This window comes from Nerophis ophidion, linkage group LG11 (assembly GCF_033978795.1).
Source record: "Nerophis ophidion isolate RoL-2023_Sa linkage group LG11, RoL_Noph_v1.0, whole genome shotgun sequence".
NCBI lineage: Eukaryota > Metazoa > Chordata > Actinopteri > Syngnathiformes > Syngnathidae > Nerophis > Nerophis ophidion.
The window spans coordinates 21,561,440-21,820,330 of NC_084621.1; the positions used below are offsets into that span (position 1 = coordinate 21,561,440).

The following is a 258,891-nucleotide window of genomic DNA, read 5'->3' on the forward strand; positions in this document are numbered from 1 at the left end:
TTAGACTTCATTTTGTACATTTTTTGAGACCTCACACATTTAAGGGATCCTGAAGAATCCATCAAACTAAATACAGTTGTATTATAGAACAACTTGCCACTTGAATAGTGCAAGTTGGTTCCACCAAGCCCTGAACTTGGATCACTGGATTCAAAGTCCACCATGGAACCTGTATATTACCCCGAATTATCCTACAGTAAAGAGTACTTGATTAGATATAACAGATTTTGTATGACATTTTTTCATGAAAATGGTAGTAAATTAAAATGTTGGTTAAAAGCTTACCACAACATTTTAGATCGTGTCCCCTAAATTCACATTTCATGAGATTAGTTGGGCAAATATGCATGCAGGGCTTGTTGGTCTAGTCGTATGATTCTCGCTTCGGGTTTCAAGAGATCATCACTTCATTTCCCGGACAAGGGTTTATGTTTATAAGTCCTTCAATCATCACTTCTTTCCTCATTTGTACAGTTGACCTCAGTCCTAGAACAAATAGAGCTTGTAAGTTAAGACACAACTGTATTCAATTTCAGACCATTTTAATTGATGTCTTGAGTGTGTGATGTATGGAATATTGGTGAAAAGTTCCATATCACAAATATGAAGACAGGGGAAGAATGTGTGACTGACAACAAGAATTATAAACAGAAGTACTTGTCTAAGTTCAACGAACCCTTCCAACATGTTTGCCCAACAAATCTCAGGAAATGTGAAACTTTAATAGGGGACACAATTTAAAACATTCTGGTAAGCGTTTGACAGTACACAGGGTTTGATTTGATTTGATGGATTGATTTGTGTATTATTGCTTTCAATTTTACCCAACTAATCTCATGAAAAGTGAAATTAGGGGACTCAATCTGGAATTTTGTGGTATACTTTTAACCAACATTTTAATTTAATACCTTTTTCATGAAAACATATCAAACAAAATCTGTTATACCCAATCAAGTACTCTCTACTGCAGACAAATTTCTTTGCCATACAGGTTCCATGGTGTAATGGTTAGCACTCCGGACTTTGAATCCAGTGATCCAAGTTCAAGTTTAATTGGAACCAACTGAGTGTAAGCAACTTGGTCTGAACTTTGGGTATGGATTTCATGAGTGAGTGATGTCAAAAAAAAATGTTCAAGATCAAGTCAAAAATCACAAATGAAACAACAAATGTGTGTATGAGGAAAAAAAGTTATTATTAAAAAACAGGACTTACAAACATAAGAGCTTTTTCGGGAATTGAATCCAGGATCCCTCACACGCAAAGCGAAAATCACATTATTAAACCAAAAAGCCCTGAAAAACAAAGTCTTTAAAAAAACAAACAAAACAATAAAAACATCTTTTAATAGGGGACACAATCTGAAAATGCACTTTTAACACATATCCACATTTAATTCATTCCCTGTTTCAAGCAAAAAATATTAAATGGAGGCCATACTGATCACTAATCACTGTAATGTTACAAACATGTTGTTGCGTCTTCCCAGTATTCCCTCCCAGGGAATCTAAATGACTGGTCAATCCCAAATTCTTTCGATGACATATATGCTGAGTAGGAAGGACCATCAAGACGGAATAGGAATATTAACACATTTTACTGAAGCTTCAGGAGACCAGCCCACATCAATACAGTCATACCGTCATCTAGGGATGGTCTAATGAGTCCAGTGATCCAAGTTCAAGTCTTGGTTGAACCTTCTTTGAACATTGGCGTGCTTAGTGTTCAGTATCATCTCCATTTGAAAGTTTTTTGCAAGGTAAATGAGTGCATCTTAATTCTGCCTAAAAGTACCATGTTGTAGTCCGGTTTCAAATTGTGCTATTTATATGTTTAAAAGTCCTTCGTACACATAGTTGTCTTTCCATTTCTGACTTTAGAATTGATTTTGACCATTTTTTTCCGATATCACACACTCAAGTGATCCATAAAAATACATCAAATCAATAACACCAGTATTACTTAATAATGTGTCACTTAAAATACTGCAAGTTGGTTCCACCAAGACTTGAACTTGGATTACTGGATTCAGAGTCCAGAGTGCTAACCATTACACCATGGAACCTATATGAGATTTTAAAACATGGTTTAAAGAGTGTGTCCTTTATTAAAATCTCACATTTTATAATATTTGTTCTGCAATTCTGTTGTCGAGTTTGTTGGTCTTGGACAAGTCCTTGAGTTCAAATTTACATAACTATTTTCAGTAATGACTTTTCCCCTCGTACATACAGTCACAAGTCTTGTCTTTTTTTCTTCTTTTTTACTTTAGACTTGATTTAAATGTTTCCCTCCATTTTCCTGACAACTTACACTCAAGGTGTCAATGAAAAACTAGTATATTTCATCAATACTGTGTACTGTTTGATTACTTTAATTTACTTGTAGATACACAGGTTCCATGGTGTAATGGTTAGCACTCTGGACTCTGTATCCAGTGATGCAAGTTCAAGTCTTAGTGGAACCATCTTGCACTATTTAATTGGCAAGTTGGTCAGGAATACAACTGTTTATAATTCAATAGATTTTTCTGGATCCCTTAAATGTGTGAAGTCCCATAAAATGTTCAAAATCATGTCTAAAGTCACAAGTGTAACGACAACTGTGTGTACAAGGGAAAAAGTTAGGAATGAAACCATGACTCATAAACATGAGTACAATTTTAAACTGCACTATAAGCTTGTACTTTGAATCCAAAATCAGATTACCTCATATCGAAAACCATTCAAAGAGGGGTCCCAAGAAGGTATTTTTCACTTAAATTTAGATTATTTGCATTTTTCGTGCATGCGCTGATCAAAGAGAGGTCATACTTAACACTAATAGTACAAGATGGTTCCACCAAGACTTGAAAATGGATCACTGGATTCAAAGTCCAGAGTGCTAACCATTACACCATGGAACCTGTATATAAATCTGAATTATCCTGCAGTAAAGAGTACTTGATTGGATAAAACAGATTTAGTTTGACAATTTTTCACATTTCATGAGATTATTTGGGTCGCCATGTATGCAGGGCTTTTTGGTATAGACGAATGATTCTTGCTTCAGGTGCGAGAAGTTCAATTCCCAGACAAGCCCTAATGTTTTTAAGTCCAATTTTTAATCATAACTTTCTTCCTCATACACACTGTTGTCGTTACATTTATGACTTTAAACTTGATTTTAGTCAATCAATCAATCAATCAACCAGGGGACCGAAAGCAATATATGTCGAGCGGGTCTAACATGATACTGTGAAAGTCCAATCCATAGTGGATTTAACATAACCGTGAGAGTCCAGTCCAAAGTGGAACCAACACAGCAGCGAGAGTCCCACCCAAAGTGGAACCAGCAGGAAACCATCCCAAGCGGAGGCGGATCAGCAGCTCAGAGATGTCCCCAACCGATACACAGGCAAGCGGTCCGTCCTGGGTCCCGACTCTGGACGAGCAGTCCATCCTTGGGTCCCGACTCTGGACAGCCAGTACTTCATCCATGGCCACCGGACCGGACCCGCTCCATAAGGGAGAGGGGGACAGAGGAGAAAAAGAAAAGAAACGGCTGATCAACTGGTCTAAAAAGGGAGTCTATTTAAAGGCTAGAGTATAGAAATGCGTTTTAAGATGGGACGTAAATGCTTCTACTGAGGTAACATCTCGAACTGTTACCGGCAGGGCATTCCAGAGTACTGGAGCCCGAATGGAAAACGCTCTATAGCCCGCAGACTTTTTTTGGGCTCTGTGAATCACTTATAAGCCAGAGTCCTTTGAACGCAGATATCTTGCCGGGACATACGGTACAATACAATCGGCAAGATAGGCTGGAGCTAGACCGTGTAGTATTTTATACAACACGGTAGTATTTTATACTACAGGGCAATGTTTTCAAACAACAACCACTCAAGGGATCAGTAACAGTGTTACCTAAATGTATGACCACAGTTTGTTCTAGGACTGAGCTGGTATTCCTTAGTTCATCTATGTATGAAAATATCAGTGAAACTAAATATGTGTCAAAAGTGCGATAAGGTAATCAATATTTAAATTCAGTCCCCTATTTAAATATCACTTTGCATGAGTTTTGTTGGTAATAAGTTTTTGTTCTCAAAATAGGATTTTCGTGGAAGGTGAGAGACGCCCTGTGTTGAAATCCTGGACAAACGCCGAAGTTTTTAAGTCCTGTTTTCAGTCACTACTTTATACCTTGTACACACCATCCATTTTTGACTCTTAACTTGATTTTAAACTTGTATTTTGACGGCACACACTCAAGGGATCAATGACAATCTATCAAATCCAATCAAGTACTGTGTACTGTAGGATCACATTGTTTTACATGTAGATTTACAGGTTCCATGGTGTAATGGTTAGCACTCTGGACTCTGAATCCAGTGATCCAAGTTCAAGTCTTGGTGGAACCTTCTTATGTTCAGTATCATCTCCATTTGAAAGGAAAATCGAGAGCATCTTAATTCTGCCTAAAAGTACCATATTGTAGTCCAGTTTCAAATTGTGCTGTTTATATGTTTAAAAGTCCTGTTTTTAGTCACAAAAATGTTCCTTTGTACACATAGTTGTCTTTACATTTCTGACTCTAGAATTGACTTTGACCATTTTTTTCAGATATCACACACTCAAGTGATCCATAAAAATGTATCAAATCAATTACAGCAGTATTACTGAATAATGTGCCGCTTAAATTACTGCAAGTTGGTTCCACCAAGACATGAACTTGGATCACTGGATTCAAAGTCCAGAGTGCTAACCATTACACCATGGAACCCGTATAAAAGTCCATATTATCCTGCCGTAAAGAGTACTTCATTGGATCTAACAGATTTTGTTTGACATTTTTTCATGAAAATGGTAGTAAATTAAAAATCCGAGACAGAGGAATTTTTCAAGCTTACGACTATAACGCAGGTTAGATTTTTGACTGTGAACTTAATTTTGAACGTTTATTTCTTCTTTTCTGACGGCACACACTCAAGGAATCAAGGACAATCTATCAAATCCAATCAAACCCTAAATTTGACCATTTTTTTCAAACATCACATACTCAAGGGATCCATAATCCATCCATCCATTTACTACCACTTATTCCCTTCAGGGTCGCTGGAGCCTATCTCAGCTACAATCAGGGTACACCCTGGACAAGTCGCCACCTCATAGCAGGGCCAACACAGATAGACAGACAACATTCACACTCACATTCACACACTAGGGCCAATTTAGTATTGCCAATCAACCTATCCCCAGGTGCATGTCTTTGGAGGTGGGAGGAAGCCGGAGTACCCAGAGGGAACCCACGCAGTCACGGGGAGGACAGGCAAACTCCACAGAAAGATCCCCAGCCCTGGATTGAACCAAGTACTACTCAGGACCTTTGTATTGTGAGGCAGACGCCATCCATAATGATCTATCAATATACATGGTATTCTTAAGTTGCCACTTAAAAACTGCGAGTTGGTTCCACCAAAACTTGAACTTGGATCACTGGATTCAAAGTCCAGACTGCTACCCATTACACCATGGAACCTGTAAATGTACATGTAAAATAAAGTGATCCAACATTAAACAGTATTGATGACATTTAAAAGATTCTCATTGACTTCTTGATACGATTGATTACTTGTCTCTGGCCCCCTGCCTGCGAGAGGCAATGATGAGAGGTATAGCAGATTATTTTCGCTTGACAAGTGGCTGGCTAGTTGATGTAGAGAACAGGGACTAACGTTTATTGATAATTGGATCTCTTTCTGGGGCAATCCGGGTTTGCTTAAGAAGGACCTCCTTCACTCTAACTGGGAAGGCACCATCACTCTATCTAGAAACATAGATTACTGGTTAAGTCACACTTGACTAACTACACTAGAGCAAGCTTGGACACAGGCAATTACAGTGTCTGTTAGTCCAGGTGAGGAGTTAATTAAAGGGGAACATTATCACCATTTCAGAAGGGATAAAACCAATAAAAATCAGTTCCCAGTGGGTTATTTTATTTTTCGAAGTTTTTTTAAAAATTTTACCCATCATGGAATATCCCGAAAAAAGGCTTTAAAGTGCCTGATTTTCGCTATCTGTAAATCCACCGTCCATTTTCCTGTGACGTCACATAGTGATACCAATACAAACAACATGACGGATAGCACAGCAAGATATAGCGACATTAGCTCGGATTCAGACTCGGATTTCAGCGGCTTAGGCGATTCAACAAATTACGCATGTATTGAAACAGATGGTTGGAGTGTGGATGCAGATATAGAAAACGAAATTGAAGAAGAAACTGAAGCTATTGAGCGAATAGCTATTGAAGCTATTCGGCGATCGCCTTCCAACCAACGATTGCATCTTTTGACCAGACCACTGGAGCAACTTAAATCTGTCGATTGGTAAGTGTTTGTTTGGCATTAAATGTGGGTGGAGGGAAAGGCTGGATGCAAATATAGCTACAAATGTACATACAGCTAGCCTAAATAGCATGTTAGCATCGATTAGCTGGCAGTCATGCCGCGACCAAATATGTCTGATTAGCACACAAGTCAATAACATCAACAAAACTCACCTTTGTGATTTCGTTGACTTTATCGTTGGAAATGCATCTGCTTTGATTGTCGCAGGATATCCACACGTTTCTCTGTGCCATCTCTGTCGTAGCATCGCCGTACATACAGTACATACAGCTAGCCTGAATAGCATGTTAGCATCGATTAGCATGCCGTGGTAATCGATGCACACTCCACGTAAATCAACTTGAATCCGTCCCTGATCGTGTTGTTACACCCTCCGACAACACATCGACGAGGCATGATGTCTCCAAGGTACGGAAAACAGTCGAAAAAACGAAAAATAATTGAGCTGATTCGACTCGGTGTTGGGCTTCACGGTGGAAGAGGGGTTAGTGCATCTGCCTCACAATACGAAGGTCCTGCAGTCCTGGGTTCAAATCCAGGCTCGGGATCTTTCTGTGTGGAGTTTGCATGTTCTCCCCGTGAATGCGTGGGTTCCCTCCGGGTACTCCGGCTTCCTCCCACTTCCAAAGACATGCACCTGGGGATAGGTTGATTGGCAATACTAAAAATTGGCCCTAGTGTGTGAATGTGAGTGTGAATGTTGTCCGTCTATCTGTGTGGGCCCTGCGATGAGGTGGCGACTTGTCCAGGGTGTACCCCGCCTTCCGCCCGATTGTAGCTGAGATAGGCGCCAGCGCCCGCCGCGACCCCGAAAGGGAATAAGTGGTAGGAAATGTATGGATGGATGACTCGGTGTTTGTAATGTGTTTGAGAAAATGGCGGATTGATTGACGTCATCGTGCCGAGAGCGAATAATAGAAAGGCGTTTAATTCGCCAAAATTTACCCATTGAGAGTTCGGAAATCGGTTAAAAAAACAAATGTTTTTTTTCTGCAACATAAAGGTATATATTGACAATTACATAGGTCTGGTGATAATGTTCCCCTTTAAGATAGAACTAACCAGCACTGAACAATTCCTGCACACAAAGCACATCTCCTAGAATAGTACACAACTCACAAATTGTTTTTTTTCTGTAGTAACTGTGCCAGAGGTGAAAATGCATTCTATTGAGGTGGCAAATTATGACACGTTCAATCGATCACAATACCAAGCAAATAATCTCAAGATCCCCATCATATAAATTCCTAGATGTGATCAAAATTGTTTAACACGTATTACACAAGATAAACATAACAATATTTATATCACTACTCGTACTACAGTTGTATCTAAAATTCTGACCAGAGTTTGTTCTAGAAGCTGGTAGGAGCTGGTAACTCTTAGTTCATTTAAGTATGAAAATGTCAGTGAATCTGAATATGTGTTGAATATAAGTTCAAAATTAAGGTCACAGTCAAAAATCGAACCTGCGGAGAGAGTCGTCAGCTTGAAGCGTCCCTGTGTCTCGGACTCTCTCGTCATCATGTGACATGTCTGTTATGATTTTGCTTGCGAGGTTATCTTGCCTCTGATTGGCCCGTCTGTAATGTTTCACCCTAACCTTTGCCAATCATCATGGATTTTCTCCAAACGTATGGATGTTCTCAATCATCTAGGTCATTGTATTTTCTCCGTACGTTCTCTCTCTCATCTCCTTTCTATGTAGCTTTGATGTAAACTACCTCGCTATATGGGTCTAAAAGTAACTAAGGTACAGGAAAAGCTACTCTTAAAAAAATGTGCTAAGAAACTGCCAAGCTCGTGAAAAATGTAGTTGAGCTACGTAGCTTAGCTACATTTAGCTTGTTACTGGCCATCACTGCATGTATATAAATACATGTTGAAACAAGATTTTCCGACAAATTCAATGAAATGTGAGGTATTAATAAGGGACACTTTCTGAAACTCTTTTATCTTGTTGCTGTTTTTAAGATACTTAATTTCACTGACATGATGAACTAAGGGTTACCAGCTCAGTCCTAGAATAAACTGTGGTCACACAGTTAGGTACCACTGTTATTGATCCCTTGATGTTTGAAAAAATATGTTAAAATCAAGTCTAAAGTCACAAATACAATGACAACTGTGTGTATGAGGAAAAAAGTTATGATTGCAAAAAGAAGTACTAAAGAGGGCTTGTCCAGGAATTGAACCCGGGACCTCTCGCACCCGAAGCGAGAATCATACGACTAGACCAACAAACCCTGCGCAGCCCCCTGCCCAACTAATCTCATGAAATATGGAATTAGGGGACACAATCTGAAATGTTGTGGCAAACTTTTAACCAACATTTTAATTTACTACCATTTTCATGAACAATATCAAGCAAAATCTGTTATATCCAATCAAGTACTCTTTAATGCAGGATAACTTTGGACTTTGAATCCAGTAATCCAAATTCAAGTCTTGGTGGAACCAATTTGCATCAATTAAAGTAGTATGGTAATCTTAAAAATACTGGTATTGATCGAGTAGTGTGGATAATTCATATAAGTTTAAGAGTCCTTTATTTATTCATAGTCATCTTTTAATTAGCTAGTACTTTTCAATATATATTCTGTATACCAGTTTCTCTTTATCTACAAAAGTCTGTATTGTTTTAGTCATTGGAATGTGAAAGGGATACATCCCCCTCTTTATCTGATCAGTGTTGGGGGAGGGAGGGCATTCCTTTCTAGGGGGGACTACATTCCGATTTAAGAAGTATTTCTTTCCGTTTGAATTTTAGACCATCCCGAGATGACGGTATGACTGTATTGATGTGGGCTGGTCTCCTGAAGCTTCAGTAAAACTTATTAATATTCCTATTCTGTCTTGATGGTACTTCTTACTCAGCATATATGTCATCAAAAGAACTTGGGATAGACCAGTAAGTTAGATTCCCTGGGAGGGAATACTGGGAAGATGCAAACATATGTTTTTATTAATCCCTTGAGTGTGTGATGTCCGAAAAAAATGGTCAAAATCATTACTAAAGTCACAAATGTAACCACAATTTTGTGTACGAAGGAACAATTTGTGACTAAAAACGGGACTTTATGAACATAAAAAGAGCGCGATTTGAAAGTGCACTAAAAAATTTTACTTTTAGGCGAAATTAAAAGGCAATCTTTTTTTCATGCATGCAACTTTTAAATGGAGGTCTTAGTGAACACTAACCACTCTGATGTTACAAGAAGGTTCCACCAAGACTTGAACTTGGATCACTGGATTCAGAGTCCAGAGTGCCGTGGAACCTGTATATGCACCATAAAACCAAATTATCCTGCAGTTCACAGTACTTGATTGGCTTTAATGGATGTTTATTTTAACAAGCCGCGGAACAAGACTTTCCAACAAAACTCATGAATTCTGAGATTTTAATAGGGGACACAATCTGAAACTTGGCTACCTTTTTGGAATTTCAACACATTTAGATTCACTGATATTTTCATACTTAAATGAACTAAGAATTACCAGCTCAGTTCTAGAACAAACTCTGGTCAGAAGTTTAGATACCACTGTAGTACGAGTAGTGTTATTAATAATGTTTAGTTTATTTTGTGTAATACGCCCTAAATAATTTCGATTACATCAAGGAATTGATATGATGGGGATCTTGAGATGATCTGCTTTGTGTTGCGATCGATTGAATGCGTCATAATTTGCCACCTCAGTAGAATACATGTTCACCTCTGGCACAGTCACTACAGAAAAAAACATTATGTGAGTTGTGTACTATTCTAGGAAAAATGCTTTGTGTGCAGGAATTGTTCAGCCTATTACTGGTTAGTTCTAGCTTAACTGACTCCTCAGCCGGACTAACAGACACTGTAATTGCCTGTGTCCAAGCTTGCTCTAGTGTAGTTAGTCAAGTGTGACTTAACCAGTGATCTATGTTTCTAGATAGAGTGATGGTGCCTTCTCGGTTAGAGTGAAGGATGTCCCTCTTAAGCAAACCCGGTTTGCCCCAGAAAGAGGGCCAATTATCAATAAACGTTAGTCCCTGTTTTCTACATCAACTAGCCGGCCACTTGTCAAGCGAAAATAATCTGCTATACCTCTCATCGTTGCCTCTCGCAGGCAGGGGGCCAGAGACAAGTAATCAATCGTATCAAGAAGTCAATGAGAATCTTTTAAATGTCATCAATTCTGTTTAATGTTGGATCACTTTATTTTACCTGTGGCTTTGCAGGTTCCAAGGTGCAATGGTTAGCACTCTGGACTTTGAATCCGGTGATCCAAGTTCAAGTCTTGGTGGAACCAACTCGCAGTTTTTAAGTGGCAATTTAAGAATACCATGTAAATTGATAGATCATTATGGATGGTGGCAGAAGGGTTAGTGCGTCTGCCTCACACTACGAAGGTCCTGAGTATTCCTTGGTTCAATCCTGGGCTTGTGATCTTTCCGTGTGGAGTTTGCATGTCCTCCCCGTGACTGCGTGGGTTCCCTCCAGGTACTCCGGCTTCCTCTCATCGCCAAAGACATTCACCTGTTGATAAGTTGATTGGCAACACTAAATTGGCCCCAGTGTGTGAATGTTGTCTGTCCTTCTTTGTTAGCCCTGCGATGAGGTGGCGACTTGTCCAGGGTGTACACCGCCTTCAACCAGATTGTAGCTGAGATGGGCTCCTGCGAGCACAAAGGGAATAAGTGGTAGTAAATGGATTATGGATCCCTTTGAGTGTGTGATGTTTGAAAAAAATAGTCAAATTTAGGGTTTTAATAGATTTGATAGTTTTCATTGATTCCTTGAGTGTGTGCCGTCAGAAAAAAATAAATACAAGTTCAAAATTAAGTTCACAGTCAAAATCTAACCTGCTGGATAGTCGTCAGCTTGAAGCGTACTTCTGTCTCGGATTTTTTATTTACTACCATTTTCATGAAAAAATGTCAAACAAAATCTGTTATATCCAATCAAGTACTCTTTACTGCAGGATAATTTGAACTTATATACAGGTTCCATGGTGTAATGGTTAGAACTCTGGACTCTGAATCCAGTGATCCATGTTCAAGTCTTGGTGGAACCAACTTGCAGTAATTTAAGTGACACATTTTTCAGAAATACTGCTGTAATTGATTTAATACATTTGTATGGATCACTCCAGTGTGTGATATCTGAAAAATTAAATTCTAAAGACAGAAATGTAAAGACAACTATGTGTACGAAGGAACATTTTTGTGACAAAAACAAGACTTGTAAACATATAAATAGCACAATTTGGAACTGGAGTACAACATGGTACTTTTAGGCAGAATTAAATAAACTAATTTTTCCTTGGAGATCTGTCAAATGGAGATGATACTGTTCAAAGAAGGTTTAACCAACACTCAAACTCGGATCACTGGATTCAGAGTCCAGAGTGCTAACCAATAAACTGTGGTCATACAGTTAGGTACCACTGTTATTGATCCCTTGATGTTTGAAAAAATATGTTAAAATCAAGTCTAAGGTCACAAATACAATGACATCTGCGTGTATGAGGAAAAAAGTTATGATTGCAAAAAGAATTACTAAAGAGGGCTTGTCCGGGAATTGAACCCGGGACCTCTCGCACCCGAAGCGAGAATCATACGACTAGACCAACAAGCCCTGCATACACACCTGTCCAACTAATCTCATGAAAAATGGAATTAGGGGACACAATCTGAAATGTTGTGGTGAATTTTTAACCAGCATTTTAATTTACTACCATTTTCATGAACAATGTCAAGCAAAATCTGTTATATCCAATCAAGTACTCTTTAATGCAGAATAATTTTGATTTAGGTACAGGTTCCATGGTGTAATGGTTAGCACTTTGGACTTTGAATCCAGTAATTCAAGTTCAAGTCTTGGTGGAAACAATTTGCATCAATTAAAGTAATATGGTAATCTTAAAAATACTGGTATTGGTCAAATAGTGTGGATAATTCATATAAGTTTAAGAGTCCTTTATTTATTCATAGTCATCTTTTGATCAGCTAGTACTTTTCAATATATATTCTGTATACCAGTTTCTCTTTATCTACAAAAGTCTGTATTGTTTTAGTCATTGGAATGTGAAAGGGATACATCTCCCTCTTTATCTGATCAGTGTTGGGGGAGGGAGGGCATTCCTTTCTGGGGGGGACTACTTTCCGATTTAAGAAGTAGTTTCTCTCCGTTGGAATTTTAGACCATCCCGAGATGACGGTATGACTGTATTGATGTGGGCTGGTCTCCTGAAGCTTCAGTAAAACTTATTAATATTCCTATTCTGTCTTGATGGTCCTTCTTACTCAGCATATATGTCATCGAAAGAACTTGGGATAGACCAGTAAGTTAGATTCCCTGGGAGGGAATACTGGGAAGACGCAACAATATGTTTTTATTAATCCCTTGAGTGTGTGATGTCCGAAAAAAATGGTCACAATCATGACTAAAGTCACAAATGTAACCACAATTTTGTGTACGAAGGAACAATTTGTGACTAAAAACGGGACTTTATGAACATAAAAAGAGCGCAATTTGAAAGTGCACTAAAAAATTGTACTTTTAGGCGAAATTAAAAGGCAATCTTTTTTTCATGCATGTAACTTTTAAATGGAGGTTTTAGTGAACACTAACCACTCTGATGTTACAAGAAGGTTCCACCAAGACTTGAACTTGGATCACTGGATTCAGAGTCCAGAGTGCCGTGGAACCTGTATATGCACCATAGAACCAAAATATCCTGCAGTTCACAGTACTTGATTGGCTTTAATGGATGTTTATTTTAACAAGCCGCGGAACAAGACGTTCCAACAAAACTCATGAATTCTGAGATTTTAATAGGGGACACAATCTAAAACTTGGCTACCTTTTTGGAATTTCAACACATTTAGATTCACTGATATGTTCATACTTAAATGAACTAAGAGTTACCAGCTCAGTTCTAGAACAAACTCTGGTCAGAAGTTTAGATACCACTGTAGTACGAGTCGTGATATTAATAATGTTACGTTTATTTTGTGTAACACGCCCTAAATAATTTCTATTACATCAAGGAATTGATCTGATGGGGATCTTGAGATGATCTGCTTTGTGTTGCGATCGATTGAATGCGTCATAATTTACCACCACAGGAGAATACATGTTCACCTCTGGCACAGTCACTACAGAAAAAAAAACATTATGTGAGTTGTGTACTATTCTAGGAGAAATGCTTTGTGTGCAGGAATTGTTCAGCCTATTACTGGTTAGTTCTAGCTTAACTGACTCCTCACCCGGACTAACAGACACTGTAATTGCCTGTGCTCCAAGCTTGCTCTAGTTAAGTTAGTCAAGTGTCACTTAACCAGTGATCTATGTTTCTAGATAGAGTGATGGTGCCTTCTCGGTTAGAGTGAAGGATGTCCCTCTTAAGCAAACCCGGTTTGCCCCAGAAAGAGGGCCAATTATCAATAAACGTTAGTCCCTGTTCTCTTCATCAACTAGCCGGCCACTTGTTAAGCGAGACTAATCTGCTATACCTCTCATCATTGCCTCTCGCAGGCAGGGGGCCAGAGACAAGTAATCAATCGTATCAAGAAGTCAATGAGAATCTTTTAAATGTCATCAATACTGTTTAATGTTGGATCACTTTATTTTACCTGTGGCTTTGCAGGTTCCATGTTGCAATGGTTAGCACTCTGGACTTTGAATCCGGTGATCCAAGTTCAAGTCTTGGTGGAACCAACTCGCAGTTTTTAAGTGGCAATTTAAGAATACCATGTAAATTGATAGATCATTATGGATGGTGGCAGAAGGGTTAGTGCGTCTGCCTCACACTACGAAGGTCCTGAGTAGTCCTTGGTTCAATCCTGGGCTTGTGATCTTTCCGTGTGGAGTTTGCATGTCCTCCCCGTGACTGCGTGGGTTCCCTCCGGGTACTCCGGCTTCCTCTCATCGCCAAAGACATTCACCTGTTGATAAGTTGATTGGCAACACTAAATTGGCCCTAGTGTGTAAATGTTGTCTGTCTGTCTTTGTTAGCCCTGCGATGAGGTGGCGACTTGTCCAGGGTGTACACCGCCTTCAACCAGATTGTAGCTGAGATGGGCTCCAGCGACCACAAAGGGAATAAGTGGTAGTAAATGGATTACGGATCCCTTTGAGTGTGTGATGTTTGAAAAAAATAGTCAAATTTAGGGTTTTAATGGATTTGATAGTTTTCATTGATTCCTTGAGTGTGTGCCGTCAGAAAAAAAGAAATACAAGTTCAAAATTAAGTTCACAGTCAAAATCTAACCTGCTGGATAGTAGTCAGCTTGAAGCGTACTTCTGTCTCGGATTTTTAATTTACTACCATTTTCATGAAAAAATGTCAAACAAAATCTGTTATATTCAATCAAGTACTCTTTACTACAGGTTCCATGGTGTAATGGTTAGCACTCTGGACTCTGAATCCAGTGATCCAAGTTCAAGTCTTGGTGGAACCAACTTGCAGTAATTTAAGTGACACATTTTTCAGTAATACTGCTGTAATTGATTTAATACATTTGTATGGATCACTTCAGTGTGTGATATCTGAAAACAATTAATTCTAAAGACAGAAATGTAAAGACAACTACGTCTACGAAGCAACATTTTTGTGACAAAAACAGGACTTGTAAACATAGAAATAGCACAATTTGGAACTGGAGTACAACATGGTACTTTTAGGCAGAATTAAATAAACACATTTTTCCTTGGAGATCTGTCAAATGGAGATGATACTGTTCAAAGAAGCTTTCACCAAGACTCAAACTCGGATCACTGGATTCAGAGTCCAGAGTGCTAACCATTACACCATGGAACCTGTAAATATACCTTTAAAACTATGTGATCCTACAGTACACAGTACCTGTTTGGATCGTACAAGGAATAAAGTAGTGACTGAAAACAGGACTTAAAAACTTCGGCGTTTGTGCAGGATTTCAACACAGGGCGTCTCTCACCTTCCGCGAAAATCCTATGTTGACAACAAAAAAGTCCTTCCAACAAAACTCATGCAATGTGAGATTTTAATAGGGGACTAAATTTAAATCTTGGTTACCTTAATGCACTTTTAACACATATTTAGTTTCACTGACATTTTCATACATAGATGAACTAAGGGTTACCAACTCAGTCCTAGAACAAACTGTGGTCATACATTTAGGTACCACTGTTACTGATCCCTTGAGTGGTTGTTGTTTGAAAACATTGATAAAATCAAGTCTAAAGTCATAAATGTAACGACAACTGTGTGTATGAGGAAAAAAGTTATGATTAAAACATGAGGGCTTGTCTGGGAATTGAACTCAGGACCTCTCACACCCAAAGCGAGAATCATACCACTAGACCAACAAGCCCTGCATATATTTTGTGGTAAGCTTTTAACCAACCGTTTTATTTACTACCATTTTCATGAAAACATGTCAAACTAAATCTGTTTTATCCAATCAGGTACTCTTTACTGCAGGATAATTCAGATCTATAAACAGGTTCCATGGTGTAATGGTTAGCACTCTGGACTTTGGAGCCAGTGATCCAAGCTCAAGTCTTGGTGGAACAAACTTGTACTATTAAAGAAGCAAATTGTTCAGTAATTTCACTGTGTTTATTTTAATGGACTCTCACTATTACTTTAAATGCACTATGGACTGGACTCTCACACTATTATGTTAGATCCACTATGGACTAGACTCTCACCTTAACGTTAGATCCACTATGGACTGGACTCACAATATTATGTTAGATCCGCTATGGACTGGACTCTCACTATTATGTTAGATCCACTATGGACTGGACTCTCACCATTATGTTAGATCCACTATGGACTGGACTCTCACTATTATGTTAGATCCACTACGGACTGGACTCTCACATTATTATATTAGATACCACTCTGGACTCTACTCTCACTACTATGTTAGATCCACTATGGGCTGGACTCTCACATTATTATGTTAGATCCACTATGGACTGTACTCTCACACTATTATGTTAATTCCACTATGGACTGGACCCTCGCACTATTAGGTTAGTTTCACTATGGATTGGACTGTCACACTATTATGTTAGATCCACTATGGACTGGACTCTCACACTATTATGTTAGATCCACTATGGACTAGACTCTCACCTTAACGTTAGATCCACTATGGACTGGACTCACAATATTATGTTAGATCCGCTATGGACTGGACTCTCACTATTATGTTAGATCCACTATGGACTGGACTCTCACCATTATGTTAGATCCACTATGGACTGGACTCTCACTATTATGTTAGATCCACTACGGACTGGACTCTCACATTATTATATTAGATACCACTCTGGACTCTACTCTCACTACTATGTTAGATCCACTATGGACTGGACTCTCACATTATTATGTTAGATCCACTATGGACTGTACTCTCACACTATTATGTTAATTCCACTATGGACTGGACCCTCGCACTATTAGGTTAGTTTCACTATGGATTGGACTGTCACACTATTATGTTAGATCCACTATGGACTGGACTCTCAAACTATTATGTTAGATCCACTATGGACTGGACTCTCACACTATTATGTTAGATGCACTATGGACTGGACTCTCAAACTATTATGTTAGATCCACTATGGACTGGACTCTCACACTATTATGTTAGATCCCCTATGGACTGGACTCTCACTATTATGTTAGATCCACTATGGACTGGACTCTCACTATTGTGTTAGATCCACTATGGACTGGACTCTCACTATTATGTTGGATCCACTATGGACTGGACTCTCACTATTATGTTAGATCCACTCTGGACTGGACTCTCACTATTAGGTTGGATCCACTACGGACTGGACTCTCACATTATTATGTTAGATACCACTCTGGACTGTACTCTCACTACTATGTTAGATCCACTATGGACTGGACTCTCACACTATTATGTTAGATCCACTATGGACTGGACCCTCACACTATTATGTTAGATCCACTATGGAATGGAGTCTCATTATTATGTTAGATCCACTATGGACTGGACTCTCAAACTATTATGTAAGATCCACTATGGACTGGACTCTCATTATTATGTTAGATCCACTACGGACTGGACTCTCACACTATTATGTTAGATCCACTATGGACTGGACTCTCACTATTATGTTAGATCCACTATGGACTGGACTCTCACTGTCATGTTAGATCCACTATGGACTGGACTCTCACCATTATGTTAGATCCACTATGGACTGGACTCTCACCGTTATGTTAGATCCACTATGGACTGGACTCTCACTATTATTTTAGATCCACTATGGACTGGACTCTCACCGTTATGTTAGATCCACTATGGACTGTACTCTCACTATGATGTTAGATCCACTATGGACTGGACTCTCACTGTCCTGTTAGATCCACTATGGACTGGACTCTCACCATTATGTTAGATCCACTATGGACTGGACTCTCACCATTATGTTAGATCCACTATGGACTGGACTCTCACCGTTATGTTAGATCCACTATGGACTGGACTCTCAAACTATTATGTTAGATCCACTATGGACTGGACTCTCACCATTATGTTAGATCCACTATGGACTGGACTCTCACACTATTATGTTAGATCCACTATGGACTGGACCCTCACACTATTATGTTAGATCCACTATGGACTGGACTCTCAAACTATTATGTTAGATCCACTATGGACTGGACTCTCATTATTATGTTAGATCCACTATGAACTGGACTCTCACCATTATGTTAGATCCACTATTGTTATGTTCAAAGGGAAGGAGGCGACAACCAGGACAGAACTGCGGTTCTTTCAAGGTTTATTTTAAACCTTTGATAAATATATGACATGTGTATGCTACTCTAAGTGAATGAGTGTGACTATGTGTAATATTAATAATGTAAATGTTACCCAGGGTTGTTGTCTGTGAGTGTTGGTTGTAATCTTTCGTCGAATCACGTGGGGCAAGACGAAGAGGCAGTTCGTGGACAGGCAATGGGTCGTGGGGAGGAGCGAGGCAGTGTAGTCTGGGTCCGAGCAGGGAGGTCGTGGATCGAGGAGGGCAGTCAGGAATCCGGTTGGATGTCGAAGGACAAGGCTTGATCACGGAAGGCAGGGGAGTCACTGTGAACACACAAAGAGACATGAACCAGGGATACACAGAGAGAGAGCAAAGCAAAGGTGAGGAAATCACGGGGAAGGGGATGCCAGACGTGAAGCTTACGGGAAGGTTAGCGACGTTCTGGCAAAGGTTCCTTGGGTCTGCTGGTCTTTATGCCGCTCCCTTTCATCAAGTTCAGGTGTGTCGATTGTTGATTGACCACAGGCTTGTTGCTGCGCAGGCGTGCTGCCCTCAGCACGAGTGGGGACAAGTCTGAGTGCGCTGTCAAAGGAGGCGCATCTTGGCGCGCTGTCAGCAGAGGCGGCCGCAGCTCCAGCCGCCGAGGAAACGCGGGTTCGACTCCGTGTCATGACAGTACCTCCCCCCTTATGCGAGGCCCCCGACGAGCGCCGGGGAGCATCAGGATTGGCACGGTAGAAATCCTCCAGAAGAGAGGGGTCGGCAAGATAGGAGGCAGGCACCCAAGATCTGTCTTCCGGCCCATATCCATCCCAGTCTACCAGATAAACGAGCCCCCTACCTTGTCGACGGACCCTGAGTATTTCCTTGACCGTCCAAACCTGATCGCCATTCGGCAAGAACCTCGAGGGTGGAGGGGCAGGGGTAGCAGGGGACAGAGAACTCTCCGCTACCGGCTTAATCTGGGACACATGGACCACTGAGTGCCGCTTGACAGAGGGTGGAAGAGCCAATTTGACAGACACAGGATTTATGATGGACAAGATGGCAAAAGGACCAACGTAACGTGGCGCCAATTTTCTAGATGGTACCTGGAGGCTGAGGTCCTTTGTGAGTAGCATAACTTGTTGTCCTGGCTGATACGACGGTGCTGGAATGCGATGACGGTTGGCGTTGCGGCACATCTTCTCAGAGGCCCTCTTTAAGGCCGCACGAGCGGCTCTCCACACCCTCTGACACCGCCTAATATGAGCCCTAGTCGAGGGCACAGCGATTTCCAGTTCCTGTTGGGGAAACAAGGGGGGTTGATAACCCAACGAGCACTCAAATGGAGACATGCCGGTAGCGGAGCTCTTCAAGGAGTTATAGGAAAACTCCACCCAAGGCAAATATTTGCTCCAGGACGTAGGTTGATGACTGGCGACACAGCGTAGCATGGTCTCCAAGCTTTGGTTCGCCCTCTCAGCCTGCCCGTTGCTCTGGGGATGGTATCCCGATGTGAGGCTGACCGAGGCCCCGATTCCCTTGCAGAAGGCTCTCCATATTTGTGATGTAAACTGAGGGCCTCGGTCAGAGACGATATCCACCGGGATACCATGTTGCTTGACGACGTGTTGTGTGAGAAGCTCAGACGTTTCTGAGGCAGAAGGTAACTTGCGGAGCGGAATGAAGTGGGCTGCTTTGGAAAAACGGTCAACAATAGTTAAGATGGTGGTGTTACCTCTAGATGCTGGAAATCCCGTGACGAAATCCAGAGCAATGTGTGACCAAGGACGGGCAGGAATGGAGAGAGGGTGAAGGAGACCAGCAGGAGGCCTGTGTGACGTCTTGCTACGGGCACAAGTAGCACAAGCAGCGATGAACTCACGAGTGTCTTTGGCCATGGATGGCCACCAAAAACGTCTTCGCAGCAGTGATAGGGTTCGTTGAAAACCTGGATGGCAAGAAAACAGGCTGGAATGCCCCCAATCCAGGATTCTGGGTCGTAGCTCCTGATGGACAAACAGCTTGTTGGGTGGTCCACCTCCTGGTCCTGGATTGGAACGCAGCGCAGATTTTACCAGGTCCTCCACCTTCCAGGTTACCATCCCCACAATACGAGTGGGAGGAAGGATGGGTTCCGCCTCTGACGGACAGGTGGACTCTCTTACAAATAACCGGGATAGAGCGTCAGCCTTAGTGTTCTTGGAACCTGGTCTGAAAGAGAGCACGTAATTGAAGCGGGAGAAAAATTGCTGCCACCTTGCCTGGCGATTGTTGATTCTTTTTGCAGCTCGGATGTGCAGAAGGTTGCTGTGGTCGGTCAGTATCTGGAACTGGTGTCTAGCTCCTTCCAGCCAGTGTCTCCATTCCACCAGGGCCTCGTGGACCACCAATAACTCTCTATTCCCAGCATCATAGTTCTGTTCGGCCTGAGTCAGACGTCTAGAGAAGAAGGCAACAGGATGAATCAAATTGTCACTCTTGGATCTTTGAGAGAGAATAGCCCCAATCCCCGAGTCTGAGGCGTCCACCTCAACCAAGAAGGCAGTGTCCAAGTCGGGGTGGACTAGAATGGGGGCGGAAACAAAACGCTCCTTTAGTTCCTCAAAGGCCTTCCTAGCCAAAAGAGTCCACACGAAAGGCACGTTTGTAGACGTGAGAGCGTGGAGCGGTGCCGCAACCCTACTGAAGTTCTGGATGAATCGTCGGTAGAAGCTGGCAAAGCCGAGGAACCTCCGAAGTTCCGTCCTTGTGGTTGGTTGCGGCCACTTCACCACGGCCTCCACCTTCTTCGGGTCGGGTCTTATATGACCCCTTTCGACCACAAATCCCAGGAATTCAACCGAAGAGGAGTGGAAGCAGCATTTTTCTGCCTTAACAAATAGACAATTTTCCAAGAGGCGTTGCAGGACACGTCGGACATGTTGCTGGTGATCAGAGAGGTTACGGGAGAAAATCAGAATATCGTCAAGGTACACAACCACGAATTGATCCAGCATGTCACGGAGGATGTCGTTAACTAGTGTTTGAAAAACTGCAGGTGCGTTAGTAAGTCCAAAGGGCATTACCCGATACTCATAATGCCCCATATGGGTGTTGAAGGCAGTTTTCCACTCGTCTCCCTTTCTGATACGTACCAGGTGATAGGCGTTCCGAAGATCCAGTTTGGTGAATATGGTTGCAGGTGCCAAGGACTCAAAGGAAGAGTTGAGTAGCGGAAGAGGGTACTTGTTTTTGATGGTAATGTTGTTGAGGTGACGGTAATCAATGCAGGGCCGAAGTGACCCGTCCTTCTTGGCCACAAAAAAGAATCCCGCCGCCAGTGGAGACTTGGACGGGGTAATTATGCCCGTGGCAAGACCCTCCGAAATATACTTCCTCATGGCCTCCTTCTCTGGAAGAGACAAACTGTAAAGGCGACTAGACGGCAGGGTAGCGTTAGGGAGTAATTCAATGGCACAGTCATAGGGCCTATGAGGGGGTAGTCCCAGAGCACGTACCTTACTGAAGACCTCAGCTAGGTCGTGATAGCAAGCAGGAACCAGGGATAGATCAGCCTTGGGAGTCGGGGTAGTGGATTGGCGGACCGGTGGGGATGCCGACCCAAGACAGTTGGCCATGCATGGTGTGCCCCAAGCTAGGATTCTGCCGGAAGTCCAGGAAATATGGGGATTGTGGTGACGAAGCCAAGATCTTCCAAGCACAAGTGGGGCTACTGGAGCCTCCAGCACCCATAGGCTGATGGTCTCCTTATGCCGCTCCCTTTCATCAAGTTCAGGTGTGTCGATTGTTGATTGACCACAGGCTTGTTGCTGCGCAGGCGTGCTGCCCTCAGCACGAGTGGGGACAAGTCTGAGTGCGCTGTCAAAGGAGGCGCATCTTGGCGCGCTGTCAGCAGAGGCGGCCGCAGCTCCAGCCGCCGAGGAAACGCGGGTTCGACTCCGTGTCATGACAACTATGGACTGGACTCTCACACTATCATGTTAGATCCACTATGGACTGGACTCTCACCTTAACTTTAGATCCACTATGGACTGGACTCTCACACTATTATGTTAGATCCACTATGGACTGGACTCTCACTATTATGTTAGATCCACTTTGGACTGGACTCTCACTATTATATTAGATCCACTATGGGCTGGACTTTCACAATATTATTTTAGACCCACTCGACGTCCATTGCATCCGGTCTCCCCTAAAGGGTTTGGGGGTCACCCACATCTGCGGTCCTCGCCAAGGTTTCTCATAGTCATTCACCTAGACATCCCACTGGGTTGTGAGTTTTTCTTTGCCCTGGCGTGGGACCTGAGCCGAGGATGTCGTTGTGGCTCGTGCAGCCCTTTGAGACACTAGGGCTATATAAGTCAACATTTATTGAACGTTCCCAAAATCAGGACGGAAGCCGCCGACGCAACACGTGTCGTCTCGGTTCTCCGGGATTAGTTTGATTCAGAAATCACGCACATTCACATTTTTTTTCCCACTCCCCTCCCTCCCCCCGACGGCTGATCCGCCACACGCTGATCCGCCTCCAAGTTGGCCCGATGAGGATTAACAGTCGGCATGCGACGGCCGCGCTACACCGCCGGCCTCCGATTCATATTTTTAGACCTCCCCGAGTGCTGAGGTGCACGAATTAAACAATGATGTGGGTGTGTGTGGGGGTGGGAGTTGGGGGCGGGGGGCGGCATTCGACAGACCCTCATTAGAGCGAGCAGCTGCTGAGGCCTGAGCACGGATTTAAAACCTAAAAGGTCTTTTTGCTCGTCAGTGGGGACGACATTAGCGCCGCTTACCATCATTCCGGGCATTAACGGCCGCTTCTCGGAGCGAACGACGCTCTAATAGGAGAATAAAAGAGCGAATAATCAGGGGCGTCCCAAACAACATATTCCTCTTTCTTCAAAATGGCGGCAAGGAGGCGGAGAATGCGCCTGGGCGGAGAGGCGGGGCGTGCCTGGAGCGACGCCGCCGCAATCTAATTCAGGTGCGTGGATCGCACACCGGCACGCATGGGCATGCCCCGCCTCTCCGCTCAGCCGCATTCTCCGCCTCCTTGCCGCCATTTTGAGCAGGGCTCCAGCGTGCCCTGCTCCACCTCTCCATAGTTGTATTGCATTGTTTCTTTGTAATATCGTGTAATATGATATTGTATTGCACAGTGGTATTGTATTGTGTAGTATTACATTGCTTTGTGTAATCTTGTATTGGTTTTGGTATTGCATTGAATTGTCTAGTATTTTTTGATATTGTGTCATGTAGAGTTGTGTAATATAATTTTATAGTCTGTAATAATGTGTTGTATGGCGTTATTGTTTTTGTGTAATTAGTGGTATCGTTTTGTTTGTTATTGTGTTGTGTAGTATTGCACTGTTTTGTGTAAAATCGTAATGTTGTGGTATTGTATTGTTTGTGTAGTATTATGTATTATTGCATTTCATTGTATCATATAGTGTTGTATTGTATTGTGTAGTACTATACTATATTGTGTAATATTGTATTAATTTTGTACTGTACTGTATTGTGTAGTATTGTGTAATATTTTATTATTTTGTGTATTTTTTGCGTTGGTATTGTGATGTAGTATGCAGTGTTGTGTAATATTGCATTGCTTTGGTATTGTATATTTTGTATTACTGTGTAGCCTTAAAGAGTTTTATCTAATAGTGTATTGTGTTGTTTAGTAAGGTGTAATGTTGTATTGTATTGTTTTTTGTAATGTTGTGTAATATGATATTGTATTGTACAGTGGTATTGTATTGTTTATTATTGTATTGTGTAGTATTGCATTGTTTCGTGTAATCTTGTATTGTTTTGGTATTGCATTGAAGTGTCTAGTATTGTATAATATTGTGTTGTGTAGAATTGTGTAATATCATATTGTATTCTGTACCAAAACCCCTAAAAATACAATGATATTGTATTGTGTAGTATTACATTGCTTTGTGTAATCTTGTATTGGTTTTGGTATTGCATTGAATTGTCTAGTATTGCATGATATTGTGTTGTGTAGAGTTGTGTAATATAATTTTATAGTCTGTAATAATGTGTGGTATGGCGTTATTTTTTTGTGTAATTAGTGGTATGGTTTTGTTTGTTATTGTATTGTGTAGTATTGCACTGTTTTGTGTAAAATCGTAATGCTGTGGTATTGTATTGTGTGTGTAGTATTATGTATTAGTGCATTTCATTGTATCGTATAGTGTTGTATTGTATTGTATTTTATTGTGTAGTACTATACTATATTGTGTAATATTGTATTAATTTTGTACCTCTTGTGTAGTATTGTATTATTTTGTGTATTTTTTTGCGTTGGTATTGTGTTGTAGTATGCAGTGTTATGTAATATTGCATTGCTTTGGTATTGTATATTTTGTGTTACTGTGTAGCCTTAAATAGTTTCTTGTAATAGTGTATTGTGTTGTTTAGTAAGGTGTAATGTTGTATTGTATTGTTTTTTGTAATATTGTGTAATATGATATTGTATTGTACAGTGGTATTGTATTGTGTAGTATTGCATTGTTTCGTGTAATCTTGTATTGTTTTGGTATTGCATTGAAGTGTCTAGTATCGTATAATATTGTGTTGTGTAGAATTGTGTAATATCATATTGTATTCTGTACCAAAACCCCAAAAAATACAATGGTATTGTATTGTGTAGTATTACATTGCTTTGTGTAATCTTGTATTGGTTTTGGTATTGCATTGAATTGTCTACTATTGCATGATATTGTGTTGTGTAGAGTTGTGTAATATAATTTTATAGTCTGTAATAATGTGTTGTATGGCGTTATTGTTTTGTGTAATTAGTGGTATCGTTTTGTTTGTTATTGTATTGTGTAGTATTGCACTGTTTTGTGTAAAATCGTAATGCTTTGGTATTGTACAGTTTGTGTAGAATTGTGTAATATTGTATTTCATTGTACCGTATAGTGTTGTATTGTATTGTGTAGTAAAATACTATATTGTGTAATATTGTATTAATTTTGTACTGTACTGTATTGTGTAGTATTGTGTAATATTGTATTTTTTGTGTATTTTTTGCGTTGGTATTGTGTTGTCGTATGCAGTGTTGTGTAATATTGCATTGCTTTGGTATTGTATATTTTGTATTACTGTGTAGCCTTAAATTGTTTTATGTAATAGTGTATTGTGTTGTTTAGTAAGGTGTAATGTTGTATTGTATTCTTTTTTTGTAATATTGTGTAATATGATATTGTATTGTACAGTGGTATTGTATTGTTTATTATTGTATTGTGTAGTATTGCATTGTTTCGTGTAAACTTGTATTGTTTTGGTATTGCATTGAAGTGTCTAGTATTGTATAATATTGTGTTGTGTATGATTGTGTAATATCATATTGTATTCTGTACCAAAACCCCAAATATTTATACTCCAGAAAATAGTATTGTGTGCCAGGGCAAGGACGGTTTTGCCCTATCATAGTGAGAAAAAAAACTCTGCATCAGTCTGTCTTAGATGAGCTCAGGCCCATCGAAGCCGGCGGCGTTTCTGGGTGTTGTTGATAAATGGCTTTGGCTTTGCATTGTAGAGTTTTAACTTGCACTTACAGATCTAGCGACCAACTGTAGTTACTGGCAGTGGTTTTTTGAAGTGTTCCTGAGCCCATGTGGTGATATCCTTTACACACTTTTTGATTAAATATCATCCCTTACGTGCAGTGGTTACTCCATATTCTCTGAAGCTTTTGATGATATTACGGACCTTAGATGTTGAAATCCCTAAATTCCTTGCAATAGCTGGTTGCAAAATGTTGTTTTTAAACTGTTGGACAATTTGCTTAGGCATTTGTTGACAAAGTGGTGACCCTCGCCCCATCATGGAAGCTGGTTTCATGCCCAATCATGGCATCCACCTGTTCCCAATTAACCTGTTCACCTGTGGGATGTTCCAAATAAGTGTTTGATGAGCACTCCTCAACTTTCTCAGTCGTTTTTTGCCCTTTCTGCCAGCTTGTGGGCATCAAATTCCAAAAAAACTATTCCATCCATCAATTTTTGTACCGCTTTTGGGGTCTATCACGGCTACAATCGGGCGGAAGGCGGGTACACCATGGACAAGTCGCCATCTCATCGCAGGGCCCACAAAAACTATTATTTACAAAACATAACAATATTTTGTCTTTGCAGTCTATTCAATTGAATATAAGTTGAAAAGCACTTGCAAATCATTGTATTCTCTTTCTTTTTAAGACTTACGCAAATTCAAGATTTAAAAAATCTCCTGAAGAGCAGGGAAACCTGTGAAAACAGGCTTGTACGGGATGAAATAGCCTCTGTGTTTTTTCCTTACCTAACATATATTCCCAACTCTAGCAATATATATAAATACACACATACATATATATATATATACATATATATATATATATATATATATATATATATATATATATATATATATAAATACACATATATATATGTATGTATATATATATATATATATATATATATATATATATATATGTATATATATATATATATATATATATATATATATATATATATATATAGATATATATATATATATATATATATATATATAAAATAAATCACAGAGCTCTATTGCACCCTTGTAGTTCTGTGCCGTCACAACTCCCTCCTCCAACCATAACAGCTATAGGTGCATCAACAAAGTATTGAGCAAAATCTTTGAATACTTATGTACATGTGTTTTTATACAGGTTTTCTTTATTTGTAATACATGTTTTACACTCTAAATATGGGGTATAGTCAGTATATATATATATATATATATATATATATATATATATATATATATATATATATATAGATATATACACATATATATATATATATATATATATATATATGTATATATATATATATATATATATATATTTTATATATCTATATATATATATATATATATATATATATATATATATATATATATATATATATATATGTATATATAGATATATCGAAAAGTTTGGACATTCCTGGTTGAAATCATCGCACTGAGTTCTGAGTCTTGCAAAGGGCTCGTTCCGGTCTTGATTGGAATAGATTGTGTTCTTGGTGGATCTATGGCCGGGGGTTGATATGGTGGGGGGGGTGGGTAAAGATGCACCATCAGCAGCTGTCCCTCTCTCTCTCTCTCTCTCTCTCTCTCTCTCTCTCTCTCTCTCTCTCTCTCTCTTTCTCTCTCTCTCTCTCTCTCTCTCCTCTCTCTCTCCGTCGACCTGAATACTTGTAGGGCTACAATCATGTGGACTCCCTGAGGTGTGCAGAGGAGAACTGAAGCGGGGACGAGGACCGGGTGGAGCGGGACAGAGAGACCAGAGACGCGAGCTGTCCCGTGCACGGAAGACCCCCAACCCCCCGTTGGGAGTGTCTGAACTCGGCTGCAATGGACTCTTCACCCCACCGGTAAATTTACAATACCCTTTTTTTTATAATTTTGTCACTTTTTGGTCTAAGGAAAGTTGGGCTGGTTTGAAAAGAGCTCGACTATGTGTTATCAATTGTATTGATCCAAGCTACCAGTTTTTTGTATTAAAAACTACAGGTATTTTTTGCATTTTGTCACTGTTTATTACGATTACATGACCCTCGATTTGAAGAAAATCGGTTTAAAAGACTGCAAGTGTTACGGTAAAATCCTGGCAACTGAACGGACAGGTATTTTTTACCGATTGTCCGTTTTAACTCTCAGCATCGGTATGGTTTGCGGACTGGGAAGAGGTTGTTTACCAGAGTTGGGCAAATTAAGGCCCGGGGGCCACATGCGGCCCGTTAAGCTTTTCAATCTGGCCCGCCGGACATTCCCAAATGTTGTTTTGTGGATCTTTAAGATGGAAAGTGTAGCTGCCGTTATGATGTGCAGTGATGTTTTCTAATGACCATTAGTCATGAACTGTACAACATATTTTGTGTATTTTTTAGTGTTGTTCTGATACCAATATTATTTTGATACTTTTCGGTACTTTTCGATACTTTTCTAAATAAAAGGGACAAAGAAAAATTGCTTTATTTTAACAAAAATATTAGGGTGTGGCGGACCGGTGCTTTTCAGAGGCGGTATGGTACCGAATATAACTCATTAGTATCGCGGTATTATACTAATACCCGTATACTGTACACGTTTACCCTTCACGTTCATATTTCGCTGAGTTTGAGTTTAAAAAAAATACGTCGATTGAGAGGGGGTGTGACGTTCATATGTTCTCAATATTCAGGGTTTTATCGTTCTTAGAAAAATAATAGTATACTACGTTATATAATATTTTTAGTCTTTTTACCCTTCACGTTCATATTTCACTGACTTTGTTGCATTTTTGCTGCATTTGGCTCGATTGTAAAATACGTAGATTGAGAGGAGGGGTGAGGTTCATATGTTCTCAATATTCAGAGTTTTATTTTTCTTAGAAAAAATACTGTGCAACACTATACTATACTATATAATATTTTTTGTTTTTTTTACCCTTCACGTTCATATTTCTCTGAGTTTGTTGCACTTTTCTTGCATTTGGCTTGATTGTAAAATACGTTGATTGAGAGGGGGTGTGACGTTTATATGTTCTCAATATTCAGGGTTTTATCGTTCTTAGAAAAAATACTATTGTATACTATACTATACAATATAATATTTGTATACTATATATTTCACTGAGTTTGTTGCATTTTTGTTGCATTTGGCTTGATTGTAAAATACGTCGACGGAGAGGGGGTGTGACGTTCATATGTTCTCAATATTCAGGGTTTTATTTTTCTTAGAAAAAATACTGTACAACACTATGCTATACTATATAATATTTTTTGTTTTTTTTACCCTTCACGTTCATATTTCACCGAGTTTGTTGCATTTTTCTTGCATTTGGCTTGAATGTAAAATACGTCGATTGAGAGGGGGTGTGAGGTTTATATGTTCTCAATATTCAGGGTTTTATCGTTCTTAGAAAAAATACTATTCTGTACTATACTATACTATAAAATATTTTTATACAATATAATATTTCGCTGAGTTTGTTGCATTTGGCTTGATTGTAAAATACGTCGATTGAGAGGGGGTGTCCGTGACGTTCATATGTTCTCAATATTCAGGGTTTTATCGTTCTTAAAAAAAATACTATACTATACAATACTATATTATATATATTTTTTTTTTGACCCTTCACGTTCATATTTCACTGAGTTTGTTGCATTTGGCTTGATTGTAAAATACGTCGATAGAGAGGGGGTGTGACGTTCACATGTTCTCAATATTCGGGATTTTATCGTTCTTAGAAAAAAATAATATGCTATACTATACTATACTATACTATATAATGTTTTGTGGTTTTTTTACCCTTCACGTTCATATTTCGCTGAGTTTGTTGCATTTTTGTTGTATTTGGCCTGATTGTAAAATATGTCGATTGAGAGGGGGTGTAACGTTCATATGTTCTCAGTATTCAGGGTTTTATCGTTCTTAGAAATTTCACTATACTATACTATATTACACTATATAATATATATATATATTTTTTACCTTTCACATTCATATTTCGCTGAGTTTGTTGCATTTTTGTTGCATTTGGCTCGATTGTAAAATACGTCGATTAAGAGGTGGTGTGACGTTCATATGTCCTCAATATTCAGGTTTTTATCGTTCTTAGAAAATATACTATACTATACTATAAAATGTTTTAAGTTTTTTTACCCTTCACGTTCATATTTCTTGAGTTTGTTGCATTTTTGTTGCATTTGGCTTGACTGTAAAAAAAAAAAGGTCGATTAAGAGGGGGTGTGACGTTCATATGTTCTCAATATTCAGGATTTTAACGTTCTTACAAAAAATACTATACTATACTATAGAATATTTTTGGGTTTTTTTACCCTTCACGTTCATATTTCGCTGAGTTTGTTGCATTTTTGTTGCATTTGGCTTGATTGTAAAATACATCGATTGAGAGGGGGTGTGACGTTCATATGTCCTCAATATTCAGGTTTTTATCGTTCTTAGAAAAAATACTATACAATACTATATAATATATTTGTTTTTTTTACCCTTCACGTTCATATTTCGCCGAGTTTGTTGCATTTTTGTTGCGTCTGGCTTGATTGTAAAATACGTCGATTGAGAGGGGGGGTGACGTTCATATGTCCTCAATATTCAGGTTTTTATCGTTCTTAGAAAAAATACTAAACTATACTATATACTATTTTTTGTTTTTTTTACCCTTCACTTTCATATTTCGCTGAGTTTGTTGCATTTTTGTTGCATTTGGCCTGATTGTAAAATATGTTGATAGAGAGGGGGTGTGACATTCATTTGTTCTCAATATTTAAGGTTTTATTGTTCTTAGAAAAAATACTATACTATACTATACTATATAATATTTTTTGTTTTTTGACCCTTCATGTTCATATTACGCTGAGTTTGTTGCACTTTTGTTGCATTTGGCATATGTCGATTGAGAGGTGGTGTGACGTTCACATGTTCTCAATATTCAGGGTTTTATCGTTCTTAAAAAAAATACTATACTATACTATAAAATGTTTTTAGTTTTTCTACCCTTCACGTTCATATTTCTTGAGTTTGTTGCATTTTTGTTGCATTTGGCTTGATAGTAAAAAAAAAATACGTCGATTGAGAGGGGGTGTGACGTTCATATGTTCTCAATATTCAGGATTTTACCGTTCTTAGAAAAAATACTATACCATACTATAGAATATTTTTTGTTTTTTTACCCTTCACGTTCATATTTTGCTGAGTTTGTTGCATTTTTGTTGCATTTGGCTTGATTGTAAAATACATCGATTAAGAGGGGGTGTGACGTTCATATGTTCTCAATATTCAGGGTTTTATCGTTCTTAAACAATTACTATACTATAAGATACTATATTATATAATATATGTATATTATTTTTCTTTACCCTTCAAGTTTATGTTTCACTAAGTTTGTTGCATTTTTGTTGCATTTGGCTTGATTGTCACCTTATTGAATGTTCATTATTCCCCCGTGGTAGTAGTAGTAGTAGTAGTAGGGGCATGTGTGTGAGTGTGTGTGTGTGTGTGTGTGTGTGTGTGTGTGTGTGTGTGTGTGTGTGTGTGTGTGTGTGTGTGTGTGTGTGTGTGTGTGTGTGTGTGTGTGGAGCAGAATTACCATCATTTCCAAACTATAAAGCACACCGTCATATTAACCGCACCCACAAAATTTTAGGGAAAAATATTTTCCTTATATAAGCCGCACCATACATACATACATATATATATATATATATATATATATATATATATATAGGCTTCACGGGATCTTTCTGTGTGGAGTTTGCATGTTCTCCCCGTGAATGCGTGGGTTCCCTCCGGGTACTCCTGCTTCCTCCCACTTCCAAAGACATGCACCTGGGGATAGGTTGATTGGCAACACTAAATTGGACCTAGTGTGTGAATGTGAGTGTGAATGTTGTCTGTCTATCTGTGTTGGCCCTGCGATGAGGTGGCGACTTGTCCAGGGTGTACCCCGCCTCCCGCCCGATTGTAGCTGAGATAGGCGCCAGCACCCCCCGCGACCCCAAAAGGGAATAAGCGGTAGAAAATGGATGGATATATATACATACCGTATTTCCTTGAATTGCCGCCTGGGCGCTATTTAATTTAAAACATCTTCTCACTCCTGCGCTTACCAAAGGCATGCGGTAAAAGTAAGCATGCGCTAATTATTTTAAAACCTCTTCTCACTCCAGCATTTACCAAAGGCATGCAGGAAAAATTTGAGTGTGATGTAAGGATACCATCATGAAAAGCACATTTAATAAAAAAAAAATTTTTTATTATGGTCTTACCTTTACTTATAAATGAAGTCCATGCTAGCTCTTTCTGATCAAAAGCATCGATAACTTGTTTAGAGAAGTCTTCCTTATCTTTCTTAAGTTTTAAATGTCTCTCTGTCTCGATGGAAATCTTCCTTTATTACCTCCTGCTTCGATTGAAAGTCCAGTTTAGAAAACTGTTATCAGACCGCTGCTATCAGTTAGCTCGGCTCCTCAAGTGCGGGCGATGACAGAATTATCCTCGGAGAACTCCCCCTCCTGCTCTGCTCAGTGGGTGATCTCTTTATCCCACCGCTGCCACCATGAAGTGTTATTGTATAAATAATAAACTGGGTATTTAGGACCGGAACATGCTTTATTTCAGTCCGGTTGATTAAATAGCCAACATAGGTGTTACATCCTAAAAGGTCCGTCGTGCACCCCCCGCGTCATATCTGTCCCAGCACATATCACGTCACTCATTGTCACTTCTTTTGCAGCCGAGTAGTCACAAGAAGGATCACTAGCACCCTCTACCACCAGGGGGCGGTAGTCATTTATGACTCATATTTGAAACACGCAGTTACGGTATATTAATAAAACATAGCTGCTTACTGTTCTTTTTAGCATTCCGGTATACAATAGCTTGGACCTTAAATCCTACTGAATAGCTCTTAACTTTCTTCCCTTTATGCGATTTCAAATGACCGGTATTGAAATCAGCCTCCTCCATTTTGAAAATGATGACAGGGGAAGTGTCACTCGTGACGTCACGAGTTTGACCCCGCGGTAATACTAAGCATATATATATATATATATATATATATATATATATATATATATATATATATATATATATATATATATATATATATATATACATATCTATATCTATATATATATATATATATATATATATTATTATGTATACAAATATATATATATATATATATATATATATATATATATATATATATATATATATATATATATATATATATACATATAGATATAGATATGTATATATATATATATACATATACATATATATATATATATATATATATACATATCTATATCTATATATATGTATATATATATATATATAGATATAGATATGTATATATATATATATATATGTATATGTATATATATATATATATATATATATATATATATATATATATTTATATACATAATAAATCACAGAGCGCTATTGCCCCCTTGTAGTTCTGTGCCGTCACAACTCCCTCCTCCAACCATAACAGCCATAGGTCCATATATATATATATATATATATATACATATATATATATATATATATATATATATATATGTATATAAAATTTCAGTTTTTTTCAATGAGTAACGCAATTTTGGGTAAAAGGCTTTGTTTCTCTAAAAAAGTTACTTTTTTTAAGGGAATTTTATTAAGGATGAATCTCATTAACATTATTTATAATTACACATCTTATATTAATTGAGAATATTTTAACATGCTGTATAGAACTACTATGACCATAAACAGCAATTATTGTAAAAAAAAAAAAAAAAACGCCACTCATATTTTACTTTTGAGTATATTTTAATAGAATACACATAATTTTGCTCAGTAGTTGGGAAGGAATAGGACAAACCAGCAGTAAAATGTATAATTTCTAACCAACTATTGGGTAAGGAGCGCTCAATTGCGCAACCCAATAATTGGGTTTGGACTAACCCAACACTCATTTTTGTGTTAAAAAAAAAAATTCAACCCAATTGTTGGGTTTATGAATCAACCAACATTGAGTTAGCCTAACTCAACTTCTGGTATAAAATAGTGAGACTTGCGTGGCATAGAGATACCGGATATGTTCTTCCAGGGATGTGTCGGGCGAGAACACAGCGTAAGGTAAGCAACAAAGGATTTATTAGACTAATAAAAAGGCAAAGAACAAAAATACTGGTGCTAGGCAGAAAAGGCAAACAAATGGCGCTAGCATGGGAGCTAGGGAAATAAACAGACACACTAACACTTTGCACAAAGACACGAAAAGGGAAAACAAAACAATAAGCATGAGAGCTAGGAATAAACAAAGATGCAGCGCGAGAGTTAGTCAGCACAAACATGGAAAACAAGTCGTCATCTGTTGCGTGAAAGAAAATTAGGATCGGAGAATGAAATAACAGAAAGGGCTGGCTTATATAAGGATAGTGAATAGCCAAACAGGTGAAAATAATATGTTGCTATGGAAACAGACTAAAACTGGAACTAAGGACGTCAAACAACAGAATATGATACAAAAATGGAACAAAACACGAATATGGAATGATCCGGCCATCGGATCATAACAAAAATATTCATCCCAATAGTTTGGCTGCAAATAACCCAACATTAGGTTATCATAACTCAACTTTTGGGTAAAAATATTCAACCCAATAGTTTGGCTGCAAATAACTCAACATTAGGTTATCATAACTCAACGTCTGGGTTAAAATATCAACCCAATAGTTTGGCTGCAAATAACCCAACATTAGGTTATCATAACTCAACTTTTGGGTAAAAATATTCAACCCAATAGTTTGGCTGCAAATAACCCAACATTAGGTTATCATAACTCAACTTTTGGGTTAAACAATTCAACCCAATAGTTTGGCTGCAAATAACCCAACATTAGGTTATCATAACTCAACTTTTGGGTTAAAATATTCAACCCAATAGTTTGGCTGCAAAAAACCCAACATTAGGTTATCATAACTCAACTTTTGGGTTAACATATTCAACCCAATAGTTTTGGCTGCAAATAACACAGCATTAGGTTATCATAACTCAACTTTTGGGTTAAAATATTCAACCCAATAGTTTGGCTGCAAATAACCCAACATTAGGTTATCATAACTCAACTTTTGGGTTAAAATATTCAACCCAATAGTTTGGCTGCAAATAACCCAACATTAAGTTATCATAACTCAACTTTTGAGTTAAACAATTCAACCCAATAGTTTGGCTGCAAATAACCCAACATTAGGTTATCATAACTCAACTTTTGGGTTAAACAATTCAACCCAATAGTTTGGCTGCAAATAACCGAACATTAAGTTATCATAACTCAACTTTCGGGTTAAAATATTCAACCCAATAGTTTGGCTGCAAATAACCCAACATTAGGTTATCATAACTCAACTTTTGGGTAAAAATATTCAACCCGATAGTTTGGCTGCAAATAACCCAACATTAGGTTATCATAACTCAACTTTTGGGTTAAACAATTCAACCCAATAGTTTGGCTGCAAATAACCGAACATTAAGTTATCATAACTCAACTTTTGGGTTAAACAATTCAACCCAATAGTTTGGTTGGGAATAACCCAACATTAAGTTATCATAACTCAACTTTTGGGTTAAAATATTCAACCCAATAGTTTGGCTTCAAATAACCCAACATTAGGTTATCATAACTCAACTTTTGGGTAAAAATATTCAACCCGATAGTTTGGCTGCAAATAACCCAACATTAGGTTATCATAACTCAACTTTTGGGTTAAACAATTCAACCCAATAGTTTGGCTGCAAATAACCCAACATTAGGTTATCATAACTCAACTTTTGGGTAAAAATATTCAACCCGATAGTTTGGCTGCAAATAACCCAACATTAGGTTATCATAACTCAACTTTTGGGTTAAACAATTCAACCCAATAGTTTGGCTGCAAATAACCGAACATTAAGTTATCATAACTCAACTTTCGGGTTAAAATATTCAACCCAATAGTTTGGCTGCAAATAACCCAACATTAGGTTATCATAACTCAACTTTTGGGTAAAAATATTCAACCCGATAGTTTGGCTGCAAATAACCCAACATTAGGTTATCATAACTCAACTTTTGTGTTAAAATATTCAACCCAATAGTTTGGCTGCAAATAACCCAACATTAAGTTATCATAACTCAACTTTTGGGTTAAACAATTCAACCCAATAGTTTGGCTGCAAATAACCCAACATTAGGTTATTATAACTCAACTTTTGGATTAAAATATTCAACCCAATAGTTTGGCTGCAAATAACCCAACATTAGGTTATCATAACTCAACTTTTGGGTTAAAATATTCAACCCAATAGTTTGGCTGCAAATAACCCAACATTAAGTTATCATAACTCAACTTTTGGGTTAAACAATTCAACCCAATAGTTTGGCTGCAAATAACCCAACATTAGGTTATTATAACTCAACTTTTGGATTAAAATATTCAACCCAATAGTTTGGCTGCAAATAACCCAACATTAAGTTATCATAACTCAACATCTGGGTTAAAATAATCAACCCAATAGTTTGGCTGCAACTAACCCAACATTAGGTTATCATAACTCAACTTTTGGGTTAACATATTTAACCCAATAGTTTTGGCTGCAAATAACCCAGCATTAGGTTATCATAACTCAACTTTTGGGTTAAAATATTCAACCCAATAGTTTGGCTGCAAATAACCCAATATTAGGTTATCATAACTCAACTTTTGGGTTAAAATATTCAACCCAATAGTTTGGCTGCAAATAACCCAACATTAGGTTATCATAACTCAACTTTTGGGTTAAAATATTCAACCCAATAGTTTGGCTGCAAATAACCCAACATTAAGTTATCATAACTCAACTTTTGAGTTAAACAATTCAACCCAATAGTTTGGCTGCAAATAACCCAACATTAGGTTATCATAACTCAACTTTTGGGTTAAAATATTCAGCCCAATAGTTTGGCTGCAAATAACCCAACATTAGGTTATCATAACTCAACTTTTGGGTTAAACAATTCAACCCAATAGTTTGGCTGCAAATAACCGAACATTAAGTTATCATAACTCAACTTTCGGGTTAAAATATTCAACCCAATAGTTTGGCTGCAAATAACCCAACATTAGGTTATCATAACACAACTTTTGGGTAAAAATATTCAACCCGATAGTTTGGCTGCAAATAACCCAACATTAGGTTATCATAACTCAACTTTTGGGTTAAACAATTCAACCCAATAGTTTGGTTGGGAATAACCCAACATTAAGTTATCATAACTCAACTTTTGGGTTAAAATATTCAACCCAATAGTTTGGCTTCAAATAACCCAACATTAGGTTATCATAACTCAACTTTTGGGTAAAAATATTCAACCCGATAGTTTGGCTGCAAATAACCCAACATTAGGTTATCATAACTCAACTTTTGGGTTAAACAATTCAACCCAATAGTTTGGCTGCAAATAACCGAACATTAAGTTATCATAACTCAACTTTTGGGTTAAACAATTCAACCCAATAGTTTGGTTGGGAATAACCCAACATTAAGTTATCATAACTCAACTTTTGGGTTAAAATATTCAACCCAATAGTTTGGCTTCAAATAACCCAACATTAGGTTATCATAACTCAACTTTTGGGTAAAAATATTCAACCCGATAGTTTGGCTGCAAATAACCCAACATTAGGTTATCATAACTCAACTTTTGGGTTAAACAATTCAACCCAATAGTTTGGCTGCAAATAACCCAACATTAGGTTATCATAACTCAACTTTTGGGTAAAAATATTCAACCCGATAGTTTGGCTGCAAATAACCCAACATTAGGTTATCATAACTCAACTTTTGGGTTAAACAATTCAACCCAATAGTTTGGCTGCAAATAACCGAACATTAAGTTATCATAACTCAACCTTCGGGTTAAAATATTCAACCCAATAGTTTGGCTGCAAATAACCCAACATTAGGTTATCATAACTCAACTTTTGGGTTAAAATATTCAACCCAATAGTTTGGCTGCAAATAACCCAACATTAAGTTATCATAACTCAACTTTTGGGTTAAACAATTCAACCCAATAGTTTGGCTGCAAAAAACCCAACATTAGGTTATTATAACTCAACTTTTGGATTAAAATATTCAACCCAATAGTTTGGCTGCAAATAACCCAACATTAAGTTATCATAACTCAACGTCTGGGTTAAAATATTCAACCCAATAGTTTGGCTGCAACTAACCCAACATTAGGTTATCATAACTCAACTTTTGGGTTAACATATTTAACCCAATAGTTTGGGCTGCAAATAACCCAGCATTAAGTTATCATAACTCAACTTTTGGGTTAAAATATTCAACCCAATAGTTTGGCTGCAAATAACCCAACATTAGGTTATCATAACTCAACTTTTGGGTTAAAATATTCAACCCAGTAGTTTGGCTGCAAATAACCCATTAGGTTATCATAACTCAACTTTTGGGTTAAACAATTCAACCCAATAGTTTGGTTGGGAATAACCCAACATTAAGTTATCATAACTCAACTTTTGGGTTAAAATATTCAACCCAATAGTTTGGCTTCAAATAACCCAAAATTAGGTTATCATAACTCAACTTTTGGGTTAAAAAATTCAACCCAATAGCTTGGCTGCAAATAACCCAACATTAAGTTATCATAACTCAACTTTTGGGTTAAACAATTCAACCCAATAGTTTGCTTGGGAATAACCCAACATTAGGTTATCATAACTCAACTTTCGGGTTAAAATAGTCAACCCAATAGTTTGGCTGCAATAACCCAACATTAGGTTATCATAACTCAACTTTTGGGTTAAACAATTCAACCCAATAGTTTGGTTGTGTATAACCCAACATTACGTTATCATAACTCAACTTTTGGGTTAAACAATTCAACCCAATAGTTTGGTTGGGAATAACCCAACATTAAGTTATCCTTAGTCAATTGTGGTAAAATAATTCAATGCAAAAGTTGGGTTGAAAAAATTAACCCAAACTGTTGAGTTAAAGTAACCCAAATAAGGGGTTCATCCTTTTCCGAACCAGCAGTTGGGTTAAAAATGGGTTATTCTTCAACCCAACATTTTTTAGTGTGTACTCTCAACACTTCTGACTCTTGCTGTCTTTTTGAGCTGGAGTTCTTTATCTGTGCGCAACGTCGCCGGTTCTACTTAAAGACGGTTCCAGAAAGCGGCAGTGATTTGCACTGACACGCATCCTCCCTCGACCTTGAAGGCTTTGTCGAGATGGCGAGGCGCCATCAAGGAAGTGACGCCTGGGAGCCGGCCAAATGGTCAATTTAATCAGAGGCTTTATGAGCAGGAAGTGTGTCGCCCTCCTCGTTGCTCGCTGATTCATTTGCAGCATTAAATGGTGTGGCGCCTTAACTGCGCCGAGGCTCAAACCCGGAAAACGTGGGCTTCTTTCCAAATGTGACACAGTATGGACATTTAGTGTGACGTGTGACAGGAGTTGTAGAAAATGTGCTGTTTTACTACTGTAGTATCTGATAGCCTACGAAATAACATGTTCCCCATAAAGTAAAGGTTTTAATTTCTTTGGAGCTAGCAGGAATGGAGTTTGGGTGAACAATTGTCCTACATTGTGGGCGGATAATAAAGTATGAACATTTAGTGTGACGTGTGACAGGAGTTGTAGAAAAAGTGCTGTTTTACTAATGTAGTACCTGATAGCCTAGGAAATAACATGTTCTCCATAAAGTGAAGGTTGTCGTTTCTTTGGAGAAAGCAGACAGCTAGTTTGGGTGAACATCGGTCCATCATTGTGAGCGGATAACAAAGTATGGACATTTAGTGTGACGTGTGCCAGGAGTTGTAGAAAGTGTGCTGTTTTACTACTGTAGTATCTGATAGCTTACAAAATAACATGTTCTCCATAAAGTAAAGGTTTTAATTTCTTTGGAGCTAGCAGGCAGCGAGTTTGGGTGAACAATTGTCCTACATTGTGGGCAGATAATAAAGTATGGACTTTTAGTGTGACACGTGACAGGAGTTGTAGACAATGTGCACTTTTACTAATGTAGCATCTGATAGTCTATGAAATAACATGTTCTCCTTAAAGTGAAGGTTTTCATTTCTTTATAACAAGCAGGCAGTGAGGTTGGGTAAACAGTGGTCCATCATTGTGGGCGGGTAATAAAGTATGGACATTAAGTGTGACACGGGACAGGAGTTGTAGACTATGTGCTGTTTTAGTAGTATCTGCTAGCCTACGAAATAACATTAGCTGGCAGGCAGTGAGTTTAGGTGAACAGTGGTCCATCATTGTGGGCGGATAATAAAGTATAGACATTTAGTGTGACACGTGACAGGAGGTGTAGACGATGTGCTGTTTTACTAATGTAGTATCTGTGCTGCAAAAAGGAATGAGAGAAACTGCCCAAAGATAAGTGTGCCAAGCTTGTGGCATCGTATTCAAAAAGACTTGAGGCTGTAATTGGTGTCATCGTCACGGCGCGGGCTCGGACCCGCTTTTCTCCGGCAGCTGGGTCTGCCAACACCTCCATTGGCAGCGCGCCGAGACTCGCCCATGCTCGCTCTGGCCATGTCAATCCCCCATGCCAGAAAGGCTGTGGGCAATCAGCAATCTGCACACCTGGTCCTGATGAGGACGAGCGGTATAAGGACCGTTGGACCCAAGGATATTTAATCCTGTTACGTTTGCTTCCCGTGTCCTCCATCTTCGACTCTCCCTGGACTTTGGACTGCCTCCCTCAATCCTCGACCCCCCCACACTTTGCACACGGACCTCTAGACGCTTCTCTCAGCCCCACGGACCTACCGCTTGTCTCACGGACCTTCTTCTGCCTCTCATCACAGTAATACTCAACAATTAATTACACACATAGTCAAACACACATTCACCCCTTTCGGATTAGTCACACTCCATTCTCTTGTTTAGTTTATATTATTATTGTTTGATTTCGGTCCCTTAGATGGATTGGGAGTGGGTGGGGGGGGGGGGGGGGGTTGCCCACATATGTGGTCCTTTCCAAGGTTCTCATAGTCATCATTGTCACCGACGTCCCACTGGGTGTGAATTGTCCTTGTTCCTTGCCCTTATGTGGGTTCTTCCGAGGATGCCGTAGTAGTTAGTTTGTGCAGCCCTTTGAGACACTTGTGATTTAGGGCTGTATAAATAAACATCGATTGATTGATTGATTGATTGATTTGATTATATATATATCCATCCATCCATTTTCTACCGCTTATTCCCTTTGGTGTCGCGGGGGTCGCTGGAGCCTATCTCAGCTACAATCGGGCGGAATGGCGGTGTACACCCTGGACAAGTCGCCACTTCATTGCAGGGCCAACACAGATAGACAGACAACGTTCACACTCACATTAAAACACTAGGGCCAATTAACCTATCCCCAGGTGCATGTCTTTGGAGGTGGAAGGAAGCCGGAATACCCGGAGGGAACCCACGCAGTAATATATATATATATATATATATATATATATATATATATATATATATATATATATATATATATATATATATATATATATATAATAAATCACAGAGCTCTATTGCCCCCTTGTAGTTCTGTGCCGTCACAACTCCCTCCTCCAACCATAACAGCCATAGTTGCATCAACAAAGTATTGAGCAAAATCTTTAAATACTTATGTACATGTGTTTTTATACAGGTTTTCTTTATTTGTAATACATGTTTTACACTCTAAATATGGGGTATAGTCAGTAGAATTTTGAGGACAAAAATAAACCTCCGCCTCCGGTTGTTTATCGCACAAATTAAAACCTTGATGTCGTTCCAGTCTTGATTAATCATGCGGCCCTCTTGAAGAGAGCATCCTTCGCCCTTCTTGTCTGCACTCTCAATTTCAAGTGCACTCCGACTACTCAGTCGGGAGGCGGGGCCAGGGCATCACTTGCAGTAGACACCAAGCCATGATGTCATCGTATTACTACAAGGATGGCGAGCGGGACCAGGAGGCCCGCGGCGCAAGTGGTGTTCTCTCAAGGCATAGTGGAGCGGACAAATAACCGCCAAATAAGAGGATTACCGAGCGCTCTCCCAAAAGCAATACGCTGAAATGATTAAACAATAGATTATGAAGGAGCGCGGCAAAAGCACGTTAGAGTAATCTGTTTTTAAAGGGGATTTAAAACGCGCGCGGTAGAGGAAGCGGCTTCACGTGTTGCCGTGGCGACGACAACAAGATGCTTTGGGAAGAGAGCGACACTTGTGACCGACGTCACCACCCTTAACAAAACTTTTCTCTGCCTCACACTGGAATGGATCTCAAAACCTCAGCTTTGCTTCTTCCTACTCCTTTTCGGGCAGTCGGTGTCCCTTGATGATGCAGAAAACACAAAGAAAGCATAATTACAAGGATCTAGATCAGGAGTGTCAAACTCAAATACAGAGTGGGCCAAAATTTTAAACTGAACGAAGCCGCGGGCCGAGGTTGAACAAATTAATCCTTTAATAGGGACCCAAACAAGTTTTGCATTGAATATTGACCAAGCAAGGCTTATATAACTTTATATTGACATGCAAAATTGAGTTTTAAATAATAATAATTAAAAAATATCAATGGCATATCAAACAAAATACAAATACAAATTGAATGCCTCTTTTCGGCGGCGGGTTTGAGTTGGGGCGGGGTTTGGTGGTAGCGGGGGTGTATATTGTAGCTTCCCGGAAGAGTTAGTGATGCAAGGGGTTCTGGATATTTGTTCTGTTGTGTTTATGTTGTGTTACGGTGCGGATGTTCTCCCGAAATGTGATGTCATTCTTGTTTGCTGTGGGTTCACAGTGTGGCATATATTTGTAACAGTGTTAAAGTTGTTTATACGGCCACCCTCAGTGTGACCTGTATGGCTGTTGACCAAGTGTGCCTTGCATACACTTGTGTGTGTGTGTATGAGCCGCATATATTATGTGAGTGGGCCGGCACGCTGTTTGTATGGAGGAAAAGCGGACGTGGCGACATGTAGAAAACGCCAAAGGCAGTGCTTTTACGGCACCCCCCCGATATTATTGTCCAGGTGGAAATCGGGAGGAATTCGGGAGGGGCACTGAACTTCGGGAGGGTTGACAAGTATGAGTATTAGTGGTGAATGTGGTGTTACAGCGGCGGGCCAGCTCTAATGTTAATTTGATATTGCCTCAAGGGCCAAATGAAATTACACGGCGGGCCAAATTTGGCCCGCGGGCCAGAGTTTGATACCCATGATCTAGATGAATCGTTGGGTTCTATCTGAGGGGAATATTGGATTCAGAATAGATTCTTGATGCAAACCGATGTATTATTTAGCATTATAATTATAAGGATTTTATTTATTATAATTATAAGGATTTTATTAATCTTTTTTTAAACAGGTTGACTTATAAAAAAAGTTTAAAAAAAAAGTATAAATAAATAAATATGTATATATATATATATATATATAAACCCCGTTTCCATATGAGTTGGGAAATTGTGTTAGATGTAAATATAAACAGAATACAGTGATTTGCAAATCATTTTCAACCCATATTCAGTTGAATATGCTACAAAGACAACATATTTGATGTTCAAACTGATAAACATTTTTTTTTTGTGCAAATAATCATTTACTTTAGAATTTGATGCCAGCAACACGTGACAAAGAAGTTGGGAAAGGTGGCAATAAATACTGAGAAAGTTGAGGATTGCTCATCAAACACTTATTTGGAACATCCCACAGGTGTGCAGGCTAATTGGGAACAGGTGAGTGCCATGATTGGGTATAAAAACAGCTTCCTGAAAAATGCTCAGTCTTTCACAAGAAAGGATGGTGCGAGGTACACCCCTTTGTCCACAACTGCGTGAGCAAATAGTCAAACAGTTTAAGAACAACGTTTCTCAAAGTGCAATTGCAAGAAATTTAGGGATTTCAACATCTACGGTCCATAATATCATCAAAATGTTCAGAAAATCTGGAGAAATCACTCCACGTAAGCGGCATGGCCGGAAACCAACATTGAATGACCGTGACCTTCGATCCCTCAGACGGCACTGTATCAAAAACCGACATCAATCTCTAAAGGATATCACCACATGGGCTCAGGAACACTTCAGAAAACCACTGTCACTAAATACAGTTTGTCGCTGCATCTGTAAGTGCAAGTTAAAGCTCTACTATGCAAAGCGAAAGCCATTTATCAACAACATCCAGAAACGCCGCCGGCTTCTCTGGGCCCGAGATCATCTAATATGGACTGATGCAAAATGGAAAAGTGTTCTGTGGTCTGACGAGTCCACATTTGAAATTATTTTTGTTAATATTCAATATTGTGTCATCTGGACCAAAGGGGAAGCCAACCAACCAGACTGTTATGAACGCAAAGTTCAAAAGCCAGCATCTGTGATGGTATGGGGGTACATTAGTGCTCAAGCCATGGGTAACTTACACAGCTGTGAAGGCACCATTAATGCTGAAAGGTACATACAGGTTAAATATGCTGCCATCCAAGCGCCGTCTTTTTCATGGACGCCCCTGCTTATTTCAGCAAGACAATGCCAAGCCACATTCAGCACATGTTACAACAGCGTGGCTTTGTAAAAAAGAGTGCGGGTACTTTCCTGGCCCGCCTGCAGTCCAAAACTGTCTCCCATAGAAAATGTGTGGCGCATTATGAAGCGCAAAATATGACAGCGGAGACCCCGGACTGTTGAAAGACTAAAGCTCTACATAAAACAAGAATGGGAAAAAAAATCCTCTTTCAAAGCTTCAACAATTAGTTTTCTCAGTTCCCAAACGTTTATAGAGTGTTGTTAAAAGAAAAGGTGATGAAACACAGTGGTGAACATGCCCTTTCCCAACTACTTTGGCACACGTTGCAGCCATGAAATTCTAAGCTAATTATTATATGCAAAAATGATGAGTTTGAACATCAAATATCTTGTCTTTGTAGTGCATTCAATTGAAAATGGGTTGAAAATGATTTGCAAATCATTGTATTCCGTTTATATTTAAAACAATTTCCCAACTCATATGGAAACGGGGTTTGTATATATATATATATATATATATATATATATATATATATATATATATATATATATATATATATATATATACATATATATGCATCTATATACATATATATATATATATATATATATATATATATATATATATATATATGTATATAGATACATATATATATGCATCTATATATATATATATATATGGACAGTTGGTATATTATCTGCTCTTCAGATGATCAATAAGGTACTTGTTGGTTTCCTCTCAATAACTGATTGCTCTCAGCTAGAAAACACTTCTACACTTTTTCAACTTCACCAAGCACTTATTTCTTGTGTTCTTGAAAGCTGGTTCAGAGGCTAGTTTAGCGGTTAGCCTGGCAATTAGCCTGCCTTGCTCTCAGTGTGTGACATCCTTAGCTTCCACCTCCAGTGATAATAATACTAAAGAGACATGTGGTTTAGTTGCTGCAATGGAGGACTACTGACCCAAGGAGTGGCTAAACAGATGCTCTGGTCGTCGGACAGAGCATCGAAAATCTGGACCGTTCTAAAAGAATCAGAATGTAAGATGCCCGATTCTAGTCAAGATGTCGAATGTACTTCACTTCCAACTCGTGTCTTCCGGAATTAGTGTGATCGACCTCTCACCTCTGACCGGAGGCTCACCGGTCTCATGTGAGGGATTGTGACCTCCGCCCATTGACGTGACGCACGACCGCAGAGACAGCCTCGTTTGTCAGGTCGCACCGCCGCCGTGCTGAGACTAATTCCCTCCCCTCATTTACCGGCGCTATTATTAATATTACAGACGCTGCACTTTGCGCCGCGCTCGTCGGAATGTGGAATTATGGCGGCGAGCTCGGGCCGCGCCGCGGGCAGATCTGCCAGTGACCCACTTCCATCACGTCGACGTCTCACACACATCTGTTCGTTTTATCTTAGGGAAAAACTTCAGGGTGTTCTGTTTCCTTTGTAATGATGGTGCCCCACCCTCATCAAGTTGAGTCAACCAGGAACCGGAAAAAAACGGAGAAGGCTTGTCGTGTCTGTTCATGTTTTTGTTTCGTTATTGTCAGGTTCAAACACTGATGACATCTATTAAACAAGACAAAAAGGCAAAGTATCAAACAGAGACAGAATTAAATTTGGACTCGGATCCGAGGAGAGACATGGCCTCTGTACATCTTGCACAGTTCCTGCACCAAGCTCTGACCCAAGACCGTGCTTCTCTTTCTTTATTTGATTTTCACCGCCCTCCTTCGTTGTGACCAGCATTGCCTTCGGTTCCCGAACAGATCAAAGAAAGTCCCATAAAATAGATCACAGAGAGTCCCATAAAATATATCAAAGAGGGTTCGTAAAAATACTTAAAAGAGTTCCTCTGAAAGTTGGGCAGATTCTGCCATCTGTCCGCCTGGAAGTCCAGCATTCTTCTTGAAGCTCCAATACAAGGTTTTATTTCATAATTTACACAGAATGTTTCTGACAGTTATGTTCTGTTTTGCTTAAAGGGGAACATTATCACAATTTCAGAAGGGTTAAAACCAATAAAAATGAGTTCCCAGTGGCTTATTTTATTTTCCGAAGTTTTTTTCAAAATTTTACCCATCATGGAATATCCCGAAAAAAAGGCTTTAAAGTGCCTGATTTTCGCTATCTTTAAATCCATCGTCCATTTTCCTGTGACGTCATTTAGTGATGCCAACATGGCGGATAGCACAGCAAGATATAGCGACATTAGCTCGGATTCATACTCGGATTTCAGCGGCTTAAGCGGTTCAACAGATCACGAATTTATTGAAACGGACGGTTGGAGTAAGGAGGCGGATAAAGAAAACAAAATTGAAGAAGAAACTGAAGCTATTGTCCGAATATCTATTGAGGCTATTCGGTGATTGTCTGCCTTAGCATCGCCGGTAAAATTTGCAGACCAAACGATCGGGACTTTCGCATCTTGTGACACTTAAATCAGTCGATTGATAAGTGTTTGTTTGGCATTAAATGTGGGTGGAGAGAAAGGCTGGATGCAAAGATAGCTACAAATGTACATACAGCTAGCCTAAATAGCATTTTAGCATCGATTAGCATGCCGTGCTAATCGATGCACACTCCACATGAATCAACTTGAATCCGTCCATGATCGTGTTGTTACACCCTCCGCCAACACACCGACGAGGTATGATGTCTCCAAGGTACGGAAAACAGTCGAAAAAACGGAAAATAAAAGAGCTGATTCGACTCGATGTGGTAGGGAAACATGGCGTTGACCACCGATGTGACATTCACGTCGTCTCAAAGAGAGCGATAAACAGAAAGGCGTTTACTTCGCCAAAATTCACCCATTTAGAGTTCGGAAATCGGTTCAAAAAATATATGGTCTTTTTTCTGCAACATCAAGGTATATATTGACGCTTACATAGGTCTGGTGATAATGTTCCCCTTTAAGCGATTCAACAGATTACGCATGTGTTGAAATGGATGGTTGGAGTGTGGAGGCAGATAGCGAAAACGAAATTGAAGAAGAAACTGAAGCTATTGAGCGAATAGCTATCGACGCTATTCGGCGATTGTCTGCCTTAGCATCGCCGGTAAAATGTGCAGACCAAACGATCGGGACTTTCGCACCTTGGAACACTTAAATCTGTCGATTGGTAAGTGTTTGTTTGGCATTAAATGTGGGTGGAGAGAAAGGCTGGATGCACATATAGCTACAAATGTACATACAGCTAGCCTTAAGAGCATGTTAGCATCGAATAGCATGCCGTGCTAATCGATGTACACGCCACGTAAATTAACTTGAATCCGTCCATGATCGTGTTGTTACACCCTCCGACAACACACCGACGAGGCATGATGTCTCCAAGGTACGGAAAACAGTCGAAAAAACGGACAATAACAGAGCTGATTAGACTCGATGTTTGTAATGTGTTCAAGAAAATGCCGGATTGACTACCTGAGAGCGAATAATAGAAAGGCGTTTAATTCGCCAAAATTCACCCATTTAGAGTTCGGAAATCGGTTAAAAAAATATATGGTCTTTTTTCTGCAACATCAAGGTATATATTGACGCTTCCATAGATCTGGTGATAATGTTCCCCTTTAAGACTCCATTGTTTCTAGTTTTTGCACTTCCTTGTTTGTCTTATTACCTTGCCAACTCATTAGTTTTCACCTTGTTCTCATGTCACGCCCCTGTCCTCATGTCTCACACCTGTTTTCACTAATCACCACAGTATTATTTAAGCCTGTCTGTTTCTGTTGTTCATCCTGGCAACATCACCTCCTTCACACTCTCCATCACCTGTTACGCACCTTGTGGTCCATGTCCCGTTCTCGTTCCGTTCCAAGTAAGTTAGTTCGTTATTCATGCCATAGTGCAAGTTTTTGTTTGTTCCCATAGCCAAGTTTTATACCTCCATTGTGAGCGCTTTTTGTTTATTTCTGTTTTTAGTTAGTGTTAAAATAAAGAAATGTCTTTACCTTCATGCCGTTTCCACTCCATTCGCTTTGCACCTCGGGAAAACAATTCACGTCCAAGACCTAGTTGGACAATGTGGAGTAGCTGAGTACATAATGAAGAACCGGAACTACAGGGTGGTCATTAGCGGTTATTCATATTTTAGAATGTATACCACTTTTGACGTGTGTTTGGGGTCATTGTACTGTTGGAACACCCAACTGTGCCCAAGACCCAACCTCCGGGATGGTAATTTTAGCTTGTCCTGAAGAATTTGGAGGTAACCCTTCTTTTTCATTGTCCCGTTTACTCTCTGTAGAGCAGGGGTCACCAACCTTTTTGAAACCAAGAGCTATTTCTTGGGTACTGATTAACGCGAAGGGCCACCAGTTTGATACACACTTAAACAAATTGCCAGAAATAGCCAATTTGCTCAATTTACCTTTAATACATAAATCTATATGTATAAAAAAAAAAAGGGTATTTCTGTCTGTCATTCCGTCGTACATTTTTTTTTCCTTTTATGGTAGGTTTTTTGTAGAGAATAAATGAAGAAAAAACACTTAATTGAACGATTTGAAAGAGGAGAAAACAGGGGAAAAAATTTGAAACATAGTTTATCTTCAATTTCGACTCTTAAAAATTCAAAATTCAACCCCTAAAAAAAATGGATAGAAAAACCAGCTAATTCGAATCTTTATGAAAAAAATTAAAAAATATTTTATGGAACATCATTAGTAATTTTTCCTGATTAAGATTAATTTTAGAATTTTGTTGACATGTTTTAAATATGTTAAAATCCAATCTGCACTTTGTTAGAATATATAGCAAATTGGACTAAGCTATATTTCTAACAAAGACAAATCATTATTTCTTCTAGATTTTCCAGAACAAAAATGTTAAAAGAAATTCAAAAGACTTTGAAATAAGATTTAAATTTGATTCTGCATATTTTCTAGATTTGCCAGAATAAGTTTTTTGAATTTTAATCATAATAAGTTTGAAGAAATGTTTTACAAATATAATTCGTCGAACAAACAGAAGCTAAAATGAAGAATTAAATTAAAATGTATTTATTATTCTTTACAATAAATTGAAAATACTTGAACATTGATTCAAATTGTCAGGAAATAAGAGGAAGGAATTTAAAAGGTAAAAAGGTATATGTGTTTAAAAATCCTAAAATCATTTTTAAAGTTGTATTTTTTCTCTGAAATTGTCTTTCTGAAAGTTATAAGAAGCAAAGTAAAAAAAAAAAATGCATTTATTTAAACAAGTGAAGACCAAGTCTTTAAAATATTTTCTTGGATTTTCAAATTCTATTTGAGTTTTGTCTCTCTTAGAATTAAAAATGCAGAGCCAAGCGAGACCAGCTTGCTAGTAAGTAAATACAATTTAAAAAATAGAGGCAGCTCACTGGTAAATGCTGCTTTTTGAGCTATTTTTAGAACAGGCCAGTGGGGTACTCATTTGGTCCTTACGGGCTACCTGGTTCCTGCAGGCACCGCGTTGGTGACCCCTGTTTTAGAATGTATACCACTTTTGGAACACCCAACGTCGCCCAAGATCCAACCTCCGGGCTGATGATTTTAGCTTGTCTTGAAGAATTTGGAGCTAATCCTCCTTTTTCATTGTCCCATTTACTCTCTGTAAAGCACCAGTTCCATTGGCAGCAAGACAGACCCAGAGCATAATACTACCACCACCATGCTTGACGGTAGGCATGATGGATTAAAGGCCTTACCTTTTCTCCTCCAAACATATTGCTGGGTATTGTGGCCAATTTTTTCTTCGTACAAAGATAAGACTTTCTGGAGGAAAGTTTTGTGGTCAGCCATGACATTATGTAAAGTGTTGACATATTTGAAGACCTGATTAAGCCAGCTTTCACTTAAAATCAGTCAAAAAGTTGTCTTGGAAGACATTTCAACCGGCTTCGTCAGTTCATACTCATAGACTTCGATTAATCAGATCTAGTCTTAGACTTGGATTGGTCAGATCTTGTCTAAGATTTAGATTGGTCAGATCTAGTCCAACACTTGGATTGGTCAGATCAAGTCTAAGACCGTATCCCTGGCTAGGGGGCAGTCAGGTACTAGGCCTTTGCCAAGGGACCAGCTGGGATGACAGTAGTAAAGGGGTTAACCTCAAGACCCCCATAGAGGAGCCTCCACTGCCGGATGCCCTTTAACGTCATTCCCAGGACAAAATACATATACACATACGTCGTGACTTCTCTAAAAGACTCTTTTGAGTCTTTGTTGCAGTTTTCCAGCGGCAAGCAGGCAAGAACAAAATAGTCCAGAGGGAATGTTTTCTCTTCAAGCAGCTGCTCCGTTCTCGTGTGTTTGGTATCATCCCACAGGCAAACCTTTTAAAATGTGCTGCTTGCATGCAGAGGGGTCCCGGGGGCCGGCCACACTGCGGCAGGTGCCAAAGAGCCCATAAAACCAGGCACGCACAAAGACACACACACACACACACACTGTTCCAGCCACTTTAATTGGGATTTAAGGGTCTTGTCGCTCTCGCGGCGATCAGCTAAAAATATCTGGGAGACCAGCGTCAAAGAACCCGTGGGCCGTGATCAGCTTTCATGTTCTGCTGGAACCGTATGAAAATTCCATATTGCGGTTCCGTGGAAAAATGATGACGGTATTGTTAAATGTGCTCAAAAGGTGAAAAATACAATTGTTGAAAAACCTTCCTACTTGTTAGAAAGCCCACTCCTTTGTTCTGTCCTACTTATTTCGGCGGTCTTTGAACCCACCGTGATTGGTTTAGTGTACAACGTTCTCCAACGCTGCCACGGAAAGACATGTTTTATGCCATTCCTCTTATGTTTCATTTTGTCCACCAAACCTTTTATGCTGTGCGTGAATACACAAATTTGAGCTCTGTTGATATTACAGTCTCTCACGGAGTGCTAACAATCCATGCTAACAATCCATGCTAACATGCTACTTAGGCTGGCTGTGTACATACATTGCAGCAGAATAGTGGTTGGAGTGTCCGCCCCTGAGATTGGTAGGTCGTGAGTTCAAACCCCGGCCAAGTCATACTACATAAATGGCGACCCATTATCTCCCTGCTCTGCATTCAGCATCAAGGGCTGGAATTGGGGGTTGAATCACTATTTATCTCACGTTTCAAAGATTTTATTACTCAACAATTTTACTACCACACGGAAAACTACAGATATTGATATCGGTTTTCATTCCCAGGTATCGGTTCGAATGTGAACTATACCTGACAGCTGTGACACGGTGTCTTCTCTCACAGAATCCAATGCTAATAGTCAATGCTAACATGCTACTTAGGCTGGCTGTGTGTACACATTGCAGCAGCGTAGTGGTTGGAGTGTCCGCCCCTGAGATCGGTAGGTCGCAAGTTCGAACCCCGGCCAAGTCAAAGACTACAAAAATGGCGACCCGTTACCTTCCTGCTCTGCATTCAGCGTCAAGGGCTGGAATTGGGGGTTGAATCACTATTTATCTCACGTTTCAAAGATTTTATTACTCAACAATTTTACTACCACACGGACACAAGGAAAACTACAGATATTTGTGTCGGTTTTCATTCCCAGGTATCGGTTCGAATGTGAATCATACCGGACAGCTGTGACACGGTGTCTTCTCTCACAGAATCCAATGCTAATAATCCATGCTAACATGCTACTTAGGCTGGCTGTGTGTAAACATTGCCCTAGCCTAGTGGTTCGAGTGTTCGCCCTGAGATCGGTAGGTTGAGAGTTCGAAATCTGGCCAAGTCGTAATACAAAAATGGCGACTCGTTACCTCCCTGCTGTGCATTCAGCGTCGAGGGCTGGAATTGGGGGTTGAATCACTATTTATCTCACGTTTCAAAGATTTTATTACTCAACAATTTTACTACCACACAGAAAACTACAGATATTGATATCGGTTTTCATTCCCAGGTATCGGTTCGAATGTGAACAATACCGGACAGCTGTGACACGGTGTCTTCTCTCACAGAATCCAATGCTAATAATCCATGCTAACATGCTACTTAGGCTGGCTGTGTGTAAACATTGCACTAGCCTAGTGGTTCGAGTGTTCGCCCTGAGATCGGTAGGTTGAGAGTTCGAAATCCGGCCGAGTTGGACTCCAAAAATGGCGACTCCTTACCTCCCTGCTCTGCATTCAGCGTCGAGGGCTGGAATTGGGGGTTGAATAACTATTTATCTCACGTTTCAAAGATTTTATTACTCAACAATTTTACTACCACACGGACACAAGGAAAACTACAGATATTGGTGTCGGTTTTCATTCCCAGGTATCGGTTCGAATGTGAATCATACCGGACAGCTGGGACACAGTGTCTTCTCTCACAGAATCCAATGCTAATAATCCATGCTAACATGCTACTTAGGCTGACTGTGTGTACACATTGCACTAGCCTAGTGGTTCAATTGTTCGCCCCGAGATCGGTAGGTCGCGAGTTCGAACCCCGGCCAAGTCATACTACATAAATGGCGACCCGTTACCTCCCTGCTTGGCATTCAGCATCAAGGGCTGGAATCGGGGGTTGAATCACTATTTGTCTCACGTTTCAAATATTTTATTACTCAATAATTTTACTACCACACAGAAAACTACAGATATTGATATTGGTTTTTATTCCCAGGTATCGGTTCGAATATGAACGATACCGGACAGCTGTGACACGGTGTCTTCTCTCACAGAATCCAATGCTAAAAATCCATGCTAACATGCTACTTAGGCTGGCTGTGTGTACACATTGCAGCAGTGTAGTGGTTGGAGTGTCCGCTCCTGAGATCGGTAGGTCGCGAGTTCGAACCCCGGCCAAGTCATACTACAAAAATGGCGACCCATTACCTCCCTGCTCGGCATTCAGCATCAAGGGCTGGAATTGGGGGTTGAATCACTATTTATCTCACGTTTCAAAGATTTTATTACTCAACAATTTTATTACCACACGGACACAAGGAAAACTACAGATATTGGTGTCGGTTTTCATTCCCAGGTATCGGTTCAAATGTGAATCATACCGGACAGCTGGGACACAGTGTCTTCTCTCACAGAATCCAATGCTAATAATCCATGCTAACATGCTACTTAGGCTGACTGTGTGTACACATTGCACTAGCCTAGTGGTTCAATTGTTTGCCCCGAGATCGGTAGGTCGCGAGTTCGAACCCCGGCCAAGTCACACCACAAAAATGGCGACCCGTTACCTCCCTGCTCTGCATTCAGCGTCGAGGGCTGGAATTGGGGGTTGAATCACTTTTTATCTCACGTTTCAAAGATTTTATTACTCAGCAATTTTACTACCACACAGAAAACTACAGATATCGGTATCGGTTTTCATTCCCAGGTATCGGTTCGAATGTGAACCATACCGGACAGCTGTGACACGGTGTCTTCTCTCACAGAATCCAATGCTAATAATCCATGCTAACATGCTACTTAGGCTGGCTGTTTGTACACATTGCACTAGCCTAGTGGTTCAAGTGTTCGCCCTGCGATCGGTAGGTTGCGAGTTCGAACCCCGGCCGAGTCACACCAAAGACTATTAAAATGGCGACCCATTACCTCCCTGCTCTGCATTCAGTGTCGAGGGCTGGAACTGGGGGTTGAATCACTATTTATCTCATGTTTCAAAGATTTTATTACTCAACAATTTTATTACCACACGGACACAAGGAAAACTACAGATATTGATATCGGTTTTCATTCCCAGGTATCGGTTCGAATGTGAACAATACCTGACAGCTGTGACACGGTGTCTTCTCTCACAGAATCCAATGCTAAAAATCCATTCTAACATGCTACTTATGCTGGCTGTGTGTACACAATGCAGCAGCGTAGTGGTTGGAGTGTCCGCCCCTGAGATCGGTAGGTCGCGAGTTCGAACCCCGGCCGAGTCACATCAAAGACTATTAAAATGGCGACCCGTTACCTCCCTGCTCTGCATTCAGTGTCGAGGGCTGGAATTGGGGGTTGAATCACTATTTATCTCACGTTTCAAAGATTTTATTACTCAACAATTTTACTACCACACGGACACAAGGAAAACTACAGATATTTGTGTCGGTTTTCATTCCCAGGTATCGGTTCGAATGTGAACCATACCGGACAGCTGTGACACGGCGTCTTCTCTTACAGAATCCAATGTTAATAATCCATGCTAACATGCTACTTAGGCTAGCTGTGTGTACACATTGCAGCAGCATAGTGGTTGGAGTGTCCGCCCCTGAGATCGGTAGGTCGAGAGTTCGAAATCCGGCCAAGTCGGACTACAAAAAGGGCGACTCCTTACCTCCCTTCTCTGCATTCAGCGTCGAGGGCTGGAATTGGGTGTTGAATCACTATTTATCTCATGTTTCAAAGATTTTATTACTCAACAATTTTACTACCACACAGAAAACTACAGATATTGATATCAGTTTTTATTCCCAGGTATCAGTTCGAATGTGAACGATACCGGACGGCTGTGACACGGTGTCTTCTCTCACAGAATCCAATGCTAATAATCCATGCTAACATGCTACTTAGGCTGGCTGTGTGTACACATTGCAGCAGCCTAGTGGTTCAAGTTTCTGCCCTGAGATCGGTAGGTCTCTAGTTCGAACCCTGGCCGAGTCATACCAAAGACTATAAAAATTACCTCCCTGCTCTGCTTCAAGGGTTGGGATTGGGGGTTTAATCACCAAAAATGATTGCCGGGCGCGGCCACCGCTGCTGCTCACTGCTCCCCTCACCTCCCAGGTGGTGATCAAGGGTGATGGGATAGGATAATTTTGCCACACCGAGTGTGTGTGTGTGACAATCATTGGTACTTTAACTTAAGTTATTAAGCACCACTGATAGTCACACACACACTAGGTGTGTCGAAATTACTCTCTGCGTTTGACCCATCCCCTGGGAGGAGAGGGGAGCAGTGAGCAGCAGCGGTGGCCGCGCTCGGGAATTATTTTAGTGATTTAATCCCCAATCCCCCAATTGATGCAGAGTGGCAAGCAGGGAGGTAATGGGTCCCATTTTTATCGTCTTTTTATTACTCGGCCGGGGTTCGAAATCACAACCTACCGATCTGATGGTGGACACTCCAACATAAGAAGGTAATCCTCCTTTTTCATTGTCCCATTTACTCTCTGTAAAGCACCAGTTCCATTGGCAGCAAAACAGGCCCAGAGCAACATACTACCACCACCATGCTTGGCGGTAGGGATGGTGTTCCTAGGGATTAAATGCCCTACCTTTTCTCCTCCAAACATATTGCTGGGTATTGTAGCCAAACAGCTCCATTTTTGTTCCATCTGACCACAGAATTTTCCTTCAGAATGTCTTATCTTTGTCCATGTGTGTACACATTTGCATAGCATTATACTTTGGGTTCCCCCCTGGCATGGAACTGTGTCCCCCCCGGCCCCCCACCCCTTTTCCCCGCCCCAGGAGACCACCCCCCTATTTGAGAAGAACCGTGTTAAAGTGATACCAGTGGTTGCTAAAAGATGCACACATTACATTCATTTTCTTTCTTATTTTAAGGGATGGGGGTCAGCACTAGCCCCGACTCCCGGGGTCACAACCCATGGCTGCAGCGTGGAGGGGCTAAGAGGTATGGGGTGCGGGGGGTAGTCGACTGATGGGAATTTCTGATTGGCTGGGTCAGAGCCAATTGGCTGGTCGGAGCAGCAGTCGTCAGTAGGTCTGATTTTGTAGTATATGTACAACAAGTAGTGAACATAGTGAGCTCAGAAAGCATAAGAACAAGTATATACATTTGATTATTTACAATCCAGGGAGGGAGGATGTGGTAGGGGGAGGGTTTTAGTCTAGGGTTGTAGTTGCCTGGAGGTGTTCTTTTTCTGCAGTTTTGAAGGAGGATAAAGAAGCACTTTCTTTTACACCTGTTGGGAGTGCATTCCATATTGATGTGGCATGGAAGGAGAATGAGTTAAGCCCTTTGTTAGATCAGGATCTGGGTTTAACGTGGTTTGTGGAGCTCCCCCTGGTGTTGTGGTTATAGCGGTCATAAGGAAGTAGTTTGACATGTACTTTTGGTTCCTCCCTGGCATGACCCTGGGAGTCGGGGCTAGTGCTGACCCCCATCCCTTAAAATAAGAAAGAAAATTAATGTAATGTGTGCATCTTTCAGCAACCACCAGTATCACTTTAACACGGTTCTTCTCAAATAGTGGGGTGGTTTGATTGATTGATTGATACTTTTATTAGTAGATTGCACAGTACAGTTCATATTCCGTACAATTGACCACTAAATGGTAACACTCGAATAAGTTTTTCAACTTGTTTAAGTCGGGGTCCACGTTAATCAATTCATGGTATCACGGGGTGGGGGGTCACGGTTCCAAAGGGACGGCATGGCGCAGTGGAAGAGTGGGCGTGCGCAACTCGAGGGTCCCTGGTTCAATCCCCACCTAGTACCAACCTCGTCAGGTCCGTTGTGTCCTGAGCAAGACACATCACCCTTGCTCCTGATGGGTGCTGGTTAGCGCCTTGCATGGCAGCTCCCTCCGTCAGTGCGTGAATGTGTGTGTGAATGGGTAAATGTGGAAGTAGTGTGAAAGCGCTTTGAGTACCTTGAAGGTAGAAAAGCGCTATACAAGTACAACCCATTTATCATCTATTTACTTCGGTATTAGGGAGGTGTAGAAAATGTTATAGACTATGCTCAGGGCAAGTTGTTTGACTCTGTCCTCCACCCTGAGCCAGCCCACTTCGGAGAAGTGGGTAGGAGTGAGGTATGATCTGGGGTGGAGGTCTAGAAGTAACCTGACTAGCTTGTTCTGGGATGTTTGGAGTCTATATTTGAGGGTTTTGGAGGCGCTGGGGTACCAGGAGGCATGGAGGGGCTAAGAGGTATGGGGTCCGGGGGGGTAGTTGACTGAAGGGAATTTCTGATTGGCTGGTCAGAGGAACAGCCTGGGTGCTTGAGATACCACGCACCTGCCAGCCCGTGTCTTTCACCAGCCCGGATCAGCCCGGATCAGAACTTGAGTCCGACGGCTGAGCGCGAGATCATTCGGATACCAAAGCCCTCGCATTGATTTATTTGCTAATCCGGAAGTAGGAGCTGGAAAACCGACATTGACAAAACCCGCTTCACACCGGCTGACCTAGGTTTCTCCGCCAATGGCTGAAGGTTCGGGTTAGTGTGGCTAAGTTCATGATTTACCAGGTAACACTTAAGTGTGCAGCTGCTTCATGTGGACTCACGACGGAAGCTCAAGAATTTGACACTTGGAAACCGACACCGGAGTCAGGCTCAGTTCAATTGTACGCCGGCATCCAAGCGGTTGACATTTAACTTCCAAACTTGGGACTAGAGTGGTACGGAATACCGGTAAAAAAAAAGTACCGTGGTACTAATGAATTGAAGAAGGTACTGTGCTGCATTTGTTAAATACAGGTACTTTTTTGTGCATGCCATGACAATGCTGGTAATATGACCCCATGTACATGTGAGCCCACACCAACATACACAGGGAGCACTTAGAAGCGGAAACAGTGTGTAGACAGTCTTCAAAGTTCCACAACTTCCACATTTTTCATCTGATTCAAACTGTTCCAACTTCAAAATATTCAGCCTGTTCAGTTTTTATGTGCTGTACTTCAACATTTGTAAAAAAAAAAAAAAAATCCCTGATTTCCCATAATTGCTTTTGTTTTTCTGCATTTTCCCCATTCAAAATGAATTGGCCATTTTTCAAACTTCCACAATTCCCACATTCTTCGACTTATTTAAAACATTCCACCTACAACACATTCCACCATTCTGGAAATTCAAACTACCCTTTTTCAAGAAAAAAAAATCCAGGATTTTCAAAAATTCCTGGTTTTCCAAAGCCCTATTTCCACCCTTTATTCTGGCTACTACTCTTTCTGTTATGATCCGCTGCCCGGATCATCCCATATTCTAGTTTTGTTCCGTTTTTGTATCACATTCTGTTGTTTGACTTCCTTAGTTCCTGATTTATCGGGTTACCATGGTTTCTTATTAAATTCACCTGCCCCTCGCTTTCGACGCACACCTGTTATTGTTAATAACCGTCCTTATTTAAGCCTGCCCTCTTTCTTCATTCTTTCTCGCATCCTAATTTGCTTTACAGGCAACAAGTGACGACGCCTTTTCTATGCTTCTACTCGCTAGCTTTCGAGCTATGCCTTGTACCTCTAGCTCTCATGCTAGTAGTTTTTGTTTTGCCTTGTTGTGCCTTGTGCAAGTTTTTCTGTTTCCTAGTCTGTTTTGTTAGAGTTAATAAATCATTAAGCATCTGCGCTGTCAGTTTTTTGATTACTGTACAATTACCTAATTTTTACAGTGCATTACTGTAACACTTTTAAATTATACTGTACTTTGTACAATTCTGGCGACTGAGCTGACAGTTTTTTACTGTAAAACAGTGGATTACTGTAAATGGAAAAACAACTATTTCTTACTGTAAAATCCTGCACACGAGCTGTCAATTTTTGTTTACTGTAACATTTACGGTTGTTTTCACAGTGCATTACTGTAAATTGGGGGGAAAAAAACTATAACACTTGTATTTAACATAATAATGATGCATCTGACTTGTGAGGTTTTGTTTTACTGTAAAAGTCATTTTTACAGTGAATTGTTGTAAATTGATACCACTTTTAAGTTTACAGTAAAATCCTGGCGACTGAGCTGCCAGTTATTGTTTTTTTACTGTAAAACCTAGATGTGTTTTTTATATGCATTACTGTAACACTTTTAGCGTGTACTGTAAAATTTTGGCGAATAAGCTGCCAGTTTTTTACTGTAAAACAGTGCATTACTGTACATGTAAAAACGACTATATTTCTTACAGTAAAATCCTGTAAATGAGCTGTCAGTTTTTTTTACTGTAACATTTAGGTTGTTTTTACAGTGCATTACGGTAAATTGAAAAAAACAACAACAACAATATCACTTTTTTTTACGTAAAAATTGAGCATCTGTGCTGTCAGTTTTTTTATAACTGTAAAATCATGTAATTTTTACAGTGCATTACTGTAACACTTTTATATTGTACTGTAAAATTCTGGCAACCAAGCTGCTAGTTTTTTTTACGGTAAAACAGTGCATTACTGTAAATGGAAAAGCAACTCCTTACTGTAAAATCCTGCAAACAAGCTGCCAGTTTTTGTTTACTGTAGAGTTTACAGTTGTTTTTACAGTGCATTACTGTAAATCGGGAAAAAACAATACCACTTTTATTTAACATAATTATTATGCATCTGACTTCTCAGGTTTTGTACTGTAAAAATGTCATTTTACAGTGAATTGCTGTAAATTGATGCCACTTTTAATTTTACAGTACAATTCTGGCGACTAACCTGCCAGTTGTTTTATTTTTACTGTAAAACCTACAAGTGTTGTTTTTACAGAGCATTACTGTAACTTTTAGATTGTACGGTAAAATTCTGGTGACTAAGCTGCCAGTTTTTTACTGTAAAACAGTGCATTACTGTAAAGGGAAAAACAACTATTTCTTACTGTAAAATCCTGCAAATGAACTGCCAGTTTTTGTTTACTGTAACATAATCTCTCCCTGTCTTCCTACAGGTGACTCGACGGCATAGAGGACTAACACGAGACCAGACCCGAGCCGGACTCCGACCGGACTGGCCCTGGTTATGATCATCTGCAGTCGGGCTCTGGCTCTCAAAGGGTATTTTTCTTATGTTCCGTGTCAAGAAGAAGTGGTAGTTCTACTTCTATGTCAGCACTTTGTCCGACGTCTGACCAGTGGTCTGTGTGTCCTTCCAGAAAGGGGGTAAGATGTTTGTGGAGTCTGCAGTTCGATGGGCAGCGTTGGGCGTCCTGCTGCAGGCCGGACTGCAGGCGTCCGCAGAAAGTTGCCCTCCACGGTGCGTGTGTCCAGACGAGGCGACTGAAGTCATCTGCTCCGGCAAACATTTGAACACCATCCCAGAGGGTTTTTCCGGCGATGCAAGGCGTCTGGATTTGTCCTACAACAAGATCAGGACTGTAGGGCGCCGGCAGTTCTCTGGCCTCCCGCAACTTCAAGAACTCGACCTCAGCGAGAATCTAATCTCTATGATTGAGGTGGATGCTTTCCAGGGACTACAGAACCTCAGGACACTTCGGATTAAAAACAATCGACTCAAAATCATTCCTGTCGGGGTTTTTTCTGGCCTGTCCGGTCTACGATTTTTGGATCTGAGCCAGAATGAGATTCTGGTCTTCCTAGACTACACATTCAAAGAAATGGTGAACCTGCAGACGCTTGAGGCAGATGAGAATGACTTGGTGTTCATCTCTCAGCGGGCTTTTGTGGGTTTGCAAAGTCTGCAGGAACTTAACATAGATCGTAGTAATTTGACGTCTATTCCCACCGAGGCGTTGTCTCAGCTTCAGAGCCTGATGCGTCTCCGCATGCTCCGTCTCACAATTTCCACTCTGCCTAACAACGCTTTCCGTCGGCTGCACCGTCTACAAACCCTGATCATGGTCAGTTGGCCAACTCTGGACACGATGGCGAGCAACAGCCTGATTGGACTCAATTTGACTGCTCTGGTCATTAGCAACTGCAACCTCAGTGCTGTACCATACTCAGCACTTCGTCACCTGGTACACCTGCGCTTCCTAGACCTGTCCTATAACCCGATCACTGTTATTCAAAGTAACCTGTTGGGGGATCTCCTTAGACTCCAAGAGTTACATCTTGTCGGGGGTAACTTGCTACGTATAGAACCGGGGGCTTTCAGGGGCCTAACCTACTTTCGCATGCTTAATGTTTCCTCCAATCACCTCACGACTTTAGAGGAGAGCACCTTGCACTCAGTGGGAAACCTTCAGGTGCTCAGACTAGATGGGAATCCCCTAGCTTGCGACTGCCGCTTGCTATGGGTGGTACGTCGGCGATTGCGCCTGAACTTTGGCGGACACCAGCCCACGTGCTCTACCCCCGACACCGTGAGGCAGCGAGAATTCAGAGACTTTTCAGAAAAGGAGCTGCCGAGGTTGTTTACCTGCCGTCCTACCCGTATATTAGATCGTAGGCCGCAGGAGGCCAGGGTGGAGGAGGGCGCCACCGTTCTGTTCTCCTGCAAGGCTGATGGTGATCCAGCTCCATCCTTCACCTGGATCTCGTCCCACAAGACAAAAGTCTCTTCAACGGGAAGAATCAGAGTTTTGCCTAATGGTACTCTGGAAGTCCGGTACGCACAGGTCCATGACAGCGGAACCTATCAGTGCCTCGCAAGCAACGCTGCCGGCAACGACAGCCTGACAGTCGGCCTCTATGTAAAGGCGGTCGCTCAAAACCGAACTATCCCCTTCTTCACCGAGGAAGACTGGCTGGAGCCCCTGGTCCCCCAAGCTACCAATTCCTCAGCCGAAACGGCCAAGCCCTACCCTTTTGACGCCAAAACGCTGATCATCGCCACCACCATGGGCTTCTTGTCTTTCCTCAGCTCGGTGGCCATCTGCTTTGTCTTCATGTTCTTCTGGAGCCAGAGCAAAGGCCAAATCAAGCACACGGCCACCATTGACTTTGTTCCTCGCTCCTCCATGGGCGGGGGAGGAGACGGCGGGGATGGTGGGAGGTTCACCATGAAACTTATTTAAAGCCGACTAAGCAGTTTGGACCTTTAAGGACTCCTCTTTCGGAGTCAGCGAGTTGGGCTATTTACCACTCACCGTAACTCGCGTACTTCATACCGACATGCATTCTGGGTCCACCAAACCTTTTCAAGTGCTCGTCCCGCATTGCAGCGTCTATATTGCCAACACAAGCCGTGGAGCTGAAGAGACCATAGCAGTAAAACATGTTAAGTGGCGGCATACTTGCCAAATCTCACGATTTTCCCCGGGAGACACCCGAATTTCAGTGCCCCTCACGAAAATCTCCCAGGGCAACCATTCTCCCGAATTTCTCCCAATATCCACCCAGACAACAATATTGGGGGCGTGCCTTAAGGCACTGCATTTAGCGTCCTTTCTCACCTGAAACCGTCACCCCTTAACATGTGGACCTGAGTGAGGACAGCCTGTCTTCACGTCCGCTTTTCCTCCATACAAACAGTGTGCCGGTGCAATCACATATCCTCTACGGCTTTTCACACACTCTCACAAGCGAATGTAAGGCATACTTTGTCAACAGCCATACAGGTCACACTGAGGGTGGCCGTATAAAAAACTTTAACACTCTTACAAATATGCGCCACACCAGGGGTCACCAATGTGGTAGCCTGTATGGACCAGATGAGTCGCCCGCGGGCCTGTTTCTAAAAATAGCTCAAATAGCAGCACTTACCAGTGAGCTTATTTATTTACTAGCAAGCTGGTCTCGCTTTGCTCGACATTTTTTACTCTAAGAGAGACAAAACTCAAATAGAATTTGAAATTCCAAGAAAAAAAATTTAAAACTTGGTCTTTTATTTTTTTACTTTGCTTCTTATAACTTACAGAAAGACAGTTTTTGAGAAAAAATACAACCTTAAAAATGATTTTAGGATTTTTAAACACATATACCTTTTTACCTTTTAAATTCCTTCCTCTTCTTTCCTGACAATTTGAATCAATGTCCAAGTAAATTTATCTTTTTTTTATTGTAAAGAATAATCAATACATTTTAATGTAATCCTTCATTTTAGCTTCTGTTTTTTCGACGAAAAATATTTGTGAAATATTTCTTCAAACTTATTATGATTAAAATTTAAAAAATATATTCTGGCAAATCTAGAAAATATTTAGAATCAAATTTAAATCTTATTTCAAAGTCTTTTTAATTTATTTTAAAAATTTGGTTCTGGAAAATCTAGAAGAAATAATGATTTGTCTTTGTTAGAAATAGAGCTTGGTCCAATTTGTTATATTTTCTAACAACATGCAGATTGTATTTTAACATATTTAAAACATGTCATCAAAATTCTAAAATGAATCTTAATCAGTAAAATTTACTAATGGTGTTCCATAAAATATTTTTCAAATTTTTTCAAAAAGATTCAAATTAGCTTGCTTTTCTCTTCTTTTTTTCGGTTGAATTTTGAATGATTAGGAGTCGAAATTGAAGACAAACTATGTTTCAAAATTTGATTTTCATTTTTTCCAGTTTTCTCCTCTTTTAAACCGTTCAATTAAATGTTTATTTCATCATTTATTCTCTACAAAGAAAAACCTTCCGTAAAAAGAAAAAAAATGTACGACTGAATGACAGACAGAAATACCCATTTTTTATATATATAGATTTATTTATTAAAAGTAAATTGAGCAATTTGGCTATTTCTGTTAATTTATTTAAGTGTGTATCAAACTGGTAGCCCTTCGCATAAATCAGTACCCAAGAAGTAGCTCTGGGTTTCAAAAAGGTTGGTGACCCCTGCTCTACGGCTTTTCACACACTGTCACAAGTGAATGCAATGCAAACTTGGTCAACAGCCATACAGGTCACACTGAGGGTGGCCGTATAAACAACTTAAACACTCCTACGAATGTGCGCCACTCTGGGAACTTACACCACACGAGAACGACAAACATATTTCGGCAGAACATCCGCACCGTAACACAACTTTAACACAACAGAACAAATACCCAGAACCCCTTGCAGTTCTTACTCTTCCGGGACGCTACAATATACAACCCCCCTTCAACTACTCCCCAATCCCCTCCTCATCTCCCGAATTCGGAGGTCTCAAGGTTGGCAAGTATGAGTGGCGGCCTCACGGGGGACGTTTGCGAGTCGCACCAAGGACTTCTAGCCTAATGTAAACAAGGAATGACACGTTTTGGTTTCTTTACCGCATCTATAACTTTTTATATCGCATGGAAATACTTCTTTCTTTTGTAGCTGCGCAACACCAGAGAATATGTGCCTCAATAAAGGAGAGTACGCGGATCTTGTAAATATTCAGGTCAAGGACGTGCGTGTGTGAGCGCTGGCTTACTTCTGTCTCTCAGTTACTCCTGACGCGTGGACGCCGCTCAACGCGACGACAGACTGTTTCTATTTCTTTGATTTTGCCAACTTCATTAGCCTACGCACATTTAAGGTGATTAAACGACGCTGTCTCAATCTACCACGTGTGTTTCCTGCGTTCATGTCAGCTCACGGTCAGGTTCAAACACTGATGACATCTATTAAACAAGACAAGAGGCAAAGAATCAAACAGAGACAGAATTAAATTTGGACTCATATTTGAGGAGAGACATGGCCACTGTACTCTCTGTACAGTCCTGCACCACGCTCTGCCCCAAGATCATACTCCTTCTTTATTTGACTCCCCCCCATTCCCACAGCTGATTCCTCGGGGACCTGGGTCGTAGACAGCGTTGCCTTCGGTTCCCGAACAGTTCAAAAAGAGTTCCATAAAATAGTTCAAAGAGAGTAAAATAAAATATTTCAAAAATAATTCCATAAAATAGTTGAAAAAGAGTTTGTAAAAATACTTCAAAAAGAGTTATTTTGGAAGTTGGGCAGATCCCCCCATCTGTCCGCCTGGAAGTCCCAGTGTCATCTTGTCAAGAACACAATGTAATACAAATGTTTTGGTGATAATTTAGAAACAATTATTCTTACACTTACCCAATCGGAATTTAGGTCTGTCCATCTTTCCGTCCATTTCTACCGCTCTAGGTGGTGGGGTGCTGGACCCTATCTCAGCTGCGTTCGGGCAGAAGGCGGGTTACACCCTGGACAAGTCGCCATCTCATCACAGGGCCAACACAGATAGACAGACAATATTTACACTCACATTCACACAGGGAGAGGAGGCTACGCCGGATAGTCGAACCTCGGATTCAGGAGGAACAGTGTGGTTTTCGTCCTGGTCGTGGAACTGTGGACCAGCTCTATACTCTCGGCAGGGTTCTTGAGGGTGCATGGGAGTATGCCCAACCAGTCTACATGTGCTTTGTGGACTTGGAGAAGGCATTCGACCGTGTCCCTCGGGAAGTCTTGTGGGGAGTGCTCAGAGAGTATGGGGTATCGGACTGTCTTATTGTGGCAGTCCGCTCCCTGTACGATCAGTGTCAGAGCTTGGTCCGCATTTCCGGCAGTAAGTCGAACACATTTCCAGTGAGGGTTGGACTTCGCCAAGGCTGTCGTTTGTCACCGATTCTGTTCATAACTTTTATGGACAGAATTTCTAGGCGCAGTCAAGGCGTTGAAGGGTTCCGGTTTGGTTACCGCAGGATTAGGTCTCTGCTTTTTGCAGATGATGTGGTCCTGATGGCTTCATCTGACCGTAATCTTCAGCTCTCACTGGATCGGTTTGAAGCCGAGTGTGAAGCGACCGGAATGAGAATCAGCACCTCCAAGTCCGAGTCCATGGTTCTCGCCCGGAAAAGGGTGAAATGCCATCTCCGGGTTGGGGAGGAGACCCTGCCCCAAGTGGAGGAGTTCAAGTACCTAGGAGTCTTGTTCACGAGTGTGGGAAGAGTGGATCGTGAGATCGACAGGCGGATCGGTGCGGCGTCGTCAGTAATGCGGACGTTGTACCGATCCGTTGTGGTGAAGAAGGAGCTGAGCCGGAAGGCAAAGCTCTCAATTTACCGGTCGATCTACGTTCCCATCCTCACCTATGGTCATGTGCTTTGGGTCATGACCGAAAGGATAAGATCACGGGTACAAGCGGCCAAAATAAGTTTCCTCCGCCGTGTGGCGGGGCTCTCCTTTAGAGATAGGGTGAGAAGCTCTGCCATCCGGGAGGAACTCAAAGTAAAGCCGCTGCTCCTTCACATCGAGAGGAGCCAGATGAGGTGGTTCGGGCATCTGGTCAGGATGCCACCCGAACACCTCCCTAGGGAGGTGTTTAGGGCACGTCCAACCGGTAGGAGGCCACCGGGAAGACCCAGGACACGTTGGGAAGACTATGTCTCCCGGCTGGCCTGGGAATGCCTCGGGATCCCCCGGGAAGAGCTAGATGAAGTGGCTGGGGAGAGGGAAGTCTGGGTTTCCCTGCTTAGGCTGTTGCCCCCGCGACCCGACCTCCAATAAGCGGAAGAAGATGGATGGATGGATGGACATTCACACACTAGGGATCATTTAGTGTTGCCAATCAACCTATCCCCAGGTGCATGTTTTGGAGGTGGGAGGAGCCTATCCCCAGGTGCATGTCTTTGGAGGTGGGAGGAGCCTATCCCCAGGTGCATGTCTTTGGAGGTGGGAGGAGCCTATCCCCAGGTGCATGTCTTTGGAGGTGGGAGGAAGCCGGAGAACCCGGAGGGAACCCACGCAGTCACGGGTAGAACATGCAAACTCCACACAGAAAGATCCCGAGCCCCGGGATTGAACCCAGGACTACTCAGGACCTTCGTTTTATGAGGCACATGCACTAACCCCTGTCGTACCGTGCTGCGAGTTGAGGTCTAATCGTCTTCAAATTAAATCTTTCCGACGGGATCATTCTTTTTGTCAGAGGCAAAGAGCAGCACACGTATTCTTGCGTAACCAAAAGCACTTAATCTGTACTTTGTGTTTCGGTGCACACACAAAAATGGCCTCGTCGCAAGACGACAAAAGCCACGGGGATTACATGAGCACCTGCGCACGCAAGACAGAGTGTAGTTCTGGACCTTTCTATTCTCCTCCAATTGGGACATATTATACATTAAAAAACAATCCTTACCCTATGGGTACCTGGCTTTTCTAAATCTGGGACCTGCATAATAGCATACAATATAATAAAAGTACTGCATTTTCCGGACTATAAGGCACTTAAAATCATTTCGTTTTTCTCGAAACTCGACAGTGCTCCTTTATAACCCGGTGGGCCTAATGTAAGGAATACGTTTGGTTGAGCTTACCCACCTTAAAGCTATTTTATTTGGTACATGGTGCAATGATAAGTGTGACCAGTAGATGGCAGTCAAACAAAAGTGTCAGGTTCAAACACTGATGACATCTATTAAACAGACAAGGAGCAGAGACAGCGTTCAATTTAGCTCATGAGGAGAAAGCATGGAGCTGCACACTTAAGTCACAGTGTCGCCCTACGTTCTAAGGTACAGCTCCCGCGTCCCTCTATTTATTCAGGAGTTCCCCAGTCCACATCACTGAGGGCGTTTCTAAAAGGAGTGGTCACACATATCATGGCATGCCGCTGCGGTACGCGCAATACGTGACGGAATGTGCTGATTTCGCCTTGTCTCTGCTTAATCTGCGTGCTGTCGTCTTATCTCCGTTGAGGTCCTTGAAATCCTAAAACAAAAGATATCATCTGCGGCTGAGGCCACACTTCAGACAAGAAGGCTGTCCTTGCACAGATAGAAAAAGTACAGCTTGAGCACAATAGCAAATAACTATAGCAACTGACTTTAAGCATACTAAAGTTGTGTGATAACTTAATAAGATAAGTGCAGGCTGCTCTATGATGGCAATATGACTCAAGTAAAAACCACCAACATCATAATATTACCGCTGGAATATAAAGACAATTTAACATACACCCATAAACGTGGATGTATATGCAAAAGTTGAATATATTTATCTTAACAGTAATCTATTTATTTATAGCAGCACCTTATTGCTCTTTTATCCTGCACTGCAGTCTGCTTCTCCCTCAGCAGGAGCACCTGGAGGCTCCGCTGCAGTACCGCAGGACACGCCCCCACACGCGCCACGCGCCTCCACAGCCGGAGGCAATCATCAATCAACGTACCTGGTCTTGACGAGAGGCAGTGGCACAAAGACTCACTCCGCAGACTACTCCAAGCCGGAACTTGGCCCTGGTTCAGTAAGCGTCACATCTTTGGAGCCTCACCTGTGTCGCTCTCTTTTGCTCGCTTTGACTCCCTTCCTGCCTCATCCTTATTTGTCCTTGTTGTCTACTGTTCCCACAGTACCGCCTCACCTGCCGATCTTCCCCCTGGACTCTGACCGTGTTCCTCGACCCTCGAGCCCCAGCGCTCGGACCTGGACTTCCGGATGCCTCTCTCCTTCCCCCACGGACCTCTTTTGCTTCGCCCCTCCGGACTTGTTTGCTGCCATAACCGACACGCACTTGCAACAACCTCTGGTAACTTATATTCTGTTCATTTCCACACGTAGCCTTGCATCCACACACATAGCAGCATACACACCCTACGTAATCATCAAACTCAAATAAAACCGCTGAGCTACACCTCCTGCTGTCGTGCCCTCTCCGTCCCCCTTGTCGTACGTAACATAAAAGCAACTTTTCTTACCTTCTGGTACTTGTTGATCTGTATTTGGGATCTGCATGAATCCTGGAAAATTGCGCGAGTCCGCCTTTGGTGTCTGTGCCAACACCGTAATCAATAAGCTTCTACTTTTTGTCTATCTTCTTGTTATCTTCTCCGCTGTTGCCATTTTTATTATAAAGTAGTGTAAAGTTGTTACTTATATCTGTCAGTAAACTCGCCGTGAAAGCGCTAAAACATACCGGTGTAGTGAGTTTACATTATTCACCCAAGGAACTTTCGTTATTAGAGAGATCTAGGTCGGACGGTTTTTCACGGCACACATTTCGGGGGTTGTTTCTTTTCTTACCTTCTGGTACCTGCTGATCTGTATTTGGAATCTGCATGAATCCTGAAAAATTGCGTGAGTCCGCCTTTCTAGTCCGTGCTGACCCCGTAGTCGATAAGCTTCTTCTTTTTCTCTATCTTCTTGTTATCGTCTCTGCTGTTGCCATTTCTAATACAAAGTAGTGTAAAGTTCTTACTTATATCTGTCAGTAAACTCGCTGTGAAATCGTTAAAACATACCGGTGTAGTGAGTTTACATTATTCACCCAAGGAACTTTTGTTATTAGAGAGTTCCAGGTCGGACGGTTTTTCACAAGACATATTTCGGGTGTTGTTTCTTTTCTTACCTTCTGGTACCTGCTGATCTGTATTTGGGATCTGCATGAATCCTGAAAAATTGCGCGAATTCGCCTTTGTAGTCTGTGCCGACACAGTAGTCGATAAGCTTCTTCTTTTTCTCTATCTTCTTGTTATCTTCTCTGCTGTTGCCATTTCTAATATAAAGTAGTGTAAAGTTCTTACTTATATCTGTCAGTAAACTCGCCATGAAAGCGCTAAAACATACCGGTGTAATGAGATTACATTATTCACCCAAGGAACTTTCGTTATTAGAGAGTTCCAGGTCGGACGGTTTTTCACAGGACACATTTCGGGTGTTGTTGATCCGGGATGGGGAGACGTTGCTCCGTTATTGATTGAAGTCTGAATGTTATTAAAACAGTTAGCGCCATTTTTTGACACTTCTTTCAACCTGTTTGAGAGCATCCCGGACTATAAACCGCTACTTTGACCAAATAAGATCTTCTATAGTGTAGATTGAACCTACAACATTTGGAGGTGGTTCAATGGTGCGTTCAAGGACCTCTGAAATGAGTAAAAGTCCCCCCCGGAAGTAATAGATAACAATATATTTTATTTGCAACACACTTTTCACTTAAATTAGTCTTTACGTTAGAAAGTACAAACCAATATTTAAAACAATAAAGTTTAGCCATTAAAACAGATCAAATACGAAATAAAACCATATCAGAGAAGAATAAGATACATAAAAATATTTAAAAATATTTTTGATTTATTTGAGGTATTTAAACAAAAACAAGGATTTCTGTGTGCTTACGTACTTTTTGAGCACATACAACAATATTGCAATTATGGTAATTCTTCTAAATTAGGTCACTATAACTTTAACAATAACCACAATAACGTCCTTAACACCAACACTTGGCCATCACTCCAGCAGCACTGAGAGCAGACTCTGACAAACTGCATTTCCGTAATCTCGTGATTTTCAATGGCAACAAAAAAAAATGTAAAAATGTGATAAAAAACAAAAAAAAGATATAACAACTGGACAAACGTTATCACAATTTAAAAGTAATGAAAATAAAAAATAAAATATTTTTTGTTATTAAAAACAATTAGTATTTATAAACGCACACAAAAGTACCAAATATTAGTATCTATACCCTGAAACCGGGAATTGGTACCGTATCAAATGTGACAGGTATCCATCTTTAAATACGGGAGGCAATTACAATGTTAAGGCAAGGGATTTAATCATTTTGCAATGCAGTCTGCTGAAAAGGATGGAAAGTGCCACCCTGCATTGCGACTGACGCTGTGGTCAATGTTGGAATTGCAACAAAAAAGCATTTCAAGTGGATAGTGCGCAACCCCCAATCTGTCACGTTTCATGTGTCAGGTAAACTGTGACGAACGAGGCCATATGAATCCCCTTCCTGCTGGCATGAACTGGAAGTGAAGCGTCCAAAACCAATTTTTTTTTTAATCGTTAAAAAAATTTTTTAAAACATTCACAATTTAAAAAGGAAAACGATGAAAATATTCATAATAATAATAATATAAATACAAATAATATGTCTCTGAGGAAGACAGAACGTTATTTAATATTTCTACCGCCAAAAAAGTATATTGTGCATTTCTTTGTTTTATTGAATTGTCAAATAAAACTTGGAAAAACTATTTTGGTGAGTGTACAAGTACTTTTGAGCGCATTCCACAAATAATGCTGTTACCGAGATTTGACATTTTTTTAAACTCCTTTTTAAACTCCTTAAAAATGTTACAGCTATTTCTAATAATATAGTTCTAACCAGGCTTGTACGGTATCGGTACTAATAAAATACAGCGGTACTAAGGGATTAAAAATGGTAATCGAAAATACCGGTACTTTTTTTTTTTTTTTCATGCCCAATGCTGTGAGTCAACATCAGCACACACACAGACCACTTGCAAGCAGATACAGTGAGGAAACAGAAGGGGGAGAATGCACGATAAAACTAATGATAAAATAGCAAATTCTTTGACTCGTATTATGTTCAACATATGGTGAATGTTTATATTCAACTTGGAGTAAGCGAACCACCAGGTTTAAGCAAATAAGGGTTGAGTCCATAATACAATGAAGGAGCCTTAGTTGGACATTCGCATATGGACTGGCAATGAAGTCAGACTTCAGAATGCAAAAGTGATAGCTCTATCCTGGAGGAGAGACTCCACGTCTATCTTCAAGTCCTCTTGCAAGTTACGACATATAGAGGTTGTTTTCCGGTCACTTACACACACACCCAGGGAGAGAAAGAAGGAATAAAAGAAGGTGGTTCGGCTCCTCCAAGTTAGGAGTACCTCATAGTCCTGCAGTCCTGTATAATGACGCTCGCTTGTAATAAAGCAACTTTTTGTTCAGCAAAGCGTCTCCGATGTCTCCTTTGCCGTGTAGCCCTCCTGCTCGGGAGGGGGGTAACAAGACCAGAAATACACATCCCAAGAAACACTGAAGTGCCGCTCTTTGAGCACTGATTTAAAACATATATATCTATTAGCTCAAAGACTTTCTGTTAAAATAAAGTCAATAATGACATGATTTGCAGTGCCCTTTATTTTGAAAATATATCAAAAAGTATGGAATTACATTTTGGTACTGGTACCAAAATATTGGGCATCGGGACAACCCTTTTTCTAACTTATATCTGTCAGTCGCTAAAAACTACAACAAAGAAGGTATAGAAGTAAATAAGACCGCCCACAAAATGCCGCTTTCTAAAGAGACGGTCAGAAATCGGCTTGAATGCAACATTTTGAACGCCATCCGAGGTCGGGTCGCGGGGTCAGCAGACTTCCCTCTCCCCAGCCACTTCGTTCAGCTCCTGCCAGAGGATTCCGAGGCGTTCTCAGGCCAGCCGGGAGACATAGTCTTCCCAACGTGTTCTGGGTCTTCCCCGTGGCCTCCTACCGGTCGGACGTGCATTAAACACCTCCCTAGGGAGGCGTTTGGGCGGCATTCTGACCAGGTTCCCGAACCACCTCATCTGGCTCCTCTCCATCTGGAGGAGCAGCGGCTTGACTCCGAGCTCCTCCCGGATGACAGAGCTTCTCAACCGATCTCTAAGGGAGACACCCGCCACCCGGCTGAGGAAACTCAATTCGGCCGCCTGTACCCGTGATCTTGTCCTTTTGGTCAAAACCCAAAGCTCGTGACCATAGGTGAGGTTGAGAACGTAGATCAACTCTTCTCCATGTGGAGGAGCAGCGGCTTTACTTTGAGCTCCTCTCGGATTACAGAGCGTCTCAACCAATCTCTGAGGGACATCCCCGCCACCCGGCGCAGGAAACTAATTTTGGCCGCTTGGACCTGTGATCTTGTCGTTTCGGTCATAAGTCAAAGCACATGACCATAGGTTGGGGTGGGAACATAGATCAACTCCTCTCCATGTGGAGGAGCAGCGGCTTTACTTTGAGATCCTTCTGGATTACAGAGCATCTCAATTGATCTCTAAGGTAGAGCCTCGCCACCCGGCTGAGGAAACTCATTTCGGCTGATTGTACCAGTGATCTTGTCTCTTCGGTCATAACCCAAAGTTCATGACCATAGGTGAGGATGGGAACGTAGATCAACTCCTCTCCATGTGGAGGAGCAGCGGCTTTACTTTGAGCTCCTCCCGGTTTACAGAGCGTCTCAACCAATCTCTAAGGGACATCCCCGCGACCCCGCGCAAGAAACTAATTTCGGCTGCTTGGACCTGTTATATTGTCCTTTCGGTCATAAGTCAAAACTCATGACCATAGGTGGGGTTGGGAACATAGATCAACTCCTCTCCATGTGGAGGAGCAGCGGCTTTACTTTGAGATCCTCCCGGATTACAGAGCATCTCAACCGATCTCTAAGGTAGAGACCCGCCACCCGGCTGAGGAAACTAATTTCGGGCGATTGTACCAATGATCTTGTCCCTTCGGTCATAACCCAAAGTTCATGACCATAGGTGAAGATGGGAACGTAGATCAACTCCTCTCCATGTGGAGGAGCAGCGGCTTACTTTGAGTCCCTCCCGGATGGCAGAGCTCCTCCACCTATCTCTTGGGTAGAGTCCCGCCATCCGGCGGAGGAAATTAATATCAGCCGCTTGTACCCGTGATCTTGTCCTTTCAGTCATAACCCAAAGCTCATGACCATAGGTGAGAATGGGAACGTAGATCGACCGGTGAATTGAGAGTTTTGCCGTCCAGCTCAGCTCCTTCTTCACCACGTTGGATCGATACAGCGTCCACGTTACTGAAAACGCTGCGCCGATCTCACGAACCACTCCCCCCTCACTCGTGAGCAAGACTCCCAGGTACTTGAACTCCTCCACTTGGGACAGGGTCCCCTCCCCATCCCGAAGATGGCACTCCACCTTTTTCCGGGCGAGAACCACGGTCTCGAAATTAAAGGTCGCTTCTTACTCGGCTGCGAACCGACCCAGTGAGAGCTGAAGATCCTAGCCGGATGAAGCCATCAGGACCACATCATCTGCAAAAAAGAAGAGACCTAATCCTGCAGCCACCAAACCTGATCCCTTCAACGCCCTGACTCTGCCTAGAAATTCTGTCCGTAAAAGTTATGAACAGAGTCGGGTCCGACTTACTGCCGGCAAAAACGAACCGCCGTCACATGTTATGTTAGACCACAAGAAAGTGTTTGACATGTAGAAAATAATCATAATTTGACCTTTTAAAGCCCACTAAGACGGATTGAGCGGACAGAGTTGCTGGACATAACCCAGAAAAAGGAAAAAAACACATAATCACGTGTGTGAGCGCAGCTTTAAACCCTTTTGGATTACCTCTGCATGTCTCAATCTGTTATATAGGTCTGTCTGGCAGCCCCGCCTGGCCCTGGCATAATCTATTTTCATACTTCCTCTCGTTCCCATTGGACCCTGCGCCCAGGGGGTGGATTAAAGGGGCCTCGGAAAGCCCCGCGCCCCCCTGCGGTGGGAAAGCACATGACGTTACGGCATGCGCGTGCCTCTGTCAGGTGGTTCTCAGGCTTCTCTACAGCACGATGACCCAAATTACAAGGAGATGGCCACGGGCCCAGCAAACATCCTCGTAGACCACAAAAAGCTGGAAGAACCGGGGGCCGCTCGTAAACACTGAAGCGTAACATTTCATACGTTTTGCTGAACAGACCATCTTCAAATTGAGTCACTTAAAATAAAATCAAAATTTAATTAAATTGAATGGAAAAAATAAAAATTAGTCAAATAAAATCAAAAATAAATGTAACTAAATGAAGCAATAAAGTAGTGAATGGGTCCGGTTGTGTCCTGCAAAACTAATAATAACGCAACCAGGTTGTCATAAATCGGCAGCCTCGAATTATGACCAGAAAGTGAAGCTTAGCAGACCCATTGCGGAGAAAAGTGAACTGAAGGGAACGTCTACCCTGTGCTCCGCTACTATAGTCTGCACCGGAGCCGAACAGCAGGACAGCTGGAACAACGACATTATTACCTGTCACTCTTTATAACTGCTCCCGAAGTAATTGCTTGCTCCAATGCTGAATCTGAACTGAAATCCTGGAATTTTATTTTTTTTTAATTGTTGAAGTAGAGCACACAATTTCCAAACAGGCTGAATATTTGGAAGTTGGAACAGTTTGAATCAGAGGAAAAATGTGCGAAATGTGGAACTTTGAAGAATGTCCCATCGATTTCCCAAAAATTGGGAAATTTTTGTAAAAGCGGGAATTTTTGGGAAAACGTGAATGGTTTAAAAAGTTGGTGTTGGAATTGTTCAAATCGGTCGAGAAATATTGAAGTAGTCACGTGTTGAATTGAGAAATGGTATTACTGAATTCCTGGATTTTCAAAGAAAAACAAGAATTTTCCAGTTAAAAAAACAAACTTCGGTTTTTGCCCTAAATAAAAGGAATGTTTTGAGAGTAGAACGGTTGGAATGCGTTAAAAAATGTGGGAGGAGTAGTCGCCAGAATAAAGGGTGGAAATAGGGTTTTGGAAAACCAGGAGTTCTGGAAAATCCTGGAAGTTTTTCGAATTTGGAATAAAGGGTAGTTTGCATCTCCAGAATGTTGAAGGTGGAATGGTTTGAATTGGTTGAAAAATGTGGAAACGATGGAAGTTTGAAAAATGGCCAATTCATTTTGAATGGGGAAAATGTCCCGGAAAACCTGAAAAAAAAATTTTTGAATTTTTTTTACATTTTTTGAAATAGAGCACACCATTCCCAAACAGACTGAATATTTTGAAGTTGGAACAGTTTAAATCACATGAAAAATGTGGTAAATGTGGAACTTTGAAGAATGTCCCATTGCTTTCCCCAAAAATTTGAAAATACTTGTAAAAGCGGGACATTTTTTGAAAAGGGTAAAAAACTTAAATGGTCTGAATGAGTTAAAATGGTTGATGTTGGAATTGTTCAAATCTTTTGAGAAATGTTGACGTACGAACAAGTTGAATTGAGAAATGGCATCATGAAATTCCTGGAATTTCCCTCCCCAAAAACAGGAATTTTTCCAGTTAAAAAAGCAACTTTGTTGTTTGTCCTAAATAAGAGGAAGGGTGGAAACAGGGGTTTGGAAAACCAGGAATTCGGAAAAATCATGGAGTTTTTTTGAACTTGGAAAAAAGGTTAGCTTGAATTTCCAGAAAGGCGAAATGTGTTAAAGAATGGTTTGAATCCGTTGAAAGAGTGTGGAAAGGGTTGAAGTATGAAAAATGGCCAATTAATTTTGAAAGGGGGCAAAAGACCCGGAGAAAAACTGGAATAATACAAAAAATAAAAAACCTCACAAAAACGTCTGATTGAAAGCTAAAAACATTATGACAGACCGCCTGAAAAAACAGAAAGGATTTTAAAAATATTTTTTTACTGAATGACACACCCAGAATGTACATAAAAAATTAAAAATATGGGATTTATAATATTAACTATGAATGATAAAACACTAAATATTGACAACATTATAATGTCACCCCCCCTCTACATCGACATATTTTACAATCACACATTTGCAATATTAACTATGAAGGATAAAACACTGAATATTGACAACATATGAACGTCACACCCACCCCTCCCCCCTTTACATAGACATATTTTACCGCAATATTGAACTCTAAGGGCGAGCACATGATGCATTTTAAAACATATGTGTTCGAAATAAGAGTCTAGTTCCAGTGTTGTTGTGGCAATTCTCAAAACAGATCTTTGCTCAATTCTTTGTTTATATTTGGCGGGCCGGATTAAAGGGACGAATGGGCCATAGCGTGCCCACAGCTGAGCTATAATGCAGAAGAGTGAGCATTAAATTATTCATATAGTTTTGAATATTGACACATATGAACGTCACCCCTCCTCTCCATCGAACATATTTTAGAGGAATATGAACTCAAAAGGCGAGCAGATAATACATTTTAAAACATGTAAGAGTAGACTACTCAAACATGGGCTGTTACAATTATAACACATCTATTTTCAACAATATCATAACAAAAAAAAACGGTATTAAACGTATCAAAGGATTAACACTTACATTCTCGTTTAGTGGGAGGGGTGTTGTTGATCACCCTTTGTTGCCAGTTCGTCCAAGTCTAGTTCCAGTTAAAATAGATCTTTGCTCAATTCTGTGTTTATATTTGGCAGGCCGGAGTAAAGGGACGAATGGGCTGGATGTGGCACCCAGGCCATAGCTTGCCCACCACTGAGCTATAATGCAAAAGTAAGCATGAGTGAGCATAAAAATATTCACATAGTTTATTTCTAGAAATATTTATGGACTTACTTACACATAAATCTGCAAACAGGATTTTATGCTCTGGAGAAGTGGTGAAATTTACGTTTAAGTGGGCTCTTCCGGGATTTGAACCCAGGACCTCTCGCACCCTAAGCGAGAATCATACCCCTAGACCGACAAGCCATGAGAACCTAGGTCTTATAATGCTGATAAGAAACTGCACAACACCATCGCATAAAGAATATGGGATTTACAATATTTAACTATGAAGGATAAAACACTGAAAAACACTGAATATTGACAACATATGAACGTCACCCCCCTCTCCATCGACATATTTTAGCGGAATATGAACTCAAAAGGGTAGCAGATGATGCATTTTAAAATATATATGTGTTGGAACTAAGAGTAGAACATATGTACGTCAGCCCTCCTCAACATCCACATATTTTACAATCACACATTTACAATATTAACCATGAAGGATGAAAAACACTGAATATTGACAACATGTTAACGTCACCCCCCCCCCCCCCATCGACATATTTTACAAGCACACATCTACACACATTTGCAATATTTACTATGAAGAATAAAACACTGAATATTGACAACAAGTGGACGTCACCCCCCCCCCCCCCCCAAATAGACATATGTCACAATCACATATTTACACACATTTGCAATATTAACTCTGAAGGATAAAACACTGAATATTGACAACATGTGAACGTCACCCCCCCCCCCCCCCCCCCTCCATCGACATATTAAACAAGCACACATTTACACACATTTGCACTATTTACTATGTAGGATAAAACACTGAATATTGACAACAAGTGAACGTCCCCCCCCCAACCCCCCCCCCCAAATAGACATATGTCACAATCACATATTTACACACATTTACAATATTAACTATGAAGGATAAAACACTGAATATTGACAACATATAATCGTTACCCCAACCCCCCCATGGGACATATTTTACAATCACATATATTTTACAATCATACATTTACAATATTAACTATGAAGAATAAAAAACTGAATATTGACAACATACAAACATCACCCCCCCCCCCCACGTAGACATATTTTTGCGAAATTTGAACTCGAAGGGCGAGCATATGATGCATTTAAAAACATAAATGTGTTGAAACTAAGAGTAGACTACTCAACATGGGCTGTTATAATCATAACACATCTATTTTCAACAATATCATAACAAAAAACAGTATTAAACGTATCAATGGATTAACACTTCATTCTCGTTTAGTGGGAGGGGTGTTGTTGATCACTGTTTGTTGCCAGTGTGTCCAAGTCTAGTTCCAATCAAAACAGATTTATGCTCAATTCTGTGTTTATATTTGGCGGCCGGATTAAAGGGACCAACGGCCGGATGTGGCCTCTGGGCCATAGCTTGTCCACCCTTGAGCTATAATGCAAAAGTAAGCATAAAAATATTCATATAGTTTATCTCCAGATCTATTTAAGGACTTACTTAGACAATAAATCTGCAAACTGGATTGGACGTTCTGGAGAGGTGGTGTACTTTACTTTAAAGTGGGCTGGTCCGGGATTTGAACCCGGGACCCTCTCGCACCCAAAGCGAGAATCATACCCCTAGACCAACGAGCCACGTGGAACAACGGTATAATAACGCTGATAAGAAACTGCACAATACCGTCGCTTAAGAATATGGGATTTACAATATTAACTATGAAGGATAAAACACTGAATATTGACAACATATGAACCTTACCCCCCCCCCCTCTACATCCACATATTTTACAATCACACATTTACTATATTTACTATGCATGATAAAAAACTGAATATTGACAACATATTAAGCCCCCCCCCCCACCCTCTACATCCCCATATTTTACAATCACACATTTAAACACATTTACAATATTAACTATGAGGAGGATAAAACACTGACTATTGACAACATTGAAACATCACCCCCCTATCCATCCACATATTTTTACAATCACACATTTACAATATTTACTATGAAGGATAAAACACTGAATATTAATAATAAATAACCCCCCACCCCACATAGACATATTTTAGAGAAATTTGAACTCGAAGGGCGAGCACATGATGCATTTTAATGAAGAAGGCCTCGCCCAGGAATTGAACCCAGGATCCCTCGCACCCTAAGCGAGAATCATACCCCTAGACCAACAAACCATTGTGGGATGCAGGTCTTATAACGCTAGTAAAAACCTGCACAATACCATCGCATAAAGAATATGGGATTTACAATATTAACTATGAATGATAAAACACTGAATATTGACAACATATGAACGTCACCCCCCCTCTACATCGACCTATTTTAGCGGAATATGAACTCAAAAGGGCGAGCAGATGATATATTTTTAAACAATGGGATAGGTTGATTGGCAACACTAAATTGGCCCTAGTGTGTGAATGTGAGTGTGAATGTTGTCTGTCTATCTGTGTTGGCCCTGCGATGAGGTGGCGACTTGTCCAGGGTGTACCCTGCCTTCCGCCCGATTGTAGCTGAGATGGGCGCCAGCGCCCCCGCAACCCGAAAGGGAATAAGCGGTAGAAAATGGATGGATGGATGGGATAGGTTGATTGGCAACACTAAATTGGCCCTAGTGTGTGAATGTGAGTGTGAATGTTATCTATCTATCTGTGTTCGCCCTGCGATGAGATGGCGACTTGTCCAGGGTGTACCCCGCCTTCCGCCCGATTGTAGCTGCGATAGGCGCCAGAGCCCCCCGCGACTCCAAAAGGGAATAAGCGGTAGGAAATGGATGGATGGACATGTGTTTGAAATAAGAGTAGACTACTCAAACATGGACTGTTATAATCATAACACACCTATTTTCAACAATATCATAACAAAAAAACAGTATTAAACGTATCAAAGGGTTAACACTTACATTCTCGTTTAGTGGGAGGGGGTGTTGTTGATCACCCTCCGTTGCCAGTGCATCCAGTCTAGTTCCAGTTTTTTTGTGGCAATTCTCAAAACTGAACTTTGCTCAATTCGTTTTTTATTTTCAGTGGGCCGGTTTAAAGGGACCAATGGGCCGGATGTGGCCCCTGGGTCATAGTTCAGCCACCCCTGAGCTATACTGCAGAAGACTGAATATAACAATATCCATATAGTTTATCCCCCCAGAACTATTTATGGATTTAACTTACACATGAAACTGCAAATTGGAATCGACGCTCCAAAGAGTTGGTGAACTATACATTCAATGGAGAAGGGATCGTCTAGGATTTGAACCCGCATCTCTTCGCACCCTAAGCGACATACCCCTAGACCAATGAGCCATGAGAGTTAAAGGTCTTATAATGCCAATAAGAAACTGCACAATACCGTCGCATAAACAGTTATGGATTTACAATATTAACTATGAAGGATAAAACACTGAATATTGACAACATATGAACGTCACCCCCCCTCTCCATCGACATATTTGAGCAGAATATGAACTCAAAAGGCGAGCAGATGATGCATTTTAAAACATATATGTGTTGGAACTAAGACTAGACTACTCAAACATGGGCTGTTTTAATCATAACACATCTGTTTTCAACAATATCATAACAAAAATACAGTATTAAACGTATCAAAGGATTAACACTTTCATTCTCTTTTAGTGGGAGGGGTGTTGTTGATCACTGTTTGTTGCCAGTGTGTCCAAGTCTCGTTCCAGTTTTGTTGTGGCAATTATTTTTTTGTATTCAGTGGTCCGGATTTAAGGGACCAATGGGCCGGATGTGGCCCCTGGGAAGTAGTTTGGCCGCACCTCAGCTATAATGCAAAAGACTGAATATAACAATATCCATATAGTTTATCCCCAGTACTATTTATGAACTTAATTACACATGAAACTGCAAACTGGAATTGGCGCTCCAAAGAGTTGGTGAACTTTACATTAAATGAAAAAGGGCTCGTCCGGGAGTTGAACCCGGGACCTCTCGCACCCTAAGCGAGAATCATACCACTAGACCAACGAGCCACGAGATCAACTAGTCTTATAACGCTAGGAAGAAACTGCACAATACCATCGCATAAAGAATATGGGATTTACAATATTAACTATGAAGGTTAAAACACTGAATACATCCACATATTTTTCAATCACACATTTGCACTATTTACTATGTAGGATAAAACACTAAATATTGATAACACGTGAATTTTACAATCACATATTTTACAATCACATATTTTACAATCACATATGTTTTACAATCATACATTTACAATATTAACTATGAAGAATAAATCACTGAATATTGACAGCATACAAACATCATCCCCCCCCCCCCCCACATAGACATATTTTTGCGAAATTTGAACTCGAAGGGCGAGCACATGATGCATTTTAAAACATACATGTGTTGAAACTAAGAGTAGACTACTCAAACATGGGCTGTTATAATCATAACACATCTATTTTCAACAATATCATAACAAAAAAAACAGTATTAAACGTATCAAAGGATTAACACTTTCATTCTCGTTTAGTGGGAGGGGTGTTGTTGATCACCCTTCGTTGACAGTGCGTCCAAGTCTAGTTCCAGTCAAAACAGATCTTTGCTCAATTCTGTGTTTATATTTGGCGGGCCGGATTAAAGGGACCAACGGGCCAGATGTGGCCCCCGGGCCATAGCTCTCCCACCCCTGAGCTATAATACAAAAGTAAGCATAAACATTTTCATATAGTTTATCCGCAGATCTATTTATGGTCTTACTTATACATAAATCTTGAAACTGGAGTTTGCGCTCCGGAGAGCTGGTGAATTTTACATTTAAGTGAGAATCATACCCCCAGACCAACAAACCCTGTGGGTTTACAGGTTTTAATATGCCAATAAGAAACTGCACAATACCGTCGCATAAACAATTATGGATTTACAATATTAACTATGAAGGATAAAACACTGAATATTGACAACATATGAACATCACCCCCCCTCTCCATCGACATATTTGAGCGGAATATGAACTCAAAAGGCGAGCAGATGATGCATTTCAAAACATATATGTGTTGGAACTAAGAGTAGACTACTCAAACATGGGCTGTTACAGTCATAACACATCTATTTTCAACAATATCATAACAAAGAAACAGTATTAAACGTATCAAAGGATTAACACTTTCATTCTCTTTTGGTGGGAGAGGTGTTGTTGATCACTGTTTGTTGCCAGTGCGTCCAAGTCTCAATCCAGTTTTGTTGTGGCATATCTCAAATCAAATCTTTGCTCAATTCTGTGTTTATATTTGGGGGGCCGGATGTGGCCTCTGGGCCGTAGTCCGGTCACCCCTGAGCTATAATGCAAAAGACTGAACATAACAATATTCATACAGTTTATCTCCAGAACTATTTATGGACTTAATTACACATGAAACTGCAAACTGGATTTAACACTCCAAAGAATTGGTGAACTTTATATTTAATGAAGAAGGGCTCATCCGGGATTTGAACCCGGGACCTCTCGCACCCAAAGCGAGAATCATACCCCTAGACCAACGAGCCACGTGGGTCCCTGGTCTTATAACGCTGATAAGAAACTGCACAATCCCGTCACATAAAGCATATGGGATTTACAATATTAACTATGAAGGATAAAACATTGAATATTGAAAACATGTGAACGTCACCCCCCCCTCTCAATCGACATATTTTCCAAGCACACATTTACACACATTTACAATATTAACTATGAAGGATAAAAAACCCAAAATTGACAACATATGAATGTCACCCACAACCCCCCCCCCCCCCCTCCCCCCACCCACACCCCTCCCCCCACACATAGAAGGGCAAGCTTATGATGCATTTTAAAACATATATGTGTTGGAAATGAGAGTAGACTACTCAAACATGGGCTGTTATAATCATAACACACCTATTTTTAACAATATCATAAAAAAAAACAGTATTAAACTTATCAAAGGGTTAACACTTACATTCTCGTTTAGTGGGAGGGGTGTTGTTTGATCACTGTTTCTTGCCAGTTCGTCCAAGTCTAGTTCCAGTCAAAACATATCTTTGCTCAATTCTGTGTTTATATTTGGCGGGCCGGATTAAAGGGACCAACGGGCCGGATGTGGCCCCCGGGCCATAGCTTGCCCACCCCTGAGGTATTATGCAAAAGCGTGAGCATAAAAATATTCATATAATTTATCTCCAGAACTATTTCTGGACTTACTTACACATAAATCTGCAAACTGGATTTGACGTTCTAGAGCAGTGGTTCTCAACCTTTATTCAGTGATGTACCCCCTGAGGAACATTTTTTTAATTCAAGTACCCCCTAATTAGAGCAAAGCATTTTTGGTTACAAAAAAAGAGATAAAGAAGTATAATAAAGCACTATGTGTAACCGGTGGTCTTTTCCTCCGCGTTGTGTGTGATTAATGGAACACGACCGACACCATGGTTTTCTCCTCTGCACTTTACTGACAATACAGAATACAATTGTCATCAAAAACTTTCTGCCATTGTCGAGGCCCTCTCCTGTTATATTAACTATGAAGGATAAAACACTGAATATTGACAACATATGAACGTCACACCCACCCCTCCCACCTTTACATAGACATATTTTAACGCAATTTTGAACTCTAAGGGCGAGCACATGATGCATTTTAAAACATATGTTCGAAATAAGAGTCTAGTTCCAGTGTTGTTGTGGCAATTCTCAAAACAGATCTTTGCTCAATTCTGTGTTTATATTTGGCGGGCCGGATTAAAGAGACCAACGGGCCATAGCGTGCCCACAGCTGAGCTATAATGCAGAAGAGTGACCATTAAATTATTCATATAGTTTTGAATATTGACACATATGAACGTCACCCCTCCTCTCCATCGAACATATTTTAGAGGAATATGAACGCACAAGGCGAGCAGATGATGCATTTTAAAAACATACATGTGTTAGAACTAAGAGTAGACTACTCAAACATGGGCTGTTACAGTCATAACACATCTATTTTCAACAATATCATAACAAAGAAACGGTATTAAATGTATCAAAGGATTAACACTTACATTCTCGTTTAGTGGGAGGGGTGTTGTTGATCACTGTTTGTTGCCAGTTCGTCCAAGTCTAGTTCCAGTCAAAACAGATTTATGCTCAATTCTGTGTTTATACTTGGCGGGCCTGATTAAAGGGACCAACGGGCCGGATGTGCCTCTGGGCCATAGCTTGCCCACCCCTGAGCTATAATGCAAAAGTAAGCATAAAAAATATTCATATAGTTTGTCTCCAGATCTATTTCTGGACTTACTTAGACATAAATCTGCAAACTGGATTGGACGTTCTGGAGAGGTGGTGTACTCTACTTTAAAGTGGGCTCGTCCGGGATTTGAACCCAGGACCTCTCGCACCCAAAGCGAGAATCATACCCCTAGACCAACGAGCCCTGTGGAACATGTGTATTATTACGCTGATTAGAAACTTCACAATACCGTCGCTTAAGAATATGGGATTTACAATTTCAACTATGCAGGATAAAAAACTGAATATTGACAACATATAAACGCCCCCCCCCCCCTACATCCACATATTTTACAATCACACATTTACACACATTTACAATATTAACTATGAAGGCTTAAATCACTGAATATTGACAACATTAAAACATCACCCCCCCTATCCATCGACAAATTTTACAATCACGCATTTAGAATATTAACTATGAAGGATAAAACACTGAATATTGACAACATATGAACGTCACACCCAACCCTCCCACCTTTACATAGACATATTTTAACGCAATTTTGAACTCTAAGGGCGAACACATGATGCATTTTAAAACATATGTGTTCGAATAAGAGTCTAGTTCCAGTGTTGTTGTGGCAATTCTCAAAACAGATCATTGCTCAATTCTGTGTTTATATTTGGCGGGCCGGATTAAAGGGACCAACGGGCCATAGCGTGCCCACAGCTGAGCTATAATGCAGAAGAGTGAGCATTAAATTATTCATATAGTTTTGAATATTGACACATATGAACGTCACCCCTCCTCTCCATCGAAAATATTTTAGAGGAATATGAACTCAAAAGGCGAGCAGATGATGCATTTTAAAACATACATGTGTTAGAACTAAGAGTGGACTACTCAAACATGGGCTGTTATAATCATAACACATCTATTTTCAACAATATCATAACAAAAAAAAAAACGGTATTAAACGTATCAAAAGATTAACACTTTCGTTCTCGTTTAGTGGGAGGGGTGTTGTTGATCACCGTTTGTTGCCAGTTCGTCCAAGTCTAGTTCCAGTCAAAATAGATCTTTGCTCATTTCTGTGTTTATATTTGGCAGGCCAGAGTAAAGGGACGAATGGGCTGGATGTGGTCCCCAGGCCATAGCTTGCCCACCACTGAGCTATAATGCAAAAGTAAGCATGAGTGAGCATAAAAATATTCACATAGTTTATCTCTAGAAATATTTATGGACTTACTTACACATAAATCTGCAAACAGGAATTTATGCTCTGGAGAAGTGGGGAAATTTACGTTTTGTGGGCTCGTCCGGGATTTGAACCCGGGACCTCTCGCACCCTAAGCGAGAATCATACCCCTAGACCAACGAGCCATGAGGACCTTCGTCTTATAATGCTGGTGAGAAACTGCACAACACCATCGCATAAAGAATATGGGATTTACAATATTTAACTATGAAGGATAAAACACTGAATATTGACCACATATGAACGTCACCCCCCCCCCCCCCCCCCCTCCATCGACATATTTTAGCGGAATATGAACTCAAAAGGCGAGCAGATGATGCATTTTAAAACATATATGTGTTAGAACTAAGAGTAGAACATATGAACGTCACCCCTCCTCTACGTCCACATATTTTACAATCACACATTTACAATATTAACCATGAAGGATGAAAAACACTGAATATTGACAAAATGTTAACGTCACCCCCCCCCCCCCCTCTCCATCGACATATTTTACAAGCACACATCTACACACATTTGCAATATTTACTATGAAGAATAAAACACTGAATATTGACAACAAGTGAACGTCACCCCCCCCACCCCCCTCTACATAGACATATGTTACAATCACATATTTACACACATTTACAATATTAACTATGAAGGATAAAACACTGAATATTGACAACATATAATCGTTACCCCAACCCCCCATGGACATATTTTACAATCACACATATTTTACAATCATACATTTACAATATTAACTATGAAGAATAAAACAATGAATATTGACAACATACAAACATCACCCCCCCCCCCCCCCCCCGCCCCCACGTAGACGTATTTTTGCGAAATTTGAACTCGAAGGGCGAGCATATGATGCATTTTAAAACATAAATGTGTTGAAACTAAGAGTAGACTACTCAAACATGGGCTGTTACAATCATAACACATCTATTGTTAACAATATCATAACAAAGAAACGGTATTAAATGTATCAAAGGATTAACACTTACATTCTCGTTTAGTGGGAGGGGTGTTGTTGATCACTGTTTGTTGCCAGTTCGTCCAAGTCTAGTTCCAGTCAAAACAGATTTATGCTCAATTCTGTGTTTATACTTGGCGGGCCTGATTAAAGGGACCAACGGGCCGGATGTGGCCTCTGGGCCATAGCTTGACCACCCCTGAGCTATAATGCAAAAGTAAGCATAAAAATATTCATATAGGTTATCTCCAGATCTTTTTATGGACTTACTTAGACATAAATCTGCAAACTGGATTGGACGTTCTGGAGAGGTGGTGTACTCTACTTTAAAGTGGGCTCGTCCGGGATTTGAACCAAGGACCTCTCGCACCCAAAGCGAGAATCATACCCCTAGACCAACGAGCCCTGTGGAACATGCATATTATAACGCTGATTAGAAACTTCACAATACCGTCGCTTAAGAATATGGGATTTACAATTTCAACTATGCAGGATAAAAAACTGAATATTGACAACATATAAACGCCCCCCCCCCCCCTACATCCACATATTTTACAATCACACATTTACACACATTTACAATATTAACTATGAAGGCTTAAATCACTGAATATTGACAACATTAAAACATCACCCCCCCTATCCATCGACATATTTTACAATCACGCATTTAGAATATTAACTATGAAGGATAAAACACTAAATATTGACAACATATGAACGTCACACCCACCCCTCCCACCTTTACATAGACATATTTTAACGCAATTTTGAACTCTAAGGGCGAACACATGATGCATTTTAAAACATATGTTCGAAATAAGAGTCTAGTTCCAGTGTTGTTGTGGCAATTCTCAAAACAGATCTTTGCTCAATTCTGTGTTTATATTTGGCGGGCCGGATTAAAGGGACCAACGGGCCATAGCGTGCCCCCAGCTGAGCTATAATGCAGAAGAGTGAGCATTAAATTATTCATATAGTTTTGAATATTGACACATATGAACGTCACCCCTCTTCTCCATCGAAAATATTTGAGAGGAATATGAACTCAAAAGGCGAGCAGATGATGCATTTTAAAACATACATGTGTTAGAACTAAGAGTAGACTACTCAAACATTGGCTGTTATAATCATAACACATCTATTTTCAACAATATCATAACAAAAAAAAAACGGTATTAAACGTATCAAAAGATTAACACTTTCGTTCTCGTTTAGTGGGAGGGGTGTTGTTGATCACCGTTTGTTGCCAGTTCGTCCAAGTCTAGTTCCAGTCAAAATAGATCTTTGCTCATTTCTGTGTTTATATTTGGCAGGCCGGAGTAAAGGGACGAATGGGCTGGATGTGGTCCCCAGGCCATAGCTTGCCCACAACTGAGCTATAATGCAAAAGTAAGCATGAGTGAGCATAAAAATATTCACATAGTTTATCTGTAGAAATATTTATGGACTTACTTACACACAAATCTGCAAACAGGAATTTATGCTCTGGAGAAGTGGTGAAATTTACGTTTTGTGGGTTCATCCGGGATTTGAACCCGGGACCTCTCGCACCCAAAGCAAGAATCATACCCCTAGACCAACTAGCCACGTGGAACATGGGTGTAATAACGCTGATAAGAAACTGCACAATACCGTCGCTTAAGAATATGGGATTTACAATATTAACTATGAAGGATAAAACACTGAATATTGACAACATTGAAACATCACCTCCCTATCCATCCACATATTTTACAATCACACATTTACAATATTTACTATACAGAGTAAAAAACTCTCCTCTCTGAGCTGCTACCTTACCGTGGTAGAGGAGTTTGCGTGTCCCAATGATCCTAGGAGCTATGTTGTCTGGGGCCTTTCATGCCCCCTGGTAGGGTCTCCCAAGACAAACAGGTCCTAGGTGAGTGATCAGACAAAGAGCAGCTCAAAGACTTCTATGGAATTACAACAAAATGAACCCAGATTTCCCTCGCCCGGACGTGGGTCACCGGGGCCCCGCTCTGGAGCCAGGCCCGGAGTTGGGGCACGATGGCGAGCGCCTGGTGGTCGGGCCTGTCCCCATGGGGCCCGGCCGGGCACAGCCCGAAGAGGCAACGTGGGTCATCCCTCCAATGGGCTCACCACTCATAGGAGGGGCCATAGAGGTCGGGTGCATTGTGAGCTGGGCGGCAGCCGAAGGCAGGGCACTTGGCGGTCCGATCCTCGGCTACAGAAGCTAGCTCTTGGCACGTGGAACGTCACCTCACTGGGGGGGAAGGAGCCTGAGCTAGTGCGCGAGGTGGAGAAGTTCCGGCTGGATATAGTCGGACTCACCTCGACGCACAGCAAGGGCTCTGGAACCAGTTCTCTCGAGAGGGACTGGACCCTCTTCCACTCTGGCGTTGCCGGTAGTGAGAGGCGACGGGCTGGGGTGGCAATTCTCGTTTCCCCCCAGCTCAAAGCCTGCACGTTGGAGTTCAACCCAGTGGACGAGAGGGTAGCTTCCCTTCGCCTTCGGGTGGGGGGACGGGTCCTGACTGTTGTTTGTGCTTACGCACCAAACAGCAGTTCAGAATACCCACCCTTTTTGGGAACACTCGAGGGAGTACTAGAAAGTGCTCCCCCGGGGGATTCCCTTGTCCTACTGGGAGACTTCAACGCTCATGTTGGCAACGACAGTGAAACCTGGAGAGGCGTGATTGGGAAGAATGGTCGCCCGGATCTAAACCCGAGTGGTGTTTTGTTATTGGACTTTTGTGCTCGTCACGGATGGTCCATAAAAAACACCAGGTTCAAACATAAGGGTGTCCATATGTGCACTTGGCACCAGGACACCCTAGGCCGCAGTTCCATGATCGACTTTGTAGTTGTGTCATCGGATTTGCGGCCTTATGTTTTGGACACTCGGGTGAAGAGAGGGGCGGAGCTTTCTACCGATCCCCACCTGGTGGACAGTTGGCTGCGATGGTGGGGGAGGATGCCGGACAGACCTGGCAGGCCCAAGCGCATTGTGAGGGTCTGCTGGGAACGTCTGGCAGAGTCTCCTGTCAGAAAGAGTTTCAATTCACACCTCCGGGAGAACTTTGAACATGTCACGAGGGAGGTGCGGGACATTGAGTCCGAGTGGACCATGTTCCGAACCTCTATTGTCGAGGCGGCTGATTGGAGCTGTGGCCGCAAGGTTGTTGGTGCCTGTCGTGGCGGTAATCCCAGAACCCGTTGGTGGACACCAGCAGTGAGGGATGCCGTCAAGCTGAAGAAGGAGTCCTATCGGGTTCTTTTGGCTCATAGGACTCCGGAGGCAGTGGACGGGTACCGACGGGCCAAGCGGTGTGCAGCTTTAGCGGTCGCGGAGGCAAAAACTCGGACATGGGAAGAGTTCGGGGAAGCCATGGAAAACGACTTCCGAACGGCTTCGAAGCGATTCTGGACGGCGCCTCAGGAAGGGGAAGCAGTGCACTATCAACACCGTGTATGGTGCGGATGGAGTTCTGCTGACTTCGACTGCGGATGTTGTGGATCGGTGGAGGGAATACTTCGAAGACCTCCTCAATCCCACCAACACGTCTTTCTTTGAGGAAGCGGTGCCTGGGGAATCTGTAGTGGACTCTCCTATTTCTGGGGCTGAGGTCGCTGAGGTAGTTAAAAAGCTCCTCGGCGGCAAGGCCCCGGGGGTGGATGAGATCCGCCCGGAGTTCCTTAAGGCTCTGGATGCTGTGGGGCTGTCTTGGTTGACAAGACTCTGCAGCATCGCGTGGACATCGGGGGCGGTACCTCTGGATTGGCAGACCGGGGTGGTGGTCCCTCTCTTTAAGAAGGGGGACCGGAGGGTGTGTTCCAACTATCGTGGGATCACACTCCTCAGCCTTCCCGGTAAGGTTTATTCAGGTGTACTGGAGAGGAGGCTTCGCCGGATAGTCGAACCTCGGATTCAGGAGGAACAGTGTGGTTTTCGTCCTGGTCGTGGAACTGTGGACCAGCTCTATACTCTCGGCAGGGTTCTTGAGGGTGCATGGGAGTTTGCCCAACCAGTCTACATGTGCTTTGTGGACTTGGAGAAGGCATTCGACCGTGTCCCTCGGGAAGTCCTGTGGGGAGTGCTCAGAGAGTATGGGGTGTCGGAATGTCTTATTGTGGCGGTCCGTTCCCTGTATGATCAGTGCCAGAGCTTGGTCCGCATTGCTGGCAGTAAGTCGGACACGTTTCCAGTGAGGGTTGGACTCCGCCAAGGCTGTCCTTTGTCACCGATTCTGTTCATAACTTTTATGGACAGAATTTCTAGGCGCAGCCAAGGCGTTGAGGGGTTCCGGTTTGGTGGCCACGGGATTAGGTCTCTGCTTTTTGCAGATGATGTAGTCCTGATGGCTTCATCTGGCCGGGATCTTCAGCTCTCTCTGGATCGGTTCGCAGCCGAGTGTGAAGCGACCGGAATGAGAATCAGCACCTCCAAGTCCGAGTCCATGGTTCTCGCCCGGAAAACGGTGGAGTGCCATCTCCGGGTTGGGGAGGAGACCCTGCCCCAAGTGGAGGAGTTCAAGTACCTAGGAGTCTTGTTCACGAGTGGGGGAAGAGTGGATCGTGAGATCGACAGGCGGATCGGTGCGGCGTCTTCAGTAATGCGGACGTTGTATCGATCCGTTGTGGTGAAGAAGGAGCTGAGCCGGAAGGCAAAGCTCTCAATTTACCGGTCGATCTACGTTCCCATCCTCACCTATGGTCATGAGCTTTGGGTCATGACCGAAAGGATAAGATCACGGGTACAAGCGGCCGAAATGAGTTTCCTCCGCCGGGTGGCGGGGCTCTCCCTTAGAGATAGGGTGAGAAGCTCTGCCATCCGGGAGGAGCTCAACGTAAAGCCGCTGCTCCTTCACATCGAGAGGAGCCAGATGAGGTGGTTCGGGCATCTGGTCAGGATGCCACCCGAACGCCTCCCTAGGGATGTGTTTAGGGCACGTCCAGCTGGTAGGAGGCCACGGGGAAGACCCAGGACACGTTGGGAAGACTATGTCTCCCGGCTGGCCTTGGAACGCCTCGGGATCCCCCGGGAAGAGCTAGACGAAGTGGCTGGAGATAGGGAAGTCTGGGCTTTCCTGCTTAGGCTGCTGCCCCCGCGACCCTGACCTCGGATAAGCGGAAGATGATGGATGGATGGATGGATGGAGAATAAAAAACTGAAAATTGACAACATATAAACGTCCCCCCCCCCTCTACATCCACATATTTTACAATCACACATTTACACACATTTACAATATTAACTATGAAGGCTTAAATCACTGAATATTGACAATATATAATCATCACCCCCCTATCCATCGACATATTTTACAATCACACATTTACAATATTAACTATGAAGGATAAAACACTGAATGTTGACAATATATAATCATCACCCCCCCCCCCCCCCCCCCGCGCCCCCCATATAGACATATTTTTTAGCGAAATTTGAACCCGAAGGGCGAGCACATGATACATTTTAAAACATATATGAGTTGGAAATAAGAGTAGACTACTCAAACATGGGCTGTTTTAATCATAACACATCTATTTTCAACATTATCATGACAAAAAAACAGTATTAAACGTATCAAAGGGTTAACACTTACATTCTCGTTTAGTGGGAGGGGTGTTGTTGATCACCCTTTTTTGCCAGTGCGTCCAAGTCTAGTTCCAGTTTTGTTGTGGCAATTCTCAAAAGAGTTCTTTGCTCAATTATTTTTTTATATTCAGTGGGCCAGATTAAAGGGACCAAAGAATAAGTGATTTACAATATTAACTATGTAGGATAAAACACTGACTATTGACAACATATAAATGTCCCCCCCTCCATATCCACATATAGGATTTTATGCTCTGTAGAAGTGGTGAAATTTACGTTTAAGTCGGCTCGTCCGGGATTTGAACCCGGAATCTCTCGCACCCTAAGCGAGAATCATACCCCTAGACCAACGAGTCATGAGAACTTAGGTCTTATAATGCTCATAAGAAACTGCAAAACACCGTCGCATAAAGAATATGGGATTTACAATATTTAACTATGAAGGATAAAACACTGAATATTGACAACATATGAACGTCACCCCCCCCCCCCCTCTCCATCAACATATTTTAGCGGAATATGAACTCAAAAGGCGAGCAGATGATGCATTTTAAAACATATATGTGTTCTAACTAAGAGTAGAACATATGAACGTCACCCCTCCTCTACATCCACATATTTTACAATCACACATTTACAATATTAACCTCGAAGGATGAAAAACACTGAATATTGACAACATGTTAACGTCACCCCCCCCCCCCCCCCCCCATCGACATATTTTACAAGCACACATCTACACACATTTACAATATTTACTATGAAGAATAAAACACTGAATATTGACAACAAGTGAACGTCACCCCCCCCCACCCCCCTCTATATAGATATATGTTACAATCACATATTTACACACATTTACAATATTAACTATGAGGGATAAAACACTGAATATTGACAACATAATCGGTACCCCAACCCCCCCCCCATGGACATATTTTACAATCACACATATTTTACAATCATACATTTACAATATTAACTATGAAGAATAAAATAATGAATACTGACAACATACAAACATCACCCCCCCCCCGCCCCCACGTAGACGTATTTTTGCGAAATTTGAACTCGAAGGGCGAGCACATGATGCCTTTTAAAACATACATGTGTTGAAACTAAGAGTAGACTACTCAAACATGGGCTGTTACAATCATAACACATCTATTTTTAACAATATCATAACAAAAAAACAGTATTAAACGTATCAAAGGATTAACACTTTCATTCTCGTTTAGTGGGAGGGGTGTTGTTGATCACTGTTTGTTGCCAGTTCGTCCAAGTCTAGTTCCAGTCAAAACAGATTTATGCTCAATTCTGTGTTTATATTTGGCGGGCCGAATTAAAGGGACCAACGGGCCGGATGTGGCCTCTGGGCCATAGCTTGCCCACCCCTGAGCTATAATGCAAAAGTAAGCATAAAAATTTCCCATAGATTATCTCCAGATATTTAAGGACTTACTTAGACATAAATCTGCAAACTGGATTGGACGTTCTGGAGAGGTGGTGTACTCTACTTTAAAGTGGGCTCGTCCGGGATTTGAAACCGGGACCTCTCGCACCCAAAGCGAGAATCATACCCCTAGACCAACGAGCCATGTGGAACACGGGTGTAATAACGCTGATAAGAAACTGCACAATACCGTCGCTTAAGAATATGGGATTTACAATATTAACTATGAAGGATAAAACACTGAATATTGACAACATATAAACCTTACCCCCCCTCTACATTCACATATTTTACAATCACACATTTAAACACATTTACATTATTAACTATAAAGGATAAAACACTGAATATTGACAACATTGAAACATCACCCCCCTATCCATCCACATATTTTACAATCACACATTTACAATATTTACTATGAAGGATAAAACACTGAATATTAACAATATATAATCCCCCACCCCACATAGACATATTTTAGCGAAATTTGAACTCGAAGGGCGAGCACATGATAAATTTTAATGAAGAAGGGCTCGCCCGGGAATTGAACCCAGGACCTCTCGCATCCTAAGCGAGAATCATACCCCTAGACCAAAAAACCATGTGGGATGCAGGTCTTATAACGCTAGTAAAAAACTGCACAATACCATCGCATTAAGAATATGGGATTTACAATATTAACTATGAATGATAAAACACTGAATATTGACAGCATATGAACGTCACCCCCCCTCTACATCGACCTATTTTAGCGGAATATGAACTCAAAAGCTAAGCAGATGATATATTTTAAAACAATGGGATAGGTTGATTGGCAACACTAAATTGGCCCTAGTGTGTGAATGTGAGTGTGAATGTTATCTGTCTATCTGTGTTGGCCCTGCGATGAGGTGGCGACTTGTCCAGGGTGTACCCCGCCTTCCGCCCGATTGTAGCTGAGATAGGCGCCAGTGACCCCTGCGACCCCAAAAGGGAATAAGCGGTAGAAAATGGATGGATGGACATGTGTTTGAATTAAGAGTAGACTACTCAAACATGGGCTGTTATAATCATAAAACATCTATTTTCAACAATATCATAACAAAAAAACAGTATTAAACGTATCAAAGGGTTAACACTTACATTCTCGTTTAGTGGGAGGGGTGTTGTTGATCACCCTCCGTTGCCAGTGCATCCAAGTCTAGTTCCAGTTTTGTTGTGGCAATTCTCAGAACTGATCTTTGCTCAATTCCTTTTTTATTTTCAGTGGGCCGGTTTAAAGGGACCAATGGGCCGGATGTGGCCCCTGGGCCATAGTTCAGCCACCCCTGAGCTATAATGCAGAAGACTGAATATATCCATCCATCCCATCCATTTTCTACCGCTTATTCCCTTTCGGGGTCGCCTATCTCAGCTACAATTGGGCGGAAGGCGGGGTACACCCTGGACAAGTCGCCACCTCATCGCAGGGCCAACACAGATAGACAGACAACATCCACACTCACATTCACACACTAGGGCCAATTTAGTGTTGCCAATCAACCTATCCCCAGGAGGAAGCCGGAGTACCCGGAGGGAACCCACGCATTCACGGGGAGAACATGCAAACTCCACACAGAAAGATCCCGAGCCTGGATTTGAACCCAGGACTGCAGGACCTTCGTATTGTGAGGCAGACGCACTAACCCCTCTGCCACCGTGAAGCCCAACACAGAGTCGAATCAGCTCAATTATTTTTCGTTTTTTCGACTGTATACTTACTTACACATGAAACTCCAAATTGGAATTGACCCTCCAAAGAGTTGGTGAACTATACAATAAATGGAGAAGGGCTCGCCCTGGATTTGAACCCGGGACCTCTCGCACCCTAAGCGAGAATCATACCCATAGACCAATGAGCCATGAGGGTCACAGGTCTTATAATGCCAATAAGAAACTGCACAATACCGTCGCATAAAAAGTTATGGATTTACACTATTAACTATGAAGGATAAAACACTGAATATTGACAACATATGAACGTCATCCCCCTCTCCATCCACATATTTTAGCGGAATATGAACTCAGAAGTCGAGCAGATGATGCATTTTAAAACATATATGTGTTGGAACTAAGAGTAGACTACTCAAACATCCATCCATCCATCCTTTTTCTACCGCTTATTCCCTTTTGGGGTCGCGGGGGGCGCTGGCGCCTATCTCAGCTACAATCGGGCGGAAGGCGGGGTACACCCTGGACAAGTCGCCACCTCATCGCACACTACTCAAACATGGGCTGTTATAATCATAACACATCTATTTTCAACAATATCATAACAAAGAAATGGTATTAAACGTATCAAAGGATTAACACTTTCATTCTCTTTTGGTGGGAGGGGTGTTGTTGATCACTGTTTGTTGCCAGTGTGTCCAAGTCTCGTTCCAGTTTTGTTGTGGCATATCTCAAAACAGATCTTTGCTCAATTCTTTTTTTATATTCAGTGGGCCGGATTAAAGGGACCAATGGGCCGGATGTGGCCCCTGGGCCGTAGTTTGGCCGCACCTCAGCTATAATGCAAAATACTGAATATAACAATATCCATATATTTTATCCCCAGTACTATTTATGAACTTAATTACACATAAAACTGCAAACTGGAATTGGCGCTCCAAAGAGTTGGTGAACTTTACATTAAATGAAAAAGGGCTCATCCGGGAGTTGAACCCGGGACCTCTCGCACCCTAAGCAAGAATCATACCCCTAGACCAACGAGCCACGTGAGACATTGGTCTTATAACGGTAGGAAGAAACTCCACTATACCGTCGCATAAAGAATATGGGATTTACAATATTAACTATGAAGGATAAAACACTGAATATTGACAATATATAATCATCACACCTCCCCCCCCCATATAGACATATTTTTTAGCGAAATTTGAACCCGAAGGGCGAGCACATGATACATTTTAAAACATATATGTGTTGGAAATAAGAGTAGACTACTCAAACATGGGCTGTTTTAATCATAACACATCTATTTTCAACAATATCATAACAAAAAAACAGTAATAAACGTATCAAAGGTTTAACACTTACATTCTCGTTTAGTGGGAGGGGTGTTGTTGATCACCCTTTTTTGCCAGTGCGTCCAAGTCTAGTTCCAGTTTTGTTGTGGCAATTCTCAAAAGAGTTCTTTGCTCAATTATTTTTTTATATTCAGTGGGCCAGATTAAAGGGACCAATGGGCCGGATGTGGCCCTTGCACCGTAGTTCGGCCACCCCTGAGCTATAATGCAAAAGACTGAATATAAAAATATTCATATAGTTTATCTCTCGAACTATTAAGGGACTTACTTACACATGAAACTGCAAACTGGATCCGATGCTCCAAAGAGCTGGTGAACTTTGCTTTAAATGAAGAAGGGCTCACCTAGGAATTGAACCCAGGACCTCTCGCACCCTAATCGAGAATCACACCCCTAGACTAACAAGCTATGTGGGATCCAAGTCTTATAACGCTAGTAAAAAACTTCACAATACCATCGCATAAAGAATATGGGATTTACAATATTAACTATGAAGGATAAAACACTGAATATTGACAACATATGAACGTCACCCCCCCTCTCCATCCACTTATTTTAGCGGAATATGAACTCAAAAGGCGAGCAGATGATATATTTTAAAACATACATGTGTTTGAAATAAGAGTAGACTACTCAAACATGGGCTGTTATAATCATAACACATCTATTTTCAACAATATCATAACAAAAAAACAGTATTAAACGTATCAAAGGGTTAACATTTACATTCTCGTTTAGTGGGAGGGGTGTTGTTGATCACCCTCCGTTGCCAGTGCATCCAAGTCTAGTTCCAGTTTTGTTGTGGCAATTCTCAAAACTGATCTTTGCTCAATTCGTTTTTTATTTTCAGTGGGCCGGCTTAAAGGGACCAATGGGTCGGATGTGGCCCCTGGGCCGTAGTTTGGCCGCGCCTCAGCTGTAATGCAAAAGACTGAATATAACAATATTCATATAGTTTATCCCCAGAACTATTTATGAACTTTATTACACATGAAACTGCAAACTGGAATTGGTGCTCCAAAGAGTTGGTGAATTTTACATTAAATGAAAAAGGGCTCGTCCGGGAGTTGAACCCGGGACCTCGCACCCTAAGCGAGAATCATACCCCTAGACCAACGAGCCATGTGAGATACTCGTCTTATAACGCTACGAAGAAACTGCACAATACCATCGCATAAAGAATATCGGATTTACAATATTAACTATGAAGGATAAAACACTGAATATTGACAACATATAAATGTCATCCCCCCTCTACTTCCACATATTTTACAATCACACATTTACAATAATAACCATGAAGGATGAAAAACACTGAATAATGACAACATGTGAACGTCACCCCCCCCCCCCCCCCCCCCCCCCCTCCATCGACATATTTAACAAGCACACATTTACACACATTTGCACTATTTACTATGTAGGATAAAACACTGAATATTGACAACAAGTGAGCGTCGCCCCCCCCCCCTACATAGACATATGTTACAATCACACAATTACACACATTTACAATATTAACTATGAAGGATAAAACACTGAATATTGACAACATATGATCGTTACCCCAACCCCCCCATGGACATATTTTACAATCACACATATTTTACAATCACACATATTTTACAATCATACATTTACAATATTAACTATGAAGAATAAAACACTGAATATTGACAACATACAAACATCACCCCCCCCCCCCCACATAGACATATTTTTGCGAAATTTGAACTCGAAGGGCGAGCACATGATGCATTTTAAAACATACATGTATTGAAACTAAGAGTAGACTACTCAAACATGGGCTGTTATAATCATAACACATCTATTTTCAACAATATCATAACAAAAAAACAGTATTAAAGGTATCAAAGGATTAACACTTTCATTCTCGTTTAGTGGGAGGGGTGTTGTTGATCACTGTTTGTTGCCAGTTCGTCCAAGTCTAGTTCCAGTCAAAACAGATCTTTGCTCAATTCTGTGTTTATATTTGGCAGGCCGGATTAAAGGGACCAACCGGCCAGATGTGGCCCCCGGGCCATAGCTTGCACACCCCTGAGCTATAATGCAAAATTAACCATAAAAATGTTCATATAGTTTATCCCCAGATCTATTTATGGACTTACTCATACATAAATCTGAAAACTGGATTTTACGCTCTGGAGAGCTGGTGAACTTAAATTGAAGTGGGCTCGTCCGGGATTTGAAACCAGGACCTCTCGCCCTCAAAGTGAGAATCATACCCCTAGACCAACGAGGCATGTGGGCTACATGTCTTAATATGCCAATAAGAAACTGCACAATACCGTCGCATTAACAATTATGGATTTACAATATTAACTATGAAGGATAGAGATGGGCTGCAACACACCCCGCGACCCCGAAAGGGACAAGCAGTAGAAAATGGTTAGATAGAGAGCGTCGTGAACATTAGCAGATGTCAACACGTTTACAAGTGTCTGTGTGATTAATATTACCTTACAATGGCGTTATTTTTGTATTGTTTCAGTTTTGTAAATTTTCCTAAACGTCAAAGTGGATTTATTGTTTAGCTGATTGGAGAGCTGACTTCCGCAGCTAGTGTTTTGTTTGATCATCCATTTTACTGCCGAGTGACAGGCACCGTTTGGTATGTAAATAAACATTTGCAAAATCTTTTAAATTGTTGTATAAAGTATCTGTGGCTTATGGTCCAGTGCGAATAATGTATGTAAAAATATTTATTACTTCAAAAATTTGGTGGATGCGACTAATAACGTTGCGCTTTATAGCCCGTAAAGTACGATACAATTGAAGATGAACAAAATAGTACGTACAAACAGTAGCAATAACAGCCCTGAGGAAGAAACCTAACTGTCAAACGGCGTGGCGGAGTGGGAGAGTGGCCGTGCGCAACCCGAGGGTCACTGGTTCAAATCCCACCTAGAACCAACCTCGTCACGTCCGTTGTGTCCTGAGCAAGACACTTCACCCTTGCTCCTGATGGGTGCTGGTTGGCGCCTTGCATGGCAGCTCCCTCCATCAATGTGTGTGTGAATGGGTAAATGTGGAAGTAGTGTCAAAGCGCTTTGAGTACCTTGAAGGTAGAAAAGCGCTATACAAGTACAACCCATTTATTTATTATTTATTTAATATTGACAACATATGAACGTCACCCCCCCTCTCCATCCACATATTTTAGCGGAATATGAACTCAAAAGGCGAGCAGATGATGCATTTTAAATCATTTTTGTGTTGGAACTAAGAGTAGACTACTCAAACATGGGCTGTTACAGTCATAACACATCTATTTTCAACAATATCATAACAAAGAAACGGTATTAAACGTATGAAAGGATTAACACGTTCATTCTCTTTTGGTGGGAGAGGTGTTGTTGATCACTGTTTGTTGCCAGTGCGTCCAAGTCTCAATCCAGTTTTGTTGTGCCATACATCAAAACAGATCTTTGCTCAATTCTGTGTTTATATTTGGCGGGCCGGATGTGGCCTCTGGGCCGTAGTCCGGCCACACCTGAGCTATAATGCAAAAGACTGAACATAACAATATTCATACAGTTTATCTCCAGAACTATTTATGGACTTAATTACACATGAAACTGCAAACTGGATTTAACGCTCCAAAGAAGTGGTGAACTTTATATTCAAAGAAGAAGGGCTCGTCCGAGAGCTGAAGATCCCGGTCAGATGAAGCCATCAGGACCACATCATCTGCAAAAAGCAGAGACCTAATCCTGCGGTTACCAAACCGGAACCCCTCAACGCCTTGACTGCGCCTAGAAATTCTGTCCATAAAAGTTATGAACAGAATCGGTGACAAAGGACAGCCTTGGCGGAGTCCAACCCTCACTGGAAATGTGTTCGACTTACTGCCGGCAATGCGAACCAAGCTCTGGCACTGATCGTACAGGGAACGGACCGCCATAATAAGACAGTCCGATACCCCATACTCTCTGAGCACTCCCCACAGGACTTCCCGAGGGACACGGTCGAATGCCTTCTCCAAGTCCACAAACCACATGTAGACTGGTTGGGCAAACTCCCATGCACCCTCAAGAACCCTGCCGAGAGTATAGAGCTGGTCCACAGTTCCACGACCAGGACGAAAACCACACTGTTCCTCCTGAATCCGAGGTTCGACTATCCGACGTAGCCTCCTCTCCAGTACACCTGAATAAACCTTACCGGGAAGGCTGAGGAGTGTGATCCCACGATAGTTGGAACACACCCCTCCAGTCCCCCTTCTTAAAGAGAGGAACCACCACCCCGGTCTGCCAATCCAGAGGTACCGCCCCCGATGTCCACGCGATGCTGCAAAGTCTTGTCAACCAAGACAGCCCCACAGCATCCAGAGCCTTAAGGAACTCCGGGCGGATCTCGTCCACCCCTGGGGCCTTGCCACCGAGGAGCTTTTTAACTACCTCAGCGACCTCAGCCCCAGAAATAGGAGAGTCCACCACAGATTCCCCAGGCACTGCTTCCTCATAGGAAGACGTGTTGGTTTGGATTGAGGAGGTCTTCAAAGTATTCCTTCCACCTATCCACAACATCCGCAGTCGAGGTCAGCAGAACACCATCCGCACCATACACGGTGTTGATAGTGCACTGCTTCCCCTTCCTGAGGCGACGTATGGTGGTCCAGAATCGCTTCGAACCCGTCCGGAAGTCGTTTTCCATGGCTTCCCCGAACTCTTCCCATGTCCGAGTTTTTGCCTCCGCGACCGCTGAAGCTGCACACCGCTTGGCCTGTCGGTACCTGTCCACTGCCTCCGGAGTCCTATGAGCCAAAAGGACCCGATAGGACTCCTTCTTCAGCTTGACGGCATCCCTCACCACTGGTGTCCACCAAGGGGTTTTAGGATTGCCGCCCCGACAGGCACCAACTACCTTGCGGCCACAGCTCCGATCTGCCGCCTCGACAATAGAGGTGCGGAACATGGTCCACTCGGACTCAATGTCCAGCACCTCTATTTATGGACTTACTTATAGATCAATCTGAAAACTGGATTTTGCGTTCTGGAGAGCTGGTGAACTTTACATTTAAGTGGGCTCGTTCGGGATTTGAACCCGGGACCTCTCGCACCCAAAGTGAGAATCATACCCCTAGACCAACAAGCCATGTGGGTTGCAGGTCTTAATATGCCAATAAGAAACTGCACAATACCGTCGCATAAACAATTATGGATTTACAATATTAACTATGAAGGATAAAACACTGAATATTGACAACATATGAACGTCACCCCCCCCCTCTCCATCCACATATTTTAGCGTAATATGAACTCAAAAGGCGAGCAGATGATGCATTTTAAAACATATATGTGTTGGAACTAAGAGTAGACTACTCAAACATGGGTTGTTACAGTCATAACACATCTATTTTCAACAATATCATAACAAAGAAACGGTATTAAACGTATGAAAGGATTAACACTTTCATTCTCTTTTGGTGGGAGGGGTGTTGTTGATCACTGTTTGTTGCCAGTGCGTCCAAGTCTCAATCCAGTTTTGTTGTGGCATATCTCAAAACAGATCTTTGCTCAATTCTGTGTTTATATTTGGCGGGCCGGATGTGGCCTCTGGGCCGTAGTCCGGCCACACCTGAGCTATAATGCAAAAGACTGAACATAACAATATTCATACAGTTTATCTCCAGAACTATTTATGGACTTAATTACACATGAAACTGCAAACCGGATTTAACGCTCCAAAGAAGTGGTGAACTTTATATTCAAAGAAGAAGGGCTCGTCCGGGATTTGAAACCGGGACCTCTCGCACCCAAAGCGAGAATCATACCCACTGACCAACGAGCCACATGGATTACTGGTCTAATAACGCTGATAAGAAACTGCACAATACCGTCACATAAAGAATATGGGATTTACAATATTAACTATGAAGGATAAAACACTGAATATTGAAAACATGTGAACGTCACCCCCCCCCCCCCCTCTCCCCTCCATCGACATATTTTCCAAGCACACATTTACACACATTTACAATATTAACTATGAAGGATAAAAAACTGAAAATTGACAACATATGAACGTCATAGAAGGGCAAGCTTATGATGCATTTTAAAACATATATGTGTTGGAAATAAGAGTAGACTACTCAAACATGAGCTGTTATAATCATAACACATTTATTTTCAACAATATCATAACAAAAAAACGGTATGAAACGTATCAAAGGATTAACACTTACATTCTCGCTTAGTGGGACAGTGGGGCGCAGTGGGAGAGTGGCCATGCGCAACCCGAGTGTCCTTGGTCCAAATCCCACCTAGTACCAACCTTGTCATGTCACCCTTGCTCCTGATGGGTGCTGGTTGGCGCCTTGCATGGCAGCTCCCTCCATCAATGTGTGAATGTGTGTGTGAATGGGTAAATGTGGATGTAGTGTCAAAGCGCTTTGAGTACCTTGAAGGTAGAAAAGCGCTATACAAGTACAACCCATTTATTAGTGGGAGGGGTGTTGTTGATCACCCTTTGTTGCCAGTTCGTCCAAGTCTAGTTCCAGTCAAAACAGATCTTTGCTCAATTCTGTGTTTATATTTGGCGGGCCGGATTAAAGGGACCAACAAGCCGGATGTGGCCTCCGGGCCATAGCTTGCCCACCCCTGAGCTATAATGCATAAGTAAGCATAAAAATATTCATATAACTTATCTCCAAATTTATTTATGGACTTACTTACAAAAAAAAAAAATGCAAGCTGGATTGGACATTTTGGAGGGGTGGTGAACTTTCCTTTATAGTGGTCTCATCCGGGATTTGAACACGGGACCTCTCGCACCCAAAGCAAGAATCATACCCCTAGACCAACAAGTCACGAGGTAAATAGATCTAATAACGCTGATAAGAAACTGCACAATACCGTCGCATAAAGAATATGGGATTTACAATATTTACTATGGAGGATAAAACACTGAATATTGACAACATATAAACGTCCCCCCCACCCCTCTACATCCACATATTTTACAATGACACATTTACACACATTTACAATATTAACTATGAAGGCTAAAACACTGAATATTGACAACATTAAAACATCCATCGACATATTTTACAATCACACATTTACAATATTAATTATGAAGGATAAAACACTGAATATTGACAACATATGAACGTCACATCCCCCCCTCCCCCTTACATAGACATATCTTTGCGAAATTTGAACTCGAACGGCGAGCATATGATGCATTTTAAAACACATATGTGTTGGAAATAAGAGTAGACTACTCAAACATGGGCTGTTATAATCATAACACATCTATTCTTAACAATATCATAACAAAAAAACAGTATTAAACTTGACAAAGGGTTAACACTTACATTCTCGTTTAGTGGGAGGGGTGTTGTTGATCACTGTTTCTTGCCAGTTCGTCCAAGTCTAGTTCCAGTCAAAACAGATCTTTGCTCAATTCTGTGTTTATATTTGGCGGGCAAAGATCTGTTTTGACTGGAATTAGACTTGGACGAACAGGCCGGATGTGGCCCCCGGGCCATAGCTTGCCCACCCCTGAGCTATAATGCCAAAGAGTGAGCATAAAAATATTCATATAATTTATCTCCAGAACTATTTAGGGACTTACTTACACATAAATCTGCAAACTGGATTTGACGTTCTAGAGCAGTGGTTCTCAACCTTTTTTCAGTGATGTACCCCCTGAGGAACATTTTTTAATTCAAGTACCCCTTAATTAGAGCAAAGCATTTTTGGTTGCAAAAAAAAGAGATAAAGAAGTATAATAAAGCACTATGTGTAACCGGTGGTCTTTTCCTCCGCGTTGTGTGTGATTAATGGAACACGACCGACACCATAGTTTTCTCCTCTGCACTTTACTGATAATACAGAATACAATTGTCATCAAAAACTTTCTGCCATTGTCGAGGCCCTCTCCTGTTATTGTGGACAAAAAGGGAAATTGGAGGGCGTGTCCAACGCATATAAAAAGACAGGTGTCACAGTAATTATTGCAGTAGGAGGGACAACGAGACAATGGTTCCACAATGACAAAACATCAAACAACATTCAGGTATTTACATGTAACTTACATATTTTGTGTGATTATAAAACATTAGAAAACACATTATTCACAAGACGAAATTGACCCTGTTACATATGTCATCAGATTCTGATTTATTAAATTGTATAACAGTGCAAAATATTGCTCATTTGTTGTGGTCTTTCTTGAACTATTTGGAAAAAAAGATATAAAAATAACAAAAAACTTGTTGAAAAATAAACAAGTGATTCAGTTATAAATGAAGATTTCTACACATAGAAGTAATCATCAACTTAAAGTCCCCTCTTTGGGGATTATAATATAGATCCATCTGGTTTCATGAACTTAATTCTAAACATTTCTTCACAAAAAAAGAATATTTTAAACATAAATTATATGTATGGAACATGTCCACAAAAACTCTAGCTGTCAACACTGAATATTGCATTGTTGCATTTCTTTTCACACTTTATGAACTTACATTCATATTTTGTTTAAGCATTATTCAATTAATATATTTATAAAGGATTTTTGAATTGTTGCTATTTTTAGAATATTTTTGGGAAACCTTCAAGTACCCCCAGGGATACACGTACCCCCATTTGTGAACCACTGCTGGTGAACTTTACATTTAAATGGGCTCGTCCGGTATTTGAACCTCGGACCTCTCGCACCCTAAGCGAGAATCATACCCTTAGACCAACGAGCCACGGGGATACAGGTCTTATACACTGATAAGAAACTGCACAATCCCGTCACATAAATAATATGAGATTTACAATATCAACTATGAAGGATAAAACACTTAATATTGACAACATGTGAACATCACCCCCCCTCTACATCCACATATTTTACAATCACACATTTACACACATTTACAATATTAACTATGAAGGATAAAACACTGAATATTGACAATATATAAACATCATAACCTCCCCCTCTACATTGACATATTTTAGCGAAATTTGAACTCGAAGGGCGAGCACATGATGCATTTTAAAACATACATGTGTTAAAACTAAGAGTAGACTACTCAAACATGGGCTGTTTTAATCATAAAACATCTATTTTCAACAATATCATAACAAAAAAACGGTATTAAACTCTATCAAAGGATTAACACTTTTCATTCACTTTTAGTGGGAGGGGTGTTGTTGATCACTGTATCTTGCCAGTTCGTCCAAGTCTAGTTCCAGTCAAAACAGATCTTTGCTCAATTCTGTGTTTTTATTTGCCGGGCCGGGTTAAAGGGACCAACGGGCCGGATGTGGCCCCCGGGTCATGGCTTGCCCACTCCTGAGCTATAATGCAAAAGTAAGCTTGAGTGAGCATAAAAATATTCACATATTTTATCCCCAGAAACATTTGTGGAGTTACCTACACATAAATCTGCAAACTGGATATAATGCTCTGGAGAGCTGGTGAACTTTATGGTTAAATGGGCTCGTCCGGGATTTGAACCCGGGACCTCTCGCACCCAAAGCGAGAATCATACCCCTAGACCAACAAGCCACGAGTACCTAGGTCTTATAATGCTAATAAGAAACTGCACAACACCGTCGCATAAAGAATATGGGATTTACAATATTAACTATGAAAGATAAAACCCTGAATTATGTCAGTTTATAAACCTTACCCCCCCTCTACATCCACATATTTTACAATCACACATTTACAATATTTACTATGCAGGATAAAACACTTAATATTGACAACATATGAACGTCACCACTCCTCTACATCCACATATTTTACAATCACACATTTACAATATTAACCATGAAGGATAAAACACTTAATATTGACAACATATGAACGTCAGCCCCCCCCCCTCTACATCGACATATTTTACAATCACACATTTAAAATAGTAACCATGAAGGATAAAACACTGAATATTGATTACATATAAACGTCACCCCCCGTCCATTGACATATTTTACAATCACACATTTATACACGTTTACAATAGTAACTATGAATGATAAAACACTGAAAATTGACAACATTCAAACCTAACCCCCCCTCTACATCGACATATTTTAGCAAAATATGAACTCAAAGGGCGAGCACATGATGCATTTTAAAACATACATGTGTTGAAACTAAGAGTAGACTACTCAAACATGTGCTGTTATAATCACAACACATCTATTTTCAACAATATCATAACAAAAAAACATTATTAAACGTATCAAAGCATTAACACTTACATTCTCGTTTAGTGGGAGGGGTGTTGTTGATCACCGTTTGTTGCCAGTGTGTCCAAGTCTCGTTCCGGTTTTGTTGTGGCAATTCTCTAAACAGATCTTTGCTCAATTCTTTTTTTATATTCAGTGGGCCGGATTAAAGGGATCAATGGGGCCGGATGTGGCCCCTGGACCGTAGTTTGGCTACACCTGAGCTATAATGCAAAAGACTGAATATAACAATATATATATAGTTTATCCCCAGAACTATTTATGGACTTACTTGCACATGAAACTGCAAACTGAAACTGATGCTACAAAGAGTTGGTTAACTTTACATTAAATGAAGAAGGGCTCATCTGGGACTTGAGCCCAGGACCTCTAACACCCTAAGCGAGAATCATACCCCTAGACAAACGAGCCACGTGGGATTCAAGTTTTATAACGCCAGTAAGAAACTGCAAAATACCATCGCATAAAGAATATGGGATTTACAATATTAACTATGAAGGATAAAACACTGAATATTGACAACATGTGAACGTCACCCCCCCCCCCCCGACCCCCCCGTTACATCGACATATGTTACAATCACACAATTACACACATTTACAATATCAACAATGAAGGATAAACACTGAATATTGACAACATATAATCGTTAGCCCCCCCACCCCCACCCCACCCCATATACATATTTTACAATCACACATATTTTACAATTACAAACATTTACAATATTAACTATGAAGGATTAAACACTGAATATTGACAACATATGAACGTCACCCCCCCCCCAACCCCCTTACATAGACATATGTTTGCGAAATTTGAACTCGAAGGGTGAGCAGATGATGCATTTTAAAACATACATGTGTTGAAACTAAGAGTACACTACTCAAACATGGGCTGTTACAATCATAACACATCTTATTTCAACAATATCATAACAAAAAAACAGTATTAAACGTATCAAAAGATTAACACTTACATTATCGTTTAGTGGGAGGGGTGTTGTTGATCACTGTTTGTTGCCAGTTCGTCCAAGTCTAGTTCCAGTCAAAACAGATCTTTGCTCAATTCTGTGTTTATATTTGGCGGGCCGTATTAAAGGGACCAACAGGCCAGTTGCGGCCCCCGGGTCATAGTTTGCCCACCCCTGAGGTATAATGCAAAATAGTGAGTATAAAAGTATTCATGTAGTTTATCTAATGAACTATTAAGGGACTTACTTACACATGAAACTGCAAACTGGATTTGATGCTCCAAAGAGATGGTGAACTTTACATTAAATGAAGAAGGGCTCGTCCGGGACTTGAACCCGGGACCTCTCGCACCCTAAGCGAGAATCATACCCCTAGACCAACGATCCATGTGGGAAAAGAGTCTTATAACGCTACTAAGAAACTGCACAATACCATCGCATAAAGAATATGGGATTTACAATATTAACTATGAAGGATAAAACACTGAATATTGACAACATACGAACGTCATTCCTCCTCTACATCGACATATTTCAGCGGAATATGAACTCAAAAGGCGAGCAGATGATGCATTTTAAATCATATATCTGTTAGAACTAAGAATACACTACTCAAACATGGGCTGTTTTAATGATAACACATCTGTTTTCAACAATATCATAACAAAAATACAGTATTAAACGTATCAAAGGATTAACACTTTCATTCTCTTTTAGTGGGAGGGGTGTTGTTGATCACCGTTTGTTGCCAGGGTGTCCAAGTCTCATTCCAGTTTCATTGTGGCAATTCTCAAAACAGATCTTTGCTCAATTCTGTGTTTATTTGGCGGGCCGGATTAAAGGGACCAACGGGCCTGTTGCGGCCCCCGGGCCATAGCTTGCCCACCCCTGAGCTATAATGCAAAAGAGTGAGTACAAAAATATTCATATAGCTTATCTCCAGAACTATTAATGGAACTAATTACACGTTAAACTGCAAACTGGTTTTGATATTTCAAAGAGCTGGTGAACATTACAATAACTTCGGCTCGTCCGGGATTTGAACCTGGGACTTCTCGAGAATCATACCCCTAGACCAACGAGCCATGTGGGTTACAGGTCTTATAATGCTAAAAAGAAACTGCACAATACCGTCGCATAAACACTATGTGATTTACAATATTAACTATGAAGGATAAAACACTCAATTTTGACAACATACGAACGTCATTCCTCCTCTCCATCGACGTATTCTAGCGGAATATGAACTCAAAAGGCGAGCAGATGATGCATTTTAAAACATACATGTGTTAGAACTAAGAGTAGACTACTCAAACATGGGCTGTTACAATCATAACACATCTATTTTCAACAATATCATATCAAAAAAACAGTATTAAACGTATCATTCTCTTTTAGTGGGAGGGGTGTTGTTGATCACTGTTTGTTGCCAGTGCGTCCAAGTCTCGTTCCAGTTTTGTTGTGGCAATTCTCAAAACAGATCTTTGCTCAAATCTTTTTTTATATTCAGTGGGCCGGCGGATTAGATGGACCAATGGGCCCGATGTGGCCCCTGGGCCGTAGTTTTGCTACATCTGAGCTGTAATGCAAAAGACTAAATATAACAATATCCATACAGTTTATGCCCAGAACTATTTATGGACTTAATTACACATGAAAATTTAAACTGGAATTGACGCTACAAAGAGTTGGTGAACTTTACATTAAATAAGGAAAGGCTCATTCGGGATTTGAACCCAGGACCTCTCGCACCCAAAGCGAAAATCATACCCCTAGACTAACGAGCCACGAGGATTAAAGGTCTGATAACGCTGATAAGAAACTGCACAATACCGTAGCATAAAGAATATGGGATTTACAATATTAACTAAAACACTGACAACATATGAACGTCACCCCCCCTCTACATCCACATATTTTACAATCAAGGGAAATGCAACAGAAAAAATCCTTTTCAATCTATATCCACATGATTAGACTGCAAAGACAAGATGTTTAACGTTAGAACTGGAAAACGTTGTTATTTTTTGCAAATATTAGCTCATTTGGAATTTGATGCATGCAACATGTTTGAAAAAAGCTGGCACACGTGGCAAAAACGACTGAGAAAGTTAAGGAATGCTCATCAAACACTTATTGGGAACATCCCACAGGTGAACAGGCTAATTGGGAACAGGTGGGTGCCACGATTGGGTATAAAAGCAGCTTCCGTAAAATGCTTTGTCGTTCACAAACAAGGACGGGGGCGAGGGTCACCACTTTGTCAACAAATGCTTGAGCAAATTGTTTAAGAACAACATTTCTCAACCAGCTATTGTAAGGAATTTCGAGATTTCACCATCTACGGTCTGTAATATCGTCAAAATGTTCAAAGAATCTGGAGAAATCACTGCACGTAAGCCATGATATTACAGATCTTGGACCCCTAAGGCGGTACTGCATCAAAAAGTGACTTAAGTGTGTAAAGGATATCACCACATGGGCTCAGGGACACTTCAAAAACTATTGTCAGTAACTACAGTTTGTTGTTAAATCTGTAAGCGCAAGTTAAAACTCTATTATGCAAAGCCAAAGCCATGTATCAGCAACATCCAGAAACGCCGCTGGCTTCCATGGGCCCGAGCTCATCTCAGATGGACTGATGCAAAGTGGGAAAGTGTTCCATGGTCTGACGAGTCCAACTTTTTGGAAACTGTGGACGTTGTGTCCTCCAGACCAAAGAGGAAAAGAACCATCCGGATTATTATAGGCGCAAAGCATGTGTGATGGTATGAGGGTGTATTAGTGCCCAAGGCATGTGTAACTTACACATCTGTGAAGGCACCATTAATGCTGAAAGGTACATACAAGTTTTGGACCAAGAAAAGTTAACATGGACGCCCCTGCTTATTTTCAGCAAAAAGATGCCAAGCCACATGTTACAACAGCTTGGCTTCATAGTAAAAGAGTTCGGTTTTTATTTACCATTTACCCAAGGTGGTAACTTCACTGCTTTTGGGGTTTGGTACTTCCTCCGACTTCATGGTGGGGATGACAAAATAATGTCCTCTGATGAACGCTTTTGCAACACAAACCAAATAATGAACATGCACTTGTGATAATGACCATGCTGAGGAAGAAAGAAAAAGCTTGTTTCTTCAGACGTCATTCACCAGCACAAGCATTCAATCACACTCCATAGAACATATATACGTATACATATATACATTGATGTATGTATGTATATATGTGTAACTGACAATAGTATCAATTCAAAGTGGATTGTTTTGAGCAGTAGAAAAACAAATAAAAACATAAAAGGCATGCCTTATCAGAGAAAGATTTGCAGCTGCTGCCATCTAGTGGCTGAAATTATCACATCTCATCAAAGACACAAATGCCATCAACATGCTTTTTGACAAGTTTAATCAGTGTTCGGTTCTGACGTTGATTCAACCATTGAAATTTGGTCATTTCACAACCAATCCTTTATAACACAAATACAACGTTGAAACAACATGCTTTTTGACAACATTTAATCAATGTTGGGTTCTGACATTGATTCAACCATTGAAATTTGGTCATTCTCCAACCAATATTGTATAACCCGAATACAACATTGAAACATCATGCTTTTTGACAACGTTTAATCAATTTCAGGCTATAACGTTGATTTGACCATCAAATTTTGGTCATTTCCCAACCAATATTCTACAACACAAATACAACGTTGAAGCAACAAACTTTTTGGCAACCTTTAATCAATGTTGGGTTCTGACGTTGATTCAACCATTGAAATTTGGTCATTCTCCAACCGATATTGTATAACCCAAATACAACATTGAAACAAAATGCTTTTTGACGACGTTTAATCAATTTCAAGCTGTGACTTGGATTTGACCATTGAAGTTTGGTCATTTCCCAAACAATATTCTACAACACAAATACAACGTTGAAGCAACATACTTTTTGCCAACCTTTAATCAATGTTGGGTTCTGACGTTGATTCAACCATTGAAATTTGGTCATTTCCCAACCAATGTCCTACAACACAAATACAACGTTGAAACAACATGCTTTTTGACGACGTTTAATCAATGTCGGGTTCTGACGTTGATTCGACCATTGATATTTGGTAATTTCCCAAACAATATTCCACAACGCTAATACAACATTGAAACAACATGTTTTTTGACAAGATTTTATCAATGTTGGGTTCTGACGTTGATTCAACCATTGAAATTTGGTCATTCTCCAACCAATATTCTACAACACAAATACAACATTGAGGCAACATAGTTTTTGGCAACCTTTAATCAATGTTGGGTTCTGACGTTGATTCAACCATTGAAATTTGGTCATTTTCCAACGAATATCGTACAACCCTAATATAACATTAAAACAACATGCTTTTTGATAACCTTTAATCAATGTCAGGCTGTAACATTGATTTCACCATCGAATTTTGGTCATTTCCCAACCAATATTCCACAACACAAATACAACGTCTTAACGCGGAGTCGAACCAGCGTTTTCTCAGCGGCTGGAGCTGCAAGCGCCCCCGCAGACAGCACGCTAAGAGGTGCATCTGCTGACGCCGCGCTAAGACACAGCCCCACTCGTGCTGAGCGCAGCACGCCCACGCAGCAACGAGCCTGCACTCAATCAATGATCTGCACATGTTGCGATCCACTACTTGGATCAGCACATATGGATTATACTTCCAGTTGTTGCATCACTGTTCTACACTCTTACTTCCTGTTTAGTCAGTCACCATGGTTCCTCATTGATCCCACCTGCTAATCACGGTTTCTGCACACCTGTCACTTTTTGATTACTCCCCTATTTAAGCCCATCCCTTTTCGTTATTCTTTCTGGGACTCTAATTTGCCTTCGAGCAACATTCACGACTGTCTACTACCCGTATGTATTTGCTCGCTAGCTCTTACGCTAAGCAACTCGATATTCCAGCTTTCATGCTGAATGTTTTTTTGTGTACTCTTTTGTGTGCTTCGTGCCAAGTATAGTTTTTGTATTTTCTTTTCCTAGCTTTCATGCTCGCGCCCTTGGTTTATTTTTGTCTGTTAGCTCCAGTGTTTTTGTTCATAGTCTGTTATTGGTAAGATTAATAAATCATTAAACTTACCGTTGCTGTGTTCATGCCGACGCATCCACGAAGGGACTAATTTGGCATCACTATGCCAACCAGTCGTAGCAGCACACCTGGCATTGATGAAAGGGAGAAGCATAAAGACCAGCTGACCCGAGAATCCTTTGCCAGAACGTCGCTAATCTTCCCAGTACGCATTACGTCTGGTATTCCCTAACCTGTGCTTTGCCCTTTTGCTCTCTCCGTGTCTCCCTTTCATGTCCCTTGTGTCTTCCGCAGTGACTCCCCTGTCGTCCGTGATCATACCGGATTCCTGATTGCCTTCGTCGATCCACGACCTCCCTGCTCGGACCCAGACCAAGCTGCCTCACTCCTGCCCCCGACCTCTTGCCTGCTCACGAACCACCTCTTCGCCTTGCCCCTGTGGATTCAACGAAAGATACAACCAACACTCCCAGACAACAAACCCTGGTAACATTTACACTATTAATATTACACAGTCTACACTCGTTCACTTAGAGTAGCATACACACGCCATGTAATCATCAAATGTTTAAATCAGGGATCTCAAACACGCGGCCCGCGAGACGTTATTTTGGGGCCCGCACCTTGATGTGAAAATTTAATCTTGGTGCGGCCCGTGAGTTTTACATGATTGGCGCTTTACAGCGTCATACTTTTATACCCTCGATTTTTCCAGCAGGCTCCCAATGTCAGTGCCCCTCCAGGGATAATCATTCTCTTGAATTTCACCTTAACAACAATATTAAGAGGGCACTGCGAAGGCACTGCCCTAAGCGTCCTCTTCAACCTGTACTAACAGCGTGACAGCCCAGCCACATGTTATAGCCGGTATAAACAAGACATACTTATTCAACAGCCATACAGGTCACACTGAGGGTGGCTTTACAAACAACTTACACACTGTTACAAATATGTGCCACACTGTGAACCCACACCAAACAAGAATGACAAACACATTTTGGGAGAACATCCGCATCGTAACACAACATAAACACAACAGAACAAATACCCAGAATCCCATGCAGCCCCCAACCCTAACCCCACAATGATAAAGTTGTTTATACGGCCACCCTCAGTGTGACCTGTATAGTTGTTGAATAAGTATGTCTTGCAGTCACTTCCGTGGGTCTGCGGAACCCTCATACAATATGTGACTGGGTCGGCACACTGTTTTATACGGTCGAAAAGCGGATTAGACGGTAGTTCATAGAGAACACCAAAGGCAGAGCCATCATAACACGGGTGAAAAACCGGGGTGGGGGGGTGATTACCCCGGTAGATGGACGGGAGGAGCACTGATATTAGGGTGTTTCCCAGAAAAGTCGCCAGAGTCGGCAAGTATGTTGCTAGGGCGGGAAAGCCATTCAAAGAAGGCGAATTCATTAAAAAGTGCATGTTGGATTTTATTAAGAAAACTTTTCTTGCGGCCCAGCCTCACCCAGTTTCTGCATCCAGTGGCCCCCAGGTAAATTGAGTTTGAGACCCCTGGTTTAAATAAACCTTGTGAACCGCAGTTGTGCCCTGGTTGTCGCCTCCTTCCCGCCTCTGTACACAACGTTGAAACAGCATGCTTTTTGACAAATTTTAATCAATGTTGGGTTCTGACGCTGATTCAACCGTTGAAATTTGGTCATTTCCCAACCAGCAATGTGGATCCAATGTACAGATTCAACCCCTTTGCAACGTTGTTTCAGTTTTAAAGGACATGTATGTATAATCAATGTGGCACCAAATGTCTCCGGGTAACAAGAAGCTTTGAGAAGGCGGGATGTAGCGAGTGAAACACTTTGGTAAGTTGGTGCCCTCTCTGCATGTGCGTAAACCTTGCAAATAGCCCCCGTGCATTCATCCACCCATGTTGGGGGTCCCCTCCAAGGTTTCTCATTGTCACCCCATGGAGTTTTTCCTTGCCCTGATGTGGGATCTGAGCCCAGGATGTCATTGTGGCTTGTGCAGCCCTTTGAGACACTCGTGATATTGTCACGCCTATGGATCATGTTTTGTTTTGGTCATGTTCGGTTTTGTTTTTTGTTCCTATTTTGCACTTCCTGGTTTGTTTTCGTTGCCATGACGACTCATTAGTTTTCACCTGTCTCACGTTTTGGCACTCGCTCACCTGTTTTCAATGATTATGTCACTACTATTTAAGCCATTCTGTTTCACGCCATCGATCACTTGCTATGCACCTTCTATGCCTTCCATGCTCCTTGTCTTTTTCCAAGTAAGTTTTTGTTATTCATGCCATTGTGCAAGTGTTTTGTTTCGTGTTTATAGTTATAGCCTCTGTGCAAGTCTTTTGTTTCATAGCCCAGTTTTTGCACTTCCGCCCTCGTGCACGCTTTTTGTTTATTCCTTTTTTAGTGTTAAAATACCTTCACCGTTTCCACTCCATTCGCTTCGCACCTCGGGAAAACCACCCAAGTCCTAATTTGACATATATAAGTAAACATTGATTGTTTGATTAGGATAGCGGAAACGGGGATCGAACCTGGAACCCTCAAGTTGCTGACACGGCCACGCTACAAAGCGAGCTATATTGCCCCATCTCACATATGAGAGGACAATGTGATGTTTTAGTTCACCATCTTGAATCTGTGCATCATCAGTGAATGTATGTGTTGTGTTTGTGTGTGCGCGAATGTGCTTGTGTTGTGTGAGCGTTTGTGTGACGTTTTGTGTGTGTAACGTTCGTTTGTGCGTGTGTGTGCTTGTGCGTTTATCTGGTGTTTGTGTGTGTTAATGTGCTTGTGTTGTGTGTGTGTGTGTATGTGTTCGTGCTTGTGCGTTTATCTGGTGTTTGCGTGTGCGCGTGTGTTTGTGAACGTTCGTATGTCTGTGTGTGTGAGTGAATGTGCTTGTGTGTGCGCGTGTGTGTTTATGTGTGTGTGTGCATCGTGTTTGTGCGTGTGTGTGTGCGTGTATGTCTGCTTGTGCGTTTATCTGGTGTTTGTGTGGGCGTGTGTGTGTGCATATGTTTATGAATGTGTGTGTTTGTATGTCCGTGTGTGTGCGAGTGTGTGCGCGTTTGAGTGTGCGTGAATGTGTGTGTGTTTGTTGTGTTTGTGTGGAGTTGTCTATGTGTGTGCGTGAGTGTGAATCGTGTTTGTGCGTATGTTGTGATTGCGTGCGTGTGTTTATGTGTGTGCGCGTTATTGTGCGTATGCTTGTGTGTGTGTTGTGTGGGTCGTGTGCTTGTGTAAGTGTGTGCGTGATAGGGCGCGTGTTATGTGTGCGTGCGTGTGTGAGCGCTGGTGCACGTGAATTTGTGTGTGTGTGTGTGTTTGTGTGCGTGAATGTGCGTTTGCTTGTGTGTTGCGTGCTTGTGTTGGTGTGTTTGTGTGGGTATCCATGAATGCGCGTTTGTAGTGTGTGTTTGTGTAATTGTGTGCGAGTGTGTGCGTGAATGCGCATGCGTTTGTGTGCGTGTGTAGTGAGTGCGCGTGGATGTTCGTGTGTTTGTGTGCGGGTGTAGTGTGTGTTTGGGTAAGTGTGTGCTTGAATGTGCTTGTGTGTGTGTGTTGCGTGCTTGTGTTAGTGCATGTTTGTGTGTGTGCGAGCGCGTGAATGCGTGTGCTTGAATGTGCGCGTGTAGCGTGTGTTTGTGTAAGTGTGTGCGTGTGTACGAGCGCGTGTGGGGGTCAAGTGTATGTGCGTGTATTTGTGTGCGCGTGTAGCGTGTTTTAGTGTAAGTGCGTGTGTTTGTGCGCGTGAATGTGCGTGTGCTTGTGTGTTGTGTAGGTGTGTGTTTCTGTGCATCTTTTGTGTGCGTGCGCGTGAATTTGCGTTTGACGTCTGTGAGCGCGTGTGTGGGTGCACCTGAATGTGCACGGTGTAAGTGTGTGCTTGTATTTGTGTAAGTGTGTGCACTTGCGTAAGTGTTTGTGTGTGCGTGAATGTGCGTATGTATGGAGATTGTTGAGGCGTGTGTTTGTGTGTGCGTCTGTTTTTGTGGATGCAAGTGCGCGAACGTGTGCGTGTTGCGTGTGTTTGTGTAAGCGTGTGGATGCGCGTGTGTTTAGTGTGTGAGAGCTCGTGCGTGGGTGCGCGTGTGTTTGCGTGTGCGTGTTAGCGTGTATATCGTGTGCTTGTGTAGGTGTGTGTTTGTGTGTGCGTGAATGTGCGCGTGTTACGCTTGTGTGTGTGAGAGTGCGCGTGAATGTGCGTTTGCTTGTGTAGAGTGTTTTTTGTGCGTGAATGTGTGTTTGCTTGTGTGTGTGTGTTGCGCGCGTGTGTGGGTGCGCGTGTATGCGCGTGCGCGTCACAGCCAATTGTTGCCAGGCTGCTGCGAGGTGGAGCTTCCTTTTCTTTTTTTTCTCCCCGGGCGGACGACACCGAGTCAGCAGCCGGCCAGCAGCGCTCCGCAGGCGGCAGAGAGGAGACAGTCGGGACGCGAGGAGACAGCCAGGAGGTAAAGAAGGCAGCCAGGAGGAAAATAAAGCAGAGGCAGGTTTTCTTCCAGCGGGAACATGAACACCAAGACGTCGCGCTTCCTCGTCCTCGGGCTTCTCGTCGCCGCTGTCACGGCCAAGACGCCCCGGCTCAAATTTGTAGTGCACGGTAAGCTTACAAATACATATAAATATGTGTGTATATATATAATTTTTTTAAATTATTTTTTGACTTTCTGGATCTTTTATCGATGCGATGCATGCTGGGTAAACTGCCAGATTTATGGCGGGAGGGGGGGAGGTGATGGTTAAAATGGCCCCTCCCCCCCTCGTTGCTGAGGCAGTCAATTAAAGGAAATGAGAGGAAGCTGCGTCCATTGTGAGAAGAACCACGTTTGATACACGCCCGCTTGTGTCACATAGTACCGGGGAGGGTGAGCTGCAATGCGGGAGAGAGGCGTCGCAAGGGCTGCGTGGAACACGTCGACCGGTGGTGGTGGTGGTGGTGGTTGGGGGGGTTGTGTGGAAAATTCCGAGCCCACTCATCATTATTTATTCCACTCACATATTTCACACCTCGCACATATGCAGCCAATGGAGGGGGGAGAGGGGCCCGGGGCTCTTATATGTAATTGTCCCCCCCACTCAATAGATGGATACATGGTACAAAACGTACAAGACAACAGCCATTGTCACAGCCATTGAGCGTTCCGGGTTCGATCCCCGCTTCCGTCATCCTCGTCACTGCCGTTGTGTCCTTGGGCAAGACGCTTTACCCCCACTTTGCTCCCCAATGCCTCCCACACTGGTTTAAATGTAACTTAGATATTGGGTTTCACCATGTAAAAACGCTTTGTTACGAGAGAAAAGCGCTATATAAATGTAATTCACTACGCACGCACTCACATATTATTGTACTTCTGACCTTCTTGAGACCTGAGAAAAATGCCTCCCTCTTTAGGACCAGCCATTCTAGATATATAAAGATGTGTATTCACAACATTAATAATATATACATACTATGCCAACATAAAAAAACAGACCTTTGTTGTGGAAAATTTGTGACATTTGGCTGGCATAGTGTTACGGTTGCGTTCTCTCAAGATGCAGCTCAAGCTCGGACACAGCATAAAGTAAGAAATGTATATTTATTTAAACTAAAAAACAGACCAAGAACAGAAAAACCTGCACGAGGCACAAAAAGGCAAAACCAACAGAACTATCATGGGAGTTAGAGAAAACCATAAGGGCTTAGCAAGGAAGCTAGCAAGTACAGAAATGGTTTCACCATGTAAAAGGGCTTTGAGTCACAAGAGAAAAGCGCTATATAAATGTAATTTACTACGCACACACTCATTGTACTTTTGACCATCTTGAGACCTGAGAAAAAAGCCTCCCTCTTTAGGACCAGCCTTTCTAGATGTATAAAGATGTATATTTACAACATTAATGATATATACATATTATGCAAATATGTTGGAAAAAAAGCTTGTTGTGAAAAAATGAGTTGGAATTTCACAAGAAAAAGGTCACAGTTTCACCAGACAAACGTAGAATTTTGGCTGTGACGGTTTGCTGGCATCGTGGTCATGCGGGTGCGTTCTCTCATTGATGCAGTCGGATTTGTACACAGCATGAAGATAAGAAATTATGATTTATTTACACTGAAAACAGACTAAGAACAGAAAATTTGCACTAGGCATAAACAGGCAAAACAAAGAACTAGCATGGGAGCTACAAAACAGGAAGCATAGCGCGGAAGATAGCAAGTACAAAAACAGTTTTTTACCAGAGTCGGGAATCTGCGTCGTCACTTATTGCATAGAATAAAAACTAGGAACCGAGGACGAGTCAACTGTAAAGGCACGCTTAAATAAGGAGAGTCATTACAAACAGGTGTGAGTCCTGAAACAAGAAGCAGGTGAAATTAATGCGTGACTATGGTAACTGAACAAACAGGAACTAAGGAAGTCAAACACTAGCAAGATGTGATACAAAATCAGAATATGACATGATCCGGGCAGCAGATCATGACATTGGCAGTGTTTTGATAAAAGTCATCATTTTACGCAACGCAAGTCAAAATGTGACAGGAAGAACTGAACATGTGTGCAATATTATGAAAAAGTTGGAATATTAATCAATTACAGTCGCAATTTTACAAGAAAAGCTTAAAATGTTGGCAATATAGTAATAAAAATCTGAATTTTTACTTGGCAAAATCTAATCTTACTCAAAAAGTTCGCTGTTTTACAACAACAAAAAAATTGGCAATATTGTGATAAAAGTCAGAATTTTATATACGACAAATGTTGTATACACAACAAAAGCCGTCATTTTACGCAACAAAAGTCAAAATGTTACAAGAAAAACTGTGTGCAATATTATGATAAAAGTTGGAATTTTACTCGGTAACAGTCGCAATTTTACAAGAAAAGCTTAACATTTTGGCTATTTTATGAAAATTGTTGTAATTTCACTCGACAAGTCACAAATTTAGAAGAAAACTTAAAAATGTTGGCAATGTTATAATAATAGTCAGAATTTTTACTTGGCAAAATCTATGACAAAAGTCATAATTTTACTAAAAAAAAATTCACTTTTTTTCAAGAACAACAAAAAAATGGGCAATATTGTGATACAAGTCAGAATTTTATATACAACAAATTTCACCATTTTGCATTAAAAATTAATAATTTTACATAAAAAGTAATAATTTTATGAGAAAATATTACAGAAACAGAGAGAATATGAGAAATTGTTCCCAATTTAAAAAAATAAAGTTCGACACATTCTGAGAAAAAGACTGCTTTTAGTTCATTATTAATTAATTTTTTTTTTTAATTTGTTGTTTGTAATTGTTTTTTAATCTCACACACGGTCTTATATTTCTGACCTTCTTGAAACCTGAGAAAAATGCCTCCCTCTTTTGGACCAGCTTTTCTCGATATATAAAGATGTGTATTTACAACATTAATAATATACACATACTATGCAAAAAATATATAAAAAGGTTTGTTGTGAAAAATGAGTTGGAATTTCGTAAGAAATTTTTCACAGTTTCACGAGACAAACGTGGAATTTTGGCAGTTATAATAAAAGTTGTCATTTTACTCAACACAAGTCAAAATGTGAGAAGAAAAACTGAACATTTGTGCAATACTATGAACAAAGTTGTAATTTTACTCAACAAGTCACAATTTTAGAGGAAAACCTAATGTTGGCAATATAATAATAATCAGAATTTTTACTTGGCAAAATCTATGATAAAAGTCATAATTTTACTACAAAATGTCACTGTTTTTCAAGAACAACAAAAAAATTGGCAATATTGTGATAAAAGTCAGAATTTTATGACAAATCTCACCATTGTGCATTAAAAATTAATAATTTTACATAAAGTAATAATTTTACAAGAAAATATTACAGAAACAGAGAGAATATGAGAAATTGTTCCCAATTTAAAAAAAACAAAATTCCACACATTCTGAGAAAAACACTGCTTTTAGTTCATTTAGATTTTTATTTATTTATTTGTTTGTAATTGTTTTTTAATCTCACACACATGGTCTTGTATTTCTGACCTTCTTGAGACCCGAGAAAAATAATAACATGTACATCCTATGCAAAAATATAAAAAAAGGTTTGTTGTGAAAAATGAGTTGGAATTTCACAAGAACATTTTCAGTTTCAGGAGACAAATGTAGAATTTTGGCAGTTATAATAAAAGTTGTCATTTTACTCAACGCAAGTTGAAATGTGACAAGAAAGACTGAACATTTGTGCAATATTATGAAAAAAGTTGGAATTTTACTCTAACAGTCGCAATTTTACAATAAAAGCTTAAAATTTTGGCAATTTTATGTAAAGTCGAAATTTTACTCGACAAGTCACAATTTTAGAAGAAAAGTTAAAAATGTTGGAAATGTTATAATAATAATAAAAAAATTTACTTGGCAAAATCTATGATAAAAGTCATAATTTTACAAAAAAAATGTCACTGTTTTTCAAGAACAAAAAAGTTGGCAATATTGTGATAAAAGTCAAAACTTTATATACGACAAATGTCACCATTTTGTATTAAAAAGTAATAATTTTACATAAAGTAAGAATTTTACGAGAAAATATTGCAATATTACAGAAACCGGAAGAATATGAAAAATTATTCCCAATTTTATAAGTAAAAAAGTCGACACATTGTGAGAAAAAGACTGCTTTTCGTTCATTTTTATTATTTTTTTTAATTTTTTGTTTGTATTTGTTTTTTAATCTTCATCATTTACTTCAAGTTATTACAGTATGTCTCTACATACATATTTATTTCATTTTTTAAATTAATTTTGGTCAAAGGGGCGCATTTAAATTTCTTACACACAGTTATTACATATGTTGACCAGAGGGGGAGCTCTTTTAAAAGCGACACACAGTCAATTTGAAAAATCCCTCCTTTTTGGGACCACCCACATTTTGATAGATGTCATCACCAGGGCTGCAAATGAGACATTCTCTATTAGATGCAATGGTTTTCAGTATTGGGGCAATGATTTATGTCCTAACTTGTTTACACCTCCTCATATGGAAGCTACTATTTCTTGTTGATGTCTAAAGAAGGGTAGACATACAAGAACACACACACTGCACACATCAAACCAATCAGATGGCCTCCCAGCAAGCCACCAATGGGAGTTCCTGGCATTGCCCTAATGTCGTCATTGTGTAAATTGCCCTCGCTTGGCCGCTCCGACCACTGAAGTGTGTAAAGGATATCACCACACGGGCTAAGGGACACTTCAGAAAACCACTGTCAGTAGCTACAGTATTTTGCTACATCTGTAAGTGCAAGTTAAAACTCTACAATGCAAAGCCAAAGCCATTTATCAACAACACCCAGGAATGCCGCTGGCTTCGCTGGGCCTGAGCTCATTAAGTAAAAAAATTACGTTTCTAAGTTTGAACATTAAGTATCTTGTCTTTGCATTATATTCAATTGAACATAAGTTGAAAAGGATTTCCAAATCATTGTAATCTGTTTTTATTTACGAATTACACAAGGTGCCAACTTGCCTGGTTTTGGGTTATGCACAATAAAACAACGAGGGAGGTGTTTGGATTTTTTTTTTTTGGCTCTATTGTTAGCCGACTTTTGAAAGGGTTTATTTATGATTTAGAAAGCATAAAAAAGAAAAACATAAGGACTGTGAATGATAGGCTAAATTAAAATGCAGTTCCCTTTAAAGTGGGAGAAGTTTAGCACTTATAATAATTTAATCTTTGTTGCAACATTTGATACAATTCAATTTTCAAATATATGCAATGTCATGCAGCACATTTTTTTTTCTGTTGTGTTTTTTGGGTCTTGCCACCCAACCCAGGGGGAAGGGTGACACGGCAGTGCGGCTGGATCAAAAGAGACGCTTCGCTGAACAAAAAGTTGCTTTATTACACGCGAGTGTCATTATACAGGTCTGCAGTACCCGGAGGAGCCGAACCACAGTCTTATATTCCTTTTTTCTCTGTCTGGGTGTGTGTTAAGTCAGGATAGTACAACCTGACCATGTAAGGAGATGTTCATGTGTAAGTGTTCGGGGAAGACAACAGATTCATACCATAACTTGTAGGTTGACGTTAAGATAAGCATGGAATCTCTCCTCCAGGATAGAGCTAGAACTTTTGCATTCCGAAGCCTGGTTTTATTGCTTCTTCTAATTCCAGTCCACATGCAAATGTCCACCTAAGGCTCCTTAATTCATTATGGGCTCAACCATTACTTAAACCTGGTGGTTCGCTTTCTCCAAGTGGAATATAAATAGTCACCTTATTTTGGAACATCAAGAGTTCATTAATTCATTTCACTGTCAAAATGGAAAGAATGAATACATGAAATGATGTGGTGGTCCAGGCGTGGTACCCGAGCCTTGTGTTTCACAACCTCTGCCTCACAGGCTTTTGTATAACCAATTCTATGCTTACCCACAGAACCGTCTCGATTCCACTTTGACAAGCCCGAGAACTACGTCAGCATGTACCACCAGGAGGGGAGCAACACTCTGTACGTGGGCGGGCAGGCCATGATCTACGTGCTCACCTTCGGCAACAGAGGCGTACATGACCTGCAGGTGCTCACTCCGTCTGTAGCTGACTGCCTTTGATTGACAGAGCAATATTGGTACGACCTCGAGAGTGAGAGTCATATTTATATGAGAGAGCCGAACAGTTCCAGCCATTTGTCAATCAAAAGGTGGACATTTTCCAAAAACATATTCACGCCTTGCTGTTGATGCAAAGTCTAAATATGATAAGACTGACGTGGGAAGTGGGGGTAGAAGCAATAGTTGGACTGATTGAATCCTCAGTTTTTAAGACTTTTAGAGTGAATACTAGGGATGTAACGGTACGTGTATTTGTATTGAACCGTTTCGTTTTGGTACTGGGGAGTTTCTAAGCTAAAGTCTTAACCAGCTGCTTTGCTTCTTCTGCCTATGTCTGAGCACCCAGCATTGTCCCACCCACACAACCATCTGTTTGGTTACATACAGTATGTAGCGGTAACAGCCAATCAGCAGTGCGTATTCAAAGCGGTAACAACCAATCAGCAATGTGTATTCAGAGCGCATGTAGTAAATGCTTCAGCGTCGAACAGATAGGTGTTTAGCAGGTGAGCATAAGGCAGCCTACTCTCCCCAAATGACAATAAACACCTCCCAGTCAACTACGACTAACATCACTATGAGCCGTTGACCTTCTAGAAACTTAAACCTCAGCTCGCTCGCAGTTCTGGCTTGAGGTGAAGGCTGATTAGCTTTTAGCTCATTTTGCGGTGTGTGTGTGTTTTACGGACAGAAAAGCTTTGAATGGCAGGGTCCCTGCTATCACATACTGACGAAAATATAACATTTACATAATTAAAATCAACTACAGGCTTCCCAAATGCTGTGATAAATGAAGCATGATGAGTTGACTTGAAACTGTTTGTTGCACATTTTACATGTAGAACAAAAGTTTTGTCATTATTTTTAATCTGAGCAACAATTTGAGGCAGTTTGATGTTGATTGACGTGGGCAGAATTATTATAGTGTTCCCTATATTAAAAGGATAAAGCCATTGTTTACAAATTTGGTAAATAAATAACCCAAAAATTTATATTTTGTTGATTTCTTACCGTACCGAAAATGAACCGAACTGTGACCTAAACCAAGGTACGTAATGAACCGAAATTTTTGTGTACCGTTACACCCATAGAGAATACTATTAAAAAATAATAAACACACCGTCAAATAAATTTCTCTCTAACTTGGCATAATCGTCTTTGGAAAAACTGCACTTGTAATGAATGGCAGTTGGTTGTGTTCCTAATAAAAGGGCCACAATGATTGCTGCTCGGTTCTAAACCTCAAAGATACATTTCTTCAAGATTTATTCAAGCCACATTTTGTGCTAGTGGAGAGAAACTGTGCCACCTACGTACTTAATGAGAGTTCATGTCCAAGCGGTGTGTAGGATGTACGGCACAGACACATTGTGGAGAAGCGCGGAGAGGCATCAAGGCGCTAAAAGTCTCACATAAGAAGGGCAGAAAAAGTGATGGGTCGCTGTTGGAGCTGCGGAGGCGTGACAGAACTAACCCCTTGCTTGGTCCTCCAACAGATCCCAGCACCGTCAGATCAGACCGCCATCGACACCTGCAAGGCCAAGGCGGCACCGCTCGAGGTAGAAGCTCACTGTCCACTAAGTGCATCTATTGCAACCTCGCCCTGTTTCCATCATCACCACCATGACCATCATCATCATCCATTCGGAGGTTTGTGCCACGTGCGGATTACTTGTAAAACCTTCCAAAATTACATATAAAAAAATACCCTAATGATGTAGAATTCTCAAAAGCAACAGCAGTAATCTAAACAGTCTCAAATTAACCACCTCCGCTAAGGAGATTTCTGTGTTATCTGCTGAGAATGTTATTATTCATTGTTGTTGACAATCCACACATTGACGCTGGGATATTGAGCTGTGTCCTGCTATTTGATCATTTGATTCAGGAGTTTAATTCCTCACAGTCGAATTTTCAAACATTTAATCCCCCACTTAACTCCGTGTACAGCAAGTCATCAAGGGGTGATAAATGAATTGCATTCATATTCCGCTTATCAGGGTCAGGTTGCCAACTTCCATCTCCACAGCTACTTCAAAGGTGGCTTTATTCAGAGCTCTACCCAAATGAGTCAGATCTGGCTTCTACTGCCACGGGTAAGATGTACCCCCTGGGCTACCCGCCGCATTCAGGCAGATGGGGCTCATCAACCTGGTAACACAGCCCATCTAGGAGAAGGAAATCTCCAAATTACCACTGCCTTGCGGTCAACCCACTCGAGGGTAAAGCTAAGGGAGTAAACCCCAACAGAAAATCAGGAGCCGGAGTCATTCCGACAACCACTGTGGCGTCGCTGGTGCCAAGCTGTGTCGACACTCGTCGCACCCTTGGATCCACCAGCAATGCGGAAGGGGGGGGGGGGGGGGGGGGGCTTGCTGCCTGGACAATAGCTTGCCCTTCATAGTTACATGCCCAGGCCGTGTAGATCCACTGGAGAAGTCACTCCAGCTTCACTTTAAAGGATGTACTCCATCGTCTCCCGAGACGGAAGGATGCAACTACTCGAATGACAGCGTCTCACCCGAAGCTGTATGTCTAAAGCAGAGACCCGCCACTCTATCGATACAAGTTATTTTGTCTGCTTGTACCCGCGACCTCTTTTACGTCACAATACAAAGCCCATGACCGTAGGTAAGAGTAGGAACATAGATCAACCGGTAAATCGAGGACTTTGTCTTCCGGCAACACCTCCCTCTTAATCATGACGGACTGAGTTCACATCACTGCAAACACTGCACCGATCTGCCTGTCGATATCAAGATACGTTGTCCGCCTGCGGGAAGAAAACCTTGAGGTACTTAAACACCTCCAGTTGGAGCCAGATCACATCACCAATTCAGAGATGGCACTCTAAATGTTTCCGGGCAAAAACCAACGACTCGGACCTGGAGGTGCTGATTCTTATCTCAGTTGCTTCACACTCTGCAACGAACTGAACCGGCAAAAGCTAAAGATCACGGCCAGATGAAGCCAGTAGGACCACATCATCTGCAAAATGCAGACAGCTAATCCTGCAGCCACAAAAGTGTATAGAAATTCTGTCTATAAAAGTTACTAACAGATTCGGTGACAAAGGGCAGCCCAGGCAGAGTCCAAACCTCACTCAAAACAAATCCGACTTACTTCTGAGACCGATCATAAATAGCATGGGTCACTATGCCTTTGTTAAACTGTACCAAACACATTCACGTACTCCGGGTGTGGCTGCCACAAAGCGCTTCAAAGATTACAGAACCCCACGTTCATACAGTAACTGTGTCCCCCCCAAAAGCTTTGCTGGCTGGCGCAGTCCTAAGCTGGCATCTGACGTCTGTTTCTGCTTCCGCCCTGTCCGATACCACCCCATGCCTTATCTATGCCCACAATCAGTTAATTTGCTTTACTGATATCACTATTACTATTTCATATGCCTTGTGACAGTTCATGGAGGAATGACATGTTTCGTTAATTTTATTTTATTCCCAGCTAAGCACAAGGTATTTGTGGCTGGCAATAATTGAATTTATGGATGGATCTTTGTGGCCAGTAAAAAAATATAAATAACATATTGTGCACGGAAAATTCGTTTTTTAAAGAGTGAGATATAAGTCCTGATTACAGTTTCGGCTGTCACTTCAGCATTCCTCGGAGCAGTCGATGCTTCCTGATGTCTGATAACCGCTGGCCTCCTATATCTTTTACTCCATGAAGTAAAAATTTCTGCTCACAAGAATCTTTCACTAGTAGTTTTGGGAGGATGTTTCGACATGGGGGACTTGCGCTTGTTGGGAAACACCACTGTCAGCTCACAATTACGCTACATACTTATCGTCGGCTAAACCCAGCCGTCAGCACTGATGGGATTCACCGGGGATTGGAGCGAAGCACTGCTTAGTTCAAGGCGTGTAAAGGTAGTTATCCTTCCGGAAACTTTGCGACGACTTTTACTTCCTCTATTTAGTCAAGTTTGGTGTCTTCTTTGCGTTGTACCAGAGCCAAGGACCTCACTAAACTGTCCAATCTCTACCAAGTTATCAGAGTGGTTTAGAGATTTTTATCGAGGGAAGGTAGCGGGTAATCGCTCAAAGGCGACGTCCTTACCGCCCTCATTGACATTGTTAGGGCATGTGGGTCTCTCCAAGCCTGCGGGTCTGTCTCTATTGCGGGGAAGGGACCCGCTATACAGACCGGTGTGGCGGTGCCGACTCGCTTGGTTTCGGAAACCAAGTGAGACCAACGAGACCGAGACGAACCGTCTTGCATCGGCTTCCCGCCGGTTCGGTGTTTAGCTGACCTCAAAATGCGGAAAAAGTGTTTCCATTGTGCTTTTGCCAAACATTTCAATATCGAAACGTCTCAGGAACCACCTCATGAGAGCGCAAAAATGTTTTAGCAATATTTGAGAGTTTTTTTCTAATTATGGGTGTTTCCATTACCAGTTTCTTATTGCGACATTTAGGTTTTGCGCATTTCTGGGGGTAATGGAAATGCAGCTATGTAAACATCCAAAAGGCCCTTTACAATGTGGGAATATTACAAATGCCTCACTTAAAGCCTCTCGGAAGCTGTAATATTGAGTTTCATCTGGTGCTGATCAAATTTAAAGCAATGTAAAAATGTCTTCATGACTCAAAAGTATCCTAATCTTCCATAGGAGGGAAAATATCAAAGCTTCGGACAGTTTTTTCTTTTAACGTAATCATAAACGACACAAAAACGCTGCATTTAGGACAGGGACAGTGCAGAAGTATGTCATTTTGACTTAGGTAAACATCCATCTATCCAACGTGTTCTGGCTCTTCCCCGTGGCCTCGTACCGGTCGGACATGCCGTAAACACCTCCACGGCTCAATACAGCGCCAAGATTACTGAAGACGCCGCACCGATCCGCCTGTCGATCTCACCATCCACTCTTCCCTCACTCTTGAACAAGATTCCGAGTTACTTGAACTCCTCCACATGGGGCACTCCACCTTTTTCCGGGCGAGAACCATGGATTCTGACTTGGGAGTGCTGATTCTCATCTCAGTCGCTTCACACTCTGCTGCGAACCGATCCAGTGAGAGCTGAAAATTCTGGCCAGTTGAAGCCATCAGGACCACATCATCTGCAAAAAGCAGAGACCTAATCTTGCAGCCACATCACCGGATCCCCTCAACGCCCTGACTGCGCCTAGAAATTCTGCCCATAAAAGTTATGAACAGAATCTGTGACAAAGGGCAGCCTTGGCGGAGTCCAACCCACACTGGAATTGGGTCCGACTTACTGGGGACCAAGCTCTGACACTGATCATACAATTAATAATCAAAGAGGAACCATTGAGCACCTTGTCCTTGTCTCACTGGCGTGGTTTCCATGTCTTGCAGATGGAGTGTGATAATTTCATCACAGTCATTGAGAAAGTCAACGACACCTTCATCGTGTGTGGGACAAATGCCGGGAGTCCTCGTTGCTGGATGCTGGTGAGTAAGTGTTACAACTCTTTAAAAAAAAAAAAAGTGCATCTGCAGGAAACACATCCTGTTCGGCAGGTTAACGACACAGTGCTGATCGACGTCCAGGGAGTCGGACAAATCGCATCGCCCTCTGACATCTCCCCGCCTTACCCCTCGCAGAGGTCCATCAGCCTGCCCGCAGGTGAGAGAGTGTTCGTTTCATAGTCGCTAACGGTAGCCGCAGGATGACCGCCTCCATATTGTTCGTGTCAGCATCACATCGAGCGCCCGTGCGTGTAACGTTATGATCTTCTAATAAAGGGCCACCGAAGCGAATCCAGAGCAGATGTTCTTTATCAGTCTCCCTAGGACGCTACATCCTGCTTTTGTTCCTGGACCCGGGGGCACCAAGCCGAGTCGTTTTCCCGAGATATATACTATAAAGTCACGTTCGGAAAGGAGAGCGACCTTCTGCGAGGGCGCCACGGAGCATTTGTTCGACCTTTTGGCGCAGAGGGACTTTTTTTTTGTTATGCGGATGAAGGAGTTAGTTTGCACTGCAGGGCACTCGGCGAGACAGAGATTGATGATCTTAGTGTTTCTGCTCAGCTTGAACACTTGTTTAATAACGACCTCCTGATTAAGATGTTACTGTGCGGGATAGGTACCTGGGCCCTGTGGAGCGTGACGGAGCTCAACGACTAAATTCTGGTTTGTTTTATCCACAATCACACGGGCAGTGACCATTGTGCTTTTTCCTTTTTAATGTAGTCTCTTATCTGCAGCAAGGCAAAGTTCTGCCTAGACTATTTGTCATGAAACAAGCCCTTTTGCTTGGATGCAATTACAACTACAACACCTTTCTCCACCTCCAGCCGGCCTTGTTTAGGAAAATCAGCTACAGTTTCTACTGGGGGTCTAACGGTACGTGTATTTGTATTGAACCGTTTTGGTACGGGGGTTTCGGTTCGGTTCGGACGTGTACCGAACAAGTTTCCACACGGACATATTAGGTGGCGCACCGCACGTTGTATAAACAATGCAGAGCGAGGCACAACACACGGCAGGCTAGCAGCAACCGGGCTAGGACAACACGTAAAAGCTAGAGCTGGAAGACCCTCCTGCCTCGTTAACATCTCCCCTTGGGGAACACTTTGGCTTCGCGGTGCGATACAACAATGGAGGACGAGGTTTGCTGACATTGTTCAGCAGCAGTAGGTTATGCTTCTGTCAACACGTCAAACATGCTAACCCCTTTGAAGCGGCAACACCCCCAAGTCAACCTCGCGTTAAGGAAGAGAAAGAGGAGCGTGATGCAAATACCGCATTCAAGCAAACTCTCCTCGGCCAGCCAGGCAGGGCTAAAGCAATAACAAATGTTATTATAGCAGCACATTTAAGACCATCCATCCATCCATTTCCTAACGCTTGTCCCGTCAGGGGTCGCGGGGGTTTGCAGTATTGCAGGGGTCGGGAACATTTTTGGCTGAGAGAGCCATACAAGCCAAATATTTTAAAGTATTTCCGTGAGAGCCATATAATATTTTTTTTAAGACTGAATACAACTAAATGCATGCATTTTTAAGTAAGACCAACATTTTCAGTATAATAAGTCTCTTATCCTTTTTAATAACATTATTCTGAAGCTAAATAAAATACTTCTTACCAATAATGCGACTTCTTGAACAGGTGCGGTAGAAACCGGATGGATGGATTAAAATGCATGAGAATATTTTATATATTGAACGTTATTTTAGATACTGTAATAACCAGCGGAATTTTTCATTACTTACCGTGTTAAGCAATGTCAGCTAAGATTTATCTGAGAGCAAGCTGCAGTCATCAAAAGAGCCACATCTGGCTCTAGAGCCATAGGTTCCCTACCCCTGCAGTATTGCATTAAAACTAGATTTTGACCCACTTCTATGGTGGAAGAACAATAAGCCCATATATCCTCTTACTACCAAGTTAGCCAGGCTGGGGGGGAAGAAAAGTTCATCTGAGGCTGAGTTGACTTGAAACTGTTTAATGTTGCACTTTTTATATGTAGAAGAAAAGTTTTGTCATTTTATTTCATACGAGCAACAACTTGAGGCACTTTAATGTTAAAAAAAGTGGACCCTGACTTAAAGAATTTGAAAAACTTATCCGGGTGTTACCATTTAATGGTCATTTTTACGGAATATGTACTGTACTGAGCAATCTACTAATAAAAGTCTCAATCAATCAATAAAAAAAGCACTTTATATGTACAAAGGTTTTGTTAAGAAACCATTCTGAGCCTTATCTTATTTAGTTTTTATTTTACAGTATATATGTTGACCACATTAACCCTGGCAGTGGATCCTGTGTGTATATGTATGTTATGCCATTGTTTACAAATTTGGTAAATAAATAACCGAAAAATGGAATTTTTGTTGTTTTCTTACTGTACCGAAAATGAACCGAACCGTGACCTCTAAACCGAGGTACGTACCGAACCGAAATTTTTGTGTAACGTTACACCCCTAGTTTCTACTCAAGGCAGAAAACACATGCTTCTTGGGGTGATGATTCTATTCCTTTCTCAGTTCAACACGATTCTCGCAATATATATATACTTTGGTATCCATCTATTTTCTACCGCTTGTCCCTTTTTGGGGTTGCGGGGGGGCGCTGGAACCTATCTCAGCTGAATTCAAGCGGAAGGCGGTGTACACCCTGGACCCTGTTGCCTATCAACCTATCCCCTGGTGCATGTCTTTGGAGGTGGGAGGAAGCCAGAGTACCCGGAGGGAACCCAAGCAATGACGGGGACAACATGCAAACTCCACACAGAAAGATCACTGAGGAGGTCTTGCTCCTCTGGGTCCTCTGGGTCCTCTGGACCGCCAATGACGGACATGAAAACCGTGTTCATCTTTGTGAACAGTGATTTATTTTTCAAAAATGTGTGCATTTCAGCCATGTTAAAGTTTCTTGCTCGTTCTCCACCATCAACCACGTCCTTCTCCTTCCCGACTGCTGTCTTTAACAGAGCGACAGGTGATCAGACAAACACTCTCGGCTTTGTCATCTACGCACCTGTCGCTAATCTCGAAGCCGGTCCTTCCACACCCCGCTTTGCTGCAGGTCCGCAAACCACGCCTCCCCACAATCCCGAGCCCGGGATTGAACTCAGGACTACTCAGGGTCTTTGTATTGTGAGGCACATGCACTAACCCCTGTTTCACCGTGCTGGCCATACTTTGGTATATAAAATATAATAAAACCATTTGCAAAACACAGGTTAAAAAACTTCATCTTGGCTGTTCACGCAGGACGTATACGGACATACAGCTAGAGTTTCCCCTTAATATATTTCGATGTGGCGCGCCGGGAGGGTATTTTTATTACCGCCACACCTTCAAAATAAGAGTTACCGTATTTTTCGGACAATAAGGCGCACTTGAAATCCTTTAATTTTCTCAAAACTCAACAGTGCGCCTTATAACTTGGTGCGGCTAATGTACGCAATAATTTTGGTTGCGCTTACCTACCTCAAATATATTTTATTTGGTACATGGTGTAATAAGTGCAAACAGTAGATGGCAGTCAAACATAAGAGATATGTGTAGACTGCAATATGACTCAAGTAAAAAAAAAAAATGTATATGTTCCATTTAAAATACACAATATTACACATTGCACTCATCAAAATGTTTTAGTACAACTTCGGTAAGCTATGAAGCCACACCACTTGATATGCTTCAACATAGGAGTATTGTTATGGTGTGTGCATAAGGTAAGACATATTATCTGGCATTTTGTTTCGCAATATTATGCAAAAGCAACTTTTCTTACCTTCTGGTACCTACTGATCTGCATTTGGGATCTGCATAAATCCTGAAAAATTGCACGCGTGCCTTTGTAGTCCGTGGAGACCACGTAGTCGATAAGCTTAATCTTTTTCTCTATCTTCTTATGGGACATTCATCCTTAACTGTTGCCATTTTGTAATATAAAGTAGTGTAAAGTTCTTACTTATATCTGTCAGTAAACTCGCCATGAAAGGGCTAAAACATACCGGTGTAGTGAGTTTACATTATTCACCCAAGAAACTTTAGTTATTAGAGACACGGGACACATTTCCGGTGTTGTTGTTTCCGGTGCGCCATATATATGAAAAAGATTAATTCATCGGCATTGCGCCTTATAATCCAGTGCACCCAATGGTCTGGAAAATACGGTATGTGCTTTCACTGTGGTCTAGTGTCCACTTTTAGGTCTATGTGGTGTCATCCATTTTCTACTGCTTATTCCCTTTGGGGTCGCGGGGGGCGCTGGTGCCTATCGTTGCTACAATTGGGCGGAAGGCGGTGTACACCCTGGACAAGTCGACACCTCATCGCAGGGCCATTACAGATAGAGAGACAACATTCACACACTAGGGCCAATTTTAGTGTTGCCAATCAACCTATCCCCAGGTGCATGTCTTTGGAAGTGGGAGGAAGCCGGAGTACCCAAAGGGAGCCCACGCATTCACGGGAGGACATGCAAACTCCACACAGAAAGATCCCGAACCCCGGATTGAACCCCAGACTACTCAGGACCTTCGTATTGTGAGGCAGACGCACTAACCTCTCTGCCACTGTGAAGCCTTTGTGGTGTAAAATGAGTAAAACATTAAAGCAGTCTAATGTTACAGGGGACACCTAAACATTGATAAGAAATTCATAAAACCACAAGTTGATTCAAGGTTATTTAAAAAAAGAAAGCTCAAAACATTGCAAGTTTTGTCGTAACTTACCGAAAAAGGTGACGTCATTTCAGGCGTTTTCAGCTGGATCAAGTCGTAATTACTCTGCATAAATCAAGCGCTTAGGTTTATCAAGTATTGCTATGGAGACAGAGCTCAAAGGAGTAGGATTAGTGTTGGTGGCTGTCAGCCTGCTGCCTTCATGTTGGCTCTGCTCCTCGTCCTCATCTTCATCTTCCTCATCCTTGTGTCTTTAGCCTCCTGGGATTCTGCCTTTATTCTGTAGTCAACGTTCTCTCCGCATCTCCTTCCCTGCCTTCCTCACTCCTCCCCCTCCAACACGCTCGATTGTGGCCTTTTCTTACCTTCTGTTCTTGTCCTCTCAGATGGGAGTCTGTATTCCGCCATGTCATCAGTGGGAGGCCACGCTGGATCTATCCGCCGTACGTTCGGACCCCAGAAACTCCTGAAGACAGAAAACGTTTGGCTGCTGAGTAAGTCACGTAATAACTTCAAAGGTAGATGATGACTGCAAAGATAGCGTTTACGCTTTGGATTGATGACGCATTATTTGGAAAGGTTAGGTTAGGTTGGCTTCAAATCAAACATTAATTTTCCTGCTATAACAATCAATGCATCCTACCATCTTCTTCCGCTTACCCAAAATCGGTTCAGGGGGCAGCAGCCTAAACAGGAAACCCAGACTTCCCTCTTCCCAGCCAGTTCATCCAGCTCCTGCCAGGGGATCCCGAGGCATTCCCAGGCCAGCCAGGAGACAGAATCTTCCCAACGTGCCCTGGGTCTTCTCCTTGCCCTCTTACCGGTCGGACGTGACCTGAACACCTCCCTAGGGACGCGTTCGGGTGGCACTCTGACCAGATGCCCGAACCACCTCATCTGGCTCCTCTCCATGTGGAGGAGCAGCGGCTTTACTTTGAGCTCCTCCCAAATGGCAGAGCTTTTTGCCCTATCTCTAAGGGAGAGCCTCCCCACCCGGCGGAGGAAACTCATTTTGGCCGCTTGTACCCGTGATCTTGTCCATTCGGTCATAACCCAAAGCTCATGACCATAGGTGAGGGTGGGAACGTAGATCGACCGGTAAATTCAGAGCTTTGCCTTCCGGCTCAGCTCCTTCTTCAACGGATCGATATAACGTCCGCATTACTGAAGACGCCGCTCCAATCGGCCTGTCGATTTTACGATCCACCTGCTACAACAAACCAGAACAAAAACCACCAGCCGTGGTTTCAATGGCACCCTCATTTTTACGTTTTGTGACTCAGATCCGCAGTTTGCTGGGGCCGCAATCATCCCTGCCACCTTAAAATACAAGGAGGAGATCTACTTCTTCTTCAGTGAGTTCAACAAGACAGCCCGAGTGGACGAGGAGCCGTACAGGGCCCGCATTGGCCGGATCTGCATGGTAACAAGACTTACAGATCCCGAAGAGCGATAAGGATTGTCTGTCACAGGATTCGATTTCATCACCGGCGTCGACATTCACAAGTCATCTTGATTCGCAGGTGGACGAGGGCGGGATCAAGGCTCTGTTGGCCGACTCGTGGACCACCTTCATGAAGGCACGGGTCATGTGCGGTGCCGGAAACACCCAGCAGCAGTACAACAACATGAAGCATGCGGTGGTACTGACAGCTAAGGACAAGCGGGCCGGTGTCATGTACGGCCTGTTTTCCAACGCATGGTGAGCTAGAACATCCAGAAAGCTAACCTCTCACATGTCTGTCAATCAAAACATTTAATATTCCGGACTTGTTTTTCAGGGGCAGAAGTGTGATTTGTGCCTATTCCATAGAAGACATCGACCAGGCCTTCTCCACATCCAAACTTAAGGGCTACAGCAGCTCCTTCATTGGCAGTCGTCCTGGGATGGTAAGAAGACCCAACCAAGCGGAACTCCCTCTAAATCTGGTCTGTTCTGATTGTACGGCATTACTTGCTCTTTTAGTGCGTCCGTAAGAACTCCACAACGGGCGGTCCCAACGACATAAAAAACCTGGGCGTGATCCGGTACCATCCGGAGATTGAAGACGTGATCCGGCCCGTGGGCGTGGCTCCTCTCGACCTCCCGACAGATGACCAAATCACGCACACAGTGGCAGACATTGTCCTCGCCGTCAACGAAGAGCACTACAGCGTCCTTTACCTCGGAACAGGTAACGGCTCACTCGGGAGAACAAACGGAATTGATTTGCAGCCTTTACTTTTTCCGTCCGACAAAAAACACACAATTCGTGACTGGTTTCATGTTTTGACAACAGCACTCTGACTCGTTTGTAGGAAACGAGGAATGATTCATCCCTTGTCCGTAATCCTTGAACCGGCGAACGAGTAGAAACATCCATAAAGAAAATGTATGCCTCTCTTTTCGTGTTTATATCTGACACAAGCGCTCTCATATTCTGTTTATATGCGATCAAAGGTGCACGCTGAGGGGCTGCCGTTGCTTTGAGAAGGCCCTCCAAAAATTGCCTTGCGCCTGAGGGAGATTACCATGGCAACCGTCACAAGTCATATGCGTGCACGGCTGTCTCCCTGCTCTCATATTCACAGGAAGACCTCACGTTTATCAGCATAGAGTCTTTGCCGGAGGCCCCGTTTACACTGGACTCCTGATTAATTTGCTCTAAAGAGAGTGTAGAAGTCGCTTCCTCGCAGTTCCACTCTTAGACACGGCACAGGATTTTTTCGCAAGGTTTTAATGTACATAGAATTTCTTAAACTTTCTCCCGCAGGACGTGACTTTTCAGTCCCCTCCGTAACCTTTCTCCCCTCTTGTTCCCAGCCGCTTACTGTTTAAGACAACAGATTAACTCGTACCACATATTAAATCTAATCACCTGTCAGCTGTGTCTCCCTATCTGATGTTGCTTTGCCCTCAACACCATAGACAGAGGCGGTGACCTTTGCTACTGCAGGCAGCGCATTTTTTGGCTGTCTAATTGCTCAAAAGTTCTTTAAATCTGATCGTTTTGCATCAGATTCAGGCCACATCAGATCCAAAGAAAAGCGATAACAAATTGGCGGCCTCTCGCTGTGGGCGGAACGAAGTGTGGAAGCAACAGGGGGGACGGAACAGAACCTGCCTGTGATGGCCTGAAAAGAAAGTGGAGCACATTGATGTTTAAAAAGAGGACAAGAGCAGTGGTAAATATGTCCCCTCTATTTAGGGGGGCTCAGCGGGAGGTCAGTCCAAACCCACTTGGCCCGCTTGGAGGCAGGGGGGATAACGGCACACCCAAAACAGAATATGACTTTTACATTATAAAACTTGGAAGTACTTTCATTGTCCAACTGGTAGCCATTTTATTGTTGTTGTCGTTTTAAGGCACGCGCCGGACAATTAAAATCCATCCATTTTCTACCGCTTGTCCCGTTCAGGGTGGCAGGGGGTGCTGGAGCCTATCTCAAAACACGGCATTAAAAGTAGAAAAAAAAGACAACTTCAGATTGTTTTCTTTGTCTTTGTCAAAAATCGAACAAACACATTATGGCAGCCGACTCAGTGGCTTTGGTGTTTGAGTCTCCGCCCTGAGATCGGTCGGTCGTGAGTTCAAACCCCGGCCGAGTCAAACAAAGACTATAAAAAAAAAAAAATTGGACCCATTACCTCCCTGCTTGGCACTCAGCATCAAGGGTTGGAATTGGGGGGTTAAATCAACAAAAATGATTCTCCGGGCGTGGCCACCACCGCTGCTCACTGCTCCCCTATCCTCCCAGGGTTAAATACAGGGAATAATTTCGCCACACTTTGTGTGTGTGTGTGTGTGTGTGTGTGTGAGACAATCATTGGTACGGGGGACGGCGTGGAGCAGTTGGGAGAGTGGATGTTCCAGCAGCCTGAGGGTTCCTGGTTCAATCCCCACCTTCTACCATCCTAGTCACATCCGTTGTGTCCTTGAGCAAGACACTTCACCCTTGCTCACGATGGGTCCTGGTTAGCGCCTTGAATGGCAGCTTCAACCATCAGTGTGTGAATGTGGAAATAGTGAGTATAACCCACTTTAACTTTTCACTTTCACAATATTACGTTAAAAATATAGAAAAAACTACCGACATCGGTAAAGTTTAGATCCATGAAGGGAAAAAAAAAGTGAATTAATGTTTATAACTGAATACTTTTACATCCATCCATCCATTTTCTACCACTGGTCCCTTCTTTTGGAGTCGCGGGAGGGGTGCTGGAACCTACCTCCGCTGCATTCGGGCGGAAGGCGTCGTACACCCTGGACAATTCGCTACCTCCTCACAGGGCCAACATTCACACACTTTTTTTTATATGCATAAAAATATGTTTTCTTTTGTATTATATATTTTTTGAAGAATTAAGTAACGTTTAAGACAACCTTTTTTTCCAAAACGCAATATAGAATGAAGGATAATGCATACATTTATCATTTGTTTTCAAAATGCTTACAAAAAAGTGGGACCCCAAAAATGTGCCGTGGGAGCCCATTTTTAGGACTTGATGGGGTCCCTGGGACCCCATTTGGAAAATTGCTAGCGCCAACACTGATGGGAGTATTGGTGCATGCTAAGCAGCAGAAGGCGGTTGCGGCCTGCGGACCGGATCTAATACTAATCAAATATCATCCCGGGGGCCGGATATCGTTCATTCGCGGGCTTTGACTTTGACACTCGTGTTTTAAGGGGTCCGCCGTTGAGTTTTGTGGACCAGCAATTTGCTTGAGTCACAGATTTGGGTCTACAAAACACAAATCCCTTAAAAACTTCAAAATTAATGTGTCAAAACGTGGACTTGAGGGTTTGTTTTCCCGGAATGCAAAGGAAAGTTGGAGCGGGCAAGGCGTGAAGGTAAGGCCATATTTATTAATTACTATAAAAAAAAAAGGACCAAAAGGTGCGCACGAGGCGGAAGTACAAAACTTGGTGAATGAAACAAAAACTTGCGCAAAGGCAGGAACTATGACATGAAACAAAACTCGGCAAGAAACATAACTATGAACAGCATCAGAGGTATCATGGCATGAAGTGAGCAGAGGTAAAGTAGCCAGGCTGACTTCCTGGAAACTATCGGTTTAAATAATAGTGGCATGATTAGTGAAAACAGGTGCGTGACTCCAAATGTGAAACAGGTGAAACTAATGGTTGCAATGGTAAAAAAAAAAACAGAGTGAAAACGCAGGAACTGAGTGTCCAAAAACCAAACAGAACATGACTTAAACCATAACATGATCACAGACATGACAGAATTGTTATCGGTGACGTTGGAAGTACCTCCATTACAAAGTATTTCCATACTACAAACAATATGATGAATCCTACAAAACAAAATGGCTACTGGATGTGACATCAATCCATGCATTTTCTTCCGCTTATCCGAGGTCGGGTTGCGGGGGCAGCAACCTAAGTAGAGAAGCCCAGACTTCCCTCTCCCCAACCACTTCGTCCAGCTCCTCCTGGGGGAACCCGAGACATTCCCAGGCCAGCTGGGAGACATAGTCTTTCCAACGTGTCCTGGGTTTTCTCCTTAGCCTCCTGCCGGTCGTATGTGCCCTAAACACCTCCCTAGGGAGGTGGCATCCTGACCAGATGCCCGAACCAGCGGCTTTTCTCTGAGTTCCTCCCAAATGACAGAGCTTCTCACCATATCTCTAAGGGAGAGCCCCACCACCCTGCGGAGGAAACTCCATAATCTTGTCCTTTCCGTCATAACCCAAAGCTCGTGAATATAGGTGAGGATGGGAACGTAGATGCACCGGTAAATTGAGAGCTTTGCCTTCCGGCTCAGCTCCGGCGGTATAGCTCAGTTGGTAGAGTGGCCGTGCCAGCAACTTGAGGGTTGCAGGTTCGATTCCCGCTTCCGCCATCCTAGTCACTGCCGTTGTGTCCTTGGGCAAGACACTTTACCCACCTGCTCCCAGTGCCACCCACACTGGTTTAAATGTAACTTAGATATTGGGTTTCACTATGTAAAGCGCTTTGAGTCACTAGAGAAAAGCGCTATATAAATATAATTCACTTCACTTCACTTCTTCCCCACGACGGATCGATACAGCGTCCGCATTACTGAAGATGCCGCACCGATCCGCCTGTCGATCTCACCATCCACTCTTCCCCCACTCGTGACATAGACGTAATAAATCATGACGTGTCAGAACATCCCCCCCGAATAGGTGATGTATTAGCCACACTCCTTGACCTATGGATGACCCCTCTCAATCCCCTGCAGCCCCACTTAATAGATGAAACATATTACTACTGAGAGCACTCTGGTCTCCTTCCTAACTCTTAACTCATTCCTGTCAGACGACTAGAGTATTGGTGACATCACCGCTTCTTCCGCAGCGGATCTAGAATGTTCCCTTCTCTGAGGATGGTGCAGCAGAATCAAGCAACTTTGTACAAAACCCAAAAGCAGTGAAGTTGTCACGTTGTGTAAAAGGTAAATAAAAACAGAATACAAGGAGTCAACAACTAGTAACATCACTATGAGCCCGTTGACGCTCTAGTAACATAAGCGGCAGCTCAGCTCGCTGACAGTCCTTGAGGTGAAGGCTAATTTGGAATTTGATGTCTGCAACATGTTTCAAAAAAGCTGGCACAAGTGGCAAAAAAAGACTGAGAAAGTTGAGGAACGCTCATCAAAACACTTATTTGGAACATCCCACAGGTGGATGGGTTGATTGGGAACAGGTGGGTGCCAAGATTGGGTATAAAAGCAGCTTCCGTGAAATGCTTAGTCGCTCACAAACAAGGACGGGGCGAGGGTCACCACTTTGTCAACAAATGCCTTAGCAAATTGTCCAACAGTTTAAGAACATTTATTGCAAGGAACTTAGGGAGTTCACCATTTACAGTCTGTAATATCATCAAAAGGTTCAGAAAATCTGGAGAAATAACTGCATGTAAGCGGTGATATTACGGATCTTGGATCCCTCAGGCGGTACTGCATCAAAAAGTGACATAAGTGTGTAAAGGATATCACCAGATGGTCTCAGGAACACTTCAAAAACTACTGTCAGTAACCATAGTTGGTCGCTACATCTGTAAGTGCAAGTTAAAACTGTACTATGCAAAGTCAAATGTCACATTCAAAGCGCATAGTGATGCGCGGAGATATCACCTCAGGATGCAGTGGGACCAGACTGGCAGGATTGCAGGTATGAATCTGATTTATTATACACAAATAAAAGAACACTTATACAAAGAGCAAAGTAAAGGCGTGCCGGAGCGCACAAAAAGCTAAAGCTAATAGCTAGCACTAGAGTCCAAGTAAGTGCCACCGAAGCGCATGTCAAGCGCACAGAAGCTAAGGCGTAACTTAGCACAGAACCGACAAAGCAGGGGAAACCAAACGTGACAGTTGTGCGTAGCAAACCATGAGCCAAGATAGAACTGAGGTAGAAAACAGTCTTAAATACTAAAGTGGACAATTTGCCGTCAGGTGTGCGTCGAAAAACATAGCAGGTGGAACAAATGAGAAACCATGGCAACGAGAAAAAACAGGAAGTGCAAAACTCGGAACAGGAAGATTCTAAAATTAATAATAAAACACAAACAAGGACTCAAATATAGACAAAAGATGTGATCCGGGAATCGAATCACAACATCAAAGCCATTTATCAACAACACCCAGAAATGCCGCCGGCTTCGCCAGACCCAAGCTCATCTAAGATGGACTGATGTAAAGAGGAAAAGTGTTCTGTGGTCTGGTTAGTTGTGTCGTCCGGAACAAAGAGGAAAAGAACCATAGGCGGAAAGTTGAAGATCCAGCATGTGTGATGGTATGGGGGTGTATTAGTACCCAAGGCATGGGTAACTTACACATCTGTGAAGGCAGCATTAATGCTGAAAGGTACATGCAGGTTTTAAGAGCCATCCAAGCGACTTTATCATGGACGCCCCTGCTTATTTCAGCAATATAATGCCATCAACGAATGCCACCTTTTCTCAAGCAGAATCAGCAGCACTTTTCAGTTTGTGTCATTGAAGTGACATGCAAGGACCTCGCTGCTGGAAGGACAGGAGCCAAATCCGATCGATATTTTTGGCGTACAAAGCAGAAGCGTTTAAAAAAAGACGCTGTCACAGTCAGAGAATGTGCACACTCGGCACCTGAAGTTCTGCATTGTCGCCCGTTCTCACCTCAGTGTCGCTCTGCAATCACGGGGGCCCATCCGCTGTCTTGATAAGAGAGCCGGAAATAGAATGCACTCGTAAAATAAAACTGTGACATTTTATCTCTGACTGAAGGAAGAAAAGAAGGCTTGAAGCTCAACGGGAAGAAAGGAGGCCAACTAAAGTAAGAACAGTGCCGCCTCAGGGAGTGATTAAAGCCGTCTTCGCCACAAAGTACAGCACATGATGGACTACGGCAATATTCCCACCCTGCAAAACATGATATCCGTTGAGAACACATGTTCACCATCATCTTTCTTTATTTACAAAACATTATAAAAAAGGGTGTATGATTTGTAAAAGAGCAAACCACATCCTCAGGGACTCATCCCACCCAGGTCACCACTGGCTTCAACTCTTGTTATTGCCCTAAACTCTGCACTTACCTCAATTAATCAATCAGTCAATGTTTACTTATATAGCCCTAAACCACAAGTGTCTCAAAGGGCTGCACAAGCCACAACGACCTCCTCGGTTCAGAGCCCACATAAGGGCAAGGAAAAACTCACAACTCAGTGGGATGACTATGAGAAACCTTGGAGCGCACCGCAAATGTCGGCCGACTCCCCCCGTCTAGGGGAGACCGGATGCAATGGACGTCGAGTGGGTCTAGTATAATATTGTGAAAGTCCAGTCCATAGTGGATCTAACATAATAGTGAGAGCCCAGTCCATAGTGGATCTAACATAATAGTGAGAGTCCAGTCCATTGTAGATCTAAAATAATATGAGAGTCCAGTCCATAGTAGATCTAAAATAATAGTGAGAGTCCAGTCCATAGTGGATCTAACATAATTGTGAGAGTCCAGTCCATAGTGAATCTAACATAATATTGTGAGACTCCAGTCCATTGTGAATCTAACATGATAACGAGAGTCCAGTCCATGGTGGATCTAACATAATAGAGAGAGTCCAGTCCATAGTGGATCTGACATAATATTGTGAGAGTCCAGTCCATAGTGGATCTAACATAATAGAGAGAGTCCAGTCCATAGTGGATCTAACATAATAGAGAGAGTCCAGTCCATAGTGGATCTAACATTATAGTGAGAGTCCAGTCCATAGTGGATCTAACATAATAGTGAGAGTCCAGTCCATAGTGGATCTAACATAATAGTGAGAGTCCAGTCCATAGTGGATCCAACATAATATTGTGAGAGTCCAGTCCATAGTGGATCCAACATAATATTGTGAGATTCCAGTCCATTGTGAATCTAACATGATAATCAGAGTCCAGTCCATAGTGGATCTAAGATTATAGTGAGAGTCCAGTCCATTGTGGATCTAACATAATAATGAGAGTCCAGTCCATTGTGGATCTAACATAATAGTGAGAGTCCAGTCCATAGTAGATCTAAAATAATAGTGAGAGTCCAGTCCATATTGGATCTAACATAATTGTGAGAGTCCAGTCCATAGTGAATCTAACATAATATTGTGAGAGTCCAGTCCATTGTGAATCTAACATGACGACGAGAGTCCAGTCCATAGTGGATCTAACATAATAGTGAGAGTCCAGTCCATAGTGGATCTAACATAATAGTGAGAATTCAGTCCATAGTGGATCTAACCTAACAGTGAGAGTCCAATCCATAGTGGATCTAACATAACAGAGAGAGTCCAGTCCATAGTGGATCTAACATAATAGAGAGAGTCCAGTCCATAGTGGATCTAACATAATATTGTGAGTCCAGTCCATAGTGGATCTAACATAATAGTGAGAGTCCAGTCCATAGTGGATCCAACATAATAGTGAGAGTCCAGTCCATAGTGGATCTAACATTATAGTGAGAGTCCAGTCCATAGTGGATCTAACATTATAGTGAGAGTCCAGTCCATAGTGGATCTAACATAATAGTGAGAGTCCAGTCCATAGTGGATCTAACCTAATAGTGAGACCCCAGTCCATAGTGGATCTAACATAATAATGAGAGTCCAGTCCATAGTGGATCCAACATAATATTGTGAGAGTCCAGTCCATTGTGGATCTAACATAATAGTAAGAGTCCAGTCCATAGTGGATCTGACATAATAGTGAGAGTCCAGTCCATTGTGGATCTAAGATTATAGTGAGATTCCAGTTCATAGTGGATCTAACATAATAGTAAGAGTCCAGTCCATAGTGGATCTAACATAATATCGTGAGTCCAGTCCATAGTGGATCTAACATAATAGTGAGAGTCCAGTCCATAGTGGATCTAACATTATAGTGAGAGTCTAGTCCATAGTGGATCTAACATAATAGTGAGAGTCCAGTCCATAGTGGATCTAACATAATAGTGAGAGTCCAGTCCATAGTGGATCTAACATAATAGTGGGACCCCAGTCCATAGTGGATCTAACATAATAATGAGAGTCCAGTCCATAGTGGATCCAACATAATATTGTGAGAGTCCAGTCCATTGTGGATCTAACATAATAGTAAGAGTCCAGTCCATAGTGCGTCGGACATAATAGTAAGAGTCCAGTCCATAGTGGATCTAAGATTATAATGAGAGTCCAGTCCATTGTGGATCTAACATAATAGTAAGAGTCTAGTCCATAGTGGATCTGACATAATAGTGAGAGTCCAGTCCATTGTGGATCTAAGATTATAGTGAGATTCCAATCCATAGTGGATCTAACATAATAGTGAGCAATAGATAGAGAAATCCCTAAATTCCTTGCTAATAGCTCATTGAGAAATGTTCTTCCTAAACAATTTGCTCAGGCATTTGTTGACAAAGTGGTGACCCTCGCCCTATCCTTGTTTGTGAATGACTGAGCATTTCACTGAAGCTGCTTTTACACTCAATCATGGCACCCGCCTGTTCCCAATCAGCCCGTTCACCTGTGGGATGTTCCGAATAAGCGTTTGATGAGCATTCCTCAACTTCCTCAGTCTTTTTTGCCAGCTTTTTTGAAACATGTTGCAGGTATCAAATTCCAAATGAGCTAATATTTGCAAAGAATAACAAAAGTTTCTCAGTTTGAATGTTAAATATATTGTCTTTGCAGTCTATTCAATTGAATATAAGTTGAAAAGGATTTGCAAATCATTGTATTCGGTTTTTATTTACCATTTACACAACGTGACAACTTCACTGACTTTGGGTTTTGTGTTTGCATCTCCTCTGATAAAATGCCTATATTCTCCACAGACCTGAAGACAAAACACATTAAATGGATTGCTCTTTATTCTACTCAAATTTTCGTGTATCAGTTTTGCGTGCTACCAAGTTTACACGCAAATGATCAGTATTTGTATAGCGCCTTACTATAACTGCAAAATATCCAAATAGTTTTATGTTAAACGTCACATTCACTCATTCACGCACTGAGTTTTACCTTTTAGTATATCAGACCCTCTGTCTTTGCTTTCTTTACGGTTTGCTGGGATCTTTGGTTAATGTGTCCTTTACACATCGTAGGATTAAGTGGCTATTTTCCTCTCACGATGTGTGAACCGATTTTCTAAAGGTCATAGCTGATTTGGACCTCCACCGTTGTGACGGCAAGGTTACTCAGGTCCTGATGGCCAGGATAAAACAACCGCCTGTATAGCAATTTTAGATCTCATCGAAAAAGTCAATGACTGGACCGTTGAACAATGTAAACTGTACCTCAAGCAAGAATGGGAAAGAATTCCACCTGAAAAGCTTCAAAAATGTGTCTCCTCAGTTCCAAAACCTTTACTTAGTGTTGTTAAAGGCCTACTGAAATGGGATTTTCTTATTTAAACGGGGATAGCAGGTCCATTCTATGTGTCATACTTGATCATTTCGCGATTTGCTGAAAGGATTTTGTAGAGAACATCAACGATCAAGTTCGCAACTTTTGGTCGCTAATAAAAAAAGCCTTGCCTATAGCGGAAGTAGCAGACGATGTGCACGTGACGTCACCGGTGTGAGGGCTCCTCACATTGTTTATAATGTGAGCCACCAGCAGTAAGAGCAATTCGGACCGAGAAAGCGACGATTTCCCCAATAATTTGAGCGAGGATGAAAAATGAAGGAAAGTTAGAATGAAGCACTAAAAAGAAAAAAAAAAGCGACTGCTCCAGGCGGCGGCAGTGGGAGAGTTTCAGATGTAATTAGACACATTTACTAGGATAGTTGTGGAAAATCCCTTATCTGCTTATTGTGTTAATAGTATTTTAGTGAGTTTATAAAGTCATACCTGAAAGTCGGATGGCTGCGGTGAACGCCAGTGTCTCTGAGAGGAGCCAAGATCACAGCTGCCTTTTTGAGCTGCAGGATGAGGTCGCGTAATCCACTCAAGTCTCTAACAATCTTTGTGAAACCTTTCAATCCGATTTCAGGGCAAATCACTCCACGGAGACAGCCCTCGCAAAAATGACTAATGATCTATTGTTAACGATGGATTCTGATGCGTCATCTATGTTGCTGCTCCTCGATCTTAGCGCTGCTTTCGATACCGTCGATCATGATATTTTATTAGAACGTGTCAAAACATGAAATGGTATGCCAGACTTAGCCCTGTCTTGGTTTAACTCTTATCTTACTGATAGGATGCAGTGCGTCTCCCATAACAATGTGACTTCGGACTACGTTAAGGTAACGTATGGAGTTCTCCAGGGTTCGGTCCTTGGCCCTGCACTCTTCAGCATCTACATGCTGCCGCTAGGTGACATCATACGCAAATATGGTGTTAGCTTTCACGGTTATGCTGATGACACCCAACTCTACGTGCCCCTAAAGCTGACCAACACGCCGGATTGTAGTCAGCTGGAGGCGTGTCTTAATGAAATTAAACAATGGATGTCCGCTAACTTTTTGCAACTCAACGCCAAAAAAACGGAAATGCTGATTATCGGTCCTGCTAGACACCGACCTCTATTTAATAATACAACTTTAATATTTTACAACCAAAAAATTAAACAAGGCGACTCGGTAAAGAATCTGGGTATTATCTTCGACCCAACTCTCTCCTTTGAGGCACACATTGAAAGCGTTACTAAAACGGCCTTCTTTCATCTCCGTAATATCGCTAAAATTCGCTCCATTTTGCCCACTAAAGACGCTGAGATCATTATCCATGCGTTTGTTACGTCTCGCCTCGACTACTGTAACGTATTATTTTCGGGTCTCCCTATGTCTAGCATTAAAAGATTACAGTTGGTACAAAATGCGGCTGCTAGACTTTTGACAAGAACAAGAAAGTTTGATCATATTACACCTATACTGTATATACCTTTATATACATATATATGTACACCTATACTGGCTCATCTGCACTGGCTTCCTGTGCACTTAAGATGTGACTTTAAGGTTTTACTACTTACGTATAAAATACTACACGGTCTAGCTCCATCCTATCTTGCCGATTGTATTGTACCATATGTCCCGGCAAGAAATCTGCGTTCAAAGGACTCCGGCTTATTAGTGATTCCCAAAGCCCCAAAAAAGTCTGCGGGCTATAGAGCGTTTTCATTTCGGGCTCCAGTACTCTGGAATGCCCTCCCGGTAAATGTTCGAGATGCCACCTCAGTAGAAGCATTTAAGTCTCACCTTAAAACTCATTTGTATACTGTAGCCTTTAAATAGACTCCCTTTTTTAGACCAGTTGATCTGCCGTTTCTTTTTTTTTCTCCTATGTCCCACTTTCCCTTGTGGAGGGGGTCCGGTCCGATCCGGTGGCCATGTACTGCTTGCCTGTGTATCGGCTGGGGACATCTCTGCGCTGCTGATCCGCCTCCCCTTGGGATGTTTTCCTGCTGGCTCCGCTGTGAACGAGACTCTCGCTGCTGTGTTGGATCCGCTCTGGACTGGACTCTCGCGACTGTGTTGGATCCATTATGGATTGAACTTTCACAGTATCATGTTAGACCCGCTCGACATCACAGTATCATGTTAGACCCGCTCGACATGCATTGCTTTCCTCCTCTCCAAGGTTCTCATAGTCATCATTGTCACCGACGTCTCACTGGGTGTGAGTTTTCCTTGCCCTTATGTGGGCCTACCTAGGATGTCGTAGTGGCTTGTGCAGCCCTTTGAGACACTAGTGATTTAGGGCTATATAAGTAAACATTGATTGATTGATTGAAGTCTCCGGTAAGAGCCGACTTAATATCACAATATTCCCATCCAAAAACTTGCTGGTTGACGTAGAGAAACATATTCGTTTGAACGCTCTGTGTTAAAGCTTCACAACAAACAAAGAAATGCCGGCTGTGTTTCGGTGCTAAAGGCAGCTGCAATCCACGGCTTTCCACCAACAGCATTCTTCTTTGACATCTCCATTATTAATTGAACAAATTGCAAAAGATTCAGCAACACAGATGTCCAAAATAATGTGTAATTGCGCGATGAAAAGAGACGACTTTTAGCCGTAAGTTGTCCGCTACAACCAATAACGTCACAAACACGCGTCATCATTCCACGACGTTTTCAACAGGAAATTTTAAATTGTAATTTAGTAAACTAAACCGGCCGTATTGGCATGTGTTGCAATGTTAAGATTTCATCATTGATATATAAACTATCAGACTGCGTGCGTGGTCGGTAGTAGTGGGTTTCAGTAGGTCTTTAAAAGGAAAGGCCATGTAACACAGTGGTAAAAATGCCCCTGTGACAACTTTTTTGCAATGTGTTGCTGACATGAAATTTTAGCTTAATGATTATTTCCCACAAAAAAATTAAGTTTCTCAGTGTGAACATTGAATATCTTGTCTTTGTAGTCTATTCAAGTGGATATAAGTTGAAAAGATAGATAGATAGGTCTTTATTGTCATTGCACAAGCACAACAAAACTTTGTTTTCAGCACAAACCCGTTCAAGATGAGACAAACAAACAGTGTACAGGGTTACAGAACATGGACGCTGATGGGTTGCCTCAAGGCCCCCCGTAGAAGATGGGGGGAAAAGGTAAAACGCTGGGGAAGGATGAGTAAAAAAATACAATCTAGACTGGGCTCCTAAGGGGGTCCAGTCTGGAGTGGGAAAAAAAACCTCCATAGCAAAGCACATATACATATTACAACGTACATCTCCAGATATATAGCAACAGAGGGGAGGGGAGTGCGGGGTCATGGTGGTGGGCCGCAGCTCTCAGGCGCTGACCATCCTTTTATCACCCCTATGGGATTTGAGGGCGTTTGGTTGGAGGGGGGCGGTGTATGTGTGGCGTATATTTTTTGGATGCATGTGTGGAAGTCTCTTCCTTCCGGGTTCTTTGGGTCACCAGTCACCGACATCATGCCTCCTTTTCAGGGTCAACAATAATGTTTATTTTACAATAAACGCCAGATCGTGCCAAGTCTTTATGTGCTTGTGAATGACTCTTGCCGTCATAGTGTGAGTTGCGTGGACCACCCAGGAAGGACATCTTGTCGAGCAGGTTCGACTCTTTATTTTTCAATAACAGAGCTTTGATGTCGATCGGGTCGCTTTTCAGATCCTTCTCCGCTGCTCGTTCCGGTCGACTTTTCAGCTGCCGTTGTCGTCGTCCTCATCTGGGGATCATCCTCGGATCGTTCGTTGCTCATTCTCCTGCAGTGCTGCGGACCCTCCAGCTCTTCCCTCTTGATCTTCCGTCCTTCTCCCCTTTTATACACTGCGAGGAGATAGGCAGATTGTGAGCCACGCACCTGATCTCGATTGCTGCGGCGTCGCTCCCAGCACGCCCCGCCTCTTCGTTCCGCCGCATTCTCCGCCTCCTGGCCGCCATCTTGAGCAGGGCCAAAGCGTGTTCTGCCCCGCCGTTGGCCCGTCCGCCTCCCCACAGTGCTTTCCAGCAATTGTCTTTCCTCGATCGAGCACATGAATGGTTTCCCTAAGAGTAGTCTGTCTTGCTCTCCCTCCCCTCGTGCTTCGCCAACCGCCATCAACAACTCCTCCTCTCCTTCCCAACTGCTGCCTTTTAACAGAACGACAGGTGATTAGACAAACACTCTCAGCTGTGTCATCTACGCATCTGTTGCTAATCTTGAAGCCGGTTCTGCCACACCCCTCTTCGCTGCAGGTCCACAGGCCAAGGCCAGCACAGTATGTACTGTAAGACTGCAGTGTCTCTGTTCCGCGGCCTTGATCGTGTGCAATCACAAGTCCAAAGTCAACAACAGGTGTGTGTCCATGAGAGACACGAAGGGAGTTTTTCTTGTCTTCGCTGCACTGTCCTTCAGGAGAGTCTCGGCGCCAGGGAAACAATCCAAGTTAGAATGTTTTGTATGCAAGTGAAAATGAAACTTGCTATTCACTCTAGATTGTCCATGACTGGTCCTGAAAAATCCTACGGGGCAGACAGTCCGATGTGATCAAAAGTCACAAGAGTGTCCACAGTTCTTCCCGCATCCTCCAATCATTTGCAGCAGCTTCGGGGTACTTTGAAGACTGCCAGCAACTTCCAATTTGTCGACAAACCAGAGCAACGCTTACTCCAATCAACAGATGTCCTGTTGTCATATTTCCGATTAGGTAGATATCTTCACGTCCTCGACTGAAAGGGTCACTAGGCATGCGGCACTCCTTCTCCCAAGAGTCCGTGGTGTGTCCAGCAACAACCGCTCCGTCACGACCGGCAGGTTCCCCCAAACCCAAGATATTGTAAATTTTGTTGAGGCCAGTTAAATAGTTCCAATGTTTAGATTTTGAGAGCAGTGCAAAAAGAGGCAACAAGAGTTAAGTTAAGACAAGACAAAGTAGCAAGCAGGAGAGGAAAGGGGAGCGTCCACCCTCGATGAGCCCCAGAGAGAAAAGGCTTAAATCATTGAATTCTCTTTTTATTTACCATTTACACAACCTGACAACTTCACCGGGTTTGAGGTTTGTACATGTAAACTTGATAGCATGCAAAACTGATCCACACAATTTTTGCAGCCGCTGTTGTTGCATCTACAATAAACTCGGCACGTTTGGGAGATACGGGCAAACTGGCACAGCTACGCACAAACGGTTTGGCGACCAATGTAACGACCGACAAACAAGAGAAAAAAATCCTCCAGTGTTGGTCAACAACTGCTCACTGTAAAAAAAAATTAGGTAAAAAAACGGTCATCTACCATAGCTGCCAAACGAAAACCATAAAATTAAAGTAAAACATTGTAGACCAAATAACGGTCAAAAACATTATATTTACAGACATTTTCATGAAACGTTTTGCGGAGAAATATCGTAATTTTACAGATTTTTAATAAATTAAGAGTAACCACCTTTACTAAAGTGACGATGCAAACAGTTCTGCAGAAAAATGCCTTTTATTCTACAGAGTTTTTCCAAATTATTACCATCAACCACCTTTATTGAAGTGACAATCCTGGCAGTTCCACAGAAAAATACCATTATTTTACAGGTTTTTTCTGAATTGTTGGGATCGGGGGTCTCACATTCACTTTACCGGGGGGCCACTGGATGCAGGAACTTGGTGCAGAGTGGGTTCACCTTCTATGAATGGCTATCCCGCCCTAACAACATACTTACCGATCCTATTGATTTTACCGCGAGACTTTTAGTGACCCTCTCGTAGGATTGACCCAATGTTTGCCCGGGCGTACCGTAACAGCGCTTTGTCGCCCTCAGCGTTCGCTCATTCACCGAACCATCAGCGTGCCAACTTAAACACGTAATGTGTATGGCTTTAACGGACATATAGTAGTGACTGCAAGACATACTTGGTCAACAGCCATACAGGTCACACTGACGGTGGCCGTACAAACAACTTTAACACTGTTACAAATATGTGCCACACTGTGAACCCACATCAAACAAGAATGATAAACACATTTCAGGAGAACATCCTTACTGTAACACAACATAACAAATACCCAGAATCCCATGCAGCGCTAACTCTTCCGGGCTACAAACCCTGCTACCATAACGAATTAAATTGATTTGCTTTGGTGTTTGCTAGTGCTTGTATTTTTTTGTATTCGATAAAAAAATGACCAGATAAAGCTAAGCTCTGATCTCAAATAACATCAGATTACAGGGGAGAAGGTTTACGCCGCTGACAGATAAGAGAAGTAGGGGATGACCAGAGACAAAAAAGCAGATCTTTATATTTCTTTTGGGAATGAGAGAAGGAAGAGGAGGGGTTGCGGCGAAACATCCACAGCAGGGGGGAGAAAAGGGAGGGGTATGCGCAAAAACACACTTTATCTGATGGCACTATTAGATAAAACTGGAATGTCTTGATTAAACATTGGGTAAGGCGGTATTAATCAGACAAAAAAAACATTTGAAGAGTAACCTTTGCCCAAAAGACCAATACAATATAAACTAGAAGAGGCAATTCCTGAAGGAATTACGTGTGAATGCTCCACTGCTGAAATGAAAGTGAAATGCTGACAGAATGTAGAATGAATGAAAGAACAGTTTGCATGTTGGAATGTTGAAGAGTTTGAATTTCCCGGGAAACCGGGTCATTTGGTTTTGGAACTTGGGAAAGTGTTAGTTTGAATCTCCAGTGTGAGTGGATTGTGTCGATGTTGGAATGGTTTAAATAGGTTGAAAAATGGGGGGATTGTGCAACTTGGAAACATGTCCCATTCATTTCAATGGGTACATCCTGGAAATTTGGGGAAAAGCGGGATTGTTTTTCTTTTAAATGATTAGGAGCATGAATGTCCTGAATGAGCTGTATTGGTTGGTGTCGGAATTGTTTAAATCAGTCAAGAAATGTTGAATTAGTAACTTAAGAGACACATTTTTGAAGCTTTTCAGGTGGAATTCTTTCCCATTCTCGCCTGATGTACAGCTTAAGTTCTTCAACTGTCCGGGGTCTCCATTTACGCTTCATAATGCACCACACATTTTCAATGGGAGACAGGTCTGGACTACAGGCAGGCCAGTCTAGTACCCGCACTCTTTTACTATGATGCCACGCTGTTATAACACGTGGCTTGGCATTGTCTTGCTGAAATAAGCAGGGGCGTCCATGATAACGTTGCTTGGATGGCAACATATGTTGCTCTGAAATTGTATGTACCTTTCAGCATTAAAGGTGCCTTCACAGACGTGTAATTTACCCATGCCTTGCACTAATACAGCACCATACCATCACAGATGCTGGCTTTTCAACTTTACGCATACAACAATCCGGATAGTTCTTTTCCTCTTGTTCCTGAGGACACAACGTCCACAGTTTCCAAAAAAACATTTGAAATGTGGACTCGTCAGACCACACAGCACTACTCCACTTTGCATCTTGATGAGCTGGAGCCTAGCAAAGCCTGCGCCGTTTCTGGGTGTTGTTGATAAATGGTTTTCGCTTCGCATTGGAAAGTTTTAACTTTCACTTACAGATGTAGCGACCAACTGTAGTTACTGACAGTGGTTTTCTGACGTGTGCCTATGTGGTGATATGCTTTACACACTGATGTCGCTTTTTGATGCAGTACCACCTGAGGGATCCAAAGTCCGTATTGTCATGGCTTACGTGCAGTGATTTCTCCAGATTCTCTGAACCTTTTGATATTACGGACCGTACATGGTGAAATCCCTAAATGCCTTGCAATAGCTCGTTGAAAAACATTCTTCTTATACAATTTGCTCAGGCATTTGTTGACAAAGTGGGGACCCTCCCCCCCTCCTTGTTTGTGAATGACTGAGCATTTCACGGAAGCTGCTTTTACACCCAATCATGGCACCCACCTGTTCCCAATTAGCCTGTTCACCTGTGGGATGTTCCAAACAAGTATTTGATGAGCATTCCTCAACTTTTTCAGTCTTTTTTGCCACTCGTACCAGCTTTTTTTTTTAAACATGTCGCAAAATAATTGTAAAAATTAACGTTTTCCAGTTCGAACGTTAAATATCTGGTCTTTGCAGTTTATTCAACTGGATATAGGTTGAAAAGGATTTGCAAATCATTGTATTCAGTTTTTATTTACCATTTACACAATGTGACAACTTCACTGGCTTTAGGTTTTAGTACTTCTTACTTTTGCACACATTATTTAGTGCCTAATTGGACTGTCAGTCGCTCAGAGTACGTACTATTGTCTCTTCAGTTTACTCTGTTTCCCAACAGAACAAGGAAAAGTCCACAAAGTTCTCCACAGCAGCGAGGGTGTCTTCATCATCTCCCAGTACTCCATGTTTCGTAATGAGGGGCCCGTCCTGAACATGGCCATTGACCCCCAAAAGGTATGCAGAGTATTGATAGAAATGTCCTTTAATCACCTCTCAATAATTGATGTGCACCTGGAGACAGATGAGGTCTAATTAAGTATGCAAATATAGATTTGACTAACCTTTTATTAGGTCAGCTCAGAAACGCAGCTCTTTTTGGTGACTGGCTCGTCTCCTGTCGTTATGCCCTAGGGACACTTGTACGTTGCCACGGCGATGGAGGTCCAGCGGCTGCCCCTGGCCGACTGCGGTCGCTATGGCGACACGTGCAGGGAGTGCATCCTCTCCAGGGACCCGTATTGCGGGTGGGACAAGAACAGGAGGCGGTGCATCGCCATCCCGGCAGGCTACAACTTCACGACTGGGTACGCCGTCACACTACCACTAGGTGGTGCTACCGATTTTTGCCTATTTGCTTTTCCAAGCAACGGACAGCAGCTGTAGTTCACGTCATCCATTTTTAATGTCCAACAGCCAAGGTCATAAAACGTTTTCGCTTACTAAACAGTAAACCCTTGTTTTGTTTCCCTTAAAGGCCTACTGAAACCCACTACTACCGACCACGCAGTCTGATAGTTTATATATCAATGCTGAATTCTTAACATTGCAACACATGCCAATACGGTCGGTTTAGTTTACTAAATTGCGATTTTAAATTTAGCGCGGAAGTATCATGCTAAAACGTCGCGCATTGTAGAGGACATCTTGTTCCAACATCGTTCCCAGCTCTTAAGTCATCTGTTTTCATCGCAAAATTCCACAGTATTCTGGACATCTGTGTTGCTGAATCTTTTGCAATTTGTTCAATGAACAATGGAGACATCAAAGAAGAAAGCTGTAGGTGGAAAGCGGTGTATTGCGGCCGGCTGTTTGCAACACAAATACAGCCGGTGTTTCATTGTTTACATTCCCGAAAGATGACGGTGAAGGTTTACTATGGAACAGAGCGATCAAGCGAACATAGTTCCCTACCACATGTCAACCGGCATGTTTCGGTGAGAAAATGTTGGTAATAAGTCGGCTCTCACCATTGACATGAGCGGAGAGCTTGCGTCGTTCCTCCTGCGCCTGTCAAAGAGGCAGCTGCGGACTCTCTTGCCTCCTCCCACCGGCTGCTCCCGACAGTCGGGTGCTTCCACCGTTGAGGAGGGAAAAAAAAAATCTCAGCCCGGCCGCTTTCGCCTCGTCGAGAAACGTGGTTTTCCCTCAGAGACACATCAATGATGAAATATTAACATTGCAACACATGCCAATACGGCCAGTTTAGTTTACCAAATTGCAATTTTAAATTTCGCGCAGAAGTACCATGCTAAAACGTCACGCATTGTAGAGGACATCTTGTTCCAGCATTGTTCCCAGTTATTAAGTCATCTGTTTTCATCGCAAAATTCCACAGTATTCTGGACATCTGTGTTGCTGAATCTTTTGCAATTTGTTCAATGAACAATGGAGACATCAAAGAAGAAAGCTGTAGGTGGGAAGCGGTGTATTGCGGCCGGCTGTTTGCAACACAAACACAGCCGGTGTTTCATTGTTTACATTCCCGAAAGATGACGGTGAAGCTTTACTATGGAACAGAGCGGTCAAGCGAACACAGTTCCCTACCACATGTCAACCGGCAGGTTTCGGTGAGAAAATGTTGGAAATAAGTCGGCTCTTACCATAGACATGAGCGGAGAGCTTGCGTCGTTCCTCCTGCGCCTGTCAAAGAGGCAGCTGCGGACTCTCTTGCGTCCTCCCACCGGCCGCCCCCCACAGTCAGATGCTTCCACCGTTGGGGGGGGGGAATCTCAGCCCGTCCCCGCTGGCCGCCTTCGCCTCGTCAAGAAGCGGGGTTTCCCTCGGAGACACTGGCGGTCACCACACCCGTGGCCACACCCCTCTGGCTTTTTTTCCCCCCGCTGTGCCAAATTCTGTTGACAAAAGTTCCAGGTTTACGTCACTTTCTTGCCGCACACTATTGCTATTGGATTGGACCACACACACAAAGTAGTGTATTATGCAGTGATCATTTCGAAAGATCGTGTTTCGAAGAGGGTCCCTTGTAAGGGCAGAGATGGGCATCGCCACCACCCGTCGACTGGTGCTGAAGAAAGGTGTGGAGCCGACCTTCAGGTTGTACAGCACAACCATATAATCTCACTAAAACACTAGTAACACAATAATCAGATAAGGGATTTTCCCGAATTATCCTAGTAAATGTGTTTAATAACATCTGAATCGCTCTCACTGTATAGTCTTTTTTCTTTTTTTTTGTAGTCCTTCACTCTCACTTTCCTCATCCACAAATCTTTCATCCTCGCTCAAATTAATGAGGAAATCGTCATTTTCTCGGTCCCAATCGCTCTCGCTGCTGGTGGCCGTGATTGTAAACAATGTTCAGATGTGAGGAGCTCCACAACCCGTGACGTCACGCGCACATCGTCTGCTACTTCCAGTGCAGGCAAGGCTTTTTTATTAGCGACCAAAAGTTGCAAACTTTATCGTCGATGTTCTCTACTAAATCCTTTCAGCAAAAGTATGGCAATATCGCGAAATGATCAAGTATGACACATAGAATGGACCTGCTATCCCCGTTTAAATAAGAAAATCTCATTTCAGTAGGCCTTTAATGTCCCACAGCCAAGGTCATAAAACGTTTTCGCTTACTCAACAGTAAACCCTTGTTTTTGTTTCCCTTAAAGAGGATATATTTGTGTTCAGTTGCTGTTGACCTTGTCTAATATGGACAAGGCAGCACTTTTAGAGTGTACTCTTCCGGAACAAGTGTGCATAATCGCGTCTGCATGCTTTTGTTTTATAGCCGGAGTACACTTCCAGGCTCCTAATTCATTTCCGAAGGGGGTGTTTGGGAGTGACTTGTCATTTCTTCTCTCCTAACAGGACGCTCGTTCAGAATCTGGACCAATCCAACTCGTCGGTTTGCGGGGAAGCTGCTGGTGAGCCCTTATCTGCTCTCTGCCACTCTGTATCATAATTAAAGCAACAGCCAGGAGATGAGTATCACTTAATTGAGCAAAGTCCAAAAACCCCACGGGTTGATAGTCTCTCACATGGAGGCTTAACCCAGCTTCAGAGCCCCAAAGCCAACCATAACGGTGACAAGTATCACCCTCCTATTGCCATCCGGTTCTAACATGACCCCTACGTCCCGCAGCTCTGCGGTCACATGTCCTGTCCGGACTCCGTCGTAGTAATGAGTTGTGGCATCTGTTGTTTTACTGCACGTTTAGCTCCGGCACAATGCATAGGCTCCATAATACTTCTGCATACAGTCGTGGTCAAAAGTCGACATACACTTGTAAAGAACATAATGTCATGGCTGTCTTGAGTTTCCAATCATTTCCAGAACGCTTATTTTTTGAGAGAGTGATTGGAGCACATACTTGTTGGTCGCAAAAAAACATTCATGAAGTTTGGTTCTTTTATGAATTTATTATGGGTCGACTGGAAATGAATAAACAAAACTAACTTGGAAGGAAATGAGCAGAGCGATACATGACTAGAGTGAACAACAACAATGACGCCAGACCGACTGCCTGGCAACTACAAGCTCAAATAATAGTGTCATGATTAACACAGGTGCGTGAGTCCTAAACAAATCAGGTGCCTGAGTCCAAATGAGTACAGGTGTATACTGGGTCAAAAGTATACATATACAAATTTTAATATCTGGTTATGTTTCCTTGGATTAAATGCCTGACCTTTTCATTTCCAAACATATTGCTGGCCAAACAGCTCACTTTTTGCTTCGTCTGACATCACATGGACAAAGATAAGACCTTCTGGACGAAAGTTCTGTGGTCAGATGAAACAAAAATTGAGCCGTTTGGCCATAATACCCAGCAATATGTTTGGAAGAAAAAAGGTGAGACCTTGAATCCCAGGAACACCATCCCTACCGTCAAGCATGGTGGTGGTAGTATTTGTCATGTTCTGTGGTCATGTTTTGTTTAGTTATGTTCTGTTGGTTTAAGACTCTTTAGTTTCATTGTTTTGTCACCATGACGACCGATTAGTCCACCTGTACTCACGCACCTGATTTGTTTAGGACTACTGCACCTGTGTTAATCATGTCACTATCATTTAAGCTCTTAGTTGCCAGGAAGTCGGCCTGGCGTCATTGTTGTTGCTCCATGCTCTGTTCACTCTGGTTACTTATCGCTCTGCTCATTTCCTTCCAAGTAAGTTTTGTTTATTCATGTCACGTTTAGCAAGTCTTTTGTTTCTTATCTATAGTATTGCCTTTGTGGTAGTTTTTGTTTTTTAGCCAAGTTTGTTTTCCGCCTTGTGCGCGCCTTCAGTTTGCACTTTTTTTTTCATAGATAAATTAAAATATGTCTTTACTTTCATGCCATTTCCCGTCACCTTCCTTTGCATTCTGGGAAAACAAACCACACCACAGTCCACATTTTGACAGTATAATGCTCTGGGCCTCTTTTGCTGCCAATGGAACTGGTTAATTGGACAACGAAAAAGGATGATTACTACCCAATTCTGCAGGACAACCGAAAATCATCAGCCCAGAGGTTGGGTCTTGGGCGCAGTTGGGTGATCCAACAGGACAATGACCCCAAACAAACGTCAAATCAGGCTAGAATGAAGGATTTAGAATGGCCTTCCCAAAGTCCTGACCTAAACATGTGGACAATGCTGAAGAAACAAGTCCGTGTCAGAAAACCAACAAAATTTAACTGAACTGCACCAGTTTTGTCAAGAGGAGTGGTCAAAAAATCAACCAGAAGCTACCAAAAGCACCTTATTGCAGTGAAACTTGCCAAGGGACATGTCAGAATCAGAAACACTTTATTAATCCCCGAGGGGAAATAAACATTTTCAGGACAACCCCATTCAAGATCAGACAAACATTACAGGGAGACAGAACAGGAGGCTGACGGGTCTGCCAACTTCAGCAAAAACTTCACAAAAAAGGTAAGACACAGGTAAACAATGGGGAGGGGAGGGGGCCAGACTGAGGCCAAGGGAAACAACAACTCATAGCCATAGCACACGTCCCTCTTAGGGATACATCAAAAAACACAAAGGACATTAAAGATATTAAAAGATCAGAGCTGATGCAACCAGCCACTTCTACATACAGCTATAAATAAAAAGTAAAATAAACATATACACTGTGGTGGCCTCTGCAGTGTTCCATGCCATCGTCTGCTGGAGTGGAGGAAGCATGGCCAGAGACAGGAGCAGACCCAACAAAGCAAATAAGAGAGCCAACTCCACTTTCGGCCGCCCACTAAATTTCAGACCGCATGGATGAGCGAGGCTGCGTCTAAGGAGACCGAGGTGTCTGATACCCGCTCATTCAGCCAAGACACTGAAGCTTGTCCGTCCCGGCGCTCAGTGCTAACTCCGCAGCCCTGTCTCTTCATCCGCATCTCCTCCAGTTGCTCCAAACGGACTTCGGCGTGGCAGAAACCCAGCAGCTGGTCTCCATGGCCAAAAGGCTCCTGGGAGGCAGATCCAGTAACCAAATATTAACATTGCTGTGTGTATTACTTTTGACGCAGCAGATTTGCTCACATTTATCAGTATACCCATCATAAATTCATAAAAGAACCAAACTTCATCAATGTTTTTTGCTGACCAACAAGTATGTGCTAAAATCACTCCATCACAAAAAGAGTTGTAGAAATGATTAGAAACTCAAGACAGCCATGACATTATGTCATACTTGCCAACCCTCCCGGATTTTCCGGGAGACTCCGGAAATTCAAGCGCCTCCGACAAATTTTCTCCTGAAAATCTCCCGAAATTAAGGTGGCGCTGGAAGCCACGCCACGCCCCCTCCAGCTCCATGCGGACCTGAGTGACGTTTCCCACAATATAAACAGCATGTCTGCCCAATGACGTTATAACTGTGGAATAATCGAGGGCGAGTTCTTAGTTTCTTGTGTGGGTTTATTGTTAGGCAGTTTCATTAACGTCCTCCCAGCGTGGTACGAACACACAACAGCAGTCCATTTTCGTCTACCGTAAAGCAGTCCGTCTGCCGTAAACCGCAATGTTGTGACACTCTTAAACAGGACAATACTGCCATCTACTGTACATGCATATGGTTAGAAATACAAGGATGGACAATTTAACCCTTTACTCAACAATGAGTAGATGAGTGTTGTCTGTGTAAATGTGTAAAGAAATTAACACTGAAATTCAAGTATTTATATATATATATATATACATATATATATATATATATATATATATATATATATATATATATATATATATATATATATATATATATATATATATATATATATATATATATATATATATATATATATATATATATATATATATATACCGTATTTCCTAGAATTGCCACCGAGCATGTAATATGCGCCTGCCTTGAATTACTGCCGGGTCAAACTCGCTTCGCAAAATAATTAGCGCATGCTTACTATTACCGCCGGGTCAAATTCGTGACGTCACGAGTGACACTTACCCTGTCATCATTTTTAAAATGGAGGAGGCTTATTTCAACAATTTGAAACCGCATAAAGGGAAAAAGATTAAAAGCTATTCAGTAGGATTTAAGGTCCAAGCTATTGAATACCGGTATGCTAAAAAGAACAGTAAGCAGCTATGTTTTATTAATATACCGGTACCACTTGTGGAGCTGACGGTCCAAATGACAGGCAGGGCACGCTAGCTGTAGCAGGCTGCGGCGTGGAGAAGTTCCTGGTAGAAATGGAACATTTGGCAAAAATACCGGACATTTCTGCAAAATTCATGGCTGGCTTACAGCGTGGACACTCCGTGATCACTTAAGACCGTCAGACAATTTTGGATGTAGATCAGGCCGTTTTGGACTGCACAAACCACATCGACATCCTCGGTAGAGCCCACATAAGGGCAAGGAAAACTTACACCCAGTGGGACGTGCAGCCCTTTGAGACACTAGTGCAGCCCTTTGAGACATTAGTGATTTAGGGATATATAAATAATCATTGATTGAGTGATATATATATATGTATGTATGTGTATATATATATATATGTATATGTAGATGTGTATATATATATATATATATATATATAAATATATATATATATATATATATATATATATATATATATATATATATATATATATATATATATATGCTTCACGGTGGGAGAGGGGTTAGTGCGTCTGCCTCACAATACGAAGGTCCTGCAGTCCTGGGTTCAATCCCAGGCTCGGGATCTTTCTGTGTGGAGTTTGCATGTTCTCCCCGTGAATGCGTGGGTTCCCTCCGGGTACTCTAGCTTCCTCCCACTTCCAAAGACATGCACCTGGTGATAGGTTGATTGGCAACACTAAATTGGCCCAAGTGTGAGTGTGAATGTTGTCTGTCTATCTGTGTTGGCCCTGCGATGAGGTGGCGACTTGTCCAGGGTGTACGCCACCTTCCGCCCGATTTTAGCTGAGATAGGCGCCCGCGACCCCAGAAGGGAATAAGCGGTAGAAAATGGATGGATATATATATATATATATATATATATATATATATATATATATATGTGTGTATGTCTGTCTGTCTGTATGTATGTGAATCTAGCTGTAAATATACTCCTCCCCTCTTAACCACGCCCCCCACCCCCACCTCCCGAAATCGGAGGTCTCGAGGTTGGCAAGTATGCATTATGTCCTTTACAAGTGTATGTCAACTTTTGACCACGACCTTATGTCTGTATTGTGCAGAGTAACATCACATTTTATTGGTATTTAGTCCTCTTGTTGTGTAATGATGCATTAAACTCACTGGGTTTGACAGACAATGCATTTTTGTGGCAATGACACTATTTGCTAAATGTCTTTTATCACGCAGATTAATTTCACTGTAAAGACTGTTCAGAGTAGGCGAAGCAATTAATGAAGTCTTTACAAATTTGCAGAACATGATTAAGCTCTAGGCAAAGAATGTTGTTCCTCTTTTCAGGTGATAAGTAATGAGAAAGCTACTATTCAACCGCAGCCCATTTGGTAGGTCAGCAAGACCAAAAAGAAGCAAATTAGAACTGCCCTCAGAATCGTTGGTAAATGCCAAGGACTGGTATGGGCAAGAAGAACTTATGCGGACCAAACACGATGAGGCTATCATCCTCATTAAAACTAATGAGTAGGTTGAGTCGCCATGTGTCACCCCTGCTCAAACACTGCATGGATCTCCAAAGGGAGGATGTGTTCTCCTACAAAGGGCTTTGAGCTCAGGTGACCTTTAAAATCTGCCCACTATGATCGCAAGTCCAACTGGACTTGAGTTTTGTTTTAGAGTTTTTTCCTATTCAACAAAAAAAATATAGGGAGAAAGCAAAGGTCTTTCAAATATATGTTTTGGGATGAACACATGAGCACTGAGGAGAAAAGTTTACGCTCCCTGTACGATCAGTGTCAGAGCTTGGTCTGCATGGCCGGCAGTAAGTCGGACACGTTTCCAGTGAGGGTTGGACTCCGCCAAGGCTGCCCTTTGTCACCGACTCTGTTCATAACTTTTATGGACAGAATTTCTAGGCGCAGTCAAGGCGTTGAGGGGATCCTGTTTGGTGGCTGCAGGATTAGATCTCTGCTTTTTGCAGATCATGTTGTCCTGATGGCTTCATCTGGCCAGGATCTTCAGCTCTCACTGGATCGGTTCGCAGCCGAGTGTGAAGCGACTGGGATGAGAATCAGCACCCCCAAGTCCGAGTCCATGGTTCTCGCCCGGAAAAAGATGGATTGCCATCTCCGGGGTGGGGAGGAGACCCTACCCCAAGGGGAGGAGTTCAACTACCTAGGATTCTTGTTCACGAGTGAGGGAAGAGTGGATCATGAGATCGACTGGCGGATCGGTCCGGCGTCTTCAGTGATGCGGACGCTGTATCAATCTGTTGTGGTGAAGAAGGAGCTGAGCCGGAAGGCAAAGCTCTCAATTTACCGGTCGACCTACGTTCTCATCCTCACCTATGGTCATGAGCTCTGGTTTATGACCGAAAGGACAAGATCACGGGTACAAGCGGCCGAAATGAGTTGCCTCCGCCAGGTGGTTTGGCTCTGCCTTAGAGACAGGGTGAGAAGCTCTGCCATCCGAGGCGAGCTCAAAGTAAAGCCGCTGCTCCTCCACATCGAGAGGAGCCAGAAGAGGTAGTTCGGGCATCTGGTCAGGATGCCACCCGAACGCCTCCCTAGGGAGGTGTTTAGGGCACGTCCAACCGGTAGGAGGCCACGGGGAAGACCCAGGACACGTTGGGAAGACTATGTTTCATGGCTGGCCTGGGAACACCGCGGGATCCCCCGGGAAGAGCTGGACAAAGTGGCTGGGGAGAGGAAAGTTTGGTCTTCCCTGCTTAGGCAGAAGATGGATGGATGGAGAAAGAAAGGAGAGGAATAAGAGAGACGAAGAGAACTTCCGGATTCTTATATCAGAATCAGAATAACTTTTATATTCCCTGCAGGGGAAATTATATTTGGTAAACGAGAGGGGGGGGGGCAGGAAGGGTTTGGGCAACATTTCTCATCCTCGGAGGGGGAAGAACGAACGAGACACATTTTATGATTGTGATGGTAGCAAAAACAGACAACATCAATAATGAAATAAACACATTTGAAGGGTAATCTTTGACCGAAACACCATTGCATCAAAATTGGTGATCTTCCAACAGCAAAGCACTGATTGTCCTTGGAGAAGATGCGGAGGCTGGAGACATCTCCACCGGACGCCAGGAATTTAGCAGGGCTATAAAAGCGTCTTATCTTTCATAAAAAACTTGACCAACGTGGTGAAGAAGCAGCAACTCACACAAGCACATAGACTTAAATTGTGGTTTAAAAAAGAGAATGCTGAAATATACATTTTACCACAACGGTTCATCTCTTGAACGTCCGTAGAAAATATAAAACAAGTAACATCTCAGTGCATTTATTTGATTGCAACTAGGTTGTTCAGTTTGCCTTGGAAAACGTTCCACCTCTCATCCGATCAGGCTTCAACAGTCCATGCCCTTAGACTAAGACTGGTCAGATTTAGATCAGTCCTGTTGCAATGGATGCATCAAATACCCTGAGAATGCAATGACCTGGATGAATGAGAAGGCAAAGCTATCTTCAACTGTCCCTTCTTCAACAGCCCTGAAGCTGCGCCGCACCTCCCCAAGAGAAGTGGTGGTACAGTCAAACACCTCCATCTTCCTGCCGTGTCCCGTGCGCTCCTTCCTTGCCACGTACCGCTGGGAGAAGGACAACTGCGTCAAGAACTACCCCTGCCTTTTCTCTGGCGACTTCTGTGTCCTCGGGCCAGGGGTGGACACGCCGCTTAAGGAGGGCATCTTCCGCTGCATGGCTACCGAGGACGGATTCAAGGTGGAAGTCATCTCCTTCAAGCTGATGAACCACGGCAGGCTCCTGGCCGCCTCCCTCGCCTCCACCTTGGGGCTGTCACTCGTGCTCGCCATGGCCACCCTTTGGCTTCATTAACTGCAGCTAATGCTAATGCTAACCACATACCCTTAAAGACAGTAAATAGACGAGAGGTTTGGTTCACAGAGCGTTCAAGTCTGGGGTGTAACAATTGTCAATAAAAGAACTAAATCAGTATCAAACAGAGTCAAAGTCACTTACATTTGGGTCTAAAAAGAGCTTGAAACTTTGATACAGTGCATGAAGAACTTTGTGAACCTTCCCTCTCTAACTGTAAACGCTAAACATATCCTAAGCGTTGGGCAAAAGAAACACCAATACCAGGCCGATTCTTTATGACCATTTCTTTAACTCTTTTGACTAGATTGTGCTTCTTTGTGGATATGTAAAGCTTTAATACTGCTCTTACATCTTGCATCCTTCCACCTCATTCGTAGTTTGAAAAAAACCCAACATGTCTGGTATTGAGATTTTCAAAGCCTTAACACTTCTGGGACATCAACTCGTAAGCACAATTTTGCAGTCAATGCAGAATACTGCGCACCCGGTTGGACTCTGGGTTGGGTTGGGTTTGACAGGAAGTACGAGAATGAGCAAAAGCTTATTCCTGACCATCACTGTGTCTCAGCACGTCCTCCTCAGAAAAGGCAGTTTCTCACATCTTTTTACCTTCAGACATTACACCTTGTTCACAGCTTTAGAGTTCCACGTCTCACCGCCATCAGACCTCCTTCTAAAAAGGTCAAAAACGTCAACCGCGACACCTCCGGGGAGGTTAGCTGGACCAGAAAGCAGCAAATTAGAACTGCCCTTAGAATCTTTGGTAAATGTCAAAGATGAGTTGGGGTAGGCACTGAGGCAAGAAGAATTCAGGCAGACCAAACAGGATGAGGTGGTCCTAGCTACGGCACTATCAACCTCATTAGAACCATGCCGTTATAGAGGTTTTACACTTTATAGAACGTCAGAGAACAGAACTAAGCAAATTACGTCCGATGGTCTGTAAAGTTTCGGTGAAGAAGGAGCTGAGCCGGAAGGCAAAGCTCTCAATTTACCGGTCAATCTACGTTCCCATCCTCGCCTATGATCATGAGCTTTGGTTTATGACCGAAAAGACAAAATCAAGGGTCCAAGCGGCCGAAATGAGTTTCCTCGGCCGGGTGGCAGGGCTCTTCCTTAAAGATCGGGTGAAAAGTTCTGTCATCCGGGAGGAGCTCTAAGTAAAGCCGCTGCTCCTCCACATGGAGAGGAGCCAGATCAGGTGGTTCGGGCATCTGGTGAAGATGCCATTCGAACACCTCTGTGTTTGGGGGCATGTCTGACCGGTAGGAGGCCACGGGGAAGACCCAGGACACGTTGGGAAGACTATGTCTTCCGGCTGGCCTGCCCCCGCAACCCGACCTCGGATAAGCGGAAGAGGATGGATGGATGGTCTGTAAAGTTGTGAACAAAGTATCGCATGATCATTTCCGCCAAACCACGCAGACATTATCATAAGTTATGTTCATTTTCCATTTTTTTTTTGCAAGGAGAAAAACAAAAGCTTGTACTTCAATTTGAGATGTTCTGTATTTAATTGCTGCCAGTGCTGATTTCTACCATTGCTGCCTCTCTATGTGAAGATTTGTCTTGATGGTTTGGATTTTTAACGCCATAGCTAGACTGTGATATATGTATACCGATGTTTTCTAACCGAGTCTCGAAGCTGTGATACACACTAACTTGTCAGACGATGTTCAGCTGCATTCACAATTGACCGATGAAGGGATGATTCAGCATATTTTAACGCCTCCCGAACTTTTCTGTTTCAGTTTAAACTTATTCCGCGGATTCGTGAGAACTCTATTTGGAGTCTCGCTCGGCGTTGACCCATGTAGCAGATTAGCGTGTTCTCCAGAGCTCTGACATTGTCATTCAGTAACTTAACACAAAACTGGCGGCGTCAGGCAGTCCACTATGGCCCACATGTCATTAATAGCTAATTAGGAGCTACTGGAGGTCGTTGTGCTCCATATTCGATTTTATGAGCGGCGAGGATCTGAACGGCCACGTTGCCTTTCTCCGGGTAGCGGAGACAAATAACGAGTACATGTCCAACACAAAACTTTGTTGAGCCAACATTTTACTTCCCAGCCTACAATGCATGCACACTACACTAAAACAGCCAATAACCCTCCGTGCCGGCCGCCCTTTTTGCCACCTGTGTCAAAACTAGGGCTGCGACGTCCCTTCCTGTCCACGGACTTCATGTAGACTTTTTGATAACCTAACATTTACAGAGCGTCCCCGACCGATCAACCAGAAAGTCAAGACCTGCATGTGAGTTGAAAAACAAACATTTTTGATTTTCTTCGGTCCGAAATGGGTCTTCAAGCAATCGCCTCGTCGGAAAGTCCTTACGCTCGCCGCCGGCCCGCCCTCTTTGTTCGCAGCAAGCGGGTGTGTTGCCTTCAGGAATCCGTTCAGGCGGACCTCCCCTTGTCGTGTCGTTCTGAGGTCTAGAGTGCTGTACATGGTGTGTCCTGACAACTATATTATAGCCATGAATGATATATTAATAATCCCATTATTTTTAAAGCTCATATATCTGGTGCAATAGATATTCATGTAACAAATCTTTATTGACATGTGTCAATCTCAACATGTGCAGTGACAACTAATAAAATAGGAAAAAAAACAGACCTTTGTTTGACCTATCTGAGTTTTAGAAGTGCAATTTTTTGGGATGCATTCATTCTAGAGAATATGTTTTGTTTCAATATACCGTGCAAGCAAAAGATGGAAGACCACAGCTGATTGAGGTGACAAAATGGCTGATGCCCTTTAGACTGCCTGTCAATCCGTGTGGAACAGTGCCCCCTGCTGGATGGACATCGGACAATCTAGCACAATTTTGCTGAGCCTGTCAGGTTATCTGACACCAGAGCAGTCTGTTGCTCAACCAGCTCAGTGGCCTAGTGGTTAGAGTGCCCACCCTGAAATCGGTAGGCCGTGACTTCAAACCCCAGCCGAGTCATATCAAAGACTCTAAAAATTGTACCCTGGGATACCCACCTGCTTGGCACTCAGCACCAAGGGTCGGAATTGGGGGTTGAATCACCAAAAATGATTTCCCGGGTGCGGCCACTGCTGCTGCCCACTGCTCCCCTCACCTCCCAGGGGGTGGAACAAGGGGATTGGTCGAATCCAGAGGACAAATTTCACCACAAAGTGACAATCATAGGTACTTAAACTTTAACTGAACTCTTCCTGTCACTAAGTGTACATTGCTGTGTCTTGAACGGAGTACTTACATCAGTCATTTAGTACAATTACTCCATAATTAGTATACTTATTATCTAATACAGAGTATATTGTGTACCTACTTCAAGTTGACACTGTCCCAAGTCCGTTACCGGTACCGCCACTGACCGTGTAATGTATTTTACTTAACTTGTCAGTGATGGTAATGTGCTCTCAGAAGACTTAAGAACCCAAGGGTACCAATTGAGACGGGAGGCTAAAGAACTCCCAGCTAAATGGGACGGGGATAAAAAAAAAAAAATGACTCTGCAAACCCTCCGGTGTTTTCTACGTTTCGTATAACAGCTTGGTTGTACTGCAAAAGCTAAAAGGTCAATGAAAGTCTGACAGCTGTGTAAAATATCTCAGACGTGTTGACCTTTTGTGGTGTGTGTTCAGTCCAGAACCCAATGTTTAGTTGCCATCTGCATCAAAATAACCTGAGTAGATTTATCGAGAAATACGCAACATAAACAACTTCTGAAAATGTGTCTTTACTGTAGGGCTGTCAATGTTAATAGTTTACGAATTTCTCGCAATAACTTAAGTAGATTTATCTAGAAATATGCCACATAAACAACTTCTGCGAGTTTGTCTTTACATTAGGGCTGTCAATAATGGTTTACGAATTTTTAGCAATAGTTTGAGTGGATTTATCTTGTAATATGCAACATAAACAACTTTGAGAGTTTGTCTTTACACTAGGTCTGTCAATGTCAATTGTTTACAAATTTTTAGCAATAACTTGAGTAGATTTATCAAGAAATATGCAATACAAACAACTTCTTAAAGTTTGTCTTTACATTAGTGCTGTCAATGTTAATGGTTTACGAATTTTTAGCATTAACTTGAGTAGATTTATATAGAAATATTCAACATAATCTACTTCTTAGAGTTTGTCTTTACACTATGGCTGTCAATGGTTTACATTTTTTTAGCAATAACTTGAGTAGATTTTTCGAGAAATATGCAATGTAAACAACTTCTGAAAGTTTGTCTTTACTGTAGGTCTGTCAATGTTAATAGTTTACGAATTTTTAGCAACAACTCGAGTAGATTTATCAAGAAATATGCAACATAACTTCTATGAGTTTGTCTTTACATTACGGCTGTCAATGTTAATGGTTTACAAATTTTTAGCAATAATTTGAGTATATTTATCGAGAAATATGCAACATAAACAACTTCTGAAAGTTAGTCTTTACATCAGGGTTGTCAATGTTAAAGGTTTACAAATTTTTAGCAATAGTTTGACTAGTTTTATCTAGAAATATGCCACATAAACAACTTCTGAGAATTAGTCTTTACATTAGAACTGTCGATGTTAATTGTTTACGAATTTTTAGCAATACCTTGAGGAGATTTATCGATAATTATGCAACATAAACCACGTCTGAAAGTTTGTCTTTACATTAGGGCTGTCAATGGTAATGGTTAACAATTTTTTAGCAATAGCTTAAGTTGATTTTTCTAGAAATATGCAACAAACAACTTCTGAAAGTTTGTCTTCACATTAGGGCTGTCAATGTTATTATTTTTCAAATTTTTAGCAATACCTTCAGTAGATTTATCGAGAAATAGGCAACATAAACAACTTCTGTAAGTTTGTCTTTACGCTGGGGCTGTCAATGTTAATGCTTTGCAAATGTTTAGAGTTAACTTGAGTAGATTTATCTAGAAATATAAACATAAACAATTTTTGAGAGTTTGTCTTTGCATTAGGGCTGTCAATGTTAATAGTTTACGAATTTTTAGCAACAACTTGACTAGATTATCTAGAAATATGCAACATAAACAACTTCTGAACGTTTGTCTTTACATTAGGGCTTTCATTGTTAATGGTTTACAAATGTAAGCAAAAACTTGGGTAGATTTATCTCAAAATATGCAACATAAACAACTTCTGAAAGTTTGTCTTTACACTACGGCTGTCAATGGTTTACGAATTTTTAGCAATAACTTGAGTAGATTTATCGAGAAATATGCAACATAAACAACTTTTGAAAGTTTGACTTTAATGTAGGGCTGTCAATGTTAATAGTTTTCTAATTTTTAGCAATAACTTGAGTAGATTTATCTAGAAATATGCAACATAAACAACTTCTGAGAGTTTGTCTTTACATTACGTCTGTCAATGTTAATGGTTTGCAAATTTTTAGCAATAGTTTGAGTAGATTTATCGAGAAATATGCAACATAAACAACTTCTGAAAGTTAGTCTTTACATCAGGGTTGTCAAGGTTATGGTTTACGAATTTTTAGCAATAGCTTGACTAGTTTTATCGAGAAATATGCAATGTAAACAACTTCTGAAAGTTTGTCTTTACTGTAGGGCTGTCAATGTTAATAGTTTACAAATTTTTTAGCAACAACTCGAGTAGATTTATCTACAAATATGCAACATAAACAACTTCTGCGAGTTTGTCTTTACATTACGGCTGTCAATGTTAATGGTTTACAAATTTTTAGCAATAGTTTGAGTAGATTTATCGAGAAATATGCAACATAAACAACTTCTGAAAGTTAGTCTTTACATCAGGGTTGCCAACGTTATGGTTTATGAATTTTTAGCAATAGCTTGACTAGTTTTATCTAGAAATATGCAACATAAACAACTTCTGAAAGTTTGTCTTTACCCTAGGGCTGTTAATGGTTTACGAATTTTTAGCAATAACTTGAGTAGATTTATCATAGAAATAATCAACATAAACAACTTCTGAGAATTGTTCTTTACATTAGAACTGTCGATGTTAATTGTTTACGAATTTTTAGCAATACCTTGAGGAGCTTTATCGATAATTATGCAACATAAACCACTTCTGAAAGTTTGTTTTTACATTAGGGCTGTCAATGGTAATGGTTAACATTTTTTTAGCAATAGCTTAAGTAGTTTTTTCTAGAAATATGCAACATAAACAACTTCTGAAAGTTTGTCTTCACATTAATGTTATAATTTTTCGAATTTTTAGCAATACCTTCAGTAGATTTATCGAGAAATAGGCAACATAAACAACTTCTGTAAGTTTGTCTTTACGCTAGGGCTGTCAATGTTAATGCTTTACAAATTTTTAGTGTTACTTTGAGTAGATTTATCTAGCAATATCAACAACTTTTGAGAGTTTGTCTTTACATTGGGGCTGTCAATGTTAATAGTTTACAAATGTTTAGCAATAACTTGACTACATTATCTAGAAATATGCAAAATAAACAACTTCTGAAAGTTTGTCTTTACATTAGGGCTTTCATTGTTAATGGTTTACGAATTTGAGCAATAACTTGGGTAGATTTATCTCGAAATAAGCAACATAAACAACTTCTGCGAGTTTGTCTTTACATTAGGGCTGTCAATAATGGTTTACGAATTTTTAGCAATAGTTTGAGTGGATTTATCTTGTAATATGCAACATAAACAACTTTGAGAGTTTGTCTTTACACTAGGTCTGTCAATGTCAATTGTTTACAAATTTTTAGCAATAACTTGAGTAGATTTATCAAGAAATATGCAATATAAACAACTTCTTAAAGTTTGTCTTTACATTAGTGCTGTCAATGTTAATGGTTTACGAATTTTTAGCATTAACTTGAGTAGATTTATATAGAAATATTCAACATAATCTACTTCTTAGAGTTTGTCTTTACACTATGGCTGTCAATGGTTTACATTTTTTTAGCAATAACTTGAGTAGATTTTTCGAGAAATATGCAATGTAAACAACTTCTGAAAGTTTGTCTTTACTGTAGGTCTGTCAATGTTAATAGTTTACGAATTTTTAGCAACAACTCGAGTAGATTTATCAAGAAATATGCAACATAACTTCTATGAGTTTGTCTTTACATTACGGCTGTCAATGTTAATGGTTTACAAATTTTTAGCAATAATTTGAGTATATTTATCGAGAAATATGCAACATAAACAACTTCTGAAAGTTAGTCTTTACATCAGGGTTGTCAATGTTAAAGGTTTACAAATTTTTAGCAATAGTTTGACTAGTTTTATCTAGAAATCTGCCACATAAACAACTTCTGAGAATTAGTCTTTACATTAGAACTGTCGATGTTAATTGTTTACGAATTTTTAGCAATACCTTGAGGAGATTTATCGATAATTATGCAACATAAACCACGTCTGAAAGTTTGTCTTTACATTAGGGCTGTCAATGGTAATGGTTAACAATTTTTTAGCAATAGCTTAAGTTGATTTTTCTAGAAATATGCAACAAACAACTTCTGAAAGTTTGTCTTCACATTAGGGCTGTCAATGTTATTATTTTTCAAATTTTTAGCAATACCTTCAGTAGATTTATCGAGAAATATGCAACATAAACAACTTCTGTAAGTTTGTCTTTACGCTGGGGCTGTCAATGTTAATGCTTTGCAAATGTTTAGTGTTAACTTGAGTAGATTTATCTAGAAATATAAACATAAACAATTTTTGAGAGTTTGTCTTTGCATTAGGGCTGTCAATGTTAATAGTTTACGAATTTTTAGCAACAACTTGACTAGATTATCTAGAAATATGCAACATAAACAACTTCTGAACGTTTGTCTTTACATTAGGGCTTTCATTGTTAATGGTTTACAAATGTAAGCAAAAACTTGGGTAGATTTATCTCAAAATATGCAACATAAACAACTTCTGAAAGTTTGTCTTTACACTACGGCTGTCAATGGTTTACGAATTTTTAGCAATAACTTGAGTAGATTTATCGAGAAATATGCAACATAAACAACTTTTGAAAGTTTGACTTTAATGTAGGGCTGTCAATGTTAATAGTTTTCTAATTTTTAGCAATAACTTGAGTAGATTTATCTAGAAATATGCAACATAAACAACTTCTGAGAGTTTGTCTTTACATTACGTCTGTCAGTGTTAATGGTTTGCAAATTTTTAGCAATAGTTTGAGTAGATTTATCGAGAAATATGCAACATAAACAACTTCTGAAAGTTAGTCTTTACATCAGGGTTGTCAAGGTTATGGTTTACGAATTTTTAGCAATAGCTTGACTAGTTTTATCGAGAAATATGCAATGTAAACAACTTCTGAAAGTTTGTCTTTACTGTAGGGCTGTCAATGTTAATAGTTTACAAATTTTTTAGCAACAACTCGAGTAGATTTATCTACAAATATGCAACATAAACAACTTCTGCGAGTTTGTCTTTACATTACGGCTGTCAATGTTAATGGTTTACAAATTTTTAGCAATAGTTTGAGTAGATTTATCGAGAAATATGCAACATAAACAACTTCTGAAAGTTAGTCTTTACATCAGGGTTGCCAACGTTATGGTTTACGAATTTTTAGCAATAGCTTGACTAGTTTTATCTAGAAATATGCAACATAAACAACTTCTGAAAGTTTGTCTTTACCCTAGGGCTGTTAATGGTTTACGAATTTTTAGCAATAACTTGAGTAGATTTATCTTAGAAATAATCAACATAAACAACTTCTGAGAATTGTTCTTTACATTAGAACTGTCGATGTTAATTGTTTACGAATTTTTAGCAATACCTTGAGGAGCTTTATCGATAATTATGCAACATAAACCACTTCTGAAAGTTTGTTTTTACATTAGGGCTGTCAATGGTAATGGTTAACATTTTTTTTAGCAATAGCTTAAGTAGTTTTTTCTAGAAATATGCAACATAAACAACTTCTGAAAGTTTGTCTTCACATTAATGTTATAATTTTTCGAATTTTTAGCAATACCTTCAGTAGATTTATTGAGAAATAGGCAACATAAACAACTTCTGTAAGTTTGTCTTTACGCTAGGGCTGTCAATGTTAATGCTTTACAAATTTTTAGTGTTACTTTGAGTAGATTTATCTAGCAATATCAACAACTTTTGAGAGTTTGTCTTTACATTGGGGCTGTCAATGTTAATAGTTTACAAATGTTTAGCAATAACTTGACTACATTATCTAGAAATATGCAAAATAAACAACTTCTGAAAGTTTGTCTTTACATTAGGGCTTTCATTGTTAATGGTTTACGAATTTGAGCAATAACTTGGGTAGATTTATCTCGAAATAAGCAACATAAACAACTTCTAAAAGTTTGTCTTTACACTATGGCTGTCAATGGTTTACGAATTTTTAGCAATAACTTGAGTAGATTTATCGAGAAATATGCAACATAAACAACTTCTGAAAGTTAGTCTTTACATCAGGGTTGCCAACGTTATGGTTTACGAATTTTTAGCAATAGCTTGACTAGTTTTATCTAGAAATATGCAACATAAACAACTTCTGAAAGTTTGTCTTTACCCTAGGGCTGTTAATGGTTTACGAATTTTTAGCAATAACTTGAGTAGATTTATCTTAGAAATAATCAACATAAACAACTTCTGAGAATTGTTCTTTACATTAGAACTGTCGATGTTAATTGTTTACGAATTTTTAGCAATACCTTGAGGAGCTTTATCGATAATTATGCAACATAAACCACTTCTGAAAGTTTGTTTTTACATTAGGGCTGTCAATGGTAATGGTTAACATTTTTTTTAGCAATAGCTTAAGTAGTTTTTTCTAGAAATATGCAACATAAACAACTTCTGAAAGTTTGTCTTCACATTAATGTTATAATTTTTCGAATTTTTAGCAATACCTTCAGTAGATTTATCGAGAAATAGGCAACATAAACAACTTCTGTAAGTTTGTCTTTACGCTAGGGCTGTCAATGTTAATGCTTTACAAATTTTTAGTGTTACTTTGAGTAGATTTATCTAGCAATATCAACAACTTTTGAGAGTTTGTCTTTACATTGGGGCTGTCAATGTTAATAGTTTACAAATGTTTAGCAATAACTTGACTACATTATCTAGAAATATGCAAAATAAACAACTTCTGAAAGTTTGTCTTTACATTAGGGCTTTCATTGTTAATGGTTTACGAATTTGAGCAATAACTTGGGTAGATTTATCTCGAAATAAGCAACATAAACAACTTCTAAAAGTTTGTCTTTACACTATGGCTGTCAATGGTTTACGAATTTTTAGCAATAACTTGAGTAGATTTATCGAGAAATATGCACCATAAACAACTTTTGAAAGTTTGACTTTAATGTAGGGCTGTCAATGTTAATAGTTTACGAATTTTTAGCAAAAACTCGAGTAGATTTATCTAGAAATATGCAACATAAACAACTTCTGAGAGTTGGTCGTTACATTAGGGCTGTCAGTGTTATTTTTTTACGATTTTTTTGCAATACTTTGAGTAGATTTATCTAGAAATATGCAACATAAACAACTTCCTAGAATTTGTCTTTACTCTAGGGCTGTCAATGTTAATGGTTAACGAATTTTAGCAATACATTGAGTAGATTTATCGACAAATTTGCAACATAAACAACTTCTGAAAGTTTCTCTTTACCCTAGGGCTGTCAATGTTAATAGTTTACGAATTTTTAGCAATACCTTGAGTAGATGTATCTAGAAATATGCAACATAAACAACTTCTGAGAGTTTTTCTTTACAATAAGTCTGTCAATGTTAATGGTTAACTAATTTTTAGCAATACCTTGAGTATATTTATCGAGAAATTTGCAACATAAACAACTGAAAGTTTCTCTTTACTGTAGGGCTGTCAATGGTAATGGTTAACAAATTTTTAGCAATAACTTGAATAGATGTATCTAGAAATAGGCAACATACACAACTTCTGAAAGTTTTTCTTTACATTAGAGCTGTCAATGTTATTGGTTTAATATCTTAGCAAAAGCTTGAGTAAATTTATCGAGAACTATGCAACATAAACAACTTCTTAAATGTCAGCATTTATCTCTTGCAGATGACACGAACACATCGGCTTTAGCATTAGCTTGTTAGCATTACCATTCCGTTAACTCGGGTTAAAGCGAAAAACTTTTTTCACATTTATCAAACAAAGTCAGAGCAGTAAGAATGCTCCCCTGTAAATAAGTTTCAAAGAGTCCGACCACTTCTCGTAGCTTTGCATGTTGAAACAAAGTTTGCGAAAAATAATCAACAACAATAAAGACTACGGCTGAGTATTAACAGTCCAAAATAGTTCCATTGATCAGCGTTCTTCAGTACAAACATGCCACATAAAAGTTATTGCAAGTCGAAAGCTCCGTTCTTTGTCAAGTTCTTTGGGATAGACATTTTGAAGTCGGAGGAACGCCCCAAACTGTGTTTACCCAACAAGCGCTAGGCAAGCACAGCCCGTCCCAGAAAAGTTTCCGGGTAGCTTTGAAAAGTCCCACCGAGCTAGGAGGAACCCTGACTAAATCTACCCCGGTAGATTTTGGTGGAAACACAGGGGAAACTTAATTTACCCGGGTAAGTTCCGAATGTGACCATGTTGCATGCTAACATTTAGCACTTATACTTCTACGAAGGTCACTAAGCAATGAGACGTGTGGTAATAAACACAAACAACTTCTGCAGACGCACATCGGCAACACTCCCAGCTGTTTATTGAACAAAAGATGTGTCGCCATCGTGCACTTGAGACAAAACAGATAACGGAATAATAGAAGAAGACAACCGGCCAGACAAGCTGGATGTCGAAACAGGTGAGCAACCTCGTTAGTCACTACAGAAAAGAAAAACAACAACATGAGTCGTGCAAAAACATGATGATGATGTTCTCCTGCTGGCCCCACTATGGACTGGACTCTCATTATTACGTTGGATCCATAATGGACTGGGCTCTTACACTATTATGTTAGATCCACTATGGACTGGACTCACACTATTATGTTAGATCCACTATGGACTGGACTCTCACTATTATGTTAGATCCACTATGGACTGGACTCTCACTATTATTTTAGATCCACTATGGACTCGACTCTCACCATTATGTTAGAGCCACTATGGACTGGACTCTCACTATTACGTTAGATCCACTATGGACTGGACTCTCACACTATTACGTTAGATCCACTATGGACTGGACTCTCACTATTATGTCAGATCCACTATGGACTGGACTCTCACTATTATGTCAGATCCATTATGCACTGGACTCTCACTATTATGTCAGATCCACTATGGACTGGACTCTCGCCATTATGTCAGATCCATTATGGACTGGACTTTCACTATTATGTTAGATCCACTATGGACTGGACCCTCACCATTATGTTGGATCCAATATGGATTGGACTCACACCATTATGCTAGATCCACTATGGACTGGACTCTCACCATTATGTCAGATCCACTATGGACTGGATTCTCACACTTTTATGTTAGATCCACTAAGGACTGGACTCTCACTATTATGTTAGATCCACGATGGACTGGACTCTTATTATTATGTAAGATCCACTATGGACTGGACTCTCACTATTAATTTAGATCCAGTATGGACTGGACTCTCACTATTAATTTAGATCCACTATGGACTGGACTCTCTCACTATTACGTTAGATCCCCTATGGACTGGACTCTCATTATTATGTTAGATCCACTATGGACTGGACTTTCACTATTATGTCAGATCCACTATGGACTGGACTTTCACTATTATGTCAGATCCACTATGGACTGGACTCACACTATTATGTAAGATCCACTATGGACTGGACTCACACTATTATGTCAGATCCACTATGGACTGGACTCTCACTATTATTTCTTTGTTATGAAATGTAGAAAAAAACCTTATCCTAATATGACCTTTCTTTTTTTTAAAGGGATCACGCTTATTATTGAACACATTCTTCTCTCCTTTCTCAGGTCGACTCTGCAGAGCAAACAAGTTTTTTTTTTTTTAAAGGTTTTTGGAGGGCCGAGCCACATTCCTGACACACACACACACACACACACACACACACACACACACACACACACACACACACACACACATACGTGTTTGGGTGACATATGAGGACTTATGACAAAAACGTGACATATGGGGACATGCCTTTCCAATGGTCCTACAGGCCAGGGAATCAGACGGTTAGTGAACCAGAATTTTAGAAACACAGTGGTCTATTGAGATTTTTGCAACTCTTTTGTTTTTTTCTGAACCTGATTTTTATGGTACATATGAGGACTTGTCAGGTTTAGGTGACAAATGAAGACCAGAGTGTATAAGATTTCAAGTTTATGTGACATATGACGACCATGACGTCACAGAGTGTTTAAGATTTCAGGTTCATGTGACATATGATGACCATGACGTCACAGAGTGTTTAAGATTTCAAGTTTATGTGACATATGATGACCATGACGTCACAGAGTGTTTAAGATTTCAAGTTTGTGAAATATGACAACCATGACGTCACAGAGTGTTAAAGATTTCAGGTTCATGTGACATATGAGGCTAATGACATCAGAGACTTAACAAAACCACCTGAGTTGGTTTAGTTGATGTGTTGTCATTTAAAAAAAAAATCCCAATCCCATGCTACTGTAATCTAAAACCAAGAAGAGTTTAAAAGAAACATGGGTAAAAATGTAATTGTCGACTAAGTGTAACTGAATTGTTTTTGTGGATTTTGTCGCTAAGAATTATCTGGAATAAATACAAAACGCTTGCTGTTTATTTTGCTTTTTTAATTGCTGGTAACATACTCAAACTACCACAGAAGATGTGGGAAAACATTTGTTTTCCCTTTTTTTAATATAATTCTGTTATGGATGTAGTACTTGATGGCAAGCCAATCTCTGTCCTGTAGAGCTACTAGTTCTTTATGGAGGGAGGTTTCACAATCTTTTTTACCTGGTACTTTGTTGCCAGTTACAAAATGCAACATGTGTCATTCAACTGCTTCCACTTCTTCCCCTTTGCAGCTGTCATAAAGGAGACAAAATACAATTTCTTACTGAAGGAATAATGACTATAACACTGTGAAAAGGTGTAAAACGTAATATAATATTCTAGTAAATGATGTGGATTATTTATTTACCCCGCTTTGGAGTGGACCAAGTGGAAGAAGCTTGAGACATACCCACTTCCAGCGATTTGTCCTGCTGTCAATCTGAAAGGAAGAATTAGAAAACTGAATTAGAAAACTGTAAAAGTAAACATTTAACATATTGAGCTTTGTGAAGCAGCGGAGTATATGTGTTGTCCGTCTATTTATCAATAATGCAGACGAGGAGTGTTGGCTGAGTTCTTAACGTTTGCTTTCAGAGCGTGCATATCACAACATACAAGATGCCGTCATGGCGACACACAACCTATACCGGGCTACCGCGCATGCTCGTCACTCCTGTTGCATGCTGGGTAGGGTAGTTCTTTTTTCCCCTGGCTCATAACATTACAATATAGTACCATGTATATGCGTTAAGTTTATCAAAGCACCAAGCAAACAGATATGGTCATAATTATTTTAAGTCCACTACGCAGAATAAACACAACATTATTAATATTGCTACTACGGATAATTTGATCAAAAATTCCCTAAAACAGCCCACTACCTATAATATAAGTTTTTTAAACATAAGATCCCTGATAAAAAAAAAAATGTTTCTGCTGTTACCTCAGAAATTGCCTGTTCAGATGTTATGATTGTGGCTCAGAGATTTGTATGTAGATTATATTTATTTTCCATAACAAACAAGATAACTTAAATACCCTGGCAGTGGCAATAAGCTTAAATGTTTGTATTTACATTTTTTGAGTTGATTTTCATAAAATTTGCTATTTAACTGCTACTGTTTAACAAGGACTGATTTAAATTGTGTTTGCACAACAAATGTTTTGGCGCTTTTGTTCATGTGGGAGAATATTCCAATAAAGGTGCACTACACACTACTTTTGAATTCATTATTGGGCTTTGCGTATACAATGCAGTTAATCGCGATTAATAAGAGAAATAGTGCGATTAACTTCGATTAAAAATGTTAATCATTGCCCAGCACTAATATATATACAAACCCCGTTTCCATAAAAGTTGGGAAATTGTGTTAGATGTAAATATAAACTGAATACAATGATTTGCAAATCCTTTTCAACCCATATTCAATTGAAAGCATTACAAAGACAACATATTTGATGTTCAAACTCAAACTTTTTTTTTTTTGCAAATAATAATTAACTTTGAATTTCATGGCTGCAACACGTGCCAAAGTAGTTGGGAAAGGGCATGTTCACCACTGTGTTACATCACATTTTCTTTTAACAACACTCAATAAACGTTTGGGAACTGAGGAAACTAATTGTTGAAGCTTTGAAAGTGGAATTCTTTACCATTCTTGCTTGATGTAAAGCTTAAGTTGTCGTGTTTTACGCTTCATAATGCGCTACACATTTTTGATGGGAGACATGTCTGGACTGCAGGCGGGCCAGGAATGTACCCGCACTCTTTTACTACGAAGACACGCTGTTGTAACACGTGGCTTCGCATTGTTTTGCTGAAATAAGCAGGGGCGTCCATGATAATGTTGCTTGGATGACAACATATGTTGCTCCAAAACCTGTATGGACCATTCAGCATTAATGGTGCCTTCTCAGATGTGTAAGTTACCCATGCTTTGGGCACTAATACACCCCCATACCATCACACATGCTGGCTTTTGAACTTTGCGCCGGATGGTTATTTTCCTCTTTGTTCCGGAGAACACCACGTCCACAATTTCCAAATATAATTTGAAATGTGGACTCGTCAGACCACAGAACACTTTTCCACTTTGCATCAGTCCATCCTAGATGAGCTCGGGCCCAGCGAAGCCCGCGGCGTTCCTCTGTCTTGTTGATAAATGGCATTTGCTTTGCATAGTAGAGTTTTAACTTGCATTTACAGATGTAGCGACCAACTGTAGTAACTGACAGTGGTTTTCTGAAGTATTTCTGAGCCCATGTGGTGATATCTTTTACACACTGATGTCGGTTTTTAATGCAGTACATCGCTTACGTGCAGTGATTTCTCCAGATTCTCTGAACCTTTTGATAATTTTACGGACCGTAGATGGTAAAATCTCTAAATTCTTTGCAAAAAAAATGTTTAGCAGTTTTAACATCAAATATGTTGTCTTTGTAGCATATTCAACAGAATTGGGGTTGAAAATTATTTGCAAATCATTGTATCCTGTTTATATGTATATCTAACACAATTTCCCAACTCATATGGAAACGGGGTTTGAATGTATTTATATAAATATAGCCTATTATTTGCGCACTATTTACAAGTTATGTACCAAAAACACGACCACTGAAAAAATACTTTGATCAATGAAAACAGCGCTGCAAAAACCGGCTGTAAACAAGAGGCACTGCATTTTCTGAATTGAAACACTCATTTTAAAACTTTGACATTAACATTTTAACACACACTAATCTGGTTCAGAAAATATGAGGACCTTATATGAAACACACTTTCTTGGTTCAAACAATATGAGGACATGACGAGTGCTCACATGTAGAATTTATGTTGTTGACTTGTAACATCTCCTGTTTTGCTAAACATGAGTTCCAAACTCCCTACTGACTAACATGGATGTACCCTTACGAAAATGTTGTCATATAAACTGATCTGTGAGAGATTAAAATTAATAAATGTCTTTCAAAATATAGGTTGGGTCAAATTTAGAGCAGATATAGTAAAAATAGACATGTAATAACCTGTTGGAGGGATGAAGTCGGTTTATGGCTGTCATCTGAATCTAGAGAATGTTGAGATAGAACCTCAACAGTTGGTTTCTGCAACAAAACACAAAAATATAATGTCATAACTAATTAATTATAACATTCTCACCACTTTTTGTTGATAAAAATCTGAGCATACAATGCCAGATAAAGGGTAAAGATTATTACAGAGTTTCAGCTCTTAGACAATTCATTAAGAATGTAACACACACAAAAATCTGGTTCAGAAAATATGAGGACCTGAATTGAGACACTCATTTTAAAGCTTTGACATTAACATTGTAACACACATTTTCTGGTTCAGAAAATATGAGGACCTTATATGAAACACACCTAAGTCTTTCTTGCTTCAAACAATATAAGGACATGACGAGTGCTCACATGTAGAATTTATGTTGTTGACTTGTAACATCTCCTGTTTTGCTAAACATGAGTTCTAAACTTTCTACTGACTAACATGGATGTACCCTTGCGAAAAAGTTGTCATATAAACTGATCTGTGAGAGATTAAAATAAATAAATGTCTTTCAAAATATAGGTTGGGTCAAATTTAGAGCAGATATAGTAAAAATAGACATGTAATAACCTGTTGGAGGGATGAAGTCAGTTAATGGCTCACATCTGAATCTGGAGAATGTTGAGATGGAACCTCAACAGTTGGTTTCTGCAACAAAACACAAAAATATAATGTCAGAACTAATTAATTATAACATTATTAGCACTTTTTGTGGATAAAACTCTGAGCATACAATGCCAGATAAATAGTAAAGATTATTACAGAGTTTCAGCTCTTAGACAATTAATTAAGAATATAAAACACACTAAAATCTGGTTCAGAAAATATGAGGACCTGAATTGAGACACACATTTTAAAGCTTGGACATTAACATTGTAACACACACTAATCTGGTTTAGAAAATATGAGGACCTTATATGAAACACACCTAAGTCTTTCTTGGTTCAAACAATATAAGGACATGACGAGGGGTCACATGTAGAATGTATGTTGTTGACTTGTAACATCTCCTGTTTTGCTAAACATGAGTTCCAAACTCCTTACTGACTAACATGGATGTACTCTTACGAAAATGTTGTCATATAAACTGATCAGTGAGAGATTAAAATTAATAAATATCTTTCAAAATATAGGTTGGGTCACATTTAGAGCAGATATAGTAAAAATAGACTTGTAATAACCTGTTGGAGGGATGAAGTCGGTTTATCGCTCACATCTGAATCTGGAGAATGTTGAGATAGAACCCCAACAGTTGGTGTCTGCAACAAAACACAAAAATATAATGTCAGAACTAATTAATTATAACATTAACAACCACTTTTGGTTGATAATATTCTGAGCATATAATTCTACATAAACAGTAAATATTATTATAGCGTTTTAGCTCTTAGACTATTATTTAAGAATGTAACATTCACTAAAATGTGGTTCAGAAAATATGAGGACCTGGATTGAAACACTCATTTTAAAACTTTGAATTAAACATTGTAACACACACTAATGTGGTTCAGAAAAATATGAGGACCTTATATGAAACACACTGAAGTCTTTTTTAGTTCAAACAATATGAGTACATGACAAGTGATCACATATAGAATTCATGTTGCTGACCTGTAACATCTCCTGTTTTGCTAAACATGAGTTGTAAATTCCACAGACTAACATGGATGTACGCTTAAAAAATGTTGTCATATAAACTGATCTGTGAGAGGTTAAAAGGATTAAATGTCTTTTGAAGTATAGGTTGTGTCAAGTTTTTAGCAGATATAGGGCAGCACGGTGGAACAGGGGTAAGTGCATGTGCGTCACAAATCGAAGGCCCTGAGTAGTCCTGAGTTAAATCCTGGGCTCGTGATCTTTCTGTGTGGAGTTTGCATGTTCTCCCCGTGACTGCGTGGGTTCCCTCCGGGTACTCCGGCTTCATCTTACCTCCAAAGACATGCACCTGGGGATAGGTTGATTGGCAACACTAAATTGGCCCTAGTGTGTGAATGTGAGTGTAAATGTTGTCTATTTGTGTTGGCCGTGTAATGAGGTGGCGACTTGTCCAGGGTGTACTCCGCCTTCCGCCCGAATGCAGCTCAGATAGGCTCAAGCACACCCCGCCAACACAAAAAAAGGGACAGGTAGTAGAAAATGGATGGATGGATGGATAGTAAAATAGTCAAGTAATAACCTGTTGGGGGGATGACGTCGGTTTATCGGTCACATGAATCTGGAGAATGTTGAGATAGAACATCAACAGTTGGTGTCTGCAACAAAACACATAAAAATAATGTTAGAACTTATTAATTATAACATTATCAGCACTTTTTGTTGTTAACATTATGAGCATATAATGCCAGATAAATAGTAAAGATATTTATAGAGGGTTTCTGTCTCTTGTCCCGCTCATGTCTTGAGATGAACTTCCCTCGGTACTCGACCACAAAAGAACCTTTTTAAATTGATGCAAGAGCAAATACACCATATCCTGATAAAACAGTTTATCAATTAACAATGTTTGGAATATCTGTTTTAAAAAGCAATAATAATAGTCGTTACTTGACTAAAAATTATATTACAAACAGAATTACTCTTTCATAAATGTAAATAATTATTAAATTAAGTACAAACCCCGTTTCCATATGAGTTGGGAAATTGTGTTAGATGTAAATATAAACAGAATACAATGATTTGCAAATCATTTTCAACCCATATTCAGTTGAATATGCTACAAAGACAACATATGTTTGCCTGTGTATCGGCTGGGGACATCTCTGCGATGCTGATCCGCCTCCGCTTGGGATGGTTTCCTGCTGGCTCCGCTGTGAACGGGACTCTCGCTGCTGTGTTGGATCCGCTTTGGACTGGACTCTTGCGACTGTGTTGGATCCATTGTGGATTGAACTTTCACAGTATCATGTTAGACCCGCTCAACATCCATTGCTTTCCTCCTCTCTAAGGTTCTCATAGTCATCATTGTCACCGACGTCCCACTGGGTGTGAGTTTTCCTTGCCCTTATGTGGGCCTACCGAGGATGTCGTAGTGGTTTGTGCAGCCCTTTGAGACACTAGTGATTTAGGGCTATATAAGTAAACATTGATTGATTGATTGATATTTGATGTTCAAACAGATAAACATTTTTTTGGTGCAAATAATCATTAACTTTAAAAATTGATGCCAGCAACATGCAACAAACAAGTTGGGAAAGGTGGCAATAAATACTGATAAAGTTAAGAAATGCTCATCAAACACTTATTTGGGACATCCCACAGGTGTGAAGGCTAATTTGGAACAGGTGGGTGCCATGATTGGCTATAAAAACAGCTTCCCAAAAAATGCTCAGTCTTTCACAGGAAAGGATGGGGCGAGGTACACCCCTTTGTCCACAACTGCGTGAGCAAATAGTCAAACAGTTTAAGAACAACCTTTCTCAAAGTGCAATTGCAAGAAATTTAGGGATTTCAACATCTACGCTCCATGATATCATCAAAAGGTTCAGAGAATCCGGAGAAATCACTCCACGTAAGCGGCATGTCTGGAAACCAACATTGAATAACTGTGACCTTCGATCCCTCAGACGGCACTGTATCAAAAACCGACATCAATCTCTAAAGGATATCACCACATGAGTTCAGGAACACTTCAGAAAACCACTGTCACTAAATACAGTGTGTTGCTATATCTGTAAGTGCAAGTTAAAGCTCTATTATGCAAAGCGAAAGCCAATTATCAACATCCAGAAACGCCGCCGGCTTCTCTGGGCCCGAGATCATCTAAGATGGGCTGATGCAAAGTGGAAAAGTGTTCTGTGGTCTGACGAGCCCACATTTCAAATTATTTTTGGAAATATTGGACACCGTTTCATCCGGACCAAAGGGGAAGCGAACCATCCATACTGTTATCGACGCAAAGTTCAAAAGCCAGCATCTGTGATGGTATGGGGGTGCATTAGTGCCCAAGGCATGGGTAACTTACACATCTGTAAGTTACCCATCTGTTTGGAACAACATTTGCTGCCATTTAAGCGCTGACTTTTTCATGTACGCCCCTGCTTATTTCAGCAAGACAATGCCAAGCCACATTCAGCACGTGTTCAGCTTCATAAAAAAAGAGTGCAGGTACTTTCCTGGCCGGCCTGCAGTCCTATCAAAAATGTGTGGTGCATTATGAAGCGTAAAATACGACAGAGGAGACTGAAGCTCTACATAAAACAAGAATGGGAAAGAATTCCACCTTCCAAGCTTCAACAATTAGTTTCCTCAGTTCCCAAACGGTTATTGAGTGTTGTTGAAAGAAAAGGTGATGTAACACAGTGGTGAACATGCCCTTTCCCAACTACTTTGGCACGTATTGCAGCCATGAAATTCTAAGTTAATTATTATTTGTAAAAAAAATTATTCCGTTTGGATTTACATCTAACACAATTTCCCAACTCATATGGAAACGGGGTTTGTAATTAATGTGTTACTTGAAAAAGAAAAGTTTTAAATATCTAGCATATGCAGTTGAGAGACATTTCATGAGAGCAGAGTGTGTGTGTGCCTTTAAAAAGCTGTGCCTTTTGCCAAGTGACGTGGGACTTCAGCGCCCAGACATAGCAGAATAGTTCAGCTGTATTTTTTAGCTTAGCAGTGGCAGTTAAGATAGTTCTGTTGAATGTTTTTGTTTGTGTGTGGATGAGGCCTCCTTCTATTTGATATCGTGTTCGTAATTACTTCCGGGGGTTGCTTTCATTAGTAAAAAGATATTACCTGCACTAACCCTTTTGTGCTTCTAACGCTGTCTTGTTGACATACAATCACATCAAAAGTAGCATGCCACATTACATAAAACGCATCGTAACAGCGTTGTAGCGTACATAAAAGTTATTAGCTTACTCGTTACCGGTAAAAGTAACAGCATTAGTAACATCGTTTTCATATACCGCTGTTATACCATCCATCCATCCATCCATCATCTTCCGCTTTTCCGAGGTGGGGTCGCGGTGGCAGCAGCCTAAGCAGGGAAGCCCAGACTTCCCTCTCCCCAGCCACTTCGTCTAGCTCTTCCCGGGGGATCCCGAGGCGTTCCCAGGCCAGCCGGGAGACATAGTCTTCCCAACGTGTCCTGGGTCTTCCCCGTGGCCTCCTACCGGTTGGACGTGCCCTAAACACCTCCCTAGGGAGGCATTCGGGTGGCATCCTGACCAGATGCCCGAACCACCTCATCTGGCTCCTCTCCATGTGGAGGAGCAGCGGCTTTACTTTGAGTTCCTCCCGGATGGCAGAGCTTCTCACCCTATCTCTAAGGGAGAGCACCCCTACCCGGTGGAGGAAACTCATTTGGGCCGCTTGTACCCGTGATCTTATCCTTTCGGTCATGACCCAAAGCTCATGACCATAGGTGAGGATGGGAACGTAGATCGACCGGTAAATTGAGAGCTTTGCCTTCCGGCTCAGCTCCTTCTTCACCACAACGGATCGATACAACGTCCGCATTACCGAAGACCCCACACCGATCCGCCTGTCGATCTCACGATCCACTCTTCCCCCACTCGTGAACAAGACTCCGAGGGGCCATAGAGGTCGGGTGCATTGTGAACTGGGCGGCAGCCGAAGGCAGGGCACTTGGCGGTCCGATCCTCGGCTACAGAAGCTAGCTCTTGGGACGTGGAACGCTGTTATTCCAAACACTTCTAATTAAAGCCATATAATACAACCTCTATTAGACTGTAAGGAAATGATCCAAATGAGATGTTGATACAGTTACCATTGATATGATACATAACAAGACATACCTTTCCAATCATTGATCCACTGGGCCTTAAAACAAGACTTGTCACATCCAGATCAAATAAACTCGGTAGCTTCAGCCTCAGGATTACGTCTCGCTCTTCTTTTGGGCACGATGTCTATATCATGTGTTGATGCGCCTAACAAATCCACACATAAAAATGAAAAAAGTCAGTGACACAGAAATAAAACAAAGAACCAAACCCTTCAAAAACTGTTAAATTTAGGATCAGTGCAGACATGAAGCTTCTCAAACAAAAAACTAATGTAACAATATCAGTAACATGCCTACTCCACAGTGCTTATCAGCTTGACATATTTGTATTTGAGAAAAAGTATAAACAATTTGAAGAACTCTAGTCTGTCTTGTTTAAAATTAAGAAAAGGTTTACTAGCATAGTGATCAAGGGTGATGGGTCAAATGCAGAGAATAATTTCACCACACCTAGTGTGTGTGTGACAATCACTGCTACTTATAATCTTCCATGCAACTTTAAAAAAAAAAATTTAAATGCCTTGGCCTTGGCCCAGAACTGAAATGCTTAATTTGACCTCATAAAATCAAATCTGATTGCAATTAATAACAACAAACATTTAACTGTTGTTTACAATGAACTATTTTCCTATGTTAAAAAACATTGGTCTATTTAATTACGTTAAACTTCATTTTATGCTCACCTGATTCAACCATGCTGCCGAAGACTGTCAAAGATGGTTTGTGGCCAAGATAGATGTCCCCCTCCGGTGATGCAGGTCCCGGAAGTGCTGTTCACTGAGCGCTCTGTTGTGCTCAAAATCGTGTGTGAAGTTTTGTATTTCGATTATAAATGGTCCTTTTGGAAAACCCTTTTTATATATATTCAATATTAAGTGTGATACGTGAGCTGTATAACTTCCATGAGGAAAATAATTAACTAGTGATTTAGCCATCTGTTAGGATCAGACATCATCCAACGGCCAATCAGGCGGCGCCTAACTGAAAATTGGACCAATCAGACGCCGAGACTCTTCACAGTGGGCGGAAGTAACCATCTTGAATACAATGTGAAGTGAATACCTCCAAAAACAATCCCCAATTGAATCCAAAATTTGTCCCAAAGATAAAAATACCAAAATCATGTGCTATTGTAACCATTTGAAAATATTAAATACTGTATGTAGTTTGAATTCCATTTGAATTATCGCCTTTGTCTCAATCAAGGTTGAAAGTTTTTTTTCAGGCACATTTAAAGTAATTATTGTGCGGCATTGTATTTTAGACAACAGAATAGAAAAAAGCCCAATACAGTAAAATACTGAATCAAACCGATTAAATCATCACCATAATCCCTTTATTATTGATTGTCTAGCCCAAATCCTCTCCAGATAAACCAAATGAATAGATAAAACTAACATAAAAAAGGTTGAGATCATCAGATCAGTTGAAAATGTGTTACTTGATTTAGATTTCAAAAGTATGTTCATTGCTGTAATGATTATATGTTTTTCAAATGTTGGAGTGTGTGAGTTTCTGCCCCACACGACATATGAGGACATATGACATATGAGGACAAGTGTGTGTGTGTGTGTGTCATAATAGCAAAGATGGCCACTAGGGGCAAAATCGAAAGTGACCCAAAAAATTACACACACTTTCACACACTTTTTCTGAAAATTTGACAAATGAAGACTTTAGAGATTTTTGGTCTGGGAACATGCTGGGAGGGTCTAGAACACGATAGCATTGCGGGAAATATGGGGACATGGAAAATGTCCTCATATTTCAACAGGTCCTCATATGTAAGGTGAAATTTCATAAAAATGTCCCCATATGTCACTTTGACAAACGCACACACACACACACACACACACACACACACACACACACACACACACACACACACATACACACACACGGCCAGAGGAAGTCAGCACAGGATTGGTCAAGCGAGAGGAACTAGTGTAGCATTCTGACTGCATTCCAACTTTCTCCAGAAGGCAAGAACAGGAACCGGACCGCTCGACCATAGTCCCGAGGAGGTGAGTTACAAACTTCCGTCTGTTAATCGTGCCGCCGCGCTGGTCATGTGACGGAAGACCGCCGTCCTTATCTGCGCTTCCGTCACGCCGTTAAGCCTCGAAAGGACTCGGGAGATAAACAACAAAAAAATAGAAGCCGAAGCGTGTGCTGAGTGTGGCGTTTGAGCGCCTTCGCCGTGGCCCGCCGCTGAACTGATGAAATCCTCCCCACACCTCGCGGGAGATGATCAGAAAGATGCAGCACATGCCGCAAAATCTCACATGACTCACCGCCGTAGCGACCGCACACTTTTAATACAAACCCCGTTTCCATATGAGTTGGGAAATTTTGTTAGATGTAAATCTAAGCGGAATACAATGATTTGCAAATCATTTTCAACCCATTTTCAGTTGAATGCACTTCAAAGACAACATATTAACTTAATAATTAACTTAGAATGTCATGGCTCTTCATGTAGTTGGGAAAGGGCATGTTCACCACTGTGTTACATCACCTTTTCCTTTAACAACACTCAATAAACGTTTGGGATCTGAGTAAAATAATTGTTGAAGCTTTAAAAGTGGAATTATTTCCCATTCTTGTTTTATGTAGACCTTCAGTCGTTCAACAGTCCAGGGTCTCCGCTGTCGTATTTTACGCTTCATAATGCGCCGCACATTTTCCATGAGAGATAGGTCTGGACTGCAGGCGGGCCAGAAGAGTACCCGCACTCTGTAACACGTGCTGAAAGTGGCTTGGCATTGTCTTGCTGATATAAGCAGGGGCGTCCATGAAAAAGACGGCGCTTAGATGGCAGCATATGTGGTTCCAAATCCTGTATGTACCTTTCAGCATTTATGGTGCCTTCACAGATGTGTCAGTTACCCATGCCTTGGGCACTAATGCACCCCCATACCATCACAGATGCTGGCTTTTGAACTTTGCGTCGATAACAGTCTGGATGGTTCGCTTCCCCTTTGGTCCGGATGACAAGATGTCGAATATTTCCAAAAACAATTTGAAATGTGGACTCGTCAGATCACAGAACACTTTTCCACTTTGCATCAGTCCATCTTAGATGATCTTGGGCCCATACAAGCCGGTGGCGTTTCTGGATGTTGTTGATAAATGGCTTTTGCTTTGCATAGTAGATCTTTAACTTGCACTTACAGAATTAGCGACAAAATGTATTTAGTCACAATGGTTTTCTGAAGTGTTCCTGAGCCCATGTGGTGATATCCTTTAGAGATTGATGTCGGTTATTGATACAATGCCGTCTGAGGGATCGACGGTCACGGTCTTTCAATGTTGGTTTCTGGGCATGCCGCTTACGTGGAGTGATTTCTCCAGATTCTCTGAACATTTTGATGATATTATGGACCGTAGATGTTGAAATCCCTAAATTTCTTGCAATTGCACTTTGAGAAACGTTGTTCTTAAACTGTTTGACTATTTGCTCACGCAGTTGTGGACAAAGTGGTGTACCTCGCCCCATCCTTTTCTGATGCTGGCTTTTGAACTTTGCGCCGTTAACAGTCTGGATGGTTCGCTTCCCCTTTGGTCCGGATGACACGATGTCGAATATTTCCAAAAACAATTTGAAATGTGGACTCGTCAGACCACAGTTTTACACCTGTTTGGCATCGTGGTGCCGGGTTCGATTCCCTCGATGATGCGTCGAAATTGAACACAGCAAAGGTAAGATTTAAGGATTTTTTTAACTAAAAGGGAGCTCTGAACAGAAACACTGGAGCTAAAAAAAAGCAAACCAAAAACGCTAGCATGAGAAATAGGATATACAATAATGAAAACTAAACTCGCACGTTGGCACATAAAAGGGAGAAACAAAACGTACAGCATGAGAGCTGGAATAAACAATGGCTTAGCGTGAAAAGCTAGCGAGAATATACATACGTGAAAAAAATGCAGGCGTAACTCATTGCGTGAAAGCAAATTATGAACCCAGGCTGAACAAACAAAAGAGGAAGGCTTATAAAGTGAAGGTGATTAACTGTAGCAGGTGTACGGGACCGTGAGTAGCAGGTGAACTAATGAGTAACCAAGGTGACTGACTAAACAGGAAGTGAAGTGAACTATATTTTATATAGCGCTTTTCTCAAGTGACTCAAAGCGCTTTACATACTGACACCCAATATCTAAGTTACATTTAAACCAGTGTGGGTGGCACTGGGAGCAGGTCGGTAAAGTGTCTTGCCCAAGGACACAACGGCAGTGACTAGGATGGCACAAGCGGGAATCGATCCTGCAATTCTCAAGTTGCTGGCACGCCCACTCTACCAACCGAGCTGTGCCTCCCCAAGTAAGCGGGTCAGACGGAGAATGAGACTACAATGGAACAATAAACAATATGTGAAGATCCGAGTAACGGATCGCAACACACAGAACACTTTTCCACTTTGCATCAGTCCATTTCAGATGATCTCGGGCCCAAATAAGCCGGCGGCGTTTCTGGATGTTGTTGATAAATGGCTTTCGCTTTGCATAGTAGAGCTTTAACTCGCACTTACAGATGCAGCGACGAACTGTATTTAGTGACAGTGGTTTTCTGAAGTGTTCCTGAGCCCATGTGGTGATATCCTTTAGAGATTGATGTTGGTTTTTGATACAGTGCCGTCCGAGGGATCGAAGGTCACGGTCATTCAATGTTGGTTTCCGGCCATGCCGCTTACGTGGAGTGATTTCTCCAGATTCTCTGAACATTTTGATGACATTATGAACCATAGATGTTGAAATCCCTAAATTTCTTGCAATTGCACTTTGAGAAACGTTGTTCTTAAACTGTTTGACTATTTGCTCACGCAGTTGTGGACAAAGGCGTGTACCTCGCCCCATCCTTTCTTGTGAAAGACTGAGTATTTTTTGGGAAGCTGTTTTTATACCCAATCATGGCACCCACCTGTTCCCAATTAGCCTGCACACCTGTGGGATGTTTCAAATAAGTGTTTGATGAGCATTCCTCAACTTTATCAGTATTTTTTGCCACCTTTTCCAACTTTTTTGTCACGTGTTGCTGGCATCAAATTTTAAAAATAATGATTATTTGCAAAAAAAATTAAATGTTTATCAGTTTGAACATCAAATATGTTGTCTTTGTAGCATATTCAACTGAATATGGGTTGAAAATGATTTGCAAATCATTGTATTCCGTTTATATTTACATCTAACACAATTTCCCAACTCATATGGAAACGGGGTTTGTAAGAAGCTCTGGTATCGGGGGCTCCAAAAAGGGTCAACTTGGGCTTTGGGCAGGTTTTATCGACATTAACCTCGAGCGTGATTTAGCACATAGTTAATGTGGAATTTAGGCTCCGGGCGAAGTGAAAAGGAGCGGAAAAATGTTGGGCGTGAGACCGTTTGAAACCGGGGCAAATTGCAACGATGCATTTATTACGGGGTGTCCACAAAAAAAAAAAAAAAACTAATTAATTGCATGTATTTGTAAAAATTCTTAATCGATTAAAAAAATGTATATATGTATATTTTTAGATTTTTTTTTAAATGTGCAAAAAAATTATAAAAAAAACTGACAAAAAAATAAAAAGAACTTATACTTATATATTAGTATGAAGTCCTGTAATAATATTCTGAAAAATCAAGACTGCATTTTAACACTAAATGTATTTTTATTTACAAAATAGTCAAAAGCAGTGAAGTTGTCACGTGTAAATGTTAAATAAAAACATAATACAATGATTTGCAATCCTTTTCAAATTATATTCAATTGAATGGACTGCAAAGACAAGATATTTAACATTCAAACTGGAAAAAGTTATTATTCTTGGCAAATATTAGCTCATATGGAATTTGGTGCCTGCAACATGTTTTCAATAAAGCTGGCACAAGTGGCAAAAAAGACTGAGAAAGTTGAGGAACACTTATTTGGAACATCCCACAGGTGAACAGGCTAATTGGGAACAGGTGGGTGCCATGATTGGGTGTAAAAGCAACTTCCGTGAAATGCCTAGTCGTTCACAAACAAGGACGGGGCGAGGGTCACCACTTTGTCAACAAACGCCTGCATAAATTGTTTAAGAACAACATTTCTCAACCAGCTTTTGCAAGGAATTTAGGGATTTCACTATCTACGGTCCGTAATATCATCAAAATGTTCAGAGAATCTGGAGAAATCACTGCATGTAAGCAATGATATTACGCAACCTTGGATCCCTCAGGCAAAACACGACATCAGTGTGTGAAGGATATCACCACACGGGCTCAGGAACACTTCAGAAAACCACTGTCACTAAATACAATTGGTCGCTACATCTATAAGTCTCTAGGTCCTCCTCAGACGAGCCTTCCATCGTTGCTTCCAGTCATCCCGATTCTCCATACATTCGGCCAGTTCCTTGGTACTCTGAGCTCCTGCATCCTTCTTGAGTATGTCCCACGTATGTGAGTGTGGGATGTCCTCTTGACCGATGCCCATGTGTTGGTTCTCACAGCACCAATGTGCTGGCTGGCAGCTCCTGATGCCTTTGGCAAGTTAAAACTCTACTATGCAAAGCCAAAACCATTTATCAACAACACCCAGAAACGCCGCCGGCTTCGCTGGGCCCGAGCTCATCTCAGATGGACTGATGCAAAGTGGAAAAAAGTGTTCTGTGGTCTGACAAGTCCACATTTCAAATTGTTTTTGGAAACAATTTGTAGCCACGCCCCCTCGGGTAACTTACGCCGTCGCGGAAAAAAATATACCTTCTCTGCTGGCTACTAATAAATACTTCAGAACAGGTCTTTTCAACTCAAAATGAAGAGAGCCGCAGTTTGAAGAGAGCCCAAGGGCTCAGGGGCCGGAATTTGAAATGTGGACGTTCCGACAGAAACAGGTTGAATTCCTTTGAGACTGCCTTTACTTAATTGCAAAATAAGCACGTCAGCTTTCACACTGCACTGTCAACAAATTAATCATTCTGCCCACGTTGCGCGGCCAGACAGATAGTTAACAGCATGAAGAAACAGAAGCTCCAGACGTTTTGTAGAGGATTGATGTTCCTTCTTTTGAATAGTTTTCCTTACTTATTATTTCTTCACACTTTTTCTCTAATTTAGATTTGTGAGTCTGAAAATGTAAACATAAAATAAACATTAGACAAAGTATAGGGTCCATTCATTAATTTACCTAATAAAGCCTTTTATGTATTTTGCATAAATGAAATAGATGTAAATAGGTTTAGTGTTGAAACTTTACAACAATAAACTACAAATGTTTACGCATGTAGAAATTAAACATTGCGCACACTGAATGTGGCTCAACACAATTAAACCAAAGGTAGCAATATCACTCTCTACTGGGCAAATTTAGCGTTTCATGTATTAAATGAACTTTCGCTTTTTTTGTGTAATTATAATTCTGAACAAACATTTTATCATTCAATGATCTTGAACATTTGATGATACAGTTGTGTAACTGTATCATCAAACATTTTGCCTGTCCAAAAATATTAATGTTCAGTTACACATTTACCAGTGTTAATTATGGTTGTCATTTTAGAAAGTTAATTCATAAGTTTGTATTATTGTATCATTTAATTAACCAACTAACTACACTTTGTTTATTTTTTTAATCGTATTTTATTTTTATTTTGAGAGCTTTTAATGTTTCACAGTTTTTTTCATATGTCAATATATGTTTATATTTTTATTAAATTAACCAGAGGGGACTATATATATATATATATATATATATATATATATATATATATACATATATACTTCATCTCTACAGAACTGTTTCATGAAACAGTTCTGTAGATATGAAGTAGTCTTGTGATTTTTCCCACACACACACACACACATTATATATATATATATATATATATATATATATATATATATATATATATATATATATATATATATATATATATATATATATAATGGGTTGTACTTGTATAGCGCTTTTCTACCTTTAAGGTACTCAAAGCGCTTTGACACTACTTCCACATTTACCCATTCACACACACATTCACATACTGATAGAGGGAGCTGCCATGCAAGGCGCTAACCAGCACCCATCAGGAGCAAGGGTGAAGTGTCTTGCTCTGGACACAACGGACGTGACTAGGTTGGTACTAGGTGGGGATTGAACCAGGGACCCTCGGGTTGCGCACGGCCAATGTCCCACAGCACCACGCCGTTGGGAAGACTATGTCTCCCGGCTGTCCTGGGAACGCCTCGGGATTCCCCGGGAAGAGCTGGACGAAGTGGCTGGGGAGAGGGAAGTCTGGGCTTCCCTGCTTAGGCTGCTGTCCCCGCGACCCGACCTCGGATTAGCGCAAGAAGATGGATGGATGGATAGAATGTGTGTACATTAGAGATGCGCGGATAGGCAATTATTTCATCCGCAACCGCATCACAAAAGTCGTCATCCACCCTCCATCCACCAAAACCAACATTTTATCAAAACCACCCCCTCCTGTTGTTATATATCTAATATAGACGATGCTAGGCATTAGTGAGGTTAGAAAGCATTTGCCTGTTAAAGAAAGGAGACTGATCCAATGCAACAGAGATATTTAATGCGTGATAATATGATTTATCATTAATATAATATTATTGTCATTTCCATTAAGAAAGTGTTGGCTGTTGTTGCCAATGCCCTCAGATCAGGAGTGCGTTCCTCACACTTTGGGCGCGCAGTTGCAGCAAGCAGAATGATGCTTTTAAGAAGTTAAAAAAATGTTTTAGAAAGACTAGGCTTATATTTTCGTTAGGTAAAAAAAAAAATTCCGAATTTATTTCAATGAATATTAACTTTTTGACGTTACAATGCTCAAATAGGGACGAGGGCGGGGTGCACAGTGATGAACCTTTATTGATTGATCTGCAGCCATGACAAAATATCAGACAATCCCCATTGTCAAGGACAGGCAGGAAAATAAAGATAAACACATAGCCTATGTTGTAGGCATAGGCTATGTGTTTATAAGTTGAAAAAAAAATATATATATATATATGCCTCATAAGCTTTAGGCTGTCAATCACGCTCACAAACTTAAATTATACAATAACATATGTATGTCATCCCTATTTGAACAAAAATGAATTAAATCAATACTAATAATAAATAACCTGCAACTTTTTGGCCAAGGCAAATAGCTGGGGGGGGGGATCAAACCCATCAAACTGCACTTTATCATCAAACTTGAATTATAATGAAAATAGGCGGTCGCCACAAACAATGCGCTTCACTTGAAAGCGAGGCCAAATAATTACCACACAGTAGTACGTATATCTCGAATAGAAAAAAAATACACAATAAACAACGCAATTGCCTTAATTCCTTTGAATTGTAGTGCGCCCACACAACACGTAACCATCAAAATTATTCAGCTGACCGAACTCAATATAGGTTAGACTTGGGCTTATTTGGTATAGCCTAGGTAACATAGACTAATTCGTTTAACACATCCAACCGTATGTTTACTTACTTTTTTTTTTTTTTGTTAGCATTTCCGAATTGGTTCAACCGCCACCCGTCCGAATCTATTTAAAATCTTTTTTTTTCGTCATGTCACCCTCCCGACCCGCGGTTTATCCGCGGACTCCGTGGTTGTGTCCGCAAACCGCGCATCTCTAGTGTATGTATATATATATATATTTTTTTTATATATATATATGTATATATATATATATATACATATATATATATTTTTTATATATGTATATATATATATTTTTTTTATATATATATATATGTATGTATGTATATATATACAGTATATATATATATTTATATATATATATATTTTATATATATGTATGTATATATACATATATACATTCATACATACATACATACATACATATATATACATACATGTATATATATATATATATATATATTTATATATATATATGTATGTAAATATATATATGTATTTATAAACACATATACATGTATACATTTATATATTCATACACACATACAGTATATACACATTAATATATATACAAATATAAAAGTACACACATTATCACAATATATATATACACACACACACACACACACACACACACACACACACACACACACACACACACACACACACAGCAATATTGTTGGCAATCCAGATATGGCCCATCCCTAATAGTTGCCAGTACAAGCACACAGCTACTGTTAAAGCAATCACTACCGCAACATAAACAACATTCATGACATCCATTACCACTGAGCTAAAAATAAACATTGAGCAATATTCATTAACATTACAATCTTCCACCATCATTTTGCAAATGTACATAGTGTATCTTTAGGATCCTGACGCACGGGAGCCTATTGACCGAGAAGCAAACACAATCAGCCACTTTTTACGGCCTGAGGGTTTATTGATGGCATCAATGTGTCACTTGGATTAAGCGCGGCCACGCTGATAAGCAGCGTGAATAACAGTGGAGTCATGTTTTCAAGAAAGTGCTGCAGTCACGCAGGTTCATCCCAGAACCATAGCAGCCCTAGGGCACAAAGTCAAAATGTAGACACTTGTTGAGACAGGAAACACAATCTGCTAGGGGCTCTTATATCTTCACTTAAAAACAAGCGATACAACATCATAATGCAATAGTTGACATTTTCTACCAACCAGGATTTGGGTTTTTGCACCTTGTGTTCTCCAGCAAACCCCCACATATGTCATACCGTCGGAAAGGTCCGCTTTCTGCCTATGGGCGTATTTTAAATTGGGAACATGTCAAGTTACTAATGCCATGTAATTCCTCGATTTTTGACAGAAAAAATGCGCAAATTTTTTTGCAAAAATGGGCCAATTTAATGGCTACGCCTATTTTGTCTAATATGAGACAAACCGCCCAACGTACCCCCACATATGTTATACCGTCGGAAAGGTCTTCTTTATTTTAAATTGGGAACGTTTCAAGGTACCATAGCGACGCTATTCCGTGATTAAACAAAAAAAGGTGCCAACATTTTTTTGCAAAAATGGGCCAATTGAATGGGTATTCCTATTTTGTCTAATAAGAGACGAACCGGCCAACGAACCCCCACATATGTTATACCGTCGGAAAGGTCTGCTTTATTTTAAATTGGGAACGTTTCAAGTTACCATGGCGACGCTATTCCGTGATTAAACAAAAACATTTGCCAAAATTTTTTGCAAAAATGGGCCAATTGAATGGGTATTCCTATTTTGTCTAGTAAGAGACGAACCGGCCAACGAACCCCCACATATGTTATACCGTCAGAAAAGTCCGCTTCCCACCTATTGGCGTATTTTAAATTGGGAACATGTCAAGTTACCATGGCAACGCTATTCCTCGATTTTCGATAGAAAAAATGCGTGAATTTCTTTTGCAAAAATGGGGCAATTTAATGGATACGCCTATTTTGTCTAATACGAGACGAACCGGCCAACGTAACCCCACATATGTTATACCGTCAGAAAAGTCCGCTTCCCACCTATTGGCGTATTTTAAATTGGGAACATGTCAAGTTACCATGGCAACGCTATTCCTCGATTTTCGATAGAAAAAATGCGTGAATTTCTTTTGCAAAAATGGGGCAATTTAATGGATACGCCTATTTTGTCTAATACGAGACGAACCGGCCAACGTAACCCCACATATGTTATACCGTCGGAAAGGTCTGCTTTATTTTAAATTGGGGACATTTCAAGTTACCATGGCGACGCTATTCCCTGATTAAACAAAAAAATGTGCCAAACATTTTTGGCAAAAATGGGCCAATTGAATGGGTATTCCTATTTTGTCTAATACGAGACGAACCGGCCAACGAACCCCCACATATGTTATGCCGTCAGAAAGGTCTGCTTTCCGCTTATGGGCGTATTTTAAATTGGGAACATTTCGAGTTACCATGGCGACGCTATTCCTCAATTTAAGAAAAAATACCTATTTTTTCAGAAAAAATGGGCCAATTAAATGGATACGCCTATTTTGTCTAATACGAGATGAACCGACCAACGTACCCCCACATATGTTATACCGCCGGAAAGGTCCGCTTTCCACCTATTGGCGTATTTTAGATTGGGAACATGTCAAGTTACCATGGCGACGCTATTCCTCGATTTTTGAAGGAAAAAATGCGCTATTTTTTTTGCAAAATGGGCCAATTTAATGGATACGCCTATTTTGTCTAATATGAGACAAACCGGCCAACGAACCCCCACATATGTTATACCGTCGGAAAGGTCTGCTTTTATTTTAAATTGGGAACATTTCAAGGTACCATGGCAACGCTATTCCGTGATTAAACAAAAAAATGTGCCAACATTTTTTGCAAAAATGGGCCAATTGAATGAGTATTCCTATTTTGTCTAATAAGAGACGAACCGGCCAACAAACCCCCACATATGTTATACCGTCGGAAAGGTCCGCTTTCCACCTATTGGCATATTTTAAATTGGGAACATTTCAAGTTACCATGGCGACGCTATTTCTCTATTTTTGACGAAAAAAATGCGCAAATTTTTTTGCAAAATGGGCCAATTTAATGGATACGCCTATTTTGTCTAATATGAGACAAACCGGCCAACGAACCCCCACATATGTTATACCGTCGGAAAGGTCTGCTTTATTTTAAATTGGGAACATTTCAAGGTACCATGGTGACGCTATTCCTCAATTTAAGAAAAAAATGTGCCAATTTTTTCTGCAAAAATGGGCCAATTAAATGGGTACGGCTATTTTGTCTAATACGAGACGAACCAGCCAACGTACCCCCACATTTGAATTTCCCCTAGGGACCAATAAAGTACTTTCTATTCTATTCTATTCTATTCTATTCTATATGGGAAAGGAAGCAAATTTTGCAACCGTTTAACTTAGCACTTATTAACTGCTAGCATGATCACATTAGCATGCTAACATTAAAGTGCACATTTTTTTACACCCTACACCCTACAATGATTTGCAAATCATTTTCAACCCATATTCAGTTGAATATGCTACAAGGACAACATATTTGATGTTTAAGCTATTTTTTGCAAATAATCATTAACTTTAGAATTTTATGCCAGCAACACGTGACAAGAAGTTGGGAAAGGTGGCAATAAATACTGATAAAGTTGAGGAATGCTAATCGAACACTTATATGGAACATCCCACAGGTGTGCAGGCTAATTGGGAACAGGTGGGTGCCATGATTGGGTATAAAAGCAGCTTCCATGAAATTCTAAGTAATTCACAGACAAGGATGGGGTGAGTCACCAATTTGTAAGCAAATTGTCGAACAGTTTTAGAACAACATTTTTCAACGAGCTATTGCAAGGAATTTAAGGATTTTACCATCTACGGTCCGTAAAATCATCAAAAATTTCAGATATCACTTCACGTAAGCGATGATATTACGGACCTTTGATCCCTCAGACGGTACTGCATCAAAAACCGACATCAGTGTGTAAAGGATATCACCACATGGGCTCAGGAACACTTCATAAAACCACTGTCAGTAACTACAGTTGGTCGCTACATCTGTAAGTGCAAATTAAAACTCTACAATGCAAAACCAAACCCATTTATCAACAATATCTTGAAATGGCGCCGGCTTGGCTGGGCCCGAGCTCACCTAAGATGGACTGATGCAAAGTGGAAAGGTGTTCTGTGGTCTGACGAGTCCACATTTTAAATTATATTTGGAAACAGAGGATGTGGTGTCCTCCAGAACAAAGAGGAAAATAACCATTCGGATTGTTATAGGCGCAAAGTTCAAAAGCCACCATATGTGATTGTATGGGGGTGCATTAGTGCCCAAGGCATGGGTAACTTACACATCTGTGAAGGCACCATTAATGCTGAAAGGTCCATACAGGTTTTGGAGCAACATATGTTGTCATCCAAGCAACGTTATCATGGACGCCCCTGCTTATTTCAGCAAGACAAGTGTTACAACAGCGTGGCTTCGTAAAAAAAAGAGAGCGGGTACTTTCCTGGCCCGCCTGCAGTCTAGACCTGTCTCCCATCGAAAATGTGTGGCGCATTATGAAGCGTAAAATACGACAGCAGAGACCCCAGACTGTTGAACGACTGAAGCTCTACATAAAACAAGAATGGGAAAGAATTCCACTTTCAAATCTTCAACAATTAGTTTCCTCAGTTCCCAAACGTTTATTGAGTGTTGTTAAAAGAAAAGGTGATTGTGACGGACTTGCTGCCGCCCTGGTGTGGGTTGCGGGGACACTTGACACACGGCGCATCGTAACAGGTTTGATTTGGATTTATTCTTTCAATAAATCTGTTGTCGTTTGGTCCTTTGGTCGCGTCACTTTTCGGTGCGCGTTTACTGCCTTTGGTCGCACCACTTTGCAGTGTGCCCGTACTGCCTGTTTGCTGCCGTTGCCCACCTTTCCACGTCCGGGGCTTGCGTCCGCTGCGGGGGAGCGTCATCTCGCTCTCTGTGTCGTTTGTCGCGCTCTTGGTCTGCTGGCCGTGGTTTCCTCCTCCGTGCTGCCACCTCGGTCGCTCCTCCCTCGCCCTTTTTATATTCTAGCAGCAGATGGAGAGATTGTGAGCCGGTGTGTGGTGTACGCACCTGACTCCGATTGCCGCTGTCGTATCGCTCCGCGAGCGTTACGCCTCTCCTCGCCGCCGAATGCCCTGCCTCCTGGCCTTCATGTTGGTCCGGGGTGCTGCTGCTCTCAGCCCGCTGTCGGCTTTCCCAACTACTTTGGCACGTGTTGCAAACATGAAATTCTAAGTTAACTATTACTTGCAAAAAAAAATAAAGTGTATGACTTTGAACATCAAATATATTTTCTTTGTAGTGCATTCAATTGAATATGGGTTGAAAAGGATGTGCAAATCATTGTATTCCGTTTATATTTACATCTAACACTATTTCCCAACTCATTATACCATAATTCTTCCCTCAGGCCTGGAATATAAAGACAATATAACATACATCCATAAACGTGGATGCATATGCAAAAGGGCAATATATTTATCTGTCCAGTAACCTATGTATTTATATCTGCACCTTATTGCTCTTTTATCCTGCACTACAACGAGCTAATCCAACAAAATGTTGTTATCTGTACTGTAAAGTTCAGATTCTAAGACAATAAAAGGAAGTCTAAGTCTGAGTCTAAATAAATAACCTGGCAAGATTAACAGGAAAGTTAAGCAAACAGTGAATACTTGCCAGCACCTATTTCAGTGTATTTAATGATTGATGAATCACACAGCACAATCAAAACAAGTTTGGCAGAAATAAGAAAAAAATCAATGGAATTTACAGCTGGAGTTTATCAGCTGCCCGGTGATACCTAACTACAGAGTCTTTCAACTTTATTGAGTTCAATCTGGTGACGGAAATAACCCACACAACCTCCGTGCCCATTGATTCCTGCCAACGTCACGGTAAACACTGAGACTAGGAGGACAACCGAAGTCTCGCTCTGGTATTCCGGGAAGGAAGGAGGAAACAGTTGAAGGCGTTAGGAGCAAAGAACAAAGACACATTGGTGTCAATTTCGAGAGATCATGATAAACCTTGTCACGTCTGAGACGACCGTCAGCTTGCCAAGAGGCAGGGTTCCTGCTCAAACACACAAATCAGGCGTGTCGTTGACGACTGGAGGCTGTAAAACCTCCGCATGTGAGTTCCGGCAGCGCTCAGACAGGAAATATAGAGAAAGTATAAAGAGACTTGGTTTGATAGAGAGTGTTTACATCCAGGAGCGGAACACTACCAGGTAAGAACTCTGCACAAATTTGTCAATGGAACTTTTTCATTCTCATTGCTATATCAATTTAACTTCTTTTACGTTCTTGATCAATGCCTATTGTAACGTGTCAGTGTGTTACGTAGGCATCAATAAACAAAATGTTAACATTTGTATACATTTCATAATTAGAAATCCAAAAGGTCTGACTAATTTGACAGTGTTCAACTATGAGAAACATAGCTCATGTGGTTTGTATTGTTTTAGTGTGAGTGAATAGAAAGCAAGAAAGGCTAAAAGTGAAGTATGTTCTTCTTATAACGTCAAAACATACACGACACAATTCATTATTCATTTTTTGACGGCCCCACAACACATTTTAAAAATACGATTGAAAAATTAAAAACATAAAAAGTGGTATAAAAGAGCAAACGGGTGAAATGTACCAAGAAAATGTTGCAATGTTTACTTTACTAACACAAAGTTGCCATGCAGGCTGTTTCTTTCTTTAAAACATAATACTGAATCAAAATCAATGTCATTATGAATTATTGACCTATTCAAGGCTCCAATTACGTCACATTTGGGGGAAAATTATGCATTTTTTGTGTTTGCCATATAAAAAACAGAGCTGTTTTTTTGTTTTTTGAATAAGGGCCGAAAATGAACAAACAAAAAACATAAACAACAATACAACCTATATTTAACGGATAGCTCTGAAGATGATCTCGAGATTATTATGTTAAAAGTAAACAGTAAATATATAATTTATTTATTAACACTTTAATTTGGATCCCCAATCATTTTGGTGTGATTTGTTTTTAAGTGTCATTGCTCAAAACATAATTATGAATGAAAATCAATGGTGTTATGAATTATTGACCTTTTTAAGGCTCCGATTATTATATAATCTCAAATATTGAACTTATAAACTTTATTGGGTGAAAATATTGCATATTTTCTGGGTTTTCTTTGACAAAAAGAGCATGCAAATTAAATCTTTAAAAATGTTATTTTGACCGAATGACCTAATGTTGACCTAGAGATTTAAAACTTGAAAAATAATACAAACAATAATACTGAATAATGACACATTTTTAATATTTTTTTTTTACCAAAACTGAGTGGAGGCCTAAATGTATATTTTTTATACATATTGTATTGGTTTTTAAAATCCAAAAAATGATCAAGACAGCCCCCGCTTGCTTCGACTTTTCAGTGTGCGGCCCTCAGTGGAAAAACTTTGGATAGCCCTGATCTAAAGGATGAAGAAAGTTCAGTGTCGCAATATTAAGTGATGACTGAGCACATAATCAGCAGATTTTTTTGTGAAAATGCAATAAGTGCTCTGCAAAAAAATATTACAGGAACTAAACCCCAAGGCCATGGTTTAGAGCCAGGGGTGCCCAAAGTGGCTTCCCAGATATAAAACATATTCATACTAACTATTTTCGAAGCTTACGCAATCATTGAATGCATGTCCACAAGACTAAATAGGTAGGTAGGTATGTATGTAGGTAGGTAGGTATGTATGTATGTAGGTAGGTAGGTAGGTAGGTAGGTCTTTATTATCATTGCACAAGTACAAGTAAACTTTGTTTTCAGCACAAACCTGTTCAAGCTTAGACAAACAAACATTGTACACTGTTACAGAACAGGAAAGCTGATGAGTCGTGCCCCGTAAAAGATGGGAAAAAGGTCGACGCTGGGGTAGGATGAGTAAAAAAAATACATTCCAAACCAAGCTCTTAAGGGGGCCCAGTCTGGAGTGAGAAAAAAAATGGCAAAGCACATATACATATTACAACATACATCTCAAGACTTGCAACAGAGGGGAGGGGAGTGGGGGCTACGGTGGCAGGCTGCAGCTCTTCAGGCGCTGCCCAGCCGTCCATCGCCCCTATGGGCAGCACGGTGGGAGAAGGGTTAGTTTATCTGCCTCACAATACGAAGGTCCTGAGTAGTCTGGGGTTCAATCCCAGGCTCGGGATCTTTCTGTGTGGAGTTTGCATGTCCTCCCTGTGACTGCGCCGGTTCCCTCCGGGTACTCCGGCTTCCTCCCACTTCCAAAGACATGCACCTGGGGATAGATTAATCGGCAACACTAAATTGGCCCTAGTGTGTGATTGTGAATGTTATCTGTCTATCTGTGTTGGCCCTGCGATGAGGTGGTGACTTGTCCAGGGTGTACCCCGCCTTCCGGCCGATTGTGGCTAAGATAGGCACCAGCGCCCAGGGAATAAGCGGTAGGAAAATGGATGGATGGATGGATCTCGAGACTTGCAACAGAAGGGAGGGGAGTGGGGGCTACGGTGGCAGGCTGCAGCTCTTCAGGCGCTGCCCAGCCGTCCATCACCCCTATGGGATTCACGTCCAGAGCGTTGGATGGGGGGTGGGGTATGTGTATATTTTTTGTGGATGCATGTCTGTGTGTAAGCATGCCACGTACAGTATCTCTGTTCCGCGGCATTGGTGTTGTGCAGCCTAAAGTCAGTCCAAAGTCAACAAAAACAGGTGTGTGTCCATAAGAAACAAGAATGGAGTTTGTTGTGTCTTCGTCGTACTGTCTTTCGGAAGAGTGAAATAGTTGTACTACCGTGCCCCATTAGCACCTCTTCACCTCAAAGTTTGGGCACCCGTGGTTTAGACGGTGTTGTTCCATCTCTTCATTTTGTTCAGTCTTAATATTATTTGTTTGCTTCTTTTTAGGAGTGTTGCAATGTTTTGGACTTTCGTCATCCTCAGTGCGGTCTTCACTGGAGGACGCACGTCGCCAAGCGTGAGTCCATCTGCCCCGACAACCAGCAGCATTGCGGAAGAAACATGTCGCATCTTCGACTCGGGCCGCTCCGCGGACTGCCTGGGGAGGCAGCTGGAGAGCGTCCCGTGGAGACAATTTCCGTCCACACTGGAGAAGATTGATCTATCCTATAATAAACTTCAAGCTATCCGTTCGGACGACTTACACCGACTTCCTCGCCTGCGTGTCCTTCTGCTGGGGTACAACAATATCTCGCACATTGACAGTGACGCCTTCCGAAACAACAGCTTGCTGGAACATCTGAACATCTTCAACAACTCCTTGCAGGTAATTCCTGCTGCTGTACTGACATCTCTCTTGAACTTAAAATATCTGTCTATGTCCAACAACCTTTACAAACGTGCCACACTGGCTGAAGGCTTCTCCAGGCTGGTCAAACTGCAGGTTCTGTCCATGGGTGGGCCTTTGGTGGAGGGCCTGAAGAGAGAAGACTTTCAGCCACTGAAGAACATCAAGTTACAAAGCTTTGCAATCAAGTGTTCCTCCAACTTAAGCTACTACCAGCCCGGGAGTCTCCGCATTATTCAAACTTCGCACATTGGCTTCGACATGGCCATAGACCAACGCCCCGGCGCCCTCCTTCACATGCTGCACGACCTCGCCAACAAGACCTTCAATGCCATCCAGTTCCGCAACCTCTTCGAGTTCATGTACTACATGGGAGATGAGGATATCTTCCAGGGTCTAAAGGACATTAGAGCTTATCAGATCATCTTCCACAGAGGGAAATTCAACGAGAACCTCCTCAGGATGGCGTTAATCAACCTCGAAACGGCCCCCATCAAGAGGGTCAGGTTGCAGTACATCGACTTTGCGCGCTCACCAACTTTTTTTGACAGTGGGGCTGAATCACGCATCACAGACCTGAAGCTGGACCAACTGGACCTCTGGTAAGAAGTCTTCTTATTTGTTCTTCCACCTGCTGATACCTAAACAAAAACTCTAATAGGAATTTAAGATTTGGAAAAATTATGGAGACAGAACTGGTCGAGTCGGACGTCAACCCCACAGAGCCTGGGTTCTCTTAGAGATTTCCAGAGCCTGAAGAGTTTTTCTTGCCTCTGTCACCAAGTACTGGCTGATGTGGTGTTCAGTTGGTTCCCTTTAACGAATGAGGAGTGTGGCTGTAGATTTGCTCAATGCTTTGCGCTATTTTAGGAAAGTTGACTTAACTATACAACTACCCTACCTGGTAGTCTTGGAGGGTGTTCATTCAGTTGTTTGACTTTGTAGAACAACAAGCCAATAACAGCGACGACACAAAACTACCGTATTTCCTTGAATTGCCGCCGGGGTGCTAATTATTTTAAAACCTCTTCTCACTCTGGCGGTAAATTTAGGCCTGTGCTTATAAATTTGAGTGTGATGTAAGGATACCATCATGAAAAGCACATTTAATACAAAAACGTTATTATGGTCTTACCTTTACTTATAAATAAAGTCCATGCGCAGCTTCTTCTGATCAAAAGCATCGATAACTTGTTTATAGAAGTCTTCCTTATCTTTCTTCAGTTTTAAAAGTCTCTCTGTCTCGATGGAGATCTTCCTCTATTACCTCCTGCTTCGATTGAAAGTCCAGTTTAGAAAACTGTTTTATTTTAGATATGTAATCCTCCATGTTAAAAGTGCAAGCGAAAGGAAAAAATAAACGATCGCTGCTCACTCTTGCTGCTTGTTGTCACTTCTTCCGCAGCCGAGTAGTCGCAAGAAGGATCACTAGCGCCCTCTACCACCAGGAGGCGGGAGTCATTTAATGACTCCTATTTGACACACGCAGCTACGGTATATTAATAAAACATAGCTGCTTACTGTTCTTTTTAGCATATTCAATAGCTGGGACCTTAAATCCTACTGAATAGCTCTTAATCTTCTTCCCTTTATGCGATTTCAAATTATTGAAATCAGCCTCATCCATTTTGAAAATGATGACAGGTGAAGTGTCACTCGTGACGTGACGAGTTTGACCGGGGGAAATTCTAAACATGCGCTTATAAAAATAATATTTTGTGAAACGAGTTTGACCCGGCAGTAATTCTAGGCAGGCGCATACTATATACCCGGCGGCAATTCAAGGAAATACGGTATACTCATTTTGAATGGTAACTTTCTGGCTCTAAAAAAAAATCTGAAAGAAACCAAGAAAATAAATCGTGGTAGTCAGTAACGGTTTCATTTTTAGATCAATCAGAGAAAAAAAATAATGATATCACTCAATTCTGAGGAAATTAAGAAACACTACAAGAGACCACTCATACTTTGTTGCACCACCTCTGGCTTTTATGACAGTTTGTAGTCCGTTATAAAAAGCTGTCAGATCAGCTTTTCCAGTTGGAGTCTTCAGTTTCCACCACAAATGTTCAGTTGGATTGAGATCCAGACTATTTGGCAGTGGAGGTTTCTCTCCTCGGGGTTCCTCGGACCACCAAGCACTGACATGACAGTTCAGTTTACGGGTTCGAACCCTGTTTTATCTTGCAGTTAAGTCTTTCTGTTGTGCTTTTCAGCAAGTGTTTGTTCGTGGCTGTCTCTCTCTCACCCTCGCTACCAACAACAACCCCCTTCTCCTTCCTTAACAACGCGACAGGTGATTAGACAAACACTCTCAGCTGTGTCATCTACGCACCTGTCGCTAATCTCGAAGCCGGTTCTGCCACACCCCGCTTTGCTGCAGGTCCGCAGGCCACGCCCACCGCATTGACCTTATGTATCCTTTTTCAAGGAAGGTTTTTACACATTTTGGTCCATGGCAAAATGCCTTATCATCTTGAAAAATCATTTCATCGTCCCAAAACATCCTTTTTGTTGATTGAATGAGAAAAGTGTTCAAAAAGTAATTGTAAACCTGTGCGTTTATTGAAGATGTGATGACATCCATCTCACCAGTGTCATTTACCAGCTACTAAGCCCCAAATGTGCTTGTTTTCTTCCTGCTGGCGTCTTCATGAATCTCATTGGAACGGCACCAAACAAAATTTTAACATCGTCATCTTGCGCAATACAGATTCAGGATTCATCACTGAACATGACTTTAATCCAGTCATCCATAGCCCACGATTGTGTTTCCTTAGCCCGTTGGATAATTGTTTTTGTTTTTTGCTTAGGTTTTAACGACAGCCGACATTTCCATTTTTTGTATTTAAATCCCATTTCCTTCAGGCGGAGTCTTATACTTAAATTATAGACTAGGGGTGTTGAACTCAAATACAGAGTGGGCCCAAATTTTAAAAGGAACAAAGCCGTGGGCCAAGGTTGAACAAATTAACCTTTTAATAGGGACTGTTGCGTTTTGGACCTGTTCTTCCTTCGTTCAACGCCCCCCATAAGATGGTTTTAAATCAATCAGAGACAGAGGTTGCTCATTTTGATATTTTATATCCAAAGCGCCCTGGGAGATCAATCTAGATACAACACTTCAAAGGCACGGTCCAAATTGATCTAATCCTAAAAATGGCAGTTTCTCCCTCCTCACTCACTCTCACCCGCCTCTCTTCTTCTCCTCCCTACCTCGGACAGTTGAGATAACAGATTGTTATGGCTTCATTCCGACATTCCAAATTCAAGGTCTATGTAAAAGGCTCACACTTTAGCTGTTCTAAAATCTGACTAGGAAATAAAAAGACAACCATATCCAACAGGACCCAAACAAGTTTTGCATTGAATATTGAAGAAGCAAGGCTTATATAACTTTAGTGACATGCAAAATCCAGTTTCAAATAATAATATTAGTAATTAAAAAAATATCAAAGGCATATCAAATCAAATTTAAATAAAAATGTTAAGCCTTTTTTTCTATTTGCAATCTTCTGAGGTAAATATCCATTTTTTTCCCACAGGCTAATAATAAATTTGAAAATAAAATAACAATAATGAATGAACCAAACATTCAAGCCTTGAAGTAGCAAGAGAAAATGCATGAATAAAACGTTAATTATTGGTCAGTTTGCTGGAAGTTTCCCGGAAGAGTTAGTGCTGCAAGGGATCCTGGGTATTTGTTCTGTTGTGTTACGGTGCGGATGTTCACCCGAAATGTGTTTGTCATTCTTGTTTGGTGTGGGTTCACAGTGTGGCGCATATTTGTAACAGTGTTAAAGTTGTTTATACGGCCACCCTCAGTGTGACCTGTATGGCTGTTGACCAAGTATGCCCTGCATTCACTTGTGCGTGTGTGTGTGTGTGTGTGTGTGTGAGTAAAAGCCACAAATATTATGTGACACGCTGTTAGTATGGAGGAAAAGCGAACGTGACGACAGGTTGTAGAGAACGCTAAAGGCAGTGCCTTATATGCACGCCCCCAATATAGTTGTCCAGGTGGAAATCAGTAGAAATTCGGGAGAATGGTTGCCCCCGGGAGATTTTCGGGAGGGGCACTGAACTTCGGGAGTCTATCGGGAAAATTAGGAGGGTTGGCAAGTATGAGTATTAGCGGTGAATGCGGGCCAGCTCTAATGCCAAATTATGATATTGCCTCAAAGGCCAAATTAAATTACACGGCGGGCCAGAGTTTGACACCCATGTTATAGACGGTGACTCTAGCTCAGGGGTCACCAACGACCAGTTAGCCCGTAATGACCAGAAGAGTCACCCGCTGGCCTGTTCTAAAAATAGCTCAAATAGCAGCACTTACCAGTGAGCTGCCTTTATTTATTTTTTTATTTACTAGCAAGCTGAACTCGCTTTGCTCGACATTTTTAATTCTAAGAGAGACAAAACTCAAATAGAATTTGAAAATCCAAGAAGATATTTTAAAGACTTGGTCTTCACTTGTTTAAATAAATTCATTTATTTTTTTACTTTGCTTCTTATAACTTTCAGAAAGACAATTTTAGGGAAAAAATACAACCTTAAAAATGATTTTAGGATTTTTAAACACATATACCTTTTTACCTTTTCAATTCCTTCTTCTTCTTTCCTGACAATTTAAATCAATGTTCAAGTAAAAAAAAATGTTTTACTGCAAAGAATAATAAATACATTTTAATTTAATTCTTCATTTTAGCTTCTGTTTTTTCGACGAAGAACATTTGTGAAATATTTCTTCAAATTTATTATGATTAAAATTCAAATAAAATATTCTGGCAAATCTAGAAAATCTGTAGAATCAAATTTAAATCTTTTTTTAAAGTATTTTGAATGTATTTAATAAATTTTGTTATGGAAAATCTAGAAGAAATAATGATTTGTCTTTGTTAGAAATATAGCTTGGTCCAATTTGTTATATATTCTAAAAAAAAAGTGCAGATTGGATTTTAACCTATTTAAAACATGTCATCAAAATTCTAAAATGAATCGTAATCAGGAAAAATTACTAATGATGTTCCATAAATTCTTTTTAAAAATGTTTTCAAAAAGATAGTTTTTCTCTTCTTTTTTTTCAGTTGTATTTTGAATTTTAAAGAGTCGAAATTGACGATAAACTATGTCTCAAAATTTAATTTTCATTTTTTTCGTGTTTTCTCCTCTTTTAAACCGTTCAATTAAGTGTTTTTTTCTTCATTTATCCTTCTGTAAAAGGAAAAAAAAATGTACGACGGAATGATAGACACAAATACCCATTTTTTTATATATATAGATTTATTTATTAAAGGTAAATTGAGCAAATTGGCTATTTCTGGCAATTTATTTAAGTGTGTATCAAACCGGTAGCCCTTCGCATTAATCAGTACCCAAGAAGTAGCTCCTGACCATTTGTATGTAATTTGTTTTTCTTTGCATTTTCTATGTTCAGGACAAATTGCTTTAAGTTTTCGGTCTTGATACGTGGACGTTTTCCTTGGTCTAACCCACCAGTAGACACCAGCTGACTGTGAAGAGTCAACATATTTTGCAACATTGCGTAATGGTTCACCTTCTTAAAAAAAGCTTCATAACCTTTTACTTTGTTTCAATCTCTCGTGTTGACGCCATGATTCATGTCAATCCACCTGTTGCAACACTTCTGCAATGTGTGAACACTTGTTTTTTTTCAACTGCAGACTAAGGAACACATTCCATCTGATGCAGGTGTATCAATTGGAAATGAAAATTTTCATGGCGATTCCATCATTTGGTCTCAGAATTGAGTGATTCCCTATTTTATCCACTCAGCTTGATCTAAAAATGACACCGTTACTCATACATCCATCCATCTTCTTCCGCTTATCGGAGGTCGGGTCGCGGGGGCAGCAGCCTAAGCAGGGAAGCCCAGACTCTCCTCTCCTCATCCACTTTGTCCAGCTAATCCCGGGGAATCCTGAGGCGTTCCCAGGCCAGCTAGGAGACATAGTCTTCCCAACGTGTCCTGCGTCTTCCCCGTGGCCTCCTACCGGTCGGACGTGCCCGGACCACCTCCCTAGGGAGGCGTTCGGGTGGCATCATAACCAGATGCCCGAACCACCTCATCTGGCTCTTCTCGATGTGGAGGAGCAGCAGCTTTACTTTGAGCTCCTCCCGGATGGCAGAGCTTCTCACCCTATCTCTAAGGGAGAGCCCCACGAACCGGCGGAGGAAACTCATTTTGGCCGCTTGTACCCGTGATCTTATCCTTTCGGTCAAGACCCAAAGCTCATGACCATAGGTGAGGATGGGAACGTAGCTCGACCGGTAAATCGAGAGCTTTACCTTCCGGCTCAGCTCCTTCTTCACCACAACGGATCGATACAGCGTCCGCATTACTGAAGACGCCGCACTGATCCGCCTGTCGATCTCGCGATCCACTCTTCTCCCACTCGTGAACAAGACTCGACTCCTCCACTTGGGGCAGGATCTCCTCCCCTAACCGGAGATGGCATTCCACCCTTTTCCGGGCGAGAACCATGGACTTGGACTTGGAGGTGCTGATTCTCATCCCAGTCGCTTCACACTCGGCTGCGATCCGCCTGTCGATCTCGCGATCCACTCTTCCCTCACTCGTGAACAAGACTCCGAGGTACTTGAACTCCTTCACTTGGGGCAGGGTCTCCTTCCCAACCCGGAGATGGCACTCCACCCTTTTCCGGGCGAGAACCATGGACTTGGACTTGGAGGTGCTGATTCTCATCCCAGTCGCTTCCTACTCGGATGCGAACCGATCCAGTGAGATCTGAAGATCCTGGCCAGATCAAGCAATCAGAACCACATCATCTGCAAAAAGCAGAGACCTAATCCTGCAGCCACCAAACCGGAACCCCTCAACGCCCTGACTGCGCCTAGAAATTCTGTCCATAAAAGTTATGAACAGAATCGGTGACGAAGGGCAGCCTTGGGGTAGTCCAACCCTCACTGGAAACATGTCCCGACTTACTGCCGGCAATGCGGACCAAGCTCTGACACTGATCGTACACAATCAGACAGTCCGGTACCCCATACTCTCTGAGCACTCCCCACAGGACTTCCCGAGGGACACGGTCGAATGCCTTCTCCAAGTCCACAAAGCACATGTAGACTCGTTGAGAAAACTCCCATGCACCCTCAAGGACCCTGCCGAGAGTATAGATCTGGTCCACATTTCCACGACCAGGACGGAAACCACACTGTTCCTCCTGAATCCGAGGTTCGACTATCCGGCGTAGCCTCCTCTCCAGTATACTTGAATGGACCTTACCGGGAAGACTGAGTGTGATCCCAGGATAGTTGGAACACACCCTCCGGTTCCCCGGTCTGCCAATCTAGAGGCACCAATGTTACTGACTACCTGAATTTGTATTCTTGTTTGATTTTTGTGTTACTAGAAACCAGAAAGTTGCCGTTTGAAATGACTGTCGTTATCTGCTTGTTTTCCGAAAAGGGACAAGCGGTATGGATGGATGGATAAACAATTGAATGAACGTCCTCCGACCCTGTGATTCCATACTTTCTTCTTGGGGTTGTATAAAGACAAGGGTTGTGTTCTTAAAGAAGTTTGCACTGATGGTATGGAGAGTGACAATATAATGTTTAAAGGCCTACTGAAATGAGATGTTCTTATTTAAACGGGGATAGCAGGTCCATTCTATGTGTCATACTTGATCATTTCGCGATATTGCCATATTTTTGCTGAAAGGATTTAGTAGAGAACATCGACGATAAAGTTTGCAACTTTTGGTCGCTGATAAAAAAGCCTTGCCTGTACCAGAAGTAGCAGACGATGTGCGCGTGACGTCACGGGTTGTGGAGCTCCTCACATCGGAACATTGTTTACAATCATGGCCACCGGCAGCGAGAGCGATTCGGACCGAGAAAGCGACGATTTCCCCATTAATTTGAGCGAGGATGAAAGATTCGTGGATGAGGAAAGTGAGAGTGAAGGACTAGAAAAAAAATATATATATACAGTGGGAGCGATTCAGATGTTAATAGACAAATTTACTAGGATAATTCTGGAAAATCCCTTATCTGCTTATTGTGTTACTAGTGTTTTAGTGAGATTATATGGTCGTACCTGTACAACCTGAAGGTCGGCCCCGCACCTTTCTTCAGCACCAGTCGACGGGTGACGGCGATGCCCATCTCTGCCTTTCGCCAGGGACCGTCTTCGAAACACGATCTTTCGAAATGATCGCTGCATAACACACTTTCACTCTGTAAAACGCTTTGAGTCACCAGAGATAAAGCGCTATATAAATATAATTCACTTCACTTCACTACTTTGAGTGTGTGGTCTAATCCAACCGTGTTCGCTTGACCGCTCTGTTCCATAGTAAAGCTTCACCGTCCTCTTTCGGGAATGTAAACAACGAAACACCGGCTGTGTTTGTGTTGCTAAAGGCGGCCACAATACACCGCTTCCCACCTACATCTTTCTTCTTTGACGTCTCCATTATTCATTGAACAAATTGCAAAAGAGTCAGCATCACAGATGTTCATAATACTGTGGAATTATGCGATGAAAACAGACGAGTTATAGATGGGAACGGTGCTGGAACAAAATGTCCTCTACAATGTGTGACGTCATGCATGCTAATCGATGCTAACATGCTATTTAGACTAGCTGTATGCACATATTGCATTGTTATGCCTCATTTGTAGCTATATTTGCATCCAGCCTTTCCCTCCACCCACATTTAATGCCAAACGAACACTTACCAATCGACGGATTCAAGTTGCACCAGTGTCAAAAGATGCGAAAGTCCCTCGTTTGTTCTTCACATTTTACCGAAGATAGCGACGCTACGACAGAGATGTGTGGATATCCTGCGACACTCAAAGCAGATGCATGTCCAATGATAATGTCAACAAAATCACAAAGGTGAGTTTTGTTGATGTTATTGACTTATGTGCTAATCAGACATATTTGGTCACGGCATGACTGCCAGCTAATCGATGCTAACATGCTATTTAGGCTAACTGTATGTACATTTGTAGCTATATTTGCATCCAGCCTTTCCCTCCACCCACATTTAATGCCAAACAAACACTTACCAATTGACGGATTTAAATTGCTCCAGTGGTCAAAAGATGCAATCGTTGGTTAGTGTCATGATCCACGTCTTGGATCATGGCATATTCTGGTTTTGGTTCTGTTTATCACATTCTGTCTAGTATTTGTCTTCCTCACTTCTTTGTGGCACTTTCTGGTTTTGTTTGTCATAGTTACCCATTTAGTGTCACCTGTCTCTGCTTTGATCACGCGCACCTGCCCTTGATTATTTATCTCCCTATATATGCCCGCCTCTGTTTGACATTCAGTCTTGGACCATAGTTTGCTCCCACGCAACAGATGACGTCGCATTCCAGCATTTTGGTAACTATTAGCGCTCGACTAGCTTCCACGCTATTTTGTTTGTTCTTTTCCCTAGTTCTCACGCTAGCGCTTTCTGTTCTTTCTAGCTTCCACGCTAGTTCTCTTGTTTTGTTTGTTAGTGCCTTCATGCAAAGTGTTTTGTTTCCTAGTCTGTTTTACAGTGTTCTTCGGTGTGTAAATAAATCATTATCCTTACCCTCACGCCGTGTTGCATCTTTGCTGCACCCACGAGAGAACTTGTCACCACAATGCCACCGAGACGTCACAGTTAGAAGGCGATCGCCGAATAGCTTCAATAGCTATAGCTACAGCTATTGAGCGAATAGCTTCAATAGCTATTCGCTCAATAGCTTCAGGTTCTTCTTCAATTTCGTTTTCGCTATCTGCCTCCACACTCCAACCGTCCGTTTCAATACTTGCGTAATCTGTTGAATCGCTTAAGCCGCTGAAATCCGAGTCTGAATCCGAGATAATGTCGCTATATCTTGCTGTGCTATCCGCCATGTTTGTTTGTATTGGCGTCACTATGTGACGTCACAGGAAAATGGACGGTGGATTTACAGATAGCGAAAATCAGGCACTTTAAATTCTGGATATTCCATGATGGTTAAAATTTTGAAAAAAACTTCGAAAAATAAAATAAGCCACTGAGAACTGATTTTTATTGGTTTTAACCCTTCTGAAATTGTGATAATGTTCCCCTTTAATGAACTGTTTTTGGTTTCTCTATAGAGATATCCGAATATATAGTGTTTGTTGAATAACATGAAACTCTGTGTTGTCTTTCAGGTATATCAGCAATCCCGATATTCTGCGTTTTGACTGGCGCTTCACCTGGTTCAACAAGATCAAGCAGCTGTCCATTCAGTATGTTTACTTTAACTCGGTACCTTGCGACGCCTGGGTGGAGATGGCAGGTGTGCAGGTCCTGGATGTCTCCAACAACCGACTCTTGGACGAATACATCTTTAACCAGCGCTGCAGCTACAGGGGCGCCATGCCAAATCTTCACACCTTCAACCTGAGCACCAATGAGCTGACCAACTTAAAAGAACTGTCACTGCTCACCAGACATTTCCAGAATCTGCAAGTGTTGGACGTTAGCAACAATAAGCTAGGATCTGCCGAAAGAAGCCGAGATTGCGTTTGGCAACAAAACATCACCAGGATCATCGCTCACCACAATCAGTTCACAACCGAAGCCCTCTCCTGCCTGCCCACCACTGTCCACTTCTTGGACCTGTCCTCCTGCAACCTGGACCAGCTGGACGTGGCGTACTTTGAGAAGGCCACCAACCTGAAAGTGCTGCTGCTGAGTGACAACAAAATCAAGTTCATCCCATCCAAGTGGGAGAGTTCATCACTGCGGAGCCTGGCTCTGGATGGCAATTCCTTCGGTCTCATTAGCAAGGAATCATTCCAGCTAATGCCTGGACTTGTTCACCTAAAGGCTGGGAACAACCCTTACCACTGCACCTGTGAACTGCACGCCTTCATTGAAGAAACCAAGGATAAAGATCAGTTCAATTTGACCGACTGGCCTTGGAACTACAGGTGTTACCACCCAGAGCAGTTTCTGAACACAGTCATATCTCGTTACTTCCCGAGCCAGGTGGCGTGCGATGTCAGGCTGGTCATCATCATCAGTGTCGCAACGACCGCGGCGGTCATTCTGATTCTGATGCTTATTTGTTACTTTTTCGACCTCCCGTGGTACACCAAGGCCACCTATCAGATCATCAAGGCCAAATACAGAGCTCACAAGGAGAGAGCTGCGGGAGAACCTGGACATTTTACCTATCACGCCTTCATTTCCTACAGCCACTGTGACGCAGAATGGGTGAGAGAACAGCTCCTGCCTTGTTTGGAGAACAACCGGAACCCCTACCGACTGTGCATTCACGAGCGAGACTTCATGCCGGGACGGTGGATCATCGACAACATCATTGAAAACATCGAGAACAGTTACAAGGTAACGCTAACGTTGTTTGGCAATCGAAGAAAGGTCCGCTCTTATCAACATATTCAACACATTGCGTTTAAAAATCAACATCAACTCTCTGCCGCACTGTTGTGATGAAACGAGAGCTGAGCCAGAAGGCAAATCTTTCGGTCTACCGACCTATCTACAAACCTCGTTTCCATATGAGTTGGGAAATTGTGTTAGATGTAAATATAAACCGAATGCAATGATTTGCAAATCATTTTCAACCCATATTCAGTTGAATATGCTACAAACACAACATATTTGATGTTCAAACGGATAAAAAAACATTTTGTTGTTGCAAATAATCATTAACTTTAGAATTTGATGCCAGCAACACGTGACAACGAATTCAGGAAAGGTGGCAATAAATACTGAAAAAGTTGAGGAATGCTCATCAAACACTTATTTGGAACATACCACAGGTGTGTAGGCTAATTGGGAACAGGTGGGTGCCATGATTGGGTGTAAAAACAGCTTCCCAAAAAATGCTCAGTCTTTCACAAGAAAGGATGGGGCGAGGTACATCCCTTTGTCCACAACTGTGTGAGCAAATAGTTAAACAGTTTAAGAACAACGTTTCTCAAAGTGCAAATGCAAGAAATTTAGGGATTTCAACATCTACGGTCCATGATATCATCAAAAGGTTCAGAGAATCTAGAAAAATCACTCCACGTAAGCGGAATGGCCGGAAACCAACATTGAATGACCGTGACCTTCGATCCCTCAGACGGGACTGTATCAAAAACTGACATCAATCTCTAACATGGGCTCAGGAACACTTCAGAAAACCATACAGTTTGTCGCTATATCTGTAAGTGCAAGTTAAAGCTCTACTATGCAAAGCAAAAGCCATTTATCAACAACATCCAGAAACGCCACCGGCTTCTTTGGGCCTGAGATCACTGACGTCAATCTCTAACATGGGCTCAGGAACACTTCAGAAAACCATACAGTTTGTCGCTATATCTGTAAGTGCAAGTTAAAGCTCTACTATGCAAAGCCAAAGCCATTTATCAACAACGTCCAGAAACGCCGCCGGCTTCTCTGGGCCTGAGATCATCTAAGATGGAGTGATGCAAAGTGGAAAACTATTCTGTGGTCTGACAAGTCCACATTTCAAATTGCTTTTGGTAAAATTCGACATCGTGTCACCCGGACCAAAGGGGAAGCAAAAAATTCAACCGAAAAATATGAAGAGAATAACTAGCTAATTCGAATCTTTTTGAAAAAATTAAAAAAATAATTTATGGAACATCATTAGTAATTTTTCCTGATTAAGATTCATTTTAAAATTTTGATGACATGTTTTAAATAGGTTAAAATCCAATCTTCACTTTGTTAGAATATATAACAAATTGGACCAATTGATATTTCTAACAAAGATAAATCATTATTTATTCTACATTTTCTGGAACAAATATTTAAAAGAAATTCAAAAACACTTTGAAAAAAGATTTAAATTTGATTCTACAGCTTTTCTAGATTTGCCACAATAATTTTTGGGAATTTTAATCATATTAGGTTTGAGGAAATATTTCACAAATATTATTTGTCGAAAAAACAGAAGCTAAAATGAAGAATTAAATTAAAATGTATTTATTATTCTTTACAATAAAAAAAAAAAAAAAATATTTGAACATTGATTTAAATTGTCAGGAAAGAAGAGGAAGGAATTTAAAAGTTAAAAAGGTAAATGTGTTTAAAAATCCTAAAATAATTTTTAAGGTTGTATTTTTTCTCTAAAATTGCCTTTCTGAAAGTTATAAGAAGCAAAGTAAAAAAAATAAATGAATTTATTTAAACAATTGAAGACCAAAATATTTTTGGGGATTTTCAAATTCTATTTGAGTTTTGTCTCTCTTAGAATTAAAAATGTCGAGCAAAGCGAGACCAGCTTGCTAGTAAATAAATACAATTTAAAACATAGAGGCAGCTCACTGGTAAGTGCTGCTATTTGAGCTATTTTTAGAACAGGCCAGCGGGCGACTCATCTGGTCCTTGCGTAGGTGACGCTTTTGCCCCACACTTGACAAATTGCAGTTGTCTGTTCGACATCTTCCCGCTTGAAGCCAAACCACCGCCAGACAATGGTCCCCCTGTGTTTTTTCTTGGGAATGAATTCTTCCTTCATTTGTTACCAGACTCGCACCTTCTTTCTCTCGCATTACCGCTCGCACTGCTCCACTAGCATCACAGCTAAGCTTACACATGCTGCTACCTCTCTGCTCCGCCAGAGCGTATACGTATGTGACGTATGTAAGAAGGTGCGCTTGTTTTATGTCTCTGTGAGAAGGAGAGACAAGAAAGAGTGAGAAGAGCCTGTTGTGTAAAGCCCGCAGCTAAAAGCAACTGCGTGAGAACGTGTACTTCAATATCATGATATAGTCATTTTCTAGGACAAACCCGCGATTTATCGAGTATATCGATATATATCGCCCAGCCCTACATGTTTTCATACATTGTTTATGTAGGATATACCCTAATTCAGGGGTCACCTATGTGCTGCCCGCGGGTCAGATAAGTTGCCCGCTGGCCTGTTCTGAAAATAGCTCAAATAGCAGCACTTACCAGTGAGCTGCCTCTTTTTTTTAAATTTTACTTATTTACTAGCAAGCTGGTCTCGCTGTGCTCGACATTTATAATTCTAAGAGGGACAAAACTCAAATAGAATTTGAAAATTCAAGAAAATATTTTAAAGACTTGGTCTTTACTTGTTTAAATAAATTCATTTATTTTTTACTTTGCTTTGTATAACTTTCAGAAAGACAATTTTAGAGAAAAAATACAACCTTAAAAATGATTTTAGGATTTTTAAACACATATACCTTTTTACCTTTTAAATTCCTTCCTCTTCTTTCCTGACAATTTAAATCAATGATCAAGTTTTTTTTTTATTGTAGAGAATAATAAATACATATTAATTTAATTCTGTTTTTTCGATGAAAAATATTTGTGAAATATTTCTTCAAACTTATTATGATTAAAATTCCAAAAAAATATACTGGCAAATCTAGAAAATATGTAAAATCAAATTTAAATCTTATTTCAAAGTCTTTAGAATTTCTTTTAAAATTTTGGTTCGGGAAAATCTAGAAGAAATAATTTGTCTTTGTTAGAAAAATATCTTGGTCCAATTTGTTATATATTCTAACAAAGTGCAGATTGGATTTTAACCTATTTCAAACATGTCATCAAAAATACATATTTATTGTGAGAAATCATTAAGATGATCAGTGTTTCCACAAAGATAAATATCATTAATTATTAATAATAACATAGTTAAAGGTAAATTGAGCGATTTGGCTATTTCTGGCTATTTATTTAAGTGTGTATCAAACTGGTAGCCCTTCGCATTAATCAGTACCCAAGAAGTACTTCTTGGTTTCAAAAAGGTTGGTGACCCCTGCCATACTTGCCAACCTTGAGACCTCCGATTTCGGGAGGTGGGGGGTGGTGGACGTGGTCAGGGATGGGGTGTGGTTGGGGGCGTGGTTAAGAGTCAAGTATTTCATATATAAAAATATATATAAGTAAGACTTGACTTTCAGTGAATTCTAGCTATATATATATATATATATATATATATATATAAAAGAAATACTTGAACTTCAGTGTTCATTTATTTACACATATACACACATAACACTCATCTACTCATTGTTTAGTAAAGGGTTGAATTGTCCATCCTTGTTCTATTCTCTGTCACTTTTTTCTAACCATATGCATGTACAGTAGATGGCAGTATTGTCCTGTTTAAGAGTGTCACAACGTTGCTGTTTACGGCAGACGAACCGCTTTACGGTATACGAAAACGTGACTGCTGTTGTTGTGTGTTGTTACCGTGCTGGGAGGACGTTAATGAAACTGCCTAACAATAAACCCACATAAGAAACCAAGAACTCGCCCTCAATCATTCTACGGTTATAGCGTCATTGGGCAGGCACACCGTTTAGATTGTAGGAAAGCGGACGTGAAAACAGGCTGTCCTCACTCAGGTCCGCATGGAGCTGGAGGGGGCGTGGCCTCCAGCTCCGCCTGAATTTCGGGAGAAAATTTGTCCCAAGAGGTTTTCAGGAGAGGCGCTGAATTTCGGGAGTCTCCCGGAAAATCCGTGAGGGTTGGCAAGTATGACTCCTGCTCTGATCATATTGTTTCTTCAACTTAAAAATAGCTGACTGCTTTTTTTCCCCCTTCTCTGAATTGTACTCCCAGTTTTGATCTCGTCTGGTCACTTGTAGCATAAAAGAACATTCTATTACTGTTAAGCAAACCATGAACAAACCATGAATATTAAAACACGCTGAAACGTGTCTTTTATCATAGCTACACGTATGCCAAAAAAAAAGTGTGAAAATCAGTGGTATTCAGTGAGGTAAGATGAATTAAATGCGCTTGTTCATTGCCAAATGAATTGCACTGAGTGGAGCGGATCACCACTCCAAGATGGCGGCACCACGTCTCGTCAGCACCCTACTTATAAGATATCTATGGCTGGGGCAGCTTTTTTTTTTAGTTTTTTTGTCTGCTGCCAAGAAGCTGTGTGCAACAATGTCGCCACCTGGTGGTAGAGAGGCCAACATCACTGATGTCAACCCATCCATCCATCCATTTTGTACCGCAGTGTTTTTCAACCTTTTTTGAGCCAAGGCACATTTTTAGCGTTGGAAAAATGCGGAGGCACGCCACCAGCAGAAATCTCTAAAAAACGAAAGTCATTTGACGGTAAAAAGTCGTCATCGCAATTGTTGGATATGACTTTAAAGCATAACCAAGCATGCATCACTATAGCTCTTGTCTCAAAGTAGGTGTACTGTCACCACCTGTCACATCACACCCTGATTTATTTGGACTTTTTGCTCTTTTCCTGTGTGTAATGTTTTTCTAGTTTTTTTTGGGCATTTTCCTGCAGCAGTTTGATGTCTTCCTTTGAGCGATATTTCCCGCATCGACTTTGTTTTAGCAATCAGGAATATTTCAGTTGTTTTTACCCTGTGATGAGGTGGTGACTTGTCCAGGGTGTACGCCGCCTTCCGCCCGATTGTAGCTGAGATAGGCTCCAGTGACCCTGAAGGGAATAAGCGGTAGTGGGGACATTGTTGATTGTCATGTACGGATGTACTTTGTGGACGCAGTCTTTGCTCCAGCATTCTGGTTTTGTTTACTTTGTAGTTCAGTTTTAGTTTGGTTCCGCATAGCCTTCCCTAAGCTTCAATGCCTTTTCTTAAGGGCACTCACCTTTTGTTTATTTTTTGGTTTAAGCATTAAATACCTTTTTTACCTGCACACTGCCTCCCGCTGTTTCCAACATCTACTGATATGGGTTAGTATTACACGGTTACTCTAGAAAACACCAATACATCATTTGCAGACTACAATTACTGGTTTGCAAAAAACATTTTTTACCCCAAAATAGGTGAAATTAGATCAGGGGTCACCAACCTTTTTGAAACCAAGAGCTACTTCTTGGGTACTGATTAATGCGAAGGGCTACCAGTTTGATACACTCTTTAATAAATTGCCAAAAATAGGCGATTTGCTCAATTTACCTTGAATAAATAAATCTATATATTTATATAAAAAAATGGGTATTTCTGTCTGTCATTCCGTCGCACATTTTTTTTCCTTTTACGGAAGGTTTTTTGTAGAGGATAAATGATGGAAAAAAACACTTAATTGAACGGTTTAAAAGAGGAAAAAACAGGAAAAAAATCCTAATTAAATTTTGAAACATAGTTTATCTTCAATTTCGACTCGTTAAAATTCAAAATTCAATCGAAAAAAAGAACAGAAAAACTAGCTAATTTGAATCTTTTTGAAAAAATTTAAAAAAGATTTCATGGAACATTATTATTAATTTTTCCTGATTAAGATTAATTTTAGAATTTTGATGACATGTTTTAAATTGGTTAAAATCCAATCTGCACTTTGTTAGAATATATAACAAATTGGACCAAACTATATTTCTAACAAAGACAAATCATTATTTCTTCTAGATTTTCCAGAACAAAAATTGTAAAAGAAATTCAAGACTTTGAAATAAGATTTCAATTTGATTCTAAAGATTTTATAGATTTGCCAGAATATTTTTTTTTAATTTTAATTTAATTTTAATTCACAAATATTCTTTGTCAAAAAAACAGAAGCTAAATGAAGAATGAAATTAAAATTTATTTATTATTCTTTACAATAAAAAAAGAAATTTACTTGAACATTGATTTAAATTGTCAGGAAAGAAGAGGAAGGAATTTAAAAGGTAAAAGGTATATGTGTTTAAAAATCCTAAAATCATTTTTAAGGTTGTATTTTTTCTCAAAATTTCTGAAAGTTATAAGAAGCAAAGTAAAAAAATGTATGAATTTATTTAAACAAGTGAAGACTAAGTCTGTAAAATATTTTTGGGGATTTTCAAACTATTCGAACGAGACCAGCTTGCTAGTAAATAAGTAAAATTTAAAAAATAGAGGCAGCTCACTGGTAAGTGCTGCTATTTGAGCTATTTTTAGAACAGGCCAGCGGGCGACTCATCTGGTCCTTACAGGCCACGTTGGTGACCCCTGGATTAGATCATCTCCCACGGCACACCAGATCGTATTTCACGGCACAGTAGTGTGCTGCGGCACAGTGGTTGAAAAACACTGTTCTACCGCTTGTCCCTTTTGTCAATGACGTATTCTTTTTGGGTTTTTTTCTCACTCAGTGGTTGAAAAGCACTGTTCTACCGCTTGTCCCTTTTGTCAATGACGTATTCTTTTTGTTTTTTTTCTCACTCAGTGGTCGAAAAGCACTGTTCTACCGCTTGTCCCTTTTGTCAATGACGTATTCTTTTTGTTTTTTTTCTCGCTCAGGTGATATTTGTCCTGTCGCGGCACTTTGTCAACAGCGAGTGGTGCAACTATGAGCTGTACTTCGCCCAGCAGCGAGCCATGGGGAAGACCTTCAGCGACGTCATCCTGGTGGTCAAGGAGCCCATCGACCCCGGCTCCCTGCCCAGCAAGTACTGCAAGCTGAAGAAGATGCTGAGCACCAAGACCTACCTGGAGTGGCCCCAGGAGGCCACCCAGCAGGCCTTCTTCTGGGCGCAGCTGAGGAGCGTCCTGGGCAAGCCCACGCCGTCCAGACAGAAGTCGTCCACGGGGGGCCGTTCCCCGGCTCCGGGAGCAAGGAGGCCGTCTCCTATCGGGGCGGCAGAGAACATGAATGACGACGTGTTCAAATGAGGCCCGAACCGGAGCTGCGCCACAAAAGATCCGTCACGAACACGATCCCGGGGCCCGCACTCCCGCGTCGCCCTTGCTTGACAGCTGCCACAATGTTTTGTTCCACCTGCGGACTATTGACTTCCACTGAGCCGTCTTTTTCCGCAATGACCTATTCGGATCGTTTCTTCTCAAGCACACTTGGTACTTCTTTTTTCTTTTCTTTTTTTACGCACGGAGCATGAGTTTCATGTTCGTGAAGCGCATGAGGACATGAGCGATGTCTCATTAGTATTATGTAGTGAATCATGCACCCAATTCATGTGTTATTCATTCAATGCTGGACATTTTGTATTTTTATACCTCACTGTCGGTTTTGTTTAATAAAAAGGGACATAGCATCGACTTATGGCAGTGTTTTTCAACTACTATCTATCCATCTTCTTCTGCTTATCCGAGGTCGGGTCGCGGGGGCAGCAGCCTAAGCAGGGAAACCCAGACTTCCCTCTCCCCAGCCACTTCATCCAGCTCTTCTCTGGCGTTCCCAGGCCAGCCGGGAGACATAGTCTTCCCAACATGTACTGGGTCTTCCCCGTGGCCTCCGACGGAGATAAATATCTACATATATCCATAGTCATATTTGAAAACAGCTAGTGTTTTTCCATTTGTGCTAAGTAGCATGCATGTGTTAACCTTGAAGCTGTAGGAATGAGAAGACTAGCCATAACTCCCTTCTTATCTCTTCCTGTCCGGCAGAAGAACAGATATGGGGATTCGCTCTGAAGGGGGAGGGGGCGTATGGAAAAAGACAGGACTTCCGGAGGGTTTTCAGATCAATTTGGGCGATGCGAATTGAATGTGTTGTTCTTTAGGTTGGTCTCTCCAAAGCTTTGGAATAAATTGCAAAATACCTACTGTGGTCTGGGTTATCATTTAAGATCAGCTTATGTGACATCAAAAGAACTTGGGGTTGACCAGCAACTTAAAGGCCTACTGAAATGAGATGTCATTATTTAAACGGGGATAGCAGGTCCATTCTATGTGTCATACTTGATCATTTTGCGATATTGCCATATTTTTGCTGAAAGGATTTAGTAGAGAACATCCACGATAAAGTTTGCAACTTTCGGTCCTAAGAGAAAAGCCCTGCCTCTACCGGAAGTCGCAGACGATGACGTCACCTGTGTGATGGCTCCTCACATATTCACATTGTTTTTAATGGGAGCCTCCAACAAAAAGTGCTATTCGGACCGAGAAAATGGCAACTTCCCCATTAATTTGAGCGAGAATGAAAGATTTGTGTTTGAGGATATCGATAGCAACGGACTAGAAAAAAAATTTAAAAAACGCGATTGCATTGGGACGGATTCCGATGTTTTTAGACACATTTACTAGGTTAATTCTGGGAAATCCCTTATCTTTCTATTGTGTTGCTACTGTTTTAGTGAGTTAAATAGTACCTGATAGTCGGAAGGGTGTCTCCACGGGTGTCTTGACGCGCAGTGTCTCAGGGAAGTCGACGGCAGCTATGGACGGCACAAGCTCAGCTTTTCTCCGGTAAGAACGGACTTTATAACCACAATTTTCTCACCGAAACCTGCTGGTTGACATTTGGTAGGGATCCATGTCGGCTTGACTGCACTCTGATCCATAAGAAAGTTTCTCCTCCAGGAATTTTAAACAAGGAATCACCGTGTGTTTGAGTGGCTAAAGGCTAAAGCTTTCCAAATCCATCTTTCTACTGTGACTCCTCCAATATTAATTGAACAAATTGCAAAAGATTCAGCAACACAGATGTCTAAAATACTGTGTAATTATGCGGTTAAAGCAGACGACTTTTAGCTGTGTGTGTGTGCAGCGCTCATACTTCCTAAAAACCTGTGATGTCTTGCGTACACGTTATCATTACACGACGTTTCGAAAACGAAACTCCCGGGAAATTTAAAATTGTAATCTAGTAAACTAAAAAGGCCGTATTGGCATGTGTTGCATTGTTAATATTTCATCATCGATATATAAACTATCAGACTGTGTGGTGGGTAGTAGTGGGTTTCAGTAGGCCTTTAAATTCCCTCGGAGGAAGATCTGGTCCGGACGCAACACCTCCTACCGATCGGACGTGCCCAAAACACATCCCGACGGAGGCGTTCGGGTGGCATCCTGACCAGATGTCCGAACCACCTCATCTGGCTCTTTTTGATGTGGAGGAGCAGCGGCTTCACTTTGAGCTCCCCCCGGATGGCAGAGCTTCTCACCCTATCTCGAAGGCAGAGCCCCGCCACCCGGCGGAGAAAACTCATTTCGGCCCGTAGTACCCGTGATCTTGTCCTTTCGGTCATAACCCAAAGCTCATGACCATAGGTGAGGATGTAGGAACGTAGACTGACCGGTAGATTGAAAGCTTTGCCTTCTGGCTCAGCTCCTTCTTCACCACAACTGATCGATAAAGCGTCCGCATTACTGAAGACGCCGCACCGATCCGCCTGTCCATCTCACGATCCACTCTTCCCTAGACTCCGAGGTACGTGAACTCCTCTACTTGGGGAAGGGTCTCCTCCCCAACCCAGAGATGGCACTTTGCCATTTTCCGGGCGAGGACCATGGACTCGGACTTGGAGGTGCTGATTCCCATCTCGGTCTCTTCACACTCGGCTGCGAACCAATCCAGTGAGAGCTGAAGATCCTGGTCAGATGAAGCCATCAGGACCATATCATCTGCAAAAAGCAGAGACCTAATCCCGCGGCCACCAAACCGGATCCCCTCAACACCTTAATTGTGCCTAGAAATTCAGTCCGTAAAAGTTATGAGCAGACTCGGTGACAAAGGGCAGCCATGGTCCAAGCCTCACTGGAAACGTGTCCGACTTACTGCCGGCAATGCGGACCAAGCTCTGACACTGTTCATACAGGGAGCGGACTGCCACAATCAGACAGTCCGATACCCCATACTTTCTGCGCAATCCCCACAGTCGAATGCTTTCTCCAAGTCTACAAAGCGCATGTAGACTGGTTGGGCAAACTCCCGTGAACCCTCAAGGACCCAAGTATAGAGCTGGTCCACGGTTCCACGACCAGGACAAAAACCAAACTGTTCCTCCTGAATCCAAGGTTCGACTATCCGGCGTAGTAATTAGAGTAATTATAATCCGCAAATGTGCCGTTGTTGAGTGTCTGTACTGTCGAGAGATCGGCAGAGTAACCGTGTAATACTCTTCCATATCAGTAGGTGGCAGCATGAAGCTAATTGCTTTGGTAGATGTCGGGAACATTGTTTGTCGCGATAACAATATGCAGACGACAGCGGGAGGCTGGGTGCAGGTAAAAAGGTATCTTGTTACGCCGGTTCGGCATCGTGGTACCGGGTTCGATTCCCTCGTGGATGCGTCAAACGAAGAATACAACAAAGGTAGGATCTAACAAATTTATTAACGAAAGGTGAGCGCTGAACAAAAACACTGGAGCTAATAAAAATCGAAACAAAAGACGCTAGCGTGAAAGCTAGGAAATATAAAGAACTAAGACTTGGCATGAAGGCATAAAAAGTAAAAACAAAGATAATTAGCATGTGAGCTAAAGATGACTAGCTGGCTGAGCTAATGAGCTAGCGAGAAAAGCATACCTGACGTTACGTTGCGTGAAAACAAACTAGAGTCCCAGAAAGAATAAACAGAAGAGGCTGGCTTATAAAGGGAAGGTGATTAGCAGAGAACAGGTGTGCAGGAACCGGGAGTAACAGCTGAAACTAATAAGTAACCATGGTGATGGACTAAACGGGATATAAACGGATCAAACGGAGAATGAGAACAAAGATGGAAAAATAAACAATAATATGAGAAGATCCGAGTCACGGATCGCAACATTTCTAACGCTTAAACCAAAGAATAGACAAAAAAACTAGTGACACTAAGAAAAGGCATTGAAGCTTAGGGTTGGCTGTGCAGAATGAAACCAAAACGGAACTGGCTGCCAAGTAAACAAAAAACAGAATGCTGGACGACAGCAAAGACTTACAGCGTTTGGAGCAGACGGCGTCCACAAAGTACATCCGTACATGACATGACAACATACAAAATAAACAAGATTTAAAACTCCACACACGGGAAAACACCAAAAAACTCAAAACAATTGTCTACTGAATTAATTGTTCAATGTTTTCTGCTGGTGTTGTGCCTCTGGGTTTTTTCAACGAAAATAATGCGCCTTGGCTCAAAATAGGTTGAAAAACACTGCCTTATGGTATGTTTACATTATATTAAAAAAAAAAAAACACAACAAAAAATAACAGCAAATATTTCAGAATACAGTATTCTCCGATGTAGTGTAATATTTTTGTAAATTTATATTATTTTGATGATCTAGCTTTCAAAGGAACGGCTCCTAAAAAGCTATAAATGCTCTCTCTAGTACAGTGGTGTCGAACTCATTTTTAGATCGGGGGCCACGTGGAGAAAAATCTACTTTCAAGTAGGCCGGACCGGTAAAATCCCGGCACGATAACTTAAAAATAAAGACAACTTCAAAATGATTTATTTGTTTAAAAATAGAACAAGTTCATCCTTAAATAGTACGGATCATAATTTGTTTTGTTTTTTTACACTTACATGTTGCGGTTAATAGTATCATAACTTTATTTGTCGTTATTAATATTTTCTGAATATATTATGTGACCAATGTTCATCAGTCAACTCATTGGTGTTATTTTTTTTTTAATCTATCAAGATAAAAAAATTATATTGAAATCAAATTACAGCTGTTTCTTTCATTCAAAAATTTCAAGTTAATTTTTATACTTCGCGAATTCATCCCACGGGCCGGAAAAAAACAATCCGCGGGCCGTATGTTTGACACCCCTGCTCTAGTAGCAGATAATCTGGTCCGTTTTAGACGCCTGGTAAAAGCCAATAATACTAACAATTATTTCAAAATTTAGTATTTTCCCCCATTAGTGTAATATTTCTGTAAATTGATATTATTCTGATGATCTATTTTTCTAAATAGCAGCTAATCGGGTCAATTTTAAACGTCTGGTACGTCATTTTCCACCTGGCAACGTATAGTATTCTGATAATCGGGTGCATTTTAAACGTCTGGTACGTCATTTTCCACCTGGCAACGCGAACGCTACACTGATTGTTTATCCATTTGATGCTGCGTTTCCGCAGATTCGTCAGTTTTTTTGCGTCGTGTTTAATAATTTATAATTATGACACTTCCTAGTTGTCTCCAAAATTAATTTAAAAAAAATCTGAATGCCTCCCAACATGAAACCACGTTTACTTGTGGCCAATTATTGTTCAGTGAACTTTAAAAATATGTATTGTTAGCCTTTAGCATGGAGAGCTCAGCCCAGTTTACCCACAATGCGAAGCGAATGTTAATCATACTGATTAATAATCATAATTCCATAAAGATGAGTCGACACTGACAGTGAGCTTACTTTGTTCCAAGCAGACACGGATCATGTTCCGTCAGGCGGGTTTAAATAACTTATAACTTGTAATTTACAATTTATAACAGAATAGCAGCGTTGTTAGTAAAGTAATTAAAGGGGTAGTTACGTGCGGAGGAATATCGACGTACCGATACCACCGATTACAGAACATTATGTCAGTGCTAAAATCACATATTGATACTTTTAATACTTGTGTTATTTGAGGTGACACGTATCATTGATAGGAGTGCAGTGTAAAATAATTAATTCATTGATATCATGTCTGAATGAAGCGCGATTGGGGGGAACTATTTTTTCATCCGCCGAGTTGTGCTCGATCATTCCGTTTATTTCGTTATTTAAGACAATTACTGGCATTTACATCGTGTGTATCCTAACACTTGATATATGCGGTTTGTTTGTTTTATTATTATGGTTATTTTAACTACCAGACTATTTGCACTAAGTAGCAAATAGTCAGACCTGTATCGCCGATACCGGCCCTGTTTTTAACTCGGTATCGGATCGGTAAAAAAAAATATCAGTGGTATCGTACTTCACTTCAAAGGTGGGCTCATTAATGAGCCGACAGGTGAAAAGCGCTCACCTGACGAGCTGACAGCAGCAGACTCCTCTCGGATTCCTGGCCAGGTAAGCTTGTGCTCGCTTGTCTTTTGCTTGAACATTACGTGTAAAACGGTATTTCATGTGTGGAGGATTTTATTTCATTCCTTTAAAAGCATTCAAATCAACTTTAAGATCGATTATATCAGAATAATTCACTAATCGGGGCTGTATTTTCCACCGAGTACCAGCTGAGGAACCAACCGGCTCCCCAAGTAGCACCATAATGACCGAGGGCAGAATACAGTAGCGTAGTAGGCCTGAGTATTCGATAAAAACGTGGTATATTTAATATTCTTGGCTAGCGCAAGGAAGATAAAACACTGTATTTTAATTGAGGGCTACCACTAGATCCCTGGTTGTCCAAACCGTTCACCCTGCACATATTATTTGAATATATAATTAATATAATTGGATATTCCTTTTTACTTCTGTGACGACCTCCTTTTTTAAAGTTGTGTCATCGGAAATATCAAGCAGGTAAAATACAACAAACCTGATATACATTTGAGTGTTCGATGTTTTCCCATCATGCATTGTAATGGATTTAAATAGGTGTCCTTTTGAATTATGTGTCGTGGTCGGACTTATTTTGATAATACCCACAAAGTTTAGTGAGCAATTTGTGTTGCCTCGCAATGTTATTTTTAATTTTGCCATGACTAGGGTAGGTTGTTTGGAGTGGAGCATATAAGTAAATGCTGTGCGTTTTAAAACAATTCCTGGTACTTGATCTAATTTTTTTTTTTTCCACAACGTTTACCTGCGTCTTTAAGGCCCGCCGTGAATCGTCATCTCGTTCTTCGGCTTGTCGAGCGTCGATCTAAAATGAGCGGCCAGCTAGAGAAGGCCATGGAGAGCCTCATCGCCGTCTTCCACTCGTACTCGTCCAAAGAGGGCGACAAGTACAAGCTGAGCAAAGGCGAGCTGAAGACGCTGCTGCGGCACGAGCTCACCGACTTCCTGGCCGTGAGTATCCTCTAGGACTCCAACATTTTTTTATTTATTTTTTAATCACTCACTGTTGAAGCAAATCTGTGGATTTTACGGTAAAATAAAGTGGCTGCTCACTCAGTTGCTATAATTTTACTATAAAATATCGTGGATTTTACGCCGCGTTGGTATGTTTCAAATAAGTTATTTTTATGATAAAATTCAGAAAAATGAGCTGCCGGGTTTTTGACTGTAAAAATGTCCGTTGCTTTACAGTGCATTACTGTATATAGAGAAATTGTACTTTTTTTTTTTTTAGTTACTAAGTACTGATTCGGAAACTTTACGCACTTTTATCCCTTGGAGAATTTTTTTTTTTTTTTACACAATTACTATAAGTTTATTTCAAGGGTAAAATTTTTAAAACTGAGCTTCCCATTTTTTTTACCGTTAAATGTACAATTGTTTGTACAATGCTTTACTGTGAATAAAAAAAAATGTAAGTCTTATTATTTTTTTTTTTACATTAAAATTTTGGTAAATTACTAAGTACTTTAGTGTAAAATGTCAAAATACTTTTTTTTTATTTGTTTTTTCATTAATGGTGGTTTTTGTAGCGAATTACTAAAAATAAAAAAATGGTCCCACTGTTTTACAGTAAAATTCTGAAAACTGATTTGCCTGTTTTTTACTGTAAAATGTACGGTTGTTGCCATGCATTACTGTAAATAAATAAAAAGATAATAATAAGAAAAGTACATATTTATTAATTCCAGTAAAATTCTGGTAACCGTTACTAAGCACGTCTGTGTAAAATGTAAGCACTTTATTTTATTTATTTATTTTTTTTTAAATCCCATAGAGAATTTTTATTTTTATGTTTTTTTTACACAAAATTATTACGTTTATTTCAATTGTAAAATTTAAAAAAACGGAGCTGCAAGTTTTTTTACCATTAAAATACAGGATTGTTTGTACAGTGCTTTACTGTAAACAAAAAAACAGTAAATCTTGCTATATATATATATATATATATATATATATATATATAATATAAATATATAAATAAATACATTTCTGGCGAATTAGTTACAAAGTGCGAAATGTCAAAAAAATGACTGACTCAATTTTTTATTTGTTTTTTTAAGGTATTTATGGTTGTTGCTATGCATTACTGTAAATATAAAAAATACTAAAGATAAAGTACATTTATATTTTTTGTAGTAAAATTCTGGGTTGTACTTAGTAGTGAAATTTCCGCATTTTAATTTTATCCCTTGATGAAAATATTTGTTATGGTTTTTTTTTTGTTTTTTTTTTACAAAATGATTTAGTTTATTTCAATGGTAACATTTTAAAAAGAGAGCTGCCTGTTTTTTATCGTTAAGATATATATGATTGTTTGTACAATGCTTTACTGTGAATTTTCCCCAAAAAATAGTGCATCTTAACTTTTTTTATATTAAAATTCTGGTAAATGAGTAATTGAGTGTAAAATGTCAAAAAAAAAAAAACTTTTATTTTTTTGTATATATGGTGGTTTTTGTACCGAATTACTAAAAATAAAAAAATGGTGCCACTGTTTTACGGTAAAACTCTGAAAACCGATGTGCTTGTTTTTTACTGTAAAATATACGGTTGTTGCTATGCATTAATGGAAATAAAAAATCATTTAAAAAAGTACACAGTAAAATTCTGGCAACTGAGTTACTAAGCACGTCGGTGTAAAGTGTAAGGACTTTTTTTTTTCATCCTTTGGAGAAAGTACTTTATTTTTGTTTTTATTTTTTTTATGGTAGTTTTTACACAAATTTACTATAAGTTTATTTCAATGGCAAAATTCTAAAAACAAAGCTGCCTGTTTTTTATTGTTAAAATATACGATTGTTTGTACAATGCTTTACTGTGAATTAAAAAAATAGTATATATCTTATTTTTATATATATATATATATATATATATATTACACTAATTCTGGCGAATGAGTTACTAAGTACTTGAGTGCAAAGTGTCAAAAAAAATGACTGACTCAGTTTTGTTTTTATAATGTATTTATGGTTCTTGCTATAAATTACTGTAAATGAAAAAATAATAATGATAAAGTTTGTATTTTTTGTAGAAAATTTCTGAGTTTTACTAAGTAGTGAAATGCACGCATTTTTATTTTATCCTTTGGAGATTTTTTTTTTTTTTTTTATGGTGTTTTTATTTTTTTTATTTATTTTTTTTAAACAAAATGACTCAAGTTTATTTCAATTTATTTCTAAAAAGAGAGCTGCCCGTTTTCTATCGTTGAAATATACGATTGTACAATGCTTTACTGTGAATTAAAAAAAAAAGCGGTAAATATTATTTTTTCATATTAAAATTCTTGCAAATTAGTTACTAAGTACTTGAGTGTAAAATGTCAAAAAAAAAGACTATTTTTTTTGGGGGGATGTTTATGGTAGTTTTTGTATTGACTTACTAAAAATTCAAAAATGGTGCCACTGTTTTATGGTAAAATTCTGAAAACTGATGTGCCTGTTTTTTACCGGAAAATATACGGTTGTCGTTATGCGTAACTGTAAATTAATTATTTTTTTTTTTTAAAGTACACTGTAAAATTCTGGAAACTGAGTTACTAAGCACTTTTTTTTTCATCCCTCGGAGAAAATACTTAAAGAAAAAAAAAAATTTTAATGGGTTTTTTTCACGCAAAATTACTGTAAGTTTATTTCAATGGTAATGTTTTATTGTTAAAATATAGGATTGTTTGTACAATGTTTTATTGTAAACAAAAAAAACTGTAAATCTTAATTTTTGTATATATGTATGTATATATATATATATATATATATATATATATATATATATATATAAAAAATTCTGGCGAATGAGTTACTAAGTACTTGAGTGCAAAATGTCAAAAATTACTGACTAAATGTTTTTTTTTTATGTGTTCATGGTTGTTGCTATGCATTACTGTAAAAAGTGATAAAGTACATTTTCATTTTTTGTTGTAAAATTCTGAGTTATACTAAGTTGTGAAATTTACACATTTTTATTGTATCCCTTGGAGAAAATATATATTTTTTATGTTTTTTTTTTTTTTTTTACACACAAAATGACTAAGTTTATTTCAATGGTAACATTCTAAAAAGAGAGCTGCCCGTTTTTTTATCGTACGATTGTACAATGTTTTACTCTGAATAAAATAAAAAAAAGTAAATCTTTTTTTATATAAATATTAAAATTCTGGCAAAAGAGTTACTAAGTATTTGAGTGTAAAATGTCCCAAAAAATGTTGTCCCCCAGAGGACAAAGACTGACTTTTTTTGTTGTTGTTGTTTTTTTTTGTACTTATGGTGGTTTTTGTACTGAATTACTAAAAATGTAAAAAATGATGCCACTGTTTTACGGTAAAATTCTGGAAACGGATGTTTCTTTTTTTCTTTGTAGCTATTTTGTTATTTAAACTTACACTTCCTTTTATTGTCATTCAAATTTGAACTTTGCAGTTTAGATGATCAACATTTTGTTGCATTAGCTCATTGTAGTGCAGGATAAAACAGCAATAATGTGCAAACATAGACTACTGTACAAGATAAATGTATTGCATATATAAATATTGTAAGTATTTTTTTTTTTGTTTTTTTTATTATACTGGCCGCTTTCTTGGCCAGGTCACTCGTGTAGAATACTCTAATCTCCAATGAGTTACTTTACCCGGTTTAAATCAAACAAAATGCCTATTCTCTCGCCTCCAGGGTCGCAACGACGCGGCCGCCATCGACAAGATCATGGCGGACCTGGATGAAAACGGGGACTGCCAACTGGACTTCCATGAGTTTGTGGTCCTGGTGGCGGCGCTGACGGTCGCCTGCAACGACTTCTTTGTCGGCAGCTGCAAGAAAAAGTAAATATGTGAATGCTGACCACTTACACAACTTCCACTCTATAATAAATAAATTCAAACCGTTATTTTTCAAAGCCTGTTTTAGTTTAAAACCGCACCACAGTCTTAAAGGGAAAGCTGCAGTACACCAACTGGCCAGCAGATGGTGACAAAGACGCAGTTATCTCAGCGGTGTGCTTCTGTTGTGAAGCTGTTCCTCAAAAGGTGACCACACCAGAGAGAAGTTCCTCTTCCGGTTTCCCAACACCCTTTGCCGGCCTCGTGTCGGCACGAGCCAGCGTGTCTCAAAGTGATGATCCAAGTGCTGCTTGGCGTCACGTGCTCGCCAACACGCCGTCTTGCTCCTTGCCCCCCCAGGCCCACACACCGGACCTAGGCTTCGATATCCTGGGGAAAAAAGTGCCACTAAATGTTTTTTTTTTTTTTTTTTAAATAAAGCAGGTCGTTTTAGTAAAACTCTAAATGTGTGACTCAAACAAGAGTTGGGTGGAAGATAAGACCCAGATTCTTTACCGAGTCGCCTTGTTTCAACTCTTATTCAATTGAATGCACTACAAAGACAAGATATTTGATGTTCAAACTCATTAACTTTATTTTTTTTTTGCAAATAATAATTCGAATTTCATGGCTGCAACACATGCCAAAGTAGTTGGGAAAGGGCATGTTCACCACTGTGTTACAATCAATCAATCAATCAATGTTTACTTATATAGCCCTAAATCACTAGTGTCTCAAAGGGCTACACAAACCACTATGACATCCTCTGTAGGCCCACATAAGGGCAAGGAAAACTCACACCCAGTGGGACGTCGGTGACAATGATGACTATGAGAACCTTGGAGAGGATGAAAGCAATGGATGTCGAGCGGGGTCTAACATGATACTGTGAAAGTTCAGTCCATAATGGATCCAACACAGCCGCGAGAGTCCAGTCCAAAGCGGATCCAACACAGCAGGGAGAGTCCCGTTCACAGCGGAGCCAGCAGGAAACCATCCCAAGCGGAGCCGGATCAGCAGCGCAGGGATGTCCCAAGCCGATACACAGGCAAGCGGTCCATCCTGGGTCCCGACTCTGGACAGCCAGTACGTCATCCATGGCCATCGGACCGGACCCCCTCCACAAGGGAGATTGGGACATAGGAGAAAAAGAAAAGAAACGGCAGATCAACTGGAAAGGGCATGTTCACCACTGTGTTACATCACCTTTTCTTTTAACACTCAAATGTTTGGGAACTGAGGAAACTGATTGTTGAAGCTTTGAAAGTGAAATTCTTTCCTAGTCTTGTTTTATGTAGAGACCACGGAACACTTTTCCACTTTGCATCAGTCCATCTTAGATGATCTCGGGCCCAGAAAAGCCGGCGGCGTTTCTGGATGTTGATGAATGGCTTTCGTTTCGCATAGTAGAGCTTTAACTCGCACTTACAGATGTAGCGACCAACTGTATTCAGTGACAGTGGTTTTCTGAAGTGTTCCTGAGCCCACGTGGTGATATCCTTTAGAGATTGATGTCGGTTTTTGATACAGTGCCGTCTGAGGGATCGAAGATCACGGTCATTCAATGTTGGTTTCCGGCCATGCTGCTTACGTGGAGTGGTTTCTCCAGATTCTATGAACATTTTGATGATATGGACCATAGATGATGAAATCCCTAAATTTCTTGAAAATGCACTTTGAGAAACGTAGTTGTGGACAAAGGGGTGTACCTCGCCCAATCCTTTCTTGTGAAAGACTGAGCATTTTTTGGGAAGCTGTTTTTATGCCCAATAATGGCACCCGCCTGTTCCCGATTAGCCTGCGCACCTGTGGGATGTTCCAAATAAGCGTTTGATGAGCACTTCTCAACTTTATCAGTATTTATTTCTAACTTTCCCAACTTCTTTGTCACGTGTTGCTGGCATCAAATTCTAAAAGTTAATGATTAGGCTGTCGCCCCCGTGACCCAAACTCTTATAAGCGGAATCACAATATATAAATGAAAATCTCTTGCTGTCGTTCGGGTTCTCAGGACCACCAAGGAAGGACATTGTGGCGCAGGTTATACTTTTTTTATTTTTCAATGATAAAAAGTCTCTAAGGGTTGCTTTTCAGCCTTGCCGTGTCCTGCTTCCAATGCCGCTCCACCCTTTCAGTCGCGTGCGTCTCCGTCTTCCTGTGGCTTTCTCTCGCTCTCCTTCAGCATAAGCTTCCTTCGGGCTCCTCTCTCCGTCTCTCCCCCTGGCGTTTACGGCCGCTGCCCTTTTTTATACAGTGCGAAAGGATATTGAAATTGTGCTCAGCTGGCCGACCCACGCACCTGATATTTGCGGGGTTGATTCCGGTGCAGCTCGCTGCTTGCTCGCTGTCCACGCCTCCTCACCGCCATCTCCGGCGTGCCCTGCCTCACTGTCAGACTGCCGGCTCCACCTCTCCACATTGAAATACTGTCTTAAGTGGTAAAAACCCCAAATTAACTAAAGGAAATGTAAATAGTTGTGAAGCGAATTATATTTATTAGCGCTTTTACATAGTGAAACCCAATATCTAAGTTACATTTAAACCAGCATGGGTAGCACTGGGAGGAGATGAATGAAAGGTTTTTCCCAAGGGCACAACGGCAGTGACTGGGATGGCAGGAGCGGGGCTCGAGCCTGGAACCCTCAAGTTGCGTCCATAGAAAATTAAATATATAAATTCACTTTTTTTTTGTCATATTAGTGCCTTGCTCATTGATATGATCAATTAGAAGTGTGGCCCACATCACATCCTAGAAAAACTTTTTTTTTTTTAATAAAAATAAAACGTGTGAAATGTAATAAAGTTGCAATGTTGACTTGTAACACAAAGCTTTTTTTTTTTTTTTTAATTGCTCCAAAAATGAATCAAAATCTGTTTACATGGACACAATTAATTGGATTAAAAGCCTAACCGTAATTAAAAATGCTTCATTTAAACCAGAGGTGTCCAAACTGCGGTCCGGGGGCCATTTGTGGCCCGCGGCTCAATTTTTATTGGCCCGCGACAAATTCTATAGACAAACTAAACAGGTCCCAAATTAGAACAAAAAAACTGAAAAATTCCATCCATTCATCCATTTTCTACCGCTTGTCCCTTTCGACGGGACCAAATCCCCCCCAAAAATGGGAGCCAAAAACCCAAATAGCCGACAACCTGAGCGTCTTACTGTATGAGGTTTTGGATTTCCTTTGTCCTGTCCTACAAACTTCTTGAGACATAAGTAAAATATATAGTATAATAGCAACATTAGTAAATACAAGCTTACATTTAGAGCACAGTTGACAAAAATACAAATAAAATCATTATTAAATTGATGATTAATGATTTTATTCCTCTGTTATGTGTAACACAAAGCTAGGACGTAGAAGTGTTTTTTCAGATATGAGCATATGTTCACCTACCTTGTTTTGGTTTTAGTATTTTTTTCATATACAAAAATGTATAAAAGTGTCCCTCGCTGGAAAAGGTTCTGACCCCGCTGACGTGAATGCGCCATTTGGAATATTCACACCCCATCACAAACGTTAGGATCAAAAAAAATAAATTCCCAAATGCAGTGTAGATGTTTTTTTACCTTTTTATTTTTAGATCTTCAATAAATTTGCTGAATTGAAAACAAAAAAAACATTTTTGCAATGTCTTTTTTTTTCTTTATTTTTAATACATTTGCTAAATAAAAAATTTAATCGCATACTGATTGTGGGGTATTGTGTGTAGAATTTTGAGGAAAAAAATGAATGTATTCCATGTATTGTATTTTTTTTTTAAATTTTTAGATCTTTAATAAATTTGCTAAATTAAAAACAAACATTTTCGCAATATCTTTTTTTTGTTTATTTTCAATACATTTGTGTGGCAGAATTTTGAGGAAAAAAATGAATGTATTCCTTGTATTTTTTAATTTTTGTATTTTTTTAGAGCTTTAATAAATTTGCTAAATTGAAAACAAACATTTTCACAATGTCATTTTTTTTCAGTTTATTTTTAATACATTTGCCAAATAGAAAAAATTAAATCGCATAGTGATTATAGGGTATTGTGTGTAGAATTTTTGAGGAAAAAAAGGAATGTATCCCATGTATTTAATTTATTTATTTTTTTTGGATCTTTAAAAATTTGCTAAATTGAAAACAAAACATTTTCGCAATGTCTTTTTTTTTTTTAATGCATTTGCTAAAATAAAAAAACTTAAATCGCATAGTGATTATGGGGTATTGTGTGTAGAATTTTGAGGAAAAAATAATGTATCCCATATATTTTTTAAATTATTCTTTAGATCTTTAATTTGCTAAATTGAAAACAAAACGTTTTCGCAATGTCTTTTTTTTTTTCTTTATTTTTAATACATTTGCTAAATAAAAAATTTTAATCGCATACTGATTGTGGGGTATTGTGTGTAGAATTTTGAGGAAAAAAAATGTATTCCATGTATTTAATGTATTTTTATTTTTTTTTGATCTTTAAAAAATTTGCAAAATTAAAAACAAACAAAATATTTTCGCAATGTCTTTTTTTTCTAGTTTATCTTTAATAAATTTGTGTGTAGAAATTTGAGGGGGAAAAAATGAACGTATTCCATGTATTTAATGTATTTTTTATTTTTCATTTTTTTTGAGAATCGTTCCAAATAAGAATCGCGATTCATTGGAAAGTTTTTCGTTTTTTTTTTTCACACCCCTATTATCCAACTCACCATTCCTAAATCAAGCATCCTTTAAAACAATATTTTCTATGTGAGGAAAAATAATTAAAAAAACCTAATTTCCATCCATCCATCCATCCATTTTCTACCGCTTAATCCCTTTTTGAGGTCGCGGGGGTCACTGGCGCCTATCTCAGCTACAATCGGGCCCTAATTTGAATAGTTAATTTCTCAAAATGTTTTCCAATTAAAAGACACTATTACTAATGCTAAAATAGAGATTACGACTTAAAAAAAAAAGTAATTGAATAAAGATCGATAAATAGCGCTTAAAACCCGGGAAAATATTTGAAATTTGGGCGAAGGTTAAATCGGCTCGGTGGTCTAGTGGTTAGATTGTAGGTCGTGAGTTCAAACCCTGGCCGAGTCATACCAAAGACTATAAAAATGGGAGCCATTAACTTCCTGCTTGGGACTCAGCATCAAGGGTTGGAATTGGGAGTTAAATCACCAAAAATGATTCCTGGGCGCGGCCACCGCTGCTGCTCACTGCTCTCCTCACCTCCCAAGGGGTGATCAAGGGTGATGGGTCAAATGCAGAGAATAATTTCGCCACACCTGGTGTGTGTGTGACAATAATTGGTACTTTAAATGAACGTTGTACTGCCACAAGTGGTGGGGAAGTGTATTACAGCGAAGAAGCAGACCATTTTTTAGCGGCCTCCTCGCCAACCGCCCACTAAAACTCAATTTTTTTCCCCACGTCTTGGTGTATTCGCAGAAAGGTTCCGGCGAGGAGCGCAGCTGGCGTTATCAGACGATAGCGTGAGTTGAGTGCAGGCGCTGAAAGAGAGTTATCAGTGCGGCCGAGGTGTTTGCACAGTACCCCCCCCCTAAAAGATGGACCTGGACAAGCGGCGATAGCGCCCGGGTCAATATTTACCTCGCACCTCCCTTATCCCAGCGCCGCTTTGCTCCGCGCCCAAACACAACTTTTTTATTTTGTGTTGAGCAAGCCGGCGTGGGGCGGGAGGCGAAAGGCCGCGCCAACTCCAAACACAGGTGGGGTTGCGTAAAAGTCCGAAGGCGGGGCCTAGCGCAGGAATGTGCGGTGCGGGACCGTCATTAACCTCCACCCGGGAGGTTAACGCTAATCCCGGACTTAAACTAACATCCAATGTGTGCTTCTTATCTGCGGAGTGAAACCTGCTTCCTGTTGCCTCACGCTCTTCTTCGCCGGGACGGACTCGAACTGACCGCCTCCTCGCCGGGTCGACAGGAAGACGGGAAAATGACTTTGAAAAGTAATTGATTACAGTTACTCATTGCTTTCCCCAAAAAGTCAGTGAAATAGTTGCAAAATTGCAGAAGCTAGATTTACGAACTTAATTTGGTTCTTTGACATGGTTATTATTAGGGTAGTGTGTCCAGAAATTGAAGGTCAAAAATTAATGTACTCTGTTTTGGAATAAAAGCTGTAAATGAAAACTTTCCGGATGTTTTTTTTTTTTTTTTTTTAATAATTGTCTTAAAGTGTGTGTGTGTGTGTGTGTGTGTGTGTGTGTATATATATATATATATATATATATATATATATACATATATATGTATGTGTATATATACATGTGTATACAGTGTGTGTATATATATAAAAATCTGTATATGTGTGTATATATTTATGTATACATATTTATGTATATATATTGTGTATATATGTCTATATATATATATATGGGTTTGTATATGTGTATATATATATGAGTATATATGTATGTAATATATATATATATATATATATATATATATATATAAATGTGTGTGTTAATGTGTATATATTTGTATTTATGCTGATGTTGCATTTTGCCTAAGCCCAAATATGACTTCGGTCGTGGAGGTCATTGAAGCTGAGCGGCGTCACTTTTCTGTCATCGTGGTGACCGCCAAGTGTGCGTCTGGATTGGGGCAAGTCGAGGACACCGAAGCCCCCCGGGGGTAAAAGTGTGTGTGCGTGTGTGTGTGTGTGTGTGTGTGTGTGTGTGTGTGACTGATGGTGGCTGTCAGCCCTCTCAACCCCAGGCGAGGTGCGTGGGTTAAAACCTCGAGTACGTTTATCAGGAACCCGGGAGGGGTGAGGGGCACCCTAATGAATGACCTTTGACCCCTCAGAAAGGGGATCCAGCCAGGGTAAGTCGAGGAAGGGGCGCCACATTACGCCTCCTGTCACTCAAACTGACACCCACATGGGCGCCGCCCATCGGCGTGGTGGTCATCCCAAGTAAAGTTGGCGGGCAGAAGACGGGGGAAAAATCACTAATTTACACACGCACGCACGCACATACCAGTTATCATTTGGAATGTGGAAAAACAGTTAATATGGTTCATGGGGACCAAATTTAAAAAAGAAAAATTATAATTCACACATTTTTTCGGGACTACTGAGGACTACTTAAAAAAAAAAAAAGTTCAAAAATAAATATGACATGATCCAAACCAACCAGTAAACATGTTTTAGCTTAAAAATCTCTAAGGCATCTTCAGAATGGATCTGACTCATTTAAAAAAAGTTACCTTTATGGGGACCTGTTTTTTGGTCCCCATATCGTCAGAAGTCCCCTAGAGGTGAGGTGTGTAAACTAAGCGATGACCCCATTAAGTCAGACTTGCCAGAAAACACACACACACACACACACACACACACACACTGGTTATCATTTGGAATGTGGAAGAAGAGTTAATATAGTTCATGGGGACCAAATAAAAAAAAAAAAAATTATAATTCACACACATTTATTCGTGACTACTGAGGACCACTTTAAAAAAAAAAAAAAATTCTAATTGAATATAACATGATCCAAACCAACCAGTAAACATGTTTTATGGGCCAAAGCTTTAAAATCACTTAGGCATCTTCAGAATGGATCTGACTCATTTAAAAAGGTTACCTTTTCGGGTACCTGTTTTATGGTCCCCATACCGTCAGAAGTCCCCTAAAGGTGAGGTGTGTAAACAGAGCCATGTCCCCATTAAGTCAGACTTGCCAAAACGCACGCACGCACACACACACACTATAGTAAAATCAGGCCTGGCTTTTCAGGTAACCAGTGATTGGCTCGGGCTTGCAGGAGGCCCCGCCCCCTCCAGCTGACCTCTGGCCAGTGGCTTTTAATGGCGCTCCGGCAGGGTCATGGCTGGGTCGCCTCGCAGGCCTAATGACTCCCCCCCCCCCCCCCAATAAAGACGTGATGTATGAGATCCACGCCATCGGCCCCTGAAAATGACCAGCAGGTAACCCCCACGCCGCCGCCGCCACTCATTTTTCCCATCCCTCCGTTTTGTGTCGTGGATTGGTAGCAAACATGGCTGACTGTCCAAAATCAAAGCAGAGAGTCACGTGCCCGCCCTATGACTTTTAAAGGGAACCGTAAGTGAAATTAGTGCTGAGGAGTAGCAATTATATATTGTCCTGATTCATTACTTAAAGGCTAATGGTTAAGAAAAAATTTACAATTTTACAAGCAATATTTTAAATTACGTGAATGAAATAAGCTGAAACCATAATTTACATCGATGCACACCGATATACCATGTCAGGTTTCTCGCCTTACTAGGTGTATTTTATTGTGAAGATCCACAGGAAGTATGTTGATAAATTCAATTTACACTTCATAAATGATGTGCACTTAAACCCTTTACAAATAAGCCACTCAAAGGACTAGTTATTGACCCTTTTGTGTACTCGAAACAACATTACCCAGAATGCATTTCTGCAAATAATTGCTTTATTACGAATTTCAAAATAAATAAACGTAAAAGGGACAAGCGGTAGGAAAATATATGGATGGATGGGTTATGGGTCATATATGCTGATAGTGTGGAACATGTACCTACACTCAAAGTTGTTTGTATGGGGGTGAAAAACGGGTGAACCTTAAGGGAAATTGGTTGGAGGATTAGCAATTATATATTGTCCTGATTCATTCCAATAAAGGATTATTGGGTAAGAAAAACTGCTGTTTTTATCGTCCGAAACTGTCATTTACAAAACAAAAAGGTGGAAATTATCACTTTTAGTTAATAGGGGAACTATAGAAGTCCCAGTCTTTATTTGAAGGGACAATGCACAGAAACTTTAAGCTCAAAGACATATATGTTCTGTACCAAATTAGACATAAATAGCAAATTTCCATCTGCAGTCCCTGGCTACCTAAAATAAAGGGATAAAAAAAATCATACAATAAAATTATGACAATAAAATCATACCTTAGCAAGTAATCAAATTAAGAAAAGTCATAAAATGCCCTTAATGGACACATACTTAATATACAATACAACCACATCTCATTTACAGCATCACACAAAGACAATACATCTGTAATTTGTAAAAAACAAAAAAACAACATGATTTTAACAGACAAACCTCACAATTTACAACAAAAATGCTGTTATGGATAAATATAATACATATCAAGTTGATGTGTCAATCGTAGTGTCCACCTTATTGACAGTGTGAGCAGCTTTGATTGCTCCAAAGCCACTTTTTAACTTCAATTGTAAATGAAAAATAATCTGTTAAACTTTTCAAGTTTGTTGTGAGGTTGTTCCATTCCTTTATGGCTTTGTATTAAAAGGTTGATTGTGCAAAAGATGTTTTACATCTGGGTACGCAACACTGCCCCCTAGTGGAGGCTCATGTGTTTCTAGTTGTCAAAGCAGATGTAAACTGGACAAAGTGCTTAAGTGGCGCTGGTGCAGTGTTTTTTTAGGATTCGATGGATATGATGCAGTTTAGTATAACAAGACTGGGTTCTCGCCTTGAAAAGTGTATTTTATTGTGAAAGATTCACAGAAAGTATGTTGATAAGTATAATTTATAATACATAAATGATGTGTCATGAACCCAGAATGCATTTCTGCGAATAATTGCTTCATTATGAATTTCAAAGTAAATAAACGTTATTTGTTATATTTGCTGATAGTTTGGAAAATCTAATTACAGTCAAAGTTGTTTTTAATGGAGGGTTAAAAAGGGGAACCGTAAGTGAAATGAGTGGGAGGATTAATAGTTGTATATTCTTCTGATATTTGTAAATATAAGGTAGGGTAAGAAAAATTGTGCTTTTTTGTCATCCTAAACTGTCATTTATAAAACTAAAAAGTTGAAATAATTACTCATAATTAAAAGGGGAAATATAGAAGTCCCAGCCCAAAAGATGAATTTTATTTTATCAAGACTGGGTTCTCGCCTTGAAAAGTGTATTTTATTGTGAAATTTCCCAGGAAGCACATGGATTAATATAAGTTTCAATACATAAATGATGTAACATGAACCCAATGCAAATAAGCTGTAAAATAAACTAGTTATTGACCCCATTGTGTACGAAATAGTTAAAAAACGACATTACCCAGAATGCATGTCTGCAAATAATCACTTTAAAACTAATTTCAAACTAAATAAACATCACGTGTTGTATTTATTGATAGTGTGAAACATCTACTTACAGTCAAGGTTGTTTTTATGGGGAGAAAAAAGGGAACCGTAAGTGAAATTAGTGGGAGGAGTCGGAATTGTATTGTCTTAATTCGGAATTTACCGTGTTAAATAAAAATAAAATAAAAAATGTAATCGACCTAGGCAAGACAATTTTTTTAAGTCAGGGGTCACCAACCTTTTTGAAACCAAGAGCTACTTCTTGGGTACTGATTAATGCGAAGGGCTACCAGTTTGATACACACTTAAATAAATTGCCAGAAATAGCCAATTTGCTCAATTTACCTTTAATATATATATATATATATATATATATATATATATATATATATATATATAAATGGGTATTTCTGTCTGTCATTTTGTCATACAATTTTTTTCTTTTTACGGAAGGTTTTTTGCAGAAAATAAATGATGAAAAAAACACTAAATTGAACGATTTAAAAGAGGTGAAAACAGGAAAAAAATAAAATAAAATTTTAAGACATAGTTTATCTTCAGATTCGACTCTTTAAAATTCAAAATTCAACCGAAAAAAATGAAGAGAAAAACTAGCTAATCTGAATCTTTTTGAAAAAATAAAAAAATAATAATTTATGCAACATCATTAGTAATTTATCCTGATTAGGATTAATTTTAGAATTTTGATGACATGTTTTGAGTAGGTTAAAATCCAATCTGCACTTTGTTAGAATATATAACAAATTGGACCAAGCTATATTTCTAACAAAGACAAATTATTATTTCGTCCAGATTTTCCAAAACAAAAATTTTAAAAGAAATTCAAAAGACTTTGAAGTAAGATTTAAATTTGATTTTCTAGATCTGCCAGAATATTTTTTCTGAATTTTAATCATAATAAGTTTGAAGAAATATTTCACAAATAATTTTCGTCGGAAAAACAGAAGCTAAAATGAAGAATTAAATTAAAATGTATTTATTATTCTTTACAATAAATAAAAAAAATACTTGAACATTGATTTAAATTGTCAGGAAAGAAGACGAAGGAATTTGAAAGGTAAAAAAGGTATATGTGTTTGAAAATCCTAAAATCATTTTTAAGGTTGTATTTTTTTCTCTAAAATTGTATTTCTGAAAGTTATAAGAAGCAAAGTAAAAAAACAAAGGAATTTATTTTAACAAGTGAAGTCTTTAAAATATTTTCTTGGATTTTCAAATTCTATTTGAGTTTTGTCTCTCTTAGAATCAAAAATGTGGAGCAAAGCGAGACCAGCTTGCTAGTAAATAAATACAATTTAAAAAATCGAGGCAGCTCACTGGTAAGTGCTGCTATTTGAGCTATTTTTAGAACACGCCAGCGGGCGACTCATCTGGTCCTTACGGGCTACATGGTGCCCGTGGGCACCGCGTTGGTGACCCCTGCTCTAAGTGTTGAAAATATTTGAAAGACGTCGAAAGAAAAACAGGGTGAAAATACAGGAAAACGATGAACTAACAAGTAGTAACCAGCATGGCCGCTAGGTGGCGACACACTCCATCAGCCTCCCGTTGACTAAGTTTTCTCCTTTTAATGACGTCATTTACTCGTCACCATACAGAGAACATGAGAACGCGCCTGAAAAGGAAAGAAAGGGAAGCGAGGGAGGATGCAAGTGGGAGAGATGAAGGATGGAGACATGGAGAGAAAAGGAGGAACTGGGGAGAATAATAAAAAAAAAGAGGGGAGGGGAGGAAGAAAGAAGGTTGAAGCATCTGTTTCCTGTCTGCTGGGCAGCTGGAGGAGGAACAAACGACAAAAGAAGAAGAAGAAGGAGAGAAGGAGGAGGAGGAGGAAGTACCGCTCGGCCTGAGAACTTACTGACACACACACACACACACACACACACACACACACACACACACACTCACGGAGGATGAGGAAGTAGGGGACCCCCCCCCCCCCCCCCCCAGAACCCCCCCGAGGAAGTGTTCACAACAATGATTATTCAACATGTGAAAAAAATGGCGGGTATATTTCCGTGACGCACTGCATATCAAAACAATCACTTAGCGTCCAGGCGCTAACGCTCAGCCTCATTTCACCATTGTCGTCCTGATACCAATAATCCTGTAAGGTCCGTGCCATGATTGGGTATGGAAGCGGCTTCCGTGAAATGCTCGGTCCCCAATTTGTCAACAAATGCGTTCAAGAATTTCTCAACCAGCTGTAGCAAGGAATTTAGGGATTTCACCATCCACGCTCCATAATATCATTAAAGGGTTCAGAAGTGCACAAGAAATCACTGCGTGTAAGCCGTAAGGCCGAAAACCAACATTCAATGCCCGTGACCTTGCATCCCTCGGGCGGCACCGCATCAAAAAGCGACATCGGTGTGTAAAGGACATCGCCACATGGGCTCAGGAACACTTCAGAAAACCACTGTCAGTAACTACAGTCGGTCGCTAAATCTGTAAGTGCAAGTTAAAACTGTAATATGCAAAGCCAAAGCTATTTGTCAACAACACCCAGAAACGGAGCCCAGGCTCATCTACAAACCCTGTTTCCATATGAGTTGGGAAATTGTGTTAGATGTAAATATAAACGGAATACAATGATTTGGAAATCATTTTCAACCCATATTCAGTTGAATATGTTACAAAGACAACATATTTAATGTTTTAACTGATAAAACATTTTTTTTTTTTGCAAATAATCATTAACTTTAGAATTTGATGCCAGCAACATGTGACGAAGAAGTTGGGAAATGTGGCATTAAATACTGATAAAGCTGAGAAATGCTCATCAAACACTTATTTGGAACATCCCACAGGTGTGCAGGCTAATTGGGAACAGGTGGGTGCCATGATTGGGTATAAAAACAGCTTCCCAAAAAATGCTCAGTCCTTCACAAGAAAGGATGGGGCGAGGTACACCCCTTTGTCCACAACTGCGTGAGCAAAAAGTCAAACAGTTTAAGAACAACGTTTCTCAAAGTGCAATTGCAAGAAATTTAGGGATTTCAACATCTACGGTCCATAATATCATCAAAAGGTTCAGAGAATCTGGAGAAATCACTCCACGTAAGCGGCAAGGCCAAACACCAACATTCAATGCCCGTGACCTTGCATCCCTCGGGCGGCACCGCATCAAAAAGCGACATAAGTGTGTAAAGGACATCGCCACATGGGCTCAGGAACACTTCAGAAAACCACTGTCAGTAACGACAGTCGGTCGCTGCATCTGTAAGTGCAAGTTAAAACTCTATGTAGAGAGGCGGAGCCGGCGAACGAGCAGCGGGGCAGGGCAGGCTGGAGCCCTGCCCAAGATGGCGGCAAGGAGGCGGAGATTGCGGCTGAGCGATGAGTCAATTGTGTGCCGGTGTGCACTATGGCACACAATTGACTCATGTCCTCTGGTTGTATAAAAGGGCAGCAGCGGAGGAAGGGGAGGCGGAAGGAGTAGGAAAACCAGCAGCAGCACCCGACGACCGAGAGCGACAGAGAGCGAGCCGCAGACGACGAAGACGTGGCCGACTGAAGACGACCGAGGAGCGAGTAGGAGAGAAGGAGCTGATAAGCGTCCCGACCGCAGCCAAGCTTGTGTTATTGAAAGAATAAACCTGCTCAACAATGTCCTTCCTTGATGCTCCATGGAACCCACACGAAGACAGCAAGATACCGTCACACTCTACTATGCAAAACGAAAACCATTTGTCAACAACACCCAGAAACGGAGCCCGAGCTCATCTAAGATGGACTGAGGCAAAGTGGAAAAGCGCTCTGTGGTCAGACGAGTCCACATTTCAAATTCTTTTTGGAAACTGTGGACGTCGTGTCCTCTGGACCACAGAGGAATAGAACCATCCGGATTGTTCTAGGCACAAAGTGTAAAAGCCAGCATGTGTGATGGTATGGGGGTGCATTAGTGCCCAAGGCATGGGTAACTTACACATCTGTGAAGGCACCATTAATGCTGAAAGGTACATACAGGTTTTGGAGCAACATATGTTGTCATCCCAGCAACGTTATCATGGACGCCCCTGCTTATTTCAGCAAGACGATGCCAAGCCACGTGTTAAAACAATGTGGCTTCATAGTAAAAGAGTGCGGGTACTAGACTGGCCTGCCAAAAATGAAAAGCTTCAAAAATGTTTCTCCTAAGTCCCCAAACCTTTACTGAGTGTTTTTAAAAGGAAAGGCCATGTAACACACTGGTAAAAATGCCCCTGTGACAACTTTGTGTGTGTGTGTGTGTGTGTGTGTGTGTGTGTGTGTGTGTGTGTGTGTGTGTGTGTGTGTGTGTGTGTGTGTGTGTGTGTGTGTGTCGGTGCTCTGAGAATAACTCTGGAACAGGAAGTCTAAATCCAGCTGAGAGCAGGAAGAAAAGTGTGTGAGAGGAACAAACAAATCAGGAAATCCTCCACGTCACACACACACACACACACACACGCACGCACACACACACACACACACACACACACACACACACACACACACACACACACACACACACACACACGCACACACACACACACACACACACAAACACACTCCGCAGGTTTAAGGTCAGTTTTCTTCAGTCAAAGACATAAAAGTGTGTTTCCTGTTGACGGCCATAAACGACGAGGTCATCGAACGCATCGCCTCCACTCTGCCTGACTCCGGTTGCCGTGGCAACAAGTGCTCCATCATTTTTTTTTTTTTTTTTTTGGATATGTCGCAGTCCGAAAAGTGACACAACATGGTCTCCTCCTGCAGGTCAAGGTGTCGAGGGTCAAAGGTGAAGATGTTGCACAGTGGTTAAAAATAAAGAAATAAAAACTGTACATTTTACAGTAAAATAAAACTGGCAACAGTGTTTTATTGTTAAAATTAAAGTGCTGCTATTTTTTTCTGTTACAATAATTTACGGTAAAAACACGTACATTTTACGGTAAGACTCTGGCGGCCATAAAATCAACAGATTATTTTTTGAACATGCACGTAAAAAAACAAAAAACAGAAGTCGGTACATTTTATGGAAAAAAAACCCCAACAGTTTTGCACTATTTTACTGTAAAAATACATTAATGCATCGTAAAAACAACAACAAAAGTAATAGTAACAATGTACTGCAATGCACCGCAAAAACAAAAAAAAGGGTAATAGTAACAATTTACAGTAATGCACTGTAAAAACAATAACAAAAGTATCATTAACAATTTACAGTAATGTACCTAAAATCAACAACAAAAGTAATAGTAACAATTCACAGTAATGCACCGCAAAAACAACAACAAAAGTAATGATAAAAATTTACAGTAATGAACAGTAAAAACAACAACAAAAGTAAGGGTAACAATTTACAGTAATGCACCGTAAAAACAACAAACCTAATAGTAACAATTTACAGTAATGCACTGTAAAAACAATAACAAAAGCATCAGTAACAATTTACAGTAATGTACCTAAAAACAACAACAAAAGTAATAGTAACAAATTACAGTAATGCACCGCAAAAACAACAACCAAAGTAATAGTAAACGATTTACAGTAATGCACTGTAAAAACAATAAAAGTATTAGTAAAAATTTACAGTAATGTACCTAAAAACAACAACAAAAGTAATAGTAAAAATTTACAGTAATGCACTGCAAAAACAACAACAAAAGTAACAGTAAACAATTTACAGTAATGCACTGCAAAAACAACAACAAAAGTAATAGTAAACAATTTACAATAATGCACCGTAAAAATAACAACAAAACTAATAATAACAATTTACAGTAATGCACTTTAAAAACTGTTAGCTCCAATACCAGAATGATACAGTGAAATGATTAGTGATATAGCAATTTTAGATCTACAAACTTTTGGGGTAAAAAACTGATAAAATTGGCGGTAAAATTCTAGGCTTTTATTTTGAAATCTGTAGAATTTATTTACAGTGAAGACCGGATGGGCGGTGAGATGGGACTGGAAACAATTTGCTGATGGGGTTCGGTGATCCAGGTGAAGATCCAGGTGACAATTCAGGTGAAGGTCCAGGTGATGGTCCAGGGCAAGATCCAGGTGAAGATCCAGGTAAAGATCCAAGTGAAGGTCCAGGTGAAAATCCAAGTGAAGGTCTAGGTAAAAATCCAGGTGAAGATCCAGGTGAAGGTCCAGGTGATTGTCCAGCTTATGATCCAGGCGAAGATCCAGGTGAAGATCCAGGTAAAGATCCAAGTAAAGGTCTTGTTAGGATCCGCTGCCCGGATCATTTATTATTTGGATTTTGAGTCACAGGTCTAGGTGAAAATTCAGGTAAAGGTCTTGGTGAAGGTCCAGGTGAAGATCCAGGTGAAGGTCCAGGTGAAGGTCCAGGTGAAGATCTAGGTGAAGGTGTAGGTGATGGTAGGGTTGAAGGTCTAGGTGATGGTCCAGGTAAAGATCTAGGTGAAGGTCTAGGTGATGGTCCAGGTAATGGTCAAAGCAAAGATCCAAGTGAAGATCCAGGTGAAGAGCCAGGTGAAGACCAACAGTGGAAGTTAAAGGAGGCGGGGCTTATCCCTCATCAGCGTGCAGAGAGGATGTAATCAGTGTGATGATGTTTGTGTGCGTCTGCAGGATCTTCTAGCGACAAAACATCCCACATCCAGTGTCTCCTCTTATTTTTAGCACACACACACACACACACACACACACACACACACACACACACACACACACACACACACACACACACACACACACACACACACACATCCCTGGTCCACATCATTAATAGGATAATTAATTTTGAAGAATTAGTTAACACGCTAATTTTAACAGCATTAATATTTATATATCAATATGTGTGTGTATATGTACATATATATATATATATATATACACAAATATATATGCAAATATATGTATATATGTGTGTGTGTGCATACATATATATGTGTATGTATATATACATATCTATATATATATATATAGATATGTATATATATATATATATATATATATATATATATATATATATATATATATATATATATACTGTATATCTATATATATATATATATATAGATATATATATATATATATATATACACACATATATATATGTGTGTATATATCTAGCAACCAACCCCCCCTGTGCGTCGGTAAGGTGGGCGGGGTTAGGGGCGCGGGGGTGTAAAATATATTCAGGAAGGGTCACGGATACAAAGGATTCTGGGTATTTGTTGTGTTGCGTTTATGTTGTGTTACTGTGAGGATGTTCTGAGGATGAAATGTGTTTGTCAATCTTGTTTTTGTGGCTTCACAGCGTGGCGCATATTAGTAAGTGTTAAAATTGTTTATATCACAACCATCAGTGTACTCTGTATCACCCAGTATGCCTTTCAATCTTGTACGTGTGATTGTGGAAGCTGCATACAACATGTTGCCGTACTAACAGTCAGTTTGTACATGTTGTCGAAGGTGTCAAAATCAATGGCTTCATAGCACGCCCTTGTTCTTGTCATTAGGAGGAACGCCGTTGAATAGTCGCGAGAACGTTAGCGGCACACATTGTCTTCATTACTCTGTGAAACGGGTTTAAATAGCTCTGTGAGTGGTACAGGTGGCCGACCTCTGATGTATGTCAGCGGGCTGGTAGCGGGCGGTTGCAGTTCTGATTAAATGTTGGTTCGGGTGGACGGCGGGTGGTTGACGACTTTGGTGATGCGGTTGCGGATGATATAATTGCATATCCGCGCATCTTTAATATACATATATATATATATATATATATATATCAGTTCAAGATGGCGGCGCCCGGACGGGCTGCGTCCTCGAGGGGCTATTGCTAAAGATGGAACATTTGGCAGAGATACCGGACAATTCCACAGACTTTATGGCTGGCTCACATCGTGGTCACTCCGTGATCACGTACGACCGCCAGACAGTTCTGGATGTGGACACATCGGGCGGTTTTGGACTGATAGACGCGTGCGTGCTAAACATGCTAACTAGCATGGGAATACGTCGGCGGCTACATCCAGCGGCCTGTGAAGCAGGGGAGTCTAGTAGCAGCGGGGGCCGTCTACGGAGCAGACGCCAGCGGTGTGATCGGAAACGCGGATGTCGAGCGGGGCTAAAAACAAAGCAGAAGGCTAATCCCCACAGAACACCACTTCCCTCCATCCTGAAGACCCATTTAAATGGAAAATGCGAGACTACTGGTCTGGGTAAGGAGCCAGTTAAATTAGAACAAGTTTTTCTACTTTGAGTGTTTCAGAGTTGGACATGTGTTTTACTGAGGTGGCTAACTATGATGCGTGCAGTTTATCAAAGCAACAAACAAACAATCGGAAAATCCCCGTCACTGAGGTGGCTAACCATGATACGTGCAGTTTATCAAAGCAACAAACAAACAATCGGAAAATCCCCGTTACTGAGGTGGCTAACCATGATGCGTGCAGTTTATCAAAGCAACAATCAAACAATCGGAAAATTCCTGTCGTATCAATTCCTAGATATGGTCGTAACTATACTAAATGCACTGGGCATAATAAACACAACATTATTAATATTGCTACGACGGATAATTTGATCAAAAACTCCCTAAAACAGCCCGCTACCTATAATATAGGTTTTTTAAACATAAGATCATTGTCTCCCAAAACGTTATTAGTTAATGATATTATCAGAGACAACAATCTTAACGTCATCGGTCTCAGCGAAACCTGGCTTAAACCAAACGACTTTTTTGCGCTAAATGAGGCATGTCCTCCTAACTTTACACATGCGCATATTGCTCGTCCTCTTAAAAGGGGTGGGGGGGTCGCACTAATATACAACGAAAACTTTAACCTTAGTCCTAACATAAATAATAAATATAAATCGTTTGAGGTGCTTACTATGAAGTCTGTCACACCGCTGCCTCTACACCTGGCTGTTATCTACCGCCCCCCAGGGCCCTATTCGGACTTTATCAATGAATTCTCAGAGTTCGTTGCTGATCTAGTGACACACGCCGATAATATAATCATAATGGGGGACTTTAATATCCATATGAATACCCCATTGGACCCACCGTGCGTAGCGCTCCAGACTGTAATTGATAGCTGTGGTCTCACACAAATAATAAATGAACCCACGCATCGCAACGGTAATACGATAGACCTAGTGCTTGTCAGGGGTATCACCGTCTCCAAAGTTACGATACTCCCATATACTAAAGTATTGTCCGATCATTACCTTATAAAATTCGAGGTTCAGACGCATGTTCGTCAAACTAATAATAATAATAACTACTATAGCAGCCGCAACATTAATGCTGCCACAACGACAACTCTTGCTGACCTACTGCTCTCGGTAATGGCACCATTCCCAAAGTATGTGGGCTCTATTGATAACCTCACTAACAACTTTAACGACACCCTGCGCGAAACCATTGATAACATAGCACCGCTAAAGTTAAAAAAGGCTCCAAAAAAGCGCACCCCGTGGTTTACAGAAGAAACTAGAGCTCAGAAATTATTATGTAGAAAGCTGGAACGCAAATGGCGCACAACTAAACTTGAGGTGCACCATCAAGCATGGAGTGATGGTTTAATAACTTATAAACGCATGCTTACCTTAGCTAAAGCTAAATATTACTCAAATCTCATCCACCGTAATAAAAACGATCCTAAATTTTTGTTTAGTACGGTAGCATCGCTAACCCAACAAGGGACCCCTTCCAGTAGCTCAACCCACTCAGCTGATGACTTTATGCAATTCTTTAGTAAGAAAATTGAAGTCATTAGAAAGGAGATTAAAGACAATGCGTCCCAGCTACAACGGGGTTCTATTAACACTGATACGATTGTATATACGGCGGATACTGCCCTCCAAAATAGTTTCTCTCGTTTTGAGGAAATAACATTAGAGGAATTGTTACAACGTGTAAATGGAATAAAACAGACAACATACTTACTTGACCCTCTTCCTGGGAAACTGATCAAGGAGCTCTTTGTATTATTAGGTCCATCAGTGCTAAATATTATAAACTTATCACTCTCCTCGGGCACTGTTCCCCTAGCATTCAAAAAAGCGGTTATTCATCCTCTTCTTAAAAGACCTAACCTCGATCCTGACCTCATGGTAAACTACCGACTGGTGTCTCACCTTCCCTTTATTTCAAAAATCATTGAAAAAATTGTTGCGGAGCAGTTAAATGAACACTTAGCGTCTAACAATCTATGTGAAACCTTTCAATCCGGTTTCAGGGCAAATCACTCCACGGAGACAGCCCTCGCAAAATTGACTAATGATCTATTGCTAACGATGGATTCTGATGCGTCATCTATGTTGCTGCTCCTCGATCTTAGCGCTGCTTTCGATACCGTCGATCATAATATTTTATTAGAACGTATCAAAACACGAATTGGTATGTCAGACTTAGCCCTGTCTTGGTTTAACTCTTATCTTACTGATAGGATGCAGTGTGTCTCCCATAACAATGTGACCTCGGACTACGTTAAGGTAACGTGTGGAGTTCCCCAGGGTTCGGTCCTTGGCCCTGCACTCTTCAGCATCTACATGCTGTCGCTAGGTGACATCATACGCAAATACGGTGTTAGCTTTCACTGTTATGCTGATGACACCCAACTTTACATGCCCCTAAAGCTGACCAACACGCCGGATTGTAGTCAGCTGGAGGCGTGTCTTAATGAAATTAAACAATGGATGTCCGCTAACTTTTTGCAACTCAACGCCAAAAAAACGGAAATGCTGATTATCGGTCCTGCTAGACACCAAACTCTATTTAATAATACAACTCTAACATTTGACAACCAAACAATTAAACAAGGCGACACGGTAAAGAATCTGGGTATTATCTTCGACCCAACTCTCTCCTTTGAGGCACACATTAAAAGCGTTACTAAAACGGCCTTCTTTCATCTCCGTAATATCGCTAAAATTCGCTCCATTCTGTCCACTAAAGACGCTGAGATCATTATCCATGCGTTTGTTACGTCTCGCCTCGACTACTGTAACGTATTATTTTCGGGTCTCCCCATGTCTAGCATTAAAAGATTACAGTTGGTACAAAATGCGGCTGCTAGACTTTTGACAAGAACGAGAAAGTTTGATCACATTACGCCTGTACTGGCTCACCCGCACTGGCTTCCTGTGCACTTAAGATGTGACTTTAAGGTTTTACTACTTACGTATAAAATACTACACGGTCTAGCTCCATCCTATCTTGCCGATTGTATTGTACCATATGTCCCGGCAAGAAATCTGCGTTCAAAGGACTCCGGCTTGTTAGTGATTCCCAAAGCCCAAAAAAAGTCTGCGGGCTATAGAGCGTTTTCCGTTCGGGCTCCAGTACTCTGGAATGCCCTCCCGGTAACAGTTCGAGATGCCACCTCAGTAGAAGCATTTAAGTCTCACCTTAAAACTCATCTGTATACTCTAGCCTTTAAATAGACTCCCTTTTTAGACCAGTTGATCTGCCGTTTCTTTTCTTTTTCTTCTATGTCCCACTCTCCCTTGTGGAGGGGGTCCGGTCCGATCCGGTGGCCATGTACTGCTTGCCTGTGTATCGGCTGGGGACATCTCTGCGCTGCTGATCCGCCTCCGCTTGGGATGGTTTCCTGCTGGCTCCGCTGTGAACGGGACTCTCGCTGCTGTGTTGGATCCGCTTTGGACTGGACTCTCGCTACTGTGTTGGATCCATTGTGGATTGAACTTTCACAGTATCATGTTAGACCCGCTCGACATCCATTGCTTTCCTCCTCTCTAAGGTTCTCATAGTCATTATTGTCACCGACGTCCCACTGGGTCATTATTGTCACCGACGTCCCACTGGGTCATTATTGTCACCGACGTCCCACTGGGTGTGAGTTTTCCTTGCCCTTATGTGGGCTTACCGAGGATGTCGTGGTGGTTTGTGCAGCCCTTTGAGACACTAGTGATTTAGGGCTATATAAGTAAACATTGATTGATTGATTGATTGATATATATATATATATATATGTATGTATATGTATGTATGTATGTTTATATATATTGCAATTGTTTACCCCACAGTCATACAACTTCCTGCTTGACATATGCCAACTTTTTTTTTTTTAGCTAATTTTGCAACCCTTTCCCCAGGATTATACATCTTACTGCTTGACATATGCTAACTGTTAACATGCTAACTATTTTTTTTAGCTAATTTCGCACATACCCTGGCGTCATTAATAGGATAAGTCATAACACTTCCTGCTTGACATATGCTAACTTTTTTATTTATTTATTTTTGTTAATTTTGCAACCATTACCCCATAGTTATACATCTTACTGCTTGACATATGCTAACTGTTAGCATGCTAACTTTTTTTTTTTTTTTAGCTAATTCTGATTGTTTACCCCAAAATCATACAACTTTCTATTCGACACATGCTAACAATTAGCATAGTAACACTAGCATTTTAACTTTTTTTTTTAGCTCGTTGTGCAGCTGTTCACCCCGGGGATCTCACAACTTGTAGAAAGTCCTCCCATCTGTCCTTGTCCATGGAAACGAGGCGACCGATGGTTTCCCAACATTGTGGACTTTCTGCGGGGCCGAGGTGCGCTTTAGCAGGCGAAGTGTGACACATGCGCCGCACAATGCCTCCATTCTTTTGTGGCGTGCAAGTGCGACATCCTTCCTTGTGTTTTCCCCTCGCGGCTTGTTTTCATCCAACGAAGCACCTGCAGCGCTACCGGCGGGGGCACACACACACACACACACACACACACACACACACACACACACACACACACACACACACACACACACACACACACAGGAAGTTGACCAACAACTGTTACTGCTATTGTTCAACGAGCCAGATGTTTTTTGTTTTTGTTTTTTTCCAATCACTCGTGTTCTTGCCTCTCTGACTGGGTCTCCTTTAAAATCAATAGTTGATGTTTTTCAAAAAAGACTGAGAAAGCTGAGGAATGCTCATCAGACGCTTATTTGGAACATCCCGCAGGTGAACGGGCTTATTGGGGAACAGGTGGGTGCCATGATTGGGTATAAAAGCAGCTTCCGTGAAATGCTCGGTCGTTCACAAACAAGGACGGAGCGAGGGTCACCACTTTGTCAAAAAATGCCTGAGCAAATTGTTTAAGAACAACATTTCTCAACCAGCTATTGCAAGGAATTTAGGGATTTCACAATCGACGCGCCGTAATATCATCAAAAGGTTCAGAGAATCTGGAGAAATCACTGCACGTAAGCCATGATATTACAGACCTTGGATCCCTCAGGCGATACCAGATCAAAAAGCGACATCGGTGTGTGAAGGATATCATTACATGGGCTCAGGAACACTTCAGAAAACCACTGTCAGTAACTACAGTCGGTCGCTACATCTGTAAGTGCAAATTAAAACTCCACTACGCAAAGCCAAAAGCCATTTATCAACAACAGCCGTAAACGTTGCCGGCTTCGCTGGGCCCGAGCTCATCTAAGATGGACTGATACAAAGTGGAAAAGTTTTCTGTGGTCTGACGAGTCCACAATTCAGATTGTTTTTGGAAACTGTGGATGTCGTGTCCTCCAGAACAAAGAGGAAAAGAACCATACGGATTGTTCTAGGCGCAAAGTGTAAAAGGCAGCATGTGTGATGGTATGGGGGTGCATTAGGGCCAAAGTCATGGGTAACTTACACATCTGTGAAGACACCATTAATGCAGGAAGGTACACACAGGTTATGGAGCCATCCAAGCAATGTTATCATGGACGCCCCTGCTTATTGCAGCAAAACGATGCCAAGCCACATGTTACAGCTCGGCTTCACAGTAAAAGAGTGCGGGTACTAGACTGGCCAGCCAAGAATGGGAAAGAATTCCACCTGAATAGCTTCAAAAATGTGTCTCCTCAGTTCCCAAACCTTTACTGAGTGTTGTTAAAAGGAAAGACCATGTTACACAGTGGTAAAAACTTTTTTGCAATGTTAAATAAGTTAATGACTATTTGCCAAAAATATCAAAGTTTCCCAGTGTGAACACGAAATATCTTGTCTTTGCAGTCTATTCAATTGAATATAAGTTGAAAAGGATTTGCAAATCATTGTATTCTGTTTTTATTTACCATTTACACAACGTGACAACTTCACTGCTTTTGGGGTTTTTGTACAACAGCAATGTTGTCAAGGTCA

General features: G+C 40.8%; 3 protein-coding genes, 2 long non-coding RNA genes and 21 other non-coding genes across 27 annotated transcripts; 7 read left to right on the forward strand and 19 right to left on the reverse strand.

Moving 5' to 3' along the window:
- Nucleotides 1–1,993: 1,993 nt before the first annotated feature.
- trnaq-cug (transfer RNA glutamine (anticodon CUG)) lies at nucleotides 1,994–2,065 on the reverse strand. The gene has a single exon. It is a non-coding gene; the product is annotated as a tRNA-Gln (tRNA).
- Nucleotides 2,066–4,330: 2,265 nt separating this feature from the next.
- trnaq-cug (transfer RNA glutamine (anticodon CUG)) lies at nucleotides 4,331–4,402 on the forward strand. The gene has a single exon. It is a non-coding gene; the product is annotated as a tRNA-Gln (tRNA).
- Nucleotides 4,403–4,692: 290 nt separating this feature from the next.
- trnaq-uug (transfer RNA glutamine (anticodon UUG)) lies at nucleotides 4,693–4,764 on the reverse strand. Its single transcript has one exon. It is a non-coding gene; the product is annotated as a tRNA-Gln (tRNA).
- Nucleotides 4,765–10,609: 5,845 nt separating this feature from the next.
- Nucleotides 10,610–10,681, forward strand: trnaq-uug (transfer RNA glutamine (anticodon UUG)). The gene has a single exon. It is a non-coding gene; the product is annotated as a tRNA-Gln (tRNA).
- A 1,256-nt stretch (nucleotides 10,682–11,937) lies between these two features.
- Nucleotides 11,938–12,009, reverse strand: trnap-cgg (transfer RNA proline (anticodon CGG)). The gene has a single exon. It is a non-coding gene; the product is annotated as a tRNA-Pro (tRNA).
- A 2,013-nt stretch (nucleotides 12,010–14,022) lies between these two features.
- trnaq-uug (transfer RNA glutamine (anticodon UUG)) lies at nucleotides 14,023–14,094 on the forward strand. Its single transcript has one exon. It is a non-coding gene; the product is annotated as a tRNA-Gln (tRNA).
- Nucleotides 14,095–14,765: 671 nt separating this feature from the next.
- Nucleotides 14,766–14,837, forward strand: trnaq-cug (transfer RNA glutamine (anticodon CUG)). Its single transcript has one exon. It is a non-coding gene; the product is annotated as a tRNA-Gln (tRNA).
- Nucleotides 14,838–15,659: 822 nt separating this feature from the next.
- trnap-ugg (transfer RNA proline (anticodon UGG)) lies at nucleotides 15,660–15,731 on the reverse strand. The gene has a single exon. It is a non-coding gene; the product is annotated as a tRNA-Pro (tRNA).
- Nucleotides 15,732–27,406: 11,675 nt separating this feature from the next.
- LOC133561809 (leucine-rich repeat and immunoglobulin-like domain-containing nogo receptor-interacting protein 1) lies at nucleotides 27,407–71,368 on the forward strand. The gene is made up of 4 exons (XM_061915379.1): nucleotides 27,407–27,575; nucleotides 59,769–59,874; nucleotides 59,973–67,903; nucleotides 68,010–71,368. The coding sequence occupies exon 3, from the start codon at nucleotides 59,985–59,987 to the stop codon at nucleotides 61,794–61,796; it is 1,812 nt and encodes a 603-aa protein (XP_061771363.1). The 5' UTR covers nucleotides 27,407–27,575; nucleotides 59,769–59,874; nucleotides 59,973–59,984; the 3' UTR covers nucleotides 61,797–67,903; nucleotides 68,010–71,368.
- A 6,892-nt stretch (nucleotides 71,369–78,260) lies between these two features.
- On the reverse strand, nucleotides 78,261–78,333 carry trnap-ugg (transfer RNA proline (anticodon UGG)). The gene has a single exon. It is a non-coding gene; the product is annotated as a tRNA-Pro (tRNA).
- Nucleotides 78,334–80,639: 2,306 nt separating this feature from the next.
- Nucleotides 80,640–80,711, reverse strand: trnap-agg (transfer RNA proline (anticodon AGG)). The gene has a single exon. It is a non-coding gene; the product is annotated as a tRNA-Pro (tRNA).
- A 1,453-nt stretch (nucleotides 80,712–82,164) lies between these two features.
- Nucleotides 82,165–82,236, reverse strand: trnap-ugg (transfer RNA proline (anticodon UGG)). The gene has a single exon. It is a non-coding gene; the product is annotated as a tRNA-Pro (tRNA).
- Nucleotides 82,237–84,056: 1,820 nt separating this feature from the next.
- trnap-ugg (transfer RNA proline (anticodon UGG)) lies at nucleotides 84,057–84,128 on the reverse strand. The gene has a single exon. It is a non-coding gene; the product is annotated as a tRNA-Pro (tRNA).
- Nucleotides 84,129–85,241: 1,113 nt separating this feature from the next.
- Nucleotides 85,242–85,313, reverse strand: trnap-agg (transfer RNA proline (anticodon AGG)). The gene has a single exon. It is a non-coding gene; the product is annotated as a tRNA-Pro (tRNA).
- A 1,181-nt stretch (nucleotides 85,314–86,494) lies between these two features.
- On the reverse strand, nucleotides 86,495–86,566 carry trnap-ugg (transfer RNA proline (anticodon UGG)). Its single transcript has one exon. It is a non-coding gene; the product is annotated as a tRNA-Pro (tRNA).
- A 5,463-nt stretch (nucleotides 86,567–92,029) lies between these two features.
- Nucleotides 92,030–92,101, reverse strand: trnap-agg (transfer RNA proline (anticodon AGG)). The gene has a single exon. It is a non-coding gene; the product is annotated as a tRNA-Pro (tRNA).
- A 1,169-nt stretch (nucleotides 92,102–93,270) lies between these two features.
- Nucleotides 93,271–93,342, reverse strand: trnap-ugg (transfer RNA proline (anticodon UGG)). The gene has a single exon. It is a non-coding gene; the product is annotated as a tRNA-Pro (tRNA).
- Nucleotides 93,343–95,862: 2,520 nt separating this feature from the next.
- On the reverse strand, nucleotides 95,863–95,934 carry trnap-agg (transfer RNA proline (anticodon AGG)). Its single transcript has one exon. It is a non-coding gene; the product is annotated as a tRNA-Pro (tRNA).
- Nucleotides 95,935–97,300: 1,366 nt separating this feature from the next.
- Nucleotides 97,301–97,370, reverse strand: trnap-agg (transfer RNA proline (anticodon AGG)). The gene has a single exon. It is a non-coding gene; the product is annotated as a tRNA-Pro (tRNA).
- Nucleotides 97,371–105,713: 8,343 nt separating this feature from the next.
- Nucleotides 105,714–105,785, reverse strand: trnap-ugg (transfer RNA proline (anticodon UGG)). Its single transcript has one exon. It is a non-coding gene; the product is annotated as a tRNA-Pro (tRNA).
- A 1,977-nt stretch (nucleotides 105,786–107,762) lies between these two features.
- trnap-agg (transfer RNA proline (anticodon AGG)) lies at nucleotides 107,763–107,834 on the reverse strand. The gene has a single exon. It is a non-coding gene; the product is annotated as a tRNA-Pro (tRNA).
- Nucleotides 107,835–109,162: 1,328 nt separating this feature from the next.
- trnap-ugg (transfer RNA proline (anticodon UGG)) lies at nucleotides 109,163–109,234 on the reverse strand. Its single transcript has one exon. It is a non-coding gene; the product is annotated as a tRNA-Pro (tRNA).
- A 6,587-nt stretch (nucleotides 109,235–115,821) lies between these two features.
- Nucleotides 115,822–166,531, forward strand: si:ch211-113g11.6 (uncharacterized protein LOC559008 homolog). Of its 2 annotated transcripts, XM_061915377.1 has the most exons (14): nucleotides 115,822–117,117; nucleotides 122,925–123,064; nucleotides 124,594–124,656; nucleotides 128,443–128,538; nucleotides 128,608–128,713; nucleotides 133,615–133,722; nucleotides 134,512–134,651; nucleotides 134,752–134,930; nucleotides 135,010–135,118; nucleotides 135,195–135,402; nucleotides 153,355–153,470; nucleotides 153,648–153,820; nucleotides 156,339–156,394; nucleotides 163,561–166,531. In XM_061915377.1, the coding sequence occupies exons 1-14, from the start codon at nucleotides 117,027–117,029 to the stop codon at nucleotides 163,905–163,907; spliced, it is 1,932 nt and encodes a 643-aa protein (XP_061771361.1). In that variant the 5' UTR covers nucleotides 115,822–117,026; the 3' UTR covers nucleotides 163,908–166,531. The 2 variants fall into 2 exon arrangements, with proteins under 2 accessions (XP_061771361.1, XP_061771362.1); XM_061915378.1 differs by lacking the exon at nucleotides 115,822–117,117 and having other exon boundaries at nucleotides 122,970–123,064; nucleotides 124,594–124,747.
- Nucleotides 166,532–177,160: 10,629 nt separating this feature from the next.
- LOC133561811 (uncharacterized) lies at nucleotides 177,161–181,971 on the reverse strand. Its single transcript, XR_009808774.1, has 5 exons — nucleotides 181,891–181,971; nucleotides 181,280–181,357; nucleotides 180,670–180,747; nucleotides 178,013–178,084; nucleotides 177,161–177,896 (listed from the first exon to the last, which is right to left on the reverse strand). It is a non-coding gene; the product is annotated as an uncharacterized LOC133561811 (long non-coding RNA).
- A 922-nt stretch (nucleotides 181,972–182,893) lies between these two features.
- LOC133561810 (uncharacterized) lies at nucleotides 182,894–188,686 on the reverse strand. The gene is made up of 3 exons (XR_009808773.1): nucleotides 187,145–188,686; nucleotides 186,472–186,606; nucleotides 182,894–182,961 (listed from the first exon to the last, which is right to left on the reverse strand). It is a non-coding gene; the product is annotated as an uncharacterized LOC133561810 (long non-coding RNA).
- Nucleotides 188,687–201,722: 13,036 nt separating this feature from the next.
- On the forward strand, nucleotides 201,723–235,117 carry tlr18 (toll-like receptor 18). Its single transcript, XM_061916616.1, has 7 exons — nucleotides 201,723–202,159; nucleotides 204,839–205,840; nucleotides 215,416–216,598; nucleotides 223,459–223,820; nucleotides 230,641–230,833; nucleotides 234,547–234,695; nucleotides 234,886–235,117. Exons 1-7 carry the CDS (start codon nucleotides 201,948–201,950, stop codon nucleotides 234,986–234,988), a joined length of 3,204 nt encoding a protein of 1,067 aa, XP_061772600.1. The 5' UTR covers nucleotides 201,723–201,947; the 3' UTR covers nucleotides 234,989–235,117.
- Nucleotides 235,118–258,891: the final 23,774 nt, after the last annotated feature.

Coding starts and splice junctions, on each gene's coding strand:
- LOC133561809 (XM_061915379.1), top strand. CDS start 59,985: ATGTTTGTGGAGTCTGCAGTTCGATGGGCAGCGTTGGGCGTCCTGCTG.
- si:ch211-113g11.6 (XM_061915377.1), top strand. CDS start 117,027: ATGAACACCAAGACGTCGCGCTTCCTCGTCCTCGGGCTTCTCGTCGCC. Junction 117,118..122,924: donor GCTCAAATTTGTAGTGCACG/GTAAGCTTACAA, acceptor GCTTACCCACAG/AACCGTCTCGATTCCACTTT. Junction 135,403..153,354: donor CGTCCTTTACCTCGGAACAG/GTAACGGCTCAC, acceptor GTTTCCCAACAG/AACAAGGAAAAGTCCACAAA.
- tlr18 (XM_061916616.1), top strand. CDS start 201,948: ATGATAAACCTTGTCACGTCTGAGACGACCGTCAGCTTGCCAAGAGGC. Junction 202,160..204,838: donor CAGGAGCGGAACACTACCAG/GTAAGAACTCTG, acceptor GCTTCTTTTTAG/GAGTGTTGCAATGTTTTGGA. Junction 234,696..234,885: donor GTCGGCAGCTGCAAGAAAAA/GTAAATATGTGA, acceptor TCTGTTGTGAAG/CTGTTCCTCAAAAGGTGACC.